This window comes from Teleopsis dalmanni, chromosome 1 (assembly GCF_002237135.1).
Source record: "Teleopsis dalmanni isolate 2A chromosome 1, ASM223713v2, whole genome shotgun sequence".
NCBI lineage: Eukaryota > Metazoa > Arthropoda > Insecta > Diptera > Diopsidae > Teleopsis > Teleopsis dalmanni.
This window is the reverse complement of record NC_051846.1, coordinates 83,407,325-83,681,730: the sequence shown is the minus strand read 5'-3', so window position 1 is coordinate 83,681,730 and position 274,406 is coordinate 83,407,325. Positions and strand designations below refer to the sequence as shown.

The 274,406-nt window shown below is 28.1% G+C and overlaps 29 protein-coding genes and 1 non-coding gene across 48 annotated transcripts in view; 14 read left to right on the top strand and 16 right to left on the bottom strand.

Annotated features, from left to right (window-relative positions):
* Nucleotides 1-6: 6 nt before the first annotated feature.
* Nucleotides 7-2,140, bottom strand: LOC119668538 (ATP-dependent RNA helicase Ddx1; the record flags this gene model as incomplete). Its single annotated transcript, XM_038078078.1, has 4 exons — nt 1,838-2,140; nt 1,726-1,777; nt 647-1,672; nt 7-574 (listed from the first exon to the last, which is right to left on the bottom strand). Coding segments are annotated over exons 1-4 (1,662 nt in total), but the record flags the coding sequence as incomplete, so codon positions are not given.
* Nucleotides 2,141-4,818: 2,678 nt separating this feature from the next.
* LOC119668535 (60S acidic ribosomal protein P0) lies at nt 4,819-6,494 on the top strand. Its single transcript, XM_038078074.1, has 3 exons — nt 4,819-4,923; nt 5,056-5,155; nt 5,380-6,494. Exons 2-3 carry the CDS (start codon nt 5,102-5,104, stop codon nt 6,274-6,276), a joined length of 951 nt encoding a protein of 316 aa, XP_037934002.1. The 5' UTR covers nt 4,819-4,923; nt 5,056-5,101; the 3' UTR covers nt 6,277-6,494.
* Nucleotides 6,495-8,253: 1,759 nt separating this feature from the next.
* LOC119669455 (V-type proton ATPase subunit e) lies at nt 8,254-9,117 on the bottom strand. The gene is made up of 3 exons (XM_038079349.1): nt 8,914-9,117; nt 8,740-8,787; nt 8,254-8,675 (listed from the first exon to the last, which is right to left on the bottom strand). The coding sequence occupies exons 1-3, from the start codon at nt 9,006-9,008 to the stop codon at nt 8,546-8,548; spliced, it is 273 nt and encodes a 90-aa protein (XP_037935277.1). The 5' UTR covers nt 9,009-9,117; the 3' UTR covers nt 8,254-8,545.
* Nucleotides 9,118-13,010: 3,893 nt separating this feature from the next.
* On the top strand, nt 13,011-14,844 carry LOC119671412 (26S proteasome non-ATPase regulatory subunit 4). The gene is made up of 7 exons (XM_038082026.1): nt 13,011-13,199; nt 13,311-13,451; nt 13,510-13,624; nt 13,678-14,262; nt 14,321-14,405; nt 14,463-14,569; nt 14,634-14,844. Exons 1-7 carry the CDS (start codon nt 13,174-13,176, stop codon nt 14,748-14,750), a joined length of 1,176 nt encoding a protein of 391 aa, XP_037937954.1. The 5' UTR covers nt 13,011-13,173; the 3' UTR covers nt 14,751-14,844.
* Nucleotides 14,845-15,173: 329 nt separating this feature from the next.
* Nucleotides 15,174-15,600, bottom strand: LOC119671265. Its single transcript, XM_038081814.1, has 2 exons — nt 15,421-15,600; nt 15,174-15,361 (listed from the first exon to the last, which is right to left on the bottom strand). Exons 1-2 carry the CDS (start codon nt 15,529-15,531, stop codon nt 15,266-15,268), a joined length of 207 nt encoding a protein of 68 aa, XP_037937742.1. The 5' UTR covers nt 15,532-15,600; the 3' UTR covers nt 15,174-15,265.
* Nucleotides 15,601-17,132: 1,532 nt separating this feature from the next.
* Nucleotides 17,133-22,837, top strand: LOC119669423 (probable E3 ubiquitin-protein ligase makorin-1). 6 transcript variants are annotated; one of them, XM_038079307.1, is made up of 5 exons: nt 17,133-17,286; nt 18,903-19,696; nt 20,480-20,618; nt 20,700-20,840; nt 22,461-22,837. In XM_038079307.1, the coding sequence occupies exons 2-5, from the start codon at nt 18,951-18,953 to the stop codon at nt 22,554-22,556; spliced, it is 1,122 nt and encodes a 373-aa protein (XP_037935235.1). In that variant the 5' UTR covers nt 17,133-17,286; nt 18,903-18,950; the 3' UTR covers nt 22,557-22,837. The 6 variants fall into 6 exon arrangements, with proteins under 6 accessions (XP_037935235.1, XP_037935240.1, XP_037935237.1 ...); XM_038079312.1 differs by lacking the exon at nt 22,461-22,837 and adding an exon at nt 21,074-21,257; XM_038079309.1 differs by lacking the exon at nt 17,133-17,286 and adding an exon at nt 18,410-18,461.
* A 5,410-nt stretch (nt 22,838-28,247) lies between these two features.
* Nucleotides 28,248-32,846, top strand: LOC119672672 (protein ARV1). Its single transcript, XM_038083788.1, has 5 exons — nt 28,248-28,321; nt 29,500-29,731; nt 29,787-29,906; nt 32,176-32,320; nt 32,382-32,846. Exons 2-5 carry the CDS (start codon nt 29,624-29,626, stop codon nt 32,726-32,728), a joined length of 720 nt encoding a protein of 239 aa, XP_037939716.1. The 5' UTR covers nt 28,248-28,321; nt 29,500-29,623; the 3' UTR covers nt 32,729-32,846.
* Nucleotides 32,847-33,653: 807 nt separating this feature from the next.
* Nucleotides 33,654-36,620, bottom strand: LOC119668527 (WD repeat-containing protein 26 homolog). The gene is made up of 3 exons (XM_038078065.1): nt 36,175-36,620; nt 34,511-35,463; nt 33,654-34,424 (listed from the first exon to the last, which is right to left on the bottom strand). Exons 1-3 carry the CDS (start codon nt 36,598-36,600, stop codon nt 33,941-33,943), a joined length of 1,863 nt encoding a protein of 620 aa, XP_037933993.1. The 5' UTR covers nt 36,601-36,620; the 3' UTR covers nt 33,654-33,940.
* Nucleotides 36,621-41,722: 5,102 nt separating this feature from the next.
* On the bottom strand, nt 41,723-46,606 carry LOC119668525 (cyclin-dependent kinase 12). The gene is made up of 9 exons (XM_038078063.1): nt 45,953-46,606; nt 45,480-45,622; nt 44,658-45,425; nt 44,425-44,605; nt 43,941-44,358; nt 43,161-43,886; nt 42,633-43,021; nt 42,100-42,573; nt 41,723-42,044 (listed from the first exon to the last, which is right to left on the bottom strand). The coding sequence occupies exons 1-9, from the start codon at nt 46,186-46,188 to the stop codon at nt 41,903-41,905; spliced, it is 3,477 nt and encodes a 1,158-aa protein (XP_037933991.1). The 5' UTR covers nt 46,189-46,606; the 3' UTR covers nt 41,723-41,902.
* A 3,167-nt stretch (nt 46,607-49,773) lies between these two features.
* LOC119669560 (serine/threonine-protein kinase PLK4) lies at nt 49,774-52,972 on the top strand. Of its 2 annotated transcripts, XM_038079503.1 has the most exons (9): nt 49,774-49,984; nt 50,066-50,161; nt 50,219-50,612; nt 50,665-51,045; nt 51,107-51,686; nt 51,745-51,846; nt 51,907-52,264; nt 52,326-52,478; nt 52,542-52,972. In XM_038079503.1, exons 1-9 carry the CDS (start codon nt 49,931-49,933, stop codon nt 52,845-52,847), a joined length of 2,424 nt encoding a protein of 807 aa, XP_037935431.1. In that variant the 5' UTR covers nt 49,774-49,930; the 3' UTR covers nt 52,848-52,972. The 2 variants fall into 2 exon arrangements, with proteins under 2 accessions (XP_037935431.1, XP_037935430.1); XM_038079502.1 differs by having other exon boundaries at nt 49,775-49,984; nt 51,745-52,264.
* A 2,030-nt stretch (nt 52,973-55,002) lies between these two features.
* On the bottom strand, nt 55,003-91,019 carry LOC119668518 (neuronal membrane glycoprotein M6-a). 2 transcript variants are annotated; one of them, XM_038078055.1, is made up of 6 exons: nt 68,148-68,255; nt 65,220-65,542; nt 59,059-59,218; nt 58,744-58,903; nt 58,242-58,386; nt 55,003-55,436 (listed from the first exon to the last, which is right to left on the bottom strand). In XM_038078055.1, the coding sequence occupies exons 2-6, from the start codon at nt 65,425-65,427 to the stop codon at nt 55,159-55,161; spliced, it is 951 nt and encodes a 316-aa protein (XP_037933983.1). In that variant the 5' UTR covers nt 65,428-65,542; nt 68,148-68,255; the 3' UTR covers nt 55,003-55,158. The 2 variants fall into 2 exon arrangements, with proteins under 2 accessions (XP_037933983.1, XP_037933984.1); XM_038078056.1 differs by lacking the exons at nt 65,220-65,542; nt 68,148-68,255 and adding an exon at nt 90,419-91,019.
* A 3,645-nt stretch (nt 91,020-94,664) lies between these two features.
* Nucleotides 94,665-100,242, bottom strand: LOC119685971 (protein artichoke). The gene is made up of 4 exons (XM_038100408.1): nt 100,049-100,242; nt 97,492-99,991; nt 96,736-96,859; nt 94,665-96,658 (listed from the first exon to the last, which is right to left on the bottom strand). Exons 1-4 carry the CDS (start codon nt 100,240-100,242, stop codon nt 94,665-94,667), a joined length of 4,812 nt encoding a protein of 1,603 aa, XP_037956336.1.
* An 11,861-nt stretch (nt 100,243-112,103) lies between these two features.
* Trnad-guc lies at nt 112,104-112,175 on the bottom strand. Its single transcript has one exon. It is a non-coding gene; the product is annotated as a tRNA-Asp (tRNA).
* Nucleotides 112,176-132,591: 20,416 nt separating this feature from the next.
* On the top strand, nt 132,592-143,622 carry LOC119672681 (L-threonine 3-dehydrogenase, mitochondrial). The gene is made up of 6 exons (XM_038083800.1): nt 132,592-132,966; nt 138,777-139,026; nt 139,315-139,441; nt 139,504-139,651; nt 143,005-143,110; nt 143,180-143,622. The coding sequence occupies exons 1-6, from the start codon at nt 132,819-132,821 to the stop codon at nt 143,502-143,504; spliced, it is 1,104 nt and encodes a 367-aa protein (XP_037939728.1). The 5' UTR covers nt 132,592-132,818; the 3' UTR covers nt 143,505-143,622.
* A 3,037-nt stretch (nt 143,623-146,659) lies between these two features.
* LOC119670679 (transcription factor mef2A) lies at nt 146,660-150,728 on the bottom strand. Of its 3 annotated transcripts, none has more exons than XM_038081048.1 (3): nt 149,934-150,728; nt 148,009-148,284; nt 146,660-146,956 (listed from the first exon to the last, which is right to left on the bottom strand). In XM_038081048.1, exons 1-3 carry the CDS (start codon nt 150,337-150,339, stop codon nt 146,742-146,744), a joined length of 897 nt encoding a protein of 298 aa, XP_037936976.1. In that variant the 5' UTR covers nt 150,340-150,728; the 3' UTR covers nt 146,660-146,741. The 3 variants fall into 3 exon arrangements, with proteins under 3 accessions (XP_037936976.1, XP_037936978.1, XP_037936979.1); XM_038081050.1 differs by having other exon boundaries at nt 148,045-148,284; XM_038081051.1 differs by lacking the exon at nt 146,660-146,956 and having other exon boundaries at nt 147,801-148,284; nt 149,934-150,727.
* Nucleotides 150,729-153,130: 2,402 nt separating this feature from the next.
* LOC119668509 (4F2 cell-surface antigen heavy chain) lies at nt 153,131-157,471 on the bottom strand. Of its 5 annotated transcripts, XM_038078041.1 has the most exons (8): nt 157,371-157,471; nt 156,664-156,844; nt 155,294-155,520; nt 155,194-155,205; nt 153,862-155,111; nt 153,773-153,778; nt 153,336-153,482; nt 153,131-153,279 (listed from the first exon to the last, which is right to left on the bottom strand). In XM_038078041.1, the coding sequence occupies exons 2-8, from the start codon at nt 156,821-156,823 to the stop codon at nt 153,204-153,206; spliced, it is 1,878 nt and encodes a 625-aa protein (XP_037933969.1). In that variant the 5' UTR covers nt 156,824-156,844; nt 157,371-157,471; the 3' UTR covers nt 153,131-153,203. The 5 variants fall into 5 exon arrangements, with proteins under 5 accessions (XP_037933969.1, XP_037933970.1, XP_037933971.1 ...); XM_038078042.1 differs by lacking the exon at nt 153,773-153,778; XM_038078043.1 differs by lacking the exon at nt 155,194-155,205.
* Nucleotides 157,472-160,286: 2,815 nt separating this feature from the next.
* Nucleotides 160,287-160,887, top strand: LOC119669457 (vacuolar ATPase assembly integral membrane protein VMA21 homolog). The gene is made up of 2 exons (XM_038079353.1): nt 160,287-160,566; nt 160,624-160,887. The coding sequence occupies exons 1-2, from the start codon at nt 160,501-160,503 to the stop codon at nt 160,867-160,869; spliced, it is 312 nt and encodes a 103-aa protein (XP_037935281.1). The 5' UTR covers nt 160,287-160,500; the 3' UTR covers nt 160,870-160,887.
* A 210-nt stretch (nt 160,888-161,097) lies between these two features.
* LOC119669456 (glutaminyl-peptide cyclotransferase) lies at nt 161,098-163,507 on the top strand. 2 transcript variants are annotated; one of them, XM_038079351.1, is made up of 2 exons: nt 161,098-161,262; nt 162,210-163,507. In XM_038079351.1, the coding sequence occupies exons 1-2, from the start codon at nt 161,113-161,115 to the stop codon at nt 163,161-163,163; spliced, it is 1,104 nt and encodes a 367-aa protein (XP_037935279.1). In that variant the 5' UTR covers nt 161,098-161,112; the 3' UTR covers nt 163,164-163,507. The 2 variants fall into 2 exon arrangements, with proteins under 2 accessions (XP_037935279.1, XP_037935280.1); XM_038079352.1 differs by lacking the exon at nt 161,098-161,262 and adding an exon at nt 161,856-162,110.
* A 6,595-nt stretch (nt 163,508-170,102) lies between these two features.
* Nucleotides 170,103-178,823, bottom strand: LOC119669082 (zinc transporter 1). Of its 2 annotated transcripts, none has more exons than XM_038078846.1 (4): nt 178,638-178,823; nt 177,286-177,651; nt 171,071-171,770; nt 170,103-170,991 (listed from the first exon to the last, which is right to left on the bottom strand). In XM_038078846.1, the coding sequence occupies exons 2-4, from the start codon at nt 177,472-177,474 to the stop codon at nt 170,300-170,302; spliced, it is 1,581 nt and encodes a 526-aa protein (XP_037934774.1). In that variant the 5' UTR covers nt 177,475-177,651; nt 178,638-178,823; the 3' UTR covers nt 170,103-170,299. The 2 variants fall into 2 exon arrangements, with proteins under 2 accessions (XP_037934774.1, XP_037934775.1); XM_038078847.1 differs by having other exon boundaries at nt 178,642-178,823.
* Nucleotides 178,824-207,674: 28,851 nt separating this feature from the next.
* LOC119668492 (NADH dehydrogenase [ubiquinone] 1 alpha subcomplex subunit 9, mitochondrial) lies at nt 207,675-209,859 on the top strand. The gene is made up of 4 exons (XM_038078018.1): nt 207,675-207,903; nt 208,027-208,462; nt 208,518-208,883; nt 208,955-209,859. Exons 1-4 carry the CDS (start codon nt 207,864-207,866, stop codon nt 209,343-209,345), a joined length of 1,233 nt encoding a protein of 410 aa, XP_037933946.1. The 5' UTR covers nt 207,675-207,863; the 3' UTR covers nt 209,346-209,859.
* Nucleotides 209,860-214,040: 4,181 nt separating this feature from the next.
* Nucleotides 214,041-229,372, top strand: LOC119668485. Of its 2 annotated transcripts, none has more exons than XM_038078003.1 (6): nt 214,041-215,091; nt 223,000-223,878; nt 226,957-227,174; nt 227,324-227,527; nt 227,590-228,267; nt 228,427-229,369. In XM_038078003.1, exons 1-6 carry the CDS (start codon nt 214,413-214,415, stop codon nt 229,075-229,077), a joined length of 3,309 nt encoding a protein of 1,102 aa, XP_037933931.1. In that variant the 5' UTR covers nt 214,041-214,412; the 3' UTR covers nt 229,078-229,369. The 2 variants fall into 2 exon arrangements, with proteins under 2 accessions (XP_037933931.1, XP_037933932.1); XM_038078004.1 differs by lacking the exon at nt 214,041-215,091 and adding an exon at nt 222,226-222,929 and having other exon boundaries at nt 228,427-229,372.
* Nucleotides 229,373-230,068: 696 nt separating this feature from the next.
* On the bottom strand, nt 230,069-230,942 carry LOC119668766 (39S ribosomal protein L21, mitochondrial). Its single transcript, XM_038078392.1, has 2 exons — nt 230,790-230,942; nt 230,069-230,733 (listed from the first exon to the last, which is right to left on the bottom strand). The coding sequence occupies exons 1-2, from the start codon at nt 230,854-230,856 to the stop codon at nt 230,201-230,203; spliced, it is 600 nt and encodes a 199-aa protein (XP_037934320.1). The 5' UTR covers nt 230,857-230,942; the 3' UTR covers nt 230,069-230,200.
* Nucleotides 230,943-231,819: 877 nt separating this feature from the next.
* LOC119670331 (POC1 centriolar protein homolog) lies at nt 231,820-233,878 on the top strand. The gene is made up of 4 exons (XM_038080554.1): nt 231,820-232,315; nt 232,374-232,904; nt 233,304-233,517; nt 233,666-233,878. Exons 1-4 carry the CDS (start codon nt 231,965-231,967, stop codon nt 233,674-233,676), a joined length of 1,107 nt encoding a protein of 368 aa, XP_037936482.1. The 5' UTR covers nt 231,820-231,964; the 3' UTR covers nt 233,677-233,878.
* Nucleotides 233,879-233,880: 2 nt separating this feature from the next.
* Nucleotides 233,881-235,258, bottom strand: LOC119670332 (copper transport protein ATOX1). Its single transcript, XM_038080555.1, has 4 exons — nt 235,219-235,258; nt 234,916-235,004; nt 234,772-234,847; nt 233,881-234,616 (listed from the first exon to the last, which is right to left on the bottom strand). The coding sequence occupies exons 1-4, from the start codon at nt 235,241-235,243 to the stop codon at nt 234,483-234,485; spliced, it is 324 nt and encodes a 107-aa protein (XP_037936483.1). The 5' UTR covers nt 235,244-235,258; the 3' UTR covers nt 233,881-234,482.
* A 2,582-nt stretch (nt 235,259-237,840) lies between these two features.
* Nucleotides 237,841-238,843, bottom strand: LOC119668710 (ORM1-like protein). Of its 2 annotated transcripts, none has more exons than XM_038078312.1 (4): nt 238,698-238,843; nt 238,398-238,593; nt 238,180-238,331; nt 237,841-238,116 (listed from the first exon to the last, which is right to left on the bottom strand). In XM_038078312.1, exons 2-4 carry the CDS (start codon nt 238,572-238,574, stop codon nt 237,981-237,983), a joined length of 465 nt encoding a protein of 154 aa, XP_037934240.1. In that variant the 5' UTR covers nt 238,575-238,593; nt 238,698-238,843; the 3' UTR covers nt 237,841-237,980. The 2 variants fall into 2 exon arrangements, with proteins under 2 accessions (XP_037934240.1, XP_037934239.1); XM_038078311.1 differs by having other exon boundaries at nt 238,733-238,843.
* Nucleotides 238,844-239,926: 1,083 nt separating this feature from the next.
* Nucleotides 239,927-242,392, top strand: LOC119668482 (presenilin homolog). 2 transcript variants are annotated; one of them, XM_038077998.1, is made up of 8 exons: nt 239,927-240,250; nt 240,367-240,641; nt 240,704-240,913; nt 240,967-241,187; nt 241,274-241,372; nt 241,431-241,568; nt 241,783-241,944; nt 242,000-242,392. In XM_038077998.1, exons 1-8 carry the CDS (start codon nt 240,149-240,151, stop codon nt 242,266-242,268), a joined length of 1,476 nt encoding a protein of 491 aa, XP_037933926.1. In that variant the 5' UTR covers nt 239,927-240,148; the 3' UTR covers nt 242,269-242,392. The 2 variants fall into 2 exon arrangements, with proteins under 2 accessions (XP_037933926.1, XP_037933924.1); XM_038077996.1 differs by having other exon boundaries at nt 241,431-241,604; nt 242,000-242,354.
* LOC119668483 (39S ribosomal protein L15, mitochondrial) lies at nt 242,347-243,460 on the bottom strand. The gene is made up of 3 exons (XM_038077999.1): nt 243,258-243,460; nt 242,756-243,202; nt 242,347-242,703 (listed from the first exon to the last, which is right to left on the bottom strand). The coding sequence occupies exons 1-3, from the start codon at nt 243,360-243,362 to the stop codon at nt 242,386-242,388; spliced, it is 870 nt and encodes a 289-aa protein (XP_037933927.1). The 5' UTR covers nt 243,363-243,460; the 3' UTR covers nt 242,347-242,385.
* A 2,124-nt stretch (nt 243,461-245,584) lies between these two features.
* Nucleotides 245,585-247,878, top strand: LOC119668478 (myb-like protein D). Its single transcript, XM_038077990.1, has 6 exons — nt 245,585-245,784; nt 245,837-246,492; nt 246,674-246,768; nt 246,819-247,148; nt 247,205-247,523; nt 247,587-247,878. Exons 1-6 carry the CDS (start codon nt 245,697-245,699, stop codon nt 247,791-247,793), a joined length of 1,695 nt encoding a protein of 564 aa, XP_037933918.1. The 5' UTR covers nt 245,585-245,696; the 3' UTR covers nt 247,794-247,878.
* A 17-nt stretch (nt 247,879-247,895) lies between these two features.
* LOC119668479 (4-hydroxyphenylpyruvate dioxygenase) lies at nt 247,896-252,131 on the bottom strand. The gene is made up of 5 exons (XM_038077991.1): nt 252,050-252,131; nt 249,259-249,285; nt 248,815-249,198; nt 248,093-248,746; nt 247,896-248,034 (listed from the first exon to the last, which is right to left on the bottom strand). The coding sequence occupies exons 1-5, from the start codon at nt 252,050-252,052 to the stop codon at nt 247,960-247,962; spliced, it is 1,143 nt and encodes a 380-aa protein (XP_037933919.1). The 5' UTR covers nt 252,053-252,131; the 3' UTR covers nt 247,896-247,959.
* A 20,475-nt stretch (nt 252,132-272,606) lies between these two features.
* Nucleotides 272,607-274,406, top strand: part of LOC119671501 — a 28,607-nt gene continuing 26,807 nt past the window's right edge. The window contains exon 1 of the mRNA XM_038082156.1: nt 272,607-273,156. Within this exon, the coding sequence (XP_037938084.1) occupies nt 272,673-273,156 (484 nt within the window). The 5' untranslated portion in view covers nt 272,607-272,672. The remainder of the gene's footprint in view (nt 273,157-274,406) is intronic.

Sequence of the window (274,406 nt, the reverse complement as noted above, 5' to 3'; positions counted from 1 at the left end):
TTTTTTAAATAATTCCAAATTGTGTTTTCTCTCCTGTGGCTTACGATCCCCATGTAAGCAAACACAAGAGTATCGCTGTTGGCAACGAGATTTTAGATAATGTTCTAAATTATCGCAATCCAGTTTGGTTCGACAAAATATAATTGCTCTATCCATTTTATGTTCCTCTATGGCGTTTATACAATATTCTCCTTTTAATAATTTCACGCCCTCAGAAAACGTTTCCGGTGTATGGTTTTGTGGATGAACATTATCGCGCGAATGTACTCCGTCCGTACGGATATGCTCACGTAAATTGTGCCATGTGGTATCTTTTTGTGGATCAACTATGCAAACTACATGATGAACTGTTTCAGGAACAGCGTCTTCTCCTTTTAGGTCAATCCATGTAGGAAAATGCATAAGACGATCAGCCATTTTTTTTACTTCAAACGCATGTAGCGTAGCTGAACAAACAACCATTTGTAGTCTACGTCCATCAGAAGTTATTTTTGGAATTTGTTTGTGCAGTCGATCAATTAAATCAGTATAATTTTGCTTTAACAATGCATCAGCCTCATCCAAAACAAAGAACCTAAAAGCCAAAAATAATTATAACATAATATAAATAAAACATCGTTTTTGTAAATTCATATATCTCACAAACCTGCAATGCGTTAATTGGACAAATCCGCCACCAATCATTTCTTCCAAACGACCAGGAGTTCCAACTACAATGTGTACTCCTTGTTGAAGTGCATTTTTCTGCTGTTCAACTTTAACTCCACCTATTAACAGTAATGATCGAACATCTGGATTACTCAAATGTACCTTAAACTTTTCTATTTGATTAAAAGTTTGCTCTGCCAATTCACGACTAGGCTCAATTACAATTGCTTGGGGTGCATTTGGTGCTGGTTTATTAGCATCGGCATTAGTTGTTGGGCTTGCTAACGGATTAATTTTAGAATTGGATGATTTGACTTGGCTGACTGCAATGAATCCTTTCGAAGGTAAATGTTTTAAATCCGTTTTCCCAAAATTAAAAAGCATTTCTGCGTTTTTCAATACGACAGCGGGATAAAATGTTTCGTTTCGAAAATTGTCGTTTAAACGGAAAGCAACCCCTAAGCTCACACCATTTTTTGAAAATGAAATTTCCATAGTTTCTAAATCTAATAAACAGCCTATAACATCATTTTTGCCAAAAGCCTCCCCGTAATCATCAAACTGACGGTTATTTGATTTTTTTCCAGTACCACCAAACCCAAAACCATTGCGACATGTACCCAAATCATGATTAGCCTTTTCGGTAGACCATCCCACTCGGCAGAGTCCTTCATCCGTAACTGTAGCTTCGTAGTAATACTTTCCCTTTCCTTTAACACCCGTTGTACAACGGCACCCATGCCAGTCCTTAAATTCCCTTGACTGACAACGCATACCATCCGGTGTAACAGCTAAAGCTGAAGTACGATCAAAGAAAGACATAGTCCAAGGAGCTACCAAAGCCGTTGAGCTGGCACTTTTCCCTATTTTTCCTTCTTCCAAGTCACGTAAAGTCTCCCAAACTATTTGTAAAATGGGTAAGCAAAACGCTCCAGTCTTACCAGACCCAGTCTCAGCTGCCATCAATACATCACCACCGCCAAGTATAAGTGGAATAGCTTCAGCTTGAACATCAGTGGGTAATCTATGTTTAAAATGGTTATTCTCATTTGTACGGAAACTTATAAGTACACTTACGTCCAATCCATTTCTTCAATAGCTTTGGCTATTTCCGGCAATACGCCAAATTCTGTAATTTAATAATATGTAATTATTTTTGAATATGTTATCTTTATATTCAACATTTTACCTTCAAATGCAGTCATTTTTAGCAAATAATACACTGCCTTTAAAATCTCTATTTCTTGTGCCGGTTATTAAAATATCCAGGCAAAAGTAATACAAGCCCTCAACTTATGTAGTGTTGTAAAACAAGTGAAAACTTTTATAGACATAATTATAACAAAAATATGTACAAAGATAGGAACATATATATTACGTTTTTACAATTTTAATATCAGAATGGTCATTCAGACGTAGCCCCGTAACTAGGTAATCGATGACAAACGCCCTTTTTTAATTCTTGATAAAGCTTTGAAACTGAACTGCTTGATTTTATTTTTGTTTGTTTTTTTTTAACGAAAGCAAAAAAAATTGCAAAATAAAAAAATATGATTCCATTTCTATCAATATTTCTTTATATACTATATTTTCAAACATTTCGAATTATATTAAAAGTTTGTGCAACACATCTTAATAAGAATTGGATAATATTATGTCGAATACCGAAAGAATTTAAACCTGATGCCTCAGTAATTTGTTAACTCCGTACCGTTGGGCGCTTCATCCAAATAGTTGTATAGCAATTTTCAGTCCATTAAATATCTATTATCTTGTTCTACTGAAAGGAGTTCAGGACTAATATTTGTTTTAATTTATTTTTAATCGGAAAGCTTCAATTATATATGCAGAGAACTCTATTTATACTACAATTTTTGAATAATATATTTTGTTTAAATCTTGTGTTGAAATATTTATTTTACATAATTAAAAAATTCGATTATTTCCTAAGACCGCTGATGATGATACTCGAAACAACGTTGTATGGTCAGCCAAATTTCATTAAATTAAAAATAGATTTTTGTCTTTGTTTTTTCTTTGCTTTTCGAATCCGTCTAACTTTTAATCACTTTTCGTCATAACGACGTGTCACTCTAAGCAAGAAACAATTAACATATTTATTTTATTGTTTTATATATATTTATATATTTCGTGACTCGCACTATTTTCTTTTATTGGACTACAACTTTTTTCTCATAGAGCTACTTATTGTTTTTTTTCAACTAATGTTAAAACATTAAAAGCTTTTCTGTTGAAATAATATAGAAGCAGTAAAAATATCTGTTATAAAAATAATAAAATTCTTTTAAAATGGATTTAATAAAATAATGTTCTTAAAAATATTTTTGAATAAAGTATTCGTGTTGCTGTAAAGCTAGACTTTCTTTGTATGGTGACAAAGAAGCTTTATTAAAATTTAGGGGGGTTTTGAATAACAAAGAAAGAAATAAAGGACAAACACAAAAATTTATTTATAATTTTATTGAAGTTTGGCTGACCATACAACGCTGTTTCGAGTATTGCCAAGTACTCTTCATCAGTGGTCTTTGGAAATAATCGAATTTTATTTAATTAGTTTATAGTCCATATATAATTTGTTTGGACTGCAAGTGCCAGGCCTAGAACTCGTGCCTGTCAAATAAGAAGCGATGACTAATCGTGTTTATCCACAAGAAGCCAAGGCTGCACAAACTTTCAATGCTCAAGTTCCAGGTTTTATTGTCACTTATTTTTATTTAATCAGTGACACCAGAGTACTTGGCAATACTCGAAACGGCGTTGTAGGGTCAGCCAAACTTCAATAAAATTAAAAATAAGTTTTTGTGTTTGTCCTTTATTCTTTCTTTGTTATTCAAAACCCCTCTAAAGTTCATAAAAATATTAAAAATAACTACCAATAATACTGTATTTTGAAATAAAATGCTCTTATGTGGCATGCAATATAATTTTAAGTATAGAATTTTCAAATAGCTCATGCCATACTTGAATAAAATTGGATTAAAATTGGTTTTTATAACAGTTTTCGCAAGGTTTATTGTATGTACTGGATTGAACTTTGCGTCATGCTTTGATGCTGTTGAAAAGGTGATGAATCCAATGTATGTACATTCTATTTCTTCTGTCATTTTTTAAAATCTTTTAGTTTACATTTACACAGGTTTTTTATTTATAATTCCAGAAAAGTACAATGAACAGTAAAAATAAAAAATTTATGTATAATATGTGAATACCAATCAAATAAATATCCAATTACTGATTAAAATACTACTTTTGTTTTTCTACACACACACAATCAAACAGAGTTCGTATATAATAAGGTGTTTTCGGTTGGTAAATCTTGGGTAACTTTTTTATTCGAGATTCATTTTTAATATAATTTTCACTCTCGATTGGTAAATCTGTATAACACTCGATATTAATGTATAACTCTTGAGATTACTTTATAACACTCTAGATATTTTGTTAGAATAGTAAAATTAGTTATAATTATGTACAAAACTATTATTAAACAAATTTAATAAGAGTTTCACACACTTTGGCATTTTCAAATTTTCAATGTTACGAATAGATTTTAACATTTCTTTTTCAATTTTCTAATATCGTCAAAAAATCTATAATATTACTACATTTGCAGAGTTGCACAGAAAAATAATCACAATTTCTGACAGGATTTTAAATAAATCTCGACGAAAACGAAGTTAACTTTTGATTGGAAAATATGTACTTAAACAACTTAATTTGTACTTTAACCTCGATAATTGTTTTAATCTTGTGTTAATCTCATAATGGTAACGTAGTATTACATCAAACTCTGCCTATAACTTAAACTCAGAACATGTACTCATATTTGTTTTTATTTAGGAATATAAGCTATTTAGCACGACTATACTAATAGAAATCATGATTTACCAACTAATTTTCAAGACTTTTTAAATCAACAATTTTAATTGCTTCATAAACAATATTATAAAAATTTATTCCATAAAACTATTTAACAAAATTTATAATTTATAATTCTTAATTCAATTCCTAGCATTTCTCGTTAATATTTGCGATATAATTTAAATTATTTTTGCGACATTATTATAACAAAAGTTTTAATCAAAAACTGCAACGTGTACTGCTAAATATTTATTTATGACAGAAATACCGCCACCAAAGAATATTATGCGATACTATTTTTAGCAACCCTACAAGCAGCGATACAAACTCACATAAATAGCAACTATGATCTGCCATTTTGGTCAAAGACTCCGTCGTAATCACATTGTTTTGGTGAGTTACTCGAAAAATTTTGATAAAAGTTAATCTAATGAAATAATTTGCATCATTTGATGAAAATTCAGTTTTTTTGTTTCAATATTAAAATAAAGCTTCATATTGACAATATGTTATTTTATCTTGCAGTTCTTAAATTCTTTCACGAGTCCCTGATTTCACAACTTTTTACAAGATGGTTAGGGAGAACAAAGCAGCATGGAAGGCTCAATACTTCATTAAAGTTGTCGTAAGTATTAGTTTAAGGCATTTATTGATTAGTTTTTAATGTGATGAGAAAAATTATCGTCTTATATGCATTATATGGACTCTGTGCTTGAAAAAGCCGAACCCAAGAGTCCTGATGTATAAAATGATTGAAAAAATGCTCTAAGAGTTGTCTGAATTGTCAAATAACTTAACTAAATTATTACCTTTCAATATGTGATTAACTATATACATTTTTCTTTACAGGAACTCTTCGATGAATATCCTAAATGTTTCATAGTAGGCGCTGACAATGTAGGATCAAAGCAAATGCAGAATATTCGTACCAGTTTGCGTGGCTTGGGTATCGTACTCATGGGTAAAAATACCATGATGAGAAAAGCTATCCGTGGTCATTTAGAAAACAATGCCAACTTGGAAAAATTATTACCTCATATCAAGGGAAACGTTGGCTTTGTTTTCACGAAAGGCGATTTGGCAGAAGTACGCGATAAGCTTTTGGAATCAAAAGTGCGCGCACCTGCACGTGCTGGTGCAATTGCTCCATTGCCAGTTATTATTCCAGCTCAAAACACTGGTTTAGGTCCAGAAAAAACATCTTTCTTCCAGGCTCTATCCATCCCTACCAAGATTTCAAAGGGTACAATTGAAATCATCAATGATGTGCCAATTCTTAAGCCTGGCGACAAAGTTGGTGCTTCTGAAGCAACTTTACTTAACATGTTGAATATATCTCCATTTTCATATGGTTTGATTATCAATCAAGTTTATGATTCAGGTTCAATCTTTTCACCTGAGATTTTGGATATCAAACCAGAAGATTTGCGTGAGAAATTCCAAGCTGGAGTTGCAAATTTGGCTGCTGTATGTTTGCAAATTGGATATCCAACCATTGCTTCTGCACCACACAGCATTGCAAATGGATTCAAAAATCTATTGGCCATCGCAGCTACAACCGAGGTTGAATTCAAGGAAGCTACCACAATTAAAGAATACATTAAAGATCCCAGCAAATTTGCTGCAGCTGCTGTTTCTGCTCCTGATACTGCTTCTGCTGGTGCCGCTGAAAAGAAGGAAGAAGCCAAGAAAGAAGAATCAGAAGAGTCCGAAGATGAAGATCTGGGTTTCAGTCTCTTCGATTAAGTTAATGAGTAACATCATACTCAACGATCTAAGCAATTGTTATTATCTTTCGCTTTAGTTTACAAGTTAATATTCGCACTGTAAATTTATGTATTTCAATGACAAATTTTTGTCGTGGTCTGACACACCCAATGTCAAGTTGTCACGAAATTACATAATTTTGAATTACTTTTAATTAGTAATTTTACGAAAGAATAAATACGCAATTCAAAATACAATTTATTCAATTTTTTATTTCATTTCGAAGAAAATCTCGGATAAATGGGTTAAATCTGTTAAATTAAATTACTTTAGATCCCAATTAAATTAGTGTTTGGATACTTTTTAAAGAAGTTGCCCAGATTATTAGTGGGATGAAACCAGTAAATTTAATATTCGACAAAACTACAATATTCTATGTTTCTTGTGTAAAGATTAAATATATAAATGTCTTTAACTCTTATGAGAACCGCAGGGTCACAATGTGAAGATTAGCAAAGAGTGAATATGATTACCAATCTCAGCCACAGTACAAATTACTTTCATACTGCTGCTGCCAATATGGGTAACCGTAATTTGTTTGGTAAAATAAAAATAATTCTATGTATATTTTTCAAATAAATATAAGTTTCTCAACAATTTTGATGTTATTCCGAAGTTTTATCGTTTTTAGGGAAGCTTGACATAGATAGATATGGGCAGAAAAGTAGTTGACATAAACCTGTATCTAATATAAAAATTTTATCGTCTAAATTGTATGGAGTCACAAAAAAATTGCAAAATTAATGTGTTGAAACACCATTAAGAAAAGAGAGATGTGTAAAGTAAAGCTGTATATTGGAAAAGCTCGGCTAATGCATGAAAACTATGTAAAAAACAACATCCTGACCTAAATTACAACATCTTAAAAGCATGATTTGCTAAACGGTGTGATCACATTCTTAACAGTTCCAAGAACGGCCGGGTCTACGTCCTGGAGTCACTCGTCGAAGACGACCAAGCCTCGTCGAAGACGTTCAACCACCCCCAACGGGTTACAAAAACAGCATCACATTCTTAATCTATTTTTAACAATTTACTTAAATAGTATATCTTATTTATAAATCTGTTAGGAAGAAAGCATCAAATGTAATAGAATAGAAATCTGCTCCCAACGAAGCAGAGCACTGCGACCAGATTGATCTTTTGTGCTGCAACTGAGCCTAACCGAACAGAAGACATTCCGCCTTTCGAATGAAAGCCAGAATGTCCGTTGAGGACCTCCTAATGTCAGAAGGAAAAATTAATAAGTTCAAACGAAAAATTTCTCAATATTACATTCCTAAATTAGGTTCTATACAAAGAAAGAATATATAAATCATGCAACAAATAATATCTCTACAAAGAGAAGAGTATTGAAATTTAACAATTAAAAATATAATTAATTCAATTATTCTACAGTTGGTTTATGATTTCATTCTAATATAAACACAGCAAGTGAATTTGTTAATAAAACTTTCACGTCAAATTAACAAAACTCCAGAAAAATGTGCGGACATAAAAGATAAGTACGGCTTTGGGTCAGTTGATTAAGCAGCGCTGACTCTGAACTTTAAATTTGGCAGGGTATGAGTCGGATTCCTGGTACTTGCAGTCGCAAAAAATTATTTACGAATAAATAAGTATAAGAAATAATTTCAAGACCACTGATAATGGGTATTTGGCAATACTTGAAACAGCTGTATTGTCAGCCAAAAATTCAAATCATTAAAATATAAAAAAGAAAATTTTGTTGTAGTTCACTAATTTTCGAAAAAAAACCTCTTTATGAAATACCATAGTTATATTGTTTAATATTGATTCCTCCTATCTAGGTGATTGATGCATTTATTTCAATGGTCTTCTTTCCTGTGTTATAATTATTTTGTAATATAAATAAGACTGATTCAATTTTATACTATATACTATGTTTAACAGAAAATATAATCAAATTAAGATATAGAACTTCTTCTGTTGTTATTTGTATAATATAGTCATTATATTTCGACATACATATTCAGATTACATTGCTTTTATCATAAGTGATAACACAATTGCTTGGTACTTTTAAAATACTCGTGAATGTACAATTTTTTTTATTTTACAATTTTACAAAGAAACTTATATATTAAAAGTAAAATAATAACTTCAAAAAGGCACAAAAATGGAACAATACTTTATATAACAATAACAATTATGATTCCAGGAACCCATATACACTTGAGTTCACCATCTCTAATAATAATTAACTTGTAAATATTAAAGTTTTACTTTAATAATACGTTATATCAATAACTTCTTTGATTTCATTGCCCCACTCGCGAGCAATTATCATTATTTCATTCATAGTTAGTTTTGGACCAATAAGAGGATGCATTTGAGTCATATAACAACAAAGCCAGCTGTAAAATAGAACAAATTTCTACATTATAAATAGTCTTAGGAATATTATAAACATATACTTACAAAAGCCAACAGGTGGCTGCCGTCAGCATTAAACAACATTGAGTTACACTAAAAATTAAAGAGTGCAATTAGTTAATTACCAAAATAAGTATTTAACATTATTTATGAGTAAAAACGAAAGTTTACTTATAATATAAGAATTAAAATAAATCTTAGTTGTAAATATATTCTTACCCTTTGTTTGGTCCTCGAGCAAAAAATGGACAAATTATACCTATGAATGCCCATATACATGTAATTATTAGTGGTGGTACATAAGCGTCAACCATTTTAATAGTTTTAACTTAAAAATTCAAGTAAATAATGAAAATAATAAACAAAATTACTTGAACAAACTACGATGTAAGGCAAAACTGATAACTACTGAAAAATCTCATTAACGTCACATGACTAATGTCAGTCACAAGGTTCGCGATTTTTGTATGGATAATAATTATTGCTTGATATTTATACACTAAAAAAAATTATTTTTGTTTAATTTACGGATTTGCACACAAATCGCACTAGTATAAAATAAAATTTTTGGTGAATTTTCGTTTGGTGAACTCGTATCCTCTTGCCGAAAATGGGTCTAATCGCTAATTTTGCTAGTAAAAGACAAATGGTTAAAAATAGAAAGATAGTTAAATTATTTATTAGTGTAAAATCATTAATCGTCTGTTCAATCTAAACGTAAAAGTAAGTTCAAGATTTTACATTCTAAAGCATGATATAGACGATGAAATTTGTTTGCAAACAAGGTTTGCTGGCTATCAAATTGCATCGTCTATACTCAAGTTTGCAGTGAAATTAAAATTTTTCAATTATTTGTTAAGTTTGCAAACATGTTTACTTGTGTATATCGAAGTTTACAAACTTCTCATAATTTAAGAATTTTGGTGAGCGTCGGACAAGCAAAGATTACAGAAAAAAATTATTAATTCTTGGTAAAAAGAAAAATAAATGAAAAATAATTAAAAAATTGCTAGACATTAGACAATTATTGAAGAAGTTTATATATTTTAAAAATTATTTTGTGCTAAAAACATTTTTATAGTAAGCTTTAATATTTAAACCATTATTATATGAATAAAAATTTTAAAATGTAACATATTAAAAAATTGAAACAAAAATAATTTTAGTTTAAAAAATGAAATAAATAACAGGTTGCTATGATCATCACCTCAATTTCTTCAGTTTCAATTATTGTTTTGCACTCTGTACTTACTCCGCTGTTGATATGAACGCTGTAGAAAATAAATAAAAATGAAGTTTGCCAACCTTGTTTCAAAGTGTATAGCAAAGCGCATATTCGGTTTGCAAATTTGGTTTGCAAACAAATTTCATCGTCTATATCATGCTTAACTCTCAAACTTAGCATACAGTAAAACAAAACAACAACACAATGCTTTTTTTTTGAAATCTACTTTTTCATATATTATTTAAATATATTATTTATTTAAAGCACATAAACAATGGTTTAGAATTAAAGTCAATTTAACCAATACATTCAATACTGCATTTTTGTTAACAAATTATTTTTGTTTAAAATTTATTTATATATTAGACGGCAATCTGAATGTCGTTTGTAATTCTAATATTCTAGTTCTAATAAAAAATTCTCTGTAATTCTAATAATAATTCTCTATTTATACATGAATTGACCGAAAATAAAACAATGAAGACATCATTACTAACAATAATATGAACCGGAAAAATACATCTATTGAGAAATTAAACAAAAACAATAGTGGATTTGTGGGTTGTCTATAGCTGATAGACAAGAGACAAGTTTCTATCGTTGATAGACAAAACAGAATTTTGGTATTGTGAATTGAAAATTGTTAGAAGTTTTTCTATCAGCAGTAGATACATTTCTCTATCGCATTTGAGCAATAGAAATTTGTTGATCAGATACAAAAATGCCGTTGAAACGGTTTATTCAGTCAATTAAACATATAAATTTAATATTATTTTTGTTTATTCAATAATTAGTAATAATTCATTTATATTTTTATTTGCTTACCCGCTTAATATTTAGGCTTTTAAGTATAATATATTATATATTGAGAATAATGCTTTATTTTTAATTTGTTCTATTATTTGCTTATGTGTGTTTATTCGAATATTTTGAACAAAAAAGTCTTTCTGTAGTTAACTTAACCGGTATACAAGTATTTCTTCATTTTTCCGGTATATTCGTGGGCGAATAATGTAAATATTTATATAAAATTACAGAATAAAAAACGGCAACCACTAACCAGGCAAGACTAGATCTGCTACAAGCACAAACGAATGCCCAAGAACTTTTTATAAAGATGTTTCTACACGCCTATAAAGTATTGTAAACATTTTGATAAAAGAAAACAATAAGAACCAACAGTATCGTGACCAAAAACTTGCTTTTAAAAGTGAAAAATTAAAATTATATAATGCAGAGCCGCAAAAAAAAAAAAAAGTTCCCCAAGCTTTAATTGTTTTAAAAAAGCAAGTGAAAATTAATATTAAATTTAATACAAATCTTTTGTATATATTATTACATATAAACCTCATCCGAGAGTATTTACAGAAATGGAAAATAAAAATTAATACTGAAAAAACTATGGCACTGTTCATTACGTGTAAGAGAAGACAGAAGCCGTCAAGAGTAAGAGTGAAAGATATGATAATAACCTAGGAGCAAACCATCAAATATTTAGGCATTACAGTGGACAAACAGTTCACTTTGCTTAAACATGTTCAACTGAAACAATTAGCTGTGCCAAAATTCTTCATCACTTCCAACCGCTATTCAAAAATGAAAATTTCAATGCTAAGAACAGGAAGCTGATATATAACCAATCACTTTAATAAAATATTTTTTAATAGTTAAGAGTTTTCGGATTATTTTTATGTTTCATATTATTTTATATCGAGTACTTGAAATTAATTTAAACGTTTCTTAGCAAACAAATTCAATTAAGTAAGTTAAATTGAAGCTGCGCGCTTTAAAACCATTACATCATTTACAAAGTCTATCACGTTTCATAATACGAAATTTGCGTACCAATCGACTCAGTAAACAAATGTCTATTGTCTATAAATAGTCATTTCATTATAGCCACTAATGTAATTTATTAAAAACATTGTAAATTAACATTATACGAGCAATAAAATATGTTTTGGAAGAACAAAAAGACCACCTAATACACGTGTTAATAAACTTAGTTGTGTAATACAAAAAAATAGTGCACAGTTCTAACACAACATTCGCAGCAGTTAAGCCCAATTGTTAGAGCGAAGCTCAAGAAAATCATTTGCTGGATTTACAGAATATAAAAATCTTTGCATAGAAAAATTGACGACGAAGAGATAAACTATTCTAGATCAACAATATATCAAAAAAAGCCATAAACAGAAAATAAAACATCGAATATATAAGCGTCAGCTATAAATTTTACTAATATATAAAAAAATAAAGACATACAATTTAATGTTTAAATTTTGCAAGTTACTGATTCTTCTACTTATTATTGTTTAATAGTATGTTAATTTAAGTGCAATAATAGAAATTCTAATAAAGGTAGATATGTAGGAACATAATTACAACTATTTGCAACAATATACATACATATATACAGAGCTTCAGCCTTAAATTTTGCGTGGGACTGTAAACCACAATGGCGGTAATGTGATGGTATGGGGTTGCATTTCATCGAATGGAGATGGAGAACTTGCATTTATAGAGCATACTATGGAACTTGTACTAAGATATTCTCTTAACTGCGGAAAAATTGGGTATTAAAGACTATTTTATCTTCTTTACCTTCACGACAATGACCCAAAGCATTTGATAAAAACACCTGCTCAGTTACCTGATCTTAATGTAACTGAAAATTTATAAATTGAGATAACCGAAGACCTTTATTGATATCGTACGATCAAATAAGCTGTGATCCACTATACAAACTATTTTTATTTAAAATTAATTTATTTCGTTTTACAAGAATTACAATAAGTTATGTAAACAAATATCTGTGATTGTATTTAATATGTCGCGGTGCCAATTCTATTTATATTTTTCCAATGGAGTTACATCTGTTAATAGTTTCTGTTACTGTCGCATGCTTCAACTACAGCTGTTCAAGCAGTTAGCGTATATCCTTGTGAGGTATCATATCATATACTTGATGCAGATCTGTCGATCTAACTTTAAAAGTATTCTTAAAAGAAATATTTGAATACTACATTTTTGTTTAATATAAAATCGATCAGGAATCAAAATATATAAATATAATCTAGTATGTAAAATAAGTCACATATTAATTAATTCAGGTTTTAAAATGTAGTGGCATTTTTTCAGTACGCAAAAATTTTTTCTTTGGGTAACATTGTCTATAATAACGGGTGTCAACACCATCAAATTTTTATGTCAAATTACTGTTCAGTGGAAAAGTGACAAGCAAAAATACAAAAATGGTTCTCGAGAGTACTATGATTTGGTAAATAATTAAAATATTTATAACTAATTAATTTATATTTGTTCTGTTCCATTTATCAAAGCAAATAGTTAGAAAATATTTTCCGACTAAACCACAAAAATGTATTTTTAGTTTTGATAATAGTGATTACCAACGAAATGGTGATTACTTTCCAACTCGTCTAAATGTTCAAAAAGACGGAATTAATTTGGTTTGTCTAACTAAGATTCGATCAAATCCAGAAAACAATGTTGGTCTTATGACTATGTCCAAGTAAGTACATTCTTTAATAGTATATATTAACTAGAAGACACTAAATTTTGACTATCAGCACTGTTGAGGTACTGGCCACACTAACTACCGACGTAGGTAGAATATTTTCAAAAATGCACACTGTTCAACCTAAAGGGGAAATTAATTTTTCAACTGGTATTAGAATTGCTCATGTAAGTTTAAACGCTGAATAGTTAAAATATTTTTATATAAATCTCCTTTTCAGTTAGTACTGAAACATCGTCAAGGGAAAAATCATAAAATGAGGATTGTTGCTTTTGTTGGATCGCCTATCACACACGATGAAAATGAGTTAACACGTTTAGCTAAGCGTTTAAAAAAAGAAAAAGTCAACGTGGATATTGTTAGTTTCGGAGATCATGATAACAATAATGAGCTGCTTACAGTATTTGTTAACGCTATTAATGGTAAAGAAGGGTCTGGATCTCATTTAGTTAGTGTACCGCGTGGCTCAGGTCTTTCTGATGCTCTACTATCTTCACCTATAATACACGGTGAGGATGGAGCACCTGGAGCAGGTTATGGAGGTGCTGGTTTTGAATTTGGTGTTGATCCTAATGAAGATCCTGAATTAGCATTGGCATTGCGTGTTTCCATGGAAGAACAACGTCAACGTCAAGAAGAAGAGCAAAGGCGTGCATTAGCTGATTCTAATGCAGCTAGTGGAACTGCAGCAACTACAGGAACAAGCGGTGAACAATCAAATACCGGTTCTGCTGCATCTATTATGGAAGATTCGAATTCAGAAGAAGCAATGTTGCAACGTGCTTTGGCATTGTCAACTGAAGCTGTAAGAATTACAAATTTTTTTATACAAACAATTTTTATATATAATCACTTATTTGAAGCCCGAAGACAATTTGCCCGATTTTGCAAACATGACTGAAGAGGAACAAATTGCATTTGCTATGCAGATGTCCATGCAAGATGCAGGTTAGTATATTGATATTGATTAAATAATTAAGTTTCATGAAATATATTTCTTGGCAGACGAGACCGTAACTCAGCAGGCAAAACGCCCTAAAACTGAAGAAGACGCACCAATGGAAGTCGACGAAGATTATTCGGAAGTTATTGGTGATCCAGCTTTTCTTCAAGTATGTAATACATAAGTTTTAGATTTTAATTTAAGAAAATAATTCTTATATTTATATGTTATAGAGTGTTCTTGAAAACTTACCTGGTGTAGATCCACAATCCGAAGCTGTGCGTGATGCTGTAGGCTCTCTAAGCAAGGATAAGGAAAAGGAGAAGAAGAATGATTCCAATAAAAAATAAACTTATTTTGATAAGCGCATTTTTAAATACATTATTACTCCTGAACTATAATATTTAATAATTTCACATAAATAAAGAATTAAAAATATCAAAGTATTTTGTATCAATAAAATTTTTGTCAAAAAATATGTACAATGGCTCCGTATTCATATATTAGTAACAAAAAACTGCTTCAATAAAAGTCTTCGGTTATATCAATTCAGCAATCTTTTTCGTTATTTAACGATGGGCTTAATGACTAACATAACTATGTATTCGTTTATAGTAACAATATAATCGTTAATAATAATATAATATATTCGTTTATAATAGTAATATAATATATTCGTTAATATAGATGGACAAGTGCATTCGCATGGTTCAAGAAACTAAAGTAAAGCTACCCTATTTATTTTTTAAGATATAAAAAAGGAAAACTTTCCATTAGTTTTTGGTTTTCTAACGTTTACATTTATTAACCATTATCTATTCATACAATTTAATTTAATGAAATTTACGAAAATTGATTACATAAATTAGTTTCCACTTTTGTATTCCCGAATATGATACAAAACCCATGCAGGAATAACTAGCAACGAAGCACACATACCGCCGCCAAGCACTAACTTTTCCTGCAAATGATATTAAAAATGATTCTTTTACGTAACATTCTAAATTCGACAACACTTACAGCTTTAGATACATGAACCCTTGGTGGGCCTGGAACTACTGATTGACATCTTTTCTGCAAGGTATTACGGATTGCAGGAACTAAAAGTCGAGCTGCGCTATCGTGGAACATCTTTATAAAATATATTTTCTCACTTGCAAAATCAATTGTGGTTGAAAAATGACAGAATGGTCTCCGTCATGAGTAAAATTCGATTACTTGCGTAATGGTTACCAAAATTAAAGTATTTGGAATGTATGTTACATCAACATGATTGACAGTTTGCTGTTCAGCTGACCCAAATTCAATTCAATATAAATTAATGCATTCTTTTATTGTAATTTATATCGAAGTGTGCAACTTACATGTAACAGCTGCTGCATAAGTCAATACTTTTATAAGCTATATCACTCTGTATCTATGTTGTAATGGCTTTGGACAAGTTTTTTGCAACTCTCACTTTTTCACTAATTATTCTAAATTTTTTTATTCGAAAATAAAAAGATTACCAAAGTCTAATCTGTTGAGATACCAAGGTATATAAACGTATTGCGACAAATTACCCTTTCAAACTGGCAATTATTTACTGACTTATTGCAATAAATAGAAGTGTTGCAATAAATGTTCGAGTTTTTTTGATAACGAAACATCAAAAAATTGTTTTTAAGATTGTAATTTTCTTTTTTTTTTGACTACAAAAAAACTGGCGATAAATAGTTAAATTTGCAAAATAAAACAAAAATGAAAAATGTTAAAAACAACTTTTGATATTATTTAGATCTGTTTATATATGTATGTTGACTTGTTTCTTCAATTGTATTTATTGGCATAAATATTAATTGCAATTAATTGAGCATTTCGAAAGGGCTAATAGTTGAATTCAATTAGTAAGTTATTTTACTATTTTAATTTAATTATCTCAAATATTGAGATAATAGTAAGATACTGAGATAACAACAAACATACTGTGTATTCAATCCGTTTACATACAAATATATGAAGTTATTGAATGACTGTGTCTTATCACGTTTATACAAATGCTTAAATAAATCAGACATATAAACGATGTTCTATATGTATGGATAGCTATTTGCATGAAGTAAAACTATTTTTTTCAAAATGTCCAATATTTCATGACGCCTTTGAGCGTGTATACAAACATATTTCACTTTCACATCCAATGTGGTTGACCATGTAAATTGACAGTCTGTCAAAGTTTCTATGAAATTAGTGATTTATGCTGGATTCACACACATTCATTTAATTTTAGCTGTCATTTCAAATTATTCTTGCTTTCGATATGAAGAGGAGTTCAAATCAAAAAGATTTGTATGTGAATTTTGACAGCTAAAAAAACATTTGAATGGTAATTGGTACAAAATCAAGTTGATTTTAACTTGGTTAGTATCGTGCACTACAAACTTATTGTGAATAGTTTTGAAGAATGAATTAAATTTTCATACAAAATGATACAAAACTTATGTATCATGTGTATATATTATAAGTGCAAAGTGTTTATCATATTTGCAAAGTAAATAAATTGCGAAAGCAGTTAAAAAGTGTGAATATACGATAAATCTGACAATCAAATAACATTGATATGTCGTGTGATCGATATTTTTGTTTTTTGATTTCAGATGTCAATTGAAAGTTTTTGACAGCTAAAATTAGAATCTAATAATAATTTTAATACAAATCATTAAATTCGTTATTGTTTTTTTAAAAGTTGTAAAAAAAGTGTTTAAATTAATTTTCTAACCATCCAGTAGGTAATGTAGTTTGAAACAAAATTAATTTACATTTCGAACTACTTGTGCTTATTAACATCTTCCGCAAAATGATAGCAGCCGTTACTGGGCAAATCCTACCTCACCAAAGTTCGGAAAGGTTATGTGTTTCTTTTGTTTTTTGTTTAAGCATAATTTATTTTGTTGAATATTATTTTTTTTAGTACCGTTTGTTGTTTATGATATATGATACTGTTGTTTTGGCAATACGCGTTGTGAAACTTTTCAGAGCGCATTATTTTTATTTTATTTTTATCACAATTTTTGTATTTAAAAATTCAAAAAATAAGATCAATTCCCATGACAGCGCTAAATATAAACAACCTGTTACATTTAAAATTGTCTTTATACATCTCCAACTTCGCTATACACTTTACTTAATATTAAAAATTACAATTTTATACCATTATTTATCTAATTTATATCATATATTGTATTGAGGTAATTGTTAATTAGATGAAGGCACATATAAGAGTTAATTATTTAAACAACTACAGTAATAACCCATGATTTCATATATCTGATCAGATATAGTTTTAACTACGTACATTAAATAAATATATATTTTTTATGTAAAAATAACTTATACGGCGTTTACATTGGCCGAAAATGGCTCATTTTGAATGAGCCATTTGAAAGTGTTTACATTCGTTCTATTTCATTTGTTCTCATTTCAACAGCTGATTTTTCAACTTGCATGTTGATTTGATTTTTGGCCTGTGCCAAAAAAATGTTGCATGAAGGTTAAATATGCCTTCAAACCTTACATTAGAAACTTAAAACATATTTTTAACTTCGATTAATTACTTTTTGGGAAAAATGCAACCACCAAACATTTGTTTATCTTTTTTTGTAAATATGTTAAAAACAGCTTTTTCAAACTGTCAAAATGCCATGAAGAGCTTTCATTTAGGGTATGTTCACTGGATTCCTTTGCATTTGGAACGTATGTGGAATTCGAACGTCATTCATACAGAATGTGAGAAAATTGCTCATTTTTGTGCTTGAAATTTTATATGCAAGAATGAGCCATTCGATACTCATTTTCGATTTTTGACCAAAATGAGCCATTTTCGGCCAATGTAAACGCCGTATTACATTTTATCACATGTGTTTTCAGTGGTATATAGTAATTTTGAAGGACAAACATGATTTATTATAAAATATATTATCAAACATACAGCATGATAAAAAGATGTTGCTGGCAATGCCATGTAAATGATCAAAACTATTTTTCGTCGTATTTGCTATGCTGTTTGTCTGTCGCTTGAGCTGGTAGTTTAAAAGAATTTTTATTAAATTTAAGTAAATATGAAACTTAAATGAATAGTAATCTTATAAAACTTAAAATTTTATTCAAAATTCAAAGTAAATAAATAATATTGGCAACTTGATAAAATAATTATACAGAGGCTTTTCCATCTTAAAAAACTTTTGTAGACAAAGAGACGCCTCGACTGTAAAGAAGAAAAAATTTGTATATGTCTTTTCATAATAAATTATTGCTTGTGCTTATTAATTCGTAAAATTGTAACAGCAAAAATGTAATTATCTAAAATAATGAAGCTTTTGGCATTCAATTGTATAATTTAATAATTAATACATACAGCAGTGTACTCTCATATTGATTTTACAAATTAATATTAATGCACCCCGTGTGCTATAAAAATAACTTTAAATTAATTTATACTATATATATTATCTTTTTATAAATAGTTGGTTAAAGTCTGGTGTACACGATAATTTTCATTAGTAAAAAGAAATATGAATTCTTTGGATTCTCTTGTGACTGAAGCTTCAACAGTAGATTTAAATTTGCCCTCAACATCAACTGTATCTAATACCAATCCAACAGTATGTCGTTTCTACCTAAGAGGGTTATGCCGCTATGGGTCAATGTGTCGATTCGCTCATGATTTGCCTGAAGGACAAGCATTTAGTAATATCAGCAATGAGGTTCATGAGAAACAAAAGCCTAATACAAGTATTAACAAAAAAGATTGGGCAAATGCACCAGAATTTGTGCCTCATGGTATGCAGACCTTTACTATGCCTGATATAGAATTTGCTGATGTTGCACAAAGTACAAGTAACAGATCATGGGCAGCTGTTGTAAGTGGTGACACTGCACGTCCAATGGACAGTGTGGAATCTTCGGCCGAAGAAGTTTGTCCTTACGAGCAACCTTGCCCTTACGGTGTTTATTGTCCTTATGGGATTCATATGGAGTTATGTGAAATGTGTGATCAGTTCTGCTTACATCCAACTGATCAAGCACAACGTCGACAACATAATCAGGAATGCATAAAACATCACGAACAAGCCATGGAATTATCATTTGCAATTGCCCGTTCTAAGGACAAAACATGCGGAATTTGTTTTGATACGATACTTGAAAAGACAGGTCGAGAAAAGCGATTTGGTATTTTGCCTAATTGCAGCCATATATTTTGTCTTGAATGTATACGAAAATGGCGTCAAGCTAAACAATTTGAACATAAAATAACCAGGTAAAGAAAATAAGTTTTGATTATTGAAATTATAAAATACTTATGCGAAGCTGTTTCCTATGTTAAAGAATGAAATATTATAAAGATTTATAAAAAAAAATGTTTAATTACACATATGTTTGCTCTATTACTCTATTTCAATTGAACTAATTTCTTCAAACGTAATTATGAATTCAGTTTTTTTTGTTTCTTTTTTTAATTTTTTTTTTATTTTTATTTAATAACAGAGAGAGTAATGGTTTATGACACATTTTCAATACTATAAGTTATTATAGGTGTGTGACAAATATTTTATTGTGAAATAATTAAATTTGTTATGGAATACACATTTATTTTAAAGATGTATGAGCAAAAGTATTGCATTTTTAGCTGTACTGCTATTTAAAATCATTTTTTTAAATATTATATTATTAATAGTAATCACGACAAATGAACTTAATTTATTCTAAAAAATTGTAGATTAAAGAAACCTAAGTTTATGAGAGCATTTATTTATCGTCATTATACACATATTTATTACATTTTTTACTTTATCTAAATAGTTATATATCATTGTATCCAATGATATTATTAATTTAATTATTTTTATTAATAAATCTGCTGTACTCATTAGTTTAAACTTTAAAAATTTAGAATTTAATTTAAATTTAAAAATTATGTTAGGAATATAGATTTAAAATTTTAATAAGTTGACTTATTAGAAATACTTTTACAGAATTAAAAATATAAAAACTAACCTATCATAATTTTTATTCACTGAACTTGTTCTTTTCGTATTACTAGATCATGTCCGGAATGTCGTGTAGCTTCAGATTTCGTATGTCCAAGTGCCTTTTGGGTTGAAACTAAGGAGGAGAAAGATAAACTATTAAATGATTATCGTAATGCCCTTGGCATAAAAGATTGCAAATATTTCAAAAAGGTAATTGTTATAAACAATACATTTTAATGAAGTAATAATTATTTTTTTTATTATGTTAACAAAAATATTATATTTGATTAGGGAGAAGGAAAGTGTCCATTTGGTAACAAATGTTTCTACAAACACGCTTTACCTAACGGTGTTTTGGTTGACGTTGGTTGTCCTAAACGAGCAAGAAAATTACACAGGAGCCCCACCGAAATAATTGATTTATTAGATGATGTACGTATTTTTACTACACTTTTCTTTTTAACTTAATATACAAATTTTAATAATTGCCAATAGAAAAAGTGTTCCTAAAATTAATATATATTGATATATAAAATGTTCCTAAAATTTTACCCATAAATTACTTTAGATTTGTTTTTTTTTTTTTAAATAATTAAAGATAAGCAGTATTGAACATTTCAATTAGTAAATAATTTCAATAAAAATTTTTCAATTCTGTCAAACAGGTGTGATACTTCTAGCATCAGTATATGAAAATGTACTTTAATGGTCCAATTCATAAAACTGTATATAATCATCATACAAGGATGTAGAAATGCTTTAAGTACCAGTTTAATTTAAACACTATTGCTAGTTGAGCAACTTAAATTTCACTTTCAAATAATTTTACAAGCATATAATATATATATTTTTATAGTTAGATCATAGCATTAAAAGCATAATTTTTAATATTAAAAAAAACTTAAGTTATTAAAATTTTAGATTTGTGTACCAACACAGTAGTGATAAATAAGGTATAACATTGTTATGTATGACTTCCGTTCTTTAAAATTAAAAAAAATTTAAATTAAATTAAAAACTAAAGAAACCCTGGCAGCAGACACGCCGAACGATGTTTATGCCTTATAAACATAGTAATAGTTAAATGGCACATATAACTTTATTGCTTAATGTGTAATATAATTTTAAGTTTAATATTCTAAACATATAGTATATAATTCAGAAGTGACCTTCAAAAATACTGCTTAGTACAGTTCTAATTCCTTTTATAAAATTTGCCATTGTTAAATTTAATAAAAATCAATAATATCTTAGGAGTAGATAAATAAATTACAACTCATTTTAGTAATATATATATATTATAAGATAAAGCTTTAAGATATTTAACCAATTATTTAATAAGTCATATTTTGATGAAGCCTCGTAAACTTCTCTAGTTTATACTACTTTTAAACACATCAAGTATTTAAGATTCTCAGTATTATTAGTAAATCTTTAGCGCTAGAGCACCATTGCTCATATTGCAATACAAAAATATTTTAATTGATAATAAAGAACCAAATTTAGTTTTTAATTTCATTTAATCTATTCTCTATTAAAAATTTTTATATAGGATTATTTATTACGACAGAATTGATATGTATATTGAAAAAGCAAATATTTTCAAAACAAATTAAGAATAGCGAAAAAACATGAATGTGCAAAAATTGTCAAATAAAATTATAATTTTTGTTAAAGTATAATAACAATAGCGCTTAATTTTTATATAATTTAGTTATATTTATTTGTATTGTGTATTTATATTAAACATCCGCTATTTATATATATATAATGTTTACTAATTTATGTGCTCTATTTTAATTATTAAATTAAGTTGAAAAAAAGACTAGAACAATAATTTTATAAATTTGTTTTAAAAATAAAGTTAAAGAAAATTTTTTTTTATTAATTGATAAATATTACCTTAATTTACATATATATAAAAAGAATAAGTATTAATGAAGTTTCTAGTATTTGATATACTAAAAAGCTAATATATAAAGGGAAAAATCAAAAACTAAACAACTCGGACAACACGTTTATTTACTATTCATTTCTCTATTTCTCTTATAGATTCACCTGTGGGAATTCGTTGTCCAACGTGATCTACATTGGCTCGAATTGTTTTCAAGCACCGATGATAGTGAATCTGACTGGTCCGAGCAATAAGTCAGTAAAAATATTTTCCATTTTAAAATCCTTTAGGGCCTTTCCTTTGAAACATCAGAAAAAAAACGTTTTGAACTAACTCAAATTATAGTGCGCTAATCATTACAAAATATCTTTTATTACAAAATAAAACTCAAAGATAAAAATTGCTTAATGGTTTGAAACGCACCTAAATTATATATATATATATATTAATACAACGAAATTTAAAGCTATATTAATATTTTTAGCCAAATTACAAGGCAATTAAGCTATAAAAATTTATACATCTTTCTAATGTTAACTTGCAACAAATAAACTATTCATTTAAAACAAATATTGCGATTGCTTTCAGTAGATTGTTTTTTTTTTTAAATTACTTAAAGCAGTTAAAACTTATGAAATACAATAAAATAGGAATAAATTGTAAAGTTTTGCCGATATTTGCTTAAAAATATGCATATATAGAGAGAGGCATATACATTTTCTCCTACCTTACAGACTGAAACAAAAACGGATATGTGAATTTAAAAAGTTTTTAGGTTTATTAATAATAATAGATTTAAAAAAATAAAAATAGACGATTTTCTTATAAAGCTCTTAAAAAGAAAAGATTCATTATTTTTGTAAATGATAGAAATAATATATATATACAAAAACAAAAAAAAACACAAATATATATAAAATGCTTTTGTTAAACTTGTTATTTTTTTATTATATTACGAATTGTTTTAAAAGTAAAAATCAAAAAAAAAAAAAATACAGAGTTTCTATTTGAAATTTAAAAATTTTATCTTTTTTTTATATAAAAAAATAAAACTTTGCATGATCTTATAATTTTAAAATGTCTTGTCTTCTAGATTTTTTCGTTTACTGATAATACAAAATTAATAAAAATAAATTGAATTTTTATTTCAAATTTTAATTGATTTATTATTATGCTTTCGGTTTTTCGTTTAAACTGTTTGCTTGTTTTTATTTAAAGGAAATATTCAATGTATTAATCTCGTTCAATTGTTACTATATTCAGAATTTATACTGTGAAACAACTGTAACTACTTTAAATATTAACTAATTAAAACACGCTTCAATAAACTGAAACCAATATTGTTGATCTTCATTTCAATAAATTTTAAAAATATTTAATACATTATATATATTAATCAAAACAATGTGTTTAATGGTTTTCATCTAAAATTTATAGATATATCAAGATATATTATAGATTTAATATTAATCTATATGTATATGTTTAAACACAGAACAAATCATCAAAAAATTTATAATTATATACCTCTTAAAAAATATTTAAAACAAAGTGCTGAAAATTGTTAATAACTTATTAATTCTAAAAATAAATGAGTAGTATGTATAAAATAAATAACTTACTGTATATGTAATCAGAGTTTAAGATATTAAATATGTAATATGAATTATTTACTTAATATTTATAAAATCTTTTATAGTAATTCAATAAATTCGAATATAAGATAATCGAGTTAGAACTCAAATGGCACAAAAAATGAAATATATTTTAAATATATAATATAGCATTGTTTCAAAGAAAATTTATTCGATTTAAACGCTTTTTATTTAAGTTATAAAGCATTAGTGATGCACGATTAAATGTGTTCAAAGAACAATATTACGTATAAAAATAAATTAAAATAAAACCAAAAAAAAACAAAAAAAAAATGTATGCATATAATTAAAATTAAAATTTCATTAGGTCACAAATATCGTATATTAAATGCATGCAGACTTATTCCGCTATAAATTCTTTTTATCTTACTATGCGGTAATTTAAACAAATATTTTATATAATGTAATAAAAATGAACAAGTTATGTATTTTATATATATAAATTAGAACTACTGCACAGAGTTACATCCCTAGTATTCGAGTTGTTTAAAGTTGAAAACAAAATATTTGTGGAGCATAAAAGAGGAACTCCTCAAAGATTGCCAAAATTTAACCAAAAAATAAAACAACGACAAAACTTTAAATGTTTAAACAATAAAGGCATACACTTACATGTTATGTATAACTATAGTAAAACAGTAAAAATTTGTGCCATTTCAATACGGTTTTATATATTAATTCCTTTATCAAAGATATGTTATATACATTGCTTTAAAGTTATTTCTAAAAATTTCAATATAAATTCATTTTTCATTTTATAACAAATTTATTTTTATACATATAAAAACAAAACAAATTAATTTTACTCCCATTGTTTATTAGAAAGTAATATTTAATTGTTGAAAAATGATTGTAATATACATATTTGGGCAGTTCTTTTAAATTTATTTCGATTGGTATTTACACTGCTATAAAACCAGTGCAAATCTATTAAAAGAATATTTGAGTGAGAAAAGTAAAAAGTAGCAGTGAAAAGCTAAAGTTAAATCCTTAAATATATAATACAATGTACCTTTCCTTCAAAAAAAAAACAAAAATTAAATTGATTTAAACATATATAAATAAATCTTAACTTATCAAATATGCTTGATAAAATACTTAGCCACCGAAATTGTGGTACTTGTATTTCAGTAATTCTTATAAATTGTTATAGTAAACGTAGCCGTTCTTCTACTTATTAAAATACAAATATTTTTACTAAAAAAAACACTGCTCTGCATTATACGTATATATATTATTTGAAATTCATTCATATCCACATCAAATAAATGTATACATATATAAATTGGAATTATAAACCTAAAACCATTAACAAATATCAATAGACTTATAAATTGTGTGTTAGAAAAATATTTATTATGAAAGAGTAAATGTTAATGAAACAAAAAAATATATATTGTAATTTTGTGATACTAAAATAGTTCAATCAAATTTATGAAACAATTCAAACAAATCAAAAACTCACGCTAGCAACAAATAAAATGATTGTAAACTTTGATTTAAAATAAAAATATACTTTTGCTAAGTTCTGTCTTGGTTCTCTACTTTTAATTTATAAAAATAAAATTTAAATAAAAACAAATAAATGTGTTTCAGATTTAAAACATTGATAAATAATTTACGTTTTAAATAGGTTATATAAAAATATTAACAAAATGTTTTCTTGAATAAATAATAAAGTGAAATATTACCTTGATAAAGCTGTTAGTTTTGTTTCTAATGATATCATTTCATATATTATTATTATTATGACATGTTCCAAAACTCTATATACAATTATAAATTGTTTTATATCTAAGAACTTAGTCTACAAAAAGTTTTCAATTTCCCCTACTCCGTGTCATGTATTTAAGGTCGTTAAACGATTTGAATGTTTTGAGTGAATACTTGTCGCCTCCATGTTCTCTTTAGCATTGAATATTAAAATTAAAAAATAAATAGAAATATAAAAATATATATTTTATTTTATCGATAAAATGTAATATATTATTGTATTAGAATATATTACTAATATAATATTAATATGTTTTTTATATTAAATTGTTACACTGGAATCCAAAGCTAGCGTTTGCTGTTAGTCCAAGATTTTCTTTTTTTGTAATTGATTAAGGTCAAATACCACATTACATTTTTTTTATTTTTTTTTTTTTTATTAAAATTGCTCCTAGTATACTTAAACTAATTAGCAATATTCTTCTTCTTCTTTTTGTTCTTGAGTTAGTGCTATTACGCACTTTTACTCTATAATGGCTGGGGGGCTTATCACTACCCCACACTAGGCTTTAACTAGGCTAAGAAATCGTATCATTTATTTGTCTTTTAGTTGATGACGGACTTTAAATTAGCATATCTTCCTGAGAATCCAGAAGTGGACTTGAGGACTGTTATGGCGGGGTTAAGTAGCGTATCAACTTTAGTAAATAATTTTAGAGCTCTGTCTTTGATATATTTTTTCACTGAGTCAATCCTAAGATCTCTATGTATATCTGTTGATCTAATATACCATGGATCGACACACATACATACATTGACACTACTTTTAAATAGACAGTAGTGTCAATGAAAATAGTATTTATTTAATACAAAAAAAAATTTCTTTTATATTATTGAGATATTCAGGCTAGTCGTTGGTTTATATTAGGATAGAAATGAAGGTCAAATTTTATAATTAAGAAACTTGTCCTACCACAAGAAACCGATTTCGAATTTTTCAACCAGCAGAACGAAAATTGCTTATGTTTCAATGAGCGGGTCATAAATTTACTAGTCTAGCGTAGAAAGCATCGTTTGTCATGGCGCTGTTTTCTTCTGTCAGATATGGTAGTAATAAAGAATTTACTGATGATTTGAGTAGTTGAAAGTTTATGGTTCATGGGTGTAAACTGTTGGATTGAGTTCGATAGTTTTTTTCTAACTATCCAGTTATCCTTGGACTCAGAGGCATCCTACTCAGAGGGTTGCACAACGGTAGTTGCCTTTGCGAAAACGACGCATATCTTTTAAGTACCAATATTACAGTTAACATACGCACAACAGGAGCTAAACCCAAACTGCCCCTTAAGGACAAAAAAATTATAATTAGTAATTTAAAACCAAAACTAAATGTCAACAAAACTCTTATCTAATTGTTTTTTAACGGAATAAGATGTACAGAATTAACCAGAAAAATAACATTGCTTTCAAACTCATGCAGAAGTCTTGTATGATCAGTGGCTGTTTCAAATTTTCATATAGAGAAAGTCATTGATGTGGTTGTGGCTTTCGCTTATTTCACATGATGAAACGGTTTTACCAACGAAAGTTCAACAAATTATTAACTTTTGTCAACCCACTTGTCGAGTGTTAATAATTAAATCTAACGCAAACTGCCGCCATACAGTGCATAGCAGTAACAGAATCAAAAAAGTGGTAATTATTATACCATTTTATATCTAACAAGATCTCCGCCATAGCTCTTCTAGACAAAACCAGAGGCTTTAAAGCCTAACACATCAACCTAGGGCTCGGCAACATCCCTATTTAGCTTGTGATCAAGCTAAAGTACCTTGGTGTTGTGCTATTCCCTCGGCACAACTTCATTTCATACGTTGACTATGACATACCCAACTAAAAAATGCCCTTCAGAGGCACTACCAGCATTACTGTACAGTTAAATTACTCTGCTATAAACAGCATAACTTCCCCCCTCCACTGCAATTACCTCCGTTTAGATGAAAAGAATCAGTCTCTTAGAGCACAAGCTCCTACGTAATTTTACCAAATAAAAGCGCAGGCGTGACGGCACGCACTTTCATCTCACCATCCTTTACAACACGGCCAAAGTCGTGTCGCATTAACGAGTACCTCCTGACAATCGTCCGACGGTGCATCTCTCTGCTTTACAGCCCACCCCATGTCATGTCTACATTACCACCATCTTTCCCGCAGACCACGTCCCAGCGTTCCACTTTAAACCCCCCAGCATCTTACGCTATATTTCGATGAGCCCTATAATTCCTCTTTACAACCACGGCTCTCGTGACCAAAGTCACAAAGTTTACCGCTAGCCCAATTCTCGTTTTTACGCTATACTTACGCCAACTCCACCTACTCCCAATCTACCTTTGCCAAGCCCATGCTCTCTGGCGTAAGTAAATCTAGTCCATTAATCTTCTTTTCCAAAATTTCCAGTTTCCAAATTACTGTGGAAATCTCCACTCATTCCTAAAGGGTGGTTCTGTGGGTTCAACTCTTGCACTGTGGCTTTTGGTGATTTGAAATTGCTCATTTCATATGGAAATGGTATATACAGATAGATAAAAGAAAATAATATTACTGAGAAGTGAAACACATACTAAATACCTCAACTGATATTGAAGATATAGGTTGTAACGACACGGATTCTCCGTTTCGTTATATCCTTTGCCGGGGTAACCTCTGCCCCTTCCAGGAGTCGTTTACAATAAATTTTTATTTGCAAAAACAGGACTTCTCAAATAAAAGATTGTGGTTATAGTTTCAGAACTATTTATTTATAAAAAAAAAACCAAATTCAATGATATATAAAGAGTATTTAGATGTGATAATTATTATTATTATTAATGAAAAAAATTTTTATTATGACTGGGACGGCACGTCAGTGGCAGTTGATTCTTTGAAAAATTCTCAAGGGGATTACTTCCAATGACTATTTCGGAGGGATTCTAAATGGTCTATTCTGGTCTTGTAGTTGGCTTCTATGTTCACCTGTTCGGATAAAAAAATATTAAGGAATATATGTTTGATTTATATAATACACATATAATGGTGTCCAAGCGCGTTGACTTAAAACCGCCTTACGCTCGTAAACGATTATATATATACTTTTGTATTAGTTATACACATTGACTTAACACCGCCTCTGTGTCAGATAATATTTTATTGTATTATTTTATTAGTTGACATACAATGCCACCGAGTGATCATACAAGACACACTACCCTTACCAAAAATGCGTCGTCTTTTATACAGATCAGACGAGCTTTTTGTGTAGCGCACATACAATTGTTTTCTGCTGTTTTGTGAAGTTTTGTTTACTTTCCCGTTTGTATGTCTTACTTTCGTACTGTTCTTCAAGTTGTGCGCTCAACCGATCTCGTCTATCTCTTTGCGGCGAATTTCTATTTTGACGTTTTTGATATTTGCTTGTTATGTTTTGATTTGATAATTCTCGTAACTTTGCGTGCGGTGCTTCTTGTTTTTATTAAATTATTTATAATTTAATTTTATAATTATAAAAAATAATTTATTAATAAATTATTTAAATAAATTTGCGGGGATGAACAAAGAAGGTATGTATTTATTATTTTATTAAGATATATTTCTCTATTTATTACAAATTTATTATCTCCTAATTTCAGATTGCTTCACGTGTTGCAGTTGCGTGCAGGCTGGGTAGCTTTTTGGTAAGTAGTTTCTAATAACTATGTTAAATGTTAATTTATCTATTTTAATTTCAGATTTCTTCGAAATTTATTTAAATTTATGTAGGTTGGAAATTATTACAAATTTCCATCCTCACAAGGTTGAAGGAAACATTGTAGTATTGTGTAAAACTGATGGTACATAAATAAAAAAATGTTGGCAGCTCTAAAAAAGATGACAGCTCCATGTTTTTAATTTGAAAACTTATTTACGCAAAACAAAATATGGGAAATATAAGTGAGGAGAAAAACCTATATATTTGTATCAATTGTGGTAATACTGTTAGTCGTTTATATTCTAAATATGCTAAATCGGTAAAATGTCTTAAATGCGTAAGTGTTAAATTAGGTGTATAAAAAAACTAATTTAACTTCCTTTATTTAACAGGAAAAGTGTCATAATGTGGCAGATAAATACATTGAATTCGAACCGGTGATTATTCTTATTGATGCAATCCTACTTTCAGAAAAAGCAGTAAGGCATATCCTTTACAACCGTGATTTTAAGGTGATATATAATAAGGAAATAATTTTTATATCACAAGTTTAGAATTCATTACATTGACTCAGTGAAATGGTGTTTCTTTAATGTTATTAAAATTTTAAGCTAATATTAGAACTAAAATTTTTTATTTATTAATTTTATTTATATATCAGAATTTTATAATATTTATTATCTTTCGATCATATTGTCATATTGTCACCTTGAACATTACCCCCAAGAAAACGTCAATATTGAATTCCCCGATTTATTCAATCAAATTTCTTTTAAACTCTTTAATTAGAGCGGAGCTGATCTGCGTTTTGTTACTAACTAGAGTATCAAATACCAACTTCAAATTTGTAAACTATTTGCCGAACACTATGAAAACGTTAGAGCTAGCGGTTGCATAATATATATAATATCGTGTTATTATTTAGTCCAAATTTTGGACGCAAAATGACACTAATTTTGACTAAAACATTATCTGCAGTCTCAAAAAATTATATACGATTAATTAAATATACGAAATATTTACGAAAAAGACCACTGACGATGGGTATTTCATACTATTCAACACAGCTGGAAGGTTAGCCAAAAATTCAATTTTTTAAAAATAATAAAATTTTGTTGTTGCAATAAACTACAGTTCGAAAAAACTTTTCTATTAAAATAATAGTTTCTTTCGTCATAACTGACTTTAAGAATTAAATGTAACATAAAACAATATATAAATTTTGATAAACTGCTTTTAATTTGTTGTTTACGTCTCACATAAGCACATGGCCAGGGATTTGAAGAACATCGTCCTGCCGAAATTAATCGAAAGACTATATTTATACGTATGTATTTTTATTATTATATAATATTATATAATGTATAGTGAATATTTAAAAAAATAAAACTTTTTTATAAATTATAAAGTAATTCCCCAAAGTGAATTTTTGGCTATGGATCTGCTTCCATATTATTAAAAAAGACTACATATATAAGGTTAGTCAAAATATTTATAACGTAAAAAATCATCATAGATAATCTGCCAAGTATATTTTTGAACTGAATAATGGGAAGCTTAATCGGTTGCCGTTGCTCGTTTGTCTCTACTTCTCTACTCCGACTTGTTTGCACAAATACCTAAGAAGCTATTTTGTCACTGTGGAGTACAACATTAAAGTTGCTTTCGATTTAGGACTAGTGTGAAAATTTAACAATATTCTGTAAGCCTATTCCTCATAGTTTATCAATTCATTTTTAACATTTGTCAAGAAGGGATTGGTAATGAAGGTTCTGACTCAAGGTCTTTCATAATATCTTTATGTTTATTACCCGATATATCTTTGTTTCCGGCAGTCCTAGCCAGAATTTCTCGTATCTGTTAAAAAGTTGATTTTTTGTCTATACTCCGGTAATACTTCAGACGAAGTGTAAATAACCGCCCATTCCTAAGAATGTTGACTTTTTTGTCTATAAAATCGAAATTTGTAGCAATAAAGCAAGTGCTGATATACTAAAGGAGACATTGTGTGACAAGATAAGAATACAACAAATGTTACTTGTAGTTGACGTTATATAGCAACTATTAAATTTAAAATCAGTGAAGCTGGGAATTTGGCAATTAAATAAAATCAATTAATAATTAAATACAAGAATTATTTCCCAGACGACTGATGATGATTGATTTGGCAATGCTCGAAACAGCTGTATGGTCAGCTAAAAATTCAATTAATTAAAATAATATGAAGATGAATTTTTGTTGTAGTTCACTACTGTTCGCAAAAACCTCTTTATGAAATCAATTAATTAAAAAATATCATTTCACAATTATTCGAAAATTGATCTTAATCACGTTTCATTTTAAATACAGTTAATAAGACGGAAATTCTGGTATACGGTGTTCCATATCGCTCTGTCATTCAAACTACACTCATTATTGACCAACTTAAGGAGCAATGCCTTTATCAATATTGTAAAATCATTGCCATAAATATACTAAATCTATGTGTGAAATTTTGATAGATATAGATATATAACAAACATTTTGTTTCGACATTGGTTCTTGGCTCTCATCATAGCGTTAATAAGACTTAATTATTTATTTAATGTATAAATCAAGTTTATATATATGAAGTATTTTGGAATTTCTATAATCAATCACATTCCATCACTACACAAAATCAATGTATTTTGCAGATCATTTTAAGTTGAAATTTATTTTTTTATATTTTACCATTTTTTATATTTTATATTACTAGAGGATTATTTATTTGTTTAATAGAAATGTAGAATTTAATTATAGTTTCTTTGGAAACTTTCGACTGTGCTGCTTTTGTTAGAATCTTTTGCTCTATGGCGCAAGAAGCGTTTTGAACAGTTTGAAGCATCACAAAATGAGATTGTGCAAGAGAAAGGCTTTTATATATGCTGTTTGGAAAATATAATTGGTAACAAATTTGTAGTTTATCGTATATAGAATATAACTTTAACATATCTTTGTTATTTTAGACTACATCGTGATAACTTTTCTACTGCTTTTAGTATCTATGCCGCGGCGAAAACTCTTCTTCAACACCTCTACTTTTAGCGAATTTGCTGTTACTTTAATGAAAGCTGTTACTGTGGCTAACTTTTCAAAGTTCTTTCTGCTTCCTTTAATGGTTTGGCGCGAAAATACCACATTGATCGGCTCGAGCATACATAATTTGCTAGTAATGAGCTATTACATTCTTTGCTTAATTAGCGTTTTTTCCGTGATCACAAGACTGAACAAATTACAATCACTAGTCATTGTTTTGCCGATATATTTCGCAAAAAAATATTTAATTCTATGGCTGTCTAATTTTATTGAATAATATATAGAAGTCTTTTTACTCAAAGCCACCCAAATTTAAAATGTATTAAATAAAAAAATCGTTATATATAGTTTGCAAATGTAATATTATTTCTTTCAATAAATTTTTTACTTATACTAATTACTTATTATTAGCTCCTTTAATTGAATTAATTAAAATGTATATCGTTATCAATACGCGTTCGTATATGTAACATTAATTATTGGTACTATATTCATATTCCAGTTAATATTTTTTTTCTAATTTTAGGCAATTTTCGTGTAATACAAACTATTTTTATATCTATGCATATGTATCGATTATTTTTACATATCCTTTGAAATATAATCATGGAACACATTATCATTTTAAAAATTTAAAATAACTACAATTTAAAGTAATTTAATTGTATATAAACTACGCGCGCAGTATTCTTCGGAACGATTTCCAGTGCGTCGAAGTTAATATAAAAAGTTTTTTTTTCTTTATTGAATTTAATATTTTAATGATGTATTTTTTATTTAAGGATCATATATATATATGTATATATGAAAATTGATTTAAACAGGCAGTTAAATATTGACAAATGACGAAAATTGTTTACAATAATAGCTACACTTGAAGAAAGGAAGTATAACTGAACGCGGGTAATACGAATTTGATTGAAATTTATTGTGTAATATTTTTTTGTTGCAACCTTAAATGAATTTACGTATTATATGTAACCAGCTACAAATAATATAATAAAAATTAAAATACATACATAATTATTATACTCGGTTATATAAAAATTATTTTGAGATAAAAATTAATAACATAAGAAAATTTTTAAAATCATATATATATATATATCTATATATATATATATATTCTCAAAAATCAATTTAGACAATGTAAATAATTTCGAAAAAAATGTATAAAAGAGTTTAAAAAGTTATATGATTTAGGCCATACCACGTTTCAAGTAAAATTTTTAAAGTATTTTAAATTCCCCGTGTGAAATATTGTGGACATGGCATTAGTAAGTTATCTTAAAATGCAAAACGAATAGGTTACGTATATATATACATATATATATATATATATTTGTAAATATACTAGATTTTTTAATATTGCTCTCGGCTTAAGCAACGATTATTAATTATAAATAAAACTATACCATTACACAAATCAGTTCAGGTGCAATGATCTATTTTATACTTAATAACGTAAATTATAATTACGTATCTTCAGTTATGACGTCATGTTCCATGAAGATGAGGATGAACATGAAGAACAGTCATCGCTTTCAGGTGTGCCGTTTGTGTTCGTAGGCTTGGGTCCCCAGATGCGTACCGTTGCATCATCGCTAGCAGATGCTAGTAAGGATGGATAAACTGGATTCCATGAAACGCAGTTAACAGTTTTTGTGTGACCAGCTAATTTAGCTAAGGGCTCTTCTCGCTTAATATGCCATATGCAAACCAATTTATCCTCACTACCACTAGCAACAAAACTTTCATTCACTCCACCAAAGCAAGAATGAATTGCAAAATTGCTTTGCCGAATACCTTGAAAACGACGTACAAGACACTTGTCTTCGAGATCCCATAAGTGCAGTCCTTGATTAGATATATTAAGTAGTGCTAACCGATCAGCAGAGTTAATAGTAAACGTCATAATTGGGTTAGGTTCTTTTAGAATATCAAAATCTACATGCGGATTATCAAAATTATAGCTAAAATTTCAAAAAAAAAAATAATATATATATATTTGCAGATATTATTAAAAAAACATTAAATATTTGATAAATTTTATACTTACCCTCTGATTCGATAATGATTATCTGATGCTAAAATAGTCTTATTGTCTGAGCGAAATGCAACACAGTTTATTCGAACCCCTTCCCACGAGTCCACCACAGATCCGTTTAGATCGCACAAATAAAATTGACCCTTTTGGCCACCGCATACAAATTTTGTACCATCACGATTAAAAGCACCACAAGACAAACTGTCTTCAACTGATTGTGACAATTTTACTACAAGTTTTCCATCATCTACATTCCAAACGCATACTTCTAATGAATCCTCCGGTCCACCAACAAGTAATAATTTCGAATCTGGGCTCCAACTGACAAAAGCAACACTCAGTTGTGATTGCCCGTCTAATATACGACGATGCTTCAAAGTTAATTTAAACGGGTCAACATCCCAAATAATAACCGTTGAATCTTTACTGCCAGTTGCTAATTTAAGACCATCTGGAGAGAATTTACAAAACCACACTTCATCGCAATGATCGCTCAATATCTGTATGGTTTGCATTGGGAAACCATCAATAGAGCAACTATGATCAGTTAGCAAAGACACATTTTCTATATTTGTTTCCCAAGCCATATCGTGACAAGGACAATGTTGTGTTTGCAGCTCAACTGCTTGTTGAAGTAAAGTTCGTAAACGACGAGGAGGCATCATGACAGTAGGAGGCAAAAAAGCTTGTAAACGCTCCATAACTAGGGTACGCGAAAGTGTGCCTTTGCCCTCCCACTTGGCACGGAGATACAAGTCGTGGTTATTTGAACACATCATGTACGATGATAGCTGATGAACACGTGATATATTGTGCTGCAATGGAGTTAGTTCGTTTCGTAGAACATGTAGAGCTTCCATCGGGAAACTATCATCCAGATATTCTAAATATTTCTGTTCTAATAATATAAATTTCATCTCGATTATAGTCGAAGGTTTGCCATTATCGATAAGTGGCTCGAGTTCCTAAAAAATTATACATATAAATTCAATTTAGATATTAACAATATAATAACAGATTCAAATATTAATGAAATATTTTCATTTTATTTATGTTATTTAATAATAAATATAAAATTTTTATTATTAATTAAGAATGATATTATTTTTTTAACTATCATATATGTACATGATAAGCGTATTCATTTGAAGAATAGGGAAAATATTTTTTTTTTTGTTTCTATAAAATAACGCATTAATATATGAAGTTTAAAAAATAATATTATTTTAATTGGTATTGTTTCGCGTTATCATAAAAAGATTTAATATTGCTTTCTTTTTATTGTTGTTGTTGTAGTTACAACACATTTTCTTCTTGTTTTCTATATTTTTCTTTGTTTATATGAAAGAGTAAGCAATACTCCCTCTCTCTCTGTATCTCACTTATTGTACGTATGTATGTTAACAATAAGCACAAAGAAAGTATATATATGAAAATGTGTAATGAGGGACAAAACTAAGAATGCGATAATAATAAAAGACCAAGAAAAATAAAATTTTTAATAATAGATACTATAATTTTTATAAAAACTAAAAATTATGGTATGAAGCTACAGTTATATAGATATGGACCAAATTGGAGTCAATGAACTACTACGCATTAGGAAAATTGAAATTATTGAAATATGTTAAATGTTTTTGAACTGAAAGTAATATTCAAAACGATTTTTAGTTTACCTTAAGATCAGCGTCAGCTTTGTTCCACTCTCCGGATAGAACGTGTTCTCTAAATTTCGTTGCCGCTGGATGTTCCAAATAGCAACCAGATTCAGCAATTAGAGTTTTAGCCGATTTATCAAGACCAAAATCTTGTAAATATTGTCCAATTAAGCGTATTATTTCTTGGTTAGATTTATCCAAATGGATAGCATGGTTTTTGGTAACTGTAGAATTAGCATCGTCGTGATTATTTTCACCAACTGGTTCATCAGAACTATTATTTTGTGCAAAACCATTTTGTTTTACATCATGGCCGTTTGTTGAACTGGCTGACATTGAAGCATTCGGACCCGATGCATTGGCTTCCGTACCTCCACCGCCTTCGGATGGCGTAGTTGATGTTGATGTGTTGGAGGAAGAAGGATTTAAGCCAGAATTTTGCATGTTTAACTCTTTTAAATCGTCACCTTCGTTTTTTCTGCTACTGCTGTGTTTTGATTTTGCTGTTTCTTTGTTTCTTTTGCTTTTGCAGGGTGATTCACCTTTGATATTATTTTCTTGATTGTTTTGTGCTTGCGATACTGCCGCGCGAGAAGTAGACGCTGTTTCTGCGTCTATGGAAGCATTTGTACTGACACCTTGGACAGAGTTGCTGTTGTTCGATTCACTTACCACTGCTGCTGCTGCTGATGATGCCCCTGCTGAACGACGTCCTTTTTTGCGCGGCGGCTGGTCCTCAGATGAGGCACCAGTTGCAGCAGTTTTTTTGTTATTCCTATCAATTTTGAGTGTTCAAAAACAACACGCTTGTCAACAAAGTGTATATCTTCTCTCACCAGCTATTCGCTTTAAACACTCTCACTACCTTTCTTCACCTGCCCCACAACTGCTTTGTGAGCACGAAATAATACTTATTGTTGAAATATTGCCAGTATTAAAGTAGCTTAGTGGGTGGTGGGAGCTTTTATTGTTGAGTTCTCCTAACTGCATAAACACTTCAGAAAACAATTACAAAAAAATTAAAAAACAAATCTTTGTTTAGATATTAGAATAAAATTCATACAGATGATTTTTCTAATCATAAAGAGCTATAAACAACAAAAACATTTGATATAACAGGTGAATACAAAATTATATTTTTTTAGCATATGCCAAATATCTAATATATGTTGATATCAAATGTTGATTTTGTTAACAAAAGGAATTCATTTTTTTTTTTACAATGAGTTTCAAAAAGAACTTACAACAAATTATTAGTCTCCGTATTCTTTAATAAGCTGATAAATTGAATTAACTTGTAATTTCTACTTTCTATTTATTCGCTTAATTTTTTTTTTCACTTTGAGTTATTGCTTCTTCATACTTAATTTTCTTTTCATCTGTATTCTTAATTGCACTGAAACTTAAAACACAGTCGATTATAAGATTGATTTTCAAGCAAGTTTTTGAACAAGATATAGTTCAGTTTATTAACTTATTTTGAACAATACCACGAAATTATTAAAATATTTATAATTTCGAATTCAATTTTTATTGTGGAAAATAAATAACTCGATGACGAAACAAAGAACTGCCCAACTATTTCACACTATTTCATGCACTCGCAATGTTTAGTTGGTATATATGTGCGCAAACATATATTGTAGAGTTGCATATTTTAGTACTTTTCTACACTTTTCGTGAACTGTAAATAGTAGGTCTGTTCCACGAGCTGCTCGTAGTAAAATTCAAGTAAAACACAAGTAAAGTACAAACTGAGAGCGTAACACCAATATATTGCCAAATTATGCTCTTTACACAAATTTTCATGGCACAACTTTGCGTAAAATCTGGTGAGAACACCAGTGCCGCGCAAATAAATAATAGAAAAATTTAAATTCAAACCAAAACAGCTGATTCACACATCAACACAAATTTTACTTTAAATAAAAGTAAAGTCTGTGTAACACTTTCAAATTTTGCAGGAATGTTGCGCTCTCTCAGATGCTCTCATTTACTCGAAAAACTGGAACGAACTTGTGTATACACAGTGTTACTTAAAGTTACTACAAGTAGCTCGTGGAACAAACCTACTATATGCACTTTCATATAGTAGAGTTTATATATACAGCACAGTTTATATATTCTCGCAGTCAAATTTTAATTGACTATACGCATATTATAATATGCATATATTATTTATTGCATCATAATAGTGATTATCTAATAACATGTTTCCATTGTAGCCAAATCAACTTATATTAAGGACGTGTGAGAGTTAGGCTAAGTTGATGCTAAACCAAATGGGAATTTTCTTAGGATTTTTTGCACTGCACATATTTAGCCACTTAGCCCTAAAAAGTGTGCGAGTTACATTTTGACAGCTTATATCAGCTGTGAATATGTTTTGGTTTCAGTATTTTGTTTACATATTTAGCAATAACGGAGAACGCGCAAATTGATGAAGCATTTTTATTTATGCAATTTTTCGAATTAATTTAATTAAATAATCATCATAAGATATTAATAAAGAGATTTTTAGAAGAATATCCAAAAGTAATTATAAAATAATTTCAGCAAATAACATAAATTACCAGTTTGACTATTTAGCGCGAGCGTTTATGCCAAAGTGGATATGCTTTCGAAATATTTAGAGCTTTTGTAAAAAAGGATAATTGAAATTTTTTCACCAAATGAAGAAACTCGTTTAGACATTCTCAAAATTTATTCACGTAAAAAGTATAAAATTTAAATGAGTTGCGATATTAAAAAAAAAGTTTTAAACATCTATATATATGTGTATTATTAACTATTTATTTTATTTAATAAAAAAAAGCCTTTCAAAAAAATTTTTATTTATTTACTTTTTGAATGACAAATTTTAATCATTTCCCTTTAGGGAAATATATGTTGCATTCAACAATTTTATATAATTTCACTTATGCTATGTTCAGACAGCCAAATTTCCTTATACTATGTTTAGACAGCCAAATTTCCTTGATTTTGTAAAGATGAAATTATGTTAATTTCGAAAGTGTTCATACTGCTCCAAATTATGGAAATCATGTTTTTTGTTTACAAATCCAATGTTAAAAATGACATTCAGTAGTTCTATTATTATTTTTCACTCAATTTTAAATTAATATCAGTTACAGTTTTTTTTTTATAACTTTAAATTTATCTTACGCATAGTTGCATTTGAAATTTCCCCTAATCTCAGCCTTTGAAATTAAACGCATTTTCCTTAATTTTGTTCTGACATTGAAACTGAGCTTGGTATGGAAAAAAACAACTTAATTTCGCTGAAACGACGATGAAATTACGATTTTTACGAAATAAAACTGTGTCTGATCATAATATTTATTTTTTCTTAACTAAATTGATTTGCACAGAAGCCTATGAAAGAGGCTTTCTTATGTATCAGAAAGTTCTTTGTTTAAATAAACTTCATCGTATAATATATCACAAAAAAAATAAATTAAACTTTTAATTAAACAATTAAAAGATATATATTATATATATCCATAGCATATTCAATTAACAAAAAGAAAGATTTTATTAAATACTTACTTCCTCAAGCGTTTGTTTATAGCTCAGTTATTATTTGTTTAGATTTTACATATAAAACATATGACATGTTTTATATATAAAATTTCCTAGGGATTTTTTGTACTGCACTTATGTAAATATTTATTTATTGCACTTATTTATTATTTCTTTTATTATATAACGGTAATATCTAATTTACATAATTTTTACCTAATTTACCCTACTCAAAATTTTGGTGAATAGTAACATTCGCTGTCATACTGACATAATTTACTATTTCCTTCAATTTACTCGAACTCGTATACGGTCATAGTCGGTTTTGTTTTTTTAGGATTATAACTTTTATTTCTATATGTATATTTATATGTATATTTCTATATATATTTCGGCATATTATCTCTTGCCTTTATTAGGAGCATTTCTGATATTAGGAACTTGCGAATTCGCCTAAATACGTATTTAAAATTACTAAAACAAACGTTCGAACTAAATTTTCAATTCTAAAAAAACAAAAAGACTTTACGTAAAAAAATTTCATCGTAACGATTCAAAAATTAAAAATAATATATAACAAATATTTCAAATTTTTGTAATTTCCCTTGTGGGAAATTTATTTTTAAGGGTTGCATTTGATATTTTAGGTCCAATTTTCCTTACTCTATTTTTAAATTCAAAAGCACGGAAGCTCTGTATGGTTAAGGAAATTTACTTAGTAAGTTATAGACATGATATAGACAATGCTACATGTATGCACACTAAGTATGCAGATCAAGTATGTCCTTTGTTATACACTTTAAAAGAAGGTGTAATTTTACCGATAACATGTCTTCAGACCGAAATTTGCTATGCATACTTGAATATACACAGTGCAATTTGGTAGCATGGCATATTTGATTTTATCATTGTCTATATCATGCTTAAGCAGTAGAAATATGGTAGAAATCAACTTTATTGGCGACCTAAATGAAATAAACTACTTTAATAAAGGTAATGAAAACATAGTATGTTACATTATACATTTTATAATATATGTATACATTTTATTTTAATTTATTATTTGGAACGCATCCTTAAATAATGGTAATCATTCACAAATTATCTCGTTCACAGAAGGAGAAAACTTATTTGGATGAATTTTGTAAAAAAATTAAATTTATGTAGAATTTCACACATCAAAATTCCATGTAATACGATTAATATTGTTATGCCTAATTGAACATATGTTAAAATTTCACTGGCTGTAAAACAACTAAACCAGGTACGCTTCCTAAGAAATGAACGAATTACCTTACCTGTACTACAACAACAACATACCTAATTGACCAAAAAAGTGTTTCAAATCATGTTTAATTTTATTACATTAAATGCGCGAGAGTTTTTTAAATCCAGTATGCTTTATTTTTAAACACATTTTAAATTACTATTTAAATAAAATAGGGTATAATGCATTTTTATCCTAAATTACATTATTAAACATTGACATGCATTATTTCCTCCTCTGATGCAGCTGACAGATTTATAAACATGTTTACAAATACATATTTTTAATTTGCTATGTTTACCTATATACGTAATTTCATATAAATACTTGCCAATATACAATAGATTTAATTGGTTTTGATAACTTAACATTTGAAAACATACAAATCCATCCTGCATTACCTTTTTCGTTTATCAAACAGTGAAATGAGGAAGATTTTTCTTTTACACTTAGGTAAGCTAATTTACATATAAAAATAAAAATAGCTTTGAAAAGCCTTCAATCATCTATATACAGTACATTTTTTTTTACAAATAGTTTAATATTATATTTAACAAAATTAAAATATGAATCTATAATAATTAATATATAAATGTCATATTTCATATCTAAACGTAGTTCTTAATTAATGAATTTTTCAAAATATGCAATATTTTTGCATTTTATTATATTGATAGAAAATAAATATTTACAAATAAAAATTTTTATTAAAACGTAAAAATTAAATAATATATATTTTGCAATATATATTCAATATTATCCTAAAATGTGTTAAAATAAAAGATAAAGATAAATTAATAGTTCTATACTTGTGTTTAAAACGGATGAGTAATAGTTAAAGATGTTATTTAAGCAGATTGTACATATAATGTGTTATGTACCTTTTTACTCAAAATAATAGAATATGTAAATATAATTGTATTCTAAAATATGCTATTTATTATGGAACATATGCTGCTAAGCAACAGTCGCATGGGTGGCATGCTGATAACTTATTGCTGTGGGCATAGTTTCCTGTTGTTCTCTCAATTGTCGTCGTCGTTTCTTACTCCAAAGCTCATGACAATCTTGCCATGTAGGCAACTGAGGCGTGGGCATACTAAAAAAATATTTAATTAAATATGCTATATAATTTTCAATTTAATAACACATACTCATCAGGGTTTATATTCTTCAGCCATACTGATTTTAATGCATCTTCTGCTGTTATACGCCTATCAGGATCCAGCTCCAACATTTTGTCAAGTAAGTCTAATGCAGGTGAGGGCATAAACTCAAAATCTTCTCTTAAACGTCGTCTGTATATTTTCTTTTGCTTTAGTGTATGAAAAAGTGGCAGTTTAATAACATTTGGCCATACAGCAGGAACAGGAGTACCACATATTTTTGAAATCGTTTCAAGTTGGGCCATTTCAGCATTAGCTTGAAACAGTGGTCTCTTCAAAAAAAGTTCACCTAAAATGCAACCACAAGACCAAACATCAATTGCAGGGCCATATCTTTCTTCACCTAATAATAACTCTGGAGGTCGGTACCATAATGTTATAACTTTATTTGTATAGGGACGTTCGCGATCATCTGCATTGTATAATCTTGCCAAACCGAAATCTGCAAGTTTCACTTGCCCTCTAAAAAATTTAAATATTTATAAGCAAAAATCGGAAAACCTTTTATACAAAGTACTTACTTATTATTCATTAATATATTTGAGCATTTTATGTCCCTATGCAAAAAATTTTTTTTATGGCAGTAGTTCAATCCATTTAACAACTGCTTCATAATGCTTGCATTATTCTCATCGTTAAATACAACCATACCGGATTCTAAAAGTCCCATTAAATCGTGGTCCATATACTCGAAAACTAAATAAAACGACCCTTTGTCTTTGCGAAACTCCAGCGCATCTTGTTTGTCAGTAACAATTTCGTGTAAATTAACAATATTGGGATGATTAAGTTGACGCAAAATCTTTATCTCTCGTACAGCAGTAATTGGGAAGCCTTCTTTCTCATGTTCCAATCGTACTTTTTTTAATGCCACCATTTCATTTGTGTGATTATCACGTGCCTTATAGACCTAAATTGAAAAATCAGAAATAACGGTTTAAAATAAATAGTTTCAAAAATTTGATGGCTTCGCTTCTTGTACGTTTGGACACATTAATTTTAATTTAAGTACTAAAACCTTTAATACCGAATACTTTTAAATCACATACCTGTCCATATGTTCCTTCACCAATCTGGGCAATCATTTTAAATACATCTACACATCGTTCACCCCAGTCGCGTACATTATTTCTGGAGTCCCTGCGATTTAATATAATGGGACGTTTTTGTGTAATTGTATTATTGTTATTTGGCGTATTATTGCTATCGTTTTCATTTCTACTAACAACATTTGCAAATGCATCGAAATCTTCCGGACTATTTATTATTTCATCACCACTCAGATCTTCACTACCCGGCACCATTGGAGGCATAGGTAAATTTAATATGCCTTTATTAGACTTACTACTACTGGAACAAAGTTTTTTTGCCGCTGCTCTTGACGTTGTTGGCGGTGAGCTGTAGGGTTCTGGTGGGGACGGTGTCGGCACGTTTACCAAATCGGCCGCATTTATTCCGGGTGGCATTGGCAGTGCCGTAAGACTTTTCGGTTTTGATTTCATTTCGTTTTTAACCGTATTATTAGGTACTACCGTATTATCAATTTCATCAGTACCCTCTTTTGTATTCTTTTTCTTCGGTATCGGAATGTTGTTTATGTCTAACACGGGTTTTGGAACTGTTACATTACTTAAACCATTGGGCTTAGTATTTACAGTATTAGCTTGGTCTGTTACTACTACCGTCGGAGTGCTCACATCCACGGAGGAGCTATTATCATTGATAAGTAGTGCGCCGTTACTATTACTGTTTTCTTCTTGACGCTCTATAATTTCCTATAGCATAAATAAAATTAAACAAAATTCACAAGCTTAATATATATGCCTTACCTGTATTGCCTTATTACGTTTATGTTTATCTTTCACCAATTCAGCAAATAAACTAGTTTCACTAATTTTTTTACTGTACTCTATTCGTTTTAGTTTTATATCTCGAGAAGTTGGAGAAGATGATCGAGAATTTGAACGACTGCGTGAGCTATTGGAACGTGAACGTTTCCTTCTACTGCCATAGCGGGAAGATGATCTATGATGTCGATATGAAGATGGTGAGGGTGTATCATAATAGCGGGAACGAGATCTTGAGTAACGCTCTCTTTTAGAGGAACGCGAACGTGAAAAGCGGTCACGCTTTGATGATCGTGAACGTTCTGGTGATGGTGATGCAATTAAATATTTGCTTTTATTGTAGTTGGTACGATAACTACTTGAGTGAGGAGAATGCCGATTTCGAGCAATGCTTGGACTTCTATAATATAGAAAGGGTGTAAAGGGAATATATATAAAAATCTGTGAATTGCATTTTGTTTTTTACCTCGAAAAACGTTTTGTGTACTTTTCTTTACTGCAAGAGTAACGATCATATTCAAAATTGCGTGTACTTCGGGAATTAGAGTGCATATACCGCCCTTGTTCATATATTGTTGATGCAGAACGACTATCATTCATTTTTCGGCGTTTATGTGGCGGCGTTGTAGCTTGATGATGGTAGCGTTCTGAAATTGCGATTATGAATTTATATTTTGTAAAATTATTGTATGGTTTTACCTGGAGAAACACCTTTATATTTTCTGCTATCTTGCGATGTTACGTGGTGTCTAGCATGATAATGGTGATTATTAGCACTACTAGATTTTGGGGGGCTGCCAATATAACGTGATCCACGGATATCTCTTGACGAACCAGAACTTGTATAAAGAGGAGGCGTATGAGGTGATGTTGCATGATAACGTCCTTTATTATTTGTTCGTTGTGGAGTGCGATGCCTACCACTACCACGATTTGTAACAGTCACCTGTAAGCCACCTCCCATTGTGTTTATTGTCGAAGATGAAGTGCAGCCTGCTGTCGATGTTGTACCACCTCCAGTACTTACAGAAGATATATTTACTGAATCTGCATAAAAACTAGCGTTGCTATTAGGACGTCTAGGAGGAGTATCAGTAGATAAAGGAGTTCTTTCTTTTATAGGCGTATACGAGGAAGCAACTCCACTTGCAGATCGAACAGGACTTTTTAAAGGTAAATCTTCAAAGGAACGTCTAGTAATTGGAGGGGGAGTATAATTTCTACTATTCTCGACAATTTTTCCAAAGCCGTTATCAGATAAAGATTCTATACTTGAAAATGACTTTTGTCGCTTCTTTTTTCTTTTTTTGGACTTTTTGTTCCTCTTATGCTTTTTGTCTTTTTTTGCTTTTTTCCGTTTTTGTCTTCTTATTTCTGCTTCTAATTCATCTGTATCATAGGTATCACTAGAGCCAAAATCATTTAAATCTGTTTCAGCTTCAACGTCATTATGTTTTTGTTGAGGTACTGAAAAAACATACATATACTTGTGTTTATATTTTAAATTTGATTTAAAATTACCAGTTGTAGTTGTTTCGATTTTTTTATTAATTTTAGTGACAGTGTTTTGCTTTGGTTTATGTACTGGAGAACCAAGAATTATCCTTCGTACGTGGCTTGGTGATAGCGTTGCTAAGTTGTCCATACTTTCCTTACGTTTTTTTCTGTAATCGAATAAAAAAAATGTGAATAATTTTTTTTCATGGTTACAGAGCAAATACCTACCTAATAATAGTTTCGAATATATTTGAACTTTTAGCATTAAAATATATAAAAAGTATAATATATTGAAAATAACTTATCTACGTATTATATTTTCAATGACAATAAAATACGTTAACTGCACGAAAGTAATTTTAATACTTTTGTATGATTCCATAACAATGTAATTAAAATTGCTTTAAAGTTTTTAAAGTCAAACTATTAAATAAACCACTTCGTGCAAGTTTACTAAATTTTATGTAGAATTACATGAATTTAATTAATCCACATACCCATAATTTTCGTCGTCGCTGCTTATGTTGTTATCTGTTTTATGACCACTCATATGTATTATGGATCGCCCGTCCTTGTTCTTTTTATCCGAAAAATAAGAATTATCCTTCGGCTTCATTGTTACTGCGGCAGGATCGATTTCTCGAGATGGGTCCGAATTAATTTCTCCAGCTTCAGAGTCGGAAAAATCTTCTGAACTGACATCAGAGTACTCCACGATGGCATTTACGCTCATTGCATTAGTTATTATAAAATTAGCACCGTATTTTTAGTCTTTCTTACAACGGATATGCCACAAGTATTACAATGTTGAAATTAACTCCTCTTAATTATACCTGAACTGTATTAAGATCTAATTTATCGTTCACAGTCGTACGTATTCACTTATTCAAATATATTTTTTTTTATGTTAAAAACACTGCATTTTCATTAAAATATATTTGCCATTTTAGTGTAGGTACATACTTTTACATTCTTGAAGATTACATGCGTTATTAAAGCATACAACACATTTTTACTCAAATAATATTTTTTATCTTTCAATAAATCGCAAAAGAAAAGTGTTAAATTTTACATATAACTTCAAGCTTCAATCTGAGTGTATTTATACTTCTGTAATTTTTCCCAACTATAATTTCCAAAAAAAATATACATATATAACTTGTCATATCATTTTTTCAGGTTAGTGGTAGCTAACAATTGACACTTTTCTGAAAGTGTTACAAAATAACAAATTTCAGGTAGTATATTTTTTAATTATATGTTAAGGTATTTAAGAACTGTAATTAAGAACTATTGTAATGTTTTTTCCAAAATATTAATATATTTTATTTAATAATAACATTCATTAAAAATATTTGAAGCAAAACGATTATAATATTATAAAAAAAACATGTACAAAAATGCAACCCTGCATCTCAAAATTCAATTAACCACATCAGCAATACTTAACCGAGTATTTAAGATTTCACTTATTATATTTGACAGGTAAAAATTGTGCTTTAATTTATGTTCAATAACCCACTTTTATTGGATGAAATAGTTATTTCGTTTGTATTTACACGTAAATCACTACAGAATATAATTTTTGTCTCTTTTAACTCACATTGCACTTTCATATATTAAAATAAATTAAATTTCAACACGTTATAAAAGTATTATATGAACTTGTTGCCGTAATAACATATTTTTACTATCTTCATACGAATTGAGCACAGCATGGAAAATATATTATAATAGAAACAATATACTTGTTTATTAAAGGCATTTCATACAAAAATTCTTTTTTAAGAACATTGAAAGTGTCTGCGGATATCATAGGTGAAATTTTTTTCCGCATAAAATATTGTCTAGTTCACAACGACATGAACCGAATGTTAAAAAGTGTGCCCTTATTAAAAATAGTAGTATATTATGAAGAATACGAAAATTACGTTTTGTTGTTAATATTGTAGGAATATTCTATTATATAAAATTTATAGTTGATGTTTTAATTGAAATTATTATTGTATACTTGTGAGTGTTATGCTTTTATATCAACACACTGCCTCTCAACCTTGCCTGAGCTATTTTTATGCTTAAATCGGTAACAATAAATTTGCTCATTTAACCGGTAATCAGCAAAATGAGACAAACAAATAAGATTAAAGTGTTATTCAAGAATATGTCAATAGGAACATAAAACAGAAAAACGACTATGCTTGATTAGGAAAAATTCTAACGAGTTGTAAAAAACTCATTAAGTCTGGTTGAAAAAAGTTGGTATCACTTTTAAAATATGTTAAATGCTTATTTTTGACATATGGTTTTGGTGGTGTTGTACACAATATGATATATAAAAATTGTAAACACTAAAAATTAATTAATTTAAATAAAAGAAAACAAAATGAATATTAGAAGGACAATGGTTAGCATTTTCATCAAATATACTTAAATTAATTTACTTATTTATGTATTTGAATTTATTACCAAATGAAATGCTTATATGATTTTAACAGATGACTAGAATTTTGCAACATATTTCCAGTGAACATTCACAAAATTTTTGCGAGTAAAACCTAACTCTGACGATTAGCACACTATAAAAAAACAAAAACACAGAAATTGCAAATATCGTAAAAACTTGAAATTAAAAATTTAAAAATTATTAAAAGTAATAAAAATTTAAAGACAACCTCAGAAAGAACAAAACCTATTCTTGACATTTCTAAAATTTGATTTTGTTTGCAGACGTGTTTTCCACAATGTTTCGAGGTCGCATTCTTTTACACGAAGGCAATTTTTAAATGAATGGCTTGTTTTACAAAAATTATTTGAAAGTATTTTAGTAGTGGATATATTACAAACTAGTACATAATTATCAATCTAGTTGCGAAAATAAGTTAATTGAAAAAGCGTGGACATATTTGAACTTATGATTAAAAATATTAAGTTAGCTTTCAATAGAATTCATTTCATATCTTTTTATATCTGATAGTTTCTGCACTTTGTGCACTTTTTTTTAGCAAACGAAACAAAAATTTTTAGAATTGTTTGAATTGTATATCAATCTGTACGACTAATTTAAACAAACCATTAATGTGTCCAGATCAACACATTTCTTTCGTTGAAATTCATTAATTACTAAATTTACACAAGAGTTTGTTTGTAATTTTAGATGTCAAAAATTCTCATTTTGCATTGAAATCAACAACAATTGATAGCTAAAACTATAAACATGACTGCTAAAATGACAAACAGAAGTCTTCTGTGAATCCAGTATAATGTGTTGACTTCAATATAACACACAATTTAACATCAATTTATTTTGTGTATTTAATATCGTTATTTTTTTAAAGAATGAAAGAGGAATATTAATTTACATACTGCAGTATGTAGTAGGAAGTTATTGTGTGAAAAAATATTTTTATGATAATATATGTAAGCAATTATAAATTTAAAGTTGTTATATTATGTTATGTTTTGCCTAAATAGTTATTGATAGAAATAAATATTTAAATAAAAAAAAACGAGTTTTTTCCCCTTTTTGCGATTTTGCATTAAGATGTTTATCATTTTATTACTTATAACGTATTTACACTGTCTCATTTAGGCGGTTATGCTCATTAACGTCGCTAATGAGTATGATTTTTCATACAAATTGTTATTATATAAATGAGTTCATTATCAATAAATCAGGTTGCATACGACAATAAAAGTCGAATTTTTTTAATTATATAAATATTGTGCGATCATTTTGACAGTATTTGTGTAAATTATTGGCTTGGTTCACAAAACTTTGAAAATGCAACCAAGGCTCAGATGATTTGCAGATATATCAAGCAGATTGATAGAAATAAAATATTTAGATATTTTTGATTTTCTGATTTAAATTGAATTAAAAATATTAGAGTGTAGCACGTATGTTGAAAATATTTTATTTATTGGAAATAATAAATATTAAAAAATAATTCAGACTTTAAACACTACATTAACTATAAATGAATAAAGGCATTCATATTAATGCTATTATACCATGTTCCCACTGTAACTACATCAATTTATATTAATCAAATTATGATTTCATCGTATATTAGCATCAGTTCTTATCTCTTTTTTGCTTGTCTTATTTGTTTCCTGTTTAATTATATATTGTTTAATATGTCAGACATACCAAATTCCGATCATTTCCTTTTTGGGAAATATGTTACGCAATGTTGCTTTCAACATTTTTGGAGTAATTTCCCTTAATTTGTTCGTAACTTAGAAACCACAAAATCTCTTTATATGGTTAATTAAAACTTTATTAGCGATCTAAAACAAATAAACTGCTTCAACGAAGGCAATGAGAACATACTATAAGTGGTGTGCATATTTTGTTTGGTACTAAAATATAGCTTTTTACAACACTGCTCGTTTGATTGAAGCGTCCTCTGTTTTCGGCAGTTCTTACTTTGAACGACAAATGTTTACAAATTGTGTGTTTAACATTATTTCAAATGAAAAATATTAAAAGTATGTCATTGCACAGTGCGTTTGGTGAAAAAATTGAGGTACTTCATATCATATATATACCTTTATATATATATTTATATATATAAAAGTATTTTTGTTAAATAACATTATTATTGTAGGACTACGAAGTCCTTAACTTGTTAGGAAAAGGTGGATTTGCTAGTGTTTACAAGGCCCGTTGCTTAAAGACAAATCAAATGGTTGCTATAAAAATGGTACGTTAGAAAAATAACATTTAATTTAATATTACATTTTAATATTCTGTGTTTCAGATTGATAAGAAATTGATACAGGGGGCTGGAATGGCAAGTCGTGTTCGTCAGGAAGTGGAAATTCAATCACGATTAAAGCATCCATCTGTACTAGAATTATTCACATTCTTTCAAGATAACAATTATGTGTATTTGGTATTAGAACTGGCACATAATGGCGAACTTCACAGATTCCTGAAACATAATTTAAATCGTACAATGAAAGAATCAGAAGCAGCTATCGTATTACAGCAGGTTGTTTCTGGTCTTCTATACTTGCATTCTAATCAGATAATGCACCGCGATATATCACTCTCAAATCTATTACTTAGTAAAGATATGCATATTAAAATTGCAGATTTTGGGTTAGCAACGCAATTAAAGCGTCCTGATGAAAAACACATCACAATGTGTGGTAATATATAACATAATTAAGTTTGTGTAATAATTTTTCAATTTTTATATAGGAACTCCAAACTACATTTCTCCAGAGGTTATTTCTCGTTCATCACATGGACTTCCAGCTGATGTGTGGGGTTTAGGTTGCTTACTGTATACATTATTAGTTGGAAAACCACCATTTGATTCTGACGCAGTGCAATCTACACTGAATAAAGTAATAGCTTCTGATTTTTATATACCAGGACATATTTCACACGAAGCGCAAGACTTAATAAGAAAACTACTCAAGAAAAGTCCTCTTGAACGCATAGGTCTCACGCAAGTATTAAAACATCCATTTATGATCCGATATATGTATCCAACAGCTGCTGGATCGGCTGCTGCTGTAAATTGTATTAATCAGAGTACTACAAGTAGCGATAGTGGGATAGTTACTTTTTCTAGTAGTATGTAAATTTTTATTTGACAACTGACATATTTTATTGTATATATTATATATTTTTTTAGGCAGTTCTAGTTCATCACGCCCTCATGTAATTTCAATGAATGGATATTCTCATAAACCTTCAGAAAATCGAAATGATAATCAACTAAATAATAATAACTTCAATGTGCCGGTTATTCAAACACATTTTTCGGAATGTGATAGTATGGACTTAGATTGGCAAAAGCCATCCCAAATGCACTCAGTAAAAAAAGAAAAAAACTATGTGCTTGGAACATCTAATCGTAATGAAAATCAAGAAAATAAATACTTCAAGGCTTTAGGTACAAATATAGATATAGAGACTACTCCATTCATGATCCCTGGTATCCCAACCACTGGTACTGCAAAAGAAAACAATTGTATAATTAAAACCCAAAAAGTAGTTGATGAATGTATATCAGTTCCTCCTTTGAATACTACCAGATTGCTTGCTACACGTTATAAAACAAAAAATGCTATAATGAGTATTTTAGATAATGGAGAAGTGGTGATCGAGTTTATTAAATATAAAAATAAATTTAATGAAAATCGCATCACTGACATTTGTCGAATATCCTGTGATGGCAACCGAATAATAATATACCAACCCGATCCCGGAAGGTAAATTTTATTATATAATTGCAATTTTTAAGAATAATTTAATATTTAATATTTTTAGAGGGTTGCCTATACGGGAACAACCCCTTAATACCTCAGACATTGGTGATAGCTTTACGTATAGTTATGAGAGTTTACCCACAAGACATTGGAAGAAATATGTGTATGCCTCACGTTTTGTAAATCTCGTTAAAAGTAAAACACCTAAAGTTACATATTTTAGTAAACAAGCTAAATGCCATCTTATGGAAAGTATGCAAGACTTCGAAATATCTTTCTATTCTGGAGCTAAAGTTACACAATCATCTTCGGAAGATTTAAAGGTTTTTGATCAGAATGGGAAACAATTGTTTGATTTTAAAAATTTAGAAGCAAATCAATTACTTGAACATTATAGAGAATGTTTAGAACATTGTAAAACTGTTTGCAATGCTTTAGAAATATTGAATTCTGGAAGTAATAGCTGTTTTCCTGTAATTATCGGGCGCCGTCCAAGCAATGAGATAAAAAAGGAATATATTGCGACAAATTCAACAAATAGTAACATAAAGTTTGCATTCTCCACACCAAAGTCAGAACAGGTATTCTGTTAAATAAAATGTGAAATAAGTATACATATAATAACATTTTTATTGTATGTAGGGTTCATTTAATTTTACAGTAAGCACAATTTCATCAACGCGTAATGAACATTCTTATGGAAACACACAATTAACACATGAGGAGATACGTGCAGCCAGTCAAAATATTCCGATTAAATGCGTAAACATACCTGGAATTGGTATTGCAACGGAGGTAATACTTTATTCTTGAAAATATAAATCTAAAATCTTTAATCAATCTTTGTCTTTTTCTTAGTTATCACATGGTGTTATACAAGTACAATTTAATGATGGATCACTAATATCTATCATACCAAGAGAGCACGGTGGTGGATTCACCCATACACAAAGCAATGGTATTTCTACCCATTTTGGTATACATGACGAACTGCCATTTTTGGTTAGAGAAAAATTATCAGCACTGCCATTGATTGAATTACAGTTAAAAGATGCTCCTTTATTAAGTCGGCGTTTAAATGATAATTATCAATATTCCGCTCTGAAACCGAAAGTAATTGCACCGCAACCACTAAGTAACTCACCTATGAAATTTTTCCGCTAGACATATGCATATTGATTTATCATCATATCTTTATTTTGGACTTATTATTTTTTAAAATGTACACAGTTCTTTATATTTTAAATATTTATTTTTTCATTCCCATGGAAATGATTACTATCATTGTATTTGCATATAGTGTTTATTTTATATAATTATTTGCATATTTTTGATATAAACGTTTTAATTTAGGATTAAAATAAATATAAAACAAAGTTATATGTACAACAAATTTTACTAAATAGAGCAAAATCTTTATATAAAGTAAAATCAACATTTTATAACGGCAAACCTCTGATATTTATTTATTATAATTTAAATATCATAGTTAAATACTTACGTATTTAAGGTTTTCTTTATATAGAAAATCAGTTATGAAAAATACGTTTCATAATTATTTCAAAATTTATTGCTTATTATAGTTTAAACATTAGGTAATAATTTTATATATATGTATGAAGTATTTTAACTTAATATTTTTAGTAAATTATATAAGTTCATTTACTATATAAGATTAAATAAAAATTTATGCTTCCTAAAAGTGACAAGTATATTGTCAAAAATATACCCTTCATAGTTTATATAGCTTATATTGTAAAGGTATAATATTATATTTTTAAATAATTTTATTAGTAAATAGAATAAAATATAAAAAAATAAAATAATTTTTCTAGTTCGTTGATTGTAGATTTACATATGGAATGGAATAACCATTAAAAATATGTTTCTTATATCAAACCATTAAGAAAATGATTTTGTTACATTTATATAAATATTTAATATTGATCGGTTCCCGAGATCGTATTGCTTTAAGATTAATCAATATCTACAATTGATTATGCATATTTATAATATCTTAATGTATAACGAAAAATAATTAATTTTATTATTAATTATATAATTAATAATGAGATATAATTGTACTTATGTTAGTTTAATGTATATTGTTTTTGACAATACTAATTGTAAACTTTGACGGAAAAAAACTAGTTAAATGGACGAAGTTCGCAATTTAAATTTATATTATATATAAAAATGTATAATATTGCTATTTAAGTTAAGGATGAATGATAGATTAATTTAGTATAAGTTAAATGAGTTTATTTTTTTATTTTATGTTTTTAATGCAGCTTTAATTGCATTACAATAATTTAATTATAATTTAATTTTAAGCAAATATTTGCAATTCAGAAGAATTCATTTTGAGCAAAATGTGACAATAATTGTACATATATATTTTGTGTGTATGTATTAAAAATAATATTTTTGCAGAATGTTGTATGAAAAAGCACTAAATTATTAAAACTTTAAGTATTGTTTATAAAATAAGTATAAATGAACTTTTACAAAGTAATAAATAAAAAGACTTAAACATTGATTCATATTTCAATTATGTTTATTGATAAGAAATGATATTTAATACAGAAACAAATATTCCTTAAAGTACTTAAATAATAGTAAAATAAAGAAATTAAAATATTTTAAAATTAATTATTACTTCTAATAAAGTTAGTGAAATGTTTCGGTCGTCAGCTAGTTAATGTTAATTTCGTCTTTATCACATCTTACTACATTATGATGTATATAATGCAGGTCTTAAGACACGATTAACTTAATGTTTGGATATTGGTGAAGTATTGGGTTTGTATGAATGAATGTAAATGAATGTTTTTTATCCATGAGGACTAATCTTTCATTTGGTTTCCACATGTTGTTGGTATTTTCTAATACTAATAGTGGTATTAGTGTTTTGTAATTATTATGTCCGTCTGTTTTTGGTGGCAGATAAAATGTACTGAAGATGAATTTTTCTTGTTTAATTAATTTGATATAAATAAACTTCAAATTATTGTTAATGTAGATTAGACCGAAAATTGTGCTATTATTAAATACACAAATAAACTTATTGGTTTCTTATAAAGTTATTTAAATGAAATTAGAACGAACTTATACGTGCAGGATGAAAATTATTTTTGTTTCCTTAAAAGAGCACCAAATTTTGATACTAATTTTTCATATATTAATTTAAAATATTTTTCATAAAAAACGATATGTTTATATTCCTTGGTATTGTATTAACTTAAAAAAATAAATTAATAACTAAATTTATTCAATATAATTAAAATACAAACTAACATAAGAACTAAATTCTAAATTTTATAAAATAATACATGAAGAGGCTGTAATGTATATTAAATAAAAAGTCAAATGATTGCTTTCGTTTAGTATCGTTTTTGTCTGTATTTCTGCTATTTGATATTGTTCCCTATTTTTATTTTTCCTTAAGCTCAAAATGAATCTTCTGAAATATGTCCTAGAATCGATCTTTCGATGTTGCACTGTACTCTAGTTCATTCAAATTTTGGATTTCCTGCAGTTCTTGAAACTTTTCATGATCCCGAATTTTTGAATAATTTGCCGCCAAGCACATCAAGTAATGCACTAAACTTAGTATAACTAAGAGTGTAGCAAGAGTAGCTAGGATGAACATGACCTCAGCATTTTCCACTCCGTCCTTACAAAAGGCCTTGATTTCATATTTCTCACAAATTTTCATATCTTCTAATTTGGTTTGGGGTGGAAACATAAAATCTGTAAGAGTTTAAAAAATGTTTTGATTATAATTGAGTTTAATTTAAATATATATATATATATACCAAAAAAATTTATTTTAAATAAATTATTATTAGCATATTTGAATCGTTTAAGATAAACAATTTAACTATAAGCCTAAATGACTTCTAGACCTCCCTGAGGGAGTCAGAGTCATAAATTATGCAGACGACTGCACAATCTTTACGATGTGCCAGCACCCCTCTACATTGTGCAATGAATTTAATATATTCTCGTACCTCCCCTATGTGGCATTGTTTTTGTTTGATAGAAATCTTCACCTACCACCACATAAATCCACAAGTACCTTCTTTACTTCCTCAACTAATGAGGTATTCATGACTCTGTCTATTAATATGGGTTCAGGATGCCCACCACCACAAAATCTAAGAACCTAGGTATCGTTCTCGACAGTATTTTGATTAATCGATTAAAATTTCACAATAACGTGTTAAAAGCACTAGCAACTTGTTCTTAGAAAAAAGACAAAGAAACCCTACTGAGCACATACATAACTTTTGCGCTTATGCAGCTCCAGTATGGACACCGCAACTCTTCGAGATGCAATAGACTAACATCCAAGCATGTTAAAACACAGAACTTCGGATTACAGCTGGTTGCCGTCGCATGCCTTCATGCGAATTCGAAACTGTTTCTTATAAAAGAGCATAATCAACTGTTGTCTAAGAAATACCAAGTCGCGTGCAACACAGATGGACATTCTAATGGCGCCATATTTAGTATAGCCTTTCTTGCATAATGCATTCTTCCATCCCTTGCGAAAATCTGGATTCAATCTAGATTTACTTCATCTGTTAAATTTTGTTGCCAATTCTAACATCTTTAGGGTAATCTAACATTACCCTAAAAGTGTTAGTAGACATTTATATTTGTTATAATTACATACATATATTGAATCAAATCACACTTTATTTGTATAGTCATACAAAAAAGTTGTTAATTTCAGGGTAATCTTGCTAGTCTGGCTATTCTGTATAACACTCGAGAAAAAGTTACTCCAGTTTTACCGATAGAAAACGGCATAAGTGTAGCTTATGGTAAACTATATTATTCTTAATAAACCTCAAGTTTGTTTTTCGGTAGACTTTTGTTAATATCATGTATTTTGGTTGATATTGAAAATGGATCACTCTTTTCCACTTTTTTCCCAAATCTTGGCACATGAATTCTGCTCTTTATGCTCTTTAGTTAGGAAACAGTTAGTTAGTTAATCATGAAATCATTTTCTGCAATTATTATCTATGGGTGCCCCTTGATATAGTTAACCAATTAAAATTATACCTGAGTCAAGTTTTAAATTTCCGGATTAGATTCTTCAATCGCACATTGCGTATATTAGTTTTTTTATAATATTGATCTAGACAATCTATGCTCATAAAACTATTTACAATTTAAGTTTTGTCTATTAATAAGTTAGTACAAGCTAGAATATTAAACATTATTTTTATAAAAATATTCTTCAAATAGTGCTAAAATCGTTTAGGTTATTTGTTAAGATGTTTGTAATGCTTTTTCTGCGAATATCTGCAATTTCCTTAGCAGCAACGTTATTAATTAATTCTGTAATAAACTAACTACTGCATTCCGAATACCAAGAACCAATTGACGGACCTGGAAACTGGGCTATTAGAACCACAACCCAGTTACTCACAACGCAATTGATGGGTGGCTAGACAGCTTTTGCTACAAACGTTTGAGTCAAACCATGAGTATACGGTAACCGAATCCCATAAGTAATGTTGGACTATGGAGTATGACCAGTGATATATCCAAGGAAGAGAGGATTAGTGGATAGACATATGCTTAATACTATAATCTTCAAATAACACACTACAGAAACATTGCAAAAAAAAAAAACATTCTGTAATATATATCCACGCTTTGACACAATCTTGGGAGCGCCACTGAATGCGTTTAAATACTGATTCCTGAAGAAATATATAGAGTGTGATTTTGATTTCGCGATTACACTAACAAAGATTTTACGTAGAGTCAACATTTTTGAGTAATTTTTTTCCCTTTGTAATGGAGTTGTATACATTTTCTCTTGTTCACACTAACAAAATCCAAGTGCAAATAGTCTATACGTGTTTTATATTTATTGCATGAACAACGGTTAACAACAAATAGACGTGCTAGATATCCCGTTTACTTATTGTGGGTCGTTTTCATGTAAACGTTTTCATAAAGCTCGTTTTCATTTCTAATTTAAAAGCTTTATATCTTGTAAATTAAGTTACTTTGACATATAGCGTAATGAAAAAAATAGCTGTCAAAAATTTAATAACATCCGTGGTCAAATGAGTGTTGCCGGAATTTCGGAATCATGCCATATATAGACATAAATGCGGTTGAATCGGACATTCTGACAGCAGACTCAGTGAAAACTTTGCAAAACAAAATCTTAGACGTTAATTTCTTTAAATTACTCCTGGAATGACCTCAATTGTGAGACCGGTACATGTTCTGTGCTAATCACTCCCAGAATAATTAGATAATTTTTTTTTTTGAATTTGATTTTATATTTATAGTAAGTACCTGCTTTTTCTTTGTTTCAGATAAATAAAACTTGAATTAGAAATTCGTTTAAAACATTCATTGAAGATGCCTTAAAAACTGAACAATTTGGTGATACAACCAATTTGGCTATACAAATTTTAAGGTTAATATTTCATAACTAACATATTTATATTAAACTCTTCAGAAAAAACTACATTTGATTACATCCATACAAAATTTATTTAATGAAAACATAATACTTACGAAATTGAGTTAGGTCAATACAACTAAGAGATCGTTCCACACTTGAGCACATATTCCAAAACATGGTATATATGAAGGTGACTATAACCAGGAAGCACAAGATTAAAATCCAAACGAAGTTTAACAAATACGTTAGTCCCATAAGCTGTAAAATAAATTTCATTATAGTTAATATTAATTATAAATAATTCGGTAAGATTAGGCAGCAAAATAATTAAAATTGTCGCAAAATAATTTTCTCTACTAATTAAAATGGCTTCAACTTTTATATGTGAATGTCCTAGTTTTTAAATACTTTTACTAATTAACTTTAATTGTTCATAACGACTAATTAAGTTTTACGGAACAAAAACTCTGTCTTTATTCGTGATTGAGTTCTTTCATTGTAACTGCCACCGACCAAGTGAAATTTACCATCAAATATTGTCATTAACCCTGGTTTTGCAATAATTACCGTTATGTTGTTATTTTTTTTTCTTCAATAATCCATTGTATCACTTACCACTGCACATGAAATGCGTCCACCCACTCTTGAACGCCACGCTCTGTAGACTTTGTAACGTGTCGCTCCAGTTGCCAAGAATCCAACGAAGAGTATCATAAATCCAAGTGCTGCCATACCAGCGCCAATTATAACGAAAATCATTTGCACTGCTTCAATCCTGTTGAAAATCATTACCAGCGTAGGCAAAATGGCAATAAAAGAGTTGAAAAGAGTTCAGAAGATTGATAATTAATTAATTTAAAACGAAAAGAATTTTAATGGAAAAAGTTTTTTAATAAGCCTGATTGGCAATGTTTAAGATTTTGAACTTACCAAATTAAGCGTAGATGAAAAACTTGATCCAACATAATAATTGTTAATGAAGCGCCTCGGTACATCGTGCCGCAAAATATGCCAACACCCAGTAGGCACATAAGCGTTGCGATGAGGGTGGCATATGGTATTCTGGCCATACATGATTGACAGCAATCTCCTAATAGCAAGAAATCAAGTAAATAGATATATAATTGTGATTTTTAATAGATGTTAAAGCAATTAAAACAGATATTTTTGATAGAAATAATAAAAATAGAAGAATTATATAAAAAAGTCTGTTTAATATACTTATATATTTTGATTAAGTGAAGAACTACAAGCAGAGAAGAATAGAGAGTTTAGCATAGGAACTAAGGCATTTTGCTTCATTATACTTTTCTATGATATTAAAATAATATATAATACCTTTTGATAATAGATGTTATTTTTTGTTATATTTGTTTTCAGATATTTAATAATAATTAAGAGTTTAAAATAATTTATGAGATTCATATGCTTCTATTTTACCATTGATCGCATTTTTTATAATAAAATTTTGATGCAATGAACGCAATCTCATATATATAAGCTCAACAAATAAAAAATTGTAGTTACATATCATTTATATGTAGTATAAATAATTCTCATCTTTATTTTTGTTTGTTAAATTGACCGTTGTTACAATTTACAAACTAAAACTATAGAATATTCAATAACGCTCTGCTGTTCAATACAATGTCCCAAACTTGAGGCCTACACTGGCTAAACTTTGGCAAGATTTTTAAGTTCTAATACGAGTACCAGTGACGATTGCTCTAAGGTGCGGAGGTGTGCGGTGAACACCCTAACATAATTTGCAAAATGTCAAATAACATAGGTATATAAATTTATTAGGTATCTTCACATCAAGAATTATTATTAATTATTACATTTCCATATACATATATATTTTTTAAAGTTTTAGCAAAAACAATTAAATATAATTGTCTATGAAAACTCAATCAATTTGCTTCTGTTAGCTGCTATCATAGAGTATATATACTCTTTGCTGCTATACTTGTTAGGTGTGCTCATATATTTGCAGCTCAAATCACAGAACATTTCTATTTTATTTCGTCTCTCCCCTTTGTGTGCAAAGAAGTTGGCAGCACATTCATACGTTACATATGAACAAAATAATGTGCGTGTGCTCCCGTTCGTAATATCAGAGATAGAGATTTATATAGTGAGAATTGTATGAGAGTAATTTTCTGTTCTATTCGAATATCATCTGCATGCATACGAATCCAACATTATGATTTGCCAAAGTGGTTGCATGAGCGGCTTAAGTTTGCAGCTCATCTCACCATACATTTCTATCACATTTCGTCTCTCCCCTTTTAACAGCAGCACCCACGAATTTCTGTTCTTATGGTGCGGGGTACTTATGCGCACATTGCAAGTGGTTTCGATTTTGTTTGATCACTGCACAAACATGTATGTTTCTAAGTACAAACTCTTTTGTTTGAAAAAAGTTGGTTTGATGTTACGAGAATTATGTGAAATGTTTTGTTTCTTCCATATTGATATAATATTAAATTTATATATAAATTATTAATTTAATTTGTTTAATATGTTATTTTGTTAATGAATTGTTAATATAATATTGCGAATATATTGTTGCCTAATATAATATGGTTATTATTAATAAAACATCTCATATATTTTAATTTAAGTGGTACATGTAAAAAAAACATTAAAGAAGAGCCGCACACCCTTCCAAATAGGGCACGCGTCGTCACTGACGAGTACATATTATTTTCCAATTTGTACATGCAATGAAAAAGTAAGATCATGTGCAAATATCTTGTTAAAGTCTAGCTAGTGTAAACACATGGTAATTGTTCGACCATTACTCAACTCGAGTAGTTCGATGTGCTCAAGCACATTCAAAATATTATAAGCTTTGATTAGTTCGAAATATGTTTAAAGCACTTCTCAATGTCGTAGATAAAGATGTAGGTGACAAGATATTCGTTTTCATTAAAGTCGTTATCTGCAGTAACTTTTATAACATCAATAAATGGTAATTTAAATTAAATTAATAGCATTAATTAGAAAAAATTGAGTATTCAATTTATATTATAATTAGTTTTACGTAAATGTGAATGATATCCATTATTCAATTTATGTTAAATCTTACATTGTGAGATCATTTACGAGATATAGCAAAAACACTTAATATTTGAAAATTAATTAATTTATTTTTCTAAAATCTGTATTACTTAAAAGATTTGATAAACGGAATTATCAATGTAGCAATAACGGAATTAATCTTATATCATAAATTTACTAACCTTAATGAAATATAATTACTAATTTGAGCAATTTTCAATATACAATTTTATGAAAATAATGGAGAAATAATTCTAGATTATATTCTATCAAGAAAAATTTTAAATATATGATCGGGTTTGCTTCGATTTGATCATTGGAATGAATACTTCTAAGGTTCGAAAATGTCCATATTGCACGAAGATGTTCGAGCTATTTTTTTTCGTTAAAGTGTTCGAATCCCTTCTAATGTTCGAACATTTTGGAGCGGCTTGCTGTAAACGGGCATGATTGATATTGTGGATCATCAAAATGTTCAAAGTTTCGAACAGTTAGGATAATATTTGAAGATAGTTTTGATAGTCTTTGAAGTTTATCAGACTGTTCATCGCTGAAAACGAAAGACCTATTAAATTACCTAAATTCGGCGGCATGGATTTAGTCTCAACTCTTTCATACTAGGGTTTTTGCGTGGAATGTGGTAGCAAAAAGGCGGAAAATCACTGATTGAGGTACATGGTAGTTATCTAATGACCTGCCACTGCAACCTACCAACCAATATACCAACCAACCCTATACTAACCAATAATGATAAACATTTCATATAAACATCTATTTAATTTATGTTAGAATGTGTTTTGTCTTAATTCGTTAAGGTTTATTACTATTTACTATGGCTTTATTGCTTAAAACCATTCTTATAAGGTTTTAAGCTAACATTCTAAAAGTATGTAAAAAGTATTTAGAGGTTAAAAGTATTTAATAAGTATTTAGAGGCTAAACAGAAGTATTTTGAAAGTAAATAAATATACTTTCATACTATATTTTTTTCAAATAATTTACCTTAGATCTAATAGAGTTTACTAGACATCAAAGTTCCATGTGATGTAGTTAACTTATTTTTATAAGGTATATATCACAATACAATCGATTAACAGTAAAGCACATATACTTTTTGAAAAAAAAACCCTAATGACTTTAACTTTTAAATATTAAAAAAATTTAAGAATGTATTCGCCATTTAATTGAAAATAGAGAGGAAATCTTTTAAACTATGGTAACTATGGTCAATTTCGCAAGCGATTAACGAATGATAAAATACTAGATCATTGGTTAATGATGCTATCAATGAAGTGTAATCGGGATTTAGTAGGAGCTGTTTTGTGTCTATCGAATTGTAAACTAAATCCTGTAAACCTTTTGATTGTGAATTCAATAGAAGCAACAGTGGCAGCAGGTGTTTTGTGTGAGCTTAAGTGCGAATTAATTTGTATAAATCGAATTAAATACGTCGGAGGGGAGGGGAGGGGGGAATACGAGTCTGTTGGTAACAACTCAAACACAAAACACAGATGCAATCAATGAAATTGCAATAATCTGTGCTCAAGGCATGCTTAGGTATTCTCATGTGGAATGTTATTCCATGAGTGTGGTATGCTGGGATGTTGTTTAAGGATTAATTATTGTAGTAAAGTGTTTGTGGTTTGCTAAACTAAGCTATTAGACGCACAGAAAATCAATCTTTTACATTTTGTTTATGTAAAAAAATATATGTATATATAGAATAAAAAGATAATTTATGTTTAGGGAATTTGCAAAGCATTTAATTATCCTCATATAACATTTACAGGAATATTAAATGTAGTTTAAAACTGACTGAATTTCTTGTTATGAATTAAATTTCTTGTTAAAAATTAATTTTTTTTATAATATTAATTATTAATTACTACTACAGATATGCCATTTAATTGGTTGTTTTTCTAAAAAACACCTTTTTAAAAAATCCACATGGTTCAGGGTTTATGTAAGTCAAAAATTGATTAATTAAACAACATATCATAAAGTGGTGTACTGGTTTCACTGTGAGATTCAGATTTAAGGAGTCAAGATTTCACATAAAATATATATTTTTATCTGAATCCATTGCTGTTAGAGTAATATAAATGCATCTTGTTCTTTAAACTTCATCGCGTAGTTCGATATTGTGCTATGTGTATTGCCTGAGTCATGGTTTTTCCCAGTGAAGATTGCAATTGATCCACCAAAGAAATAGAAGTCTTCTATTTGAGTCTCTACAATTAGTTTTTCGAAGATACCAAATCATATCGCTGACAGAAGTAAATATAATTATGATAATTAAGAAGAAGATTATTATGATTATTTCCATAAACCTGGATCTTATATTTAGTACCTCAAAAACGGAATATTAAATTTCTAAGACTTCTTGATATAGACTCACTGATAGGCTTTGATCTTATCTATATTTATGATTTCATGTTTTAGAAGCATAGACTGCTATAACTACGCGCTATTATATTGCGACAATTAATTTCTTTAAAACTGTCGCCGGTGTTTATTAGAAGTTATAATAACCTATGTTATTGAACTTATCTATTATACCATACCCTGCTTTTGTCTTAACATTTGATTAGTTATGACTTATAGCAATCATGACTTTTGTTTTAAATGTGTTTATTAAGAGATAATTATTGTATCAGTAGATCAAAAAACGTTAACTTCCAATAAATTGCGTAGTCTGTATATCGGACATTATTAATTTAGTTACATAGGTATCCAATATTTTTATAAGATATCTAACTGTAAGCTTATGTCTACACTACCATAATGTTTGATATATTATTAAGTTTTATTGTTTTCTACTCTGTACATAACATACAAATAGCAATGCTAAACACTCTAAAATCTTGAGAAAAAAAAATATAAAAAAGAGTATTCAGAATATTCGAGAATTGTTCAGCGATATTTGAGGGCTAGTTAGAGTGATTCCAACTTTTGGTGTTTCGCTTAAATATAGCACTACCACACTAATATGCGTGAATTCCTATTGTGACAAAATTATTTCTAAAAAACAAATGGTCTCCAAGTTTGTCAACAATAATTGAATTATAATAATTGTATGAATAATGGAATAAGTTTGAATTATATTGCAGTTCAATTAGGTCACCCAGTGGATTTAAACATTCACAATCTTTATTTTTTTTGCAATCTTATAAGCAGATTTGTAAATAATTTTACTTATCATTTAATAATATTTTAATTAAATTAAAATTTAAATTTAATTAAATTACTTTTAATTATTATATTTATAATTTAATAATATTTTAATATAAAATAATAAATCAGTTAAAAATAAGTACACACTCCTATATAAATTTAATTTTTATTAATTCTAAATAAAATATTGTTGGTATTTGGATTATGTATGAATCTTTAAAAAATATATTATAAATTTAAACAATTTTAAAGTTTTCGTCTTCCTTTTCCAAGTTTAACAACGAATTAACTTTGTAACCCAAAAGTCAATTTAGTGGTTAATTAATTAAATGAAGTGCACTGACAAAAGGTTCAAATGTGAAGAAAACGAATAATTGCGGGTGATTCAAGTGCGTTCCGAGATGAAGAAGAAAATTAATTAACGTTCTTTTGTGCTTCTATGAGGCGAACAAAGCGGAGTCTATTGCATAAAAAAAGTAAGAACATCGCAAGACGTTCTCTACAACGGCTAAATGAAGCAAAACCAATTACAAATAAAATGAATGATACTGACAAAAGTTTTATATTAAATTTGTGACCCAAAAAATTAAAGAAACTAAGATCAAATCAAGAGGTTGTGAAAGGAAAAAAATAAATTCTATTAATACTATTTAATACTAATTAAGAAAATAGCATATGCCTACGTAATGAAAAGCATATTGTTTTTAATTCTACGGAGGAATTAAGAATTCTTGGTGCAAATATATTATTTCAGTAAAGGCTTTAGAGACTAGAAGGCTACTAGCACAAATCTAAGAAAAGCCAGAGTTTTTGTGCATAAAAGAAATATATAGGAATGACGTTGTCCATACCTTCATCACCACGTTCAGTGTATCGGTCTAAAGAGTGATCAGAACGATATGTGCTCCTTCGTCGATTGTGTAATGCAGTGCCGTTATTATAAGGATTATTATTATAGGCACGCGTTAGCACACCGTCGTTTTCGAAATTCGTTTCAAGCAAAATTTCTTCTCGAGGATCGCGTATACGATCGCGGTTATTTTTATTGGTCGAAGGCATATCTCGTAAATATTTAGTATTTTTTATAGCTATTTTCTGTATTCTGTATTAACAAAATTCGAAATTCGTTGGAATGTGTTGGAATTTTTGTCTTATATATTATAAAATAACATTGCTAAAATAAAATTAAAAATAAATTGTTAGTTTTTATTTGTAATTCATTAAAAATAATGTTGAATAATGTAATAGTTCACTCTTTATTGTCTCCAGAGTCTGAATTGTTTTTTTATAAGCAAAAAAATTTTGTTGACAAAACAAGATTTTTGTTTTTAATTTTTAGTTTTAGTTTTATAATTTTATTATAATTTACAATAATACGCGAAATTGTTTATTAATTATTTTAACAAATTTGACATAGTTGTTTTCGACCACATACTAGTAGACACTAGTATATGTACTAATATACTAGTAATCAGAGTTGATTTCATTAATTTTCAAAGAACTTTTTATTTCGTGTTCGAATATTTAATAAAAATTAAATTTAAAAATAAATATATTTTAACCAAATGAAGATAGTATTTTAAAACCAAGCGTATATATAACATAAAATTGATGTACGAATATTATTGAATCGAAAAACTTAGTAACGTGATCCCGCACTGAAAATAGTTTAGCTAAGATACTAGTTAGATTTGGTTTAATTGTTAAAAAATATTTAAAATGTAAAGAATTTATAACACATATGTTATTTTAAAGCATTTATAAAAAAAATATATATAATATGTATGTAGTTAATATTGTAATAAATTCTTGAATTAAACTTTTCTAAGAAATACAAAAATGATATACTTAAACAATAATCAGGTGTTTCATTTTATAAAACCAAATGTTATAATTAATTAAAATAATTAATTAATTAATTAAAGCATAATATTTATATATTATATCTTTCAAAATCGAGCAACTTTGCTGAAGATCAACGATAAAAGGTCACCTTTAGTATAGAAAGTGGAAAACCTTATGAGTTATTATTATGTATATGTTTTTAAATCATATATACAAAGAGCAGAAAATCTTGTTGAGGGTTAACGATAAAATATAATCGTCAGCTTAGATAGTGGAATACATACATTAAGAGTTATATTTTTATGTTATATGAGGACCCCTGCTGGGTATTAACGCTAAAATGTCACAGTCTCTTAGGAAGTGGGTAGTTATTGTAAGAGGCCAAGATACATGGAAATCAGAATAGACCGTAATAATTACTGGAAAAATAATTAATAAATTAATGGAAATAGTAGAAATTGAAAGTGAGAACCTCAGATTTTTTATCGATAAATTTCTAATATTTTTTAATATTTATAACTTTCTCAAAGTAGGTCTTTTAAGTGAGGCCATCTACTGGCAATTACATATGTCGGTAGCGTGGACCATTCACCAATGTACTGTTAAAATTTTATAACATAAAAATCTAATAAAAACGGAATCATAAATTCAACATCACTTTAAGTGATAGTCCTGTAGCATGTTAGTACAAGCTTATCTATAGGTTTTGCTAAAGAAAATTTTTCTTCACTTATATTTAGTTTTTATTTAATTTTTTTTTTTCTATGTTGTTATTCGTAATGTTAGCTAGCACTTTGGCTATTGTTTATTTGAAAGTATATACATATGTGTTTTATGACTCTGTGTTTTAGTGCATTCAAAGGGTATATTTTGTAGTTAATATAACTTTAATTTAATAAATTGTTTTTTATGCGCTGTGACATTTTCAATGGATATCTTAATTATTTTACTGAATGATACTAAGAATTCAATTTAAAACAAATAATTACTAATTACATAGCTCTTGCGATGTTCATTTTATATAAGAGCTAATCTATTTTAAACTATATATATTATATTAAAAACTTTTTGTGGATTTGGAATACAAAATAAATTAAAAACTTATTCATAATTTTTTTTTTCAGTATAAACATTACAAAGTAATGAATAAAGCTTCTTCTTAAGCAGAATTCTTTGATCTTTTATGGTTTCGTCAATCAGTTTTATTTCTGTAAGGTAACCAGTTTTCGATTATAAATTAAAAACAATTATTATATGAGTAATTTTTTTTACTATAACAGACTTTACTATCATTTGGTATTGTTGTGATTAACGTTTTTTTTTTTTGTTACACAAAGTTTTGAATTTTACGAATTACGAATTTAATGATAACGCGATTTGGAACTGATAACAAAAGTTCTACTTTGATAGCTTATTTGTTGAATTACAGCATATCTTTTATTTCAAAATATTACCTTTATTTGTACTATCATAATATGATAAAAGTTATTTGAATAGTAAATTTTTTACTCACAAGAAATTTATTAATTTTTGTATGAAATATTTATAAATATAAAAATATTTTTTCTTTGTTCATTAATAATATACACTTATGTATAATTGTAAATTTATTTTCTTTTTGTAAAATTTATTTTCAATGCAATTTTCATGCAACTTTGCAAACTGTCTTCGGTTAAAATTCAGTTAATCATTGAAAGTAAAATAAATTTTTTTCAATTAACACACTTCATTGAAAACTACAAAAATGATTTTTTTAATATTAATTTTTAAACAAAAAAATGATTCACAAGAGTTCGTCATCGTAACGTCACACATATTGTATAATTTTTTCTATTTGCTTTATCAGACTCTGACGGCATTTCTTTATGAATTCCAGTTGCATTCAACATTTTTTAATTACAAAAAAAAAAAAAAAATAGCTAAAGCCAACTAACCACAAAGCCAAAGTGATTTTGTATCTATATCTGATGGGAAACGCGTACGAGAAGTACGTCAAAACAACCTGTTGCCCGTATTAGCTGGTTGCGATTCACTTTTAAACTAAATGAACCAGTAAATGAAATATTTAATGGAGCTATGCTTGTCGTTTCGGGTTTATTGGTAGATGACCTAACTCAAAACACTGTCTCTCTCTCTTTAGGTTTGTATCTTCGCTTACTTGCTATTGATAAGCGAACGTGCTTGATAGATACAAGATACAAGTTCTGTTCTGTATTGAGTAAAACTCTGTATGCTCTTTTTTTGAATTCTTTATTGTTTCTGGTTCTGTTCGTTAGTTCTAAGGCAGTTCAGTTTCAATCGAGTTAACAACATTGTTTGAATACAATTTTGCTTTCTGTTTAAAATTTAGTAAAAAAGAAGACATCAGAGAATATGTAATTCTAGATGCAATTTATGTATATTGTCTTCTGTGCAAATTACATACAGTACTTTTGAAGCTTTGACATAGATATTCATTTATACTACAAAATTAAATATAGGTATCTGGTTACAATAGTCAAGAACATTTCATATTTCCTAAAACTTGTAATGAGTTCATTATATACATATATATCCACACGTTATTATCTTAGTTTTTATTTTTTATATTCAGAAATAGTAAAAATTATATATGTTTATAAATAATATTGCAGTTATTAAAATAGTGTTAAATGCAAGTTATAAACACAATTCTAGATCCTAATGTTTTTACAAGACATTTTTTATTACAGCATACTGATCTTCACATTAGCGTAGTAAAACTCGGAAATCTCGGAAAAAAAAAATCTCCAATAAATTTTTACAGTTTAGGACTACTGAAGAATCTATGGAATAAGCGTAATTGGGTCTTAAATATATTGTATTTACATATAGTTATATATATAAAGGTTAGGCAACGTTTGAGTGGGCGACTGGTGATGTTTATACGTACTTTAGAAGGATTTACATGGTGATCGCAGATATCAGCGTACGAAAAATAATGAAAGGCACGAGTCCCCCACATACATATAACATATACAAACATTTAAAATACTTTTACACAGAAACAGTAAAAAAAATTTGTATAAATATTATTATAATTTTTTAAACAGTGGTAAATGCAAATAGTCATTTCCTCTCTCAGGAAACTAGTCTTCACATTAGCGTATTAAAAGTATCAAATCTTGACACTTTTAATATCGCTCTAGAATTTATGTCCGAAGTAATTTTTTGTAACACGCGAAGGGATATTTTCTATAGCAGAAATATTCGAACTGAAGGAATAACATAGTTACATTAAATTACCAGGATACAGGTGGTTTGACGTCAACTGTATCCGAAGTAATTGTTTGTAACAAAGAAAACATATTCTCTATCGACTATATCTACAATAAATTTTCAAATAATATGTAGAGAGCTCTGAAAGACGACATCCCGGAGAATTTCAGTCAAATTTCATACTAAGGACTACTGTGGCGGATACCTCTCTTCTATCAGCCAATAAAATAACTAACATCCATAAACAAATTTATTTAAATATATACTTTAAAAAATCACATAGCATTATTCTTAACTTACTTATTGTAACTTTTTTCATCTAACTTTACTTAACAATAAAATCACGACTTTGAATATTTTGATCACAATTAACAACATTTATTATGACGACTCTGATGAGGTTGAGAATACTCCAGAATAGCAACGACTGCAAGGAAAGTATCATTACAACACATTTGCGAGATCATATGTTGACGTGAGAGAATATAAAATTACTTTAGTATCTTAGACTGAAGTAGTCTAAGATATATTATATTTCTGTGTACTACTATGGATATATTTTTAAGAAAATGCATAGATATTGGCTTATGTAGAAATTAAGTTTAAAGAGATATACCTAAAAAAACTATCAACATCATTTACGGAAGTAATAAAGTCATACATTGAAACTAAACTAAATTTAGTTCAAATGAATTACGAATCACATAATTTTCTTCACTTCACTGATGCAAGAAGGCACTGCCTTAATTCAACTCAAATATATACGTTAAAATTAACATAAGGTAAACAGCTAAAAGCATCAAAAAATTGGTTAAATAAAAAATATTCAAGTTAACTTTAAATAAAATGTAAAATTATTTTTGTGTGTAGCATAATATTTGAAAAATATAAAATCTTAAATAACGTGTAGAATTGTAATTTGAGTGATTTCTAGAAATAATATTTTGCATTTTATTCGATTTGATTTATTTTGACAGCGTTCAGTTGTTGGCATCATTCACGTAAAACGTTCGACATTAAGGATTTTCCAAATCAAGGAAAGGATGCTCGAAGGTTGTTGAAATTTGTATGTACATTTAATGAATATTAAAGAATCTTGCTCATGTAAAAAAGTAAGTCCATACATAAATGTGTGTACTTACAGTATAGTTCAGTATTTTGCTTTTGAATAATGATATAGAAGAAAATGAAAATACATAAATATTTAAACACATAAACAAGTCGATACAAATGAGGTTGAAATGAAGTTGATACAATGAGGAATATTCAAGAGTAACATATGAACATTAGACTAAAGTATTAGGACGACATCTATGCCGAAAGAATACCTTAAGTGTGATTTATTTAAAATATTGTTAAAACAAAAATGTTTATTTGATGACTATAAAACTACAATCGGGAAACCTTCATGTAGTACAAAATTAATTGCAGCGATATTGAAAAGAATATAAAGGACATGAAAAAATAAATATCAAATGGGACTGAGTTTATGAAAGTATAAAATATTTGTTCTATAAATTGATACGATTGAATATTTAAAGAAATAGTGAAGTATTAATTATATCTTCTACACACCACTCAGCGTAACAGTCAGTTGATACTTCATTTGCTTATATGTGTTCATTTTACTCGGTTCAGATTCTTTAAACTCTCGTTAAACTCGCTTTGAGGACTAACCAATTACTTATTCGAAAACAATATCAAAAATAACTCAAACAACACAATATCTTGTTTTAACCCAAATAACTTTAGAGTAAGACTGTAAACATAGGAAGGTTAGGTTAGACTACGTTATGCTGGCAGACCAAAAATTTCGATACTAGATCAGAGTCTTAATTTTTAGTGATAGTGTGCATCATTTAGGATGGGCATGTTATTAGAATTTCAACAAAAACCAAGTATTTTTGTCGAGTTCTCGAAAGACCCGGGCAGTTACACAGCAGATGTTCCAGAGTTGCTTTTGCATTCGGGTCGTTGTATTTCCTACAAGCATCGCTGCGAATTAGGTTTGCTTTGTGCGCATGTGATGCGATCATACAGCAACCTGTCAATACACCAATTAATGTTCTATAGTTTTTTCGGATAAACGATATAACATCCTTGGCGTACTTTTCCTCATATATGTGTCTACACATGATCCTAGCTATTCTATAGATGGTTACGTTTCGCCACCTTTTCTTTGCTTTCCTTGTCATCTGCTCGTCCAGGAGTTTATGTATTTGGGAAGAACATAGAAAGAACATTATGTAAATAAGTTAGATTAAAATCTTTCAGACCTTTTTTGCCAAAAAAGGATAAATATGGTCTGATATTGTTTTGTTTATATATTAACTTTATACACCACACACCCGTAGAGAGTTGCTGGTCTGTTTATCTATATTTATAGCGCTAAAGTTATTATGTTTAAAAAGTGCCTATAAGCAATGCAGTGTTTGCGCACAACTACTTCTTTTGTCTTGTATGTGCCATTATGCAATAAAAATATGCAAATTATCCAGATAAAGTATGAAATAAATCTCTTTCTTTGTCCATGTAACGAATTTTTGTCCAAGTCCGACATCTTTAGGATGCAAAATAAAAATGTGCAATTTCATTGAATTCCGATGTTTAATAGTCACTAACTATTAGCTTTTTGCAATATCTTCATTGGCGAATGTCGCTAAGATAGAGTGCATATTAAGTAAAATGAATAAAAAATATGGATTTATATATACTATACATTGTAGTGTGAACTGTTATATGTAATCATAAACAAATAAGTAGTACGTGAGGTGTCAGCAAATGTCAAACTCGAAGATTAATTTTTTGCCTAGTAATCGTACACCAGTAGTCTTACAGAGTGGAAACGTAGTAAATTTATACATCTAAACACTATTATAAAATAAATTTATGACACCAAAAATTATGTTCATAAACTTTTAATTATCTTTAAAGATACCTAATTATAACTGACAGCTGTACTAACATATCTTCTTTTGTTAATAAGTTTTAGCAAATTTTTCTCAAAACCCGTTTTGAGTCCATAATAATATTTGGACTCATGCCCAAATATTATTGTTTCAAATGAAAAGCAATTGTAGAAAGTGATTGTGTGTAATTTTCAAAAACTTAAGTTTTTCTTTGTGAAAAGGTTTAATAATTTTACAATTTCAACTTTTAAAAATTAGTCATTTTAGTTTGAGCTATTGAAAAGATATTTTTTAAGGTAAAGCAAATGAGTACTTTTCATTACTTTCATCTATAGATGAAAGTAGATATCATTTCAGTAACTCTATCGTTTCGAACATATATATAATTTTGGCTAGGTACTTTGCCAAAATTGAAAGTATTCTAAAAAAAAATAATTAAGTGTTTGCCTTGATTTTTATGAGCTTTCAGTTATTAAAATCATGGAGTTTAAAAAATTAAATTTTAAAATATATTAAATGAAATTCACAGAGCATAACACTGTACACGTAACGTTTAAAAATGCAGAAATTTCTCATAGAGTTAAACGTCCCAAAAAGTATGTGAAATGCACTTTATACGCTTCGTCAAGGCATTTAAGTGAAGTGCATGACGTTATGGCTGGATGAGAGGCTCATACCTGATGATATCCTGAACGTTTATGCATGTGCATTCCAGAACGGGTAACTCGTGTTTCGTTAAGGGCTAGACAGCAGCATTACTGTAAGGCAAAATAGAAACGTATCAATGTGTAGAGAACAAGATGTTGCCTACATAAATGCAAGTATTATATTCTTACATCCGCTCTAAGAATTATCACCGACATTTCCGCAAAGAAGTTGATGATACAAATGACAAAGAATTATGCTCCGCTATGCCGTTGGAATGCACTCTTTCAAGTCGTTGATAAATACGTTCGCAACTCATGAAGAGGAAGCAAAGCAGAAAATTAATTCCTGCGGCACAAAACGAGTAAATGTATCTAAAAGGTAGGACGCAATTATGAATAAAAAATTGTGGCTTCCTACTTTTGGGAAACTTACGAAGTTCAGTTTAACGTTATTTGCTGCTTTCAAATAGCATATTTGGAAGTCCAGTAAAAAAGTAACAGTAATTCTCGTGATAAGAGTATTTTTTGAATTAAAAACTGAAAATTAAAATAAAATTGTTAAATAAATTTATTTTCGAGCTTAGTGAACGAGTTTATCTCAGAAGTGTGCTTGAATGCGTAGAAAGACATTAAGCGTTTTTCTTTTTTGAGTTTCCGCAAAAATGGTTTGTTTAGTTTCATCCAACAGACTAAAGTGGTTTTATTACAAAGTACCATAAACTGTTGAACAACAGTGAAGAGGTGCTTTGGAGGGAGACTATAAATACAAAAAAGGCAATTAGAATTTGCTCTTGACTGGCAGAATAATGTAGCTCCTTTATAACCAATGACGTAACTTGCAGGCATATAGCTTTTAGCTGCTCATCTCTAAGGACTTGTAATAATATTCACGAATTCATTGCACTTGAGGTAGGTTTTAATGTTGAAATGTTTTACTGTCGTTTTATTGTTGTTCCAGCTTGACAGTTCATTCTGGTATCCTAGTATGTTTATTGCGAATACAACAAAATAATAAATTTGTTTCTCTTGTTGATGTTCCTTTCAAGTCGATTGTACAAGTGACTTTCTATTTAGTACCATTTTGTTCCTTATTCCCATCTGGGAATAATTATATTTTATCGTTCGCAGACTCCATCTCGTTTGTTTATGTGTCACTGTTTGTTGGAACAAGTAAGTATATTTTCAATAAAAGTTGAAACATCCTTTCAGGATATTATATATACAAACAAAACGGTTAAAATAGAATTTGAGTGTTTGATGAAAGCAAACTTCTATTGTGGTTAATAAACTATTTTATGCTTAGTTCTATTTTAAGAGCTATAAAATTTGATGCGATAAAGTCGTACATTCAAGTCGTGTTGTTGTACTTAGATATATATCATTATTATTCATTGAAATGCATTCTATATGACTGACTCTTAATTTTATGATAACACATTTGTCATTAACAACACCATTAAGCTTTTCAGAAGCGTTTCAGGTGGTTTCATATAAATTAAACAATTAGTAATAAGTAGAGTAGCATTAATGGAAATTAGGTGTTTTGTTGCGCTTTAAATAAAATTAAACTGCAATTATTTAAAATGTTGTTTATTTTTAAATAAATTTAAAAATTTTACAAATATAATATCAATTAATTGCTTTTGATCATTTTTTTTACTCATAACCATTAGTTTAGTAATACATCGCAGTACAAAATTACTTATCCGGGTATTACATATTTATAGCCTTAACATTATTGTAAATAAATAACAAATTGAATTTTTGAACATTATTATAAAAAAGCAAAACTACGTAAAAATTCAAGTTTTTACGCAGACGTAGGGAATGGTTACTTAAAAGTGAGTTAATATTACAGACTTCAGACCTGTCTTAGTTAATTAATTTCTTAGTTCTAGATAGGTGAATAGAAGCCTAGATGCCTTTAGGCTTCATCCAAATTTATGCATTTTATAAGGAAAGAAATGTATATACTTGCATATTATGTTATAACAGGTATTAGTATATGTTTACTCAGAGCATAACTTATACAGTTTACCATTACCTATATAGTTCATATGCTATATGGTTCTCGTGGTAGTCATTATCTACTGGTATTTATTTTATTGTCTCACGTAATATCGTTTAAAGATGCAATCCAGGATGATATTAAACTCAATATAATGCATAATAAATGCTCCGATATTTAAATTCAATTTATAATATTAAAATATTATAAAAATACTATAATACTAATATTAATACTAATGTTAACTTTAGATTACAAAATTCTATTTTAATAATTCATAAATCAATTGCATACTCTTAAATTACAAATATATTAAATTGCTTAAACACTTTAAAAAACTTGACTATACCAGAGAGTAACATATGTTTCATGATTAAAAGAAAACCTTCAAATGTAATGGCTGTGAACACATCGGATAAGAGAATAGAGCAGGGTTTATAATAGCCTCAATCAATATTCGAGTTAAAATTAGGATTGATGGCGAATCTCACATATTACCATAAGGTTGTCTAAAGTAATAATAATAAAAACAGTCGTTATGAATAAGAGATTATAAATCTTGGTATTTACAGCATAATAAAGGTGAGATTAACTTCCAATCGTAACGTTATATACGATGTTGAGATTTTTTATATGAAAATGGTGTGTACACTTGATTTAGTGAAAATAATTTACAATATGTTTTTTGTTGTTGTTTAAAAATTTCACATATATAGTATATAATTTTTCCTGAAGATTTATTTAAGGAGTTTAAAGTTGACTCTACCTAAGACTAATATTTGAGGATATATATAGATACATTCTTTGTATAATTATTTAAATGATAGCATTTTATTAAGGAGTAGTAATATACTCGAGTAAAATATATTTATGTATTCTAAACCTTATACAAGAATCAGAAGTTGATATATTTGTTATCAACTTTCTTTAAAATTTTAGTACCATAGTTTGAGATTTGTAAAACCTACGCTCTTGAGAATTCCTCTGCTTTCGTCTGTGTTTTCGATTTTTTATTATTTAAGTCTCCGAGAAGAGATAACAAAAAATTTAAAATAGCTCTGATGGTTTTTCAGAATTCCAATTATAAAAAATCTTGTGTGTGTTGGAGTCATTACGTTAAAGTCAATGTGGTGTATTTTCAAGGGGATAATATCGATTATTTTCTGAGTAAATTACTGAAATTTTTTGATCAATGTGGTATATATTTCCACAATTTTCGAAAGAATCGCTTTTTTAACGAAATATAGATATGAGAATTATTTATTCTTGTTCTAACGTCTATTACTACAATTTAAACTTCCTGTCTATTGTTAGCATTCGGTAGTCTCTCTCTCTCTCTCTCTCTCTGTAGATTTTTTACTTATAACATATAATTCTATTTCTTTAACTATACATATATAAGTTAAATCATATACTTTAAAGTTATGGTTTCAGAGCGTGTATCATATTACAAAAATTTAGCAGTTAATTTAAATGATCGAAATAATTAAACGCTCTTCATTTCAGATGTAGTTCCAGAACGTGGATCATGCTATAAAAATTTAATTGTTAGTTCAACTGTTAATTAATCGGCATCGTGTCAGAAGTTTGAAATGTCTTCTTCTTCATAGGACAATACTGATATAAATATATAATGATTGATAGACCCACTGGTCTGTCAACCACTGTTTCTGGTCCTAATTTTGATCACAAAAATAACAGCAAAAAGTTATTGCTGTGGAAGTAGGAGCAAATATTTTTTTATAATAGATATATTATTAAATCTAATATATCTAAAATATCTAAAAAAAATATTTTAAACAGTTCCATTTATATCTTTATTATATCTTGCAGATGTGTATATTATATTTGTCTTTAAAATGGTGTTAAGTAAACTGTCATCATACCGACGTACATAATATCGCTGAGTTAAAAATGTTTTGCTTTTTTGTTGCTTAAAAAAATTTAAATAAAAACTTTTTGATATTATTATACTCCAAGGAACACGAAGTATGAAGACATACAGCCAAATGACAAAGGATAAGTGCTCTAGGGATTTTGAGTTTTTACACTATGTGTTTCGTAGTTGCAAAAAAGCTTGATAAAATACATAGATGTCTGTATAAATGCTTGTACTGCTTGTTGGTATGTGAGCTCTAGTATGTATGTAGACATAATTAAGAACTACTTGTGCATTTAATAGTAATGTCGGAGATGATAAAATTCATAGAGCAAATATAAAAAGTTATGAAGAGCTACTGTTGCATGGAATTCTTCATAAGTTTTTGTGAAATTTGCTAGCATTCATTTAGCACATTTAGCAAGAGTGCAATGAATGTAAGATACAGGCAGAGTGGAAATCAGACCATAGCGAATGCTTTTAGCTGCTGACGAAACTGAAGAAAAACTGCAAAAATCTAAATAAAAATTTACATACGAGACACCTACACATGCATAGTTTTAATAATGCAAAAATTTGGATGTGTGGAATTACTGCATATATGTTAGATAAATCTTTATCCGCATTATAAAAACTTTCATAAATTGCAGGCTGTCGACTTAAAACGTTTTTAGCCGAACCTAAAACGTTGTTGTGGAAAAATACACACATGGCGCCCTCGCTGATTTTCTCAAGTTTGTGTACACACGTACCCGTATTTAGGGCTTAATTAGGTTTAAATAAGAAGGGTTAATTGCACATGACACTAATGATTTCGCATAATTGCTGCTACTCTTAGGTTTTCTTTTAATTATACACAAAGACGGCAGGGGCTTTGGTTCTTTTGTAATTTGTATTTTGAAAATTTTTTCAAGGGTTTAAATGGTAAATTTAACAGTTTTAGTTAAAATAATTCCGGATTTACTTTAATCTGGAACCATATATATATAGATTTGTTATATATATTATGTATACGTATGTATAATATTTTAAATTTTAGTAATATAAAAAAGGATTCCGCTACAGTTTTAAAACATATATTCAGTAACATAGTAACAAAATGCCTTATCTTGAGACTATGAGGATTACTTTTATCTGAATAAATTATTTATAGTTAAGATTAAAATTAAAAATATAGAAGGTTTTCGAATAGCAAAGAAAGGAAAGTCAAACAAAAAAATTTAGTTAATTTATTGAAATTTGGCTGACCATACAACGTTGTTTCGAGTATTGCCGAGTACTCATCATCAGTGGTCTAAGGAAATAATCGAATTTTTTAATTAAAGATTTATGAAAATTGAAATTATTTCTTTTTCCAAGTATGGGTGACCACATTATAAATAGTTTTTGGTATCAGTGAAAATCAAAGATTCAAAAAATTTGAATATTCAGAGAATTCAGCTAGCTTTTAAAGCAATTATTAGCTGACTCTATTGTTTTCTAAAATGAAACTATGGTTTTGCCCCTTAAAGCATCTTCATAAAAGCATCTAAATTCATTCATTTATGCAGTTAAGTTAACAATTCTGCCAGTCTTTAAATTAAATATTAAGTGTCGGTTCGAAAGTGTATTAAATACTTAAAAAAGTAATATTTCACTGACTGCAATGGTTTCTTCTCATAAATATCGGAAAACTTGCTATTAAATTAAAAATGTGGGACTAATTTGCTCAAACTATATTAGTGTTGTTTTTTAATTTAAAATGCTTCATCTATTAAAAAATATATACATATATATATATATAATATATATATATATATATGCACAAACCAATAGGACTTGTGCTTGTTTACATTCATACAGAGCGACATATTGCACTTTTGAAATAGTGATTTAAATGTATGAAATAATTGTGGGATTTTGGGAATTTGGAAAAATGAATGGTGTCAATAAGGAACCTGTTTAAAAACATGAAAGTAAAGATTAATTTGGTAAGTTTGAAATGTTTTTTAACATTTATAAAACTTTTATATATATATACTTTAAACTTTTATATATTTTCAAAAATTGTTTTCTCAGGCATGTTACATGTTTAATCCCTTTCTGCTAATAGTAGTGCTGTATCTTTAAATATTATCTAAATATTATTATTTAAAAAAAAGTGTAGTGAAATAATTTACAGTTAAGTCAACTGTAAATAATTTTATGTTATTTGAATCATAATTTTTAATTTATAATTAAATTATAATAATTATAATTATTTTTATTTAAAATTATAATAATTAAAGACTGAAAAATACTTTTATATGAAAGTAAGGCATTACAACAGTCTCATATTGCCTAAGGAAATATTTTTCTTAATCCTTTGAGCATGATACGAAATATTGTTTCTCGTTAATATATATATTTCGTTGTATACATTTTTTTTAAATTTTCTAGTTAAGTAAGAAGATTAAGAAGAAGAAGATTTAAGAAATATTATTATAGTCTTATGTTTACTTAAAGTTCATAATAATACAATAAGAACGTTAAAAATATAGTATAGAATTTGATTTAAGGAGAATACAGAAAGCATAATTGAAAGAAAAATTAATTATGTTAATAATTATGTAGTTATTAATAGCTATTTAATGGTTATTCATTTACACAAACGGATCAAAAATCTGAAACGGTAAGGAACTGGAATTTAGTGTGCACAACTGGTAACTTAATTTTCATTGAAAGTGGGTTTAATTATTCAAACAAATAAATACCTCTATACTAGGTGATCTGTTCTACTTATCTAGTATTACTAATCAAGTATTTAGTATTATTATTGGGTATGATTGCAACAAATAGTAGAAATTTAACATCGGTATTAGTGGATAAAACCCATACGAATAATAGGTGTAGTAAAAAACAAAATCGTTTTAAAGCCAACATTCATATACTTGGTCAATATAATGTTTATTACATCCTGCATTTCCATTATACGTATATGACATTTATAAAGTTAGTGTATTAATAGACCCAATATTAAATACACAATACAATTACAATTTATAAATCAGACAAAAATATATCACATAGAATTCATATATAGACATATATAGATGGTATTGGTTGATATAAAACTCCATTTTAATAAATAAGTTATCATTTCACTTTCTATATTATAAAGATAAAATTTGATATTAATGATAATTTATGGCAGTCAATAGCGTCTTAAATTGACATTTGATATTAAACTTTTTATTAGTAATTAGTCTCTTTATTGTAATTATTATTTTATATGATGATGGAGAAACTTTATTTGTTGATACGCTATTAGTTAGCTCAATAGGTGACATATACCCTTATACTGATCCTACCAGCTATAAATTTCATTTAAAGACGGATTTTAAATACGTTATTAAAAGTAACCAGTGTAGTATATTGAAGTTATAGATCCTGACACCCAATAGATTTATAAATGACAACTACTATTTCTTAGTACATGTTATAGCAATAATACGCTGATGATTACCTAATTTACGCTGTTCCCTCATTTCAAGCTCGATCTGAAAAACCAACCTGATATTATTGGTAATATGTTGTCGCCAGAGTTTGTGTTGTTTTGTTAGTATTGTTCAAATTGCTAAAATTAAATTTTAATCTAAACTGTTTTTAACTGAAACAATTGATTAACTTAATAAACATATGAGATTCTTATTACAAAAGAAATAAATAATTCAATGCTTACTGAAATTACTATCTTATGTTATCTTGCTAAACGAATCTAAATGAATAATTAACGGGTCACCATGGACTGCGTTATCACCTTAACAAAATGGGTCTGTCCGAAGAGATAGATTGTAAACTCTGTTTAGAAGCAGACGAGCCTTCCAGTCACATTCTCTGTTTCTGCCTAGCCTTGATCTGGGCTAGGAGCAGGTCACTGGGTTGTGAACTCCCCTTCCGTTCTGACATTAGGAGATCCACAACGGTCGACATTCTGGCTTTCCTTCGGAAGGCGGAATATTTTCTATTCGGTTAGGGTCTGTTGCAACGTTGGGAGCTGGTACTCCGTTTATTCCTATTCCTATGTATCCCCGATCGGTTTTAAAGTGTGTATCCTTCTCAATTATTTCTCTACATTATAAACACTTAATACTATAAATTTAGTTTATTAATTAAAATGTTTAGGTTACAATTTAAAAAAATTTAGAAAAAAACGTTCAAATTTTATTAATTTTTGACAGTACCTCGCAGATACGTGTAATTGCCAATAGATGGTCTCATTAAAAATACTTTTTTTTTATTAAATATATTTTTTTAATTCTGTTAAGTATAGAATAGTGTAAAAATCCTTTCCACACTTAAAGAATGTGGGCGATACAACATTTATGTGTAACTTTAAGAATAAAACTTTTGATTATCAAACATAAAAATCATTTAAATTAATTTTTCATTAGAGAAATAAAAGTTAAAATCCCTTGTTAAGCAATTTCATGGTAGTTCTTAGAAATTTACATAATTTTATTGATAATTTTATTTGAGTTGGCTTATATCAGCTTCATATACATAATTCCTGTTATGTGCTCATAAATTAGCTAATCAGTAGGGAAAAGTTTAAGTTGAAATGGATTGAATACACAAACTCCTAACAAAAGTAAAACTTTTCCATTCGGCGTCGACATTGGATGAATCCAAATTTAGTGTTTCCAAAATTATGAAAACCATAAAATCGCAATGAGCATTCAAAAACAAATTTAGAAATTTCCGAAATACTACATATAACAAAAAAGGTCCCCAGAATGATGATGCAGTAAATAATTTTGGGGCTATTACGGCAAACACCAGTACAAATCATAAAAACTCAATTTTCAATGAAATAGAAAAATAATTCATTAGATTTATGCGCTACATTTTGTGAAAACATGTAGAATAAGGCAGTAGCTTTTAACGCATGAATAAATAAAAATGAGGGACGCGGTTGGAAGGGAGCGACGATAAAATTTCAACGGAAGCTCCGAAAAAGTATTGAGTTCATATTCTGTGCTTCTGCAATGCTAAAAGGGGAAAGGATTACTTTTAGGAAGCAAAACTCTGGAATTTGGACTGTGCGTGATTTCCGGTTATATCGGAAGTGACTTATAGCCAAGTCAATGCCAACATTTTTTTAACGTATTGGGTATGTTCTTTTTTTTTTGTTATTTCTGGATGCTGTTGATTTACAGTAATTTTTTTATGTTGGTTGATTTGGATTTGCATGGATTTGTGCTGTAAGGAAAGTTAGGGTATAGGAATTTTTATAAGGGAAAAGATGACAGAGCAATTGTTGTTTCATTTTTCAGTTTTTCCATTCGAAGTAAAGAAATTGATTTTTCTTGTGTGTAATGTGTATGTGTTTCCGTTTCCGCCATTGCGTGGGATTTAATTTAACGAGCAACACATTTCGTCAGAAAAGTGAAGTGAAGCTAACCGAATTGATGTGTTGTAGTGCTCTGTACTGGGTTCTCTGACAGTTTTCGGTTTTCATTCGTATTATCGTCATTATACTTTAGTTTGCACAAGGGGCGGCGGGTGGGTGGTTAAGTACTTTGTCTTTTATTTCGCAACATCTAGAGGGTTGGCGAGAATGATAAGTGATTGTATTTTCTGTACACAGCATGTAGCTCGTTACTAGAACAGTATTTCTTCCTTTTATTGTTATTATTATTGTGATTCCCTTGCGGAGGGCTCAGTTTTCTATTCAATAGCCACAGTTTTTGGTAAGAAAATGAAAAAATACCAGGAAAATTTTATAAAAATAAATAAGCACCTCGCGGCTAAAAAGTAAATAGAAAAGGAAACGTATTTCAATAGCAGGAAGATAAATACAAAGACATTTGTAACTTGAACCTGATGTCAAAGATTTTTATCTGTGGGTTTACTAACATCTTAACAAATTTTCCACTTTTGCGCTTTAACAAATATTTTTCTAATACTTGAAGTGAAACTTATGTTAAGTAATTATTTACACCAACTTTAAAAATTTTATAAAATGATACATACTTCAAAATCTTAAAATCAAATGTATATAGAATTAGAGTATCGACTTAAACACAACATACTTTAAATTTAGTTAGGATAGGTTAGAGCAGTGGTTGCTAAAGCGTGAATTGCATGTGCGTAGTCACTTCTTAAAAGTATAAATACTGATATCATGAGATAATGACCATATTGGCATAGCTATTAGCAGTAGAAGATTAAAAGAATACGGAGACGACTTGTGTGTCTTAACGCATCGACGAACCGATCTGCAACATAAAGTTGAAGTATTAAATACAATCACTAAAAAACATGGGCTAAGCATCAACGTCGAGAACACGACTTTTGCAAAGTGGCTATAGCAAAGACATCTCTTTCCTAACATCTACATCGGTAGGTAACGGAAAGGTAGAATGTGTTCAAAGCGCTACTTATTTCGTTTGCATTATTACGGACAAATGCGAAGCTGACGAACATACCCACAACCGCATTTTCAAAGCGTTGATAATTTTTAATAAACTTCCCAAGATATAGAGCTCCAGCCAAATTTCTTTAAAAACAAAACTTCGCGTCTTTAACTCAAATCAAGTCAGTACTTTTCTGCGCATGCGAAATATGGAAAAGATCAAAGAAAATATAAAACAAACTGTAAGTGTTTGTCAACATGTGTTTTCGTCGAATTTTTAAAATCCGTTGGCTAAAAAGATTATCGAACACCGAATTGTGGCGAAGAACACACCAACCCTAAGTTACAACGGAGATAACAAAACACAAATGGTTCTATATTGGGGTCACACTTCGACGATCCGCAAATGATATACCAACGCAAACATTGCGATAGCACCCACAAGGTATTCGGCGACCCAGTGCGCCAGCAAAAACATAGCGGAGAACAATTGAAAAAGGATTAAAAGATAAAAGATTTACTTGGAATGATATCACAAGAATAGCTTCTAATAGAAAACGATTGAAATCGATTGTGGAGGCCTTACTTTCCAAAAGGAATTCAGAAAATTTGCAGTCGTATATATAATAAAGTTTACGAACGTGTGTGTTGTAGTAAAAGTATTACGATAAAATATTTACAACAACATAATTCACTTTTATATAACTGTAATAACTCATTGAAGAAGAGTTATTATTTTTATTATGAAGACTTTTTACAGTTTTTAACCATAAATAATGATATTCTAATACGGTTTCTATATTTATACAAAGTTATAAAAAGTAACAGTATGATTTGTCAATAGCTGACTGAAACTTTCAATTTCTTACATAAAAAATAAATTAGATTTATACCAAGACATAAAGAGCCACAAGTGCAAGGAGCTATAATCATGCAATTGTGTCTCTTCGCCATTATTGGACTCAATAATTATAAATTTAACTTTAAATTTTGTTATAGTTCCATCTTAATTGTTTATTGAGATTAAATTTAATTTATTGCGAATATAAAATATAATTAGTTGAGTTAAAGATCCATTATGTTAATTTCCATTGTAATAAATAAATACGTCTCCTAATGTTTTCATTTAAGCGAACAAGATTTATAGAAAATATTAAAATGTATGAGTAAAAGATATTCGTACTTGACATTATACATGTTTGTTGTGTGCCATCTTTAAAAAACATCTTAATTATATATTTATGATTACTATTTTGTTTCAGTTTCATAACTTAAATTATGTAAATAAATTTGAATGAAAGCAAGAGTCGTCTATATGAGTAATCAAACAGTTTATTTATTGCATTGAAAATTATCTTCAACAAAATTTAAACACAAAAACAGACTTAAGAAACTAAATCGCTTAGTAATAAATTTTGAATTTTTAGGTCGATAGCTAAGGTTCCGGCATACTTCCGACTAGGAACCAGCAATACCAGATGGAGTTAAACATCTGTACAAATTTTGTAGAAAGCATTTTTGCGAATTTAAGAAGTTCTTAAAACACTATTTCCAAGATCGAATTAGCAAATCGTTTTAATTTTTCTTTAAAGTATAGTAATTAAATCCAGACACTATGTATCGAAGTACTAAAAAGTACACACTGTGCTAGTTGGGTGGTTTTCTAGAACAATATAGCAAAACTAATACTTTTCGCAAGCATTTTGAAAATTGGATAAAAATTATGCTCCACTATTCGAGTAAAATGTACAACATGGATTTCTAGTGCTGATAACAATATTTATTATGTGTCTAAAAAATATATATGTCTAAAAAATATGTTTCAAAATAATTTTAAAATTTAGTTAAAATAAAATAGTTTCTTATAATTATTATAGATAAACTACATTAGTTGAAAAATATACTAGGCATTTCATATGCTAATTATATAGCCTTATATAGCCTTTATCTGCAAGAAGACGAGATGTAACATATAGTCACATTCAATGTGACTGTCCGGGTTTGTTCAGTACCAGAAGGATGGCTTTAAGGGAGTAGCTTCTATTTCCATCTGCCATTAGTACAATCTGACAATCTATGCATAAGGCGAAATACTTTGTGTTCGGTTATGAACAGTTGTAGTATAAAAGATTTAATCTGAAATAGTACTTTGTATCAAATTGTGTTCTAAGTCCCTGTATTTAATTTATCTATTTAGGATATAATGAAGAATAAAAATAATATGTCCTTTTAAGAGTCAAAGATTATTACCCATACAAATCGTGTCAAAAAAAAGCAATATTAAACTAGATAATCAAGGCAATATAAACTTCACTAAATTTTTGCTTATATTTTAAATAATTTATCTTATTTATTATATTGAGTTGTTATAAATAATATTAGGACTTCAATATATTGATTATCAATCATTTTTATTTATTGCAGTTAATTACTAAAAATATAAGGTCTTATAACTAAAAAATGGAGCAGTGTATCAAAATTGTGTTGACTTTGGTAATATTCTTTGTAAGTTGGTAAGTAAAACATTTGGATATATGTTATTAAGAGTAGTATTTAAATTGGGACTTTTCATAATTATATGTTTATCGTTATTGAAAAACAATTGCAAACATGATAACATGAGGTTGCATGATAAAAAATATATTATTTTTAATCTACTAGTATTAATGGTGGTGTTACGATATTTACAGGCTGATCATGCAGTTGATTTTGAGTTTTCTTTATGTTTATTCATGACGTTTAATGTCTTTTTTATAGATTTACTAAATGAGAACAAAGGAGAGTTGAAGGTGGCAGCTTTAATAACTTACATATTTACCTTTAAATATAAAAGGTGATTTTGTGGGTGAGTATTAGTGGTTTGTTTATAGTTTGAAGACATAATTAATTGGTGCGTGATATGGCTTCATTTCATTAAAAGTTCGGAGATTCCAGTTGAAAATCGACTGCCCATTGAAAGTATTTTCAACCGTTTTGAAAGATGTATTGGTTATTAAAAAATCTGTTTCAACTCCTGTTCTTTATCTATATAGTTAAATTTTGTCAAAAACTTATTCATCACTGAATAAAATGAACTAAAATAAAAAATAGTTGATTTCTATACTGGTAGACATTGTGTGAAAGGGTCCATTTTGTGATAATATAATTATTAGCATATTCTTAGAAGTTTGGTTAATTTAAAATAGGTTTTTTAATTTTGTCTGCTTTACTTTAATATAACTTTTTATATTTAAAAACTTTTTAATTAAAAAATGTAATATTTAGTTTGTTTGAAGCTTTCAAAAATGAGCAAGTAAAAGTTTTATTTAATCCGAATTTTTTGTGCTGAAAATTAAATGAATTAATTAAAAACATAAATAACAAAAATTAAACAAATATTTGCTTAAACTTTGTAGGGATAATCCTTCTGGAATAGACGGTCACTTAATCGCCTGTCAAATTTAGGGTGCATTGCGAAAAAGTTGACTGAAATTTGAAATTATGAAACCAAAATAAAATACTTTTTAGCAAATAAAATCAAATATTAAAGAGTTTTTGCTTTTCAAACAGTCGAGTTGAGTAAAATTTCACCCAAATTTTTTTGTTTATTATTTCTTTTTGATTAATTAATTTACATTTACAAACTTCATTAAAAATCTACAACTCACACACAAAATGTTATTAGCATGAAACAAAATATTTACCGTGAACGGAATTTTTTCGCAATTACAATAAAATTTGAAATTTTAATAATTTTGTTTACATTTCGTTATGTTCTAGAACACATATGCTACTCTACTCGCTGCTCTAAGGAGGCTCATTTAAAATTCAATTACACCTTTCCTCGTTCGTGTAGACGAGTAAAGTGGAGTTAGTTCCGTGCACCTTTGGTGGCACGTAATTTGAACTTATACGGCGCGCCCACACACAATTGTATCCCTTTAATTATATAGCCCACTGTGTGTTTTGTTCGCAAAATGTAATGCTTTATTTAGGGGTAAAAATACTCGAATATACAATATTTAATTTGCAGTTTATTGGAACTCTGGCATTCAACTTAATAATGTTGAAGAATGTCGGCACTATTCTCAATTTAATTGGTTCAATAATAATTTTCTTGTTTATTTGACCTAATTTCATTCTAAATCGTCCTTATAACGTTATAAGGTTAGATTAGCTTATATGTAGATGCATAAAAACCCTCCTTGTGTAAGTTTAATAATATCACAATAGGAAAAGAAAGTTTTACTAATATGTATATACATATATATATCAAAATAATTTTTTCTCAAGGCTCCATAAATTTTGAAGCTAATTATTTAGATGAAGAAAGCTAAAATAAACGTAAGCGAGAGTTAATTTGAGCTATTAAAGAAGATTTACGATACTCTACTTGAAAACAAACTTGAATTATAAAAATTTAAATAGTTTATTTAGAGTAATTCGTTATTAGTTACTTATTACAATGATGGTGTATATACATCATGAGTATATACATGTATGTAATGTTGTGAATACAATTCTATTGTTTTTTTATAATATTAAAAATGAATGCTGAAATTTCCTGATTTTATTTACATTTGTTTATTCGTAGTAAAAATATATGATAAGTAGAATCACCTGTCATTTTATCAAATAATGAAAAATAATTTTCAATCTAACCTTCTGGTTAACATGTTAACATTATTAATAGGATAACCTACAAAACTGGAGAAGGGCAGTTCAGCAGGAAACGGTCAAATCGTTTAACGAGTTGAGAGCAATAGCACAAAATAGGAACCAGTGGAAAACTTTTGTAGATTCCTTAAGCTCCTAATGGAGTATTATTTCAATACTCCATTAGGAGCTTAATAACTACAAAAAAAACTCATTATACATAAAAATTAATTGATTACCAAATTTATTCTGAATACACCTAAAGCCGATATCACAATCGTTACTTAAGTCTCAATACTGACTCAAGTCATGCTTAAATTATCAATTTTACGGATGACCTACGTAAACCAAGTTAGTGCACTTACCGAGTTTTATACTTAAGATAGCAAAGTCAATTTATTTACTGATTTTAATATTTAAATCAGTTTAAAGACATAAGTTACGACTGTGACATCGGCTCCTTGTATATATCTCAAAAATGTTATATCCGGTAATATGCTCTGGTAAAAGTTTACTAAGACCAGAACAAATATGATCTGAATACAGTAGTGGCCGATTTCACATAATCGACATAATTTAAGTATCAATACTAATTTAAGTCATACTTAAGTCATCAATTTTATTGACTTAATTGTGATTTTTCCAGTTATTTTGGCCAATCTTATTGACCAATTGCTATGTTTCCTAGATTGATCAAGTTTTACAGAACGAATACACTTTCTTAAAGATCCACAATTTTTAAAGGTTATCAATTGTAGAAAGTTTATATTAGTGTCTACGTAGTAGACCGAAATATCTGCTAAATAAAATTATTTACATAACAACTAAAAAAATTTTATATAATTTTGTTTGTTTTTTAGTTATTATATAAAAACATAAATTAAAATAAATTAAATAAATAAAATAATAAAATATTATAAATTATATAATTATAATTATATATAATATAATAAATATTATAATAAAATAAATAAATTAAAAAACATGACCTAAAGGTTGTCATTTTTATTATAGCAATTGTATTTGTTTCGATTTAAAGGAATTAAGACCTTTTAGATTCATAGATTTAGTCTAAATCTTGCATCTTTAAAAAATATTGAGCTCTTAAACTTATCTTCAATCTACCAATCTACTTAACTTCATTATCAACTTTATTATATTACGAGTACAACCTGCATTACATATAAATAGTTAAAGAATCCTTTAAAGTATTCCTTTAAGGTGTGTTTGGTAGCACATTAACGAGTCCTGAAATTTTATTGAATTATTTGCTTTCATGCAAACTTCATTACAACAAAAATGAACGAGTAGTTGAAGGCATTTTTGTGCGAGTCACACACAAATAATAAACAGTTTTGCCGTACACACTTCAAATCATAATAAAAATTCATGTAACGATTTTTCACAAGTCGTGGGAGTTGGGCAAATGAAATAACTTTTACACAATTGTCCAAGAAAGGCTAAAGCTGGTCGAACAACAAATTACAATGGCGGCCACAAATACATGTGCAAGTAAAGCATAAACATTCACGCACGAAGAATAAAGCAAGCCAAACAAAAACAAGTTTTGAAGTTATCTCATGCGCTTTAATTGGAATGTATGTCGACGTTTGTATGATTGTATGATTGTGTGTATAGTTGATCGTGTGGTTGTTGGTTATTGCGTTTGTTGTTGTTTGAAAAGAGTTGTTTTCATACATGTTTGGACTTATAAATGAATAAAGTAAACAAACATTGAACAACAGCAAGAACAACAACGAAAACACATAAACAAAAAGTTATCATGTAACTGCTACCGTTGCACAAAATTGAATACCAAAGCCAAACTGGCCTGGAACGCATTCAACTTCAATTAGTGTTGCAATTTAACCAAAAATGAGAAACAACATAGATAGAGCGCAGATAGAACAAAGCAGAATAACGACTAACAAACCGACCAACAAAGCTAAGTGCAAAAATGGTCAAGAACAACAGCAAACAGTCAGCGCTGAAGAGCAACAAAACCAGCAAAAACAGCATCCGACTGTAAAAGACACAGAGGAAACACATGAAAAAGTAGAATCAAAATTGTAGGTTGATTGTGGCTTTGTAAACCAAAAAAAAAAAAAAAAAGAAGTCGTCATTTAAAACCGTACTAACAGCGTTACTTTTATTTTTTTTTGTCTATTTTGGGGATGTTGAACAAAAATACAAACAAAATGATTTTGCCGCCAACAAAAAGCGCCGGCAGCTACCAAGTGGTGCAGAGTAAATAAAACTCAAACAAAGGAATTTCACGCACTCTGTTTCAAGGGTTTTAATTTTCAACGACTTGGAAACTTTACTGAAACTCCAAAATTGTTAATATAAATTTGAATAAAATGTTGCCAGAATTGCCACAACACTTGCAAAGTTTGGCTTGTTCAACACAATGACAATTGCTGGCTGGTAGGAAAGCACGAAATCCAACGGAAATTAAATTGTTTGATTATTAAATTTTAGCGCTTCAAATAATATAAAATTAAATTAACTCACCCATTTTAATTAATTTTTAATAGAATAATTCAGAAGAACTTAGAGTAACATTTAAACTATACTTTAAATAACACAACACAAATACATAAGCAACACTTCAAGCTTCGACACCGAATTATGTTAAAAAAAAACAAAAGCCACAACACACAGCGCTCGTAACGTAAGAAGTTGGCTCAATTCAAGCTGCTAAAGCAAACGTGTTTTCTTAACTCTTTTTTTCTAATTCATTTTTTTACGTGTCGTAAGCAAATTATTGAAAGGTGGGTGCGTTTTATATTTAAAGCATAATTTCACTAAATTATAATTTAAAAGTCATTTAAATATTATTTATTACAGTATTTATTTAAATTACAAAAGGAAATTATCTGTTTGTTAATCGTTTATATTTCAACATTTAAAAATCACCATGTTTTTAATATTTACTTTGTAAAAATAAATAAATTCTAAGTAATAAATATTTATTCGTATGGAATTTAACTGCTTCGCAACGCGTTACTAACCACGACACGACCAACCAATTTAACGTTTACCAACAAACTAATAACAAACACAATGCAATAAAGACCGTTTATTTGTAGCGTAAATATCTACGGTCTTTGTATGCAACAAAAAATTGCTAACAGCGATGTTACATTTCAATTGAAACGCCGCACAACACTGGAAAATGTTGTTGTTACGTTCTTACATTTTGATTACGGTAAGTATGTACCACGTAATAAGAAACGTAAATAATTCAAATTGGAAGCTTATAATGTTAAAAGAAATATTTAATATTTTTATATTTTTTGAAATTATATTAAATTTATATGGAATACCTTTCTACTTTCAGTATATTTCGATATGAGAACTATGGTAATTGATGCAAAGTATAAAATTTTAGTAATATTTTTATTTTGTATAATTCATTTGAGAAATAAATTTGTTTAGTCAAAATATAAGAATACCTATTGTTAGTGTTAATATTATTAGTATTATATTTCACTTCGAAATTGAGATAATCTCAAACTTTTGCACAGCTCTGTATATAAAACTATTATATTCATTTTTACTTCAAAACAAAATTAAAATAATTTTTTTATTTATTTGATAAAAACATTTTTATTGAAAATAATAATATTAAGAATTTAGTTTTTTTCGTCAAAACGTTTCGTTAAAAATCAATTTAATAATATTTTTATTTATTCGATAAAAACCTTTTCATTGAAAATAACACTTTATATTAAGTAATAAATTTTTTTTTGTCAAAACGGACGTAAGAAATCAATTTAATATTTTTTTATTTATTAAAATATTATTATTACTTGACAATAAAAAAACAAATACATAAACACAATTTGAGTTGATACCAATATTCATTAAAATGTTGTAATTCAGCACTAAATTATTCTAAAATAAAAATGTTTAGGAAATATTTTAAGTTAAAATTAAATTTAAAATAATTTAAAAAATCATATAAACAAAATTGTTTTTAAATAATATATTTCCTTAATTCAGCTAAACTTAGGTTTTACAATTAAGGACAAGTTATAAAATATTAGTTTATGAAAAGTAATAATTTATATAACAATTAATGTAAACACAAAAAAAAACATAACTACATATTTACTTTATTATACTCCAACATTTAAATGGTGAAAATAGTCGAGAAACATTTTTCAGAAGGTCAAAAAATGGTATTCGTATAGTACTATGACATGTTAAAAACCGGTTATTAACTTTCGGCCAAAAGGATATGTCAGTTTTAAGTCATAGATCCATTTCTTCTGAGTCCATACATATTTTTTTTAAGAAGCCTACCAGCTGCTAGAGTCGCTTAGAATGAGGTTCCGCTTGTCCTTTCACTTCCTCAGCAACTGTTTAGGTGTACTGAGTATCTAAAAATACATAAAACATATTACTATAGTTTATAAAAGCAGTATTATAAAATAGTAAACGCAGTATTTGTGTTTTTACATGACGCCAAATTATAATAAAAAACTTGACATTTTTTTTTTTTGGAGCGAATGCTTTATGCACCGTCAAACCGACCATCGCTAGAATGATGCGTCCGACTCCTACTGTGTAGTACACGAACGAAAACACCCTCCCTTCTTCTTAAGGACCGCTTTCGCATTAATTCGGGTGAATCCCTTACAACATGGCTATCCATGGCATATGCTTCTCGTAGAACCTGCGTCCATGCCCTTATTCCAGATCTGAATTGGAAAGTCTTCAGATTGCTATTCGTTTTAGATTAGTTTGCGTCCAGGTCTTTTTTTTCTGGGCATGTTTCCAATGAATTGTGTGATTTTGTTCCACTTTTCTGCTTATTCTGTTATTTTTTCAATGATATTCTCGACTGTAAGGTGCTCTAGATATTCTGCAAGTAGCATTCTTTTTTCATACGATCTTTCGCAGTTAAAGAAAGTATACGCAGCATCGGGTTCATCTGATGTGTAGTATATACAATTGAGCTGCTCTACTTTTTGCATTCTGTGTAGATATTTTCGAAAATATCCATGATCAAATAGGAACTGTGTCATAATAAGCAATCTTGCCAAAATTTCTTTCTGTCGACGATTTTACATTCGGAATTAGCTTTGCTGTCTATCTTCCTCTTAAATTGGAGTTCCATTGTTGTTGCGAAGTCTGGAAAGTTTGTTCTCTTATATTTTGACAATCTGTTGATAAGTTTGTTGGTCTCTGTTCCCAACGTTTTCTCTGTTCATATGTCTGAAGGTATACTGCTGGCTCGGATACGGTTCAGTATGTAGAAGCTACTCGAAGTTCAACAGTCCGTTGTTGAGCTGCATAAAATTTCTTTCTACATTGAACTTTTAAAGCGTTTGTCCAAAATTCGCAACCGTAGAGGAGTATTTGGACTGTGGTCACCATAAGTAATTTTAGTTTACTCTGTGTAGAACGTCTCACGTTAGCCATCAGTCTAAAGTAATATTAAGTTTTTTTAAACATGCATTGAGCACTAAGAGGTTTTAAAAAATTTTCAAAATTTGTGCTACAATCATAGCACTCCTACAGTAAAATATGGCACAGTTACATGTGTCGTCCTAAACATAATATGTTTAAAGATTTGCCAATTTATAATAAAGATCGTTTAGCAACCATTGAACATAGTAAAATTGTAAAATTATACTACATAAATGGTAACAATTTTTTTTAATGCGGTTGTTTCCTAATATTAGGAATTCTCCTGATGAAGGCAAAAGCGAATTTGCCGAAACACGTGTAGAGATACAAAAAAAAAAAACATTCGAAATAAAAGTCAATATATTTTAAAAAACAAAAATAACCGCATTTAAACAATTTCGAAGTAACGACTCAAAAAAAAATAAATTTTTTTTAATTCTCGATTGTTAAATTTACCAACAAACGAAATTGACTCAACTAAAGCATTCAGCATCCACAAGTAACAATTGAAAGACCATGTATAGTTTTAAGTCAATGGATGATCTGACATTTGATGAGGTGGTATGATAGATCCTCCTCAGAACTTATTTTCATTTCTTACATGAGAAATTTCTCAGATGAGTGATTTCACGTTTTAACTATGTGAATCGGTCTCCAAGAAGATATGATTTGTGATCTCTGAATATTTTTTGTGAATAATCCACAAACTCTCGAGCATTTGAAATATTTTAACAAACATCTTTCGATATAGCCGAAATATTGTCAACCATATATCCATAAATCATCGAAAATTATCTCAAATAAATTTAATATGTCCCATGCAGGACATTTTAATGATTTTTTTTAAATCTGATGGCAAGGATTAAACAATATATTGAAATAAAAATTTATTTTTATTTCACTTCGAAACAGTAAAGTAGATAATCCTCTGTTATTTTTACTATCATATTTGAGGTGATGAGGTAAATCACATATTGGCCTATATATATTAATAAAAGTGGAACCGATATTTATAAAAGCAATTCTTCCAATCTAACCAGTTCAACAATATATTCAAACCTTTGATATTCCTTATTAAAATGGCAAATTTGATAAAATTAATCATGAAGAAAATAGAGAAAGAATCATGTACTTTTGTCAGTTTTCACAATAAGAATACTTTTCTGCAAGTAAAAATCATTATTTTAAAAAAATTTTACATATCTCAACAGAACTGAGGTACTTTTGTCAATTTGATTGGATTGATTATACCCAATAGTTCAAGTAACTTTTCAAAACAAAAAAAATTGAAATTGAGTGTATTTTATTTTTATTATTAATTAAATAAAATATTTTAAACTTAACAAACCAAACTTATGAAGTTATGATTAATTACGAATATTAAGGATATGAACAGCACATAGTTTACAATAACGATTTTAAGGACCGCATTACTATGATGTATTGATTCCGTACTACTGCGTATAGTTGGGGTGTCAATTTTCTTGTGTTCTAGTCCAGTGCCGATACCTGACGACCGAGGTTTTTTAAAGCTTTCATAATACCACTCCATACCATCTTTGCGATCAATGCGATCTACTTGAAATGAAGGCGTTACTTCAGCTGGTTGACTGCTAATGCCAGCGTTTGGTAAATCTACGGAAAGAGGGTCACTGTTCGAAGCACTTATATAATCTCCTTTACTAGTTGTTGTGCGATAAAATTCTTCAGCTGTTGGTAAATAATGATTTAAAGTTTGCGGAGTAAACACTTTTGTGATAGTTGAACGGCCCCCGGATGGACGAGCTATTCTTGTGGTTGTCATAGGAGTATTTTCAGTGGCATAGCCTTGTGTCAGTTCAGTTGCTATAGTTGTAGTGACCCACGAATGTCGTTTATATTGTTCCATATGTTCTTCTGGTGGTGGTATTAATAGTATTGTTTCAGGTGTAGTTGTTTGAATTAGAGGTGGTGGCTTTAAAAGACCTACTGATTGAGCTTCAAGATCATCGTAAAAGTCAGAAACGATATAATTTTCTGTAGTTGGCATACCTGTAGTAGAGGTGGTAGTTGGTTGTTTATTCTCATTTATAGTGGCTTTAGTTGATGTTACTGGCACTATTGCACTTGTTGTCATTGTAGTTGTAATAATAGTTTCTGGCGGTGTTATACGTCTTAAAGATGTAGTCACTTCGTTTTGGGCTTCAGTAACAAAATATGTATCCGAGTTATTGTCTTCAATTTCAGTGGATTGGGTGACAACTTGAGGAATTTTTAAATTGTTATATTTTTCTTCATTGCTTTTGTCTTTTTGTGTTTCTTTTATGTTGACTGGTATAACGTTGTTTTCTATTTTTGTATGCTTCATGGATTTGGCAAAAGGGGCTGCTGTAGTAATAGCCTCTACTATGCCACGTCTTGTGGGATCATGTACTGGTATAAATCCACCTATGTGCTCCGGTATAATTGGTCGAAAACCACCACGTTCTACTGTTGAAGGTTTAAATGATGTTTTAAACGAATTTATGGGAGTTTCGTTACTTGCTGCTTCCTCAGAGCCGGATTCTATGTATCTACTTCTTGGCGTGACATCTTGGAACTGTTCCTCTTGCTTTAAGTATTTTTCAAATTCAGCACTATTTGGTTGATACATTCGTTCTTTAGCACGTGAAGTATGCATTCTGTGCGTCGCTGGCATTTGTGAAGTCGTGTCTGGTGCATTAACTCTATCTCCATTTTTTTCTCCTCGATCTTTTCTACCACGATGCCCAGCACCAAAAAATCTGCCCAAACTTAAGCTCGGCAATGGGTAACCAAAAAATGTAAACGGCGAGGATGATTGTACTGATTGTAAGCCTTGATGTTTATTTATGAAATTAGTATTTAGAATTGTGTTATTAAGATCAATATTGGGACTAACAGGCGTAGGTCTATTTTGATGGCTTAAAACGGTGTTACTTGTATCTAGTTGTATGTTAGCAGTAGGTTTATCTGTAGTTATAGAACCTGAGTTATTGTTAGGTGCATAGTCAACATATTGATCGTAAAAATATTCACTCTCCCCAGCAAGAGGACGCTCTCCAGGAGGGACAAATATATCACATTCTTCAGTAAAATCATCGGGAAGATCACGTTGAAATACGTCGCCGTGTTCGTTCAGTAAAGGTAAATTATTTAAATTTTCATTGGCAACGTAACGCTGATTGTCTTCATAATCAACACATAAGCTTTTTTCCATACGTGATGAACGTAACAAGCGACCATCTTGACATTTCGGACCAGGATAAGGAAAATTTGTTTCTTGCAGCCAAACAGAGAGCCATTGCATTTCACATGAACAATTAATAGGATTACCTAAGATAGGAATAAAATATATATATGTATGAATTTATCGATATGTATGTATTAGAGTATAATAATATGTATCTTACCATCAACATCCAATATAGCGATGTTGCCCCTCAAGTTTCGAAAAGTACGTTCGGAAAGAATACGTAGTCGGTTATTTCGCATTGACAGCACTCTTAAGCGTGGCATTGTCTCAAATGGAGAACCCTTAAATGTAAAAAGTAGTTAAATAATATATTATCCGATAAAACTTAGGCAAGAAATAAAAAAGAAGAAACAAAATATAGTACAGATGTATCTGTTGTTAAGGGTATTTTAAATATGAAAGCACTAGCCTTATAGAAGAGTCAAACAAAGATTAGAATTATTATGAATGAATTTAATGTACTAATGTTATGAACTTAACATGGATAAAAATAGAAATAAGAATATAAGCCAAGGAACAATTTACCTTAATGAAAATAATTTATTAGTATTTGTATTGTAAATAGTTACTCCACTATAATAATCAATAAAGTTTCGCTCAATAACTATTTTTTTAACATTAAGGAATATAATTTTAAGTAAAAAATATCCTTAAAAAAATTGGGAATAAGGGAATTATGGTTTATTGAGCCCATTATTTAATGACTCTTTTATTTAATGACCTCATTATATCATGAGCTCGGCTTTCACAATGAAATATTATTTGGAGCACAGTTTAAGCTTGACCACAGCTTAAATATATTCGATACCTTAGATACCTTGAGATTAAAAATGGTAAAATATATCATCGATTAACAGCGTTAATTAAGTAACAAATGATTTTTAAAAAATTAAAAAATAAGAGTAAAACAAACCTGGACTTTGCAAATTTCATTATTGTCTAATTTCAATTCAACTAGCCAACTTAGAACTTTTAGGGGCATCGTAGATACGGTTCTTATGTTATTAGTTGATAAATCCAAAACCTCCAAGTTTCTCATGCTTCGAAGTCCAATATTTTCCAAACTGTGAAAGTTGTTATTTGAAAGATTGAGAAACACCATAGACGGAGAATTGTAAAAACTTTCGGGCGAAATATAACGCAAGAAATTATATTGAAAATGCGAAGCTAACAAATTGGGGAGATCCTCAAATACATGATCTTTTAATTCAACAAGTTTGTTATCAGCCAAAACGAACTCTTGTAAGTCGGGTAAATTTTTTAGAGCACTCGGTTCCACTGTGTTAATTTCATTACTTGACAAATCGAGGTACTGAAGATTATGTAGATTTCTAAAAGTACCGTGTTTGAGGTCTGTGATTAAATTATTGGATAAACGTATTTCCACAATATTTTTCCAAGCTGACACAACATCTGCATGAACACGCGAAATTTGATTATAGCTTAAGTCAATGTCGCGTAAATTAGCTAGGGACGATAAACTTATTGATATATCGGTTAGTGCATTCCCAGATATATCTAAATACTCTAATGATCTCTGTGATTCAAATGCTGCGGGTGATATAGTACGGATTAGGTTTCTCGATAAATCTAGCTGTTCTATATGGCTATTATTTGAGAACATATTGTCAGTTATAATTTCCAATTTATTGCCTTGTAAGTTAAGATTGCGTAGTTCCGACATAGGGAGTAATGAGCGTTCATCAATTTGTGATAGCATGTTGTCTTGCAAGTGTAAAAGTTCAAGTCGATGCGCTCCAATAAATGTTGTATCATCCAAAAGGCGTAAGCGATTATTAGCTATACTTAGCACTCTTAGTTGTGGTACACCCTGACATGCATATTTTGGCATTTGTTCCAAATGATTTAAACTTAAGTCGAGCATACGTAAATTGGGCAAATGCAAGATTTTACTAATAGAAGGAGGTAACATAGCTATTGAATTGCCACGAACGGATATACGCTCGACAATTTTGGGTAAACCAGGTATAATTTCAATTAATTGATTATGGCTAGCATCAACTTCAAATAGTCGATTCAGATTACGAAAAGTTGCTGGAGCAATATTGCTCAGTTCATTGTGAGATATATTCAATGTCTCAAGCATTGGGTTGTGTTTGAAAGTTGATGGATCAATTTTTGTGAGACCGTTTTCACTTAAGTCGAGACGCCTTAAAGAAGGTAGACCAGCCAGCAAATATGAATCAATAGTGCGGAACCTATTTGCAGCCAAGTCTAAGCCCTTTAAACCTGGTAAGTTCCAAAATGGCATAGGCAATTCACTTGAGAGACTATTATTTCTCATACGTAGTTCTCTTAATGCAGGCATTGCCATCAATGCATCATGTTCAATTATACGTAACAAATTGTTATTAACATGTAATTGCTCTAATGTTCCATGTCCACGTAAAGCACCATAGGGTATTTCTGAAAGCAAGTTGCTACTAATATCAAGAAATTTTAACATAGGTAAGGCGTTAAGCAAAGAGCGCAATTCGCTCACCTGCTCTATTTCATTGTTATATATATACACGGTTTCAACTCCACTTCCCGATGCTTGTAGAAACGACTCTGGATGTATACGAATGATGTGATTGTTGTGTAAATAGATAATCTTTAGCATTGGGGTGCGCAAAAATGCTCCATACTGTATTTCAGTGATACGATTATCATTTAAATGCAGTTCCGATAAATATGGCAAATCGACAAATGAACCATCCTCAACGATATTTATGATATTGTGATCCAAGCGCAGTTTTTTTAAATTTTCTAAGTCTTTGATAATGCGACCCACCATGCCGACGTCACTTATTTGATTATAAGAAAGCTTTAGACTTATTAAGTTTGGCAAACGCGTCAGGGCACGCAAATGTATCCAACTGATACCATTTCGGCTGAGATCGACATTTTTCAATGAAATCAGTCCATCAAATAGTCCTGACTCTAAGCGGTTTAAATTTGGTCCACCATTAATGTGTATATTCTGCAGTTTGGGTAGATGACGAAACCAATGAGGCTGTAATTCCGTAAGCGATTTACTTTGTACGCTCAAATAAGTCAAGCTAAGTAGCCCCGTAAAGTCCGGTAAATGCTTTAGCGCATCACTCTGTATTGTAATGGCAACTATGTTAATCATACCATTTAAGCTTTCCACTGGTATACTGCGCAACTGTGGTTCCACTATATAAATTTCTACCAAACTGTTTTCAAGTTCATTAAGCCAACCATTGGAGACGCGTTCAATATTATTGTAACGCAACATTAGACGTACGATTTGAAGATTGCCAAAAAAGCGACCTGGTAAAGCAGGAAGCTGATTATTTTCCAGTACCAATTCATCGATTGGTCCCTTAAAATTTTTTTCAACAGCTTTTATACCATCCATGATCTGTGGAAGATTGCTATGTGAACACCTACGGAAATGGAATATATAAATTATTTATGTTTATTGAATAAAACTTCGGTTTTACCATATTTGTATTTCTTTGCCTCTCGTCGAGCACCTACAGGGCAAAATGACTTCAGATGCTGGGCAACCATCTGCTTGAACTACTCCAACTAAAAATATTGCAATACTTATTCGTATAAGGAGTTTGAGGGAATTGAAGCTATCAATGTTTCTTTGACGCCACCACGGAATTTTCATGCTACGTCTGAACTCCATTGTAGTTTGTCTTTAAATATTGTGATTCTGTGTCAAATATTGCAGAAGACATTTGAGTAGTTTGAAACTGAAATGTGAAGAGAAATGATTGTAAGTTTAAAAAAAAAACTAGTTGGAATAAAAATTCGATGGTATTATATAAAAACTAACATTTGTTATGTTAAAATAGATAATGTTTTTATAAATAAAAAAAAAACTTTTGTTTTCAAAACAAAAAAATCTATTAATACAATAGGGAAATGCGAGAACTTTTCCAACAACTATTAAAGTAATTATGTATTATTTGAAGAAAGTACAAGTTATGACTTAAGACTTGTACTTTTTGGTTACATATTTTAAAATACAATGACTATTTTTTAATTCTCATCCCGAAACTCATAAACATCTAATATCTCCAATGAAATATTATAATCATTACCTACCTTCTATTATGGGTTTTATCTACCCATATCTGTGCTTCAGTTTAAGATCATACTCTCATCTAGGCATCTATATTTCCATGAGTAGGCATTAATTCCATGAGTAATGCTAATATCGTAATAAATCTATATAAATCTCACAAAATAGCAGAAGTTATCAGTAATACAAATTAATCAATTCTAGCAGATGTATAAGAGCGTCAAGTAAAATTTATTTTTGGTAATCAAGATAAAATGAGAGACAATGTGTTTCAGGCTTTGTGAAAAAGTATATAGATGCTTGATCTGTCAGATATAGAAATGGTAAAAAATTGTAACATTTTCGTTTCTATTCGAAGGGCTAGTTGCTTTCTCTTCAGTGAGGGTTGATGAAAGATCTATCATAGCTGTAAACTTTTTTCAATCCAATATTTTTATAAAGATATTATAGCATTAGAGAATTTTATTTTCTTCTATTAGAATTTGAACTTGATTATATTTATTTGAAACATTTCCAACCCCAAATCATTCAATACAATTCTTATTATTTTCAGAACAGAATAGGTACATCATCTTTTATTAATCCTACTTTATGGAATTAAAAAAGGTCTTCTTGGAAGATCTCACTTTCCTATCTGTACATTAAAGTCCCTTAAAAATTATTATACCTAAAATAATTTTGTTTGCTCAAAAAATTATATAAATTTAGATTTTGCTATACTATGAGGTAGCAATAAAAGAAATAGAAAAATTAGTAGAAACATTGTGGCAAAGGAAACCAAAATACTTTCGAAATACCTGAACACCAAATTGGATACGTAACAAATTTAGCCCAAACAACAACAACAAAACAACAAAACAACAAAACTAGCGAACATGTTCAGAGCGCGCAGAGTTTTGTAATTTTTGTAAGAGTTTCGAAACTTCAGCAGCACAGCGAAGCGTTCAATGGAGTTTCAACTGTGTTGGCATTTCCATATGAGTTAACCATAATGTTTCGTTCTTCAGAGATGGGAGCATGAGCATTTATGAAATCGTACATGTAAGTAAGACGGTTTTGTGATGTGCGCCACTGCATTAAACGAACCTTGAAATCAGTGTCGCCAGCGACGCAGCTCAAAATTTCTTCAAACTCAGATTTATGTTTCTGTTTTGGCGGATCTAAACAGGCCTAACTGAAGTTAATAGGGACACTTATACTATACGTTTACTATACATATAATGTATAAATATATAGGCGTACTATGTTTATTTAAATAAGCGGATACATACTGAGTTGTTCATGTTTTATTGTGTTTAATGTATAATAATGTTTAATATTTTTTTTTGTTTAAAACAATATCAAACTTTTTTACAAAAAAAAAAACACCAAAATTTTTTTTTGTAATTATTTTATAAACCCTAATTATTACATAATACAAAAATCTACCTAATAAGAGGTAAATATAAGCTTCATTGAAAGCATTTATATAGGCAGTTACATATTTGACATATAGTATATTATGTCATATATTAATATTATTCGTTAAACAGGCTTAGGCCCTATATGGACTGTATAGTCACGGACGATGATGATTATTGCTTAACGTTTATATATTTGCATATGGTTTATTATTTGATATAACTTATTTTTTAATTTTTTATTTATACTTATTAGCAATTTATTTAAATTCACCTCCTAAAAGCAAAATAACGTAAAGGAAAAATAGTCTATTCTATAGACTATTCTATCATTTTTGAGCTAATGGAATGCTACTTTCGATAGGGCCAAGTTTTTGATTTCAATAGCGCCCATAGAAAATGGTTAGTGATCTAGGACGCATACCTGTCATGGTGCCCATATTTAATGACGTCATGTATTTATAATAAAAATTTTAAACGAAGAAAAATATTTCTTAAAATCGTGAAATCTGCGTTTTTTTTTATTGAATGAAAACACAACATACTCTTCAAATACTTCTATTACTAATTGAATTAAACATTGAATTTTAAAAATTTAGAAATGTAAGCTAAATCCCATAAACATAAGTTGTGACTTGCAATTTAATGGAGTTGGTAACAGCAAGCACCTTTACTTTTTCCACTGTGTACGCCTCATTAAATCCACACTGGATGAGCTTGGCAAGCCATCACACTTTTATTGTAAAACTAGTTTTATTAATTTCTGTACCATGACAGTACAGATATGGACTGATGTTAACTTCATAAACCGAAGATGAAACTATCTTAAGAAAACTGGACCGCCATAGACCGAATCGTTACGATCATATACAAACGGAAAAAATATGATCTCTAAAATGACTGATTTCTCAAAAAAAAAGAGGTAAACAAATAAATTTGATTAGTTAGCCTGGACGCAGGCTAAGGTAGATAACTAATACAGGGACACTACCAAGAAGTATTGGATTAAAAGATTATTTTTAGTGTGTGCAAACCGCGCATATAGCACTATTGAGACGTGACATAGTGAATTTTTAAATTTCTCCTCCGGAAAAAAATAGTAAATCGTGATAAATATAATAACTTTAAGAAAAATTATATTATTAATAATAAATCAAAAATTTTTGAAATGTGTTTGATAATATGCTTTTGTGTTATTTAATCATTTATTGTCACATATAGACGAAACTAAAGTGTGCATAAAAATTTGAATCTATCCCTTAATTGAAAGAATCGATAAAGACTTTATATTTAATAACATTTTTAAAAACCATGTAGATCAAAAAGTAATAAAAACTGTTAAAGCAAAATAGAAAGACCCGACCACTGCTGTAAAAGAGCTTCCATCATTCACCTTGAAAAATTCGGTTATGATTTTATCGCTTTAAATTAGTGATTGTAGAACAATTAAAGTATATTGTATCTTAATATGAAATAGTTTAAGACAGCTACCTGATAGCTTCAATTCCCTTAAAACATGTCCCCTAAAGCAAAATAAAAAACTTGAAGAAACATATTATTCGTACTCTGATAAGTGCAAAATCGATATAGCAAAGATATAGCTATTTACAAAATCTTATAATATATGGTAAAAGTTAAAAAGATTTATTCACGACTTTTGCTTATTCTGTTGAACTTATTTACCTACCTTATTGATATTAAAACACTAAATAAATTTGTTGTTTTATAATAGAAGAGTCTTTATCTAACTTCTTCGGGTATTTCGCCGGTGAGATCTGTCCGCTACGCTTGACTGACGTGTTTTTGTTAATATATATTTTACAGTTGTTACAACATTTGCCAGAATAGAGCTTAGTAGCATCATATATCTCTAACTGTATTTCCACACAAGATTTACGCAAAAAGATTTGTTCTAAGTTATAGTTCTAAATTATTTTTTTCATAGGTGGGTTAGACGTTCTTGCGAAATATTCGTATTTTACTATCATTGATATGCTATGTCAATTATTTTTCACTTAACTGTTTTATAGCGATATGAACCACCCATACCTGCATTTTTATTTATTAGTTTTCAATAATAGTGTGTATTTACTAAAATCTAATATCTTATAATATTCTTAATATTAATAACTGTCTTAAACTGAAAACTACTAATAACTACTGATTTCCCCTGAGACAGCTTTCGCATTATTTCTAGGAGGGTATCTTTATGTTGGCATTTCAAGCCATGCTCTTGTGATATTCGATCTGCGTCCAGACCACCACTTTTTCATCGCATTTTCTTGATGTCTGCATTATTTAATAGCCTGGTCTGGTTCTCCTTTTTAGGTCTAATTCGCTTGGAGATCTTGAATCACATATGACTCTATCATTCGCCAATTTTCTGGATTCGCACTCATCTTTCCCATTATATTTTCGAGATTTATTGGACCAATTTGGACTATTATCTCTTCTCTAAATGTGAGACATCTATTACAGTATGCTCTGCATCATCACAGTCTCCGTCGTCATAAATGCAGAGTTGATTAAATCAGCATTTCCCATGCGGTACAGGTACTTGCAAAAATATCCATCCGGTCAGCATCTGAGTAAGATAGTATTTTGTGTTTCCCGATATTCGTTTGAGGCAGGTGATTATATTTCATATCATTCTACCTGTCCATCTTCCTTGAGTGTTATTGTTCTAACTTTGTTGCCACATTTTGAGGCTTTGCTCCTGATCTTCTTTTGTCATTTGTTAAGTATAGTAGTCGGTCATTTTCTTAAATTTGAAAGTCTTAACATTAAGAAATCTTTGAAAATCATCTAAAGTCAATTAATTGTGAGAATCACACAAAGGTTATTAAATTAACTCTCGGTCATTTTCTTAAAGTTGAAATTCTTAACATTAAGAAATCTTAAATAATCATCTAAAGTCAAGTAATTGTGAGAATCACACAAAGGTTATTAAATTAACTCTATGACCAATTTCGCCATTGTAAATATCGTTTGGAATATATTGGAATATACTACATTTCATAGAGTGAAAAGTATTGTGAGCGCTTACGTTTCATAATAATGAGGAAGTCAGGAGGGAGGATGGTCAGGTTGGAGAGGGTTAGGTTGAGAAGGGTGATCGGGCGAGTGAAAGTAGGTATTCATCAATGCATTAATACAATACAAAATGACATTGAAATTGAAATGAAATAAAATTAAATGAAATGAATTAAAATTATGAAATATTAAATAAGAAATTAATGCTTGAGACTTTAAATATATTACTCTTCATATAATTTTTTATATATGACATGCCAAACTGATACATACAAGAATTTACTGTCTTCATTGACATTTTCTTAGTCGCTGTCGACTCTGTCAGTGCCTGGTGTAGATTTTTGTCAAAGCTTTATAATTAAAATTTTTTTTAATTTTGTACATTAATTACATTTACGTTAGTTTTATTAAACGGTTTTTGTATGGTTCGTAAGCAAAACAATTAAAAGGAAAGAAAAGATACAATTAAAATGTTCTGTTACTTTGCGGATTCTTTAGTGAATTTATGAAGTTATCTGAATTAATGAATAAAGAAAATGATGGCTTTATAAAATAGTGATTTAAAATAATCAAATTCTTTTAAATCTTACTTGCATTATTATTTTTAGTTTTTAAGATTATTAAATAGTTTAAATATTTAATAAAAAACATACAAAGTCCTTAGCAGTTATTATTTAACTTTACTGTTACTACATCTAAAATATATTTTTGATAATTAAGATATCCCAGATACATAACTTTGTTCAATTTATCAGATAATCTGGTACCTTTAAACTTTAAGATTACAATCTCATTACTTAATTTTAATTTAAATTTAGGGGTTCGTTTGTCTTTTGTTTTTCATATTCCAGATAAAAAATTAATATCATTACAAAGGAAATTAGTTTTAATCGACTTTATTTTCTGGAAGGAAAAGAAAATTTTATTATATCAAGACAATAATAAACCACAATTTTCTAAATGTTTAATTAAAATCCGTAATTTTTGATTTTCATGCCACATTTCGTATGATCTATTAATAGGATTTTTGAGAAAAATTTTGAAAAATGACATGCTTTTTGAATGAATGTTTAAATTGTGGAGATGCAAAAAAATTGGTAAATTAATTACTTAGAATTAATTTTGATATATAGGTTTTAATGCCTAAATGTCCAAAAAATTTTTATTGCGATGAATTAGTTTGAAGTTGAGTTATGAACTTCACTAGTATAATTTTAATGACTTTTCAAACATTTGCAATTAATTAACAATATTTACTACAATCTATTATCCTTCTGTATAATAGTGTGCGGTTCGTATATTCAATTCATTGCAATAAATTTATTTCTTAATTGCTATTAATTGATATTTTAAATTACTGTTTTAGTTTGTGTTTATCTACCTAGTCGAGAATAGAAAACTTAATTATTCGATATCATGATAAAAAAATTAAAATAATTTATTGAATGATTTATTGAATTAGTGTTATTGAGCTTCGTTGTAAATCTAACCAAAAATGCTAAGCGATGATAAGGATGCTTGAAAAGTCTAACAACTCTAGATATAATGAATTAAATCCATAATGAAATATCGTTGAATAAAGTTCCATGATTACATTGATTAAGTAAGAAGTTTAAGGAACGCTTTTTTAATATTTTACAAGAATATTTACATACAAAAAATTCATCAGTAAGATGGATTCACTTAAACTAGATCAAAAATCTATCCACATTATCATTTCCAAATCTGGTAGCAGTGCTCTGCTCCGTTGGAAGCTAGTACCCTGTTTATTCTTATCATTTCCAAATAGTTTGTATATGGTTTATATCAGTGTAATCCAAGATAGTTTCATTTAATATTGCAGGTTAGATATGAAATTGATGTATTTCGAAAACGAGAGACCAGTGAAAAGTAAGAACTTCTCTTCAAAAAAACAAGACAAGTCCTATCGAGCAAAAGTTTGTATCTAATGCCTAAAAGGTATATTGATTATATCGAAAAAGTATCACTTTTAGACCGTTTTGATTATGAAGTTAGGGAAAAACGATGATATTTTTGGATGAGTAACATTCTTTTTATCCTTAAATATGTATCAAAGTGAATTGCTTTTAGTCATTGAATTGCTGTTATATGCTACAGCTAAAGATCTATTTCAGCAAGGCATAGAGTTATTAATTAAGCCATTTTCAGATATACAAATAGCATTTATAGTAACTTTTCTTAAATTTTCAATAAAATTAATGTCTTACTATAAAAATCTATTTGTGGAACGTCTTGTTTTCCTTAAAATTCAATTCATATAATTTAAGTGACACAGTTCACAAAACAATAAGTGAGACAAAAAAGTTACTACTGGAGTGACACTCGAATTAATCGTCAGCTCAAAGAGCTAGTTTCATCCGTCCAAGTACGGAAATGCGTTTTTCCTCAGTAGAATTGAACTGAAGTTGTTTGTAAGTTATCTAACGTATAGTATGGTCTGCGTTATCACCTTAATAGGAAAGATCTGACTGAGAAGATAGAATGTCATCTCTGTTCGGAGGCGGTAAAGACCTCTAACCATATTCCATCTGACTGTCTGGCTTTGATTTTAGATCAGGAGAAGACTACTCGGTCAATAAAAGTTGATATTTCAGTTTTATTTGAAAGACAGTGTGTATTCTGATTAGTAAGGGTCAGTAAACAACACAAAGATCAACCGTAGTCCCACTGTTCCGTTTCACTGGGAGCTAACACCACGTTTATCTTCGATTGTAGTTAATCAAATAAATGCTTAGTAAATGCTCAAATCAATGTCTGACTTTTTGAAGAGAAATAAAATTTTGTAGATCAATATTACTTAACTTAATATTGATTTAGGATCTGTTTGGTTTCAAAATAATGTATTTTTAAATGTATTTCAAATAATTGGTTAATTATGAAATACATTTCTTAATGATTACATTTACAGTTATTAGATTTTGGAATTAAGTTTTATGTTCTTCAAATTACTGACTAAGGATGTATTTACATCTGTTACTGTTTGAATATTTTTTTATGAACATTTAATAAAATTATATATGAATTCTTTATTTAAAAAACAAATTTTGTTTTGTATAAAATATTGGAAAATTATCTGTTAATATGTTTATACTCATAGATATTTTATAATTTTCACATAAATATTAGGTATTTTGAATCCACTTACAACTCAAGCTCAACACATTTTTTTATATTAATTTACACTTTTCATTTCATTATAAAGCAAACATATTTCTTATTTACTAAATACTTTAAATAAGTTATTTATTTATAATATTAATATTTTTCTCTTTAAAAATCTTAACTTTTTAATTCGATACAGTACTTTTTTATTGTTATATTGATATAAATTTTCTTTCACTAAATTTCACTAAATTAATTAAATTTATTTTTATTTATTAGTTATTTATTTATTAAACAAAAATCTCAATCAAGATTCTATTTTTCCAAGTTTGCTCGCTAACACTTCAACGGCTTTAATTTTGTTAACCAATAGTTATATGAATAAATACATATTGATTCCAAAGTGAACATTCTCTTTTTATAATACTGTAGAAAGGATATATACTTTTTAAACCGTAACGTTAAACCGAATCGTATGCAAGTTTCGTGAAGACTGTTTACGATTTTGAATACCTAAAAACCATTAGCCAAGAAAATGTTGGTAACAGCATTTAAAAAAAAGAACCTCAATATATTAAATTTTTTCTATATAGTTTTGAAGTCGTTTACACAACTTACAAAAGAGTGTGCAATATTGGCGGCTACACTCCAGTGACTTCTACTCAAAACTTAAAAATTTCGGCTCAAAGACACCTCCGACTCACCCACAACACGTCTGGAGATGTGTTTACGTAAAAGCTGATGCATTTAAAAAAGTTAGAGCTTCACTTCAGTCCTCATGCTATTCAATCTTTTTGCAATATTTTTATTTATTTATTTTTTTCTTTTTGTTGAAATAAAACTGTAGGAAGTAATTTTGTAGCATTCGTGATGTAAAATTGTAAACCAGAGTCTTACTGTTAGTATAGAAACTGTGAGATGATCCTTCAACTGTAACGACCTGTACAAATAAAGGCCGAAAGAAAAACTGAAAGCTAAGAGGGGGGAAAGCCGTTAAATTGCGTGTAAAGTTTATATATATGAAGAAGTACCATATAAATACTTAATAAGATACTTTTTTTACGCATTTGACTGCTTGCATTTTTTATTTTGTAAATATAGACAATAGAAATCGCAAGTGGTATTGAAAGTGCTAAAAGCTTGACTTGTCTAGTAAAAATTTTAAATATTTGCGTTTGGAGCTTACAATGTTTGTGGCTTTGTCTAAAAATGATTTAATTAAAATAATATATATCATTAGTTATATTTAAATATAGTGCAGATATTTGCTATGATTAAAAGATAAATAAGTTTTGATGTAAATAATAAGGCGAAGTTTTTAATTTGAAATACGGGCTTTCCAACTATGGTAAATTTACTTTTATAGGTTGGTAGCACTGTCATTCAAATCCCTGACGTATTTTATGTCAACATCTACATTTTCTTGACTGAAACGGAATGATAGATCCGCCATCGTGCTTTCCTAAAAATCACCTTGATTAATTCAACTTATACGCAGTAATATGTGGTAAATAAGCCCTAACTACGGGAACAGGGGTTATCGTTTTAAAACGATTGAGGAGATAAAAACCGAAACTTTGTAAGTTTTGAAGGCTATTCCGAAAATCGATTATAACAATTGTATTTAGATTTGCAAACGACGTTGGTATAAATTTTTAGAGAGGAAACTACTTTCAAAGCGAAAGTAAAAAAATTTCAAAAAAAAAATGAAGATTTTAAAAGTCATAAACAATTTTGCTAAATTTTTGATCATAGTGTTATATACCTATTGTATAATTTATTATGAACTTAATTTAATTAAACGACGCCTTATCATGTAAAATTCAAAATGAAATACAACAAATGCAGGGATATAAATACTGCATGAGAATTATCCATATCCATATCGATATCGATAGTATAACGTAACATATAGCACTTCGTCGAAGAATTGTGTTTAGCTATGAAGTGAATTTCTAGTTAAATGGTTACGTCAATAAGCCAAATTCCCGTATATGGAGCGAAGTTAATCAAGCAATTAACGAATCACCATCACATCTATTAAAATTGACTGTTTGATGCGCTTTTATGTCAACAACGAGAATGAAACGTCTTCTTTATACGATATTAAAGCTGAAATATCACAAGGCAATGTACGCGGTCCAATCCTTTGTCTGCCATTTACATACGATTTACCGAAGACTGCAGGAATTCTAACTAGTACAATTGCAGATGACACAGCTACCCTGGTGAATGCAAGTGATCCGTCTGTGACCTCTTTTAAGCTACAACTCTTAATAATATATCAAAATGGTTGAAACATAGGCGCATGAAAGCAAATCAAACAAAATCTACCTAAATTGTAAATGATAAGGTCTTAAATCTTATTTATCAAAAAGTTGTAAAAATTCGATAACAATTTTGGATGACCATCGCTCTCGTAAGTTCCATTAGGGAAAGTCGCCTAATGTTTATAGATTTTGAAATTAATACCATATCAAAAATTAAAAAATTATATTTTGAATTTGAAATTAAAATCCAACTAATTTGAATAACTGTCAACTATAGAAGAAACTATTGTAATTTATAGTTACAGCTTAATTTTAAAAATGATTTATTAATAAATAATAAGCCTCCAGAAATATTTTATTTATTAATAAATTTTATTCTTACCAGGCTTAAAGTTAGTCATTTAACAATTGAAATGGTAGTAAGAATATATTAATTTGTGTTAAATTTTTTTTATATTTTAAATTTAATTATTCAATTAATTTTATTATTTTCATATTTTTTTTTACAAAACAAAATTATATTTTTAATCTTTGAAGGATTTGCAATAACAAAAATAAAATATTGTAATAGAGTTCCAACATAGGCATTCCACTTGCTACAGTTAAACTGGCAATTAAACAAAATTATCTGAGCATAGCCAAGCAATACTGAGCTAATGAACCTCATTGTCAGATATCTAGGTTGACTTGGTATAATTTAGACAAGAAACGAACTAGTCAGCTACTTTAACAGGCGGAACCAGCATTGCGGTATTTGTGCTGACGGAACACTGTGAAAAAGGAATTCATGCTTTGAGACTGGGTCTACCCTATAACGATTTTTGTCGAGTTTGTGGCTCTGAGGATGAGGAGGAGACTGTGCTCTATCTTATGTGTCAGTGTCCTTCTTTAGCTAGAAGAATATTAAAAATCTTCGGATCCCCTTTTCTCACCGATCTGACTAAGCTGTCATCCTGTAATGTTAGGAACCTGGACAAGTTTATAAAACGACCAGGTTAGTGTACCTTCACCTAATGGGAAAGTCGTTACCTTTTTCGGCGTTGGCTATATACTGATTTATGCTTATGTACGTACTAATGCCATTTCTATGGTACCAAAATGTGTAATCATTTGAGCTCAAGTGGGCTTTTTGGAAACAAGGCCGCCACTCCAACCTACCTACCAACATAAGTCGTAGTAACTATCTCAAATCAAAATGTATTTAAATAGCATCAAGGTAATTGCAAATAAAATCGATTTTAAATGTAGATATAAAAAATTATTTCAAGTACTATATTGAGAAAAATATTTGCTCAACATAGTATTATACAAATTTTATTCTACACAGCGTTGTGCATATTCACAATATGTGTTGGAAGACTATATAGAGATATTTTAATCTAGAATAAATAGAAAATAAATTAGCATAGACTTGCGTTATTTAATTAAGGCAAGTCTTGGATGGAAAAATGTCATATATTTAGTAATTTACAGTTTTTAGCACAAGTTTTATTGCTTATTATTAACATAAGTCATCACTTGAGGTAATTTCACATTTTTGAATAAAGAAATATGTATTGTGGTTATGGAGCAAAATTAAAAATTAATTTTTATTAAATTGAATTAATTAATTTAAAAAAATATTAAAAAAAATCGTCTCCCCGACGGGGAATTGAACCCCGGTCTCCCGCGTGACAGGCGGGGATACTAACCACTATACTATCGAGGACGTTATGGCTTCTGGTACAAATTTTAGTTTTCACTTATAAGTATTTATTTGTGACGCAATTTTTAATAAAAATAGTTAGGTATATGAAGTTTTTAAAAGAAATATTAAGGAAATTAACAAAATATAATAAAAAGTTAAAATAAATTTTAAATAAATGATAAAATATCAAAAAAGTTCATCTAATATTTATACTATTATGTAGTATATAATATTAAAGAATTTGTATAAATTCATAATAGTCTTTTGCAATTATGTGATTTAATATATTTTATACTAATTTGTGTAGATAAATATTATAAAAAAAATTGAAAATACAAGGGAATAATTATTAAATTAGATTTTACACTTCCAACATTCGGTAAAGTTTTTTCGGTAAGGTTGCTTCAATTAAAGTGTTAAATTATTGGAACTGTTTTGAAGGTATTATATGATTAGGTGCCAAAATATTTATTATATAATAAAAGAAACAACTAATTATGAATTTCACATACACATTAAGTAGTAAAAAATTTTTAAAAACTAAGAATATATTATACTTTTTTTAATTTCAAAAATTTTATTTTAAATTATTTTCTCGTTTTTGAGCTAGAAATCTCTACTTGACGTCCAAATGACGAATTAACATAGAGTTCTTCTATTAGGAAAATTAAAAATTAAATTAAAACAACTCAGGTACAGCACATCAAGAAACCTAAACGAATACCTAACACTCTCTGATAACATTTAATAGGTACCATAAAATATATAAATTTATTAACTTTTTTATTTTGATTCAAATCAAAATAATGGGTCCAATGGGTCATTGGTATTTACAGAACGAAGCCAATAGTTCTGCCCAGCAATTAAAATACGATCCTAGCTGACTTTTGAATTACTGCAGGAATTGCGATGATTTCAAAATAGGAGAAATTAAATGTTACTACAATTAAATTCTAAATATACCATAGAAGCAGAGTAAGCAAAAAAAAATGATATTCCTCTGAATTAATCAAAAAAAATCCTTTCAAAATCTATTACTATTACTCTGGGTATTATTCTGAAATTATTACTGCAAACCCAAATGTTTGAAAATATTCCATACTGTTTACGAAAGTCCGCTTTTTATTATGAAATATTACTTTGTACACATTTTTAGTCTATTGTGATACCCCTTGATAATAGTCCCTCACCCTTTGGTTGTATTCATGATTTTTTTGGAAACTGTTAAAAGCACTTAGTAACTTTTAAAATAGCAACTGCTTATAAAACTAATAACTTCGCTATCATTTAGGGTGATAAATAATAATTAACTTTTGTGATTGCTTGTAAATAATGTATAAACATTTGATAATTTAACTTTTGCATATTATGTAAACAGAATATAATATTATTTTATGTACTATTTAAGCAAATATTAAAATTTTTACAAAACTATTTGCAGTATAACTTACGCTTTGCCGTTTTTATTATGCAAGTCTATACTACATATTACAATCTTGTTTCGATCTTGATCTTGCTTATTATAACAATTTAATTAAGAATAATTAATTTTTAAACTTAATTCACAACCTCCAAATGTATTTATACAGATATAGAAAAAAAATATTACTAAACTTAAAATAAGTCGGCAGGGCCATTCAATTACAGACAAACTAAAAGTAAAAAAGTACCCAGTCATTACGACTTGGGTAAGAGCAAAAAAAAGTTGTCTTCCAAAGACTAACTGTGGAGGAATTTTGTGGTCCGTTTTAATCCTAGCAGAAAAAATGATTTGCTTTTTCTCGTATAAGTATAGCGATCTGTATGGTGAGATGAGGAGATATATAAAATCAAGCGACTGTTAGCATTGGCGTTGATCTGTAAATACATCAAATTGTATTCAGAAACTGAAGATTTCATTAAAATATGATGAAGAATCAGTAGTGACGCTAAGCGTCAGCGACTGCCGACGGCCTCGCGCCCATACGGTCGTCGTAAAAAGTTAACGATTATAGATTCAAAGCACTTAATGGATATTTTGAACAATTTGTTTTCATATATGACATTATTCATATGAAAATTATACCAATTCGACTTATTGAACTGTATGAGAAACTGCTGATATTAAAATCAAATTCATTAGACTCAGTCAACGATATAAAACAACTCGTACGTTATATTAAAAAAATAATTTAGAGGAACTATATCCGAATTTTGCTGTAGTAACCAGAACGATGCTCACAGTTCCAGTCAGTAGAGCTTCTACTAAAAAAAAGGTCTTAAAATTAAAATTGATTAAGACCTACTTGAGAAGTATGATGCTGGTGCAAATTATAATATAACTTTAAAAAAATTAAGTGAGGCTAAAAGTAGAAAATTTAATTTATTTTAATTTGCGTTTATTTTAATTGGATTAGCAATAAAACCTTCATATATGCTTCGTCATATTAGTGAATATAAATTATTTAATTTTATAATTCGGTAATGAAAGAGGTCTCGCAATTTTGATGTCACCAATGTACATGGACTGTAAGCTATGGATGATGATATCAAAATTATTCAAATGAGTGCTCTTAAAAATAAATATTTAAAAAGTAAAAGAGATCTACTCTTTTTACATTTTTTGTTGATAAAAGTTAGTACAATAGTTTTGGAAAATCTACAAGTCTATATAAGTCTATTTATACATGTATTTGAGGCCCTGTATGTATTTGAGGCTCCACAAGGAGAAAAGGAATTAAGAAGGCGGTATATTTATAAAGATCTATAAATATATTTTGATTTATTTTCAAGTAAATGTGCGCATATTAGCATATCTTATCTATTCTCAATATCGAGAAATTTGAAACGCCCATAACTACCTATAATTTTTTTAAATTTAAACCAGCATTATTCTAAAAACACAAAGAAATTTTTGTGTTTTTTGGGTTTATCAAAAATCAATGAATCAACTTCTAGCAACATATAAAAGATTTTAATTTAACTAGAAATTTTAAAAAATAAATGTGAAAGAACAATACATACTAATCATCACATGTCTTAATAGCAACTTTAGTGAGAATGATGCTTTAAATTGATTAAGTGAAAACACAATAATTAATTAAAAAATTTCATTTTAAAATGCTTAGAGAATTGATACAATTGAAAGTTAATATATCAAAAAAGTATAGATTATATAATACAACTTCAACTAAAAAGATCTTTAAAGAAGATTTTTAAAAGGTTTTAAAAGATTTTGAAATAAGTTTAAGTGGCGATTTCTTGATTTGTTTAAAAATATTAAAATCTCATCAGTTAATTAACTTAAATTAACATATAATAAATTACATTTTGTTTTATAATTATATGTTAATTATAGTAGTTCATAAAAATTTTTCATTATTTTTCGCTGATTATAATTGTGTCCTTGTCAGTTATAGATGATAAAAAATTCTCAAGAATGTTATGCGTAAATACATTATAAAGCGTTTTAATTATAGTCGAATCCGTTTTTTTTTAATTATGCGCAGGTATATGAACCAACCTTTTTACTGTGACATGTGCGCAGATAATATGATTCGCTAGTTGAAGGCTATATTTTGATCCCTTTTTCGTGGAAAAAAGGATTTTAAGTTAAGAATTTTATATCCTGATTTGTAAGTAAAAATATATAAAAGCAGTGAGTGCTTATGATAGAATTTAGTTCGTTGCGAACAGTCGTTCCGTGTATAAAGTTATTTAATTTTTTTTGCTGTGTTGAGCCATATCAGTGTTTAAAAGTTAATTTCAGAGTGATGAACTAAGAGCGGTAATAAAAAGAATAATAATATAGAGTTTTCGTTCTTCAGAACTAAGATGTAATAATGTGATGATAAAAATGGTTGTGAGGTGTTTAATAACAAATATGGTAAATAAAAACAGTGATTAAGTTAAAACCTGAAGTGATTTAGTTTAATGAAAAATCAAGATACAAAACCATTTCAACTGGGTGAGAAAATTACCGAAGAATCAAAACATTAGAAAATATAATAAGAAATAATATTTCTTAATATAATAAGAAATAATTGATTCGGAAATGGGTTTCATTTTATGAAAACAAAATCATGAAACTATGAAGTTCATACAGATTAAATTCATTTTATTTAAATTTAAATAACTGATGTCACAGCATATGAATGGAACAGCATGTCTAAGCATTAACTTTTCCAACGCTATCATCAATCATTAAAATACAACTTGGAAAAATTGCCCGCTAATGAATTTGTGATCTAAAGGTAACATTATTATAAAAATACGAATGTACTAATTTAATGGAGAGGGCAAATTTAATTGTGAAAAAATATACACAAAATTTACACCACATCGAATTAGCAAATCGTCCTGATAATTTAACACCTACAAAATTTGAAAGCGATCTCCTGTGAAAGGAAATTAGAGATCTCCAAAATTAAATCCACGACTACAATATAACTATTCTTAAGAAAAACCAAATGAAAATTTATTACAAACTTTAATCCAGACTCAGGAGAAAATAAAACGATGAAATTCCGCCAGTAAAGATGAAAACAGTCAGTATGTCAAATGACAATTCATGCTGGAAAAAATTGAGAAAAAGTCAAAACCATAAGAACTTCATAAATAAAGTAAGTTTAAGCTTTGTAAAGGAAGGAAGGAAATCAACGAAAAAAATCATCGTTTCACATCGTTATCATATTTATACTCTTATAAATTACGTATATAGTTGACACAGCGAAAATATTATACAGTGAATAAGAACAACAACATCTTATTAAGTCTAAAAATACATTACAAATTTACTGTTCGATACATTGACATTATCCAGACAAAGTTGCACTAATCAAGACGAATGGACAGTCAAATTTTTTATTTCACGTATCCAAATACTTTACCACTTTATCTTTACCAGGTGATAGCAAAATTTGTTTTAGTGCTATCTTCTTAATCGTTATAGATTAATTTAATCTAATATTTAAAATAATCTAATGTTTTGTTTTATTTTTATTTCTGTTTAATTATTAATTGAATATCAGTTGAAACACTTGATCAACAAAAACTGATTATTATGTCGGATACTGTCTTTAATTTCGGTCAAAGTTCGTGACTTGCTGTTCGTATTTCAAAATCTTCAAACGGTAGCGATCAAAATCGTAGTTTTTTAAATGAGCCGCATCTTTCTTAAATCAAGTTTACTTGATTTAGGGATGCGGTAGAGCGCCATTTTATTGGAACCAGTAATATTCGAAGTCTAATCTACGCATTTACGGCATCATATAGCAACGCATCATTATAATATGCGTCGTATAACCTTAAAAGTACGATGCGATGATGCAGCTACGCCGCACCATACGTTCATCATTTCGATATTTTTGTGGTTTGAAAGTGCGATTAATGCGTCAATTTACGATTTTACAATTACGATTCGTTTAATGTGTCTTCTCTTTTTCTAAGTTTTCACCGATCTTTTTCTAAGAATTTTTTTATCGCCTGAATAAGTTCGATTATTCTAAAAAATGATTATTCTGAATTCAAATTATTCTGAAAGCTTTAATCTGCTCACATAAAGGTACTGATTAGTTTATTTACAATCCTTCCTTAAAGAGGTATTTAAAAAAAATTCTTTTCAAAATTTTTAAATATAATTTTTAAAAAAAATTTTAATAATAATTTTAATTTTTTTTTTAAATCTATAATTTGGTTTTTTGTGTGGTTCTACTGACTTAGAGTATCATTGATTGATACTAACTTCTCCTTCACTAGTTCGGAGTTCTGCTGTATCACAATATTCTGATTGTTTACAATTTTAACTTTTGTTTTTTTAATTAAAAAAAAATATTTCTACCATTAAAATTAATTAATGCTGAATAAAAATTGAAAATAAAGAGGAGATAGTTGCTTTACGCTAGAGTATCGATTGAATAAAGATGCTAGAGTATCGAAAATTATTATTCTCTATTTATACAAAATTGTCTTAACCTAACTTAACTAAATTTACAAATAAGGGTTGAAAATGTCCTAAAATAACATGTTCATTATTGAACAAATGCCATAAGTGAAATTTAAATTCCTTAATTTCTTTAATGTTAGAAAAATGTTGACTCGTAAAGTTAACACAGTTATGTTAAAAGGACTTGTTTTATTAATAGAAATAAATTTCTCTTCTACATAATTTTTTTTATTTAATTTTAATTTTGAAGTCTCAAAAATTCAAAATGTAGTCTTTTTTTCGATTTTGGTGAAATCCTTAAGTCAAATCGATTGTTGATTGTTCTTATTTAATTTTTGAGCTTCTTGAGCTTTTTAATCTTTTTGAACTGTTTGAGCTTTTTGATGGTGTTTTTAGCTTTATTGAGCTGTTTGAGCCTTTTGAGCTTTTTAAGCTTTTTGGGCTTTTTGAGCTTTGAACTTTGAACATAATGGACAATATTATCAAAAATTAATCAAATGTTTAATTATTTTAAAATTAATTTTTAATTTATTAATGCATCTAAACTCAATCTTAATACATATCAATAATTTAAAAAATAACAAATAATTTGCTCAAAAATATAGATGATAAATATAAATTTAAAAACTTTTTAATTATCGTTTTAAAAACTTATTCTTGTCTCACACTTTTTTGTCATTTCTTTGCAAAACATTGCATATTCACACAGTACAAACTCCTTAATTTTGATTTCAACTGTATTCGCTCCAATTAATATTACGAAACGATTCAACTCGATCTGACAACCAAATTAATTTGAATTGTTTTATGGGAAGTTAAGAATGAGATTGACAATAGTATGCTTGATTAGTGTTATTAATCTGGCTACTGCTTGCTTCCTTGAGTTTCCTAATTACAAGTCTTCTTTAAAAGGGATTTGAACAATATATCTTCCATCAGTGTTTTTCATTGCAGTTGTTTTATATAGATCCAGGCATAATTCGTCGTCGGAATTAGGTTTTCCTTTTCATTTTCTATTACTTCTATTTCCCAAAACCTTTCTAAGTTTAAAGTTGATTACTAGCTGTATTACTAGCTGTATCTGCTAATATTTGACCAGATCCACCCAAATATGGTTTCTTGGCCTATTAGGTTATTGTGTTTTTATTATTTTTGGATAAAGGTCACTTCCTATTATCATATCAATACAATCATTCTTATTAAATTCAGGATCCGGTAGTTTATAATTGTCCCAAATTTTGGTTTCTATTTCTATTGTTTCTTCTGGTAATGATCTTACTAGATGTGACATTACTAAAAATTCCCCCTTTATTTTATTTTTGATGCCAAACCTTGATGATAATTCCATAAAGACTCTAGCGTTTGATGTACCAACAGTTGTGTTAGATACCCCTGACAATTTGGTCATATGTTTTATTTTCTTTAATATCAATAATTGAACTACCTTCTCAGACACCATTGATACTTGCGAGCCTTGATCAACCAAGGCTCTCAATTGATGATTTTGTGCTGATTAATACAGTTGGAAGTATAGTTAATTGTTTCTTATCTTTTATTATTGTTGAATAAGTTTTTCCTTCTTTATTAATTTTTGGATTGTTTTTGCTGTTTTGTTGACGTTGGTTTAAATTGTATTCCATGTGTAAAAGAGAATTGTGAGCTTTATTACATTTTTTGCATTTGTGTGTAGAGTTGCATTTACTGCGATTATTATGACTCAAACATATCTCGCATAGTTGTTTATTGCGGATTAATGATGATCGCTATCCAATCGTCATGTCCATAAATCGTTTGCAATTATACATTCGATGACCTAATTGATTACAACATTGGCATTGGATTGTACTATTCTGAATTCTTGTGTTGGTTGGTGGATAAATAGAATTTATCTTTGATGCTTTAAGGCTATTTTGGGATTTTGTCTCGTGCATTTTGTATTAGTTTTGCGTTTTGTTTCATTTTGATCATCTTTTATAAGTTGACATAATTTGTTAATTGGCCTTTTAATTTCCCCTTCTTTGGTTTTGAGAGTGGCAACCCTCACTTTTCCATCAGCTCCTTTATATATTTCTTTAACTTTCCCCAGCGGCCAATTTGTTGGTGATGAGTTTTCGTCTTTTATTATTACTATATCGCCTTCGGCTAAATTATTTTTTTCTATTTGCCATTTGTTTCTTTTTTGTAATGTTGTTAAATATTCATGTTTCCATCTGTTCCAGAAATCTTTTTTCATTTTTTGTATGTGGTTCCAATGATCAAGTTTGCTTGTTCTTTCGTCTGTAGTTGGTACTGGGTCGTCCAACATAGGACGTCCTATTAAGAAGTGAGCTGGAGTTAGTGCTTCTATACTTTCTACATCATTATTCATGGTACAAAGTGGTCGAGAGTTTAGCACTGCCTCTATTTGACGCAGAAGTATCGTCATTATATATAATCTCTATATTTTTTTGTTGTTTTTTTAATTCTTCTATTCGCCAATCTGGTACTTGAAGTTCGTTGTTGTAATGAATTTCTAACATTGCATCTAAATCTTCTTGCAAGTCTTCAATCAGCCTCATTAACCTGGTTTCTAATTTAATGATTTTTTGAACCTCTTTTTTAGTGTCAACTATAGTTATATCATTGTCTTCTGATATTTTATCCGCTTCACTTTCTTCTTTGTTGATTTTTTCCGTTGTTTCAGTGGTATTATCGGTTTCTAACATATTTTTATAATACTTTTGGATTGTATCGAACCAACATTCTTTGAAGTACTCATCTGTTTCAGCGCCTTCTTTTAGTAGTTCTTCGTGGTTTACCTGAAATTTTTTCCAGTTCTTTTCAACTTTTTCTATTTTATCGGCTGTCTTACGTAGTCCCTTTTCTTTAATTTTTTCTACTGCAGTTATTATTTCTTCTCCTAGCTTTTTTTGCGCTTCATAAAGCTTTAGTTTTTGTGCCATATTTGTTGTTTTTTTTTTATATATAAAATCTTCTTTTTCGAGTATTTTAATTTTTTATTTCTATTATTATTTATTACAATGTTTCTTGTTTCTATGGTTTTCTATTTCCTTTTCTAATATTAGTATCCTTTTGTTTATTTCTTCCACTCTTTTGTTAGGTGGGTTTGTTTGTAACTCTCTTCTCAAATTGGCTCTTTCTTTTCTCCTTTTGGCTTAGTAACCACCTCTAACTTTTGGTTTTTTTACCGCCGGAATTCTAGTAGCAGCTTCTTCCATTTTCGTAAGGCTCTAACAAGATTTTAGTTTTAGAGTTTTTTAGACTCTAAAATAATTTTAGTATTAGAGTTTGTTAGGCTCTAAAAAATGTTTAAGTCTTACATCTGGTGGGGGATCATTATGACTCATATATATTTTTATACAATTTCCTTGGCTTCGAAGGACTAAAAATGATTGAATAAAAATAAGAAAGCGAAGTTTACCATATGAGTATTCAGTATACATAAACACACACACCTATTCGGATGTACCGCTCTCAGTCTGCATGGATACACACCTATTCGGATGTACTGCACTCAGTCTGATTGCATACTTAAATGTTTGTTAATACCTACTTAGGTGCTAAGTTATCAACCGCAAATAGCCATACATAACTCAGTTGAAAATTCGCATACATAACTTCAATTATCTTTGAAAGATATTATAACAAAATATATCTACTTAGAATTCTGTATAACATTGTTTTCTAACAATTTCTTCACCTGGTTCTTCACTTCCTCTTCATGTACCTTTGGATATCTATATGCCTTTGTATAGATAGGTTTTGCTCCTTCTTGTGTTCTTATGTCATAAGTTAACGTATCAATGAAACTCAATTTTTCTCCTTCTAAAATAAACAAATCACTATATTCCGAAATCAATTTTCTAATTGATTCAGTCTCCTCATCATTCATATGATCTGCTCTCAAACTTTTTTGTATACATTCACACCTGTTTCTTATTTGGAACACTCTTTCTTTCATTAATTTTTCTTTCTTAGAATCCTCTCTACAATTATCAACAATATTATAATTCCTAAGGTCTTATACCTTCAATGGAAAATCAATTAATACCTATTCCTCACATTTATTTATAATGCTCACCAAGTATTTTCCATTTCTCATTGTACTAATACAATGAGGAATGACAATTTTTTCATCTTCATAACGCGGAACATATATGTCTAATACATTCTTTATTAACCTTAACAGAACGAAATACTTCTATTCTTGGCGGAACAAACTCTTCAAATTTATTATATTGGAGACTATGTACATTTTTATCAACATAAAACAAATCCTGGTCATAATATATCTTGCACTTATAATGGCCTAAAAAATCAACTCCGATTATGCCATCATATCCGCAAATCAAATCATTTGGTATCACGTGAAATTTCCATCTATAATTATGCGTTTTCCCTTCTTTATTCGTAATTCCTATTCTAATGGATGCATTTCCCATTGTTTTTTCTGATTTTTTACCTGTACCAACTAATTCTATTTTATTACCACTATTCATATCTTTTATATATATACATTTAGATTTAATTAAACTAATACTATCTCCTGTATCTATGAGAAATTTATAGTAACATTTTTTGTGATCTATTATTTAATAAGGACTTTCCTTGCTCATGGTACATTTTACACTGAAATTTCGTCTCGTACTTTGTCTGTATCTTATTCTGGATTCTTCATGCTTTGAAAATCTTCCAGCTTCCGACAATAATTTTGGACGACAATTATTCACGTATTGGCCGATTTCTCCATCTAAGCCATTTATGAATGCATTTAAAACAATTTTAGTTTCAATATAATTATACATCGCTTCCCTAACACGCGAATTATATTAATTAAGACACAATACTTTAGTTTTTACGACTTCTTTATTAAATGTGAATCGTAAGACTAAACTATCTCTAATATTTTTCCCTTTATATATAGGGAGGATTCGAATTATTGAATCCTGATAAGATGCTTTATTGTTTGGTTAGGCCAAACAACGATAATAAAATATTTAGAACGATAATAAAACCTTTCGTTGTTTGGTTAGGCCAGACAACGATAATAAAATATTTAGAACAATGGTGAAAATCTTTAGTTGTTTGGTTAAGCCAGACAACGATAATACAAATGTTTAGAATAATATAATGTTTAGATAATTAATCTTGCTGGAATTGCAAGAAAATGCAATTTCAGCTTTAGTTATTTTAGGCGCTGTAATCAAAAAATGGTTTTAGCGGAAAATGGGTGTCAGGTTTCGTCTGTAACGTAACTCGCGCATCTTGCGATTCTATCTTCGTATCTGCTCCCAATTTCCTCGACCGTGCGTCTCTCCTGTCTGGTAGATATTAATTCTCTATATAAAGCTAGCGTGCTGTCACTATCTTTATATTTATGTTTGAGGTGAATCTTAAGTTCATTCCAGTTTTGTTTTCTAATATCAGTCTTCCATTTCCTGATATCTGTAACTTAATATATTTAAATAAAAAATCTTTTTGAATAAAAAAAAATAAATAAAAAATCTATGCCTATAGCATCATCGCAAGCTGAGACAAATGTATAAAGTTCGGTCTTGTCACTCTTGAACTCTGGTATTAATTTAATTAATGTGTTAATGTCTATCGTTTCTCCTAATCCATTTGAATTGCCTAAACTACCTGAACTTTCCATATCATTTGTTGCCATTATGTTTCAATTTAAAGTAAAAAACGTTATAATAATTGCTACCTATCTCTAATGAGTTAAATTTTCAATTTTAAAAATTGTCAATTTTAAATAAATTATATGTTGAAAAATTTGCAATATGAACAATATTTATAATTTATAATAATAATTATGATGATTTAACAATCTCACCCACTTTGTTAAATGTTGCACGAATTATGTTTTTAAAATATTAATAAAAAAAACAATTTATTTATTTCTTTAAAATCACTGAAGTTTATTCGAATGATTGAATCTTAAGACTTACTTTATTCACAACAATGTTCTGTTATTTTCCATTTCCTGTTTAATACGAATACAATAGATAATATAAAATGTTTAGTATAATATAATATTTTATATTTTTATAATATAATATTCTATTAAAATATAATGTGTTTCTAAAGATTGTTTGTTTAGGAAGAAATGATCTTCTAAGTTATCTTTATAGCTCATTTCCGTTATGATAATGAGTCTTGATAATATAAAATAAAAGATATGAGGTATGGGGATGTAACTCCTCCACCCCTTGATTCGAGATACTCCTGGATCTCGTACCTTCATTTTTTTCTGATAACATTTTTTACGATTATTGTTTTTAAATTTACCAAAACTTTCTTAGTTTTGTGAGTTTTGTTTTTAACTTTCTTTATTTTCCCGTTTATAGATTTACGAGAATTATTCCCCCAAACGCTTATTAATCCTTGTTAATTTTGCATTTCCTCGGATTAAGTGGGCTGTATTTTCTTCTAGGTTGTTAATTCTGTGCCTCGTATGGACCACTAATGTGCAAGAAACTACGACTTTATTTATACAACTGAAAAACACGTCTATTCCGTTTTACAATAAATATAAGACTCTCTTTATTTTCTGTAATTTTTGTTCTTAAATACTGAATTTTACATAGTTTAATAATTAGTTTTGATTAATTTTTCTTTTATGTATACCTTGTTCTTTGTTACCTTATTTAATTACTTCCTTTTCCTTTAGTTCACATTTTACATTTTTAACTGATCCTTTTGTTCTAAATAAATCCCTGTTATTGCATTTCATATTTTAATGTCTTAAAGCACCTTGGTAACGAAATATTTTAAGGCCTTGAAAAACTCTTGTTAGAAAATAATTAATTTTACTAAAATATTAAATAAAATACTAAAATATTTAATATTCAAATAAGAATATGTTATTTAAGTTTTTAAAATATTAATAAAAAAAAAACAATTTATTTATTTCTTTAAAAATCACTGAAGTTTATTCGAATGATTGAATCTTAAGACTGACTTTATTTACAACAGTGTTCTGTATTTATACAAAATTATCTTGAGACTAATTTTACTCTAAAGGTTGAAATATGTTGCTTATTTTAATGGACTGTATTAATCTGAATTACCTTTTTGTTATTGCTTGCAAAAAGGTTAAAGAAAAGGACGAAAGTCCCTGCACTAGGGATTTTCCTCCCATTGTTTTTACAAATATATTTTATTGTAATAATTAGATACTCAAAAATGTTACAATGTTTTGTTATTTTCTATTTTCTGTTTAATACGAGTACAATAGATAATATAAAATGTTTAGTAGTATAGAATATTTTTATAATATAATATTCTATTAAAATATAATGTGTTTCTAAAGATTGTTTGTCTAGGAACAAACGATCTTCTAACCTATCTTAATTTCCGTTATGATAATGAATCTTGATAATATAAAATAAAAGATGGGGTATGGGGATGTAACTCCTCCACCCCTTGATTCGAGATACTCCTGGATCTCGTTAATAAATATATTTGGGAAGTAATAAAAATTTATACAATTTGTGTTTGTTTATGAACAAACGATCTTCTGATGTTATACTTCTGATGTTTTGTATTTGTTGATTATATCATCCACTAGCGATATAACTCACGTAAGGTTTTTTTTATTTACACAGATTGGTTATTGTTTTTCTTACATTACTTTACTTTATTAATTATTATTATTATTAATTACTATTTATTTTATTTTCTGTTATGCCTAATGTCTCTCGACAATAAATGCACACGGATTGAGTTGTTTCAAATTACTAACTTTGTCTAGAAAGTTGTTTCTTTATTTATACAAGTAATAAAGTTAGTAAAATTATTTTAAAACTAACTTAACTAATTTACAATATTTGTTGTCTGTTATCGCTTGTTTGAGTGGACTAGTCAAGTGTCTTGCCTCGATCACTTTTAACTAATATTTTTGTTCTTAATGAACGAGTCTACTTTTCAGAGGTTGTAAGGCTCTAAAAAATTTTTGGGTTAGAGTTTGTAAGGCTCTAACAAAGTCAAGTGTCTTACCTCTGGTGGAAGATTACTATGACTTTTATATTTCAAAAAATTAAAAATTTTCCTTAGCCAATTTCCTAGGCTCGAAGGACCCATATTTCACCGCTTTATACTCGTATTTCATCTTTTCATATTTCACCGCTGCCACCAATTTTATTTTCTGTTATGCCTAATGTCTCTCGACAATAAATGCACACGGATTGAGTTGTTTCAAATTACTAACTTTGTCTAGAAAGTTGTTTCTTTATTTATACAAGTAATAAAGTTAGTAAAATTATCTTAAAACTAACTTAACTAATTTACAATATTTGTTGTGTGTTATCGCTTGTTTGAGTGGACTAGTCAAGTGTCTTGCCTCGATCACTTTTAACTAATATTTTTGTTCTTAATGAACGAGTCTACTTTTCAGAGGTTGTAAGGCTCTAAAAAATTTTTGGGTTAGAGTTTGTAAGGCTCTAACAAAGTCAAGTGTCTTACCTCTGGTGGAAGATTACTATGACTTTTATATTTCAAAAAATTAAAAATTTTCCTTAGCCAATTTCCTAGGCTCGAAGGATCCATATTTCACCGCTTTATACTCGTATTTCATCTTTTCATATTTCACCGCTGCCACCAATTTTATTTTCTGTTATGTCTAATGTCTCTCGACAATAAATGCACACGGATTGAGTTGTTTCAAATTACTAACTTTGTCTAGAAAGTTGTTTCTTTATTTATACAAGTAATAAAGTTAGTAAAATTATTTTAAAACTAACTTAACTAATTTACAATATTTGTTGCCTGTTATCGCTTGTTTGAGTGGACTAGTCAAGTGTCTTGCCTCGATCACTTTTAACTAATATTTTTGTTCTTAATGAACGAGTCTACTTTTCAGAGGTTGTAAGGCTCTAAAAAATTTTTGGGTTAGAGTTTGTAAGGCTCTAACAAAGTCAAGTGTCTTACCTCTGGTGGAAGATTACTATGACTTTTATATTTCAAAAAATTAAAAATTTTACTTAGCCAATTTCCTAGGCTCGAAGGATCCATATTTCACCGCTTTATACTCGTATTTCACCTTTTCATATTTCACCGCTGCCACCAATTTTATTTTCTGTTATGTCTAATGTCTCTCGACAATAAATGCACACAGATTGAGTAGTTTCAAATTACTAACTTTGTCTAGAAAGTTGTTTCTTTATTTATACAAGTAATAAAGTTAGTAAAATTATCTTAAAACTAACTTAACTAATTTACAATATTTGTTGCGTGTTATCGCTTGTTTGAGTGGACTGTATTGTTTCGTTAAAAGGTTCAAGAATGATACAAGAAAATCCCGACACCTAGATTTTTTCTTTCTATTGTCTTACAAATATATTTTTATTATGTTAATTAGATACGGTGCCGTGTGTGTCATAAAATGTATTTTAAAATTGTGCAATATTACTATTTTAGTTTAGGGCGTTTTTTTTCTTTTTAACTATATATTCTTAACTATACAGAATTGTAAATTTATATCTTAAAAATAACATATTCATTATTGAACAAATATTTTTCTTAGTTCATTATTTTGAGAATTGAAACGATAACAGACTTATAATAATAAACTATAAATACGTGTTCATGTTTGAACAGCTACCACTTTATTCAAAATATTTCTTAAGACTAACTTGCATCAAACATCTTCGCTTATATTTATAGGATGGATTAGAAGTGTATAATAAAATATGGTGTTATGCTGTCGGTCATTGTTTGATTAGGTCAAGACCGATAATATTATATATTTTAGTTTTAAAATAATATGTGTTATATCTTATTGTTTAGTTAGTTACAATATTCATACAGTACGATACTATATTAAGATACAATATTTGTTACTTTAAATAGTTTTTAGTGTTTAAATAATAAAATCGGTATTGTTAAAGATTGTTTGTTTAGGGTCAAACGATCTTCTATATGGTTTGTTTGAGGCACATTTCCGTTATGATAAGGAGTCCTAATAACTTGCATAAACAAATCAGTGCTTGCTTCTAAACAAGCAGTGAACCTAATGTTATTATAAATAAATGTATCTAAGCACTGTTTGTTTCCGAAATAGCAATGTTTACACTGTTTTTGTTTGTCGTTCAACAAAAAACCTAATCAGTCATCGAGTAATTTGATTTATACTTATAGTATTATACAATATCAATTGTACATACAGGTTGAACCTTTTTTAAGGTTTTCTTTATTATTGTTTAACATTTTATTAATGGTATTTAATGTCATGTTATATTGTTATAACATGACAATAATTACAATAATTATTACTCGATATGTTCAATGAGGATATTAAACATTAACTGCAAAATGTAATTCTATTCTCAAAGTCATCACATATTATAAATAATGTATCTATAATAAAAGCGACTATTATATTAATAAAGTAAATTTGTACTAACTTTTTTCTTAACTTGTGAAATATGTCACTAATTTTGATATTTTTTCATAATAATTTGACCTATTATTTGATAACACTAAATAATAACTAACTACTTTTTACTTATTATTATCGCAAATCACATTGTCAAAACTTTTAAAATAAACAATAGCAGGTATTATATACCCTGTATTTTGCAAAATTTTTCTAAATTTTACGCACATGTTTAAAACTGTTCTCAATTATTTGTCACAAAATTCAATTTCAAGGTTAATTTAATAGAGCCCATTAAAATACTTCTCGCCCATCCACTTTCGATTCTTTTTTATAAAGAATGAGTGGTGCGATGCCATGAGTTTCAGAAACGCATGCCTTAATTAAATGTTGAATGCCAGAATCGAGCCTTCAAATTGCGGATATGTTGACTTTTTGCAAACATTATTTAAATTAGTTTTAAGATATAATCACTACTATTTTTTTAGTAATAATAAGTCATATATTTTTTTACTGATATCGTTATATAAATTGTTGTGGAAATCCTAAGTGAAGTTTATAAATTTTAGTAAAAAAATTAGTAATTAATATTTGCTTAAAGCTTACTTTACGCAAGTTGTTTATTTCATAATAATTATCTTCAGTAACACAATCCATTCAATTATATATATCATATATATATATCAATAAAAAAGTAATCACTTATTAACACTAATTATCAGTAATGGACAATTAAGTTTAAGTCGACTTTAAATACAATAATGAACACAAGTGCCTGTTCTAAAGCAATGTTAGAATTATATTATTAAAAATTCCCATATTGAAATTGTTTTAACACTCCATCTGAAACAAAACAAACTTAATGCGGAAACAACTGAATACAATACTAAATATTGTGTACTGTAAATATTAATACAAAGCAGTGGTTCTACTCTAAGTAAACTCTAAACATACATCTGATCTTGACAATGTTAAAATCTTACATCAAGACAGATACCGAAATAAGAGATATTTCTGGAAACACTGCCAATTTTAAGAGTTTCAATTAACAACATTCAACTATTAGACAGATATTTACTGGATAATGTATATGTATTTTCATTATTATTATTTTAATACAAATATTTATTTTTTAACTATTGTTAATAAATTTAATAATTAATAATAAAAAATTTTAAAAGTTCCAAATAACAACAGAATAAACTATAAGACAGATGTGCACTGGATAATGTATATTTATTTGTAATTATTTTTTTAATATATATAGAAATATTTTTTAACTATTTTTACTTTCTTTTCATTGTTAATAAATTTAATAATTAATAATTTAATAATAAAAATATCAAAAGTTCTAAATAACAACCGACTAAACTAAATGAGGGATATGCGCTGTATAATATTTTTTTCTTATTATTTTGTTAATATATATTTTTTTTTAATCGTTTTTATTTTGCTTTTATTGTTAATAAATTCAATAGTTAATAATTCAATAATAAAAATTTTAAAACTTTTAATTAACAACAAACTAAACTATAAAATAGATATGCACTGAATAATTTATATGTATTTTCGTTATTTTATATATATATATCTATTTTCTTTCAATTGTTATTAATATACAAATATTTATAAATTATTTATTGTTAAATACTGTTAAATATCCGAATATTGGAAAAATAATAAACTATTAAAAACAATGTCTTGCATTTTAATTAATTGACCAAATAGCCAACTGTGTAATTAATATATTACACAGTTTTTTATTATAAAAAAATAATATGTGCCGTTGTATTTTTATTTTATGATGTCGCTATAATCGCACTGTAGTCCATTGGTATTTTTCTCTCTATTGTAAAAAAAGTAATACGTCCGGAGTACATTTATGATGTCGTCATGCTTAAGCTGCATTGCAATGTAATTTTTATTAAAAAAAAAAAATCTAATAGGGTCCTTTACGTCTTAATTTAGCTGATGTTGAAAGGAAGCAACGTCTTCGATTCAAAACTAAAATCAAATGCACAACGTAAAGATCGTATTTCATCCATAAAATATATACAAAGGTAATTGATTATATGTGAGAAGTGTATTGATTACATATTTTCAAAAACAAACGGTAACTTTATTTTATGTTAAATATTGAATTCAGTTAAGTTGTGGAATATTTCTGAAATAATTTCTGCAAATAGAAGAGTCTTTCTGGGGAATTAAAATACGTATTATAGATACAGAATTATAGATACAGCTAATCTAACACATCACTCAATAAGTCGTGTGACTAACTAAGAAAAACAAATTTTTTCTGCCAAAAATTGATTTTACTCATCAATATAATCTTCTTCAAGGGCAACGCTTCTCCAACTTCTCGATGCCGTGCTTGCAGAACGAAAGTAGCTTCACTAAACGACTGTCACTTTTTTCTGACTAATCGAAATGTCATGAAATTTTACACATAGTCTTTGAAGGTTGGTACTTCATAAACGTCATATGGATTTAACAATGGCAGCGCCATCTGTGTGTCAGTCACACGACTTATTGAGTGATGTAATATATTATATGAATAATGCTAGTTAATATGTAGAACTAAAATTAATAAAACTATAATGCCACTATAGAAGGTAGTATTTGAGTTTGGATAATCTATTCACACGGCTTAGTTAATACTCATTGAAAGCTGATCTATATTAAGACTTTGATGTTGCCCGAAATCAACAATTACATTTCTTCTTAAAACTCTTAGACAGTACTTTTAAAATTGCTTCCATCTTTGTCTTCTTACTGCCACTTCTTTGACCTCAACAATATTGGTGTATGATCTGCCAAGGTGTGTTGATTGGCTGTTAATTTCGTATTTTATTGATCTGCACCAAGTAATTTTAGGCCTTCCAGAACATTATCTTGTTTTAAAATAATTATGCTTTATTTTTTCGATATTACAAATGAAAACCTAGATGCAGGTGTAGCGCAAAATAGTGGCACCGAGCTTCTTTCTGCGTAGGACCTCTATACGTGGTGAAGAGTGTGCTTCTGTCAAACTGAACATAGTGGATCTAGACCAGAGAAGGTCGATAAATAATCCTGGTGAACGAGACCAGCAATCTATCCATCTGAAGTTAAATATATACTCGAAGAACAATAATTTCCTCGGATAAAAATAACAAAAGTGATGAATAAAGACCCGGTTGACCGCCGAAGAGATGACGTGAATGCTGGACTGGGCGTCTGGCTCTACAGGAACATAATAATTTGATATGTCATAATTTCACATAAATATACCCAATTCAGTTGTTGTAACAAAACAGGATTTAATCCTTTAATAAAGAAGAAGAATCAGAAGAGAAATGCTGATGAGATTACAAATTTTTATAAAATGGGAAAGAAATGTATAACTAATTTCTGGAAGATTCCTCTAAATAGTAAAAAAAGTAATGATGATCTGGTGACTTTCTATTATTTGAAAACGACGAAAATCCTATTTAATAGTAATAAAATGATTTAACATAAGTTTAAAAATTTTTTTACTTATATTAAATATCGGATTTAAAGACTGCTATAAAAAATATGTACAGCAAAAATGAATATTAAAAGAATTTAATCTATTTAAATTCAACATATTATATAATTATAAATATATAAATATGTTTATAATATACATATATTATATGTTACATACTATAAATATAATAAATACACATATATATTAAATATACATACATTAAATACATACATATATTACATATGTTATACATATACATATAATACATAAATATACATAATATAAATATAATAAATATATTAAAAAAATATAATTATTTTTAGTTATATAATAATTAAAATATTACTATTTCATTCTTATAAACTGTCAATACAAGTGTAGGGTGTACAAACATTTTGAGCATACCATGGCAACGATGACGTATTTAATTGTAAATATAGAAAATTTGTCGTTCCTTGATAAACTTTTATTTTCCGTATTCGCATGTTTTTCGCGTAACAAAGAAGAAAAAAAAAGCACAATTCAAAATAGCTTGAGATACTTGTGCAGATGTGCAAAATATTTATTTACTGGTTACTAATAGCGACAGCAGTGCCATCAGTCAATTAACGTCTGTCCGCTCCAATCGTCGAGCCCATAGCCACAGCTTTGCTCAATAATTCTACTAATGTTGTGTTCTAAAAATCTGAAAATTGAATTCAGTTGATAGTTACACTTTGGCCGTGTAGGACATTCACATAAATCTTGAAAGATTCGTAAACACACCGTAGGGCGCAAAAATTTTTCCAATATTTTTAAAACTGCTGTTCCACATCTGATCGGTATAAATTTAGAACAGAACTACGCAGAGTTCACGCAGAGTTTGAAATGTTTCGACGATGTGTAACATCACTGGTGCAAACCGCAGGAACTAACGCGCTTTCCGGAAGTGTGCCAAATGTGACTTCACGTTTTCTATTCAAACGTACGGTGCATCTAGAAAATAATGGGAGACCACCAAAAATTTTAATAACCGGTGTGTAAAAAATTATTAAAAAAATTATTATGTAAAAGTTAGTATTATAAAAATAGAAAAAGGTCTAAGCGTGTAAAAAAAAAATTAAATTAAATTTGCGAAATTTATGAATTATTTTTAAAAGATTCTCTGACGAAGGCCAAAAATCGTGCATGTGTTATAGAAAATGTGTGCGCGAATTTTCAAACGTCGGTGAAATTTATTTGTTTAAAATAATTTTAAAAATGTTTATATTTCAAGGTTAAAATTGCAAAAAAAAAATATATTATATTATAAATTTATTTATACGAAAATTTTAAATCGCGTGATACAGTGTCTCTAAAATTGAATAATGATATATATTAATCTATTATATATATATGTATTGTCAAAAATAAAGCATATATTATATATATGCTTATAATACCGTATTGATTTACTAAAATTTTAAAAAATACTTACAAATTATAATTGACAAAATATCTTGATTCTAAATATAAATTTTATTATATTGTAATTTTATAATAATTAAATTAATAAATAATAAATTATAATTACATCCCATTTTATCAAAAAGGTTTTGATTTTCACTGAGCATGTACACCCAAGATGGTCTATGAAGTAGATCGAAATATTAATATAAATTATAAGGATTTTTTTTTTTTTTATTTTTATGTGTTAAATAAACGATCTAAATCCGGTGAAAATCAAAAAACTTATTTTAAATTAATAAATATTTATTATAAATACTGTAAAAACATGTTAATATTTATAATAACAATATATATAATAATAATATATATAAATATATAGAAAATAAATTTATAATAATATATTATTTATAAAAATTTGTTAATATTATAGTAAAAAAAAATATATATATTATATATATATATATATATATATATATATTATATATATATATATATATATAATATATATATATATATATATATATATATATATATATATATAAGAGATACTAAATGATTATAAAATATATATAAAAAATAATTTAACACTAAAAATTAAATACAAATAAAATTTGATCACCTACTACTTTTTTCCGTACTTTATAGTACTTAATTTCTGAATTTATACATGTTTTTACTATATGTTATATAGCGACTATATGTCGCTATATGTTTTTACATGCATTAGAACATTAGATATATTATTGTCATAAATCATTATCATCTAACATCCATCCGATCGTATAGCTTATGTTCTGCATGCGTATAATAATAAAGAAGGATCCAAGCTCGCTATGTTAAGCAAAAATTTCTAATTTACATTAAAAATTAAACATTTTAAAAATTAAAAAAATTATGAACTTTTGAATAGGAATGTAATATCATCTGAGAATTTTATTTTTATAAAAAATCGGCATATCTGAGTTGAGATATTAAATGTACTATTTATTATGATATTAAACTATACAATATTTATCAAGTTTTCTTATATATTAATTTACTAAAAAATTTTTTAAATTTGTTTTGTAAAAAGTCACAAAAATGTATATTTGCATAATTTTTTTTTTAAAAAGAAAACTTTTTGTAGTGAAAATGTCTACATGGGGAGGTAAATCAACCACTTCCTGTATTCACCATAATTGCCACTATGCAACTTTTAGTTTTTGTCGGCTTACTCGATATTCCAAAGGACAGCCCGGCCAATGATCTTAAACACTCATGCTCACACTCAACATTCCGTATTCAGTCAGGAGTGGACTACGGGGTGGTTTCACTTTTTTATAAAATGAATTCATTTAATACGAAGTTTTGACTATAGTTTTTACCAAGGCTTTCGTCTAAAACTAACTTTACTAAAACTGAACCATTTTTCTGTTTTCTTTAAGATCGGTTTAAGTAAAGAGTGCCGTTTTTTATTTAAATAAATTAAAATATTTTGTTGTTCTTGTATATAAAATGTTATGTTTACTTTGGACGACGCTTTGCATTTTGTCGAAATTATAGCGATAATTTCTGATTAAGTCAACAAAGAAATAAATTATCCTATTGTTTATATAAAATAGTATTAAATGTCAGCCTTATAACTCAAATTATACTTAGTTTTTTTAAATATTTGGTTCAGTATTAATATACTTTATAATCCAAACATATACTTTGTTACCTTCTAGCTATTGCAAATAAGATATGTTTCTTTCTGGGGCTGTGTGAAAAGAGTGTAAAGGAAGATATAATGTTAGCTCATACTTTCACACAATTAGTCAAAGAAATTATATATTAAAATTATATATTATGCTCTGATTACTTCTAATTGCATTATGCTCAATAAGAGCATATAAGAATATTTTAATTTTATAAATTCATCAGCATTCGCACGTTCATGAATCATTGGAAACTTGTCTCTCTATCTAAACTGAACATCTAAAACTTTACTGAATACCATACAATAAGAATTTATGCTTACAATAGAGCAATATACTATACCCCTGACGAATTTTAAATTATTAACTTGATAATACTTCATAATTTGGCTTCATACATTTCATGCACTGATTTCTATTCATTAAGTTGAATTACTTGTAATTAATCTGGATTTGGATTTGAACTGATTTACACTTATACGATCGATTTTTTTAAAAAATGTATAGCACATATAATAGGTATACAAGTACCTCCATTCATTATTTTTATTTTTAAATATTTTTACTACATTCCCAAAATCTCTACTTCATATATTGTTTTTAAATTTATTTTTATCAAGTCCATTTTTCAACAGAATATTTGATATTTTATTTGGAAAGAGTTTTTATTAAGTTGCAGTTTTTTTCTTATATATATTATATATATATATCATTAATTGTTTTACATTTGTTTGAATCAAATGTTCTATTTGTCTAGTTATTTTCGCCGTTACATACTTTAGAATAAAACTATATAGAGTTCAGAATCATTAATCACTGTAATGTGCCAAAATTTCATTATATGTTTGTTATTTTTCCAAAATTATAATTTATTTAAATTTTAATTATTTAAATTTATTTAAATTTAAATTTAAAATTAACATATTAACAAAAGTTAACATTTCAAAGATAGGTATATCTTTTCCCACAATTTTATATATATTGAAAGTTATAATAACAATCACAACAACACTCAATAATGAGATTATGTTATGGACATCAAATAGTTCTTGAACCCTCTGATTTTTTGAAGTTATAAAAAACTAAAATATCATATATCCGTGGTAAATGATTTTAAAATGCTTTTATTATGCTACATATCTATAAAAGATCTGTAAACGAGAAAGATTCAAATAATTTGCATTAATAGACAATAAATAATTTAGAAATACGAAAATTGATAGTGGTCCCTAAAAAAACGAAAAACGACAAAAAAAAACAAAAGAAATATATGCGTTCTGAAGGATACATGGCAGCTCCTATGATCTTCCTTACTCCCAAATATGAATATGTAATATCCATGCTACATTAGGAACAAATTTTCGGTGGTTGTTATACCGAACTAAAGAATAAGTGATTTAAAGTACATTAACGCTGCATTATCTTTAGATTGAGATATGTACGGTGATATAAACTTTATTATCAAGTTTATATATGGTTCCAAATATTTCTATGTGTGACAGTTAAGTTAATAAATTATTGAATTAATTATGATAACTTAAAACAAAACTTAAACAAATGAATTTTACTTAGAATGATTTAATCAATTATTTGAAGTGATGATTGAAAACATAATAGAGTCGTAGAAACTATATGTTAGTATATTCATTTTGTCCTTAGATAACAGAAACTGCAAAACGATTATAGATGCATTCTTCAATAACGCCGTAACATTATAGATGCACTGTAAGGTATAGTAAATTTCGAGTGCAAGGAGAAAGAAGGTTCAAAAAGTTTATATATCAACACATTTCAACAAAAATCATGTTTGTTAATTTTGGCAAAAATTCAAAAAAATTTGGTGCTCACTGCATCAAATTATAGTAAAGTGATCTTTTACATTAAGGACATTACAAGGTATATAAGTGTCTATTCAATCAGCTAGTGATTATCACATTGCTTATATGACGGAATACTACGGCCATCTTTTGTGCTATAACTGATCATAATTGATAAGAATGTCTCTAATTGAACATTAAGTGTCACTTTTTCTACTAACAGATAAGGACAAGACTAATTTTATTGAAAAGAGGCCCACCTGCAACATTATACAGACATTTTTAAAATAAAAAAATGACAAGTTCGAATTTAATTATTTATAATGAGGTTTTTAAATTACAGTCAAACCTCTCTATAACGAAGTCCTTGGTGCCTACAAAAAACTTCGTTATAGAGAGGTTGAACAAAATTTTTTTTGTTTCAATTTTTTTTTGGCATTTGACCGAGGAATATGTACGTTTTTTTTTAAATATATTTAATTCATGTTAATTCATATATGTATATATGGTATATACATAACATTAAAAACATTAATTGTATATTGATAAGTCTTAATATTGACAAGTGTTTAACTTGTATTTGAATAAATTCGTTATAGAGAGGTTTTTTTGTATGCAAAAATTTGTTTACATACCTGAAAAAACTTCGTTATAGAGAGAAATTCGTTATAGGGAGGTTCGCTATAGAGAGGTTTGACTGTACTAAATTTTCACATAATACAATTTTATAAAACGTTATACTAAGACAATGTATATAGAAACAAAAACCTATTCTAAGTTCACATAATGAAAATAAGCTTGAACTAATGAAAATTCTTATTTTTTATCAGTAAATTGTCTTATAAGATCGAATTCTTTTAAATTCTTTTAAATATGTTCTATTATGTTCAATTATAGCAAATCTTATTACGTGACTGAAGCAATTAAGCTTTCTCTCAGTTGATCTTAATTAATTTATATGACAGAATAGCTTACTTAATGCCACTTAAAGTCGTTACTCTGACAGTTTTTTTAAATAATTAACATCAAAGCAATTTTATTTTATAATGAAAACTATGAGGAAAATATCTTAGAAAGGTTTAAACATTTTATTTTTTAAGGGAAATTAAGAGAAACTTATTTACATTTATCAATGGAGACTACAATTTTAAGAAGTGTATAACTATTATAGCTTAAAGATACATCTAATAAGGTTCTGCATGCTATGTGTTTAACATGCTAAACATGTGAAATTGTTAATATATTAAAGTGTAAAATCCATATTAAAATATTTTAATCACAATTTTTTTTATATAATTTGCAAATTACGCATCTTATTGGTAAATATTGTGTACCAAATTAATAATTTAAATTCTAATATTGATGCGTCTTTTTTTAATTTAGATGTTTATTTCAAAAAATAAATAATTTCTTTTTTTGTTTTCGAAATAACACTTTTTTATTTTATCAATTTGACAGTTTTCTTGAGTTTAAGAAAAAGGCACTTACGAAAAACTTTCAAAACAAATATTTAACACTAACAATTTAACACAGATCATAACAAATATTCAAAACTTTAACAACTTAACACAGATAGTTAGAAGATTTATCACAAAATTTTTAATGATGAGATTTAGAAATAGCGCAATATTGTGTTTACACTTACACTTATCGGATCACATTAACAGATTTTTGTATAATTTTAGTATTAAATGCAAACATCAACGCATTTTACAACTATTACCTATTTTAAGTGGATAGATTCTCACGAGGAAACTTATCAATAGCGTAATATTGTGTATACTTACACTTATCAAACCACATTAACAGATTTTTGTATAGATTTGGTATTAAATGCAAACATTAGCGCATTTGAAGAGCTAATTTTGATAATGTAAAGCTATTATAATTATTACTTATTTTAGGTGGCCTTGGGCAACTGGGTATTGAATGTGCAAAACTGCTCCGATCACAATATGGCGACTCAAATGTTATACTCTCTGACATAATTAAACCCAGTCAAACAGTGATTGAAAGTGGACCATACATTTTTGCAGATATATTGGATTTTAAGGGTTTGCAGAAAATTGTTGTAGATCATCGTATTGATTGGCTCATACACTTCTCTGCACTGCTAAGTGCTATAGGTGAACAAAACGTTCCACTTGCGGTGAGGTAAGCCAAATAAAACTATTAGTACTAATAACATTTAATTGCCAACGAATATTGCATTAACATTTTTCGCAGCAATAGTTAAACTTTCACTATTGTTTATGCTTAAGTCACTGCCTTCATAGAAAAATACATTGCGTGCCAACATCGTCATCACTGTAATGTTTCCTGATTTTGATAGCATTAAACTTTTCTTATTAGCAATGCTTATATCATATCATGTCACGAAAATACTCCAAAAATATAACATTTTGTTGATTATTTTATATAAGTATAATATATTTCCTACAGAGTCAACATTGAAGGCGTACATAATGTCATTGAACTCGCCAAACAATATAACTTACGTATCTTTGTTCCAAGTACTATTGGAGCGTTTGGTCCAGATAGTCCACGGAATCCAACACCGAACGTCACGGTAAATAGTTTATTAAAGAAATAAATTAGAAAAATGCATCTTAAATAATTTTTAATTTATAGATTCAACGGCCACGGACAATTTATGGCGTTTCAAAAGTTCATGCCGAACTGATCGGAGAGTATTATTATCATAAGTTTGGTTTAGATTTTAGATGTTTACGCTTTCCAGGCGTCATTTCTAGTGACCCACCAGGTGGCGGCACAACTGGTAAACAATTTATTTAAAATAATTTTTTTATTTTTCTCTGTATTTAACTAAATACGTTAAATTGTTCTTAATTGCAAAAAAATCAAGACAACTAAGTATTTATGGGCAATAGAGCTATTCAAACAAAGAGCAGAAAAAAAATTAACACAAATACGTAATACAAATAATAATCTTTAAAAAAAAAGAACACATAGGGGCAATAAATTGTTTGCTCATGTTTCTTTTGAAATAATAGCAACAAAATAATGTCTGCTACATAGGGTCGTCTAATTTTTTTTTAACTCTTTTATTTGCTTTAAATTAAAGCCTAATTATTTTATATAAACATACTATAATAAAATATATATGGCCCAATGTTCCCCTGGGAACGTACTGGATTGATTATTATAATAAAATATATAATGATTTGTAAGTAATTTTAAGGGGCCTCTGCATAAGTAGCCAGGCCTTATTTACCAGATATCACGGCGCATAAGTTGAAGTAATCAGGGTGATCTTTAGGAAAGCAGAATAGCGGGTCTATCTTTTCAGTCTCATTTGTAATATTAGCAAGAGGTCTAGCCAGTGGCTTCACATGGTTTTCAAGATTTGAAATATGTTTCTGCCTTATTCTCTCGAACTCGACTTAAACCATCGGAACTCTCAAATCGAAATGTATATTTTCACTTGTGGTAAATTGTATAGAAACAACCGAAAAATATTATTAGACAATTAACTTTTCCGAACTTATTTCAAATTTCCAATATGGTCGCCTTTAGCTTAAACTAGGCTATATATCGGTCAGCAAACGAGGCGCACTCTGCGTAAATATCAACCTATGCAATATTCATTCATGCATAAAGAAGAGATTTTTCTGATCTAGTATGTTTAGCGGTTTTTTCTTATTTGATTACAATATTTTTATTTTATTTTATGAAAGATTTTTTTTCTTTTAAAAATGGCGAGAATTTCAATTACAAGATAATGTAAAAATCCTTTTTTACTTCTATTTTATTAATACGCCTTAAAGGGGGATTTTTAAAAGTATTTACTTAAAAAAAATCAGACTTTAAACACTTTTTTTCACCAGTTACTATTGTACCCAATTAATAAAGAAATTATAGGGAACACTGATCTTCGCCTATACATTATACCTGGAAATTAAGCTAGTGAACTAGTTTGTTAGATAGTTGATCGCGGAAGGTACTGCGCTGTCGGAAACAAGTCTGAAATGCTGTCCAATATTGTTGAGTTATTAACTTTTTCTCACCGAAATGTTTAAAAGATACTTCACCATTTTACAACAATCCTAATTTTATTATTACTTATTACGTTTCTAAACAACAAAAATTTATTCACACTGATAATAGAGATACTAGGACTCTAACAGTAATCACCTTTGGTGTTTCAACAAATGAAATTTTTTCGGAGAATTACGTTTAAGCTTCATCACTGACACTTGATCATCTGCGTAACATGGCCCTTAGATACTTTAGTTATAGAGTGTTAGCTGTTTAAAGTGTGTTGCAGTTCAATTGGGACATAGTGAATATAAATTGTGAAATTGCGCTAAATAGTATGAAAAATAAGAAAATATTCTATTTATAAATTTGTATATAGGACAGTTAATAGGTTAATAGTTAATAGAGTTCTTAAGAAAACATTAATATTAAATGAATTCATTACATCGGGTGTTTTTTAGCTGTTTGAGAACTTGAAACAATAATACAAGACAGAAATATCATTGAAATGAATTTTTTGTTATCATTTATATGACAGGCTACGATTTACATGATCCATTCGATCAGTCAAATTTTTGATTAATTTTTGGAATAAATGTGGTCGTATGGAGTCAATGCTCGCATAAATATTGGATTTCAATGCTTCAAGAGTTGATGGTTTCTCGGCATAGCAAGCCAATGACTTAACATAGCCCCATGAAAAGTAAACAAGAGGCATTAAATCGCACAAACGAGGAGACCAGTTAACAGGACTACTTCTGAAAATAAAGTTGTTCCCAAATTAATTTCGCAATAAATCAATTGTTAAGCGCGCTGTATAGCAATTTGCGCCGTCTTGTTGGAACTTAATGCCAAATGTCATCGATATTTAACTGATTAATTTTTTGAAAAAAAAAATAACAGTCAGCATGGCTCGATAGCGCTCAGCATTCAACATAACGACAGCTCCTTTCTCATTTCGAAAGAAATAAAAACCGATGATGCCGCCAGCGTGTAAACGACATCTAACAGTCAATTTTAATGGATGTAATGGTGATTCGGTAACGGCTTGTGGATTACCTTCGGTAACGATTAATAATTGCATGAATTGCATGCTCACTAGGCCGATGATGTTGACCTTAAAATCGACGAAGTGCTCTATGAACTTCGCGAAAATACTTGATTAGAATCTTACTCTTAAACAATTTATTAAAATTATTTTCACTTGATTATATATAAAATGCGAAGTGACCCTGAGTCGCACATATTTCAGCTTTACATATTCGATTTGAATACGAGAAGCTTTTTTCTGTGTGAAGATAATCTATGAACTGAAGACTTCATAGATTATTAAAAAGCCTTATTCCTAGTGAAAATATTCACTCAGAACTGTGAAGATATATATATAAGACGTAGTCCTATGCTTCATAGATTTTTAAAAAGCCTTGAATATAGTGCAACACCTTTAACTATATATATATATTTTCCAGAGCTATGGACATAGATGATAAATATATTTAGTGCCTTCAAAATTTATCAAAGAAAATTATTACGTTTCAATTAAAATTTCTCAGTTATCAAAAAATATTTTTCAAAACTATAAAGATTCTAAAGAAATTATTGTTTAATTTATCAAAACTATTTAATTTAAGTATTAGTAGTAATATAAATTGAGTTATATTATTATTATTCTTCAAATATTAAAAAATTAAAGCTTTTTTACTTTTTTTATATCAATAAAAATTATATTTTTATTTTAAAATATGTAATTTTCACACTTATATAAAAAATAACAGGAATACCGTATTAAATTATATGAAAAAATATTCGAAATACTTTATAAATTTTTCGGATATAATACAAAATAAAATTAAAGTTAAAAATTGCTTTCTTCTTCAACTTATCAAAAAATTTCATACATCATTAGGAAGCAGAAGCATAAATGTATAACTGGGTTTTCCACTTTATTTAACCTTTTAAGCTACATTTTTCGAGACGTTTTCAAGACTCGCTTAAGACTTCTTCCAAAGTTAGTTAGTCTGCGCAATTGAGCATATAATTTGCTTTAACAACTTAAATTGGAGTTAAAAAAAATTGCTTTTATCCAGTGAAAGAAACTGTTGAAATTTCAAATCTCTCATTTTATTATTACAGATTATGCTGTTGCAATTTTCCATGAAGCTCTACGCACTGGGAAGTACACTTGCTATTTGAAGCCTGATACACGGCTGCCTATGATGTACATTGAAGATTGTCTAAGGTACTGATTACTATAAAGACAATGTGATTATATTTTATTGATATCAAACTTAATTTTCTTAAATTTTAGAGCTTTACTTGAATTTATGCGTGCGCCATCGGAACAATTAAAACGAAGAGTTTATAATGTAACTGCTATGTCTTTTACGCCAGAGGAATTGGTCGAAAAATTAAGTAAATATGTGCCTAACTTGCACGTCACTTATAAGCCGGATAGCCGGCAATCTATCGCAGATTCTTGGCCGCAAGTATTTGACGATTCGGACGCAAGACGTGATTGGAATTGGAAACATAAATATGATGTGGATAATTTGGTAGAGTTCATGGTGAAGGATGTACAAGAAAACTATATTAATGTGGAGAATGCCATTTCGCGTGCCTCAGCCAAAATTTAGATAGATAATTTATTAGCCAATGAAGTTGCATTTATTTTTAAACACCAAATTTAGTATTTCTTAGATTACCTTTATCATGTATTACACAAATGGTTTGAATTAATACAAATTTTACATTAATTAAAAATTAATATTAAATTGTTTAAATTCATTTATTAAAGTTTCATATTTAAACTTTATAATCAAACTTTCATATGTTTGAATTAAAACAAATTTTAAATTAATTAAAAATGAATATTAAATTGTTTAAATTCACTAATTAAAGTTTCATATTTAAACTTAAGAAGTGGGGAATGCAATAACAGAATAAAATTAAATTTTAAGACAGAATTTTTTTATTTATAAATTTAATTTTTGAATCAATCTTTAATTTATAATATTTAGGTAAATTTATATAACTGTAGTTTATGCGTCAGTTTTAAAAATAGCACAGCATAAGCAATTATTATTTGCGAATAAATAGCAAAAATTTAATTCTTCAATTAAATTTTTTTAGAATTATTTGCCAAAAACAAATAATGTGCTATTTTGTATTTTAGTTAGATGAAATATATATTGAACAATTCTACTTAAAAATATTTGGAACTATTAATCATATGACCACTAATACAAAACTTCTCTTATTATTCAAGACAATTCTATTTTCTGAAGTTGAACATAAAAGAACATTAATGCAATCCTCCAGAAAATCCCAAATTGCGCATTTGGTAGCCATAGAGAATATTCAACTAATATCAATCCGTGTACTCGTTTGAACCCAATTAAGGATACAATAGAAATGCAGTAACCCGAATGGGGATGGAAAAAACCAATATCAATATTGCTCGAAAGATAATAAAAAGAAACCCGTAATGTTCTAACCGTCCCAGTTTCCCCACTATAACTTGGAGAAAAATATTATAACGCGAATTAAAAAACACTTTTTTTCATGGATTAGTTGATAAGAGAGCACGACTATTTAACTAGTTCCATAAACTAATAATGATATAAACTAATAACAGAATCTCTATGCAGCACCTAAGAGCACTTTCAACACATAAATTGTATATAATTACATAATTAAATTATAAATTATATATTAAATTATATTAATTATATTATATTAAATTATAATATAATAAATTATTATTATGAAAGATTATTACTAAAAATCATTATTTACAGTTGCAATGTAATTGCAATTGAATAAATACATAAATAATTATTTATGAGCAGGCTAATTGGTCATTTAAATAAAAATAAAAAAAAATAATTTATTATTTATATTTAAAACAAATTATTTTATTAAGATGTTTTCCGATATTTCGACTATCTATAATAGTCATCTTCAGGGAAATATAAATATGTATAGATTAATTTCGTTAAACTGCAACTTTTGATTGATCTGGTAATGATTAAATTAATTTCATTTAATTAATAACTATTAATATAATATAATAATATAGCTGACATTCCATAATTCTATATATCTCTGATAAAAATCCAATTCGAATAATTCAGATAATAACATTTCATTGAATGAAAAAGGTTGATCAACTGCATAAAACTGTAAGCATTCTTCATTATACGAAAAGACTACAAAATACTATAACGCTGAAAATATCTCTTGAAATCTCAAAAATGGACATACAATGGACATATGGGTACTTGGAACTCATATATGCCAAAATTTTATTTGGGAGGTGCACATGCAAGACAGGCTCATTAATTCCGCCCATTTGGATCTAGTGCTGTTCATATTCGGTTTTATAAACTATTTGAAGAATTCGGTTATTCGGAAAGCAAACCAAATCTTCGGACTTGAAAAAAATTTTGATTTTTTGTGAATCCGAAGTCTTTGAATTTCCGGATTTAGTCGGTGTCCACTTGAGAGAAATTTCACTGTACTACCTTAAATCGTACACAAATAATTAAAATCCTAAGTACAAAAATCTAAATTTACATTAATAATCCAAATCAAATATCAAAAAAAAAAAACGACAAAAAAATATATAAGAACTTATCCATAATTTTATTGCCCATTATCACAATTAGTTTAACCGAATACAGCTGTCCAATTAGTCTCACACCTTAACTCTGCACAATTCAAGTAAATTAAATTTATTTTTTACAAGTTTTTAGTATATATATAATATATATTAAATATAAGAATTAATATATAAAATAAAAAACTTAAATATTTACTAAAGTACTTAAATCAGACGTTGAAAATAATCTGCTTAAATAAAAGTGGACTTACTCTCTTGTTAACATATTTGTACCAAGGACAAGTGGCACTATTGAAAATGAAAAATTAACTTAGAATTAGCTTAAATGAATAGTAAATCTAAATGGGTCATAAAAAATCCTAAAAAATATAGTCTTCGCCCAAAACGCACTTAAATAAAATATATATTTAAATAAAATATTAATAAATATATAAAAAATACAATAAACTAAATAAGAAAAATACAATAAATTAAATACAAAAAACAAAAAAAAATAATAAAACAAATGAAATAAAAAAAGATATTAAATTAAATAAAAAAATATATAAAAATAATAAAAAATAAATTAAATAAATATATATATAAAAATAATAAAATAAATTATATAAAAAGATATATAAAAATAATAAAATAAATTAAACAAAAATGTATATAAAAATAATAAAATAAATTATAAAAAATTATATATAAAAATAATAAAATAAATTGAAAAGAATATAATAAGAAAAATACAATAAATTAAATTAAAAAAAGAAAAAATTCAATAAATTAAATAAAAATAATACAATAAATATAATAAAAATAATGCAATAAATTAAATAAAAAAATACAATAAATTAAAATAAATGTAATAAATTAAGTATAAAAAAAAACATATTTCGTTTTAAATTAAAGCATTTAATTAATGATTTATTTAATATTTAATGATACATTGAAATGAACATTTGAGCAGTATTACTTAAAAAAAATGGTTTTATAAATTTGTCAAAAATACTTTTAATTATAGAAATACAATGTGTGAGAATGATTTTATTCAAATTTAATTGTAAATATATCCTATTGATTGAAATATATTGATATGTTTTAATTATGTCAAATGCAAATTTCGCAAATTTCAAACAATTATAATAATTAAATACGTATTCGAAAACCGAGTTTTGCTTATAAAAATTTTCTTATTTTTTTGTATTTTATATATATTGTATGAAATTGAAATAGGAAAAAAAAATCAATTTATTATTCTCTAATACTAAAAATCGCCGAAAAAATTTTCATCCTTGAGTTCAGCAGCAATATAATGATGCGCACAGCCACCATGAGTTGTTGCAAACATAATTGCATCAGAATTTAATTTAAAATCTTGTTTGATTTTATTTTTATTTATTGTGTGGCAACAATAATCTAATTCCTCACTAATTAAACAATATTTGCGGTTACTGACGTTTAAATCACATTTTCTGTCATCTGCAAAAATAATATAAAAACAGAAAAACCTATCAATTTTAAGTTTTTGTGAGGAACATAGATAATAGATAATTATTCATCATGAATGGTTTAGAATATGAGTGAATATATTACTCAAACGCTATTTAAAACCTATTCCTTCGTTTACAATTTGTTTCAAATCTGATTACTTTAAATCTGATTAATTATAAAGCTTTAGCCAATTCTTAATATTTACTAACTATCAAAAAATATATTATCTGAGTTGTACGTTTTTAATATTGCTATATGTTGCTTATTGCTTCAGATATATTTATATATAAATATTATACAAGAGTAAGTGCTTGAAATGTAAGTACATTAAATTTTTTTTTATAAAGTATAAGTTCAAATAAATGTATATGCTTATTAAACTGCTTAATATTTAATTTAATATATAAATATATATATTTATTGATTTGTGTCAAAAAATGATAAACTTAAAATATAATTTTTATTAGTTTTAGTTTATGTGTAAAGACAAATCATATTTGAAGATATTTTTCGAATATTAAGTTTTTAATTTGAAATTATTGTTAAAGCTTTTTGTTGTACAACTAATACAAAATCTATTGCACATATAAAAACAAAATAAAATTTTTTATTTTTTTTAAATATTAAATAAAGAATAATGTGCTTATTATACACCTACGCGTCTCTAACGCTTTATATACATGTAATATTTTGATATATTTATTTATATATATATATATATGTATATTGAGATTAAGTTTGTGTTTCATTTTAAATGGTAATTAGTATTTATATAAGAACACATATGCATATATGTATAAATATATATTTGCGTTGAATGTATGTATATTATTATTTTTATTCAATTGCGCTGCAGTTAGAATACACACATATGCATTGAGTACAAAATAGATAATTTACATATTATGGAGGAACAGAAATTCTATGAAGGAATTACTTTGTTACTTTGTTTAACTAAGTTTGGATTTATATTATAATATAATTTTTATTTTTCGGGGAATAGATCTAATGAAACAATTATATCATATGGGATGACATACAACGACTGACATCCCTGTTAGCACGGTGTAAATGACCTTGATAATGTTGCTGATTTGGCGAAAATTGTGATTGTGCTATCTGATTTTGTGGTGTTGATGGAGTGTGAAAATTACTTTCAGTGTAAATGTGATCATGACCAACTCTCCAACTGGCGACATCTACCTGTTGCTCGTTCTGCTGATCAAATTGCATTCGATGTGGTAGATTGCTGTAATCTTCTGTATCCATTAGGCATTGCTGCGTTCCAATTTGAGTCGAGGGCAACGAAAAGAAATCTACAATAAAAAAATTATCAATATTTAAAAATTAATTTGAAAATTAAGAAGCGGATAACATATATTAAAATAAGTTTTAATTATTAAAATTAAGTCTATTAAAAAAAAATAATATTCAGGTGAAACAATAAATTCTTAGTCAATCTGAAACGAAGAAATAAAAAATTTTTGTATTTGAACGAAGATTAAAAAATAAAAAAAAAAAAAACGAAGAATGAACGGCATTGATGTTAAAATTCGTTTTAACATGAAATTGATCCGTAACATTTTCGTAAAATATGCAAAAATGCAAATAACATTTTGTTGAACCAACAAAGACGGTTAAAATTTCTACTTAATAAAAAGTCGTCAACTTTTTATTTGTTTTTCTATTCCGTTATGTACGACCAGTACTTCAACGTTAATTAACGTTAAAATAAATGTATACTAGTAAATGAACTAAAGTAGAACATTTTAAACAAACAATACATATTTAAAGTTTTATATATTTATATACCACATATACAGATAATCCTTTGTCAATTACCAAAATGGTAGCTAAAACTAAAAATGCAAGGATTGTTAAAAAAAAACTATATATGTATATATGATAATATTACTATAACTAGATTCACAAGTTTGTGAGTAAAGATTCCGACTACTTAATTATATCATTAAACGTAACAATAAAAGCAAAAATATTATACACACCATGGTATATTAATACTAACATTTAATATTATTTTTCCTGCTTTTTTTTTTAAATCATAGTCACAAAAATAGAAAAATAGAAATTTCTTGGCTTTTTAATATAAACATTTAAAAAAAAATTAATTAAATTAGCGTGCAGTGCACTTTGCAATTAATTGCAGCAATGTCAGTAGCTGAAGCAGCGTGACCCAATTGTGTAAAAATAAAAATTACAAAAAACTGATGCTAGGTGACGGAAATTTTGCTGAGCCGCAATTTAAATAAACAGGGTAATTATTAATTAATTATTAAAATTTTACACAACATCTTTATCTAATATGTATAAAACTAATATTATTATAAAGCAAACAAATTTGTTTTTATCTTTTTAAACTAAATATTGATATTAAAATGTTTAAGATATGCTTCTTAATATTAAAACTTTCAAAAACAAATAAATATTAACAACTTAATTATACAAATAAATTATATTTAATGAAGCAAACAAGTATTTTTATTTATATTATAGTATGTACATATATATATATTCGTTTATTCTAATAAATTGTGACTAATGATTTCTCCTAACACCCTGTTAATTTAACAGAAATGTTAACAGAAAAATGTTGTTACCAAATTAAATTTTCTTTAACTGCATTTAAGTTTATATATCACACAACAAAAAAAGCAAGAAAAACAATACGTGTAAATTATCGCTTAAATATTTAAATTAAAATTTCTATTTTGTCTTTTTTATCTACACTTAACTCTTGCGATATATTGAAGAAAAAGTTTATTTAGAGAAACATTAAAATTACATATTGTAAATTTTGGACAAATGATTTCGACCTTGTAAGAATTGCAACACTCAATTTGCCCCACTTCGCTTTAAATCATTCTATCTATATTTAATTTTATAATGAAATACACAACTTATTTAAAATTTTTATACTTGCTATTGAAAAAAACTACATACTTACCATTGCAATATTGAGCGGCATAATCATCATCGAAGCGGCACCGTTTAGCTACAGCAGAACTGTTGAAATCAACGCTGTCGCTGTCGATGTCACCGTCTCTGCCGCAGAAGCGCTTTTTGCAACGCACACTTTTAATGTTGTCAGTTATGCCATTTCCATCTTTCGTAATGTTATTGTTTTGGGTAATATTGTTGTTGTTAGATGCATCTTCTGTTGTAGTGTTCACATTCGAAAAACCATAGTAACCATTTGACGACATATGATTAATTGAATAGATATTGTTGTTGTTTGGTGTTGTCGGCACTAAACGCGGATTAAAAACATCCACGTGATTTAGTGTACTATCCTCTGCCATAGCATTTTCTGATGCTCCAATAGCCCAAATTTCAATATTTGTTAAAAGCATTATTATTAAATGATTCTCTTCTATACTTCAATGTTATAATACACGTTTACAACATTGACGCGTTGTTAATGGAAAATTACCAAAATCCTTGTTTACTTGCCGTTAACGTTGTATTGTCTTGTTTTTTTTTTTCTTTTCTTTTGTACGGTACAAATACAGTATAAAATGTGTACAATGATTAATTATTGTGTTCGTAGTCAAAAACGATACAGCACTTAATAAAACGCAAAATTTAAATTCTTAATAACTTAACGCGGCGGTGACGCGAGTCTTAAAAATACTCAATATTCAATATCTTTTTTCCCCGAAAGCGTCGTCTCTTTATTTGAAAACAACTTTTACCCCAACGTCGTACAGCAACGTTCAGACAGCGACTGTGGCGAAATCAAAGCGAAGTACAATACATTTAGTTCAAAAGCAGTGTAAAACTGAAACTTCTCTCCTTAAGTATACTAAATTTGTGTATAACTTTTGTTGTAATCATATTTATTTAATTATTGCAATCACTTTATTTATTTTACTATCAATATAATTGAATTAAAATTTTAAATTTTACATAAAATATAAAGTATTTATATCACACTGCAATTATTAAAAATATATTTTTTTCAATGAAAATTGCTTAAATGCGTTCTCTTGTTTTTCGAAACACTCTTATCTTAATTTTTTTTCAACTCAACAAATACACCTTATGAGAGTGCACTAAAACATGTAGTACAGTCTGCAGTATTACGATCAAAAATTACACCGCACTTAGATCGTAAATGATAGCATTATTCAAGGCATTCATTTTTGTTGTTAACGAAAATAGAGTGAGAAAATAACAAGAAGTGAATGCCAGTTTTTTATTTAAAATATGTATTAATATGAAAATAATAAGTCATCAATTTTGCTGATTGGTTATACTTTGGGCCAATTTAATATTTGGGTTACATTTTTACAGAGAGGTTTCGAAAAAAAGATAATTCTTTTTATATTGTTTTAGTTTATTGAATTTTTGGATGACCGTACAGCTGTTTCTGGTATTACCAAATACCCTTCATCAATGGTCTTGAAATTATGTATTGTTTTTAATTATTTGTAAATAATTTTTCAGACCTCAAGTACCAAGTGTTTGATATTGATATAAAGTGTACGTAAAAGAATTTTGTTGTAATTAAATAAATTACATAGAGGCCGTATGCAAGTTCAAGTAAATTGAGGTAAATTAAGTTCAAATTTACTAGGGATTTTTTGCACTGTACTTATGTATATATTTATTTATATATTGCACTTATTTATTATTTTTGGTTAAAAGTTTTCAAATTTATTTATTAAACATTTTATAAAATTTTTACAATGGTAACACGAAATTTACCATTTTTATTTAATTTACCCTACTCGAAATTCTAATAAATACCAACATCCGGTGCCATACCGACATAATTTACTATTTCCCTCAATTTACTCGGACACGGACATTTTCCTGGGTAAATTTATATTAAATTTTTTTAAATGTATATGTATATGTTCTATTATATACATGTATATGTACTAATCCCTGCGCTTTGCTGGTGTACAGGTGGTGAATTTCGAGATAAACATAAAATCTGTAATACCCATCAAATTGGTATAATCTGTAAAGGAACCCACGATCGCAATGAAATCAATAAATTTGGAGTAGCTGTTGGTTTATTTTTTAATTTTTTATAATTGGTAAAAAAGCTGGAGTGAAAAAATTAAAGCTTATAGATTAGTTTTTCTTTTTGTTTTCACTATTATATAGTAGTCTATGCACTACTCTATCACCAAAGTTGCGACGTTTGTTTAACTTCTTCCTTACGGCGAGTATAATATTAGTATTAGGTGGAGTATTATAATTCCTTAACATCGGTGATAGTTAATGGACAATACTACATAATAATAAAAACAATAATAAAAACTAATCTATGTATAAACTTTTATTTTTTCACTTCAGCATTTTTATCAATTATAAAAAAATTAATAAATGGTGATTTAACTTATTTTAATAAATCGAAATTAGCATCTTAAACAGTGTAAACGTGTTATTACAAATTTATTTTAAAAATACTTTTATTTTGAAACAAACTAAAGAAAATAACATCATCTTGGCTTGTTTATATTTTTATAAATCATAATTTTGTAATTGAAATATGCGTCTATATTATCTCTTCAATTGTTATTTCAAAAATGAAACTTATTATCTGTTAATTAAAATATTGAAAGGGCATTAAGAATCATTTATCACCTAGTGAAATTTATTTAATGAGTTAAAATGTTTGAATTTGAACCGTTTACCTTTGCATGATTTACGTATATATCAATTTATTTCTAAGAAATACCATATTCACAAGTTGATAACATCGAATTATTTTAAACTTTAAATATAGTTTTTTATGATAATGGAGGGGAACAGCAAAGACCTTTAGAATACAATAATTCATAAATATATTTCTAAAATTAAAAACGGAAGAGTTTTGAATATGATTGAATAATTTAAGTTTGAATATTATAAAAATAAGAAAGGAATGGTCAGATCCTGTTTGTGTGTTGATAGTTGAGTTGATGATATGTCACCTTTACTCTATTCTGTTTGTGGGCATCGTTATGCCCTACATCGGTAATTAAATACGGGACATTTATTAATTGCTGGTATTATTAATGGGATGATAAATCTAATGTCCTTGTATCTTCCTGTGACCACTGGTGGGCGATCACGTACAATTTCATTTAGAGACAACATTAAGTATAAGTAAGTACATGTACTAATAAAAGACAAGTAAAATTTGTTGCTAATCAATTTGAATTTTATTTATTCCAATATGCATAATACATTTGGAACTATTATTCTTCATATATATTTTTTAACCTGATTTAACAGGAACATATGTAAGTATGATTGTAGAACGTGAAGACACTTCCAAAGAATCCACAGATACCCTACGAAATAAAATTAAGTTAGAATGTTGCACATATGAGTTTATTTCTAAGCTTACTTTGCGTGTACATCAGTGGCATTATAGTTGTCACTGACAGCAACTACCGTCATTTTCGTTGGTAGTTCCAAGTTGCTGAAATTACCAGTGTGGGTAAATTCAGTAGGATTGTATACCACAAAATAACCTGGGTTTCCAGACTTTATTCTAAAATTACAAAAAAGTGTAAGTTAATGTTATTACAATAAATTTTTAAATGTATTTTTTTCTTGTTAAAAACTTTTGTGAACCAAAAAAAACTGTTGGTTGGTTTTTTATTTTTGTTTTTTATAGTCATTTTCTATATAAATGTCCCCGAAAAACCAACTAATAGTTTTATATTTAGATTAAGCGTTTAACAACATAGATAATACAATAAAATAAGTAAAATCTCGCAATAATCTATTCCAATAAATTTTTTATTTTTGAAATTCGACTGGAATTATATTATATCTCACCTTTGCCTAATGTTATAGTGAAGCATTAAAAGCAAAATTTGGAAATGTTACACAAAATATTTTAAAATTTACTGCAACAAAAAAATTACCTGGAATATGCAACTAGGTCAGAAGAATCATATATCTTGAATTCACCGTGCATGTACGATGGAGAAGAACGCAAAAGCTCAATCTGTTTATATGTGCTATGAGCCATATTGTCAAAAACACCAGAGTCTGCTGGCACTACTGGTACACCAGGTAACAAAGACACAAACAGTCCAATGGCGGAAGGATTAATGTTGTCATCCATTGTAATATCACCATAGTTCCATTGTAACCAAGTGTTTGACATAAATGGCTCTAAAGTTTTAACCAATTCACTGTGAAGTTTCTTGCCGTTACTACCACTAAGTGCATGTGTAAAACGTCCATAAATAGGTATATCAATGCCTAAATCACCAGATTTAGTTTTATAGTTTTCAGGACGTATAATATCATCAGCTACGGAAAGGAATGCATCAGCGGAAACATTTTTAACTACGGCCAAATATTCGTATAAAACATCGCCAAGGCCTTCTTGGAATGTTGTTTGTGTATGAGACCAAAAACCATATTGATTATGTATTAAAGTTGAATCTCTTAAAGGAACTTCATCCCGAATATTTTTGGTAAGCATAAAATACTTGGTATTTTTAAAACGGAATCCTTTTACTCCAAGTTTTAATAAATGCTTTAGAGTCTCACTTAACTCAGTTTTTACTACTGTATCATTCATATGTAAATCATAAAGTCCATCACCAAATTGGGATAGAACATAATTGCCTGACTGCACTTCAGCCCATGCGCTGCCATTTACAATTGAAAGCCAATTGTTAGGTACTTCTGCTTTTTCAATCCAAATAAATGCAGAACGTTTGGTTTCATCAGCCAAAGCATCTTTTAATAAGACAGAGTCCTTTGTTACATAATTAGGAGTTATATCCAAAATTACATTTATATTGTCTTTATATGTTGACACAATGTTCTTAATTTTTTGTTCAACTTCAGGATCTTTTACAGAATATGTTAAAGCAGCTGGTAACTCATATATGGCTCCAGTTGCTTGTAACTTTAAACTTACAGCTTCATCATTTGAACCAACATCAAGGGAATTAAATTTAGCAAGAAGTCCTTTCTTATACCATGGTAATGGTTGAGGAGCTGCACATTTAGGTGCGTCTATAATAATAAAAATAGCTCCAACCAACATGCCAGCCCAAATCGCCCAAAATCCTATAAAGAAAATCCAGCGTAGTCGAACCCAAAATGGATCATTGGCATACTTCATTAATTCTTCTTTGGTCATGCCAGTAAAAGTCTATTTAAAGAAAAATAAAAAAAAATTATTTTTAGAAATAAATATGACTATTAAGATAATTTGTGAAATGTGAACATCTTACTTGTGCGGTTTCCTTTATTGTATTATTTATCAAAATATATAATAATAATAAAAACAATACTTAATATTTTACAGAGGCCTAGTATTTTAAAATAGCATACCTTTCCATTAACTGAGCCAATATCAATTTTGGCATCTCCATTTTGGTGGTCTCCTTTGATGAATTTTACTTCATCACGTTTCTCAGCTAACTTTTCGTTATCATCTGCACCAAGCATCTGCTCGTCGGCACCATCATTAACATTATTATCTTCTTGTACCATTTTATTGTCAACTTTATCTTCAGAATTAATTGTCTGTTGAATGGAAATATCAGATTTGCCGTTACCTATACAAACAAAAATATAAATAAATAAATTGAAGGTTTTTTATTTTAATGCGATTATGGGCAAGTTTAAAGATTATCGCTGGTCGTGAACAAAAGATAGTAATTTATAGTAATTTATATTAATTTAAAGTCGACGGTAAGAGCAGTTTTTAGTCGGAAATCAAAACATTGGTATGTGTGAAATTCACACGATAATAATAATAAAGATTTATTAAAGACATATTAATAATATTATTCATGGAATTAATTTATTGAAATAATTTTATTTATAAACAATTTTTTCTACAAACATCTAATTTTTTTAAAGAGAAAAAAATTAATACCCTTAAATGATGTCTAATTAGACAATTAGTTATATACATCTTGCTTTTACTGAATTAATTCTATTTTATGAATTTAAGATGTTATTGATTGAATACTTTCTTACAATTTTTTGTTCAATGCTTATGAAGAATTATTTTCGCCTAAAATATGCTTCGCGACCTTTGACCTTCCATTTAACTTTGAGAGCTTAGATTGATTTTTTCAGATTCTACCAATGATGCTTGCTAAGCACTAATATATTGAAATAAATTTTATTAAGATAATTTAATAAATTATAATTCTAAATTGTTTCAAAACGCAATAGTAGTGTAAAATTATCTAAATTACAAAAATTATGAGAAGAAAAAACTTTTGCATTATAAATAAAATAAAAACTATTTTAGTAGAGTAAATCACACTAAGTTTCGTTAAGCTTCTTAAACCACATTTTGATGAAAATGTGGTTTAAGAAAAACTATAAAAAAGCCCACATCACTGAACGTCATATTTTAAATGATTGCATCAGAAAAAATGATTTTAATTGCATTTCCACCCTTTCAAAAATTTTTATTACTTTTCTGTAATAATTCATTTATAATATCTAGTCAGCAGATTTTACTTATTATATCGTAGCAGAAATACTCTTTTGTTATTTAATAGAATTCTACTACACACTTATTATTTATGATATTTATAAAAAATAAAGAAAACCAATATTATGTATACAAGCACACTAAAATTACTCTACAAAAATTTTATAAACCAGAATTTCATTAAGACTAAAGACATTAATACTTTAATTACTTTTTAAAAAAAATAAATTAATAAAACAGTACTTACTCTTTTCTAATGTCGTACTTTTGCAATACTGCGACTGCACGCTTTCTTCACAAATTGATTTATAAATCTCTTGGAAATATGGTAGCTGCTTCTCACAACCACTCCCGTTCAGTTGATTTATCTTCAAACAAGTAGTTCGAGAAAACTTTGTGTCGTCCATATTATTTTATTGGAATATTCGCTTCAGATATGCAATGTTGCATTAGAAAAAAAAAAGAAAAACTAATTATTTCGAAAATCGTGTATACATGTGAAGATAAAGGCATACATCTTTTAATTAGGCCGTGTGCGAGTTCGAGTAAATTGAGGTAAATTAAATTGAAATTTCCTAGCGATTTTTTGTACTGCACTAATGTAAATATTTATTTATTTATTGCACTTATTTATTATTTTTGGTTAAAAGTTTTCAAATTTTTTTTTTATTTACTAAACATCTTATAAAATTTTCACAGTGGTAACACCTAATTTACCTAATTTATCCTACGCGTAATTCTGGTAAATACCAACATTATCTGCCATACCAACATAATTTACGGCCTTAGTATTTAATACATAAATAAAAAATAAATGTATAATAAATTAATTTGTTTAAGCAATTAAAAAACGATTTTTGTTGAATTAAATTAATTATTTAGGTTAATTATTTTATTAGATCTAATATTAATATGTTAAAATCTAATGAAATCAACATTTTTTTATATACATACCTTTATATTAACCAAATTTAAAATTAATTTATTTATCGTAATAATTTATTATTAAACTTCTTCTACTATCAAACGTTCAGCTTTCCTAACAGACTTGCACTGAAGCGTTTCTTTAAAAATTCCTTGTTTAAGTTTACACTAGTATGTATTGTACACACTATATACTTATGTGTGCAAATATACAATTAAAAACAAGTATATTGATATCAATTTCCTTTTGTGTATTATACATAAGTTAGGATGCATGTTCGCTTATTGGACTTGAATACAAAAGACCATAAACTGGTTAAAGCAAACGTATGCGTATCAGTGCGTTGCAGGTTTATACAATGTTTCAATATTTTGATAAAAAAATTTGGATTATTTTTGCACATAAGATATTTTTTGTTTGACATCGTTTTATTAACATCCAAAGATTTATATATATGTACATATGTGCTAACAATATATGCAAAAATTTCTTACTGTATTATTTTGCAGTATACACAATTTAAAGTGAAGTTGATTTTTTGGTAATAATCGCAAACTCAAAAAAAATTGCTACTCCTTCCTATAGGTTCATTGCAATATCAATAACGAAAAAATATTGAAAAAATATTCAAAATAATTTTAACCTGTCAGCTATAATTGTTGAAGTAGAAATCTCTTAAAAAGTTAAATGATTGTCTGAAGAGAATTGCAAAATATTGAAAAATATGTTGACTGGTAGTGATTTTTATGGGCCTAAATTTTTACAAACAGCAGCTTGTAGGGACACGTAAGTATTTGTTGTTAATGTTTACAAGTCTCTATTCAGTCGCAAAATATTTTAAATGAACTAGCCAATAATAAGACCACTAATATATTAAACTTTAGTAAAAAAAAATTTAGTCTTACTAACAGGAATAAAATGCATTATAAAAACGTTTTTAGTTCTTTTTTTATTATGAATTTGTATTTGTTCAGTGGTCTTTCTTAATGAAATAGACTACATAATTTTTCAACACATCATTTGACAAACATTGGTGATATTTTTGTAGTCTAGAGCAAGAAAATTTTCAACTTTTGTGGTGGATGTTTAAAATATTCTGAAACTTATAAAGATTTTTGCTAGAAATGAATAACTTAAAGGAGAAGCAGTAAAAACATTTTATGCAGAACTCGAGAAGAAAAAAATTGAAATTTTAAAAATCTGATTTTTAAAAATTATACAGTTTAGAGAAAGTAGACATATTAATCATGAAAATTAATGAAAAAAAATATTAATTAAAAATGCATTTTAATTAACTTAAATAATAAAACCAATTCTGTGAATATTAGAGTAAAATACTTAATTGAATATATTTTTAATATTGTCCTAAATTATAATAATTTTGATTGCATGTTATTAATAATATTAGAAGTTACTCTTCTGTTGCAATTAAAAAAATAATTAGAGCAATTTAAATTAAACTTACCAAAAAAATGACTGTGTACCTTCATAATAAGTAAGAAACGTAAGTAAGAAAGTTTAAGTCAAGAAAAATAAAAAGGTTGTCACGCAGTTTATAAAGTTCTGTTTGCCGTTTATTATGATTTGTTTATTATGAAAAAAGAAAATGGACGTGTGCGAGTTAGGCTAAGGACGTGTGCGAGTTAGGTTAAGTTGCGTTCTAAATGGGGGAAATTCTAAGTTGTGCCGATAATGTAGTGAATATTCGATACGTGTTGATAAATGGCTAAATGTGTGCAATGCAAAAAATCCCAAAAAATCTTCCATTAGGTTTAGCATCAACTTAGCCTAACTCGCACACGTCCTTAGTTAAGAATACATTAAGGAAAATTATACTCAAATATCGAATGCAACATTGCAAAATATATTTCCCAAAAGGGAAATAATCGAAATTTGACATGTAAATAAAAAAAAATAAACAAATCGAACAAAGAAAAGGTAAGAATTTGTTAAAGTGTTTGTTTTTTTTAAATAAAAGCTAAAAACAAAATTTTTGTATATCCTGCGTTTTTCATGATCAATTAATTAATTTCTGCTAATAATACAAAATTAAATAATATTTATTCACAAATGTAAATAAACAAAAGCTCTCCTAAAACTTTTACAGAAGTTACTGACACATGCAAGCTCTTTCATATGCGTAAGTCTACTTATCCCAATGGAACGACCAAATTTTAATTTGATTAATTGATTTAGCTGTAGTAGGAACGTGTTTCAATATTGAAAAGCAAACAACACAGGAAAACATATATAGATCGTGTGCGAGTTCGAGTAAATTGATGGTAAATTAAGGGAAATAGTAAATTATGTCGGTATGGCAGCAAATGTTGATATTTACCAGAATTTCGAGTAAGGTAAATTAGATAATATAAATTAGATAAATTAGGTATTACCATTGTGAAAATTTTATAAGATGTTTAATAAATATATAACAAAGATTTGAAAACTTTTAACTTACTTATTTAAAATAATATAAAAGTGCAATAAATAAATAAATAAATATTTGCATAAGTGCAGTGCAAAAAATCCCCAAGAAATTTCAATTTACATTACCTCAATTTACTCTAACTCGCGGATTAAGCAAAACAAGCAGCTTTCAATGATTTTGTTCAAATTAGGGCAAGAAAAACTAACGGAAAAATTTGTAACAAAGTGTTTAGCTTGGTATTTCGTATTGTTATGTCGTTTTCATTATTATAATATGTGTTTTCGGCAGGTTTTAAATTTCGTAAAAAAGAACAAAACAGTGTCATGTTGCTCGCTTAAAGTTGATCATTTGTACGCACTATTAAGATAGAGGTTTCACTAGTTGTGAAGTGACTAAACATTTTAGCAACTGCGTTTTTTGTCAAAAGAATCAAAATTTATAAATAAATATAGTTTATAATTCAATAAATTTATTATACATACATATATACATAAAAATATATTATTGTATATATTCGACAATGTAAACGTAAACGATTACGTTTTTCTCGTATATCGTTTGAGTTGCAAATATGTACACGTCAATGGTCTTTTTAGGTGTATGGCAACTCCTAAAATTTAAGCGAATTTCGCTGAAAAAATATATCACATGACATTTTGACATGCCGATATATTGACGAAAAGGCAGTAAAACAAATTAAAGAAAGATTCCTTGTAATGAATTTTGAGTGAATGAAAATATTAAAAATGGCAAACAAAAAAGGAAATAATGTAGGAGGAAGCAAGCAAAAAACCAATGTTTGTATACCTTTTTTCAGTCAAAGATGTTTTATTACTAATTAATATTATTTGCAGGACTCCGTAGATTACAGCTCTTTTAAAACTGTTCTATTTTATTGTTCATTAATTGTATTTCTACCTGTGGTGACGTTTTTTCTGCTGAAGGGTGTTGTTTTGGATCAATTGTTTACAATGACAGAAATAAGAACAAATATTTTTGCTGCTGTTGGAGCGGTGGTTTCGCTGCACTTAGCATTAGGACTTTATGTTTACCGTGCTTACTTTGGGGGGGATGCAGATAAGCAGACAAAGCGTGATTAGTTTTGTAAATAGAATTTTTCAATTTAAATGACATCTTAATTTTTAAGAACATATGTTTCACATTTATCGAGAGTATTATGTACTTTGTATGCATTTCTAATTTAAGAAAACAAAAACAAAAAAAGAATTAAAAGAGTGTTTACATATATGTTGGGTGATGCAAAAATCATAAGTATTTTACATGTTTGCGTAATAATGGCTATAAGATAAACTGCCAGTTTGTTGGATATATGATTTGTGAAAATGAGATATTTGCTAAATACAATTAATAAAAATTACTTTAGAAGTTATACAAGTGTTGTAGAAAAATTGAAGAAGTCTTTTATTGAATCTCCATTATGGCCCCGACAAAGAATTTATAATTTAGGTCAACAATTCGATGTGTATAATTTGGTAAGTAAATAATTTGCGAAAAAATGTTTTTAGCAGCATGAAGTTCTATAAATGATGATATGATATAGTAAAAGAAGCAACTTTAATGATTATACCCATTAAAATAATTGATTTATTTCATTCTTATGTAGAGTATTTTTATTTATTTAGTGGATTTATGAATTGATTGAATTGAATTGAAAACAAATTCAATTTTTCTTTCATCTCCTTTTTATAATTTTGATTTTGGAATATTTCATACGTTTCATGCATTCTTAATTATGTTTTTTTTTCTGAATTATTTCAAGTTTTCTTGTTTATTACAACAGAAACATTTTAATTGTTTTCGAAATAATTGAAAATGCAGACATTAATGCTTAGATAGAAAAAGTTTACAATAAAATACATATATTCTGAATATTAAGGTTTAAGGACTCTGATTCATAGCAATTTTTTTATTTGAAGAATCTTTAAGCAAAACAAATGAATCTTCAAAAACAATAACATTCCGTTTCTAACTTTCTCTTCATTTCGTTTACTTATAATAAAATATATCACTCAACATATTGTGTTAACAAATTGCATGTCTTCATCGATGAGAAGAGTCACCCTGTTTTACGTTGTTTTGAAGAGAGCATAAAAAACATATGTTTTCTGTATTAATAAAGTGAACGTAACAAAATAAACACAAAACACTTGTAGAATTCAAATTTATTCCAAACTTAGATAGTAAAATTTAGTGATAAAGTGCCTTCGTGTCGATTTTATTTCAAAAAAGTTAAAAAATGCGCCACTTGCTATTGACAATTACATTGATAGCTTCTACTGTAGCTCGATTGGGGGATGATTTCCTTGTTGGCCGTAAACAGGTGACTTAATTAGTAACGAGTGTTATTTAGCCATATTTTTATAATATTTTATAACATTAACTATAGTGTAAATTTTTTTAATTGTATATTTTATTTTAGGTAAGTTATAACACCAAAGAATTGACGCCGGATAAATTTCTTGAACTTAGTCCACTTACCGATGTAAATCACCTTCGTGATTCAGTGCGCGAGATACTGATTCCACGTGTTGTTGGCACTGACGGTCATGAAAAGGTGAGAAATTACATTAAAAAGAGTTTGGAAGACTTGAATTGGTCGGTGAAGTTACATAAATTTCACGACCAAGTTCCCATATTCGGAAAACTTCATTTTCACAATATTATTGCATCTTTAAATCCACAAGCGGAGCGCTTTTTGATATTAGCTTGTCATTATGATAGCAAATACATGCCAGATGTTGAATTTCTTGGTGCAACTGATTCTGCGGTACCGTGTGCAATGTTGCTCAACTTAGCACACGTACTACGAAAAGAACTTGAGCCATTCCGGAATAATCCGAAGTTAAGTTTAATGTTGTTATTTTTCGATGGTGAAGAAGCTTTTAAAGAATGGGGTCCACATGATTCAATATACGGAGCACGTCATTTAGCTAAGAAATGGGAGGCAGAAGGCTTTCTAGATCGCATCGATATGTTAGTGCTGTTAGATTTAATCGGTGCACCTGATCCGAAATTTTACAGTTTCTTTCAAAATACTGAGAGCTGGTATTCGAGACTATTATTAATTGAAGAACGTCTTGCTGAATCGAATCTTTTAGAACGATATAGTACCAGTGGCGTTATAAGACACAATCCAAATAGATATTTTCAACCAAATGCATTGCGATCATCATTCATTGAGGACGACCACATACCGTTCTTAAGACGTGACGTACCAGTGTTACATGTGATACCTACTCCTTTCCCATCAGTATGGCATACAAAGGATGATAATGAAACAGTTATTGATTATGCAACCACAGAAAATATAGCTAAAATAATACGTGTGTTTACAATAGAATATCTGTTGGGTATATTAGATAGTGAAAAATAGTTGTAAATTTTGTTATAGTGTAGGATATTAAATTCTTAAATTAATTTATTATTAAAGCTCTGAAACTAGAAACCTATATTATATGTTCTGATAGCGTGTGTACTTATAAAGTAATTTATTTCAGCTGCTATTTGCCTATCAATAACTGCTTTTTCAATACATGTGAATTATCGTCTAATTTTTTTATCATAACTGTAACAATGTATATTTATGCTTGTAATTATTTTTAATGACGTAGGGTATCTGATAATTAGTAATTTGTTATCAATTATATGAGTTACTGATTTGTTTCTGTATTAAAATTAAGCAAATTACTTTTTTTATTTCATGCACATTCTAAACAAATTTTGTTGACCTAAAAAATTTTTTAAATATTTTGTAAAAAAAAACAACTAAAATGCAGTAAAATGAATGCAATAAAATAAATCATTATTTAAAATGAAAATATTCCTATTTTAGTTTTTTATTCATGAAGTAATTTTCATTTCAAGAATATTTATTTTGATTTTATAATTTCTGTTTGGAAGAGACCTCGTTTACATCTACACCATTGATCAGCTAGAGGAAGTTTTGATTATTGTTTTCAATTATAATTAAAACAAAACCCTATTCTACAAAAACACGAAATAACTTCTATTCAATAATTTAGTTAGAAAATTTAGAGACGTTTCGAACAGTATTGAATTGCAACAACAAAATTAGTATTATTTTTAATTAATTGAATTTTTGGCTGACAATACAGATGCTTCGAGTGTTGTCAAATACCCATCATCAGTAGTCTTGGTATTATTTCTTATATTTAATTATTTTTTTTAATTTAATAATTCGTAAATAATTTTTTTGAGGCTGCAGTATCAAGAGCTTCATTAGCCAACTGACCCAAAGCCGTACTTGGAGTTTTGTTAATTTGCTGTGAAAGTTCATTAACAAATTCACTTGCTGTATTATATTAGAAAGAAATCATAAATCAACTGTAGAATAGTAGAATTAATTAAATATATTTTTATTTTTTAATTTTAATATTATTCGTTTGTATTATTTATTGTATGATTTTATATTATACTTGCTTGTGTATAGCACCTGTTCTAGGAACGTAATACGGGAAAAGTCATGTTACTGTTACTCGTTCATGAATACCATGAGTATATCTCAGGATTAGAAATACGGACTTGAAAGTATTGTTGCTAATAAATTGTAAGTTATAACAAACATCTAAATTATTATATATATTATGGCATTTGTGAATCAGTTCTAAGCCACAGAGGTTTCAAACTGACACCTTTGCCGGTTTCTAAAGCAATTTAACCAACCTGAATTGAATTATTGGCCTTGCGAACTCTGAATCAAAGACAAAAGCTAAACAAATCAGTTTTGGAATCAAATCAATTCTTCAAAGTATCGAACCACTGAACTAAGTCACTTTAGAAATTGATGCGATTCGAAAAATCGCTATATAGCAAGCAAATATTTTTCTTAATTTTAAAATTTGATCTACCGCCCATGTTTTTAACATTTACGGTTAAAAATATCAACATAGTGAGAATACAAGAAGCGCAAGAAATGTAATTTTTAATATATTTATTAGTGCAAAACTAACTTTTATATTGTACCAGCCAGCTTGATATATATCCGACAAGCTTATCGATATGTGTTAAGTATATATGTATTATGCTCTCGACAAAATTTCTATCATAGTGATAATAAAACTGTACATAATTAAATACAGTCGAATCGCGATAATTCGTACCCCGATAATTTGTAGCAAACTGCTGGTCCCTTAAAAAAACCTCGTTAATTCGTAAAATTTCCATACATTTTGGTCCTCTCGTTAATTCGTATTTTATTTGAAATTCATGGAACATTAAACCTCTTATCACATGTAATGCAGTTCAAAAAAACCTGTCTGCAAATTTAAGGTGCTTCAAGAACATTCGCGGCTTTCCAATCTATTTAATTATTGACTTTTGGTGCTGTTATTTATGGCCAATTGTACAGCGCATAATGGGTCCCCTAATCTCAGTCATGTAAAAATAAATTTTTTGCTAGTAAATACCACTTCCAAGCTACAGCTCCTTGACCAGGGTGTTATAGTAAATTCTAAATTTTTTTACTGCAAGAAAATGATTATTAATCTGGCTAATAGCATTGATGAAAAAAAAAGAGTTCAAATGTACCCTATTTACGGCAATGCAAATTGCTTATAAAGTGTGGTATAGTGTCAGCAGATCTTACATTCAAAACTGTTTCCGGGCTTGCGGTTTTAATAAAGATTTAAACGAAAATTGAGGTGAGAAACAACTTATAACGAATAAACAAGCCAAATTGGCCATTCAACAAATACGACATTATGTTTGAAATCATGATGTCCTAAAAAATATTTTTGATTGTTTATTAAGTTTGGAAAATCCATTGGAAAAGATAGGCGGAAAGAATCTGACGCAATCAACAATTACAAAATTTTTTTAAATTAAAACTTGATCCTTCTCTATATAAATTTTATGTATTTATTTTCTTATTTAATTAATAGTACGTAATTTGATACATAGATGCATATATAAATTGGATTATTTTGTTCTAATAAAGTTAAATATGTGAAATATATAAAATTCAACTGAAATATAAAAACCCTATTAATTTGTATTTTTTTTAACCTCATTAAATCGAAACCTCTATAATATTACCCCTCTAATTCGTAAAAATATGCTGTTCCCTTGTGATTTCTAATTATCGGGATTTGACTGTATATGAAAATATTTCAAAGTGATTATGGTGAAGCAGAAGCCGAAGCTTATTTGAAAGTTGCTAACTTTACAACTCCTAAAGCGAAATTGCTTGTATGTTCATTGTTGTTCTTTTCTATTATTATATTTTTATTTTTTAGTTATTAAGACATAAATCTTTATTATTTTTTGAAAAATTTTTTGTTATTGCTTTATTAACTAAAAGATAAATACTTGTCTTAGTAATTTATTTTTTATAATTATAAAATATATCTTATGATTCTAAAACAGTCTGAATTCAACTGATGTTCATATTTCGTTTATTAAACTATTTTGTATATATGTTTTGTTCTTTATTATTTTACTAATATTTGCAATATTACAATTTAATTTAATTCTAAGAATGTAAAATATGTATTTATATAATATTCGCTAATTTGACACTTGCTTAACTTAATTAATTCTAAAAATATAATTATCTATTTTACAATGTTTGGTTATTTAATAATACAAATTATTTTAATAATATTCTTATTCTTAACATTTAAAAAAAATATAAATTCACTATATATTTTTATGACTAAATTCTGGCTAAGTTCTTTTACATTATTGTTAATAAGAGTTGTATTAATTGATCTTATATTAAGTGCTAACTTGAATTGTAGAGCTAACATATTTCATATTCATTTTAGAAATGTGTGTTGATTTTAGACTTCTCTAAGGCCCACAAGCAATGCTTACGAAGTAAAAGCAGAATTAAAAAATCAAGAAGCTGGATTAAATGTTCATTACAGGGCCCCTTAAACCACTGAGGGGTTTTTTTCTTGCACATTTCTATTATTAAACTTTTAATGCCAATTGCATCTGGTTTATTCTTGAATACATTTTTAAAAACCTCGACATGTTTACAAGAAACATTGAAAAAACTTTCTGATGGCGCAAACAGGTTACCGAAATTTGAAAGAGAATTATAATTTTTATAGTAGATGAAAAGCTCACTTGAAGCAGTCAAAATTTCATCTTTTTTTTTTAAGTTTATATTGCAAGCTTCACAATTTAGTTTTGAAAGTATTTTTTTAGCTACGTACCCTATTGTGTATCTGAAAGACAATAAATCAATATTTATGTTCTTTGAATTGGAAAATGCATCTGATATAATGCAATTTTCGATGTCATTGCACTCTAGATCAGAGTAGGCTTCTACTGCACAGTTACTAGACACCCTAGAGTTATTTTCATCGAGTTCTATCAAAGAAGAAGAAAGCACATCTTCAAGGCACTTGTTATCATTATCCTCACTTATTTCACAATTGGCTACATAACTTAACTGAATAATTTTACAAGTCATAACTTTCGCTAAAATATTATTTAATTCACTTGCTGTGGGGTTTGAGTTATTGCCACCTTTTTGACGAATAATTGTGAAAATATTTTCAAAACCATCTTGATTTAAACGCTTTTCATTAAAAAATAAATTTCAGTTTAGGATTGCAAAACACTTTCTTTGATGTATCTGATAAAAACACCTGTTTAATATATGGTAATTCACATCACACTCTCTTCCAAGTTCATGTTCATGTTCATGATAGTGTAAATAGGCCCAATAACTTACAATTTATAAATTTGAATGAGGCTTCACAAGTTTATTAAATTAATCCACTTTTAATATTTAAATTGCTATTGTCGACGTTTTTTGACTTTCTTAGCGTATGTATATGATATTAATAAGTGAATTTATAAATTATGTCACCATTTATATATGGTGCAATTTTTTACCTAGATATGTTGTTTTTTAAAAATCTTTACAATAATAATAATAATAAGCAATAAAATAACTTAATAATAAAAAAACCATAAACCATTAAAATTAAAAACAAAACCGCAATAAAAGAAGGATTAGCGGGGTGGTCCATAGCGCAACAAGAACAGGTAGTTTGCACTTATATTATCATAGTCGCCATCGTAAGCAATATTTATAATATAATAACTGTCCTTATATTATTACTTATTGAATTTTTTGTTAAACTTTATGAAGTTTACTGAAGCTCATACTTTGCATAATTATGCAGTAATTTCTGAGATCTGAAATATATACAAAACATAGACTGGGAACAGCAAATTTTTGTGATCCTTAAGCATTAGGCATTAGCATTAGTGAAAAAATTTTATGGAAAACTTGTATACATTTTTTGGGTGTCGCAGATTGTAGTGAAAAAAGTCGTAAAAACACGGGGGATTTTTGCAAATTTTCACTTTTAATTTTACTGTTAATAAAATTTAAACATGTTTTTATTTAAAATTGGTAATAATATCCTAACCTGTAAAAAATATAAAAAATGATAATTTTTCAATTAGTAGATAAAAAATTAAATGGGTTCAAATTTCGCCAAAATTGTACGAAATCTCAATTTCGCCAAAATTTCATACAATTGCGAATAACATACAATAATTTACAAAATATACTGTGCTGTTTACTTCTATACAAATGTGTTTCAGTTAAACTTGAAAATAAAAATTTCGGTTTTACAGAAAATTCTATAATGAAGAAAAAAAATGGATTGTGAACAAAAAATAAGTTTTTTTGTATTTTTGCAGACATTTCTTGCTTTGATATTTTCATTAGTTGCTGTTCTTGATTTCTCAATTGTTAAATGCACCTTTCTACATAAAAATACCAACAACTGTAGTTCAGAGCGCAGAAAAGCAATACAAATTGCTTTAAAACTCATTAAGTATAAAATGCTTAAACACTCCAAACTCTCCCGCATGTTAAAACTGAAAAATTAAAAATTGAGTCACAACGAGTCCATATGACACAAAAATAACTCAAATACTATTTCCCCGATTTCTGCGACCGATTTTTGTGAAATTGCCCTCACTTCATTTTTAAGATTTTTTGAGTGATGCACACTCTATGTATATATACTCTTTGCTTGTACATTTATCAAACAAAGACATGTAATTACGGTTGTGAACAGATTCACACTACATTTAATTAAACTCATGCCATTTTTTTGTTTCTCCTATCAAGATAGCTTCTACAAAAGTCTTTACTAGCGGTATTCAGTATAGTTTACGTGTACTTGACCTATAATTGTGGTTACAACATACTCACATTACTTTCTATTAGAGTTCGTATTTGCGTAGCCATGAGCGGCTCATATCGGCTCATATTGCTCACTGCTCATGAGGCGACAAAAAACTCTTTTCATACGATGGCTCACGCTCACGAGCGAGCCCAACTACAGAGCTCACGCTCACGAGCAAGAGCCGCCATTAATTTATAAATGGGCTCACGCTCGTGAGCAAGAGTTTGAGCTGCGGCTCTTAATATCTCTTGCGCCCAATTTAAGATTTTGCTATTATTTTTTTTTGTGAAAACATGTCATTAAAAAAGATTTAAAATATTAATAACCTTAAACTAACTAAAATATGGAAATAATCAAAGTTCCTGAAATAAACAATAAATATATTTTTATTGTTTATTTGTGGAGAATAATAATATTTTATAAATTTGTTTTTCAAATTCAAATTATTGTTTCGTTATATTGTTTTAATATGAAATTATATATTTTCACATATAACGTTTATAAAAATAAATAAAACAAATAAACTAATAAATCGCTTTTTATTAAACAGTTGAGCTCGTGAGCTCTCATGAGTATGAGCCTCATGAGTAGCTCTTCAATATGAGCAACTCTCTATCATCCTTTGGATTTGCAGATATTTTATGTCTGATGAGATATTTGAAGGAAGACTTATTGTTATATATCTCTGATTTATAATGTATTTCTATAAATTATTATCATGCCTGTTCAGCTCATAGGATTTAGAGTTCAATGAGACAATGAGGAATGGTTATGCTAATATTAATTTTAAAAATGAAACATTTTAAAAAATGTATGCTATTCCATGTAAGAAATAAATAAACTCATTTTTTTTTATTTTGTTCCGTATTTTAATATATTAAATATTTTTAAAATTTATTACTTTATGTATTACTTATATACAAAATATATCGACATATATGTTATTATTATTATAATTAGTTAAATCAATTTTTTTTGTTTTGTATTTATAATATATGTGAAAACATTGTTATTTATAAAAATATATAAAAATGTTTATTTACAATCCTAAACAGATTTTGTACAAAAGTTCAGATGATAAAAAGAATTGTTTTAAAAAATTTTTAAAACAAATTTAATTCAAAAAATATATATTTGTACTCTCTTACACTAAGATGACACATAATTCATACATTTTATAAAATATATGTATATATATTTAAAATAAACAATTGTATATAACAAAAATTGTTACAAAAATTTGTGTTAAAATCGCTCTATGAATACTTTTCGTAACTTCTTAATTAAATGCCTAAAATTATGCTATCTTATCTTATGTTTCTTTGATTTACTTTGGAGTGCATTCATCTACTGCAATTTGTAGGTTGCTTACTTCTGCAGATTCATGTACTGTTGGATTCGGGATATCCACTTCCTGCAAAATCTGACTCTCACTTATGGTTTTTTTTATATCGGTAGTTTTTGTCTCAACTACTTTATTAATGTCATTTGTAGACTGGGTGCGTTGTATTTTCCTGTTAAATTTTAACAGATTGGAAATTTTTAACTCTTTAGGTTTCTCATTGCATTTCGAATTGCTCCGTTGTTTTTCAACGTTGTGTGCTAAGCCATTATTCGAAACTTTCTCACTGCTTCCATTTGGACAGACAGTAACATCTCGTAAGTCACTGCGGGAGTCTCTGCAACAAACCTTTTCGGCGCACTCTGGTGCACTGCATTGTACTAAACATTCTAGCGATGGCAGGGATTTGGCACAATGAAATTCGGGTTGAATTGTTACTTCTGTAATGCCTTGTGCATGGAAGTATGCGCGTACGTCATCTATCATTTTTGCATAAAAACCATGATTTTTAAATTTAATGTGCACCGTTGCAACGGATTTATGCGCAGACAATTGCCAAATATGCAAATCGTGGTAGTTTATAATTTGTGGAAATTTTGAAATTAGATTACTCTCGAAATTTTCCATATCTATAGAACCAGGTATAGTTTGTAGTAGAATAAGGCAAGATTCTTTCACTATAGAAAAGATGAAATTAAGTTAAGAGTAGAATTAAGTTATCACTTAATGGTTACTAATAAATATATATATACTTACTATATGGATAGCTGAGCGACACCAATATCACACAGGAAAGTATTGATAAAACTGGATCGATGAATTTTGTTGTATGTTCGTCATTCTGCACGATATAAACGATCAGTGCACAAACAATGACAAAAATTGTACTGGATACATCTCTAAGCATTTCAGTAGTTCCCTGACGTTTTGCTGTGTAGTGAACTTGACCTATTTCTGCTTGTAAATCTTCCTTTAACTGTTGATCGTTCTTTGATTTTGATAACTGTCTTTCATCTGGCTTAAGGGTAAGTTCCGTACTGTTAGACATAGCGCGATCAAGCACTACATCGCCGCTAGGTGTTACATGCAGAAAACTACCTTGATGCATTGTGTATCCGCCGATAAGTAGATATGTTAAGCCATTTAACACCAAGCCCATAAATCCCAATATCATTACTGGTATAGGCAAATGCATAGTGTCTTGATGATCTATATGAACTAATGTTTGCAGCGCTTCTACCAAAAGTGAAAATGACAATGATGCTAGAATAATGCAAACAATCAACATTGTCAATATATCAATTCGAGTCCATCCAAACGTATTTCTTAATTTAAATTCACTTCGTTCACGTTTTGCCAATGATTGTTCCTCCAAGCTTATTACTAGGGTATTGTTGCTACCAGTTATGGTTGGCGTCTTTGAATGTTCACTGGTTTCAGTACTACGTTTGCTGTGCTACAAAATAAACAATAAAAATTAAATTATTAAATAAATTATTTTAAATATATTACAATAAATTTGTTTTAAATTGAAAAAAAAAAATTAGTTGTTTATTATTATCACGAACAATAATAGTTATAGAAAATAGTTATAATAATATATATATATATATAAAATAACTAAAATAAAAAATTGCTTTCATTAATCTAAATGGTTGTTTTGTAGAAAAATTATAATCTCAATTGATATTTTTAAAATTAAAAGTTTCTAGGATTTTATATTTTTTAAACATTCATCACTAAGAGAACTAAGAATTTATAAATTTTATTTTAAAGAATTGATTATTCTGTTATTTCACTAATTATTTCATTATTATTTCACTAATTTATTTAATTGTTTTTAAATATAGATATAAAAAAATATAAATAATAATATTATAAACAATTTTCTCTTAAAATCATTCAATAAATTAATAGATATCTATTAGAATTACCCTGTGTCTACACTTTTTCACCCACACATTTGTTCAAATAGTTCGGATAACCTCCAATTCTAATATTTTAATCTATTATGTTTAATTTTTGTCTTATTTTATGTTACAAATATATATAACAATAGGTGCTTTATCATTATATGATTCTCGAACATTATAGAACATCTCGCCTTGTACCTTTTATTTATAGGCAATTGTTTTGAATACGCCGGGAATAATAATATAATAATTTCTATATTAATATTAACATATAATATAATAATAATGTAATAATAACATATAATAATAATTATAATTATATTATATAACAATATTAAGATATAATTAATATATAATGTTAAATTAATAATAATATTAAAATTAATATATTAATATTTATATATTTATTAATATTTACATATACTAAATATTTTAAAATATAATATATAATTATATTATATATATTATAAGCGTTCGAACATCTTGAATTTGTGTTTGTATCGAACACTTTAACCTATTAAGTACCAGGCAATTGCAGACTTGGAATTTTACGGTGTAATTTCCATTGTAAATAGTAAAATAAAACAACTTTAAGTCAATGAGAAGAGTTTAATATTTATTTGAAAGGTTACTCTCCCTTTATCATTACCTAAAAATGATAAAATATCCTTCGAATATTAAAAAATATTCAAAGCTAGCCGTGTGGTGCACCACACGGTGGTCCGAAAAGGGTTAACACTGGCTGGACTCTTCGCAAGTTATTTGCAAATTCTTGTATGCAGATATAATTCGAAAATAATGTTTTCATTCGAACAATAAATTTCTAACCAAATTTTAGCCAGTGTGCACGTCGAGTAAAAAACTTCCACAATGTTTTTGCCGAGTACAATAGATGCTCAGTTATTATGCGAAAAAATTCTATATCCTTATAGATTTTCGAACGGCTCAAACAGTTAATCAGGTTTATTTGACATTTTATTTTTATTTTGTTTTATACAAATATGTTCGAACACCATAAGTTGTTCGATAATTTTCTTTAGGTGAAATTTATTATAATCTGTATTTCTGAATGCCCCGAGAATTATGTATTTACGTATTTATTTATACGTATATATAAATACATACCTATATAATCATATTTTGAAATGTGTATTTATTACATATGTATAAATACATATCTATATAACCATATATTAAAATGTATATTTAAAATCATAAAAACATTCAATAATAATACTGCAAGAAATTTACCACTTATGAAGTTTTCCGTCAGTTTTTATAAGCGAATATACTTATAACTTGAAGTAGATAGAAACATTTATGTATATTTAATATAAAGAGGTTTTTAGAACAGTAGTGAACTACAACAACAAAAATTAATTTTATATTATTTTAATTAATTGAATTTTTGGCTGACCACACAGCTGTTTCGAGTATTGCTAAATACCCATCATCAGTGGTTTTTGGAAATAATTCTTATAATTGATTATTCGCGAATAATTTTTTTAAAATGCAAGTACCAGAAATCGAACTCGTGTCCTGCCAAATTTGAAGCTCAGAGTCAGTGCACCTTAACCAACTGAGCCAAAGCCGTACTTGACTTTTATGTTCGCACATTTATTTGGAATTTTGTTACTTTGCTGTGAAAGTTCATTGACAAATTCACTTGCTGTGTTTATATTAAAACGAAATCAAAAACCAACTTCAGAATTTTATTAATTAATTATATTTTTAATTTTTTAAATGTTAAATTTAATATTTAATATATAATTATCTATATACTAATATATATACGCTGTAATAGATATATAAAAGTTTGTGTTTATAAAACATTTTATTAAATGCTTATAAGAGTACTTGTAATTAAAATAATCGGAGTGGATAGACCAATTAAAATTAAATTGAGATTACTACTTAGAATACATGGTACATAGATAATTGTTATTATGCCTAAATATATTGTCATAATGACAAGAAAATGAGTTTTCTTATCAGTTTATTAGACTAATTTTCTGAAGGAAACAAATTATTGTGGTTTACACAGTAAACCCGTGAAAAACATGCCACGCACTTAAGTAAGCGGCTGTTATTGTTATCGGACTCTTATCGTCACTTGTCTATATTTTGATAAAAACAGATAAAAATCGTTCATGTTATCGGGAGATTTCGTTTATGGAATAAGTTGCTAGGTACAGCAAGTTAATTTAAAAGGCTCTTATTTAAACTCATGCCTATATTAGATAATTAGATAAAATGTAATTTTATTGAAAGTTTTTTTCTGCAATTTTTAAAATAAACAGCGGTTTAAATTAATTTGGCAAGACAACGATTAAATCGGCGAAAAATTGAATGAGTTTTTGTTATGTTTTTGTCACCTTAAATAATTGGTCATGCAGCGTTCATTGGCCCATATTTTATTTAAATTTTCAAGGTTAACAAACTAATGTATGCGGAGCTCATACATGAATACATGCCATACATATTTTTATTGAATTAACAAAACTCCAACATTGATCGAAGAAATTTGCATTAAATTTCACAAATCCCACTGAATATTAATTTCTTTTTATTGTAAAAAAGTAAAATTCCATTCCAACCACTCCAAATAAAAATGCACGTTAGTTTCAAAAGACGGAGAAGGATTACCATCAACACGCACGAGATAAATCAGTTCAAAAGTGTGCTACGCACAATTTGAGGTTTAAATCTGCGCCCGACACCAGATAGATGGACGGGCACACGCGTCTCTACAACCAACCGCTTGGGATGCCGTTGGTAGTGCGCTAAAGCACGTCCCAGAAATATCGTCATTGTGCGCGCGTTTTTCGGTATTTGCTATTGTATAATAATTTTTGTTTTTTCAAACGAAATAATAGTTCATTCGACCGTTAATGGTTTAATGAACCACATAAACGTTTAAATAGCAATTATTTTATTATGCATAGACGCTTATAAAAAACTGTATAATACCATTGTAAATAACAAAATTATAGTACACATTTTAGTATAAATATTCAAGTAATAATGTATAATTAATTTTAAAATAAAGTATATGTAATCCGTAGGGGCCTACAAAACAATTTGGAAAACCAACTTTGTTTTTACAATGTATGACGACGTGCAGATCTCGTTATATGTTACTCATATAGAAAAATATTTTATACAGTTATTTATTAATTCCTATTCCTATTCTAGAACAGATTAATAGCGCTTCTCTAGATTTAGTTCTGGACCTTGTTCAAGCTTTAAAGGGCTTTCGATTGGTAAATCTGCGCCAAATATTTTTAATCGAGATTCACTTTTAGTGCAATTTTCATTTTCGATTGGGAAGTCTGTATAACACTCGAGATTAATATATAACACTTGAGATTTAGATATGAATAAGCTATCCACAAGATTGGTACCGTATTTACTCACAGTGAATTAGAAAGGTACTCGTCCAATCAAAGCAGTATATGCAAATATTTTAGTGTACCTTCTGATCAAAAAAGAACAAGAGGCCTATTTTTGAATTCCCGTGCTTATCCAATCGGTAAATTTTTTTTATTTTCACGCTGGCAACATTATTATACACATTCTGTCAAAGTTTAACGCATATCGTACGATAAGTTTTTGTTTGGCGTCTATACAAAAAGTCGAAAAATTATCGTGTGGCGATTTTTACTATAATGGATTAGAACAACGTGCGTGCATCAAATTTTGTGTTGCAAATGGATTCAAGTGTGCCGAAACTGTTAAAAAAAAGTTAAAAAGGCCTTTGGTGATTTGTGTGTGTCGCAACTACGAGTATACGAATGGTTTAAAAGGTTCAAAGACGGTCGTACAAGCTTGGACCATGATGAGATCCCTGGCCGCCCAACAACTTCTGTTACTAAAAAAAAAATTGAATCGGCGAAGCAGATCGTGTTGGAAAATCGTTGTGAACCGATTAGAGAGATTGCAGTATCTCATATCTGCCGAACACATTTTAACTGTTGTTTTGGGTTTGAAACGCGTCGCTTCTCGGCTGTTGGCAAAAAAGCTGAATTTCATTCAAAAAAAGCCGCAGCTTTTGGCCAAAAATTCTACCAATATCATCAACCAAACACCGTACTCTCCAGATATGACCCCGTGTGACTTTTTCCTCTTCCCCCGACTCAAATTGCCATTGCGAGTAGCGCGTTTTGAGACCATAGAGGCCATAAGGTAAAAATCGCCACATGAAAATTTTTCTACTTCTTTGAATAGACACCAAACAAAAACTAATCGTACGATATGCATTAAACTTTGACAGCATATGTATAATAGCGTTGCCAGCGTGAAAATGAAAAAATTTACCGATTGGATAAGCGCGGGAATTCAAAAATTAAAAATTTAAGTTATTTTTTGATCACAAAGTATTAAAAAAAAGTGTCTGCATCAATTTATACATGTAGAAGAGTTTGGACATACCACTATATTGGGGAAATGAACGAGAAATTGCAAATTGCGTATATCACATAACTTACGTAGTCTAACAATGGTAAAAACAGTTCCATTGAAAGGTAAGGTCATAGTCATGTTAGGTTAGGTTGGATTAACTCAGTTAAGCATTAACCCGTGATATCATGGATTAGTATTGTTCATACGCAGTCCAGAAGTATTTCCGAAAGGACCACAGTAAATAAATGCGCGTTACATGGAAATGCATGAATCCCGCAGTCAAATAAAAGTGAATTAACATGACAACTATACAAAAAAACTCTACAGTAGAGCCTTAGAAATGAATCAAAATGTTCATTGCAATTAATCGTAAATATTTTGAATATACCATAGTGAACATAATACTATCTCATATCATTTATTAATTTTGATGCGATAAGTTAAGTAACAGATAGAAGTTATTTGTTTCAATTTTGTTTCAATAATAATAATCAGGTTTATTAATTATGCTAATTCTAGTATATTCTAGTTATTCCATTCTAGTGTGGACCTATGTCAATTGATTACCTCGCTTAAGTCTGTGTAGGAATTTATTGGCTGGACATGTGTGTTCAAGTTAAGTTAATTTGAATGCAAGTAATGTTTATTGCAACTTACCTTAATCGTTAAAATGCAACCCGTTAGTGCAAATATATTGCACAACATATGATAAGATGCCATCAGCAGCGTCAAGGCGTGCGTAATGTGGCTCAGGACTAATTGCACCGCAAAATAACATATTGACAGCACCAGAACAATGTATAGCTGCGCCGGTTGGAAGCGGAGTAGTAGATTTTTTATTGGCATATTTGATAAAATATCTTTCTATTTGTGTTTTTTAATGCAATTGAATATCAAATTAAAATCACGATAAAGTTAAATTGGTATTGTTTAATGATTTAATCGATACACGTAGTTATGAAACTTCTACCGGTCCAACATCTGAGATTAATTACAGCTTAGCAATGACACATAATTTGTTAACTGAAAATATAAAAATAAAAATATTTTATTTGATTTATTAATTAGCAACAGGAGAAAACTAATATGCAAAATAAACAAAAATTTTGAAATTGTATTCAGTGTGACCTATTTAAAATTTAATCAAAAATACTTTGAGATACTTTAAGATTGGCCACAGTTTTCTTTGGAATTTAAGTAATCTTTAAATTGTATAAAATTATCATAATTACGTTACCATTAGATTTTTTAATTGCAAGGGCGTTTTTTTTATTAACAATTAAAAATTTTTAATTATAAAAGAAACTATTTTCCTTGCAGCCATTACATCGTCTTTACATCGCACATTTATTCAGTTACAATGGGCGATCAATAGATCTTTTCTCTAATCTGACATGATGACACATCAGACATTATAATTAAATATTTATTTTATTTATTTAACTAATAATTATATTAAGTTGCTCACATTCTAAAAATAGACAAAATTTATAAATTAAAGTCACTTCTCAGCTTTGGTGCGAATATGTATCTCTTTTACTAGTGTATAATATACATATAATAATTGATTTATAATAATAATAAAAATTGAATAAGCATACGGAAGCACCAGTCACAATTTGTACGATTGTAGACATATGCACATAAACCTTGGGATAGATACATTGCCCTATACAGTGAAGGAAAAGTAAATCTTTTCTATAACGAGTTGCTAATTAAATTGACAACTTTTTCTGGAAAGTTGTACTCAAAGCTAAATCGAGCTGAAGTGTAGTTTTTAATACGTTTTACGAGTGCAAACAAATCAACCGACATTTTCGATACGCCTTCAACTACGTCGTATATACAATATGTGTACTCTTATGCAAACTACGTATCACAGCTGTAAACTTTAATATAATAATATGCAAATAGTTTTTAAATAGTAGTATATAATTACAACACAAAAAAAACTGAACTATGTCAAGTTCAAGTAGAAGGCCAAGCCCAATTTCGCCCCATTTGCTTACCTACATTGCACGTTGTTCATTGACATTGACTTGACACATATAAAGGGCCTAAATGACATGTGTTCCCAATGAAGGCATCGAACCTTAACGTGTAAACAGATTTTTATGGTAATACTTTGTTTTTATAAAATTGCCGTGGTTTTAATAACAATTAATTCCCATACAAAATATATACTGGAATTTTAATATAACAAATAAATGAGCCGAGAACTTTGAATTTTTATAATAAGCATTCTTAATTATTTAAATAAAAACGATTGCATGTGAAATTAAAAAAAATGGAATCTATAGAACTTAAAAACAAATTTTTTTATTAATTTATGAATTTTAATATACTTGGCATATTTCAAATTTCAAATCGAAATTATGATTAAATAAGTATCAGTGTGCTTTGTTTGTATTTATTTTTCTCACTCATTACAAAAATCTAAGGTCTTATTGTTACACTAATATATTCCAAGTAACATCTTAACCAGTAATATATTTTATTCATATTATTTTTTCATTTTATTTTTAATTATTTTTTAATTAAAATTAATGTACTTAAAAATTAATACTAAACTCTTCTATGTCTCATATATAGGTAATGAGCAGAATTGTGAAACTACATTTAAGTATATAGTATATTTATAAGATAATTTATTAACATATGATATGATAACATAAAATCAAACGAAATGATATAGATACACTGCTATTGGCTTTCAGTGAATTTACAAAAAGGCTTGAAACCAATTAATATCACTTTTGCCCCACTTCAACTAGATCAGTGCTGTCCAAAACACAGCCCACGGGTTTCCTGCGGTCCGCGACATGTTTCTAATTTACCACAATTAGGCTTTTTTTTTGTTATATTTTAGTAACATCATTATTTTATTTTTATGTTATCCCATAAAAATCTAAGATCGGCAACATTGATTATTAAAAGGTAAGTCTAAACTGCTTTTAATTTTATATATAGTACAACGCAGTTATTAAACCTATATCAAGACAAACTTCCTTACGTGTAATGTTCAACTTAACCTACTAAAATTGAGAACTGTCAATATCATCGATGAGTGTGAGAATATTATATATGGTATATAGGACAGTTATTAAAACTTTTTACACCAAGATGTAAATAGTTTTGCAGGGTCTATAAATTCTAGCAAAAGTTCAATCATACTCTTTATTAGAAAGTTTGTATGAGACGCGGCTAATCTTAATCTTAAAATTAATTGCAGGAGTAAAATATCTAAAAGTAACCTTAAATAGTAAGCTTATATTGAAGACACGAGTAAAAAAAATCAATTATTTTGTCGTACACATATTTCAAAAATCTACTTGTATAACTTCATTTTCATTTACAAAATCAGTAGTTAACTTGAAGTTACAGATGTATAAATTACAATTTTTTTTCATAAATTATTAAACCTTATTTCAAGCATTAACACCACCTCCCATATAAAAGTAACAGTTTTTATGAAAGTGAACGGTTTTTTGATCCCTTTAGAATTAAATATTGATGAGAGAGCGAGTTATTTATGAGTAACGTGTATTGAGATCTTTTAACAAAATTTTCACAAATCTCATCAAATATATTAAATTATTATTATTCTTTTTGTATAGTCAGAATATTTTCTACGATATTATCTTACAACTTGCAATATAAGTTCTTCTTCATGTTCAATCTTCGGTTTCATTAAATCTTCTTCAGTATAATCTAGTCACCTCTTTTTAGGTCTGCCTCTTCTGTGGGATCCAATTAGGTTTCTTACAAGTGCTTGTTTTGCTGCTCGTTCTTGGTTCACCCGATATATATATAGTATATCGTATATGATTTTTATATATATCGTATTATATTCTGCTTATAGAATGTACTTACATTATAGAGTATGAAAATGATAATGAAGAGAAAAAAGAAAAAATATTAATATATCTAGTTTATCATCGACAAGTCCTTCTACATTAGAGAGAGATACGCTAGAGGCAATCAATGAAAGATTTACTTCCAATGACAGATTTGCTTGCAAAGACAGATTCGTTGATCAATTCAAATTATCTGATCGAAAATAGGTATACATTTTAACGTCTGCTGCGGAAATGTTTTATTTACACGTGAGTACACTTATTATAAATAGATATTTTTAAAAAGAAATTCAATCTTCGAAATATAATATCCATCTTAGTTAAAACGCACGACGAATAACAGATATCTATTGATTTAAAAATATCATTACAAATCAATAATATAATACAATAATATTAAATATTATTAAATAATAATTTAATTTTTATAAATACAATTGATTCTATTGACTTGAACAATATTTGATGTTGAAAGACTGTTCTAGTAATCTCGAAATATTTTAATAATGTCATTTTGTCAAAAATGTCATTTTCAAAATTTATTTTCTCATGCAATCACTAACTTTTGGTTTATCATCCAATTTGCAAACAAACTATGATCCAAAGTAACTTGTCCATGTTAATTTTAATTTATTTAATTGAAGATTTATGAAAATTTGTGTTCTAAGAAGCTGCAGTCAGAAACAAAGGTCGACTTTGCACCCAAGAACATCACTGATACTTACAAATGCTTATATAAACATTGTACTGTACATTCATATGTGTATGTACTTTAAGAGATAAACTACAAAATAGTAACTTTATCTTAAATTGATTAGTTGTTATAGATAATTATTATTTGCTAAATAGAAAATTAAATAAAGGTCTTGATATGAAATTTTTCCTTTGTCTAACTATTATTTATGATATCACTTAGTGATATGTTTGTTTACGGTACCCGAGAACATATTTGGAAAATTACAGTAAAACGACTTGAACAAAACTAACGAATATTTCAACTGAAGTGTTCTTTATGCACTGCAGATTTGTCAAATTACTCGTATTTGCTCATATGTACTCCACACGATGATGCGATGATGCGATGATGAGTATTTTTGAATAACAACTTTAAATGCTCATTTCCTCAATTATTTAATTTGTACGTGTGGGAAATATTTTAGTTTTCATCTCTGACGACATCAACCACTTTTTTATAGTTGAATATGGAAATTCGCTAATTAAACTCAAAAAGTAGAAAAATGAGAAAAAAAAGACTCGCAAATATATATCAAAACATTGCTGTGGGTGTGATTTTGTTAAATTGATCAATTCATTATCATATCTGTACTAACTTATGACGATGATAATAATGATGTTTAAAATTGATTAAAGAATTTATTATTGATTATCGTAGTTAAAAACTTTAAGAAAGAACGCAATATACATATTACGAGTATAAGAAAAAAAGTCAGCTTAATACTCAATCGAGTAAAATGTTTTCAAGGTGGGTAGTACGTCATCTAAATACAAAATTTAAAAGAAAAATAATAACAACAAAGAAATTTGTTATTTATATCACGTAAAGTTAAAAAACAGAATGTTTTTAATATATTTTTTGAAAATGCTATAATTGATTAAAATAAAAGTAATCTTTACATGGCATAAGCGTCGGCATAAATTAAATAGCCAAAAATAAATAATTTAGGATCCGGATACCAGAGTAAGCTTTATTATGCAGATTGAGTTCTACATACCAGAAATCATCCTTCAATAAAAACTCATGACTCATAAATCAGAATGTTTATTCCGATCTTGTCAATTGCATTAGGTAAATTAGGTGGCAAATATTGTTGAAGATATTATTTTTTAATGTGTCCAATGCCAAGATTTGAACAAATTGGCATTTGGCTTCAGTATTCGTGATTTGATTCCACAAAAAAAACGCAATTTATATGTTAAACGACATATTTACAAAATGAAAAATCGAAACAACAATTGATTTATTGTGAGCGTTTTTGACTGAGTCGGATTTTGGATTTTGCATGCGACACAAAGTGCGCAGCAAATTCAATGGAAAATATTAAAACCTTTTTCGATTATTTCCTAAGACCACTGATGATGAGTACTTGGCAATACTTGAAACAGCGTTGTATGGACAGCCAAATTTCAAAAAATTAAATAAAATTTTTGTCCTTGTCTTTTCTTTGCTATTCAAATTCGTCTAACTTTTAAAAAATATATTATTGTACTGTAACTTGAACAGAAAAAACTTCTTCTAAAAAAAATATATAGAAAGAAATTAAGCTGTTACTTTTTTATCAAAATTTTTGATTAGCTCAGTATTTAGGATATATAGTGCACGCTCGATAACTTGAACAACTTTAAAACTTCAACAATAAATTTTTTCTTTTGACAGTTTTAAAGCTTGAACAGAGAAGCCTTGTCCTTTCTTTGCAATTCAAATCCGTCTAACTTCAAACCTTTCATTCAGTGTTTCACTTTTAAACTGAAATTAGTATCAATATGCATAAGGAATCAATTTAAATCTGTAATTATTTATATCAATCAGAAGAATTAAACAAAATAATCATAACAAAATAGAATATTTGTAAGATGTCTTTACTTTATTAAATTGATTACCTCATATAACATAGGTAAATATAATTTCACTTAATACGATTATCAAAGAATAAGAACAAAAATGTTTTAATTAATTAATGAGTTTCAGTTTATGTTATATGAATACAACATAATACATTATGTGTAAAAATAAATTCCTTTTTTTTCAGCCATCCAGTCTTTTAATTCTTCCACGCCCTGGTCTGTAATTTTGTACCATATAGTCTTTTTACTTATCACTGGTAATTTTTCATCATTTTCCAATGCAGCAGCATATAACTGTTTTAACTCTATGAGATTGTCCCTTAGTGATTCCAAGTTCTTATGAAATGAGCGAATAGGTAATAAATTATATCCCCATCTCGTGTAAATATAAGAAACGAATTTGTCTTCATAACGCCTTTCTGTTGGTCCTGTATAATCATACCAATTGATTAGTGCTATATGGTGTTGCAAAACTCCAGAGGGCAGAGCTACTGTACAAATATATGGTGGTACAATTTTAGCTTCAGTTATACTTGAAACTTTAGTAAAAAGAATTGGTGTAAATTGTTTTCGCTCTTGCTTGCTTGCCTGTATAAAAACTATTCCAACATCTTTCCGGTTATTCCATATCTCATTAGTGGTTGTCTGACTTAAAATGCCAAGATCATTAACTGCAGTTCCAAACATTGAATGGAAAACAACTTGTGACATAAAAGAAGGTGATCCTTGATATTTCTTGTGCCAGGTGAATAAACGTGCTGTATTATTGTAAAACAAAAATCCTTCCACATCAGAAAAATCGACTAACTTATACATCTCTGGGTAATATGTTAGAACTTTATAAATATATAAGAGTGGAAAATATATTTTTGGTGAACTATTAAATCCAGTACATAGCAAACCGTCCCCCAATATTTTACATAAACTTAATCTTTTAATATCATTATCCTTCCCCTTTAATACTTCAACTAATTCCTCATGCATGGGTAACGCTTTAATTGATTTCCTTAATGCATAAGCAATCTTGATTTTATTGTTAGTCTGTCTATTTTCGTTGGCGAGCATAATAGCTAACGTTAATGGGCCTAAAGTATCCATTAAATCAAGACGGTTCTTGGGTTGAAAAGTAATTCCAGTTAGAAGTGGAATGTGTTCATTTGATAGATGATAAGTACGGATCGGATTTTTAACAAGTTTGTTTTGCTGTGATATAGTCGTAAACTTAGAGCAGCTCAATTGAATTTCTTTATAGCAAATCTTAAAAGCCGTTAGCATATTCACCAATGGGGTAGCAATAACATAATCAAAGTCCACGAAACCAGGTTGAGCCATATATTCCACATACAAATCATTAATTTGGAAGACAATTGTTCCGATACTAACAGTTTGATTCTTATTATTGTTACCACTATTTACAATGTTGGATTTTTTTCTTCTGCTCATGTAATTATAAAGCTTTTCAAGAACTTTTGATACTGCATTACTTGCATCAAGATCTATATAATGGTTTTCTTTTGTATTTTTACTAATATCATCGCCACCAAACTTGTTATTTATATACCAAGTTAGATGTAGAATTTTCTTAATTTCTGCATCACGTTTGCTGAAGTCAACAGTTCTTTCCGGTAGTCCTTGAATTTCAGCTACTGGATTTAATGTAGATTCTTTAATAGTGTCCATTGGAGTATCTTCTGTTGGGGAAGCCATTTATACCTTTTTATATTGTTTATTCTACAAATTCAGAGAATTCTATTACAACTATTTAAAAATAAACGTCTGAATTGTTAGAGAGTTTGTAAAACACTACTTTATCAATGATAAAATTGCCTCTTATATAGAAACTTAAATGAGTAATATTATCTATTTCTTGGAATTAATAAATTGTGAAAATAGTTAATGATGTGCGCAGATGTGAAGTAGAAAGATGCACCTGCGCACAACTTATAGTGATGATAACTACTATACTATATGTTATCAGTTCATAACTGTGGAATTTTTCACTGATTATTTCTGTGATTTTATGTATGCGCGTCGAGATAGATAATCGGAAACGTTCCCTTGAAGGAATAAAGATATTTTTTTTAGGTGTTAATAATAACTGAATGAATACAATGAATATGGACAATATATATAACTTATGCTAAACACATTACACAAAAATAGTTGTTAATATATAATGTAACAACTGATTAAAGTACTAAAACTGATTAAAGTACTAACAAAAAACATCAATTTTTTAGTAAAAAATTGAGAGATAACCTATAAAGTTAGAATTGTACTACTAGCTAGAATGGTGGCATTAGCATTATAATAAATATCCGTAGACTATTTTTAGATATTGTCGGATGGATGAGATCGATAATTTGGAAATATCACAATGTTCGCTTCTAATTTAAGTTTTTAATTAAAATCTGTACTTTAGGAGAGGATTCAAGCAGGTTATAATGTTCAAAGTAAAATAAATTTGTAACGTGGAAGATCACAACTTTGATATGAAAAAAATATAAATTTTTTTAAATGCTAAATATATATATTTTTATATTTTTATAAATAATTAAAGCCTCAGAATATATCAGAATTTGCAACAATAACATATATGGGATGTAATGACATCCCACATATATTAAGTCGCCGTCTTAACATATATTCCTCTACAAAATTTTTTTTCTTTAAAAAAAAAGGTATTGTAATAATAAACAAATTTACTACGTAATACATAATGATACATAAAAATCAATTTATTTATATGCTAAGAGCCCATGTTAAAAATAGTGAATTTCCGTACAGAAGGACAATGGCAAAGCAATAACATACATTGAGTAAGATCAATGGGGATTCATATGTTGTAGTTGTAAGTTGGGTAAATTAAAGAAAATTGTCAAACAATAATAAAAAATCATTCTATCTACTTTATATATTGGCTTACATATGCAAGAAAATAGTGCTATTCTAACCCGCATCGTGTGCACTTCATTTGTTCTTCTCGTCCTCAGAGCGTTTAATTTCAAATAGTATTTAAATTTATTTTATTAAAAATTTCGATTTCGATTAAGGAAAAGTCTTTAAATGTAAATGGAAAACAATTTAAATAAGTAAGTTGTTCACATAGATGGAAATATCATTCTTATAAATTTAATTTAATTGTGTGTGGATCGTTGTTAAAAGTCCGTTAAGTGAAAAACTAAAGTAAAAATTAATTTTTAAATTATTTTAAGTTTAATAGAACATTTAATATTAAATTTTAAAAATATATTGTTTTAAAAATATAATGTAACAATAAAATTAGATTTTCATATCTTTTAAAAATAATTATTATTATGTGCTTTTTACTTTTTACTTTTCAATGCACAAAATAACTCATCAATTCTGCTTTTCCTTTCAAAACGCAGCAATAATTATTATTTTTGCCTTAACAAAAAAAAATTAAAAATTACTATTGCTTTTCAAACACAAAAATAAAAGTCTTTAAGTGAATTATTTAAAAAAAGGTTAGGTTAGGTTATACCGGCGATCCCAGGTTTAATGAAGTATCCCGTCTAGCTAGCGCATCTACTTTGCAATTGCCGAAAATATCTCTATGACCGGGAACTTAGATTAGAGAAATATTGAACTGCGTCGACATCTCATTTAGAGATGTGTAGCAATCAAAGACTGTCCTAGATGTAAATTAGACTGAACTCAAGGACTTAAAAGCAGCTTGACTATCCGATAGTATATAAATATTCCTTTTAAATATATTATCTACTTCTAGACAAGCTAAAGCAAAGATAGTTTTTTTTTATATTTAATAAGTATTGTTTATAACTTGTATTTCTGTAAATTATTTTTAAAAAAATATAACATTACTTTAAAAGACGAATATATATACTATATACATTATATGAATTATGAATGATGTCAGAATGATAACTAAATGCATAAATTAGATACATATAAATATAAATATATGATACATATATTATAATTTAGACAGCTTTTTGTTGGTTTTTTTTTTGGCAAAATTTTGCAATAACTATAATTTTAGATCACAGGTAAGAATATTTTATATGTTGAACACGAAACCCTTAGTGTGTTTCTTTACAGTTTATAAAACAATAAACTGAATGGATTGACTGAGTTTGAACCACGAAATACGAAATTTTCCTTAAATATAATTTTTGAGATATGTTTTCTTTTGAATGTATTTTAATTTCAACCGACTTACTGAAACCTCTACAAATTTAGGCCAAACATTGTCCACTTTTTAATTTTTTTAAATATCTCAAAAACATTAATAGACAAAAAAATTAAATTTGTTGATTAATTTTTATCACAAAGGCCCGAAAAGTTTAATGATATTTCGTTTACTGAAACATTCATTCCCCATAAAAAAATTACATAAAAAATTGGTTATTATTTTTAAAAATGTTTTATTTCATTTAGACTATGTATATTTATTATATATATAAAAATTATATCTTCATGCAATAAATGGAGATGAACCACTCAACAGTTCTTGAATTTTGAATTTTATGAAGTGTTAGCAAATTGAGATTCCTGCAATGTTGGTACAACTTTAAATCCTTGTATTTTTTTACTACTTATTATTTTACTAAAATAGTTTTGAAAAGCTCAAAATATTGTTATTAATTATGAGTTAAAATATGATCAATTATCAATTTTAATTAATATTAAAATTTTTTACGTAAAAACACATGTATCAAGATAATGCGCCCTATTGGAAATTCTAATGAATTGCTGCCGGTTCCAATGAAGTAATGTGTTTTGTACGTAAATTCCTCCTTGGTAAGGAGCGCGGCCTACCAATATCTTTGCTAATCTTTAGGTCTCAGCACCCGGTGGTTAATACGCAATTTCACGCCGAATAAATGATAAACAAATACCGATTAATCTTCCCACGTAAGTTTGGGTATCATCCATAGCCACTACGACCAGTCACTATAACAATCATTTGGCTAGGACAGCTGAAGCTGCGGGCTCCCGACTCCCTTAGTACCAGATTTACACCTCCAGTCGGATGTCACTTACTACCATAGACACTGTTTTCGTAAATAATTTCATGACTCTATCCTTTATATGTTTTTTGATATTTTAATTGCTCTCAATTGAAAACATTACGAATGAATAAGTTTCCATTTACAAAAAGTTTAGTAAACTAACATATATTGGTTATATGTTCTAAAAATATCAATTAACGATACAAAATATTTTTATAGGATTAAACTAATTCTAAGGGATTAATAATGTATTTCTTACATTTATAAAGATATTTGAGTATAATTAAATTATGAAAAAAATACTTGATTAAATTATATTGGTTCCTTTATTATATATCAATTAAGATACTTGATATGTATGCATATAATCTCTCCCACTCAATCTCTTTCTCTTAGTATAGAATTAAGATAGACGTAAGAACACTATTTTGTATAAACGTAAATATAATAAATTTAGTTGGTTCCGAACCTTAGAATAAGAGCGGTCTTTTATGTTGCTCGAAGATATATATCAGAACCTAATATGCATATTAAAAAACTTTTAAGCATATACAATATTTAGTTGAACATGGCGTATGATTAATATAATTTAGTTCAATTTTCAAAGACTCATTTCAATGTCAGCAAATTTCCAATCTAAATATTGGACATATTGGACGAAATAAAGGACATTATCTGAAAAGTCGGAAAGTAAACATTTTTGTATTGAGAATTGTTGAAAAGTCTACAACTTCATCAATTATTATTAACTAATTAAACAAATTCATTTTGAAGTAAACTACTGTCGATACATTGATTTATCTGGTTAAAGCCAGATGTTTAAAATAATTTTTAATCGAATGAAGCATTGGATGCTGTGAAACACTTTGATTTAGCATCGTGTGTTAAAAATGAAACTCGTTTGTTATCGTTTAATTTTATTTGTCAAGACATTCAGTGTAAAAGACTGCGAAAACAGATTTTTAGTTTGGATTAGTGTTATCATTTAATTCATTTTTAACCGAAAAGATTATAATAATTTGTGTCAATTAAAATAACATATGTATTGTTTCGAAAATAATTATTGAAAAAATATGTTTTTATAAATTTATAATTAAATTTATTATTTATTGTTTATTTAAAAAATGCTAGATATATGATTAATATAAGTAAAGAGAAGGCAGGTTTATTCTAATATTGCGGGTACTTCTTTATTTCATTAATTATAATAAATCTTTCAATATTGAAATTGTATATTATATTTAAAATTTGTCATATATTTATAAAAACGTATATATATATATATATATTAATTTTAAGTATGAATTATGGTAGGGATTTAGAATTTTTTTTATTTTAATGAAATAACACAGCAAATATTATTAAAATTTTTTAATAGAAATTTAAAATATTTAATATTTGTTGCTAAGAAAAATATACTTTCAAAATTCTGAAACATTATTATAAGAATTAGAATTCTTATTTATTTTAAAGCAATGCTGTAGAAACACATGTATCGAGATAATGCTCCCCATTGGAAATTCTAATGAATTTTACCCGATTCCAATGAAGTTATGATTTTGAACATAACTTCTTCCTTGGTAAGATGCGAGGCCTACCAATACCTCTACTGATCTTTGGGTATCAGCACCTGGTGGTGAATACGCAATTTTATGCCGAAAAAGTGATAAACAAATACAGATCATTCTTTCCGCATAAGCTTGCGTATCAAGAATGATTTAGACTTCTTATTTCTTTTAAAGAAATAATATCTGTAAATTAAGCTTTTTTAATATAACTTTAAAACGTTAAATATTTTAAAGTCGATTTTGTTTATTTAGAATTTTAACTTTTATTTCGATCGTTATTTTTTGTATATTCTAGTTATGAAGTGCTGTTTTGACATATTTAAGAAATATGTCTTCTTCATTGCACTCCAAAGTAATATCGATATATAGCTAAGTATACAACTGCTAACAAAAGCCAACAACCAAAGTGGTATAATATTTATATTTTGTTATGATAAGGAAGAAGCTATCATTAGAGAATATAATATTTGATCTAACAGATCCCAAATCTGTTAGATGGTTTACCTGCTGAGCTGTTTAAAGCTGGTGGCGAAGAGCTATCAAAATGCATGCTACAGCTAATTCGCAACATTTAGTCGGATGAATGCATGCCCAACGATTGGAATTTAAGTGTGCTTTGCCCAATCCACAAAAAGGTGATCCTGCAAACTGCGCCAACTACCGCGGGATCAGTCTTTTAAATATCGCATATAAGGTTCTATCAAACGTACTATGTGAAAGATTGAAGCCAATCGTCAACCAACTGATTGGACCTTATCAGTGTGGCTTCAGACCTGACAAATCCACTCTAGACCAGATATTCACAGTGCGTCAAATCCTGGAGAAGACTCAAGAAAAACAAATCGACACACACCACCTATTTGTCGACTTCAAAGCTGCTTTTGACACTACGACTAGAAGCACATTCTATGCCGCTATGTCTGAATTTGGTATCTCAGCAAAACTTATACGGCTATGTAAAATGACGTTGAGCAACACCACCAGCTCCGTTAGAATTGGAAAGAACCTCTCCGAGGCGTTTGATACCAAACGAGGTTTCAGACAGGGTGACTCCTTGTCGTGTGACTACTTTAACCTAATGTTGGAAACGATAATTCGAGCAGCAGATTTAAACCGTACTGGCACAATATTCTACAAAAGTGTAATGCTACTTGCGTATGCCGACGATATTGATATCATTGGTCTGAACACCCACGTCGTCAGTGCGGTATTTTCCAACTTAGAAAAACAAGCAAAGCAAATGGGTCTTGTGGTAAATGAGGACAAAACAAAGTACTTTCTGTCAACAAACAAATCTCCTGAGCGTCTTGGGACCCACGTCACTGTTGACAATTATAAGTTCGAAGTTGTGAAAGACTTTGTTTATTTAGGAACCAGCTTAAACACCAAAAATGACGTCAGCCTAGAGATTCAACGAAGAATTACTCTTGCCAACAAATGTTACTTCGGGCTAAGTAAGCAATTGAGAAATAAAGCCCTCTCTAGACAAACAAAAATCACGCTCTACAAATCCCTTATCATGCCTGTCCTGCTGTATGGTGCAGAAGCTTGGACAATTACCAACAGTGATGAGAAGGCGTTAGGAGCATTCGAGAGAAAAATTCTTCGGAAGATCTATGGTCCCTTACGCGTTGGCGACGAGTATCGAATTAGATGGAACGATGAGCTGTATGAGCTATACCGCGACATTGACATAGTTAAGCGCATAAAAATTCAGCGGCTACGCTGGCTTGGTCATGTCGTGCGAATGGAAGAAAGTGCTCCGGAAAGATATTTGATTCGGTACCCGCAGGTGGAAAACGCGGTAGAGAACGTCCGCATCTTCGGTGGAAGGACCAGGTGACCAACGATTTGGGGGCGCTCGGTACTACCAACTAGCGTCAGAAGGCAACTAATCGGGCTGACTGGCGGAGGCTACTCGACGCGGTCAAGGACGGCACACGTCTGTAATGGCCAACTAAGTAAGTAAGTAAGATCCCAAATCAACATATAAAGAAGAAAATTAACTTCATTCATCAAAATAATGCAGCGTGTCCGAAGACCCGTTGCCATATTAAATAAATTGTGTTTTAAATTGCTTTCTATGTAGTTTTCAAATTTGGACTCCGTACAAAGCTTAAAAACTGCTTTGGAAACAGAGATTTCGTTTCAATGAAGCTGTACTTGTTAAAATTGGTGTTTATTGTGAAGATTTCGAGACGTTATTAAACTCGTTTCAAAGGAAAGGTGGAAAAAGTTAAAATAACTTAAATAACTTTAATAAATGAAGTCGAATCTCGTTAGATGTGGGTCTATATATAACCATATTATTCATTTTATTTTTTCTAATGTATTATTTTTAAAAGCTATAGTGGCACACTATTGCCTTAAATATCTATTATTATCTCTAGAAGAAGTTTCTTAAATTAACTTAAATAGAATAAAGGTCATTGAAAAATCTAAAATTTGAGTACACATTGAATTCAATGGAACCCACAGAGTGCATAGCAATACACATTGACTAAAACATAATAAAGAGATGATTTAGTTTGGCGAATTGTATTTACAGATATAGTGGAACCAAGTGCATATCGAAATAATTGCAACATAATTAGTGGATGTTTCTCAAAACCATAAAAAATATATTTTCTGTAAAATTAAGTGCGAAAAAGTGTTGCAACTTTATTTTTATTATATATTTAATATACTTGTATATATATTTAATTATTTTATATAGAACTAAGACTGACTACAGTTTGCAGTTAAATTGTGACAAATCATAGTACGTGATAATAAGCAAAACATATACGAGTATGTAGGTATTTGTGACGAGATTGATAGTAAAATGGTTCGGATATAAAAAGGGTCCACAAAATTACTTACCTAAGATGTTAGCTTATAGAACAATAGGATAATTCTGAAGAAGTACATGTACGCAAAGATGACAAGAACTTGCTTTGAAAAATAAGACTTTGTTACGATATAACATATTTAATACGGATTGGTTATATACCCGGGAATTATCAATATCGGCGAAGAAAAGAGATTCTGAAATGCTTCCTTTTTGATATATTATTTTACAGTGTAGAGGTGTTGAAAATATCTGTTGCATCAAACAAACAACTGCAATTATTCAAATTGTGGTGTTATCCGCATATACGATTTAAGTAGTAGATTTAAGTATATATGAAAATAGAGAGGTATGGAAACAGTAAAACGAAGAAAACTAGAATACTTTGGTAAGTTTATAAGGCAACGAGTAACGTCAAATGTACTTAAATTAATCACAGAAGACTAAATTGAAAGAATTCGCGGTTCTAGTTGTGCTCTTTCAAGAAGTTGGGAACAATATTCGAAATGGACAAAACAGTTATAAGTAGTAGAACAATTAAAACTAATCCAACAAATTAGATATAAAAAAACTATGAACATTTATGAACGCTTCGGGTTTATATATACAATAATTAATATATACATATGTATATAATTTGTATTAAATCACTTTGATGAGGTTCAATATGCGATTATAAAGTTTGTTTATATTTTGATTTTTTATTTATTTTTAGCCAATTCAGTAAGCGCGTCTCCTTGTTGAAAATACGACTGAAGATACGTTTTGCATACGAAATTCGTCTGATATTTTCGCGATTAAAACTCAAATGTGAATATTATATTCAACGTAGTTTTTTTATTTGTGAGTCCCTGGCCTGTTTTTTTATTGGAAGCATTTAATGCCACGTACGTGTGTGACAGTTACACTAAATTGAAATTACATCAATTAAATTACTTTAATAAGAAGTTACATAAGTGCATCTGAATGCATGGAAGAATGAATTCCACAATCGTTAAAAATACTAATTAAAATGTGTGCCCAGAAACGAAATTCCATAGAATTTTTCGTTTTAATTATTCAATTATTGTGCATTCAAAGGTGAGAATATCTTAAGAGAAGATAAAAAATTCGTTAATTTCAAGAGTAAATGATATCACTTTTCGAGAGAAGAAAAGATTTTATTTGTTTAAAATTAATAATTAATTATTTAATTAAAATAATTAACGTATGAATAACCTACATTAAAATTATCTAAAGTAATTATGCATTAATTAAATTTATAAATATGACTTGAATAACGAGATGATTTTTGCTTAATATTTTGAAATTTAATTTGAATATATAAAAACGTCATTTTTGAACTTGAAATCAATATTTTTTAATTTCTTCAAATTTCGTCTTAACTTTCCAAAACGTATTTTAAATTTTACAAGTGGCGAAAACTGTTAAAATCAAATAAAAACTTAAAAAATGCGTGGGAGTGTCGAACTCTATCCAAAATTTGGCTTCATTCCACTTTCGTTAAATATATCGTTTCTACCTAAATATTTTTTTTTTTTAAATATTTCATTATTATAATTTAAATTTTATTACAAAATTATTTTTTGCTTATATATTATATTTTGCATATATTGCATTTGCATGTAGGTATGTAATGAGTGTTGTAAAATAAATTCTCGTGAGTTATTCTATAATTAACAGAAGGTATGAAAATGATTGAAATTATTATATAAATTGTATATATAATAATTATATTAGAAAAGTTTTTAAATGTAAGTATAAAAACTTTAAAAGTGATGTAATTATGATATAATTGTATATAATAAGCATCTGCTTTTAAATTTAAGCATTAAATATTTTTAAAATATAAATATATTGTATTACAGATAAGACTTATATTTAATATAAAATGAATTTTAAAATATTACATTATTTAAATATTTTAAGTTATATCATAAATGTTCATTTGGTAAATAAATTAAAATTTAATTTGATTAAATAAACAAATATAAGATAAGATATACACAACTAAAAAATTAGTACTCAATCATTTCTTATAATATTTCTTATTTATATTTAAGAAGTACTTCTCTTCTTTATTTAAAAACAATATGATTAAGTACATAACTTTAATAATTTACAAAATTAATCATTCACATTATCATCAACTAAACAGAAGTATATAATTCAACAAAAATCTTTTTTTTAGTATACATTAGAGTCCAATGTAAAAAATAACAAATTTAACGCATATTTACTTAAACACATGTCCAATTTAACGAATGTCTAATTTAACGAATCTCCAGTTTAACAAATGTTCATTGTAACGAGCGATAAAATTCTGTTATTGACTTCTCATTTGTTACATGGCAAAGTTAAAAATTTAACGAAAATGATGAATATGAAAGGAAATCTCTTACTGAACTAAGAATACTAAGAAAACCCTATAAATGTCCTACAAAGGATCCACGAAATTACAAGAAGTAGCATATATATTCAATATATCAATTTCAGTTTTTAAACAAGTATCTTTAAGAAATAATTGCAGAACTACAGAAAATTATATTTCGTTGTTTAATTTAATTCGATTATAGAATTTTACGTTTTAACGAATAGTTTGTGTTAGAAATCATTATACATCATCGTTACATTAATCATTCGATAAGCCCCAGTGCTAGGATTTTTGGAGGTAAATTATTTCTTATGTAAAATTTAAATGTAAACTATATAGAATATTACGAGAAAAATATATTATACCATTTATTACTCATTTAAAATACATATAATAAATCAATTCAAATATTTTAAGCAACTTTTCCCACTACGCTATATTAGGTCTGTTCCGCGAGCTACTCGTAGTAAAACTCATGTAAAACACAAGTAAAATTTACACGAAAATACACGAAAATTTGCTAGTGGAACGCATTTGTGTATACACAGTGTTACTCGAAGTTACTACGAGTAGCTCGTGGAACAGACCTATTATCAATATAGGTTGATTCTTAACGTATCGAGCTTTATAGTTACAACGTTTTAAATGAAAAACACTTATTGTAAATCTTTGTTTGTGTAATTAATGTAAAAATTTCAATTGCTTGTTACCGATAGTTGTCGTAACTACTTTTTGTTTATTCAATAAATATAACCCAAGAATCATAGCTATCGACTTAAGATCACAAAGGAAAATCTTTATATGACTCATGGAAGTATAGTTATTATGCTAAAATGACAAAGCTGGATAATTCCTACTTTTTTCAAATAGAGCGTCGTGAATACCCTAGTTCATACAATTCAGTTTTTATGGAAAATGTCTATAGTCCCAAGAGTTCCAGTCCTAGTCTCAAAACAAGGTCTGATAATTGCAAACAATATGACTAATTATATATTCTTTATATTAATAATAATGTATAACTTCATGCAAATTGTTACCGAGTTCTTTCTGTGCTGAAATTTTAAACAAAAGATATACAATTTCAACCAAAAGACTTAACGATATGCAGGCATGTGTACGCAATCTGGCTACTTTCCACTAAAAGGAAATACAATATTCTCATTAAGATGCCTCGTAGAGTTATCAGTCTTATTGTAGATTTACTTACAGGTCACTGCAAACTAGGAAACCATCCTAGAAAATTGAATCTCCCTTTTAATCATACCTTTCGCAGCTGTCGAGAAGACGATAAGAGTGCCTCTCATCTGCTCTGTCTTTGCCCAGCTCATGCACGGCAGCGATTCAACACTTCACGAGTCCCCTTTCTTAAGGATCTTGATCAATTACAAGACCTTCCACTAAACATCATTTTAAGCTTCGCCATTGGTTCTAGGTAGTTTTAAACCCGAAGTTTTTCTCTATATACAGTAACACAATGGGACAATAGGCCTAAGGGAATCTCTAATCGCCGATATAACCTAACCTAATCTAGTCACAGTATGCATGAAAAATAAAAAAATTACTGAAAGATTGAATAAAAATGTTTTAAAAGATTGTAGTATCTTAATTTTATTTTTTTTTAATATCATTTATTTACAATATTTGATAATAATTGTAATATTTTACCGAAAACAAATTTCTTAATTAAGTCGTATTTTCTGGTACAATAGGACTCTTCTGGCCGCAGTACCGGCTGTAAACTTTTAATAAGTAGTATTTAATTTTAAAATTAATTTTATAGAATTACGTGAAACCATTGTAATTGGATATTGATACTAGAATTTCTTATAGATTTTATTTTTTATGTTTGTTTTCTATTGTTCGCTTCTACCGTCTTTTCCATTAAATAGATTGTTTGACGTAAAAAGAGCTTTTAATTGTGATTGCTTTTCTTCAGAAATCATCTGTTAGTTAAGCATGTTGCACAATTGCATTATTAATAGCAAGGAATGATTTATGTAAATGGAAAGGTGATGAAATTTACATTAACACTAAAAATAATCAAATAAAATATAATTAAAAATTTTAATATAAAATTGAATAGATATAATTTTGTAGAGTTGTCGCTATATACATATATGTAAATACCAAAGAGGATTCTGCTCAAATTAATTATGACACCGTGAAAGATATAGGTATGCAATATATGAAATAAATAAGGTATTAACTGTCTTAGATAACTAACATTATCTATTTTTGATTTAAAAGGATAAAATTGCTAGCTTCAGCTTTCGCAAACAAGTCGAGAAGTCACCATTGATCTGCTAGTATAAGTTTCCAACCATGCGAATATAGCGAGGTGTAACAAGACTTTTATTATTTCTATACTTAGAAATTAATGAAATAAATCTTTCCTTAACAATTGTAGGGCAGTGGCTCTGCGGAAATTATTCTCCAAATCATGTATCATTAATTGATCAGGATAAAAATTTTAATTTTCGAGGGTCCTTTTCTAACTGATCGGCCAGAGCAATAATAGTTTAAAATTCGAGATATTGCCAAAATTTATGGACATATCTGGTTATCTTCCTTCGTTTTTGAAACGCTATTAGTACACTAGACTTTTGGAATTTCTACCTTTAAAGTGATTCTTCAGGTTTGATCTCACGGCGGTATCTTATGCGTTATATTACAACAGGCAATTATTTGTGCTAAGTGAGGTTTGGTACAAAAGGCTGGTACTTTTATCTAATCTGAGCTACTTTAACAGTTTGATGCAGAATAACATGGCTGCATACTTCTAATTTGGAATTTTTAACTTCTTTCACAGGAATAAAGGGAAATTTGCTAAAATAATATGAATTCTCACCGGATACCTTTTGTGGCACAGGATTTATTATCTGGATAGATAGTTAGCACCAATGCAGCTGAACTTACAACTCCACTCTGAAGAGTAAAAGAATACTCGCGTTTATTAATTATTTCAACAGGTAAATAAATTACGACCTATTTTAAGTACATTCACATTAATGAATGATTAAGTGAGCTAATGATTAACTAATGGACCTATTTCTAGCCTAGGAATTTTACATTTTAATTTTTTTCGATAAAAACCTTTGTCTTTTTTAACTATTTGATGACGTTCTTTCGATATATAAAGTATATATGTTCATTATTTTTATACAGTCAACATACTCGTAATCGTATAATATATAACATAGGAATAATATATTTAAATATAGTGAATAAACGAATTTTTGCTGTGAAAATATACAATCTGTCTGTACATAACTGAAAATGCATTGTTGTGTGACTTTTTTATGAATCAAAAATCTGTAAAATACATCATTTATATTTATTATTAAAATAAACACATATTAATAAACATTTTAGGTTTGATAATACAATGAAAAACATCAGTGTATGTATACACCACACGCTCAGTTGACAAAGAAAGTTTTTCAAATTACTACTATTATTTAAAAAATTGAAACGATTCAATTGTACTAAAATTTATTATAATAAATTGTCTGCATCTTTTTTATGTATATACAAATTATAAAACTTTTTATATAAAATTATTTTTTCACATAAAATTCCCGATATAATAAGACTAATTTCATACGAGTTGTTTTGATGCCATAACTCAAGACCTGACTGTTAAAACATAGTTCAAATAGCTTGAACAGCAAGATACAAAATAGATAAATAGTAATGATAGATAAAAAAAAGTGAAGATCTAATTAAAATTATGTTGATTATTTTAAATTGCTATACCACCAGAACCTTTATTCTTTTCTATGAAATATTTATAAGAATATAAATATTGAGTTATGATGTGTATTGGCATAATTACACATTGCAAACTATACAATATTTAATAAGTATTGTATCACCAAATTATTAATTTAATAAAGACCACTAATTGTTGTAATTTACATGTAAGCACTAAACAATAAAATTTTAATATAAATTAATCTACATATAATAATAAACTCTATTCTTGATAAAACAGTTCAAGCCTTATGCCTTCAATAATTATTATATTTTATATATTTATATTTTTAAGCATATATATTTTTTTTTTTTTTGGCAATTCAACATGCAAAAGAATACGTTCTAAGCAACAAAAATATCGCACAGCCAAACTGCTATAAAATCTTTACTAAGCACTTCAGCTTCATCTTTAACAGTCTGAGTATGCTAGAAGAGGAGGAAACAGTGTTCCATTGTATGTCTCAGTGCTCATCTTTGATTAGAAGAAGATTTGATATTTTCGGAACTCTATTCTGACCGACCTGACAGAGTTGTCATATATCAAAATTAGAGACCTTAGGGAGTTATTAGGTTAGTTGATTTTTATTTAATGGGGAGGAATGATGACTGTTCTTCTCAAAATAGATTCAAAGGATCTATATATCTGTTCTGGTGGTTAGTTTTCAAAAAAAAATTATTTTACTAAATAAAGTCTTTATGTCAAATTTCAAACGATTAGAATGTTAAGTTAATTGTTAATATAGATAAACAAACAAAAAGATAAACATAACTTGGTTTGGATAGTTGCCTATCAAGATTATATATGATTTTTGTTATCTTATTACAGCCTTATAAGCAACTTGACAAAAGTTATATGCTATTTAGTGTGAAGACTGAAAAATGACAATAAATTTTGTAAAAAAAACTGTATCTTTTTATATAAGTATAAATATAAAATATTTAAGATTATGCAATATAAATTGAAATGTATTCGTAATATGTATTATAAAATTCTTATATATATATGAATAAATTTTAAAAATAATTTAAACAATAAGCATTTAAATTATCTATAAATACTAACTTTTCCAGATTGATAGCATTGTTGGCGACTTCAACATCAATTTTGAGTAAATTACTTAGAGATGTGCTATATAGTTTACGTACTTGTTAGCAGTAAGTGAACGAGATGATTTGTGAAGCCTTCCTCAATATTTATTATGTCCGATTTTAACCTACTTGTCTATAATTATGTGATCAAATATAGTACGTACATAATCTCAGAAATACCTTTTTTTCTAATTTCAACTTAAGTTACTACGTATATTTCATCGAAAGTGATTTGAGCCGATTATCAATTCACAGAATTAAAAGCCATATAAAATACTATACCGATGAAACAGTTTCGATATTGGAATCAATATAGTAATGTGTATGTAACTCATAATGGAGTGTAATTTGAAGGAGACAGAATATGTATTCTAAAATTATTAGTTAATTAAGTTTTATTTTACTTTTATTAGTGAAATGATATACTTTTAATTTGTACTATGACGGAATATGCTGGCATATAGTATATGATCATTATTTGGATATTTTAAAAACCTTTATAAGGTACAAAGTTAAGGGTCTTGGATTTTTTATTATACCGATCTTAATTGAAATCATATAAAAACTATTTACTGCTTATGAAGGTATACCTGCATAAAAATGGTGCAGTTCTTTGAAGTTTTTTCGACATCCTGTCTTTTGTTTTGTTAATTTGAAATATTAACTGATGACTTTTTCAGGTAGACCGCCTTTACTTAATATAGACATTTATTAATCTTACCTAGTAGTGTCAATTGAAAGTTATTGTAATATAAAATATTAATAAATTTAAATTTACTTCACTTGCCAAGTTATTTTAAGAACATTTTTGTATTCTATTATTAGAATAATAGTTAAAACTCTTTATACATGAAGAAACTTAAATTATATTATATATATTATGGTAGATTTTTCTATATGAAATGTAGTAGAATATTATTTTCTTTATTTATTTAAAATTATCTGAAGTTACAGTTAACATTTTAATCTATCTAATCTAATTATATACTCATAATAGAGCTAAGACTGAAACTATTCTTTTATGTCTATAATCTCAATCATAAAATTTTATTATTGAAGATAGTTACTTATGGTTTATTTCTCACCCAACAACTTGCAATGTGACCCTTTAAATACTTCTAACTTGTCAGTAATGATATATCAAATATTTAATGGTTAAATTTTTGTATGCATCTTTAATGCGAAAATTAGTATAAAAAATAAATATTTGAGTTGTCTAGAATTTTTAGAGTTTAAATGTTTACCATTCATTTAGTAATTTAATGTCCGTGGTATGACATAGTATCACATTTTTCTAGATGGATATATCGGTTTTTATTTATTGAAAAAAGTTGCAAAAATAAACAAATTTTTAGTGTCAAAACTGCAAAAGCGAAATGTTTTCTTTTTGATTTTATAATAAATTAAAACAATAACAAAAATAAAAATGTTTGAATATCACGACTGTTTATTTTTAGGATCGATAAAGTTTACGAGTTATAAACCAAATAAATATATAACAAGTTGCTATATATTCAGCGATTATACAAAATACATAGAAATTTTTTAAACTTATCAAAATAAAATACAAAAATATTTGATAAATATGTTTATATGTAAAAAAATGTTACCTCTTTAAAAATAAAATCAGCAAAATTATATTTTTAGTATATAGATATATCAGTTTAAGAGATTTCACGTTGAAATATTTCTGCGCACATATAATATTATTAAATTTAAAATAATACAAAAAAAATGCACAACACTTATTAGTAATATTTGAAGTATATTTTTGAATAATTATTACTTATTGTTATTTTAATACAATAAAATAAAATTAATTTTATATTGAAAAAAATTAAATCTTAACAAACGAAAAGTTTTTTTATAAACAATTTAACAGAAAATTAATTGCTTCTTCCGCGCCGCCTATTTGAATTACTCGCGCACTTGAAGTGAACTGACCGACAAATGGCAAAACATTCGAAATTTTACCGCACGCATTCCAAAACTAAACGAGAACTAAGCACAGCCAACGAACGCCGATATAAAACGCCGAGATACAAAACAAATCAGCAGCCATCAACCGGCAAACGTACTAACATATCGACGTGATAAGGAGAACAGTCACCGTTTAACTTACAAATGAGAGTGAATCTGCCGCAAAAGCTGAGAGAAAACAAATTGCCTTGTGTGTTATCACGAACTCGCTTATTACTTTTTCTATGTACGAATTATTTTATATTAAATTTCTAAACAAAGCAGAAAAAAATTCTTCTCAACAAAAATGAAAGTAATCTATGATTGCTGTTTTTTTTAGAGAAAAACAATTCTCACAAGTTCACACGCATTGACTGCGGAACAATAGGCCTACCTGTTACACGTACCGCAAGAACAACAGTGTAAATATATTTTAAACGTTGACTGCCTGATATGTTGCTAACACGCGCAAATTTCTAAAAATATGGTTTTAGAGTTATAGAACCATGCCTATTATTATTTGGAAGAGCGTGTCGCTTTTATAAATTTAAGGGTTAAGCCTATTGTAACATATATTTCGTACAAAAAATTAACAAAAGTTCATAAAAACAAAAAATTCTAAAAATATGGTTTTAGAGTTATAGACCCGTGCCCACTATTACTTGGAAGAGCGTGTCGCTTTTATAAATTTAAGGGTTAAGCCTAGTGTAACATATATTTCGTACAAAAAATTGACAAAAGTTCGTATAATGAAACACTCCACATAGTTACAAATTTTATTTATAACTCGCAAGTACGGCAAAAAACAGCAAGTTGCTAGTCTATACTGACCGAACAACAACACTATTTTCTCTATTTCTACACCTCTATCAAACACATCGGCCAGTAAAAAAAAGTGTTACTAACGCAATTAGCGAACTACTGCGAATCTTAATTGAAAACTCCTACAAATATTGTAATCATATGTTAAAAATCATGTGTAAATAAAAATTCAAACAGAGCCACCGAAAAGACCTTTTATTATACATAATCGCGGTGTATTGCTAAAAAGTCGGATTGCTATTGCTAAAAAGTCGGATTTACAGCCATGCATAGTCGAAACGCAATCGACTTTGTATAAATTTTTCTCCTGTATGTATTGTAAAGCTTGCAACTGAACTCTGTATAAGTGGTGTCCTGGCCATATCTGCATCTACACAGTTATAAGAAATTGTGCACATAATACTGCATAATCATATAATTAAGTTGACATCGGCATTATCTGCTTTTGGTCTTAAAGCTTCTTCAAAGTGATAGCCATATGTTGCTAATCACAATTCCATTCTACATCTCTTCAGGCCCACTCTAGGAAATATTGACTACATCTCCGTCAATTTGAATTTCTACAATAATTACCAGGGGTGCTTGCCAGCCTATATGTCTCTGAAGGCCAATGCAAATTGCAGGATCTGAAATATATGAGGGGGTATAGATAGTATATAATTTTGAGAAATTAAAATCCAAATGTTATAGGCTTTCGGATTCTTCATAAACAGACAGCGTCTTTCAGGCGGTTGTTATTTTTTATAACAGAAAGAAAAGAAAAAATAGCACGCTTTGAGGTTGATAATATATCAATTAGAAATATGCATATACTGACAGGGAGTTGAATTTTTTTATAGTTGTTAAGTTCAGTACAGATAATATTTAAGATTATTTTTGATTCCTACTCATATTTAAATGAGTCGTTGACGCAGCTCAACATATATCTTTCCTAGGTTCCCTGTCACTGTGGTATCACAAACAATTCTAAGGAAGATCTGACCATACTGCTAGCTTCCTTCAAACAGTTGCCCCATTTTAAGTAAACAAAAATTCTCATTGAGATATCCCGCAGATATATTAGTCTTACCCGTATTTACTGATTTATTTGATTGTATTTCAATTTATTTTGCTTAAAGTTTGATTATTTTTAATTTTTAATTTTCTTATTTTACCAAATAATTTTCAAAGTTTCTGAATATTTTTACTTAAGTACTTCTTCGTAATTTATGCACTTAGGGCTTATTTAAATATATATAATATTTGTTTCAAAGACTGTATAATATAGACCGTATTTATATTGATTATTATTAAGAACTGTTTAAGCTGTTACAAAGCCATTTACGGTAATATTTGCAATATCTTTAACTATGGAGAATTTATAGAATTTAAAATAGTTTTCTTAACAATAGAAATTCATTAATAGAAAACTTTGACAACAATCGGTGAATATAATCATACTAATTATTTTTTTTGTTTTCTTAGTAACGCAACTATCTTTTTTTTGTACATATCTTAAGAGGAATACCAGCTGTTAGTAAAACAAAAAACAAAAAAATCAGGTGAAATAAGTAGAAATGATCTGACATACCATACAGTGGTAGCGCTAGGCGTCATCGTCCACCGACGGCCTCTCGCCCACTAGATTCTCGCAAGAAGTTAACGACTATCGATTCAAAGCACTTATTAGATGTTTTGAACAATTCGATTTCATATATGACATTATTCATACTTTTTTAATGCGATAATGAAAGGGGTGTCGCAATTATGATGTCGCCGACGTCCAGAATTAGTCTAGCTCCACCACTGCTAACATATGTTTCGAAGACGGAGTAGATGTTTACCTAAAAAAGACAATGTGTATTTATACGAGTATATATACTTTAATATTACTGCTAATATTACATTTATTAAAATGAAATGGAATTATGATTTCTATAAATCATTACTTCATCAATAGAGATTAAATCCTATAAAATAATTTTTTTATAAAATGGTACAAACAATGAAAATCTAGTTCTGATTTCGGGAAAACTACCCAACAGTTAAGTACAGATAGTGGTGAATCTGTGTTCACGTAAACTTTGGACAGGGTTACGTATCTGTGGCTTCCCCAAAAGTTTACTGTTTTTCCTCCAATAATATTTTTTTAGAGTATGGTATTATTCTAGTTAAAGATACTGCTTTCTTCACAGTGAAAAAAAAAACAACTAAAGCGAAGAACGGAGAAGCTTTGGAGTTATGGAGAAGTTACAGAGAAGTTAATTTAAGAATGTTATGAGCACAAATGTGGTGCATTGTATTTAATAACACTAGTTCATAATTTTGGAAAGACAAATATCTCACATTTAAATGAAACTTAGGATCTTGGCTTTATGCTTGAATAGAAGCCTTACGTTTTCATTACTTCCACTCGTTTAGAAGTAACATGATAAGAAAAAATGGTAAGGATTCCATTTTCGACAGTCATTAAAAAATTTTTAATAAAAACCAAGAAGTTTTAAAGAATGTTAAAATTTTAGTGAAATGCTATATTCTTCAAGAACTATTGTATTTCTCAGTCAGCTCAATATACCTGTATAATTAATTCATAAATTGTAAACGTTAATGCCTTAACAGTACGGAAGTTTGGCTTTTCTCATCTCTGTAAAGTAAGATAAGCAAATTTATTTAATCTAAGTAGATCGGATAATATTTGACTAGAAGTAACCACAAAACAGAGTCACTTTATTGAACTTTTAAAACAATATTTTAAAAAATCAGTTGGGGTTGTAGACAAAATCCATTCAAAATGTTTCATACTAGAAATATGAAAAAATATATATAGAAAAGTAATTTTACTAACCAGTTAACTCTCAATGATCAGTAACGTGTACAAGTATTATATAGTAACAGACAATATTCGAAAAATTTAAGAAGAGTTCCTCTTTATTTACGACATTTATCAGATATATGTTATATGTTACATAGAGAATGAAAGAAAAAGTTAAGTAATTAACTGGAATATCACAATCAAGGGATCAATGGAGCCAAATATTAGATATGGCTAAAGCTATATTATAGCAATCGTCAGAGGTTTACATTACGTTGTAGTGATAGTGATACATATCACTATATACATATTGTTATCAATAACTCTGCAATGGAAGTATTCGTAATATATTTTATTTACTCAAATAATTACGAAATATTTTTACATTATGAAAATGTAGTATATAATCGAAAAAATTTAGTGCCTCTTAACTTTGCTATATGTGTTTCTGAATCCTATAGTATCATAGGGATTATATTATTGTAAAATTTTAAATGGACACTAAAAGATTAATTCATCAAAATTTCTAACAAAAAGGAACAGAAAGCTTAGTAGTTAAAAATATTTGAAATTACTAGATTGTTTGTTATTAAAGTATATTAAAGTATTATTGACAAAAGATAAGGAAATTAAGAATTTACATATAAAATATTGAAATGTTATAAAAATAGTGATTAGAAAATAAAACAAATATACATTAATCATATTGAAAGTACAAAATATTGTAAGTACAAAATACAAATTGTTTCTATAACATACGAATAGAAGCATCGGTGTATGTATGCTGGCTTTTTGTGAGAAGATATGGTACACGAGCATATTAATATGTTAGTGTATAAAATAATATAAAATGAATTTAATGTTTTACAAATAGAATTAATAGAACTCATATTATATCTCGTGCTTTTATAAACAATTTATCTTAAATAGTTAAGCTTAAGCTTAGTACTGATTTTTAAACTACCTTGGCCAATATTATATATTTACAAATGTATAAAAGATAAAACTACAATAAATTTAACACTCAGTACAAATATGTTCCTTTAATAAAGTCATTATATGATAAGATTGCAAACATTTTAGTTAATAATTTCTTACTAAATAATTTTTACTTAAATCTAACAAATTGTACTTATAGAATTAGTTAGTGTAAAAACCATTTAAAAATTTTAAAAACATATTCAAATAATTACAAATTAATATAATTATTTTTGTATTAATCAGTAAGAAATACTGGGAAATATTCATGAATAAATTATATTTAATTAACTTTTAAATAACGTGATGTGTTTTAATTTAATTTAAATTAAATTTATTTAAAAAATTTCTCTGCACTGTGAATCACAACCTTTTACATATGTTTTAATCTTAATTATAGCTGGGATTTTTAATTTTTTTTCCATACTTAGGCATGGAATATTTGACATGATTTATAGATTCTATAAATTCTTTTTTATTATAACTAATATTCAAAAGCACTGACTACTTAAAAAGCTAATAGTGATGCAAAAGTTAAGAGCAGTAGAATTGGTTATATATTTTCTATTAGGCAAACTAATTATATAAGGTGTATTGTTGTACTTTTTAAATATAAATAAATAAAGTTAAAAATGATAATAAAATGACTTATCCTCTAATTATTTTCTACTGACCATTTGGTTTCAATGAAGATATAACAATTTTAAAATTTTATATACGTTTTTTATTAGTTTTAATCTTAATTATAACAATAGTCTTTTTTTATTTACGTTACCTATTCTAGTATGTGGAAAATTAATTATTTACTTGAAATTATATATTAAAATTTACAATACGTGTAATATTCTATAATCTATGTAGACAATTGTAGCTCTTTCTGACTTAAAAAGCTCATAGTAGTTTGGGGGACAGAAGCCAATTTCGATAGCAGTTGATTTGGTTTATAGGTTCTATATATTATTAAATTTTGAATTTGTTTCTCGACCTCGTTTTTAAAAATGTTTTTTATGTATTTTAAATCTGGCTACAGGTCACTTTTTTGTTAAAGTTAAACATCTATTTAATATATATTAATATATTCTACATTTCGACACTTTTTAAGAGTCGTAATCAGGATCAGGGTCTAAAATTAATAAACATAAATTATTAATATTTATTATTATTAATATTTTATTAATTTTAATTTATGTTTATTAATTTTAGGTTCTATATATTTCTACTAGAAGAAGAAATTAAATAATATGTGAAATTGGCATAAATATATATATATCAATATATATATATATGTTTCACAAATTCTATTATATTTTCTTTAGTGGCATTGTTTATTGTCATTTTCACTTTAAACATTAGTCATTGTAAAAAACATTTTAAAAATTCAAATATATTATTTTATAGCCACACATAGAGGTATATGTCATCGAAATATGTATGATTTGGTCATAAAAATTTGTAATCTATAACTTGTTTTGTACTGTACAGCAAAATTACTCTGACATATTAAATGTCATAATTGACAGTTCAGTTCATTGCAGAAGTTAAGTTCTGTGACGTCTGCCAGCCGTAAAAATCCTATTGAAGTAAAAATAGTAATTATTTTACTGAAAAGCGAGTTTTGTCGCAAACGAAAAATGGCTTCGCTAATTTTGATGAAAAATGTTCAATTAGCCAGTAAGTGTGCAATTATAAACAGAGTGCAAAAAACATTTATGTTAAACAAAAATTATGTAATGCAAATAACAAGCACAGTTGCCTATATATTAAAATGACATTTTAATATTTGCTATTTGATAGAGCAACATTCTGGAGCAATTGGAGTGTTATGCCTTCGAGCTGCATCTTACTCAACGGATGCGCCAAGACAGCTTAAAACAACTAACCTTAGTGCTATGAAAAGAGGTACTGGTGGTCGTAGCAGCTTCAATGGTATTGTCGCAACAGTTTTCGGCTGCACAGGATTTGTTGGTCGATATGTGTGTAATAAGCTTGGTAAAAGTGGTACTCAAATGATTTTACCATACCGTGGAGATCATAGTGAAGCTATGCGGCTAAAGGTATGTGGTGATTTGGGTCAAGTTCTGTTTCACTTCTATAATTTGAAAGATGAAAAATCTATTTGTGAAGCGGTTAAATATTCAAATGTTGTAATTAATTTGGTCGGACGAGATTTCGAAACGAAAAATTTTAAGTTTGATGACGTTCACGTCGATGGAGCCAAAAGAATTGCAAGGTATGATAGTTGGATTCATTAGTTTCTTTGCAGTTCAAAAATTACATCGTTGTAGAATATGTCGCGAAGCAGGCGTTGAGCGCTTAATTCATCTTTCTTCACTTAATCTTGATCCTAATCCTAAAGGGCATATTTTAAAAGAAGGAAGCGGCTTTTTGCGCAGTAAATACTATGGTGAATGTGCTGTACGAGAAGAGTTTCCTGATGCAACAATTATACGACCAGCTGACATTTATGGTGCAGAAGATCGCTTCATTCGGTACTATGCGCATATTTGGCGTCGTCAGTTCCGTTCAATGCCACTTTGGCAAAAGGGTGAAAACACCATTAAACAGCCAGTGTTCGTTTCAGATGTAGCCCAAGCTATTGTTAATTGCGCTAAAGATCCTGATACTGCTGGCAAAGTTTACCAAGCTGTAGGGTGAGTTATTACATTATTTTTAAAAATTTATATTACAAAATTTAATTGTATTGTAATTGTATCTTTAACAGACCCAAAAGATACAGACTAAGTGAACTTGTTGACTGGTTCCATCGTTTAATGCGCAAAGATGCGAATTGGGGCTACAGACGTTATGATATGCGTTATGATCCTACGTTTATCTTAAAAACAAAACTGACGGAATTTATTTGTCCCGGAAATCCTATTGGTGATTTGCATATGCAACATTTAGAAAGAGAATGTGTTACAGATAATGTGTTGCCTAGAATACCAACCTTAGAAGATTTAGGTGTGCAATTAACTGCATTAGAGGACCAAGCACCATGGGAATTACGTCCTTATCGAGCTGCACTTTATTATGATGCAGAATTAGGTGAATTTGAGGAAGCAGCTCCACCAAAAACAGTAGAAGCAAAAGAAGAAAAACGTTTACGTGTTTAAAAAACGATGCAAAGAAGTTATGTAATTTGACTAAATATTTAAAATATAATTTGGAACTGTCATTATAGCAACATAAAAACTTTATATTCAATTGGAACGCAAAATTCATATGTAAAAGTTTTATTTTAGTTATGAAATTCAGTAAATGAAAAATAAACTTGTAACTTAAACTTTTTAGTTAAAAATTTCTCAACTTTAAGTAACTGTTTGTAGTATCAATGAAATTCGTTAAAAACACTAGAAAAAATAAAATCAATAGATTTTATCATTTAAATCTATTTAAATATATTACAAAAATTTAATTATTAGATTCTATGCTTTTCGAAACAAAAATGAACTAATTACTTCCATGTTACGAACGAATTAAGCTAAAAGTTTACTTTAATAAAATTACTAGTAGGGAAAATGTTCACCAATCAATTAATACGTACCATAAGCTGATGTGCAAAATAGTAAAGAGTTTTGTAATAGAAAATATCGCTAGAGGTATAACAGAATAAAAATATGAAACTAATATTCATGCATTATTTTTTTGTAAAATGTATACTTTAATTCAGGGGTTTGAACCGGAACTGAACCAAAAAAAACCGATATTTTTGTGAGAGCAAAAACCGGAACCGAAGCGATATATTTTTTGTTTGTTTTGAACCGGAACAGAAAAAATTCAGGGTTTCGAACCCAAACCGAAAAAACCGGAACCGAACCGATATATATTTTTTGTTTTGAACTGGATCGGCTAAAAATTCCGGTTCGAAGCCATTTTTATTTTTTCTTTTGTTGTATTCGCCAAATTGTCTAGTGTACTTTTCATTATGAGTTATTTGATAAGGGTAAAAGTGTGCTTCATCATTGTGGTGCATGACCTGTTAAAGTTCAAGGCTTTTTAGGCTTTATACTATACTTTTTGATAGTAAATGGTATTTGTATTTATAAAACCTAAATCGTAAAAATAAAAGGATTTTTATTGGATATAATTATAAATTTTATCATCTACAATTTTTTTAATATTTTTTTTCTTAATGTAATATGAAGATAATCGATATTTTAATACACTGTTATCCAGTACCGGATCAGCTGAAAATTTCTTAACTTCCGTACTTAACGATTCAAATTTTTTCGACAACAAGGATACATCGTTTAGAAACATAGTTTAAAACATTTAGGATGTTGCATTAACCTTGTGTATATGGTTTTTTACATTGATTGGATCTATGTATAATGTTCGATACACTGTGTACTAAAAAATCTTCAGCTCTCTTTTTAGCAGAAATGAACTAAAATTTCTTAATACCCCATTATATACATTCTCACATCTCAACACTTAATATAAGAAATAGAAAATGATTTTGTTATATTAATGTAGCCATAATTTTGTTTAAATTTTACCCTTAATTTAGTAGGAGTCCAACATTTTCGTGTTTCTCTTTTTCTGTTATGCTCTGACTATAGTCACTGCTTATTGTAATGTTTTCTCTAACCTGTGAAATTAGATAGATCTACGAACATATGAGCTGGGATAAGCTTTATATCGTATCGTACTAATCACGAATATATAACAATTTTTAACAACTTGTTCTAGCTATAATTCACAATAATGTGAAAGATAGGTTATTATTGATTTTAGGCTCTCTTACACTATGACTTTAAGATCAGTTACATTCAATATAAAGCACCTACCTAAACATATTATATGTTTGTTCATCAGGGTTAGTTGATAAGCGTATGTTGGTAATAACTTACGTTGTGCTGTCAGATTTTTTTGTGCTGGCAGTATATATGAAAGGAATTGAAAGGAGAAGATTTCCATAGCAATGTGGAAACTTCCGGGTGAGATACTTACGGGCGAGTGACAGAAGATACTCGTCAACACGAGTGACCTTGGCATTGTTATAGAGAGTTAATATGGAGAAGTGCTTGGAATTACGCTTGCACTTATAGTTAGTGCAATCGCGAAGAAGTCCCCGCTCAAACAGGCGGATTTTTTCCATCTGAGCGGAAGTGATGGCTGACCAAATAGGGAAAGCGTAAGTGAGGAGAGGACGAATAAGCTGCTTATAGCAGAGCAGCTTAACTTTGCAGTTAAGCTGGTCATGTCTTTAAAGTGCAGTTTTAAGTTGAGTATGCCTGAACCGGGCGTTACGGATGGCATAGTCAATATGTGGTATAAAGTTATGCTTGGATGAGAAAACAATGCCAAGATATTTCAGCTTGGAAACAAGCTGAATTGGAGAGTTATTAAGCCTGAGCTTAATATTAGAGGTGGTAAAACCTCTGGAACGATCACGTTGCTGGACAGTAAAGGCAATGGCAGAGATCTTGGAGAGGTTGAGTTTATTCTTCCACCTGGTATAGTAGTCAAAAAGAGATTTAATATAGTAGTTATTGGAGACGCGGTAAGGATTAGACGATTACATGAAGACAAGGCAGTCGTCTGCGAAGTAGATTTGCTTAAGAGGGGTCCGCGGGAGCGTGATGTCTGCTATAAACAGGTTGAAAAGGAGGGGTTCAAGAACCGAGTCCTGAGGGACGCTGGCATCGATGGGGAAATCACGGGACAGAGAGGAACCGACTCGAACCTGAAAGGTTCTGTTGAAAAGAAATTTGTGGATTACACAAATCAAATTTTAATGAGGCGAAAGGTAAAAGCATCAAGTGAAACTTGATAAAATTTGCGAACACGCACCTTCGAAACATGCTCATCAATTGTGGAGGCGAAGATGCTTTTAAGAGTATGGGCAGCAAAATCGATCTCCACAGGAGTCATATTCCTGTGTTCGGGGATGCTCAAATTAAGAAGGAGGTAGTCAAGAGCAAGGTTGAACTCCGACCAGTTAGTACTGTCAGAATTTTTGAACTGATTCTTAAATTATTTTTATTTCATTTCATACCTACAATCTTATATATAGCACTAGTATATCGTTTCATATTCCCATCTCTGGCTATACTTCAACTCTCTTCCTGAATGAAAGAAAACAAATTGTTACTTCCTAAATCACAGAATGGTTCCCGATCTGCAACTACCAAGACTGCACTTTGTCTGGCATGTTTGTGTGATATTTTGTTACCGCTATGGTATTATATTTGTAACCAAAATTATTAGTATATAAGTAGTATAAGTATTAGTATGGAAGGCTCTCTTAATACACAAGTGTGTATAAAACGAGGTTGGATTTTTAATCGGAATAATCCAAACAATCCACGATGCCTATAAAATTTAGGTTAAGGACAAAAACAATGGCTTACAATAGTGAACGGCTATGCAAAAATAGAGTCAGTCAGTGCCAGTTATGTTATTTTTTTTTAGAAAATATATAAAAGCACTGATGGTCTTACTTTGCCAAGAGCACGCCACGAAAGGATGATTATTGCCAATGATAGATTGGCAATTTTTCTGAACAAAGAACTAAAACAAATAGCTTCATATATGTCTTTAAAATTTGGCAAAATATTTTCCTCGAAAATATGTAATAGATTGTAAAATTATATAAATAAAATTACAAGAAAAATTTATGCAACACTTTTTGCACATATCAAAATTAAAACGGATGAGTTTTATATACCAAATATTTTTATATAGTATATGAAGAATTTACTACTGAGAGATTTCTTACTGAGTTTACTGTAAGAATGTAAAATCTTATCCCACTTAAGGTACACCTATTTTAGTTCCATAGGTGCATAGCAGTTAAAAATGCCGTTATAAGTGGTAGTTGATAAGTGCGAAAGTCTGAGTCTAGCGAGACTATCACAGTGACACAGTATGTGTTCCGCTGCTTCCTCTTCTTCGTGACAAAGTCTCCAGCTAAAGTCCTTTATGATCCTAGATTCGATAAATGCTTCTTAACTCCGCAGTGTCCATTGAGCAATCCTGTGACAAGCGTCTTTCTTGTTCCTCCTTAGCAGTTCCATGGTTCTGGCTTTTCAGCGATTTGGCGTGAATTCTTTAGTTTGTCCGCAGGTAATTACGTTATCCCAATTAGTCTGAGCTGCTCTTTCCAGCCATTCACTAATTTTGAATTTAAAGAATGTCCATGAAGGACTGCATATTGGCCCAATAAAGAGGCTGCCTCTTTTCTGGGTAGTTCATCGGCTTTCCCCTTTTTCTCAAATCTCGTTTTCTTTCAGTAAGACTTTTAAATAGTTGGAGACATTTCCACATTAGTTTTGAATTTAAACAAGATGAGCTTAGTGCTAGGAATGCTAATTTATATGTTTTTAACCTGGGTTTTCACTTTATATATATTTAGACATAGTTCAATTGCGTATATTTCGGCCTTAAAGACTGAGTTTCTTCACCCATACTTGCAAATAGTTCTTTTTTTGGTTTAAGACAATATAGATATACTCCATATACTTGTGACAAATTGTAATATTGTGTAAATAGCGAATAATCTAATCGATATACAGTATTTAATACTTTTAAATTATAATTTGAACAGCTTTTATTACAGATATAAAAATTAAAATTGATGATAATTAGCGTTATTGTAGCTAAAGTAGTTTCTATTACTTTTATGTATGAAGAATATAAAGTTTTATTTTCCTCTTGTAAAGTTGCAATAATGAAATTAGTAATAACGAAGTATATATAATTAATTTCAAAATATTTTAAAATTTTTAATAGTTAAATTAAGAAAAAAATAATACACTACGATTAAAAATTCAGAAAAAGATTGTATAGTTATAATATTTTGAAATTATAATGGAAATAATATAAACATATGTTATATTAACATACGTTTTGTTAAGCTTTATTAACAACACAATTATTTAAGCTAAATTAAGATGTGGCAGCACCTCTAAGTTTTTTACTTTGTTTTGATTGTGTTTCAGGTTCCTCCTTTTTACCACCCGGAAAATAAGAGACAAAACTTGCTGAAAATATTATTTCCCTTTTCTGTCATTTGCCTTGATGTTCATCAGACATCCTAAAATTTTCAGTGTATAATTTGCGTGGAAATTCAGTTACGAATGTGTTAGTAATATTATTTTAATATAATTGATTTATTTTGTTTTCTGTGCAAAAATATATGAAGTGATATATAAAAATAAAAATGGCTAATAAAAATGTGCACAACCGAAAAAATCCTACCACCGAATGTTAATGGAAAAACACAAGGTTGTTTGGAAATTGAAGTTAGCCAAATCAATTTTTTATACGAACGTTCTAACATAAACAATAGAAAAAATAAAAAACAAAAATTTAATAACAAACGGTTTGATAAAAGCAAAGGTCTTATTGCAAAGCTTGTCTGGTGGGGTGAGAATATAGATAATGCCGCAAGTGTTCAGATCAGCTGTGTGAAAGAGGAAAAGAAAAATCAGAAACAGCACGCTGAAATAAACAAGTTACGATATAACATTTGTAGTCTCGTGCTATTCTTAGACTATTTGCGTACGTGTGGGCCAATCGAGATTTTAATTTTTAGTAGCTTTTCTAACCTTCAGCTGGGACAAGCTAGTTTTCGTCTGCCCGACGTCCTTCTGCGCAAATACGCTACAAACTATACAAACGGCTGCACATTTGAGTATAAAACGAAAATTTATGCTCTTTACAAAAACGGCTCCCAACAACAGAAAACAGGTGAAATACAATTACGCTTTAGGATGTTGTTCGCACCGAGTGCTAAACATGCCCAAACAGCGCTACAGGAGCAGATGACAACGCTACAATTTAAACATGAGGCACATTCAATCAAACTGGATGCCATTGCATCTGGACATGAAAAGAAATCTCACTGCAAAGGTATTTCTTCACATTACATATTTACTTAAGAAATTTTAAGTAGTAGTAGAAACGGTTTTAAATTAAAAAAAGCATACAAAGTGATTAGAATTTGCCGGTAAAAAATAAATTAAACATGTGTGTGATTCTGTATATGATTACGCAATCAGGTTTTTTTGCTTGCTTAACTGCTTATCTTTGTATGTATACATGAGTGTATGTGTGTATGGGAATGTGCAAGCTTGCAAAGAAAAATTTCAACAGGGCCGTAGTTTCTCAGTAAATTATTACTAAATTTTTGTCAGCAATTTTGTTCATTTTGTTTTTTGTCAATAAAAATTTCAACAAAATCTTAAGGATGATTATACGATACATAAAAGTTCATTATTTTAACAAAGTAATAATAATAATAAAAGAACTTTTTTGTTTTCATCGTCGTTTAAGAGTTTTGATAGAGCATTTCTTCTTGTTTGCAAAAACAAAACTAACCTAAGCGAACAAAAATATCGAACAAAAAGTATATAAAGAACATAACAAAATAAAAAAACAAATCCAAAAGCCTGAGTTCAGGAAATAAACCTTTAGGTAGGACATTAACATTTTAACCAGAATTGCTACATGATTCGCTATTATGCGAGAGTAACAAGTTCGTTTATTCTTTAATTAAAATCATTATTGAAAATAAAATAACTTTTCAATTTTATTTACAATTTTTAATAAATATACACAATTTTTTATAAATATTTGCATAAAATTTATAATCAACACAATTAGAATGCGTAATTAAATGTATTAAGAGGATAAACATATATATATATATAAACAAATACCTTATTAAAACTAAAATGAACTTAAACTATTTCTAAATAAAAAGTCTTAAATATTTTACTTTCAATAAAAAAAAAAACAAATATATTTTTAATGTGTATAATATATATATAATATAATTAAAATTTTTAATAAATATACACAATTTTTAATAAATATTTACAATTTATAATTAACACATAATTTGCATGCGTAATTAAATGTATAAGAGTATATATACATTTATAAACATATACCTTATTAAAACTAAAATAAACTTGAACTATTTTTAAATAAAACATCTTAAGTATTTAACTTTTAATAAAAAATATTTAATGTGTATAATATATATATAAGTCGTGTGCGAGTTTGATTAAATTGATTGTGAATTGAAGGAAATAGTAAATTATATCGGTATGGCAGCGAATATTGGTATTTACCAGAATTCCGAGTAGGGTAAATTAGATAAAAATTAGATAAATTAGGTGTTACGATTGTGAAAATTCTATAAGATGTTTAATAAATAAATAAATAAATTTGAAAACTTTTAACAAAAAATAATAAATAAGTGCAATAAATAAATAAATAAATATTTGCATAAGTACAGTGCAAAAAATCGCTAAGAAATTTCAATTTGCTTTACCTCAATTTACTCAAACTCGCACACGGTCATAATATATTTATAATATCACAACAATGTTAGTTATTATTACTTCTGTTTACAAACTTCGAAATACCACCGGCGTCAAATAAATTAACTCTGTCAGAAATGTTTTCATAATAAAAAATGCAACTGTTTCTATTTTTTTTTCCAACTCAAAACTGAATGTTTTTGTTTAAAGTCTGCATATAACTAATATTTTTGCCGAAATAAGTATAAAAGCGAGAGTAAATTAAAGTACCTTTATTAAAATAACATATTCAGTAGGCTACATGCATATCATGTTTCAAAAAAATAAAATATAGTCCTCGAATTGGTACAAACCTACTCGTATCTAATTTTTTTTCTACCATTGTTTATAATATATATATAATACATATATAATATATATATAATATAATAAATTTATATTATAATGTAATATATTTAAAATATATATGTATTTAATATATAAATTTTATATAATATATTTGAAATTTTTAGTGATTAATCTTAGGGGCGATCGCCTTTAAAATGTTTTGCAAATTCGACACTGTAAATCGATGATGCATTGTACTTATTGCTCTTTACAAGGAAGTATTTTTAATTAAATATATTTTCGGTTTTTACAAATATTTTTGTATTTATTTTCTAGTTGTTTATCCAAAGTGCAACGTATTTAGCATCACAATCAATAGTTTAGAATATCAAGTGTTGGGTATCTTATAAGTTGCATTCGAAATCATCTTTTTTAAAGGCGGTTAAATTCCTACGTTATTCTACTTCTACGTGTGATTGTATATATTTACATATATGTATATATATATATATGTATTTTTTTGTAATAGTATATTTATATAAGTTGTAAAATATACACGCTAAATATATATAAACTAAAAAGGTTAGAATCTCAAATTTTTTAAACTTTATTTTGGCAAATTTCACTTAGTTAAAATTAGTTTAATTATTCATTTCATTACCGACTTGTGAAGGAAAAGCAAATAATTTTATATAAGAATTATAAATTATTCACAAATGAAAAACAAAAATAAATAATTAATGCTAACCATTCATATATTTACTATGTGTGTTCTTAAAGTATTTATTATTGTAGACAAACTAAAATGTGTGAAATTTAAATAACAACTAATTTATCTATAAATGCAGAGTGTATATAATAATTTCTTAGTTTTGGCTAAATTACTCATACACCATGTAGTATTGTGAGATTCAAAGAGTATTTTGTTCCTGAAAATGCAAAATTAAAAATCACCATACAAAGAATTTAAGTGATATAATTTTTTTAACAATTAAATTTGTATAAACGTTAAATAATCTACCTAAATATACAAGGTGCTTCTGGTTTAAACAATATAAATGTTCGGAATGGTTCTTTAGTACAAGAAACAAACAAAATTGTGAGGCAGGTGAGACTATACCCAAGTTATAGAAAGTTGAAGCCGATAAAAAATAGTATAAAACAAAAATAATGTACAATAATACAGAGATAGTTATTAATTAAAATTAATATTAGGCTGTATATTGTTTGATATATTGTTTGTATATTGTTTTTATTTACTCGAATTGACTTTTTGGATAAACTATTTTTGACTAAAGATCTTTTTTCAGAGGAATATGCATAAACTCCACCCCTTTGTCATATAATATTTTTATATGACAAAGAACTTAAAATTCGAAAAACTAAACTAAGTATATGTCAATTAATTCAAAACAACACAGTACTCTGTTTCATTTATCGGACCAAAAAACTTCAAATTCCGAAGTATATGTCCTTTAAATCAAAACAACGCAGTACTCTGTTTCATTGAGATGTTAAGTACTGATTGACTATGTAATTACACTAGTTTACAAATAAAAAAAATATCTACTCATTAAATATTATTTCTATGTATTCCTATTTTGGCGCGCTAAATTCCAAAATCCTATTGAAATAATTTTATCAATATGATTTAAATGTTATATATATCCATTTATATATATATATATTATAATATGGACTCATAACACAAGCTATGAAGTAATTGCAAAATGGTTCAGTAACTTAAGCAAATATCTAATCTGATAAAAATGTGAAAAAAAAATGACAAAATTCATCTCTTCAACACCTATTAGTATAAAATTATCTCAATATTATTTTCGATTTTAACGAGACAAATATATACATATATTTATTGCTGAAAAATAAAAATCGAAAACTTACTCAATTATCATGCAAAAATATAATTATGGTTAGTTTCTTATTTATTATTATAATAAATTATTATACATATAAAGAATAATATAATCCTTGAATTTATATATAGATTCAGAAATTACAGCGTTCTTTTGTGGTTTCAGTATTGTACAATAGGATGTAATACCGAATTTATTTATATAAATTACATTTCGTATCTTTTACTATAAAGAGTAATAATAATGATTAGAAATTTATTTTTTGACATTTTGTTCCAAGAGACATTTCAAAAAATAGAACTCAAGTTATATGGCGTTTACATTGGCCGAAAATGGCTCATTTTGAATGAGCCATTTGAAAGTGTTTACATTCGTTCTATTTCATTTGTTCTCATTTCAACAGCTGATTTTTCAACTTGCATGTGGATTTGATTTTTGGCCTGTGCCAAAAAAATTTTGCATGAAGGTTAAATATGCCTTCAAACCTTACATTAGAAACTTAAAACATATTTTTAACTTGGATTAATTACTTTTTGGGAAGTAAAAGTTCTAAAAAGCAGTGCATCGTTTTCAAGAAAATGCAACCACCAAACATTTGTTTACCTTTTTTTGTAAATATGTTAAAAACAGCTTTTTCAAACTGTCAAAATGCCATGAAGAGCTTTCATTTAGGGTATGTTCAATGGATTCCTTTGCATTTGGAACGTATGTGGAATGCATCCGAACGTCATTCATACAGAATGTGAGAAAATTGCTCATTTTTGTGCTTGAAATTTTATATGCAAGAATGAGCCATTCGATACTCATTTTCGATTTTTGACCAAAATGAGCCATTTTCGGCCAATGTAAACGCCGTATTAGATTCATTTTGCCTACCTATATACCCATCGTTTAAAATTCCAGATATTTTAAAAAAATCGGGTTATATATTTATATTATATATCTGAAGACTAGAAAATTGTTTGAAATTTTTAATAATATAAAAAATTAAAAAAAAACTGTTGTGCCTTTTATATTATATATTAAAAAAAAAATTAAGTTTATCGTTACATGAGACCCATAAAATATGGATTATAAATACAATATTATTTATGACAAAAAAATATCAATATCAAAAGCTGATACGTATCAAATAAAAAACATTGATAAAAATATATATAATAATAATAACAAACGAATCGAATCAATAAAACATAATATAAGAAATAAATAGTTCATACCCAATCAATACATATGTATGTTATTTCCGCTGGTATCACTTTCTTTTTGTTTTTCATAAAAACATTTTTAAGTTTATTTACAATCTACTATAACTTATAGATACATATAACTACATATGTAGAGAAGTAAAATATTGACATATATTTTTGAATTGAATTGGACATAAAGTATGTATTTACATATGTATATTTAATGAGAATTTTAGAGTTTACCTTGATTTCTAAATGGTACGTTTCGTCTGTCTTTCATACTACTAAAGACTCGTCTAACATTTTAAAACATAGTCAATATGTTAGATTTAGTTAGAAATATTAGAAAAGGTGTTTTGGATTGATATATTTACCTAATTTCAATATAACTTGTTGTACTGCAAAACTATATTGCATAAATACACACAGGCTTCATGTTTGTTTAGTTTCTTTTTTGAAAGAAACTATCTACATAAGTTGTTTTTACTACTAAGCTTAGATTGATTTCTAAGTAAACAGTATAATATTTGAATTTTGTTAAGAAATTGTTTTTCTGTCTACATAATAAGATGGTTTATTGTGTAGCTGTTTTTTTTGTCACTTTTTATCACATATTTCCAATAATGGTTCTCAGTACAGGTGAATAAAGAAACATTAACAGATGTCGCATAAGCTTCATTATCAGTTACAGATATCTTATCGAAAATTAATAATGTACAACTACAAAGGAGTGGACTAAATTCATTTCCTAGTAGAATCCTTACGTTGACCACAGCTTTGCTAGACCGCTAGTCGTTATGTTCGGTATAGAAGTGTGAATTATAATAATAAAATTAAAAATCAAAGAAGAAAGTAGAGAGGAGTGTTTTTAAATTAAATATTTAGAAATACAATTAAAAAATATTGGTCAATAGAAATAAAAACACTATAATTTATTATTTATATTTAAAAACTGTTTATATTTTATTAAAAATAATTGTCATCTTCAGGGAAACTAAACAAAATATATGTACAATGTTCATTTTAGAATAAATATATGTAAAAATTATTATTAAGAAAACAATTTTGTTGTGTTTCTATAATAAGTACAACAAAATGTCAAAATTCGTAAGCTGTACGCAGACTTTATTGGCTATGTGTAGATATTTTAAGAAAGCGATTAAGATATTGATTAGAAAATAACGGTTTTATGATTATTTTTTAATAAAATTATTAATAAAATGTCCTCAAACTTTATTTTTATAAAAAAAAAACATTTTATTTAAAATCAGACAAAGTTTTTAGTAGAATAAATCTTTATATTTTCATTAATTTTATAATTTATACTTAGTACACGTGCCATTTTTTAAGTTTCAAAAGAAAAAACAAATGTACTTTATTTTTTTAATTAAAGTAAAAATTTCTTTATAAAAACTGCATACAATTGTAGATTTATATATATACATATATACATATATGTATGTGTATATATGTGATTCTTAACGAGATTATGCAAGTTTTTGCTCTAATAATTCATTAGAACTAATGAAAGTACTCGATTAATTGCTACAAAAATATGTTTTACTGGAAATGAAATGCAAAAAAAATAATTTACTTAATGAATTTTTAAAAATATTTTTTAAATAATTATAGCAAATAATAATAAAAAAATGTAAGCGTTTTAATTAGTAGATAAGGCGCCGCTGCACGCTGCAGTTAATCGGAAGATGTTAATCACAACGCGTCAGCCAAATGAATCATTTAAATATTTGTTATGAGCAAAATCCAAATAAAACAGCTACTTTACTTAAATACACAAATATATCAAAACATTTGCATCTATATATATATACATATATTTATATATATAGATAGATATCGCATATTTTTTAATTTTTTAATTTCGAGATAATGAAATCTAAAAATAAAACATAAATATTTGCTTTATATGTAGTCAACGAACTCATATTTTTTACCGAAAACATTTGGTTCAAATTAGTTCCTAACCAAAATTTTGTACCGAGTTATCTTAATGTTATTGTAACTTATTTTATAAGATATGAAAACGAAATGAATACTGAATTTAAAAATAAAAATCCCTTTTATTTATTGATGACACAGTATCGAAACGAAAGTGTACGCAAAGTGTAAATTCTGTCACCGACAGATATTTTTCTATATGCTATGTATGTGTATCTTACATGTGTTAATTGTTCTAGCCGTTAAATGTTTATATTTAGAAGCTAAACATAACAAACTAAAATTTCTAATATATATATATATATATATATATTTGACAAGAATCCTGCTATTGTTGATAGTTTTTTTAAAAGACCTGCGTATATTATGCCTCTATAACTAAACTTTTTGGCGTCTGACGCCTATTTGACTGCAAAAACTTTCATAGATAATGTAAAACCACATACATATGTATTGTATGAAGTCATATTCCCGCTACATTATTGGCCTTCAAAAGTCTAAAACTACATATACGAGTATGTACTTTCCATTGTATAAGTTGAAAACTTTCCATTGCATAAACTTGACATGTTGTTACTAGTCCACAAATGGGGAACTGAAGTGAATATTTATTTTAAAATAACTTTTGGATTAGAGATAAGATTATGAACTAAAAGAATCTGAGTTAAAAGTGAACAATTTATGCTATGATAGGAAGTTACTGGGCCAGACATTTTTGTGGACTTCGTTTTAATCTCTGCTTTATGATTAATAAACTATTCGATTTGTTATATGATTGGTCGGTTCTTAGATTAAACTGGAAAAGAAAAGAGAAACTAATAAGCTCTGTGAAAAGCATTTTACTCATTATTTATTGGAATTTGTTGCTGATTTTAAATTCTGCTTTGTGCTTCTGGTTTGATATTTTTATTCTGCTTAACATATGAGGCCCACGTGCACAAATAATTTTTACTGTAGCTGCCGATTCAATCGCTGATTCAGTCGCTACTTCAAGCCGAAACAAACTGCTCCAAATCTGTTCTCCTGCATTTAAATCTGTTTATCTGCTTTATTTATTGGATAATTAAACAGTATGTTTATTAAACGCTATTTATTATATTATTAAAAATGTCTATTTTTCAATTTTCTTTTAATTTTTAGTGGAGAAGGTACTGCGTCCACCTACGGCTAAACCAGAAGACATTGTGCAAGCAATGAAAAAATTGGACGCTAATTTGGTTGCCTATTTATCGAAAGATGATGTCTCTGTGGATGATAGCTTCAATCTGAAACAGTCTAATAGCGCATCATCGATAAGTCAACTGTTGAGTGACACAGAGGAGGATCGTGAGCAACAAATGTTGCATGCTTTTAAAAGTATTAGTGCTATAAAGCTGCAACTGGAAGCTTTAACGCTGCAACCGGAAGGCACAAAACGGATGGAATTGATGCAAAGCGAAATTCGTCCAATATTTACGATTGAGTGTCAACTATCGAATGAACTCATTAAGTATGTGCCACGTTACGATTTATTCCACGTCATGCAATTCGAATCGGAGAAATTCCAAAGTTTAACGCAATGTACACGTTTTGGGCAAGAAGCAAAACGGAATATAAAAATGTTAAATGAGAATGATTATGATGAACAGGGAAATCTGAACTTTGGTCGTATACACTATACTGTCTGGTGGCGTGAACCAGGTACATGCCTAAATGAAATGCTAGGCATGGGTGTTTTGGAGTTAGATGAATTGTACAATGCTTCACTGCTGGAACAGTGCAAATGCATTACCATTAATAGACGTGGCATACATTTGGCTAGTTTATACTTAAAAATAAGTTTATTAATAGAAAATCAAAGCTCTCTAATAAAATCAGCTAAAATGATTAATTTGCAAAGAATTTTGAAGGAAACCACCACTAAGCAATGCAATGGCGATAATGAGGAGGAGGAGAAAAAAGGAACATCTCAAATCAATATAAAATCAAATGTAGTGCAGAGTAATAATAAACCACAATTTGAAGACACTGCTAATCCAGGTGAATATGCTGAACGTTTTTTGTATCCGAAAGACTCTAAAATACAATGACTAAAATTGAACTTATACAGCAGCATAATTTTTATTTATTTTTGTAAAAACAGCATACAATTTATCGTTATATATGTACATTATTTCGAATTGGTTTATTTCTCTTTAATAAAGATATTCTTCTTTCCAACCGAAAACCCTAATTTTTCTTTATTTTCATAAGCATTTATAATTTTCATTATATCAAAATTAAACAGAACAGTTTCTCTTTTTATAATATAGTGGTTTTGGTAGTAATAGAATAAAAAAGGTTTTGGGATTATAGAATTATATTAAGAACATTGAGTTACTAATAACGTTAATGATATGTATCTATATAGGATGATTCAATTGAATTGCAACTTACATACACTTACATACATGCACTTGAATCTCAATTCTTTGAGAAAAACTTTATCCTTTATTCAGAAAACATGCACGGCTATTGTAGGACCCTCAAACACGCCAACATAGTTAAATCTTTCGTATTACAAACCATTGCACCTAAGAGCGAAATAGGCAGTGTTGTAAAATGCGACGTAATTGTCGGAAATAAAGTCATGGTCTGTCTTACAAGCTTGAAATTAAGAAGTCATACAAATAATATGTCTATTTGAATAGTTCCACATAGTCAAGCACTGTTTGTGATGGTTGAACAGCTATTAGTCGTGACGGTTGATGGACGGTCACCGTTGATGTTTTTGAATAATAACGCAAAGACTACAACAAATACCTATAACGAACAATTTTCGGAAGATGCTTTAAAATTGTGAATAAACAATCTTCTTCATTAGAAAGAGTAGACAATATCTTGTTGCGTCACACAAAGTATAACTGTGAGGGAGAAAGTTCCACATTTCATTTCAGCCATACGAAACGTTCTTTACGCAGATTAACAGTTTTCTGAAATAGTGTTTAGCTATAGCTTAGTATACTAAGCTATGTTGATATATAGTGTAGCGTAAAGAACAAGTTATTCACAGCAGTTAACTTTATTAAAGCCCATTACCAAATAAGTATGGTAGAGTCGGAGTCGTGTCTCTCCTGTGAAGATTTAATTAAATTAGATTTCATATAAAAAATATAGCATTCTGAATAGTTGCAGTTCAATTGGAACACCATGTATGGTAGTTTAATAATATATTTTTATATTTAATAATTTTATTTTTATCTTTTATTATATAAAGTTTTATCTTTTTTACAAGCTTATTGTAATTTATTTTTGTTTCGTAAATCAGTTAAACATATATATTTTTTATTTATTAATTAAATATTTATCTTAATAGTTATTTATTTCTATTATATCCAATTATATTTTTATTATATACTCTTTGTTTTATTTTTGTATAATAGCTACTTATATTAAGTGTTTTGTTTGTTTATTAGAATACTTAAATATTTACGAATACTTATTACATTCAATACTATTTATTTTATTATTGATATTAATTTATGAAAGTTGTTTTTCTAATAAATCTTATTTATATATTAGTAAATTTATGTTTTTATTTAATTCTTGTAAATTATTCAAATCTTCATTAATGTATTGTCTGAATTATTTATTTTTATATATTTTTATGTTAAATCTTGTTTTAAAAATATTTCTAAATTTTTCTATGTAATTTTTATTAAGTTTATAATTTTATATAAATATATATATATATATATATAGATATATATAGAAATATCCCTAATTTTTATATTCTTGTTGATTTTTTTTGTTGAGAACATTTATTTATTTTATTTTTTTTTAAATAATTTATTAAGTAAAAAATTGTTTTGTTGTTTATATTGTTTATTTATTTATTATGTTCTTAATTTCGATTAAAAAATTTTTTTTATTGAAATTAATTTTTTATTAAAATTTTTGTTTTGTAATAATTAGCAAAAATATTAAACGTAAAATTTTATATTTAGAGTAGATGTGAGTTCCTTTTTTAAATGTTTCCATTTTTTGAAAAGACTTATCTGAATAAATAATATAAAATATAATATATTAGGGCAGTGTATTACAACTTATTTTGGAAACATATAAGGCGATTATACTTATACGATTTGCAATCTGTCTAGAAATCTGTCTACAGTTTTAAATATTAAACAATAAATTTATTGTTTTTTCAAATCTACAAATGCGAATTTACAAATAGATTCCAGTACATATAACCGCCGTATGTTTCCAAAAGCAGTTGTAATCATACTTCGTCCTGAGGAAGAAAACAAACAAACTTTGAAGAGTCGGCGATATATATATAAAGAACTATATAAAAATAAAAACTAATGTTTTTATTTTATATTCAGATAAGCCTTTTCAAAAAACAAAACAGTCAAATTTTATATTCTTTTATTATTATTTTTTTTTAATTTATAAATTTATTTATAAGTTATTTGTTATTAACACATAACCGAAATTCTTTGTCAATAAAGATCTGTATTAGTGACTCCTTTAATTTCTAATGTTTTATGATTTTATCAAAAATTCAGTATTTATTTATTATATTATATTATATATAATAGAATATTATTATATATAATATAATATTATTTTATATAATAAGTATAGAATATATAATATAATATATAATAAATATATTGAACATATTTTATATATATTTAAGCTACATATTTATTTAAAATATTGTTTATTTATATATAATATAAATTTTAATTAATCTTTTTTAATGAATTGAAATATTTTATATTAAATTCATTGCTTTTTTAATAAAACTACCTCACATTTCTAAAATTAAAACTAAGCTAAATGCAGATTTAATAATTTTTTAGACACCTTAAAATTAATTCCTTTCATTGCATTTAAAAAAATTAGTTTAATGTATATAAATACATTTATCTTATATATAAGTCATTTTTAAATATATTATTTACTATATTTAATATATATATATCAAACATTTTTAAGTAAATTTTAATTCATTAACAGTTTAGAAAAGAAAAACATATAAGGAAAGGAAATTTAGTTTTCTTGACTTATAACAAATTATTAAACTTAATTACTATAAAATAAATATTGAATACAACTTTCCTTATTTAGCTCAGAATAATAATATTGAATTACACTCTACGAACTTCACGGCTGAGACGTCTAAAGTGCGCTTACTTAAGGGTTTCATATACGCTAATGAGGCTAGAAATCTCGATGATGTGCAAAATTATGAATATTTTTTAGTTTGCCGGCGTTTTTGGCACGAAGAGATTGCCACAGCGGTTGGTACTGCGATCGAAAGAGAAGTCCACTTCAAATATCAAGAGGTTAATATATGTGATTAAAAAAATACTTAAGAAAAATATAAAAGTTTATCTATCAATATTAGTTTCTCCCTACATTATTACTCATAATTCTTTAAATTTGAAGTAATTAAGCTTGTTATGGTATTTATTAAATTTATCTATTCTTTCAGCAATTCGCTGTGATTAATGATGAAAAGTTTCTTAGACGTGTGGAAAAACAGTTCTTGAGATTAGAGGTGTGGCGGCGAATGATTAATGATGGAAATGGCAACAAGGATAGTATGTGGCTTTTAGGTGTTGTTCATTTGCCTTTACATCAATTTTACATTGCTTACAGAGATTCAACTATCACAAATCACGTCTGCAAGGGCAAAGTAATTTGCAAAATTTGAAATAAAATTTTTCCATACATATAAGTAAAGGCATTTGTTTTCAGTTACCAGTTATTTCTGTGGACGCATGGGTTCCTCTACTCAAAAACAAGACAACTGAGAAAGTTGGTGAGTTAAAATGTTTGCTGGCAGTAGGTAGTGAAGAGCAAATTAATACACTTAAGGAAAACCGCGGTTTTACTGCAATTGCACATACTTCGCTGGAAATTGATAATGCTTTATTCACAGTTCCATCATGTTCAGGAAACAATGTAGATTCTGTGGCTGCTGGAATAGATAGTACATCTAATCCGAAATTAAAAAATGTCACAGATTTGCTTGATATGTTACAGAAAGCATTAAATCAGCCTCCAGTTGCAAAGCCAACAACTGAACTGAAGACACTTACTCAAAAAGCTACTTCTTCAAATATCAAGCCATTAGCAGAAACTAATGCTAACTCATTTAAATTTATTTTGGATATTCAATACGCTACAGGATTGCCATTAAATCCGCCTGCTAAGGGTAGAAAAGCTTTAAAGAATACGTCTGCTATCTCCAAACGATATCCTCCAAATGAAGCCCCGTCTACTTACGTAACATTCCAAGCCGATGAGGGGTATGACAAACTTTATAAGTCGCATGAAGGTATGGTTTATGCTACCAATATTATCGAAAAATCTACACATCCGGAGTGGGTACAACGATTCCATGTATCTGCAACTACTGAATATTTAACAAATGTAAGTTTAATGATAGTTTATATATATTACTATTATTAATAGGGATTAATAGATTTTACTAATATAAATATGATTAATATGATTAAATGTTATCTATGTTTATTGCGTATCTGCATATACGATATGTAAATTAATTTTAAAAACGTTTCTTTTTTGCAGCCGAAAAAACTATTTATATTAAAGATATGGAAAAAGGCATTAACCAACAATGAACATACGCGTGGTCAACCAACTCCAATGGAGGATGCAATTATTGGGTTTTCTGCACTAGATTTAACTGTCCTTTTAACAAAGTTACGAGTTAGTGGATGGTTTAATATTGTTGATTTTAATGGTCGTATTAATGGACAAATAAAGATTAATTGTCAACAATCTGCAGATCTTCCGGCAACTGCACAAAGTCCTAAAAGTGCGAATCTTTCTAAAGAGACTTTGGCACCAAATGTCGATGCTGTGATTGATCAATTCGAAAACACACTTGATCTCACACATATGAATTTGGGACAAGCAATAAAGCGGAAATTTACCGAACTGGAAGAAATTTCTCAAAGACTTCGTACACGTCTAACAGATGTTACTGGGGAGCAAATTGCATCTACTTTTGATATTACCGCCTTAGATAATTGGGAGACAATGCGTAACGTAAAAGATGATGACTTTTATTTAAATGAATTTGAGCATGATATTAATACTTCCGCAACAGAAGAAAGTGGTGTTATTTCTGCGACACCATCGAATACTGAACCTGAGGAGAAAGTAACAAACGTGATCTCATCTACATTCGATAGTAAGAATGAGTCCAAAGAATAGTGTTTAATTAAATTGTATTATAACTATAGTTCGCAGAGCACCCGCCTTATATTGAAATCCTCTTACTTCGAGCAGAGGTGTATATATCTCAACAAATCAAAAATGAGTGGCACTATAAGGGCTCAATAGTACTTAGTTAACTTCTTATGAATGTTATTTTTAAAAACATTTATTTAATTTTTAAATATATTAGTTACTAGATTTAAACTGTTATACAATTTTCTTAAAATATTGTGTCTATAATTTTAAATACTGAAGCAAATAAGCAACTTACAGAATTTGAAAACGTTTAATATTTAAGTAAATTGATATGAAATAAAAGAAAAAATTTGGAAAAAAGCAAACACTTGTTTCAGAAATACTTAATTTTTTTATAATTGTCCAACAAAAATTTAATTGTTTTGATTTATTTTCATCATAATCATAAACGCTTTACTAAACTAATTAATTTTAACTTCAAGCTGAGCACATCACATTTAATGAAAGTGCCAATTTATTAAATATTCCAATGTTTAAAGATTTGATTTAATGAATAAAACTAGTGGTTGACATTAACAAAAAATGCATAATAGTTCTAACAAATAAAGGACGTAATTAAATGTCACTATTTGACCATTAATTATCTTTAAGCCGCTTTAGGCATATACAGTGTCTATTTTTACAATTAATAAGACATTGTATTTTTTTTTTGATTAATCTGAATTAGTAAGAAGTCTATTAAGTATCCATATTCGAACAGAATTTAGAATACTAGAGCTATGATTAGAGATCTAATCACGAACTACAGTGTATTTATGAAAGTTCATGCGTTTATTGTAAATTAGTTTACAAATATATCTATTATAAATTGGTTGTCACATAAATAGACCTATTATTAAGAAATATCATTCATTTTTTATTAAACTTTTATGAAAGTACTATTTATAAATCATATAATGATATCTTTTAAAATTTGTATATACTTTTCTAATATTGTATTATTGCGTTATATATAATTAATTAAAAACATTGTTATAAGAAAATTGCAATTATGAAACAGCATATATAATATACAATATTAAACTTTAGAACATCATTTCAAAATCAATCACTTAGCTATTTTTATATGCAAAATGTATTCGATTTAGTATATTCTTTTATCATTTAAAACACCTGATGGTATATCAACTTTTGGAGCTATTTTGATCGTGTTTATGCGAATCATAGTATTTGGAGATCGCTGGAAGTTAATACGCATATATTGCTTTCTACGCTTTTTCTTAAAATGTGTTTTTGTATGGGTTAAAGTTTTCTCTATGATTGTAGCCTTAATTTGAACAAGTGTTGATTCCAGTATAGGTCGTCCAATTAGTGTAAAATCTTTGGCACCAGCCAAAAGAACTTTCTCAAGACGAATTTCGTCTCCAATAGTAGGAGCCCAATAGCCTTCTACAAGAATTATATCTCCTTCAGTTATTTTAAACTGTTTTCCGCATAACTGAACAACGGCGAAGAGACGACCTTGTTCACCAGTTTGTATTTGTTTATTAATTTTATTAAATACTTCTGTGCATTGCGTTTCTTCCGTGATTGAAACGGATTTCGGTAACTCTGTAATTGATGGTTTCGTATTTTGAAGCAAAGTACTTGTATTTACAGTTAATGATCTAAAGGAATCTGAAATGAAAACATTCTTCAATGTTTTTATATAAACTTCGGACTGTTATAAATACTTGTTAAAGAGCTGATAGCACATGGTTGACGAACCGTAGACACAATTCTTCTCAATAAAAAAGACATTATTGTTAAATAACATAAATCTAAAAAAATGCCTTCAAGCAATTGTGCTATAACCAAAAACTTTAACAGCTGTTCAATTGTCACTAAGTGCGCATTCAGTGAGTGCAAGAAATAGAATGACAATGATTAAAATTTAGAGTAGAGAATCAAATCAATCGTGTGCCATCCCGTATATAAACATTTTTTTAATATAAACAATTAATTTGATGAAGAAGAAAAAATCAGTGGTAAGAATTAGTTAATGGATATAATATGTATTTATTTTATACGACTGTATATTATATGTTGGTTTTTTGTATGCATTTAAGATGATTTTTTAGGATAAAAATAAGTAAATTTTAAACACCACAATTGATCATCAAAAATCGGTCTTACAAATGGATGAGTGTCAGTTTTAAAATTACCAACGCGCTAAGCAAGATTACAAGGCCCTCAATCTATTATCGCACTCAAAAAAAAAAAAGTTGAATAATAAAAAAATGAAATTATTTTATATTAAAATAATTTAATATTTATTTAAATTATAAAAATTATTTTGTGTCAGCGCCACTGATCACGTCGATGTAATGAACTTTGAAACTAACTGCCTTACTGTTTACGTAGATTATATAAACTTTATAGTTAAACTCCAAATGGAAAACTCTTTTCGAAGATTTGTTTTTATTGTTAGCGTATTCAGATCTGCGTTTAACTTTTGTATAGGATTTAATACACATTTAAATTCAATGTTGGTTATTTTTGTCTTGCATTCTATATAAAATATTACATAAATTAAAGCAATAATCTAGTTAAGTTCTTTATTAGTAATTTATACATTTTTAAATATATATAAGCTTTATGAGTAACATCCTATTTTCATAAATGGTATACGACTACATTACTATATCTTCAAAACACAGAGATCACTGTCAATATAAAATCATTTCGCAAGCTTATTTTTTGATAACAAATCCTAATTACAATAATTTATGCAACCCTGAAGAATAGAGACAGGGTTGGTTAAAAGCGCAAAATATTTTAGTTCAAACCAAACACAAACAGAAAACGTCAGACAATTTACATACCGACAAAAACAATTTATTTTTAACTATCCTAGTTTTAAATAACTATGGCCGCTAATACTGGGACCTACTTAGAACCTATTTTGCAAAGACATTTCACTGGTCACATTGGCGCAATATCATCAATACGATTTAATATAAATGGCGATCAAATTGCTACTGCTTCAACAGATGCCTCAGTGATATTATGGGACTTGAAACAAGCAGCTCGTTGTATACGATTCGGTGTACACACTGGACCTGTCCATGGAGTAAGTTGGTCTTCAAACCTTATCGCTTCTACAGGCCAGGATCGTACGGTGAAAATATGGGAACCAAAAATACGTGGCGTGTCTTGTGAATTTATCGCACACTGTAAAACTGTGCGAAGTGTTGATTTTGATCCAACAGGAATGATGGTAAACTTATTTGAAAATAATTTTATATGTACCCTTATAACGAGATTTATACTTGTAGCTTATAACGGCTTCAGATGATAAATCCGTTAAGTTGTGGAAGGTTGCACAGCGAAAATTTCTTACATCTTTTGCATATCATACAAACTGGGTACGTTCTGCCAAGTTTAGTCCAAATGGAAAGTTGATAGCTTCTTGTTCTGATGATAAAACTTTACGCATATTTGATGTAAACTCTGGTCAGTGTATACGCACATTCACAGAAGAACGTGGAATGGGACGTCAGGTGGCATGGCATCCAACTGGTAATGTCGTAGCAGTGGCTCTTTCTTGTAATAGAGTAAAATTATTTGATATTGCTGAAACTGAATTAATTCAGTTATATCAAGTTCACTCAGCTCCTGTTAATGATTTATCATTTCATCCAAACGGAAACTTTATGCTTACTGGTAGTGATGATGAGACTATAAAAGTCCTTGATTTACTAGAAGGACGTCCCATATATACTTTAACTGGACACGTTGGACCAGTAAGCGCAGTTTCTTTTTCATCTGATGGTAGTATATTTTCTTCTGCTGGCAGAGATAGAAAGGTAAGTTGTTATTTTATAAAATGAGTTATATAAAAATTATATGTAATATAATAAATATAAATAATTATGATTTTATATACTAATGCAATTTTAAAAAGTTCTATATGCATATACCATCGTGTATTGAGCTCCAAACTACACTCTGTCTCCTTTCGCCTTCACCTCCCAAATATTGCTTCAAGTTTTTTCTTTTCATTTGTATATCTTATAATTTATTCAAGTTCCTAATTTAATGTGACTTCCGTTATTCTTCCACTTCACTTCCACTTTTTGATATTTGACTAATTTTTTAATAACCAATTCGTAGTACTTTTTAATTGTTTAGTTCGATTTTTAATATTTACTGTACAATAGATCATTATTAATTTATGCATTCAATACATACATTTCTCATTTTAGTTGTTAGTGTGGAAATCAAATCTCCATACATTTGATTTTTCACAATTTCAAGCAAAAGTCAATGAAACCACATGTAGCAAAAACGCGCTTAACACATCGGCATCTGATCAAAGCATTTTGATTGATCCACGCGGTACCAACACTTACAATGAGCAAGATGAAAATTTGCAGGTGCTTGATGGTATAAATACTGAAAAACCACACGATAATGATGGTAAACATTAGGGTGGTGGAGTATCACCTGTTAAAACCACCGAAATATTATATATTAAATTAACATATCCAAATTTTTTAATTTTGTATTTAATATTTAAAAACCTCATTCCAATAATATTAATAATATAAACTTAATTTACATACAGGTATCCGATAGCAATTTACAATTTGAATCATTCCGTAATGTAGACATAACTGACAATAATTCAAACCATTGCATCTGCTATTCTAGCATTTGCGAATCGATCAGTCAGTTGCAAATAAAACTGACTACTTTGAACAAACAGCTTTCAGATGTATTTGAACTGCTTAAACATTTGAATGCAAGACTCGATTCAATAGAAAACAAGATTTAAATTTGATAAAATATCATTTGCATGAATCAAAACTTTATTAAATGTTATATGTTTAATTATTTAAAAAAATTTAAATTTTAGTTCTGTCTAAAGCGACATCACAAGTCGGGATGAATATTAAAATGTATATTATTTATTTAAACTTACATAATTAATCATAAGAAAAAAATTGGCGTATCTAAATAACTGTTCGATATTAATATTAATAAATGTTTAAACTCTTTCTAATTTAAAGTTCAATTACTACTTATAAACTTCAACATCATATTAGAAATATTTATGTATATAAGTATTTAAAAATTTAATTCAACCGCGTAGTGCTAATAACTTCACTTTGTTAAGTATTTAGAATAGACATTATATTATATCAATATTAATCTTTTAATTTATCATTCTTAAACGACAATCACATATTTTTAAAATATTTTGGATTAGTGTTTGACATAATAATTGAAATTGAGTATAGTATTAATCACTTCTAAATTTAATTTAGTAAAATTTCAATTTTAATAAGAATTTAAAAATATATTTTTACATTTTACATTATTATTTTTCAAACTTCCAATTTTAATTTTGCAATTTTTTTAAATTTGCAAAAAAGTTCGTTTCATTCTTTCACCCCAACATAAGTAGTCGTCTTTCCTGTCTTCTTAATTACTTCTAAAAGTTCATCGGCCGATAAATTTGACGTCACAAGAACAGTTTTCTCATCCAAGTCGATGGAAACTTTTTCTACCTTATCTATAATTGATATATAAACATAACAAATACAATAGTTTTGTAGCATTCTTTAAACAAAAAGTTTTCAAAAGTTGCTAGTTTTTTATATTTATTAATTGATTTTAATATTTATTTGACTTTTTATAAAATAAGTAAAAAAAATACTATTTACTCACCACCTAGTTTTCCTAAAACTCGCTCTACTGCTCCAGAACACCCACTGCATGTCATTTCCACTTTAAATTCGTGTACCTACACATGTATATTTAAACTAATTATATAAAAAATATATTATGCATAAATATATATTAAGAGCTTACGGGCATTTTACTACTGCGAGATCCGCCACTTGCTTGCGACTGCAGATAAAGTTGCGGTAAGTTTAACACTTTGATAGTTTTTTTACGAACTTTTAAAAAGAAAATTGATTATTCTAGCTGCGCTGCTGCTTGACTAAATTTTATTTAAATTTTAAACAATTTGTGTTATGACTTTAAATACAGATATATTTGATTGTCGATGCAAATAAAAATATTAACTTAGGTTAGTTTTTCTTTTATTATTACTATTATTATTTACTTTTTATTTTATTAAATTAGAAAGGCGAAGATAACAACACTAACCACCGTAAAAGAAAGCAATCTGCATATTGTTGATTGCCTTGTCCCCCCAACCCACCCACCTCTTTCGATATTTTAGTAGACACCATATTTGTACATGGTTGCAATGTGAAGTAGTAATTGTTTAAAGTTTATAAATTTGAAACTTTTAAATATTAAATTAAAAATTTAAAACTCTTCTTTGATTTTTTGGAAGCTTAAACGCTATGTATGTATACTTACGTTATTTATTTTGATTTTATTTAATTTATTTCAATTAAGAATATTTAATAAGATTATATACAGATATACAAAGTGATTCAGTCTAAAGCGATATAACTTTTATGGATCCAAAAAAAAAATTCAAAATAACCGCGTTGTTGTGGTTGTTGTAGCTCGCCGGGATCTAAAAAGCAGATAACGTACAGATTAAAAGACGAATAAATGGGTAGGGGAGTGGATGGATGGGGTTAGAGTTAAGAAGATAATGGGAAGGGACTGATTGGAAGGATATCAACCGGGGTCCAGCCACGTTTTTAATCAAACTAGCCATTTATGTAGATAAATTTCTTTAACTATTTTGAGCAGCATAGGGCCAGCCTTTTATATACTTGTTATTTTTTTTTATAAAAGTTTGTCAACAAATTAATCATACATTCATATGTTAGTAACATGGAACTCTACGTTTATTGTAGTGTATTCTAACAAGTTATGTTAAAATAAATGTATATCATTAGGACGTAACTTGAACGTTAAAATAAACTGTATTATATTAAATAGAACATTACTAAAATAAAATTTCATGTAGAATAGAACGATTTTATTTTTTATAAATGCTTCTCTTATATGGGCATTATCATGTTTAGGTTATAAGATAGAGACTACTTTGCTTTGAAATATATAAATGGACAAATATTATATGTATAACACTTTCATAATAATTTTAACTCGGCGCATTCAATTTTTAATTAGTAATTAAGAATAATTTAAATAAATTAGCTGAACGTATTTATCGGTGAATTGGTATAGTTTCTGTTCGATTCGTCTCTCTGAGCTGAACAAATATTCATACTTAATATAGTCTATGATACCACTTTTAATGCTTTATAAATGTCATCATAAACAATATAGAGTCGAATTCTTCTATAACCAAATTTACCGGAGCTAATATTTTTTAAAGACGTTTTCGATTTTTTCATATTGTTAACATATATATATATATATAAAAGATATATGTATATATAAAAATATCTATATCAAGCAGGTTCTTTTAAAAGCGTAAATAAAATTTTTCATATTGAATAGTTCCGCTATAATGAATTATTTTTTGAATAATTAATGTATAATTAGTGTGTTTACCCGAAACTCCAAAAACAAAATGTAGTTGTCACTAACGTTTTAACCGTTACTAAAATTAAAATTTAGAATTTTTACATTTAGCAACTATGTAAAGAAATAGATAACGCGATTGATTACAATTGCAAGGTAGACAATTTTCCAATTTATGTAGCTATATAATTCCAGTAAAAAAATGTATCTTATTTAACAGTAATGATGCATTAATAATGAATATATCTAAATATTTATGCGGCCTACGATTAATATTGGGGTCTATAATTGAATAAATTTATAAAAAACCTTAATATTATCGAAAAACACTTAATGATGACGTGAATTGCAGAGACTACTGAAAAATATGCTGCCAAATATAATTAAAAACAATAATCTCAATAATGTTTTTAATTATGATTTATCACTATTGTTTTATTTTTTTGTTTACAAATTTTAATTTTATTTGTGTTAATAGAAATGAATATAGTTTTAAAATCAAAAATAAACCACAAAAAATTATTTACCGGTTCCGACAACTTTGTTGTAGAGTAGTCCTGCTTCATTGTTTTTTGAACTTGCATAAAAGCTTTTTACAACATTTAATTAATTTTATGCATTTATCCTAGGTCTTAACGCATAACAAATTTAAAAGAAAATTAACATTAATTCACATTTGTTACAAAGAAATCACTAGTAGATATATTATTTTACTGAATTATTAGTTTTATGAAGTACCAAATATCACCTTATTAAAAGTAAAGAGCAGAAAGCAAAACAAATACTGATAATAACAAAAATAATAGTTAAATTAATATACTTTTATGTGACTCATTTATATATGTACATGTAAATGTTTATAAAAACGGTGACTCATTATTGATCCAAATTATTAAGATAATTTATAAATTCAAGAAATAATTAGTATTTTCAGTCCAATATGAATAGTTCAGGTTAAAATCTGTAAATGATGTTTTTTCAATTATAATATACAATTTGTTAGCACCGAAAATATTGCGATAAATATTAAATAATGTTTTTTGTTATTAGGAATTATGTATTTGTATTATTAACCTTTAATCATTTCTTATGTACATTTTTAACTAAAAATATGTATTTATTAAAACTGAAATATGTATAAACAATATTTTTTAAATTAAATTTTAATACAATCTTTTTTTATAATTTATCCTTAAATCTTTTTCTCAATTGAAAAATTCTTGGAAGCCTAATCATCTGCGTATTTTTTACATTATATTCACTAGCATTAACTCGTTTTAATACATTTATAAAGCAACATAAATATTTTTTAAATAATGTTAACTTTATTATATATTATTAAGTTTGCTTTTTACAATATAAAATATAAAATGCATTTTCAATGCTCCTGCTTTTTCTGATTAAATCATTGCCTTCCTTCAGTCTAAAAGTTATATCTTTAAAAAACAATATTGAAGTTAGTACTTGTTTATATTAAATAGTCGTACACCATGGAACTGAGGGAGTTTTGGAACTGTAACTACAACTAACGAAATAAAATTGGCAATAAAGTGATCAGGATCATTGCGAGTGTACAAGCATGTTAAAAGGAAGCTATAATGTAAAACAATTATATCGTTGAAATTGATTGACTGTAAAAAATCATTTTTAACTTACAGCACAATTGGCACAGCTGTTAGAAATTTGCGCGTGGTTGTAAATTGTTCGCCATTATCAATTTGTTCCCAGTGAGTTAAACGCCGGGAACTGTCATTTTCAATGCTCATCCATGGAGCTCCTTTGATAGAATGTAAAAAGTACAAATGTGCCTAAAAATGGATTTGTATTTTTTGTTACGATGAAAAATAAAAAGGAATATTTGCAAATGAACATACTGCATTGTGAAGTAAATTTGTTATAGTCCAAGCTAATTGTATGCTAATAAATGGTACTGATAATAACGTCAGGTGAGCACCTAAAACACCAAGAAAATACGCGAGCCACATCCCACGCGCTCCCAGCCATGAGCTGTTTGGATTGGGTTCACCGTGGCCTCCAGCAATTACAGTCATTTATTATAAAATTCGAAAACTTTTTGTTGCAGATTAAAAATAAGTAGAAAGCAAATTGACAAAAATTAGTATACGTTTTGGACTTCAATTTTTTGTTTTTTATTTTTTTTCTAAAAGGGTTACCTTGCGGCAAATACACTTGTCTCTTTATACTGTACCTAATTTATTTACTTTAGGCTGCGAGCACACGGAATTGTGATATAACACAATTTGAAGTTATTCATGATTTTGACAGCAAAACAAGTACATATCAGGAAGATTTGTTTAAAAATTTTGACAGCTGAAAACATAATGATTCAAAATTTCTACAAAATCAAATTGATTTGAGTTTGGACAGTTCACCGTAGCACAGTATTGTACAGTATAAAATTGTGCTATTGTGAATAGTGAATGGAATTTTCATACAAAATGAAACAAAACTCTTATTTATCATATGTACATATCATATGTGCATAGTAAATATTTTGTGAAAGCGGTTAAAAAGTTAAAAAGACAAATTTTATATTCAAATTATAATGCACGTTGTGTGGATCGATATTTATGGATGAATTGTATGCACGGATTATTTGTGCTTGAAAAATATAATATAAACCAAGTTTAATTATTATTTATTTTTTATTTTAAAAGCTGAATGATAAAACTTATTAGTAAATTTTTTTTAAATTAATAAGGGTTATTGGTTGTACATTGGAATTTTCTATGCACTATTCATACACGATTAACTCATATATATTTGTAATCATTTTGTATGGCAAATGTGGCTAAACCATTCACAATTATTGAGATAAAACTGGAAATGAAAATAAAAAGCTAGTCTAAGCACACTATGAAGAAATAAACAGTTTTAAATAAAAAATTATATTTTATAACTTTCCATTCATATATAATTTTATGATATAGAATTTCGAGTAGGGTAAAATAGATAAAAATTTCATAAGATGTTTAATAAATAAATAATTAAATTTGAAAACTTTTAACCAAAAATAATAAAAAAGTACAAAAAATAAATAAACAAATATTTACATAAATGCAATTGAAAAAAAATCCTATTAGCTATCTACCATAAATAGCAGATAGCTTATTACCTATATCATTTTTACTATACAAAAAATGTATATATATTTTTTTTAAAAAACCAAGTTATGTGTGAAAATATCCCATGAATAATTATTATCCTTAATACTATTTCATATAATTTGATTATTTTGTAAAATAAAATAATATATATGTTTATCAATTTCTTTTTCTGAAATTAAAAAAAAAATTAGTTCAGTACAATAAATCAATTATGCCTACACACTACAAAGCAAGACCCTGAGTTTCATATTACCTTATCACATTACAATCAGATATTAAATTTTGTTGTCGCCGTTGACTCACAATAAATTTATTTATTCCTTTTTTGACTTTACTTTTTCTGTTATAACAAAAGAAAAATAATTCGTATAATTTAGTATATTTAAATATACGTTCAATAAACGCAAAGTTGAATGGTGAGAATACATTTATAAACTAAAGATAAAAGGAACAGCTAAACAACGGAGCGCGAAGTAAACGAGCGTACTCCATTACTTATGGACGGCCACGTTGGTGGCACTCGTTTGAGTGGAGTGGAACGGTCTGAACGTCAGAAGCAGCGTCAACAATATCCAAATGCAGCAAACAGCGAAGTTGATGTATGTCATAAAATTTCTGTTCATGACATTTGTTGACTACAATGTCAAATTGATGAGTTTTCTTTATTTATTTATAATATAAAATACATATATTTTGTTATGGTTTATCTTTACAGGGTGCAGTAGATGTGCCAACAGTTACTGTGCGATCCCGTAGACAAAGTGGACGAAATAATCAAAATGAACGCGAAGAAGCTGGCGGAAATGGTAATGGAGGAACTAATCCTAGAGGAAATGATTTAAATAACTCTTCAGTTATGGAAGAAGAGGAAGGTCTCAAGTACGGCGCACAGCATGTGATAAAACTTTTCGTTCCAGTTTCTTTATGCATGTTAGTTGTTGTTGCTACTATTAACGCTGTTAATTTTTACTCAACCCGTGGTGTTTATTTGTAAGTCTCAAAATAAGTAGTTTCTTACCTAAAATTTGTAATATTAAAGGCTTTAATTGTAGATTGTACACACCGTTTCATGAACTTTCACCGGATCCCAGCGTAAAGTTCTGGAATGCAATTGCAAATGCTTTAATTCTTATGTCGGTAGTTGTGGTAATGACCATTTTATTCATTATTTTATACAAAAAACGTTGTTATAAAACCATTCACGGTTGGTTGATATTGTCATCATTTATGTTACTGTTCATATTTAGTTATCTATATCTAGAGTAAGTTTTATTGCAATTTCGAAAAATTATAACTAATATATAACTAATTGAAGAGAGCTCTTGCGTGCTTATAACATTCCAATGGACTATCCAACGACTCTTATAATATTGTGGAATTTCGGAGTTGCAGGAATGATGGCAATTCATTGGCATGGACCAATACATTTACAGCAGGCTTATCTTATATTTGTAGCTGCACTTATGGCACTTGTGTTTATCAAATATTTACCAGAGTGGACTACATGGGTTGTACTAGCTGCTATTTCAATTTGGGGTAAAAAAGAAAAAATACTTAGTATTATATATTGTTTTTGTTATATCAATGTATTGTAAACATTCTATTACTATTTTTATTTTTAGATTTAATTGCTGTTTTATCACCTAAGGGACCATTGCGCATATTGGTTGAAACTGCACAAGAACGCAATGAAGAAATATTTCCAGCCCTCATATATACATGTAGGTTAAATAACTATTACAAAAAAACCATAATGTACATATACATTTAATATCTTAGCTACCGTTGCTTACACTTACATGGGTACTCATCTTCCTGACCCATCAAATTCTGATAACCAAGAAAATCCAACTAATTCACGTTCCGCACAACGTTCAGGTAATACCGAGCAAAATGATGTCATCACCTCAGCTGAAGGTATGCCACTTGTGACTTTTTCTGTGCGCGGCAACGGTATATATTATGTTTTATTTAAATTTATTTTCCATATTTTTGTTTTTGGTGCGCTCTTTAGTGTATATTTATTTGCTCGAATCTCTTACATTTTAACGTAATAAGTAGACCGCAATAATATAGAGTATATGTATACGCCAGCATTAACAACAAAATGTAATAATGTTACATATTTCAGAAGCTGGATTTACACAAGAATGGACGTCAAATATTGATCAACGTACTGCTCGTCGCCAAATTGAAGTTCAAGCTACTGGTCCTTCTAATCGATCAACAGAATATCGTACGGTTACGGCTCCAACACCATCCGATCAAAATACAACGGAAGTGCATGAAGACCGTATGTATTATTTGTAAATTTTTTTGATTTGTTTAATATCATTGCTTTTTCAAAGGTGGCGTTAAACTTGGTCTTGGCGACTTCATATTTTATTCAGTACTTGTTGGCAAGGCTTCTAGTTATGGAGATTGGACAACAACTATAGCTTGTTTTGTGGCAATTTTAATAGGACTTTGTTTAACATTATTGTTGTTGGCAATATGGCGTAAAGCTTTACCAGCTTTGCCAATATCAATAACATTTGGGCTTATATTTTGCTTTGCAACAAGTGCAGTTGTAAAACCTTTCATGGAAACTTTGTCAGCACAACAAGTTTTCATATAATTGTACTGTGTATATCTATCGTATGGTTATTTAATAATAGTTTTTAGTATTATTAAAATATGTAACTAAAAATAAAAATTTAGGTTAAATACTCATTTATTAACAAATAAATAATAATTAATTCTCAAAATCTTTAGGTTTTATTATGGTTTTGTCTATTAAGTTGATAACCCATCCTGGTTCGAGACCATAAAAAATCTGTCGTGCGTCTTTTGTGCTAGTAAGCATATCATAAGCTGGGTCGTCTTCAATACGGGGCAATTCATATCCGTACTTTTGAGCTAAAACTAATCGTTCCTTGCTGATTTCTTCAGGGTCTGCTAAATAGCCTCGATTTTTCGCACTCGTATAGTATTCTACAGCGTCTTGTGGAGGCATCATGCGCTTTGGCAACGGCACTCCTTTTTCAAACCATTTCTTGGGATTAGTCATAACCTGTGTAGTGGTACATATGACATATATCTTATAAAAACTTTATTACACATACCTGTAGACTCCTGGGATCATAATACGCAGTACGTATAACACCACCATTTCGTTCAACGGCAGCAATCACCGCCTCCTTTGCGTACTGTACCTCAATGCATATTTTAGCTTTAAAGTTGTCAATTCCAGCATCAGTAAGTTGAAATCCATATTGCATTTCAGCTGGCTTCAATCTAAATAGACCGGTATTACATAAAGTAGTAATATCAATTGGTTGGTTTGGATCAACTCGATTAGTGTCAAGTAGTACTTGTAATTGAAGTAAAGAAAGTTGTGGATATTGCCGCCTTAAATGATGACCTTTGTAGTATGGCTCATATGGAAATCTTACATAAAACGGCGTATTTCCCGTTTCGTAACCCAGACGCATGAAGTTTTGACGTTGACCTGAACCCTTGTTACCAGCACCATGCTTATCGCCACCATGTTGTGCCCGTCCTCGTTTATCCTAAGAAATTATTTGTTTAAATATAATTAAGTCTGAAAATTTTGTAAGAGTTTACATTTTTTTTAGAGTTTGGATTTGGTCGTATATTTGAAATTTGTACTCGCGGTAATGTTCGCAGCATTTTTAAAGCTTTATCTGACATCTCTCGAAAATGTGCCATATTAAACTCCGTATAAAAATTTATTTAATTTAGACTTATATATAAAAGATTTTTAGTTGTTTTTATAAATAAATCCTTTCTCACATGCGATTCTAATTAAAATTACCATCAGCTGATAACTTATACCCCAGAAGGAAATTACACACTGAAATAAATGCATGATATATCGATTTTATAAATGGGTATAAATATATATATATCATGATATATTATAAGATATTTAAAAGTGTTTGTAAAATATTTATACAACTTCATATTATAATACACACGCATTATCTCATTTAGGCACTTGCTCATTTATATTCATAAGCATATGTTTATATTATAATGAGTTCATTTATGCAGCTGCTAGAACTTTTATAAACTTCACTTAATAATATATTACACAAAAAAATTAAACATATAATTGATATATTACATCTATTATAAACATCTTATATATCAATTATATACACAATTATTAAAAAAAGATTTTATTAAATACTTATTTCCTTAGTGCCTTTGTTTACAGCTCAGCTGTTGTTTGTTTACGTTTTACCATATATATAAAACATACGACATGTAATATAATATACTTAGAAATTTTTCCTTGCGGAAAATTTATTTTTAATAGTGGCATTCGACATTTTTTGCCTTAAATGAGCTTTATTGATAATGAGCTCATTTATATAAAAGATTTTTGAATGGTAAATCGTCCTTATTAGTGGGTATAATGAGCAAAAACGCCTAAATGAGGCAGTGTGAATGTGCTATTGGATAACTATCGTGATTTGATATCAGTGGGTTTATTTGATCTTAATTTTATGTCCGGTTGATAAATTCATCTCAGACACTTGAGATTTTAATATAATTTTATTTTAATATAAAGAGTACACACAAAATTTGTTAGAAGCCAGTTAAGATGATTCAATTTAAGGAGCGTATAACAGAAGATTGTGAGTTCTATATAATAATAGTTTACGAGGTTATTTAATTAGTTAAGGAGGTGATAAAACTTTGCAAAGTTGGCGTTGCCGGTTTATTTTATTTTGCTATATAACTGTGATGGTTTACTGTAAATATTTGTAGAAAATAGAAGACATAAGTAAATAACATTATTTAATCTTAATAAATTTTTTAAATTGTATTAAAAATTATTATTTTCATTATCTTTCCGCATTATTTGTATTAATATTAAAATGTTAAGTGACATTATAAATAACTAATATAAGCCTCATATTAACTCCCTCACCAGGTATTATAAACTAGGAAAATCAAACTCCACCTCTGAAAAATCTCGGCAATTGTCTTAGGTGATATTGCAATTATCCCAGAATCTATACGTGCTGAGACAAAAATCTTAAACTTGAAGGCTCTGCGTTTAGTCTTACCGATAAGTTAAAACACGAGTGAGTTATTTTACTCCTAAATACAATTTCATTCCGCACGGTAGTCTTATCATCAAGAATGCCACTCTTCGACTTAAAAATGCTCTGTGCCGATATAATCTGCTAAATGTGCATAGTTATTTCCAATTCAGGGATTTCATACTCTCAAACGGAATGCCTTCGAACGTTTGAAAGAGTGCTCCGGGACTGCAACAATTACAAGCGCAGACTTTATGGCAGACATATTCCCAACTCCGCTATTTACAAGTTTTTTCACATCTAGCATTTAATTGACTTTTTATTATCTCTAGCACTAAGATATTTTACCAAGGGTCATAATTATTCCTCTGATATTATTCATTTAGTTTGACTTCTTGTTGATCTACTTAATAATATGAGGTACAAATTTCCATAATTCCTGGCTCTTATCTCAATGACATTCTCCTGTAATCTCGCTCTACATCCTTTAAACATCCTTCCTTCCTCCCCTCGCTTATTAACAAATTTGGCTTAGGTATATTTGTTGTCTAAATACTAAGCATTCTGTATTACAATGTCCGACTTTCTCTTGATAACTCGAATAGAGCTTCAGTCAATTACTTAGAATTTGTTCATTTTACATTCTTAAGAGGTGGTTTTAATAGGTTCAATTCTCACAGTATGGTTTTCAACGCTCTTCACCTATCGGAAAAAAACTAATATAAGCGACGAAATTTAAACAAATCATCTACGCAATTGCTTATAAAACTTTGTAAAAATTGATTTCGATATCAGTTGCCCCAAATATCACAATTCATCGGTATATATGAACGCATTAAAAAACATAGAATATATAGAATACACAGAAAAGTCGAAATGTCAAAACACACGAATGTCATTCAATGAAAGGGTGAACTTGAAGCATTTAATTTTACAACAAAAATTAGAGTGGTAAATACTGGACACATTTTATTAACAAGAAACTGCCATGGTTTGTTATTTATGCCCTACTACCTCTAAATCTGAATATGACTGCATTCAAACATCGGTGGAAAACATTATAAAACATTGTTCATGTAGGTGTTTAAGATAACATTGTCTCAAAGTAGTTACATTTTACTATTCTAGATTTAAATCAGGAACATCAAAAACAATGTAAGGAAATTCATTTGTTAAAAGAACGAAATAAGCAACTTAACGATGTTGTAACAATGATGCAACGTCAAAAAACAACACAGTCGTGTAGTCAGGATTTTATTTCAGCGAAGAGAAGACGGAAACAAAGTATTAATGAAAATACATTTGCTATTGATTCAAGCTCCAGTGACACAAGTTTTAATGATGAGTTGCCGCAAACATCCAAATTAAATGTAGCCCTTGACAGTGAGGAACTTTTGGAATGTTCAGAATTGAATGCTACAGTTGATGACGAGAACATAGCCGAAACTGAAAATGTAATAAAACGCAAAGATTCGCTTTTAACTGCCATTCGGAAGAACATATCCGTAAATAGTTTAAGAGAAACAAATACTAATAATTCAACTAAAACAGTAGTAAATATGAATAAAAATAATAACAATATAAACAAGGCTGATTGGCTGGCAAAAGGGGCTTCACATCAAAAAATAACACATTTTATTGCTCCGTTGCCTTCAGAAAATGCTCAGTTAACGAAAAAGGATAATGACAAGAAAATAAATCTTTCATTAAATAAAAAAAATATACACAAATTTAAGCAAACCCGTTTGCAATTAGATGGACCACATGAACATAGTTACGATAAGGTTAATAAAAATTACAAAATTCTTATTATTAAAAATTTTATAATACAATTTTTATATAAAATTCAATAATGTAAATGTTGTTTTTAAATTATATGAAGTACTTCCTAAATAGTAAAATAGTTTTAGTTTTTATTACATGTTCTCTTCTAAATATTGAAATATGTACATTCCTTGCTTTCAGGTTGGCAAACTAGTGAATAACGATGTAATAATTAATAGTCCATTAGCTAATTCATCTTTAAAACAATCTAAAGCTTCCCGTTCGTGGCTGCTAAGGTATTATTTACTTTAATAACAATAAAAATAAATTAAATTTATATTTTTAGAGTAAGTAATAATTCAAAAGAAAATGTAGAAAGGTCTGCAGAAAAAAATTTACACGTTTCTGATCACATGGCTAATAATGACACCAAACGAGACAATCATGCCAGTCAAATTGAGTTTGATATATCTAATAACGATATTACAAAGTCTGATGAGTTACTGGCAGATATATTAGCTGAAGAACTCAACGAAGAAAAAACTAGTGAAAAAAGCGTTTTGGTGTTGACTCCGGCAACTCAGGATATAATATTTTTGGATGACACTGATATAGATAGTGATATAATCGTTAATCATAAAGAACGTGCAAGTTTGAAGAATTCGTGTGAACATGAGTATAAATATATTATAATCTAAATTATTCATATTTTTGATTTATATTTTAATTTAGGAGAGATAACTTGATTGCAAAATCAACTGTTTCCAATATTAATATTAAGAAAGAAATGTCTTCTCAGGACAACACAAATATTTTAGACGAAACATATGTAAAAGAATTAGAAGAAATAGAGAATGTTAAAGAAGAAAATCGAAGTATCTTCACTGATAAAATAAAAAACAAGTTACCTGATGCTAAGTATACGGACGATAGTGAAGATTTTATGGTGTTGCCGATAATGGTGAAGGAGGAAGAATGTAGTGAAGAACTACTTCATAAAAAACAAAGTATTAAAGAACGTTTTAAAATTGACTGCCAGGATTGTTTAAAAGTAAGCATATGTTAAATTTTAAATCTGCCATTTACATATTCTAAAAATTATTTACTGTTACAGTATATAGCATTTCTTGGTGATAATTTAAGTGATAGAGAAATTATGTCACATATACGTCAATGCTCACGCCATAAGGAAGACGAGTTATTAAGGTGGAATACTCCAGATGGTTTTTGGGATCCATTTATACGTTCCTTTAATGAAAATGATCCACGTAAAGAAGTTTTAATTGACACTCGTTTCGCTAATAAACGAGGAGGAAAATAAGGTCTTTGTCTATGTTTTTATGACATTCCAATTAAAATGAACTGATACATATCTAAAATTTGTTAAATTTTATATCGATTTGGTTTTATTGTATTTATTTAGTTTATTAATAATTAAGTGATATATATATTACGTTTTGTATATTTTATAATAAAATTAATGTAAATTATAAGTTTCCTCGCTTGGCTTGTTCGATTTCAATAGCAGTAAATAATGATTTGAAATTACCGGCACCAAACCCCTAAAATAAAAATTATTATTATTAATTTATATGAGTAAAATAGAAAAAGATTGAGTACATTGTGATTGTGACGTTGAATGACTTCTAAGAACACCGTAGGTCTATCCTGCATATTCTTTGTGAAGATTTGTAATAAATATCCGTTTTCATCATAATCAATTAAGATATTTAATTCCTTAAGAACTTTCATATCTTCTTTGATTTTAGTTCTGCTATGTTTCAGATTTTCTGTTAAAATCTCATAGTATGATTCGGGTATAGTTAGGAATTCTGTACCTCTAGCACGAAGGTTTCGTATTGCAGTTATAATATCACTTGTATTAAGTGCTATATGTTGCACGCCAGAGCCACCATAAAATTCAACATACTCTTGAATTTGAGATTTTTTTTTGCCGTCGGCTGGTTCGTTGATGGGCATTTTTACTGTTTCTTCATAGTTGGCCATTACAATAGAGCGCAGTGCTGAGTATTCGGTGTGAATTTGTGAATCATCAACTGACCAAAAACGATGAAATTGCAAAATGCGTTCATACCATGAAGCAACACTCTCCATTTGCAAATCTGGTTGATTACCTACTACATGATCAATAAAATTTAATTTGGTAGGTGGTAGTGAAGTCAGTAGAACGTCTTTCAGCACTGTTTTAAAACCTGGTAGGAACTCGCCCCGATATTTACTACGATCTACAAATGTGTGTGTTGTATCACCATACTGAGCAAATAAGTAAGAGAAATAATTTTATTTTATTAATAAAAAACATATTAATATTACGTTCTTACTGTTTTTATTGTAGCAAAACGTGCAACTCCAAATTCATCTTCCTCCTGCCAAATTTCACGTAGAACTTCTGCGCCGCGTTCTTTTGCAATTTTGAATATCACATCTAAATCATCAACCTCAAATGCAACATCTTTTACACCATCGCCATGCTTCATTAAATGTGCTCCATGCTCCTTTTCATCGGGATTATACGCAGAGATAAAAACGAAAACAATTTTGTTTTGTCTTACTGCATGTTTTGCAAAGCGCCGATTTCCAGTTTCAAGACCTTGATAGCCCAGTGGCTCAAAGCCTAGACGAGTTGTATAGTAACTCGCTGCTTGTTTAGCATTTCCAACGTAAAACGTTAAGTGATCAAAGCTAAGGAATTTTCCAGCTTCTGGCTGTAAAATAAATACTGTTATTATTAATTTTATTTATGTATGTAAATTATTTTATAGTACCTTTGGACCTTTGTCTGTGTAACTTGTCTGTAAGTAAATAAAATGTTTCGATTTAAATTTTAAACGAGTAAAAATAAGTAAGGAATAATATATATGTTAATTTTATAAAAGTATTACAAAATATTAAAACTATGGTGCATATCAGGGCTGTCCAAAGCACGGCCCTCGGCTAATGATTGTGCGGCCCACTACATGTTTTTATTCTACTATAATTACGAAAATTTTCTTTTGGTATACTGGTGAAACCACATTATTTTATTTTTATTGTATACCAACTAAATGAATTTAAATTGATTAATTAATAAAACTAAATTTAACATTATAAACATGGTTTTATTTTTGTCGAAAACAACTATGAACGTATGTATATGACCCTCCAATCTGTACAGTGATTGGTATTGGCCCGCGATCGTATCTAGTCTGGACAGCCCTGGTGTATGCTTTCTGGCTTAGATAAATCTAGCTCGCTAGGTTCCAAGTCTATTTTTTCTCGTCTCTCCCCTGCTTACTGGAATGAAGTTTTCACAATGCTGTGGAAATTTTCTCCATTCATTCCTAAGAGGTGGTTAGTGGGTTCAAGTCTCAGACGGTGGCTTTCGATGCTTTCACCTACTGTCAAAAAAACAATAATAATCGATTTGCTATTACATCTTTTTTATATTAATTAATTTACATATAAAAATTTTTTAAAATCTACACAATAAAATTAATGAAGATATGAAAAGGCAGGTCATGTTAAGCTGGAACAGATTTTCCTGCGACCAAACTGCAAAAATATTCACATCAAAGCAAGAAAATTACTCTCGATATGTACTGACAAGGATTACAGAACTATCATAGATAAGCTTACTAGTGACGAAAAATAAGCGACACACGCTTTAAACGCGTGTCTCCATGCCAAAAGTGGTATATAGGGTATATTAGAGATTTTGCGACATTTCTAATATTTACGTATTACGTTGCTTCCAATATATATTTAAAACGTTTGGAGGCTCTACATTTATAAAGTTTAAGCATCTGAGAGAAATAGAGTACTCTTAGAATCGCGAGAAGTGTTAACATCCTATATGATACCTACTTCAAATCTATACAGAGATATCTAGATTCGAAAGAAGTGTAAACATTCTAAATGTTACCTACTATAAGTCTACATAGACATGTTGTCAATCTGTTGTCGCTAGGGAGCAATGGATCCATAAATAGCTTAATTGACATATTCATCATTAGCTCGTTGTAATTATTGCTGTTATAGTCATTGTAAAATCTATCTACCTGTGGATGGTTATTGATTTCGTAAGCGATTATGAAACAGTCTTTTATACTATATAAATTAATTAATTAAATGCTCCAGTACTCTCTAACTCTAGAAATCAAAACATTTGCAGCTGTTTGGCAGTCAAATCGTTATTTCATCAACGACAATAAAAAGCAGCTATCAGAGACAGAAAATTAAAGTAAGGTCTTTTTCGAAAAAATATTTCTTCTCTATTTTTTCGAAATTTACATATGAATTACTGAACTTAGGACGTGTGCGAGTTAGGCACTGCACACATTTACCCATTTATCAACACGTATCGACACATCACTATATTATCGGCACAACTTAGAATTTCCCTCATTTAGAACGCAACTTAGCCTAACTCGCACACGACCTTAAATAACAGCTGCCATGTATAGTTTTTAATGCAAGTTAATTCTCAAATCTTCTGTTGCAGTTACAATGTACATATGTACGAGTATGTATGTTCAAAAACATTTCTATTAAAAAAATTTCTACTAAGAAAATAGTTTCTATTATCATAATTGATTTTAAAAAAATCAAATTTTATAACCAGATAGTTCTTTAACTTTAGTTAGATCCCGATCTTTCGATAACAGAAGTTTTCAACTATTTCATTTCAAGTCTTTATTTCCCTTACTAATGTCTTAATTAAAAAGATATCTAACAATATATTAATAATATATCAATATATTTTGTTTAGAAATTAATCCATAATTGTATGTATCTATTGTATGTGATCCAAAATTGTATTGTATGCTGAGAACTGATTTTAATCGAGAAGGAAACATATGGCTTCGGCGAAAATATATGCAGTCAGAGAGATTATGATTATAAAACGCTGTCTGTGACCCGTTGGCAATGTCAGTTGTTCTGTTAAGCAAAACCTTTGCCATGGTGGTAATCTGGAATAGCAACGCTTTTTGCCATTTATCGAGTAATTGAAGAGAGAAAGTTGTGCTCTACAATAAGGCTCCGATATGTCTGTTTTATTTCTTGTATGGAAGGTCAATGGATTTATTGCCGTGTTGAATTAATATAAAATAATTTTATTTCAGAAAAGAAACAAATATATATAAAATTTTATTTGATTTTTTTTTTATTATTATGAACAATTAATCGACTTTAAATAAATAGTATTAGCAAAAAGAAGAAAACAAGTTCTTTGAATAAAATGAATTATTTTTTTAAGGAGATTTAAGTTGAGAAATTTAATCCAATGTTAGGTTGAAAAAAACTTTTCAGGCTTTTCATATTATTTACACTGACTTGAAAGGTGTATCTTTTTCCCACAATATTTTTAAGATTGAAAACAGTTAACACAGTAAAGCATATATTTTTTAAAAAAATATCAAAAACTTTTATTAAATTTTACACAGAAGCATATATCTAAGCACTTATGTGGAGAGGTATTATTATATTGTTCCTCTCGTGAATTGCATCTTATCACTTTAAAAGATAGTTAAATATATTTTTGCAAGCACTATTCACTGTTGTAATTTGTTCACATACCATTACCACGGATCAAAAATAGTTTGTAAAACTTTTTAGAGAAATATTAACGCGACTTATTGAAGCGCTCGATGCTTCAGAGAACTACGGTGATTCTGCAATCTTCACTGTGTTTTTATAGTTTCGCTGATGCTAAAAACTCAGGTGAAAATCCTGTATAAGTTCGCGTTAGTATTTGTTATAATTAATTAATTAAATTCAATTCGATATTCATAAGCGAGCAGCTTCTTGTACTAAATTCTAATTTAAAATATATAAAACGAGTATTTTGTTTATCTTGCCGGCCGTTACAGTTGTTATTGTTTTTGCCACATTTTATTTTATTGATAAATATTTTGATTTTATTTTTCTAATACTTAAAATTCACTACACACGCTCATATTAACTAATCTGAGTTATTATTAAAATGTTTTGTTATAAATAAAGCTGTTCCTAAGCCAGGTTAAATACGGAATAAAATTTCAATCTTTAAATTTGAAAAAAAATGAATAAAATTTAATGAACTTTAAGCTTTGCCAGATAGCAACTCAATTTTACTGTCTTCGGTAGTTGCATGTATCTAGGATAAAAGAATTCTTATAAAGAAACTGTTATAGTTCATTTTCATTTCCGCAAAGTGTACTTTTTTTAATAAAATTAATTGTTTTATTAGTTGGTAGCAGTGGCAGGACTTTAGATTATTTTCATGTACCTCAATGAGCGATTTTTCGTCGTTTTGCTACCACATTCCTCTCAAGAACCCTAGTATAGAAGAATAGAGACTTAACCCATCCCGCTGAATTTAGATAATTTAATAGGTCTTCCGTCTTCATCGATAAACAGTCTGGTAAACTATCAAAGAAGTATCTTCCTAAGAACCAATATCTTCTGGATATTCACAGAGAAAATATATTATAGTTTCTTTTTCCTGCGGGTTTCCACAACTTCTGCAATGAGGATTATGGGGAGTGCGCAGTTTCTCTGTGTGGGTTCTTATACACCAATGACCAGAAAAAACTGCAGTAAGTCTTGCAGTGTTCACGCGGTCTGTTTTGATGAGTTCCGAGGATCTGTTTTTATTATAGGTGGGCCATGTTAACCTGGAAGTTGCACATGACTTAAGTGCCTTCTATCTGTTATTGACAAGTTGCAGAAAGTAGAGGAAGGTACTTCTCTTAATGGTCTTTAAGGTAAAATAAACTTGTACCGCCAGTGACACATCCAGGGAGGCACCAGAGCGGGCTAAACCGTCAGCTTTCTTGTTCCCTTCGATGTTCTTATGTTCAGGAACCCAGATGAGGGTGGTATCAGCCTGCCAATTTATCTTGTTGATTGCTTCTTTATATTCCTTTACTATTTTTGATTTTGTTATGAAAGATTCAAGGGATTTGATTGCTGCCTGGTTGTAAATGAAAATGGCAACACTACATCTGTCCTCGTTGTGACTTGCAATTTGCCGCAGAGCTTCTATAATTGCTATGATTTAAACCTGAAAAATCGTGGTCTCATTAGGTAGCCTACGAGAATTATTTATGTTTTTAGATTATTAGTATTCCTAATATAAGCTTTTAGATCAGGTTCCTTAGTCCACTTATATAAAATTTTTGTAAAAGAGAATATTCGCTATTATTGTAAAGTTATTTTAATATCATATTTAACAGATTTAAATTGGATTGTTACTATTACTAGTGAACTAAACCAGTTAGATCTCTGAATTTTTTCCTTTTAATTTTTTGAAATTACAGTTATTGATGTAGTGCCCTATAAACTTTATTTTGAATGTGTGCCAAGGGCAGCGGAGGGGGTTCACAGATTATTTTGTAAAATTGTAAATAGATTTTTTATAGATTATTATTTTAAACTGCAAAAAAAAAAAATTTGAAATAATTAAAAAACTTTCGCTAAATACCTATGATGTTATCAATAAGTTTAATTTTAATATAAAAATATACATTCATATAAAAAAGATAATCAACTATTATCTGCTACAAAATACTTTCCATGCTCATGTCCATATGGTTCCATTTCTTTTGACTTAGGATAGGCAATTATTCTATGGGTAGTATTTTCATTGTGAAATATCAATTGAGAAAGGGTTAAAGGTTCTTAATCTTGTTAGTTTTTTTGTTATTAATTGCATTGATTCACATGAGAATATAAAGTAAGTAACAGGAATACAATGGTTTCATTTATAAGAAATTATTAGTTAATTTTGCTGCTAAAATTCACATTCTATATAAAATATGCTGGAGCTCTTGTTATATATAAACTTTTAAAAGAAATATTTTTCAAGATAGATATACCAAATACGAAAAAATTAATATTTTTAGGTAAAAAACAATCACTGATTTCTTTTTTTCCTATCTATGCATGCCCCTTCGTTAAACAAATTTTGATTTTATATTTTGATAAACACCACATTATAATGTAGAGGGCACTTAAATTATTATTGTGGTCCCTTTAATTCCAATGAGGTGAGAACGAAATAGCAAACTGGACAGCAAAATGGAATTTTGTACTTATTAAATAACCACAATTATAATGACTACAACGAAAATTGTGTGATATATTATGTCTAAAAATTAGTATACTTGGCAATAAAATACTCTATTGAAATCCTGTTAAGTATATAGGACAGCGTTGTCCAAAGCACGACCCACGGGCCTCATGCGGCTCGCGACTGTTTAATAATCTACCACAATTACACAAATATTCTTTTGGTTTACTTTGCTAAAATCACATTATTTTATTTTTATGGTACACCAAATAAATGAACTTAAATTAATTAATTAATAAAACCAAATATAATATTATAACCATATTTTTATTTTTCGCAAAAACAATTATGAACGTATATATTTGTTTCTGTGGCCCTGTGGCTCTGATCTGGACAGCACTGGTCTAGACGAGTGAAAAAATAAAAGATAAATTCGAGCTGCGAAATTTTAAATGGTTTGAAGGTACATACTCAGTTCTATCAAGTTTCTGTAAATTGATAGTGTGAAATCAAATATTTATACCGGTTTGTATATTGTAGATGCAGGTCCTATATGGCATTGTGTGGAGAAACCAACTTTGAAATAATATACCGCTTTTAAAATTAGTTCCTCTGTTCTGTATCAAACGCTTATTGGTACAAAAAAAGAAATTTAATGTGAGTTTAATGTGCCAACCACCTTCTTTTCAATGAAATTGGCCAGATCTCATTAGGAAAGACTTCATCAATACAAAGTTAAAAAACTCAATAAGTTTCTTGATATAAATGATTTAAAAAGAGGTTCTTTACCAATTTTTAAACAAATTTATAATAAAAATTACACAAAAATTCAATTAATTAAAATAATATAAAAAGAATTTTTGTTGTTCTAGTTCACTTCTTTGTGAAACCTCTCTAAAAAATTACTAAAAATTTAATTAATTAAAAATGATATCCGTATTGGTGCTCCGTATCTCCTAGTCGGAGTACAGAGCGTAAATAAAATATCTGTGATGGTCTGTATTCTGTGTAACGTGATATATTCAGCCCATGATGAACTGGTGACCCAAACTCAGTAATATTCTCTAAAATATATTGGTTTAAGATATAATTATTATAGATACATATTGTTATATACTTATATATAAGAAAAGATATTAAAGAATATAAGTTATTTTTTTATTTTTAACTTCTCGATTTAACTAAAATGGGGAGCAACATATATTACTATACTGTTAAAAGAAAAAAATTGTTGTTGATTTTCAGTATTAACTAATTATATAATTAAGATACTTTATTTATCTTTTAATATTTCCGATTACCTCTATTTTATTATTGTTCTATTGAAATATAGTCAAAATAACTGTTATAAATTTCTTCTTCTTTAACATGTTTAACTTATATATGATATATTATACATAAGTAAATTCTGATAAACAAAAGTATATATGACTTTTAGATTTGAAATGAAGTCAAAAACAAAATATATGTAAATATTTAGTAAATATAAAAGTATATAAATATTCATGAGCCCAATCAGAACAAAGCGCATGGTCGCATGGTGGGACGGACACACGTCACGCATACGCCATGGTAACATTCTGACAAAACAGCAAAAAATGTTTGCACCTGTTTTTCTGCTTCGGTAATTGGGTTCAGTGAAAAGTGATACGAGTTCGTTGTTGTTGTGTGCCTCAATATAAAAAAATGCTAAGCAGTTCGAGCCCCCTAAGCAAGATATTGTTGTTATTTTATAGGTGATTTTTTTTGTGACTTATTTTTCTAGAACTTATGCTAAATATGTTTTTCAAATGTGAAAATAGAGAACAAATACTAACACCCAACAAAAAATACAAAATACCTTATTGATAAGTGAAAATATTTTAAATTTTAAAATATTATACCCGGCTTTATTTAAAAAAATTGCAATAAATATTTTTAATAGGAAAAATTAAAATATTTGGTGATATTAGTATTAAAAATACTTAAATAGAAATTTTTCTTAGAATTACATTTAAAAAGTTAGAAGAATTTTATATTAACCTTGTCATTGCTTTGAAATCTATAGTTGGATATTTTCCTTTTGTTTTCTTATTTGAGATTTGTATCTTTTTTAGTTGAAAAACATAAATGCACAAAAAAAAATCGTATAACAATAACAAAATAACAAATTTGCAAGAATAACGATGTTATCTAGTGTACATACTATACGACTTGGTTTCATCTACAAAATTTATTTATATAGAAAGGAAAGGAAGGATATATCAACAAGAAATAAGTGCACTTAATAATCAAAAGATTATATAGATAGAGTTTCTTGATAAGCTGAATATCCTTAACCAAAATAATAAGGTATAGATATTTTAGAATTGTCAAAAAAAAGCAGCCTTATTGCTTTTAGCCCTAGAACAATTTTTTGACTCAGAAAGAGATAATTTTTCATTATTTATATATATTAAAAGAAAAGAAAAAGCAAACAAGGATGTAATCTATGAAAGCTATTGCAATGAAAATCGCTTATAGGAACTTTACATCGATTGAGACTTTACCTAGGTGAACATCATATATCGAATGAAGAATAATGCATCTGTGATATAGGTTCGATGTTATAATGTTTTTAAGAAAATTGGACTTAAAAATACTGTGAAAGAATGAAATCCGAGGCATAATTGAACTCTATGTCACTTCTCAACTTAATAACAATTATAGTAATAAAAATATTTTACTGACTGATTTATTTACTTAAGTAAACAATTTTGAAGATATTTAAATAATACTTAAATAAATTTAGGTATTCCCTAATAAACTGTTAAAAACTTGTCTACTCTATGTTACTTATAGACTACAGAATACTGAAAAAAAGTTTGGAATCGATGATAAGTTTGGATATCCCACAAATTAATTTTATTAATTAAAAATATTGTGTTAATTTACACAGTATATTCCACTGTGTTCGAATATATACATGTGTTTCAAACGAATCACAAAGCGAAGAAATTAGACATAGAAAGCAGAACCAGAAACTAGACTAATATATAGTGCACCAAGAAAATGCGGTGTAAAAGTGGAGGGTTGGACGCAAATCGAAAATCACATAAGCATGGCTTAACATTTTAACTTAAAAGGGACCCTCCTTGAAGTAATGCGAAAGTGATTTCAAGGGCGCATAAGTCTCGCCGAAGAGTGGGTGTTTAAGTTCGTATACTACATATTAATGTTAGGGATCGGGCACATCATCCCGATGACGATCGGTTTGATGGTGCATAAAGCATTACGCATCCTAACCACACAGAAAAAAATATATCATGTAGAATATTTATGTAAAAGTTATTACTTGTATGAATATTTTTAATGAATATGTGCACTAACCAGAAGATGGTTATATGGATAATTGATGATAAATATTTTTTGAAATGGAACCCTTATAAAAGCGTCAAACTGAAAGTATAAACTTTTATAAACTAAAATTAATAGAACATGAGTCAATGCAGTCTAAATTTTAATTAAATGTAATATTAATAATAATATTTATTGTATTTAGAATCCAAAAATTATAAATTATTGTATACACAAACATTATGTTAATGGGCGTACCTTGAAGTGAAATGACTGATATTTTGATTTTGATATATGTTATAATTTATTTCATTTATAAATTATTTATAAAATATCCCTTTGTTTTGAGATGACGGGGAAAAATTTAAAACGTAATTATTTTTCACAAATAGAATTATTGCATAAAAATGATAATTTTAATGGTACTTTGCGTTAATATAATTTAAAAAAAATTTATTTTATTGTTCACAAATACTCACAATGTTATTTATATAATTGAATATATTTTTTAAGGGAAATGAAATATATTTTTTTCATGTTTTAATATATTTCAACCAAGTTATTCTCTAAAAAATTCAAATTATTTTTAAGTTCATTAAGTTTACTTTTCACGTTCAATATGAAAATATAAAGTAATTGTTTTATGGCTACTTTGGCTTTCTTCCAAATTCTGTTTAGGCCCTTGGAGCTAATAGGCCGGCTAATCTTCTATGCTATTCGCTTGAGTTGCAACATTTAAGTCAAGTGGCTTTGAAGCAAAAAATTTTGTGATAATGTGACGTAGCTTTCAGCACTTATTGCTTATATTTAAATTTATAATAAAAATAAAAATAAGAATAAAAATACACATTTAAGTAAAATGTATGATAAATGTTTTTAGTTACTATAAAAAGATTAATTGTTCTTAGGATTTTATTAGAAATTATTTCCTTAATTCGTGATGTATATGTTTTAAAATTTCTTTTAAATGAAATTCATTCATAACAAATATTGAATTCTTGTGAATTTTCAATCTTTATTAATTTGATTGGAATGCAATGCATTTAGATTAAAAATAAATTTATGAATGATTGCATATAAAACGTAATAAAATACAATTACCTAAATTCACACTAACTTGGGTAATAATATTGTACGGGTATATTGGTATTTACAGAGCGTACATAAGTGGAACCTTGATAAGAACAAATTCTAACTGACTACTAATTGTTAGAGACATTCATAAAAAATTAAAAAAGTTTTTTTGATTTTCTAAACACTGCGAATTTAAATATTCTAAACAAATTAATTCCGTAACACTATATATTGATATAGCTTAGTCCCGGGTTTTATAGTAGAAGGTTTTTTATATGAAGAACTCTATTCATGAATTAATTAATTTGATTTTCCTCGATATGTTTATATCATTACTCTTTTTTAAATGTGCCACATTTTGATGCCAAAATTTCAAAAATAAAATTTAAAAAAACAATGAAAATAAATATTTCTGCCATATCAGTACCATTTATCGGATCCAAATGTAGCTTATAATCTTAGTTTCTTCTCGAGTGGTATTCTTTCAGAATGATATTGAAATAGATTTATAGTTTGTGTGTGCATTTAGAACAATTATATATATTTACAATATCTTATTTTTATAAAATATATTTATTCAAACATTATATGTATATGCTTATTAGATTAGAAAAATAATTTATGTGTTAATTATGGCGATACATTGGTATATACTTAGTTGTGCATTTAAAATCATTGGAAATTGGAATCTCTACTCACCAAAATACAAAGTGTTTTGATTAATTGTCGAATCATTTGATCAGCACAATAAATGATATATATAACGATGATATGCACGATCTAACTAGGGGTATTCTAACTAGTAGGGGTATTCTTCACTGTCTTGCAAAGTCATTGCAAGATGTACGAAATGCAAAAAATCAATCCTAAAATTGCAAGAGTGCGAAAACACCCCTGTTGCAGAATTGCAACATCAAAATGAAACAGCTGTTTTTGCAGCATACCACATCCACATGAGAAGCAATAGATGTCAAAACAGCTATTTTTTTTTCGGTACAAGCATATATACATGGGTTTAGGTATAGTAAGTTTGCAAGCAATTGCAAGCCCACGTAATCTGTGCAATACTTACTCCTTGCAATGAGTTTGCAAGACAGAGTGAATATGGCTAGTGCAGTTCTGTTGTACAATAAGCAACAATATGTATACCTATCATTAATCTTATCTCAATGCAGCTCAAAATATTACTACTGTTTTTGATTCCATGTTAACTAGACGAATGCGATAAAATAGGGTCTCATAGTTTCTTATAGAATTTCTGGCCAAATGATAACAACATCTACAACCCTTGATGTGTTTTCTCGAAAAAAAAGTAAATGTTGAAGATTTTATTCATGATCAGAAATCAAAACTATTTCTTTGACATATTATAAAATTATTAATATGATTCTAGATCTTCTTGTGATATGATGATATAATCTTCTTGTTGGACTTTTGATATATGTAACTATTTCAATAATTTTAAGATGAACTGATTTACACTGAGGTTAATGTTTTGTTCAATATTAATTATTATATAAACTGTTTGCATACTTACAAAATAGGTACAATAATAAGGGACATAGCAAAGTTTATAGTAAGTTATGTGTTTCTATTACTGACAAAATGTGGATTTTCTATAATTACGGCAAATATAGCGTAGGTTTACGTCCCACTAAGTCCAGTCTAAAAACGTACTTTAAATAATTGTTGAAATAGATTTGGCACTTTTGTGTTTAAAATAAAGTATTAAACGCTTCTTAAATTCGTAAAAATATTCATTATTAAATCTACAGAGAGATTTTACACTATCTCGTTTCGCTAGGGGCAAGTAGGTCCATGCGGGGCTTGCAGTCAGATAGGTTAACCTAATCTAACCTTACCTATCTTATGGGTTTCAACAGGAATTTTATTATTGTCTGTTGAATTATGACAGCGTATCTACTATCGCCCATTCATCAACGCCCATTTTTCTATATATAGCAGGTCAGGTGATAAATACATGTATAAGTTAAAAACATATAATATATGTAAATTAATTAAATTAACAAAATTAGCTATTTTAATTAATATGAAAATGCTTCTTGTTACTGTGTAACAATAGATCTTCTAGATTCATTTTGAACGCAGAGTTGAAAAGGGAGTCGTGTCATTTGCTTCTCTAATATGTGTGTGTTTACTTCTGAGCCTATGCCCAGCATTTTCAAAGCCTACTAATGATGACTACTTTTGCAATACTCGAAATAATTAAATATAAAAGTGTTTGTTGTTACAATTTATTACTTTTTGAATTTTTCTATTTTGAAATAGATTTTTTTCATTTATTTGACTTTTAAACATAAATTTTGTGAACAGATAAATAGTCACGGATACCGGTTTGCACCCTTCTATAAATACTTCTTTATAAGTAAGAATTACTAATATTATTCTGGCAGATGACTTACTAGTCACTGTCATAAGTTCTTAGGTTATAGTAAATATGAAAACATAAAATGAATGAATATAAATATCTTAATAAATAAGAACATCTTCTAATACTCATATTGTTTAATTGAATTTGTTTAAATTTTGAATCTACTATATAGTATTTTGATTAAGTTAAAATGTTATTGAAGCCTTATTAAATTCTCTTTTAATTTTTTGATTTTTATTTTTCATAACAATATAATTTTTTATGCAGAGGTGACTAAATCTCACCTGGTTTTTTATGGCGGCTTTTGTAGGCAAGCATTAGGAATCCTGTTGCTACTATTTGTCTAGTAGTTCTTCATTCATTCAAGAATGGACGTAGATGTAAACAAACTGGTTGAGGAGACAAATTCGTGCACATGCGTCGAATAATATTTGAGAAATCAGTGATTTATAATTCATAATTAACAAAATTAATAATCAAGTGCTTCTTATAATTATATGTACTTCTTATTGCCCATATTTAAATTATATTTCATAGAAGCGCAGTTTTATCTGATAAGTTTATCTTGAATATACAAACAAACTGAATGTACAGATGTGCTCTCTCAACCAGTTCTCATGTGCTCTTCCTTAGATATTTTACCCCACAAAACCAAACAAGTTTCTCAGAAGCTTCAGTCCTACCAAATGGCAATATTTTTAAGGGTTGTTTATTTATTTTGGATTGCATTTCACAGATACGAAATTCATGACTATATCGACAACAGGATTTACAGTTTTAGTAGCTCAAATAACTCGTATAGTGCCGGACAAAGTTCATTGACGTGTTATTATTGTTCAATTTTTAAGGTTTTTAAATGTGTTAAGTGTTCAAAAGATTGCATGGCACAAAAACAATCAAAAGTATTTTGTGTTTATTTAGAAACGTATCTAGAAATCTGCATAATTTACTATTTTTCCGACTAAAGGAACCTTGAACTACGACTCTATTCGTGTTATTGTTGAACTAAAACTGAAATATTTTTGCATTTTTGCACCACAAAAAAACTAATTTTCATTTTTTTCAAATAAAGTATAAGTGTGCGAGAATATTGTAAAAAAATATCTAAATTTGCTTTGTGTATTTCATAAATATTGTGTTCCATAAAGTGTTTCTCCGTATAAAAAACAATAAACATCTACATTAAAATTATTTTCGAGATATAAACTTTTTGTTTAATTTGATTTCTCAGTGGTATTTAAGTGTTGATTGATGGAAAAGATGGAAAAAAATAAATCAGAATCTTTATTTCAATTCAATACTGAAATATGTAGATATTTTCAGAACTGAGTGTTTTTTCAATATGAAATATTGACATGAAAAAATAAACAACAATAGATACAATATAATATAGAATATGTGTTATATAGAAAAACACAAAATTAAATAAAAATTTAAATAAGATAAGGAAGTAATTACACATATGCATTAAAAATAATAATAATTGTGCTAATCACTTTTAAGTGCCATCAAGGACTTTCAAGGAGGCTCATGTGTTGAAAATGGGTTTTTCGCACACAATTTGCAAATTATATATGAGAAATGAAATCTTCAAATTGTATGTCAATTGCTCATTACAAAATATTATAAGGAACACATTCGTTTTCTTATTCATACTTTCCCTATTTGTTGTGAGCTATGATGTCATATGCACCGGTGGGGTGGCAATATTAATAACCAATTACTGTGCAATGATATGATATCATTAAGTAATTCTAACTAGTAACCATTCAAATACGTACATATTCACGTAGAATTTAAATACGAATAGAATATATAGAATATAGGTCGGTGATAGTTCATACAATTCTTTATAGAAGAAGACAAAGTACCGTACATGCATTAAAATGACACTCAAAAAATACTTTGAAGATTAAATACTATTATTGTCTTTAATAATTAAAATATGTATACTATTAAGTAATTCTAACTAGTAACTATACAAATACATATACTCTTACAATCAAAGTACGAGTATAGAATATAGGTTGGTGATAGTTCAGAGCATTCTTTATAGAAGAAGACAAAGTATCATAATGCATTAAAATGGCATTAAAAAAATACTTTGAAGAATAAATACTATTATTGTCTTTAATAATTAAAATATGTATACTATTAAGTAATTCTAACTAGTAACTATACAAATACATATACTCTTACAATCAAAGTACAAGTATAGAATACAGGTCGGTGATAGTTCATAGCATTCTTTATAGAAGAAGACAAAGAACCATACTTGTATTAAAATGGCAGTCGAAAAAATAAAATACTCTGAAGATTAAACAATATTAGTGTCTTTCCAGTTATCTAAATATGTGTATTATAGAAATACTTTTAAATTTTCTTTATATTTAAAATATGTATTTGAAATTAAAAAAAAAAACATTATTTTTAAATTAGTTTTTGTATTTGTAACTGGGCTTAGGTCGTTTATTTAACATATAAATTTAAAAAAATGTTTTTTGTTTTTTAAATAAAATAAAAAATTACACTTTTTAAACTGTGCTAAATATGTTACAAAACAAATTATATAAATTCTAAATTAAATCATTATAATAAACTTGAAAGAATAATAATGTATTTACATACTGATAAAAAATTGACAGCTGGTTTTTATTATATATTACATTAAATCTATACCAATTCCTATAAGAAACACTGGATCGAAACTTATAATTTCCATTGACCTCAGTCAGATGCTATGTGGATAATTGCAGTTTAGTTACAGCTTAGTTTTTATTTGCCTTCTCAGTTTGTTGTGTGGACGTTAGGGTCTTTTGCTACCTTCAGGGTTACATTTAAAAGTTTTGTTAATAATATATTTCGCCGGTCCAAGCTCTCAGCCATTATTGACATTGTGTTAGGTTAGAAAGTTTGCTTTATGCGGCGAAGATTGTGATTGACAAAATTTTTCCAGAAAGTGGGCACTATTGTCAGTTATGTTCTAGCTCTCACTACCCGTCCAGAAGTGTAGATTTAACGTAAGTGTCCATTTTTTGTGAGGTAAATAATAATGGTCACCATTTTCCATATTTTACTAAGGGTTCTAATTGCTTACCTTTTTTAAGGTTATTATCAAAAAGATTATTATCAAAAACAGTACTATTGTTGAAAAAATAGAGTCTTATACACATATTGTCATGGGAAGTGTTTGAAGAGCTGAAGCTTAAGTTGAACCAATGCTGGAATGATAAGATGTCGTCGTCTGCATTAAAAACTGAGTATATATTGCTGTATGGAAAAATATCAATGATTGTCGCTTCTACTGACGTTTTTAAACTGTTGAAGTAAATTCATTAAAGTAATTTTTACACAGAAGCCATCAACCACAACAGTTAGGGTTCACAGAAAATTTAATGTAATGAAAAATAATAATATTTAAATTTAGTAGGATATTGAAATTGATCGAAAAGGAAACATACTAGGTTACCTCCGAATTGTTTGGTTTCTAATCTGCAATCCCTCCCTCAAAGTAAATTTTTGTCTACGGGTCTATCTGTGCTGCACAGTTCTGATACATAAATGCATTATTCTATTCTCCGTATAGTGCATATTATAATTACAATACTATTACTGATTTTAAACCTATTAACAATGATACGTCACTTACTACTTCAAATGATCCGATTTCAACTAGACTAGATAAAAACTTCAGATTTCAGTATAAAATCAATATTAATTAATGAAATATGTTTTCGTGTTTACTTAATGGTTTTTTGTTGTAGTAATAAACATAAATTTTAGAAATATTTTTAAAGATCAAAACTATATATATTTTCGAAATTGTAGAAGAAAAAATTATGTTATTATGGAATGAACTTAAAATATTGACGTTAAAAACAATCTGTTGAGTCCGTAATAGAAATTCTTTGTAATTAAATAAAATTAGTTTAAATACTCGTATTTTTGCTCTCATAATTAATATATAGTCACAAACATTAATACTATATATAATTTTGAATGATTTGAAGACGAATTTGTAAATTTAAAAATATTTTTGATATGAACTATTAGTAAATCCTGAATGAATATATAAAAAGCTAAATTTGTGCCAACAAAATTTTGAATTTTTTATGCTGTAACCTGTGCTTTGTGTATTCAGCAGTTCACTCACTTCATTTAAAAATTGTTTATAATTTTATTTTTAAATTAACGAATTGAAATTATAAAGTAAACAAATCTGCATTTATTTTTGAAAGGGATTTCGCTACTAGGGCATTAGGTAAAATATTATTGCATGCGAACACCAGACCGACCGAATTTTGACTCTAATTTATAAACTCGTAGAATTCGAGAGAAGAATGAACATTTTTGAAAGTGTGTCAGATTTGAATGCGAAGAATGATATGAATGTGCATAGAATGCTAAGATTAGTACTTATTTACCGGAGGGGGAATGAGCAGTGAGCAGTGAGCAGTGGGCATATAAAACATATCTAACAAATTGGTGGCCGATTAAGACGTTTTTATGAGTATCTCATTAAAGCATTTGCTGACAACAAAATCTCACAGCAGTAAAAATAAAATTGATTAACAAAATACATATAGAAAAAATGTTTCGTTCATAAATTATGCAAAACTTTATGAGAATTATGCTTAATTTGACTTTTATATATAACTTCAAAAGATATGAGTGCAATTACCTTTGATTCCCGGTGAATTCTGTAAGTTTATTTATTTAAAATACTGCGTTTAAGTAAACAAAAATATCCTGTATCAGCGCTTGTAAAGGCAAATAAAATATTTTTCTCCTTATTTGTATTTACTGTCAGATAACTTTCGGAATATACATATATATGTCATATATCTTTTATTTGAAAAATGATAATATTTTACTTAAAAATATTAATTGGACATATTATGTTGAGAATGACTAAAAGCTTAACAAAAAATTTCATATTAAAAATTATTTTTATATTGAAAAAATATAAAAGTACGAAATAAAAAGTATTGACATTTGAGTTGAGTTTGTAATAAAATTATTATAAAATTATTTTTTAAAAATGTTATAACTAAATTTTTTGCTGTTGTTGTTTGATTGATTTGATTGATTTATGAATCCAATATCATGAAAACTTTTACGCCCTCAAATGTAACGGGCTTTCTAATAACTCTCTTGATAACACTGCCTACTCCATAATTTATATATGTTTCTAGTGGTTTCAAATTTTGTTTTTCCCCGATCAGATTTGGTTATCCTCTAAGACCAGGGTTATCCCAAGCACGGCCATTCTCCTAATCTACTACAATTAGACAAATTTTACTTTGTTATATTTTGTTAACTACATTCTTCTTATGGTATTCCAAATAAATGTATTAAAATATTTTAAATAATTTATTACACTTCACATTAATTTTCTTATTTGATGAAGACTTTAAAAATAAAATATTAATAATGTATATATGGATAGAATAGTAAAAGATATATTAAATATATTTATATTAAAAATATAAATATTAATAATGTATATATGGATAGAATAGTAAAAGATAAATTAATGAAGAATTAATAAAATTAAATTTAATATTATTGACGTATTATAATTTTTCTCCGTTAAAATTGTGAACGTATGTATTTATTTCTGCGGCCTTCCCACCTATTTAGTGATTTGAATTGGCCCGCCCTGTCCTAAAACAATTTAATTCTGGAATTTTTTATTCTATTAAAGAGTTTTAATTACTATAAGTTAAATAGTCGCACATAGTACATAGTCCTATAATATACTATATATATTTTACTTTCAATGTATGAAAAAAAGTCGGGTTTAATGCTTATACCAATAGAGTCTAGATAGCCTAATAAAATGGCTATCTAAAATATGTCCGACAAAAGAAACAGTAAATAAAAGGTTAAATTTGCTATTGCTTTTGCAATAATTTTTATTGGAATTACTTTTTTCATAATATATTAATTTTTGTAATAGTAGTGTTATTCAATTCAAATAAGTTATATTAAAAAATTCAATACATTAAATCTTATATATATATATATAAACACGGGCCTCTTTAGAAAGGGAAAAGAGGGCAAGGAACAATTAATACAATTGAAAATTATTTTTGTAATTTAAAAAAAAAAAAGAAATAAATTATTTTACCAAATACTGAAAAAAGTACGACTCAATTTAATTCAATCATATATGAATTAAATTTTACTACAAACGGGAACTTTTTCTGGTATAGAAAACTATCTGGATACACACATTATGCCTATATGCGACGCTTCATCACATTAAAGGGGTTCTATTATGTCATGAGCGTACCATTTATTATAAAATATTATTTTAGGTTAATTAACATATAATGGCTCCATGGCATACCACGAATAAAACATTGTTCATAATTCAAATGAAGAGAACTACTAAAATAAATATTTTGAAATATTATTTCGAATATATTTAAGTCCCATTTTGCCCAAAATTCACGTCATTGACTACGCCCATGTATATAGGTTGAGTTTAAATTGAAGATTATCACAAATAAATAAATTTATATATATGTAATATTATTAATATTATACCACACAAAGAATTTTCTTCTTACAGTTTATTAAATTCAATTAAATATGAAATGATTGATATCAGTATGATCCAATTAACAAATTTTGTTTATATTTTATAAAAAAGCTTACACTTATCTTTACAAATAATACTTTAAAATATTAAACAAATATTAATGATATGGTATTTATAATATTTAATATTGATAAAACATTTAAAGTCAAAGAATTGATACTCAAAGTTTCGTTTTGTATTTAAACAAATAATGATAAAAATATACTATATTTCAAAAAGTTCTGAGTCATTTAAAAACAATTAAAGATTTTTCTTTATAATTTTTTTTATGTTAAACATTGATTTTGTTAAATTTTTTATAATTATTCAAATAGTTTTAAAATCGAGAGAAATATATAGTTTTGCATACATCTTACATACATTTTTTATAGACTAATTTACGCTTATTCTTCATAACCTTCTTCGAATTTTTCCTTATAGTCACAAACCTTAAAGCGGTAATTTTAGCATCATAAACAGAAAAATGTCAATCGGGACTATATTGGGTAATTCCTAGTATTTGGTTTCATGTATAATCTCTTTCCATTTTACAGAAAAATTATATTTATACAAAAGAAAAAATAATATCAGCTTATTAAAGGCTGTGTTTATCACTAACATTTATTACATTTAAAATTCCGGATACTTTCAACACAGCACGTACAATATCAATTGTAATGCTCTGATATACTATGCCGGTGTAGTAAGCGGCTCTATTTTATGCTTTGTATATATTTTTGCACTGATGTGGAACATGGAATAATCCTGTAACTTTCTGACTTCTATTATTCTAATCAAATTTAAATTCTTATAAGGAAATATATACCATTGCAGACTCTTGAGTGAATATTTTATATATTGTGAGTGCACTATTATGATTATGACAATTATGATTAGCGCTTAAAATATAAGATATTTATTAAAATCTTATGAAAATGTTCAAGTTTTGGCAACGTACATATGTACTACACCATAAAAGGATCAAGGACCGGCTATACCTAAGATGCATATGTTTGAAATCATTGATTGCTAAATATTGGTCAAGTATAAGTGTACATTTATTCTTGTTCAATTATTCTTATGAAATTTTTTGAAAGTAATATGTTAAAACATTATTTCAAAAAAAAAAAATGTTATATGTTTTTTAAATTTATATTCACTACTTTAAAGAACATTGATAACCATACGTCTTTCGTATTTCAAACCCACAAGAATTCATTTTTAAATAATTGACATTTCTTAAGAATTAAAACGTAGATACACAGTATTTAATAGAACTATAATTTTATCAACAATGTCAATAACAGTTATCACTAAGTACCCCCAATTAGTGGTATCTGCATGTTATTCAGTTCAACCTAACTATCTAGTGTAATTTTTTTAAGTGTTTGCTAGTTGGTAGAATAAATTTGACATTTAAACCGCAGTGTGATACGTTAACTTATTGACTCTTTCAATATAATTAGGATTTTAATTATAAAATCAGGATAGATTCGGAAGAATCTTACTTGAAATATTACTTGTTATTTAAAATACTAGGCTCGAGAGCAATAAAACGCTGAACAATACTCATAACTATCATAATTAAATACGAGTATATTAACGTCTAATAAATTGTACGGTTAATATATGATTAAAATTGTGAGTAAATTATATTAAGAAGCTAACTAAATGCATAGGTATAAGCTAAAGTCTTTCTAAATTTTTGCTTCTGATTACTGTTTTTATATTTTATAATATAAAAATATATGAAATTATAAAAAACATTATATATTATATGTTTAAATTTTTCCGGGTTTTAGGTTTTACATTGAAAATTCTCTACGAAGAAAACCGACGCATTTGATTAAAAAAAATATATACACAACTGTGAAATTTTTATTTAATCTGAAGTTTGTTTTTTTATACAATATAAGTTATTATATAAAAATATAATTTTTTTAAAAAATACGACCTAAGGACCGGCAAAATTTATACACAGAAGTATTGAAGTCGACACTAATATAAACTATTATATGAATAAAGTATTCGTGTTGCTGTAAAGCTAGACTTCCTTTGTATAGTGACAAAGAAGCTTTATTAAAATTTAGAGGGGTTTTGAATAGCAAAGAAAGAAATAAAGGACAAACACAAAAATTTATTTTAATTTTATTGAAGTTTGGCTGACCATACAACGCTGTTTCGAGTATTGCTAAGTACTCTTCATCAGTGGTCTTTCGAAATAATCGAATTTTGTTTAATTAGTTTATAGTCCGTATATAATTTGTTTTGACTGCAAGTGCCAGGCTTAGAACTCATGCCTGTCAAATTAAAAGCGATGACTAATCGTGTTTATCCACAAGAAGCCAAGGCTGCACAAACTTTCAATGCTCAAGTTCCAGGTTTTATTGTCACTTATTTTTATTTAATTAGTGACACCAACCAAAGCACTTGCCAAAGTGCTTTACAGCAACACGAATACTTTATTCAAATATTAGACTTGTGAAAAGTAAAGAACAATATGTTAAAATATAATATTGTTCAGCTTTTCCTAACCGCGAAAGCGGATTTGTAGAATAACATAGCATAGCTTCTTTGTAAAAGCACCAGAATGGTCGCTTTACATATAGTAAGTAAAACAATATGCATTACAAAATGTCTCTACAAAAAGAGTAGCTTTGAAAAAAATAAAGAATAGGCGAACTCAAAAGTTAACTTTTAATTCGTTGAACTTGTGTTTCCAAAATAAAGCTGTAGTTTATAAGCTCGTTCTATTTTAAAGCACGGCAAGTGCTTTGGTTAGTGTCACTAATTAAATAAAAATAAGTGACAATAAAAAACCTGGAATTTGAGCATTGAAAGTTTGTGCAGCCTTGGCTTGTTGTGGATAAACACGATTAGTCATCGCTTCTAATTTGACAGGCACGAGTTCTAAGCCTGGCACTTGCAGTCCAAACAAATTATATACGGACTATAAACTAATTAAATAAAATTCGATTATTTCGAAAGACCACTGATGAAGAGTACTTGGCAATACTCGAAGCAGCGTTGTATGGTCAGCCAAATTTCAATAAAATTAAAAATAAATTTTTGTGTTTGTCCTTTATTTCTTTCTTTGTTATTCGAAAACCCTTCTATAAACTATTATATATATTATATTAAATATTATATATGTAGCATTAGCATTAAACGTATTGACATTAGAAAAATTGGAGTTAGATATACGCTTCTACCGAAAAGTAGGGAATAAATTCTTCTGATGAACTTCTGATTAGTTCTTTTAAACGTAATAAAAGAGAGTTTTTTTATATATATATAGCGCTGTGCTTTTTATTCAATTAAAAAAAAACTCTAAGAGTTAATACAAGCCACAAAAGTCCGCTATATATTTTTTTAAGTATATATAATATATATAATATAATAATACAATAATATTCTATAAACTAATATAAACTATTATATATTTTATTAAATATTATATATAAAATATTATTAAAATATTTTATTTCATATATTTTTAAAAACTAATTTAAAAAATTTTATTTTTAATTAAAAATTTTTGAAATTAAATATTTTTTTTAATTATAAATTAACTAATATAAACTTTTATATATTATATTAAATATTACATATATAAAATATATTATTTATTTTTTTAAAAATTTATTTAAATAAATTTAGGTGTAATTTTTAAATTCAAATATTTTTTTTAAATTAAGTTGTTTTTAATAAGCACCCTTTAAACCCATTTAATTATTTTCCACAATCAACACAACTTTATACCTTCGTTTTTATTGATATTGAAATTTTATTTTTTTGTTTTTCCAATCTTCAATACTTAAATGTCTAACAAAATTGAATGCGATTGATCGTTGCTCTTCGAAAGCGTTCAACACTCTCTTTTATTAACTGCACACAAAGCAGACCCACCGCCGACCCACAACATCGGGTCGGCACACACCGAGTAAATAAACTTCAAAGTTCTGCGAGCGCCACAGTGGAACAGCTGTTCCACTGCGCTCACCGACACTCAGTGCTTCGCCCATAATGAAATAAAATGTTAAAAAAACTATACATTATCTTTGGCATTACATTGGCAGCGGTTAAAATAACGTTTCAGAACAAATTTGCATTTGAGCGGATGCGGATGTGCGATCATTTTTGTACGCGAGAAAACCTTTAAACGATTGCGAAATTATTTGTATTTAAAAAAATCGTGCGACTAAAACGTTTTATTTTGAATGAAACATTCGAAACATTCGAATTTAGTGAATGTAAATTTATTACTAAGCATCTGCCGCACCGAAAGTGATAAAATATATTAATAAATTACTAAAACAAAAAAAAACGGAAAAAATCATCGGCTGTGATTTATAGAGTCGGTTTTTTTTAAATCTGTTACATCTTGATTAAAATATAAAAAGTGTTTGATAGATGTGACTTTAATTTATGGTTAATTATATCTAATTTAAAAAAATTAAAATAATTAAATTGCAAATGCATTTCCTATATTTCCTGTTCGCTGTCAATGTTTTAACAATTGTTTAAATTATTATTAAATTAAAATTAAAAATTAATATGATTGATATAGAAACAAAAAACGACCATGATTGTAGTCTAATAATGTAGCATAACAATCTAACGTTTGCATTATAATGAATTTTTTGCTGTTTAATTTTTACATTCCCTGTAAAAAATATATTAAATTTCAGTAACGAAATTCAACAAACAAAACAACGATTAAAAAAAACGACTACAATTTTATTAGAATGACAACAACAATTAAAAATATTAAAAAATGTATTCACAAACTGATAAGAGCAACAATGCAGCAGCCCCGCTGAATTATCTTCGTGCTAATCGCTGCTGTCAGCCGCCGCAGTTGGCAGCGTCGAATCGATCGAGTGTGAAGAATGCATCTTCACAGAGCGATCAGAATTATCAGTTTCAACCCGGTTACCGGCGTATGATTTTGAAGAATTTCCATTCCTCGAAAACTGCACAAGCAACTTTAGTCGCGCGGCACACCTTAAATTTTGCAAGATTTTGTCGTTTTGTGCCATTTATTAAAATCGCTTTGATATTGTTTTATTTTAATTGCTTAATAAATCTACCGGGTGGTGTGCATGCAGCACCCCAGTCCTGTATACTCTGTGATAAAAAAGATTTGGAAGCCAAAGATCCTGGGGGAAGTAATTTTGAAGAGTTCCGATTTGAGCACCAAGTTACTCGACAAGATGCGATCAGCGCATTAAAGATGTTTAATAATAGCTTCGATCACGGTAAGTGACTAATTTTTCTGTAATTATAATTTTCAATTAAATATTTAACTACTTGAGTTTAGTTAAACTTACAGCATAGAATCAGAAATATAATACTCGTATATAGTAGATTTAATACATATATTTTTAAATTGAAGCAGAACTTAAGTGTGCATTGCAAGTATTGATATAATTTTTAACAAGTATTATTATTAATTTTGCGCACATATCAATTTCCAAATGTTAAATACTTCGTTAAATTTTTTTTTTTGAATAAATATTATTATTAATAATTAAATCGAGTATAAAGTACGTATTTATTTTTTGGTGGGTTTTCGAAATATATGCTTCATAAAACAACTTACAAGTAATATTTGGTACAACTGCTGAGTATATTTGAAATAAATAACAAGAAGACATAAATTTTATAAGCTTTTTTATTTGTTTAAATACGAATTCTATACTATTTTATTCAAACGATCGACATATGAAGTATTTGTGAATTAAGATATTTATTTCTTACTTTTAACAATTTAATTTATGTATAAATAAAATATTTAAGTATAACTGATGTTTTTATTATTCTTTATTTTTTATTTTTTATGAATGAAGGATTTAAATAAAGCTGAACACTTTTCGATATTCTTCCGAATATGAAACATAGCTATATCTCTGATCTATAATAAATATTTCTTCAACAACCTGTTAATCAGTATGTTACATCAGTAAGTAGTTTAGCTATTTATAGCTAAATATTAAACTTGAGGGATATTAACATATCCGATAGTACTCCATAAGTTGAGCAAATCATTAAAAATAATTAAAAAAATTTGCATTTAAGCAAATAAAAGAGGCTTGCAATTTTTTTTTTATTACTGTTATTTGATAACAGTATACCTCCGTTTTTTAAATAATTTATTGTTTTAATGGCCAAATATTTTTTAATAATAATTTTATTTTAATTTTGATGACGATTATAGAATATAGTCGAAATATCGGTTCACATAAAATCCTTTAAAAATCAAACCATTTTTTAAAAAGTGTATTATGTGGACCAATTTGCCCGTTAAAAAACAAAATTATTATAAAAATATACCTTGAAGTTTCAACAAATTTCTATTATTTAACTATTTGCTATTATTTAATTAAAATATACTCAGTAGTTCTAAAAATTTTGTTTGTTTAACGGTCAACGAATGTTTCGAGACTTTACTGAAATAAATCTTTATATTTACTCGATTTCGATATTTATTCTGATAAAATTCCGATAC

What these genes read in the sequence shown, in the direction of transcription:
- LOC119668527 (XM_038078065.1), bottom strand. Translation starts at nt 36,600, where the DNA reads ATGCAAAATTCTGGCTTAAATCCTTCTTCCTCCAACACATCAACATCA. An exon ending in AAGCTGACGCTGATCTTAAG is followed by an intron (nt 35,464 to 36,174) that starts GTAAACTAAAAA and finishes ATAATTTTTTAG; the next exon opens with GAACTCGAGCCACTTATCGA. An exon ending in AATCATTATCGAATCAGAGG is followed by an intron (nt 34,425 to 34,510) that starts GTAAGTATAAAA and finishes TTGAAATTTTAG; the next exon opens with CTATAATTTTGATAATCCGC.
- LOC119668766 (XM_038078392.1), bottom strand. Translation starts at nt 230,856, where the DNA reads ATGTCTTTTTTATTGAGAAGAATTGTGTCTACGGTTCGTCAACCATGT. An exon ending in TGCTATCAGCTCTTTAACAA is followed by an intron (nt 230,734 to 230,789) that starts GTATTTATAACA and finishes TTTTCATTTCAG; the next exon opens with ATTCCTTTAGATCATTAACT.
- LOC119668485 (XM_038078003.1), top strand. Translation starts at nt 214,413, where the DNA reads ATGTGCACAACCGAAAAAATCCTACCACCGAATGTTAATGGAAAAACA. An exon ending in TCCACTTCAAATATCAAGAG is followed by an intron (nt 227,175 to 227,323) that starts GTTAATATATGT and finishes CTATTCTTTCAG; the next exon opens with CAATTCGCTGTGATTAATGA. An exon ending in CTACTGAATATTTAACAAAT is followed by an intron (nt 228,268 to 228,426) that starts GTAAGTTTAATG and finishes TCTTTTTTGCAG; the next exon opens with CCGAAAAAACTATTTATATT.
- LOC119669423 (XM_038079307.1), top strand. Translation starts at nt 18,951, where the DNA reads ATGAATTCTTTGGATTCTCTTGTGACTGAAGCTTCAACAGTAGATTTA. An exon ending in TTTGAACATAAAATAACCAG is followed by an intron (nt 19,697 to 20,479) that starts GTAAAGAAAATA and finishes TCGTATTACTAG; the next exon opens with ATCATGTCCGGAATGTCGTG. An exon ending in ATTGCAAATATTTCAAAAAG is followed by an intron (nt 20,619 to 20,699) that starts GTAATTGTTATA and finishes ATATTTGATTAG; the next exon opens with GGAGAAGGAAAGTGTCCATT.
- LOC119672681 (XM_038083800.1), top strand. Translation starts at nt 132,819, where the DNA reads ATGTTTCGACGATGTGTAACATCACTGGTGCAAACCGCAGGAACTAAC. An exon ending in ACCAAAAATTTTAATAACCG is followed by an intron (nt 132,967 to 138,776) that starts GTGTGTAAAAAA and finishes TACTTATTTTAG; the next exon opens with GTGGCCTTGGGCAACTGGGT. An exon ending in ATCCAACACCGAACGTCACG is followed by an intron (nt 139,442 to 139,503) that starts GTAAATAGTTTA and finishes TTTAATTTATAG; the next exon opens with ATTCAACGGCCACGGACAAT.
- LOC119668518 (XM_038078055.1), bottom strand. Translation starts at nt 65,427, where the DNA reads ATGCCTTCGACCAATAAAAATAACCGCGATCGTATACGCGATCCTCGA. An exon ending in CACTGAACGTGGTGATGAAG is followed by an intron (nt 59,219 to 65,219) that starts GTATGGACAACG and finishes TCTTGCTATTAG; the next exon opens with GAGATTGCTGTCAATCATGT. An exon ending in TTTCATCTACGCTTAATTTG is followed by an intron (nt 58,904 to 59,058) that starts GTAAGTTCAAAA and finishes GATTTTCAACAG; the next exon opens with GATTGAAGCAGTGCAAATGA.
- LOC119668525 (XM_038078063.1), bottom strand. Translation starts at nt 46,188, where the DNA reads ATGAGCGTAAATGCCATCGTGGAGTACTCTGATGTCAGTTCAGAAGAT. An exon ending in AACGTAATAAGGCAATACAG is followed by an intron (nt 43,887 to 43,940) that starts GTAAGGCATATA and finishes TTTATGCTATAG; the next exon opens with GAAATTATAGAGCGTCAAGA. An exon ending in GTGAAGGAACATATGGACAG is followed by an intron (nt 43,022 to 43,160) that starts GTATGTGATTTA and finishes TTTTCAATTTAG; the next exon opens with GTCTATAAGGCACGTGATAA.
- LOC119670679 (XM_038081048.1), bottom strand. Translation starts at nt 150,339, where the DNA reads ATGCTTTTAACAAATATTGAAATTTGGGCTATTGGAGCATCAGAAAAT. An exon ending in TGCCGCTCAATATTGCAATG is followed by an intron (nt 148,285 to 149,933) that starts GTAAGTATGTAG and finishes TTTTTATTGTAG; the next exon opens with ATTTCTTTTCGTTGCCCTCG. An exon ending in TAACAGGGATGTCAGTCGTT is followed by an intron (nt 146,957 to 148,008) that starts GTATGTCATCCC and finishes TTATTTTTGCAG; the next exon opens with ATGACAGAAAATGTGATTTA.
- LOC119670332 (XM_038080555.1), bottom strand. Translation starts at nt 235,243, where the DNA reads ATGCAGATTGCTTTCTTTTACGGTG. An exon ending in GATTGCTTTCTTTTACGGTG is followed by an intron (nt 235,005 to 235,218) that starts GTTAGTGTTGTT and finishes TCTTTTTAAAAG; the next exon opens with TTCGTAAAAAAACTATCAAA. An exon ending in CTCGCAGTAGTAAAATGCCC is followed by an intron (nt 234,848 to 234,915) that starts GTAAGCTCTTAA and finishes ATACATGTGTAG; the next exon opens with GTACACGAATTTAAAGTGGA.
- LOC119671265 (XM_038081814.1), bottom strand. Translation starts at nt 15,531, where the DNA reads ATGTTCCACGATAGCGCAGCTCGACTTTTAGTTCCTGCAATCCGTAAT. An exon ending in GGGTTCATGTATCTAAAGCT is followed by an intron (nt 15,362 to 15,420) that starts GTAAGTGTTGTC and finishes TATCATTTGCAG; the next exon opens with GAAAAGTTAGTGCTTGGCGG.
- LOC119668483 (XM_038077999.1), bottom strand. Translation starts at nt 243,362, where the DNA reads ATGGCACATTTTCGAGAGATGTCAGATAAAGCTTTAAAAATGCTGCGA. An exon ending in ATCCAAACTCTAAAAAAAAT is followed by an intron (nt 243,203 to 243,257) that starts GTAAACTCTTAC and finishes ATAATTTCTTAG; the next exon opens with GATAAACGAGGACGGGCACA. An exon ending in ATGATCCCAGGAGTCTACAG is followed by an intron (nt 242,704 to 242,755) that starts GTATGTGTAATA and finishes ACCACTACACAG; the next exon opens with GTTATGACTAATCCCAAGAA.
- LOC119685971 (XM_038100408.1), bottom strand. Translation starts at nt 100,242, where the DNA reads ATGGAGTTCAGACGTAGCATGAAAATTCCGTGGTGGCGTCAAAGAAAC. An exon ending in ATGAAATTTGCAAAGTCCAG is followed by an intron (nt 96,860 to 97,491) that starts GTTTGTTTTACT and finishes TTTACATTTAAG; the next exon opens with GGTTCTCCATTTGAGACAAT. An exon ending in CGCTATATTGGATGTTGATG is followed by an intron (nt 96,659 to 96,735) that starts GTAAGATACATA and finishes TTCCTATCTTAG; the next exon opens with GTAATCCTATTAATTGTTCA.
- LOC119669455 (XM_038079349.1), bottom strand. Translation starts at nt 9,008, where the DNA reads ATGGTTGACGCTTATGTACCACCACTAATAATTACATGTATATGGGCA. An exon ending in GCTCGAGGACCAAACAAAGG is followed by an intron (nt 8,788 to 8,913) that starts GTAAGAATATAT and finishes TTTAATTTTTAG; the next exon opens with TGTAACTCAATGTTGTTTAA. An exon ending in GCAGCCACCTGTTGGCTTTT is followed by an intron (nt 8,676 to 8,739) that starts GTAAGTATATGT and finishes TCTATTTTACAG; the next exon opens with CTGGCTTTGTTGTTATATGA.
- LOC119672672 (XM_038083788.1), top strand. Translation starts at nt 29,624, where the DNA reads ATGGGAAATATAAGTGAGGAGAAAAACCTATATATTTGTATCAATTGT. An exon ending in CGGTAAAATGTCTTAAATGC is followed by an intron (nt 29,732 to 29,786) that starts GTAAGTGTTAAA and finishes TTTATTTAACAG; the next exon opens with GAAAAGTGTCATAATGTGGC. An exon ending in CTGTTTGGAAAATATAATTG is followed by an intron (nt 32,321 to 32,381) that starts GTAACAAATTTG and finishes TTGTTATTTTAG; the next exon opens with ACTACATCGTGATAACTTTT.
- LOC119668509 (XM_038078041.1), bottom strand. Translation starts at nt 156,823, where the DNA reads ATGGACGACACAAAGTTTTCTCGAACTACTTGTTTGAAGATAAATCAA. An exon ending in AAGTACGACATTAGAAAAGA is followed by an intron (nt 155,521 to 156,663) that starts GTAAGTACTGTT and finishes TTGTTTGTATAG; the next exon opens with GTAACGGCAAATCTGATATT. An exon ending in GCCACTGATGTACACGCAAA is followed by an intron (nt 153,280 to 153,335) that starts GTAAGCTTAGAA and finishes TTTATTTCGTAG; the next exon opens with GGTATCTGTGGATTCTTTGG.
- LOC119668710 (XM_038078312.1), bottom strand. Translation starts at nt 238,574, where the DNA reads ATGACTGTAATTGCTGGAGGCCACGGTGAACCCAATCCAAACAGCTCA. An exon ending in CAAATTTACTTCACAATGCA is followed by an intron (nt 238,332 to 238,397) that starts GTATGTTCATTT and finishes ATCCATTTTTAG; the next exon opens with GCACATTTGTACTTTTTACA. An exon ending in ACAGCTGTGCCAATTGTGCT is followed by an intron (nt 238,117 to 238,179) that starts GTAAGTTAAAAA and finishes TTTACATTATAG; the next exon opens with CTTCCTTTTAACATGCTTGT.
- LOC119668482 (XM_038077996.1), top strand. Translation starts at nt 240,149, where the DNA reads ATGGACGGCCACGTTGGTGGCACTCGTTTGAGTGGAGTGGAACGGTCT. An exon ending in TCCAGCCCTCATATATACAT is followed by an intron (nt 241,373 to 241,430) that starts GTAGGTTAAATA and finishes TTAATATCTTAG; the next exon opens with CTACCGTTGCTTACACTTAC. An exon ending in TTTTTCTGTGCGCGGCAACG is followed by an intron (nt 241,605 to 241,782) that starts GTATATATTATG and finishes TACATATTTCAG; the next exon opens with AAGCTGGATTTACACAAGAA.
- LOC119669560 (XM_038079502.1), top strand. Translation starts at nt 49,931, where the DNA reads ATGAAAAATATTAAAAGTATGTCATTGCACAGTGCGTTTGGTGAAAAA. An exon ending in CGTTTGGTGAAAAAATTGAG is followed by an intron (nt 49,985 to 50,065) that starts GTACTTCATATC and finishes TTATTATTGTAG; the next exon opens with GACTACGAAGTCCTTAACTT. An exon ending in GAATTGGTATTGCAACGGAG is followed by an intron (nt 52,479 to 52,541) that starts GTAATACTTTAT and finishes TCTTTTTCTTAG; the next exon opens with TTATCACATGGTGTTATACA.
- LOC119668479 (XM_038077991.1), bottom strand. An exon ending in GTTTTGCTACAATAAAAACA is followed by an intron (nt 248,747 to 248,814) that starts GTAAGAACGTAA and finishes TTATTTGCTCAG; the next exon opens with TATGGTGATACAACACACAC. An exon ending in TTCAACGTCACAATCACAAT is followed by an intron (nt 248,035 to 248,092) that starts GTACTCAATCTT and finishes TTTTTATTTTAG; the next exon opens with GGGTTTGGTGCCGGTAATTT.
- LOC119670331 (XM_038080554.1), top strand. Translation starts at nt 231,965, where the DNA reads ATGGCCGCTAATACTGGGACCTACTTAGAACCTATTTTGCAAAGACAT. An exon ending in TTGATCCAACAGGAATGATG is followed by an intron (nt 232,316 to 232,373) that starts GTAAACTTATTT and finishes TTATACTTGTAG; the next exon opens with CTTATAACGGCTTCAGATGA. An exon ending in CTGCTGGCAGAGATAGAAAG is followed by an intron (nt 232,905 to 233,303) that starts GTAAGTTGTTAT and finishes TTCTCATTTTAG; the next exon opens with TTGTTAGTGTGGAAATCAAA.
- LOC119669456 (XM_038079351.1), top strand. Translation starts at nt 161,113, where the DNA reads ATGAGATATTTGCTAAATACAATTAATAAAAATTACTTTAGAAGTTAT. An exon ending in AATTCGATGTGTATAATTTG is followed by an intron (nt 161,263 to 162,209) that starts GTAAGTAAATAA and finishes ATTTTATTTTAG; the next exon opens with GTAAGTTATAACACCAAAGA.
- LOC119668478 (XM_038077990.1), top strand. Translation starts at nt 245,697, where the DNA reads ATGGTTTGTTATTTATGCCCTACTACCTCTAAATCTGAATATGACTGC. An exon ending in AAGAATTCGTGTGAACATGA is followed by an intron (nt 247,149 to 247,204) that starts GTATAAATATAT and finishes ATTTTAATTTAG; the next exon opens with GAGAGATAACTTGATTGCAA. An exon ending in ACTGCCAGGATTGTTTAAAA is followed by an intron (nt 247,524 to 247,586) that starts GTAAGCATATGT and finishes TTACTGTTACAG; the next exon opens with TATATAGCATTTCTTGGTGA.
- LOC119669457 (XM_038079353.1), top strand. Translation starts at nt 160,501, where the DNA reads ATGAAAATATTAAAAATGGCAAACAAAAAAGGAAATAATGTAGGAGGA. An exon ending in GAAGCAAGCAAAAAACCAAT is followed by an intron (nt 160,567 to 160,623) that starts GTTTGTATACCT and finishes TATTATTTGCAG; the next exon opens with GACTCCGTAGATTACAGCTC.
- LOC119669082 (XM_038078846.1), bottom strand. Translation starts at nt 177,474, where the DNA reads ATGCCAATAAAAAATCTACTACTCCGCTTCCAACCGGCGCAGCTATAC. An exon ending in GTTGCATTTTAACGATTAAG is followed by an intron (nt 171,771 to 177,285) that starts GTAAGTTGCAAT and finishes TTTATTTTGTAG; the next exon opens with CACAGCAAACGTAGTACTGA. An exon ending in GTCGCTCAGCTATCCATATA is followed by an intron (nt 170,992 to 171,070) that starts GTAAGTATATAT and finishes TCTTTTCTATAG; the next exon opens with TGAAAGAATCTTGCCTTATT.
- LOC119671412 (XM_038082026.1), top strand. Translation starts at nt 13,174, where the DNA reads ATGGTTCTCGAGAGTACTATGATTTG. An exon ending in CTGGTATTAGAATTGCTCAT is followed by an intron (nt 13,625 to 13,677) that starts GTAAGTTTAAAC and finishes TCTCCTTTTCAG; the next exon opens with TTAGTACTGAAACATCGTCA. An exon ending in TGGCATTGTCAACTGAAGCT is followed by an intron (nt 14,263 to 14,320) that starts GTAAGAATTACA and finishes ACTTATTTGAAG; the next exon opens with CCCGAAGACAATTTGCCCGA.
- LOC119668535 (XM_038078074.1), top strand. Translation starts at nt 5,102, where the DNA reads ATGGTTAGGGAGAACAAAGCAGCATGGAAGGCTCAATACTTCATTAAA. An exon ending in AATACTTCATTAAAGTTGTC is followed by an intron (nt 5,156 to 5,379) that starts GTAAGTATTAGT and finishes TTTTCTTTACAG; the next exon opens with GAACTCTTCGATGAATATCC.
- LOC119668492 (XM_038078018.1), top strand. Translation starts at nt 207,864, where the DNA reads ATGGCTTCGCTAATTTTGATGAAAAATGTTCAATTAGCCA. An exon ending in GGAGCCAAAAGAATTGCAAG is followed by an intron (nt 208,463 to 208,517) that starts GTATGATAGTTG and finishes ACATCGTTGTAG; the next exon opens with AATATGTCGCGAAGCAGGCG. An exon ending in AAAGTTTACCAAGCTGTAGG is followed by an intron (nt 208,884 to 208,954) that starts GTGAGTTATTAC and finishes TATCTTTAACAG; the next exon opens with ACCCAAAAGATACAGACTAA.